The 266375-nt window shown below is 49.8% G+C and overlaps 10 protein-coding genes and 2 long non-coding RNA genes across 28 annotated transcripts; 5 read left to right on the top strand and 7 right to left on the bottom strand.

Annotated features, from left to right (window-relative positions):
• Positions 1-426: 426 nt before the first annotated feature.
• IP6K2 (inositol hexakisphosphate kinase 2) lies at positions 427-97168 on the bottom strand. The gene is given in 17 exon segments (XM_036877981.2): positions 427-1193; positions 1566-1741; positions 3957-4132; positions 4943-5165; positions 6924-7206; positions 7208-7250; positions 30099-30228; positions 30611-30752; positions 32634-32699; positions 40345-40419; positions 40590-40691; positions 46140-46293; positions 49512-49618; positions 53673-53756; positions 56456-56508; positions 61712-61747; positions 96697-97168. Coding segments are annotated over 17 exon segments (2601 nt in total). The 5' UTR covers positions 96947-97168; the 3' UTR covers positions 427-692.
• Positions 24708-27070, top strand: LOC118908419 (uncharacterized). The gene is made up of 3 exons (XR_008992355.1): positions 24708-24895; positions 26037-26150; positions 27004-27070. It is a non-coding gene; the product is annotated as an uncharacterized LOC118908419 (long non-coding RNA).
• A 4762-nt stretch (positions 97169-101930) lies between the features above and the next one.
• On the bottom strand, positions 101931-133568 carry SLC25A20 (solute carrier family 25 member 20). Its single transcript, XM_036877978.2, has 9 exons — positions 133395-133568; positions 127946-128038; positions 124998-125125; positions 124207-124297; positions 104623-104740; positions 103992-104064; positions 103594-103703; positions 103142-103266; positions 101931-102747 (listed from the first exon to the last, which is right to left on the bottom strand). The coding sequence occupies exons 1-9, from the start codon at positions 133497-133499 to the stop codon at positions 102685-102687; spliced, it is 906 nt and encodes a 301-aa protein (XP_036733873.2). The 5' UTR covers positions 133500-133568; the 3' UTR covers positions 101931-102684.
• Positions 133569-142825: 9257 nt separating this feature from the next.
• Positions 142826-187563, top strand: ARIH2 (ariadne RBR E3 ubiquitin protein ligase 2). 6 transcript variants are annotated; one of them, XM_057487887.1, is made up of 17 exons: positions 142826-142975; positions 145279-145340; positions 146425-146563; positions 146736-147074; positions 172582-172649; positions 175212-175275; positions 176722-176872; positions 177515-177636; positions 178980-179089; positions 180393-180510; positions 181451-181501; positions 181582-181603; positions 183039-183190; positions 183713-183856; positions 184480-184548; positions 185593-185676; positions 185892-186348. In XM_057487887.1, the coding sequence occupies exons 4-17, from the start codon at positions 146826-146828 to the stop codon at positions 185961-185963; spliced, it is 1476 nt and encodes a 491-aa protein (XP_057343870.1). In that variant the 5' UTR covers positions 142826-142975; positions 145279-145340; positions 146425-146563; positions 146736-146825; the 3' UTR covers positions 185964-186348. The 6 variants fall into 6 exon arrangements, with proteins under 6 accessions (XP_057343870.1, XP_057343868.1, XP_057343874.1 ...); XM_057487885.1 differs by having other exon boundaries at positions 146223-146563; XM_057487891.1 differs by lacking the exons at positions 146425-146563; positions 185892-186348 and adding an exon at positions 187416-187563.
• Positions 187564-190706: 3143 nt separating this feature from the next.
• Positions 190707-202951, top strand: P4HTM (prolyl 4-hydroxylase, transmembrane). The gene is made up of 9 exons (XM_036877637.2): positions 190707-191349; positions 191439-191520; positions 198280-198470; positions 199219-199315; positions 200409-200571; positions 201068-201253; positions 201799-201889; positions 202089-202212; positions 202668-202951. Exons 1-9 carry the CDS (start codon positions 191020-191022, stop codon positions 202886-202888), a joined length of 1485 nt encoding a protein of 494 aa, XP_036733532.2. The 5' UTR covers positions 190707-191019; the 3' UTR covers positions 202889-202951.
• On the bottom strand, positions 193074-197203 carry LOC130679247 (uncharacterized). The gene is made up of 3 exons (XR_008992354.1): positions 196448-197203; positions 194138-195752; positions 193074-193208 (listed from the first exon to the last, which is right to left on the bottom strand). It is a non-coding gene; the product is annotated as an uncharacterized LOC130679247 (long non-coding RNA).
• Positions 202952-202982: 31 nt separating the features above from the next.
• On the top strand, positions 202983-209423 carry WDR6 (WD repeat domain 6). The gene is made up of 6 exons (XM_036877607.2): positions 202983-203245; positions 205184-207659; positions 207743-207826; positions 207899-208015; positions 208104-208222; positions 208309-209423. Exons 1-6 carry the CDS (start codon positions 203146-203148, stop codon positions 208767-208769), a joined length of 3357 nt encoding a protein of 1118 aa, XP_036733502.2. The 5' UTR covers positions 202983-203145; the 3' UTR covers positions 208770-209423.
• DALRD3 (DALR anticodon binding domain containing 3) lies at positions 208985-212425 on the bottom strand. Of its 3 annotated transcripts, XM_036877622.2 has the most exons (11): positions 211298-212425; positions 210936-211192; positions 210770-210849; positions 210557-210685; positions 210218-210288; positions 210073-210134; positions 209897-209979; positions 209628-209807; positions 209443-209556; positions 209281-209349; positions 208985-209208 (listed from the first exon to the last, which is right to left on the bottom strand). In XM_036877622.2, the coding sequence occupies exons 1-11, from the start codon at positions 211756-211758 to the stop codon at positions 209089-209091; spliced, it is 1626 nt and encodes a 541-aa protein (XP_036733517.2). In that variant the 5' UTR covers positions 211759-212425; the 3' UTR covers positions 208985-209088. The 3 variants fall into 3 exon arrangements, with proteins under 3 accessions (XP_036733517.2, XP_036733516.2, XP_036733518.2); XM_036877621.2 differs by having other exon boundaries at positions 209281-209556; XM_036877623.2 differs by lacking the exon at positions 209628-209807 and having other exon boundaries at positions 209281-209556.
• Positions 212426-213711: 1286 nt separating this feature from the next.
• NDUFAF3 (NADH:ubiquinone oxidoreductase complex assembly factor 3) lies at positions 213712-215075 on the top strand. Of its 3 annotated transcripts, none has more exons than XM_036877643.2 (6): positions 213712-213927; positions 214081-214147; positions 214236-214428; positions 214513-214579; positions 214682-214782; positions 214860-215075. In XM_036877643.2, exons 2-6 carry the CDS (start codon positions 214083-214085, stop codon positions 214989-214991), a joined length of 558 nt encoding a protein of 185 aa, XP_036733538.2. In that variant the 5' UTR covers positions 213712-213927; positions 214081-214082; the 3' UTR covers positions 214992-215075. The 3 variants fall into 3 exon arrangements, with proteins under 3 accessions (XP_036733538.2, XP_036733536.2, XP_057343848.1); XM_036877641.2 differs by having other exon boundaries at positions 213766-213898; XM_057487865.1 differs by having other exon boundaries at positions 213905-214147; positions 214513-214576; positions 214683-214782.
• Positions 215076-215619: 544 nt separating this feature from the next.
• IMPDH2 (inosine monophosphate dehydrogenase 2) lies at positions 215620-220220 on the bottom strand. 4 transcript variants are annotated; one of them, XM_057487828.1, is made up of 15 exons: positions 220038-220220; positions 219694-219742; positions 219411-219533; positions 219250-219324; positions 218731-218937; positions 218155-218242; positions 217882-218081; positions 217716-217806; positions 217528-217623; positions 217202-217273; positions 216427-216570; positions 216196-216340; positions 215959-216102; positions 215797-215880; positions 215620-215694 (listed from the first exon to the last, which is right to left on the bottom strand). In XM_057487828.1, exons 1-15 carry the CDS (start codon positions 220133-220135, stop codon positions 215673-215675), a joined length of 1638 nt encoding a protein of 545 aa, XP_057343811.1. In that variant the 5' UTR covers positions 220136-220220; the 3' UTR covers positions 215620-215672. The 4 variants fall into 4 exon arrangements, with proteins under 4 accessions (XP_057343811.1, XP_036733512.2, XP_057343817.1 ...); XM_036877617.2 differs by having other exon boundaries at positions 219411-219512; XM_057487834.1 differs by lacking the exon at positions 217202-217273.
• A 125-nt stretch (positions 220221-220345) lies between these two features.
• QRICH1 (glutamine rich 1) lies at positions 220346-258091 on the bottom strand. Of its 4 annotated transcripts, XM_036877616.2 has the most exons (12): positions 257945-258091; positions 256441-256500; positions 254332-254395; positions 248432-248761; positions 237233-238252; positions 230462-230639; positions 229686-229840; positions 228511-228625; positions 223466-223574; positions 223002-223153; positions 222585-222675; positions 220346-221254 (listed from the first exon to the last, which is right to left on the bottom strand). In XM_036877616.2, the coding sequence occupies exons 4-12, from the start codon at positions 248738-248740 to the stop codon at positions 221062-221064; spliced, it is 2322 nt and encodes a 773-aa protein (XP_036733511.1). In that variant the 5' UTR covers positions 248741-248761; positions 254332-254395; positions 256441-256500; positions 257945-258091; the 3' UTR covers positions 220346-221061. The 4 variants fall into 4 exon arrangements, with proteins under 4 accessions (XP_036733511.1, XP_036733509.1, XP_036733508.1 ...); XM_036877614.2 differs by lacking the exon at positions 254332-254395; XM_036877613.2 differs by lacking the exons at positions 254332-254395; positions 256441-256500.
• A 937-nt stretch (positions 258092-259028) lies between these two features.
• On the bottom strand, positions 259029-265564 carry QARS1 (glutaminyl-tRNA synthetase 1). Of its 2 annotated transcripts, XM_036877609.2 has the most exons (24): positions 265393-265564; positions 265165-265312; positions 264725-264834; positions 264493-264568; positions 264215-264279; positions 263657-263710; positions 263454-263514; positions 263050-263121; positions 262842-262927; positions 262595-262681; positions 262079-262178; positions 261884-261962; positions 261690-261798; positions 261462-261592; positions 261265-261357; positions 261023-261160; positions 260844-260931; positions 260617-260760; positions 260400-260504; positions 260124-260216; positions 259889-260016; positions 259729-259795; positions 259527-259652; positions 259029-259167 (listed from the first exon to the last, which is right to left on the bottom strand). In XM_036877609.2, exons 1-24 carry the CDS (start codon positions 265507-265509, stop codon positions 259117-259119), a joined length of 2328 nt encoding a protein of 775 aa, XP_036733504.2. In that variant the 5' UTR covers positions 265510-265564; the 3' UTR covers positions 259029-259116. The 2 variants fall into 2 exon arrangements, with proteins under 2 accessions (XP_036733504.2, XP_036733507.2); XM_036877612.2 differs by lacking the exon at positions 263657-263710.
• Positions 265565-266375: the final 811 nt, after the last annotated feature.

Here is a 266375-nt window from a genome sequence, read left to right as displayed (position 1 = left end):
GCCCTTTACCATAGGATTGATCCACAGCCACTGACAGCTCGACTCCCCAGTATTGGCTCCAGCACAGGACGTCAGTGCTCAGGTGGCTGCCTGAGAGGCATGAGGGCAGCCACTCTGTGAATCCTGTGTGGAGTCCACTGCAGTCTTGTGCATAGTGGGTGCTGGGGCACTAGGCCAGCCAGGACCGCAGAGGGACCCGGCTGAGGTGTGTGTGGGAGTCCTTTTTGGGTAACCTCAGGGTGCTAGGTTAGGGGACTGGGGACCAGGACGAGACTGTGGTGACTTTAGGATCCATGGGGTGGGCCACGGATAATATTGGGGTGGCTGCGGGGACTTCAGGATCCACGGGGGTGGCAAGGATATTATTGCTGGGCCAGCATGCATGAGGCTTCTGAGGGTTTGGGCAAGAATGACAGCAGTGCTGTGTACAATTAACAAAAAGATCTGTATTAGAACATTTACACTCAGGGAGAAAGAGGTACCTGCTTCAAATGTGGAATGTTGGAGAAATAGTTAAAATAAATAAAGACTCCGAGCACGGTTGGGGCTGGCTCAGGCTAGGACTCCCAGAGGCCTCTGCACATCAGCTCCAGGCTGCAGGGGCCAAGCCCTGGCCATACTGGCCTCCCCGACGCAGCACAGCTGTGCCTGGTACACAGAGAGTCCCTCAGGTGCTGGTGCAGCCAGCAGGCTCACTCCCCACCTTCCTCACTTATCTCTGTGACAATGTCTATCAGGCTCTGGAGCCCGAAAATATAGCCAGCATCCTGGCCTTCATGTACCACACTGTCCTCACCATACAGCCTGCAGGTGGTGTGCGCAAAGTCAATCATGCGCACGTCCACCGAGCAGGCGCCCACAGGCTTGTAGGCGTAGGCACCAGCTGATTCGTCAGCCGATTCCTCTGACAGGTCCTCCAAGTCCTCAGCATCGGAGTCCAGGGCCACCTCAGGCCACTCCTTGCCATCGTAGATGACCAGCAAGGAGCTTGAGTAGAAGCGGTAGGACTCCTGTCTCTCCAAAATGGTCTTGAGCTCAGCCAGCTTCTTCAGCACGGGGCCCAGGAGTTCACGGCGCAGGTGCCGCCCGTTGTGGAAGAACTGGAAGAGCGCCTCTTTGAAGCCCTGCACCGACAGCTTCCGTCCGTGGTACTTGTTCATGAACATGAGCTGCCCGCTGCCTGCCTGGTACACCTGTGGGAGGGAGAGCGGCAGGTGAGCCGACAGCCATCTCAGAGCCTGGCCTGGGGAAAGGCAGCAATGATGGCCCTGGGTGAGATCTTCCCTGTCAAGCACACCGGTCACACAGGATGTGGTGTCCTCTCGATCGACACCCCGACTGGTGTCTGGGTCAGTGGAGAGGGCCTAGCCCTCCTGCCTTCCTCCCACTGTCCACAGACTCTGGACTCAGCCCCAGAGGGGATCACCCAGCCAGACATGCTTTCTTTTCCAACTAGAAAGCAAAAGACTCAATCAGAGCTAGAAATCTTCTGAGAAAACAGCTATGCCAGGGTGGGGAGCAACAGCCAATGGATGCCCAGCCAGCCCACACCATGAGCCCCTCACCTGCATGCCACACACACGGACCCCGAGGACTGCAGATGTGCTCTGCTGGCATTTGCGGATCTGGTTGGCCGCCTTCTCCTCTGAAGCATCGTCGCCATGCTGGCGCGTGCCCATCTTGAGGTCCAGGACACAAGGCACCTCGTAGCGGGAAGTTAAGTTCTCCAGGAGGATAAATTCTGAGTGGTTAAGGACAATCCTTCCTCTGAAGAGAAGGTGTGCTGCAGGCCAGTGGGCCAAAAGGCACTGTCAGTTCTCACTGGGAACCAGCCTGGGACACGGACGGACACACACACAACACACACACACACACACACAACACACGGACACACACACACAACACACAACACACACACACACACACACACACACACACACACACACACACACACACACACACGAGCAGAGCGAGGAATGGGAATGGTCCAACACCAAACTACAACCGATCATCAAGTTCAGTACCGGTAGCCTTAAATATTAACTGGAAATAACAGCATGAACTCATGAAGTTTTCCCTTTAAAACAAATGTGTATTTACCAGTTGTGGGCTGGAAAAGGCTTAGATGGCGATCAGATGTGGGTTCCCAAGAGCCCAGACCGGTGCTCTTAGAGCAGGAAGCGAACTATGGCCCCTGCTTGTGGTCGTACGACCTCTTAGCTTGGAATGGTGCTGGTATTTTTTAAGATGTCAGGAAGTATATGTAAGACTTCACAACACGTGAACATTAAATGAAATCCAAGTCTCGGTGGCCAGTTCAATCTGCACGCTGCCTTGCTCAGTCGTTCACGTTACTTTCATGCTCCAACAGCAGTGTCGTGACAGGAAACTCATGGCTGCAAAGCCTGTGTCTACTCCCTGGCCCTCTACTGCAAAGGTTCGCAACTCCTGCCTGAGAGAAATGGCTGATTTCACGTCGGGGGGGGAACATCCATGACCCCAGGCCTTCCCTTCACACCAGAGGGTAAGAGAACTGTCATAGGCAGAAGCCTATTCGAAAAGGCCCCCCTGGCCAAACACGGGACAATTTGGGCATCAGCGAAGATGACAAAAAAGGACTGAATCAACAATGATGCTGAAAGCTCAGTGGTCACTGTTGGCTGATAAGAAACCCACCCATTATTCCAAATATCTAATAAGGAAAGGAAAATAAACATTTGATTTACCTTTCCTACATAAACGATACCTCAGGATTAAGCACACAGTTGAAGAATCAAAGTTCAGCTAACAAATGAAGGAGGAATGACAGAAAACCACCCAGTGAAAAGCAGACCCGCAGCAATGGCAACACAGGAGAGATGCCTGCATGTGGGCCCCTGAGGGACACGCTCGATGCCATCTCCGAGGGGAGCCTGCCCCTGCCCCCTGGATACAGACCCCGAAGGTGACCACGCCTGTAGATTAGCCGATCGCCTTGATGGAAACACAGGGGAGTGGCGTGTAAAGGACTGCACAGAGATGTGATCAGAGGGGGGAGACTTCAAGGACAGTTTCTATGACAGGAAATTTCCAAGAAGAGAAAATAGAAAATTATTTAATAAGACTTAAACATTCATTTCAACTAAATGCAGCTGGAGAAACACTTGGATCCCCAAACAGGCAATAAAAACATTTATGAGACAATTAGTTAACTTGCACAACTATGTATTTGATCATAAGGAATTATCCACTTTCTAAGGTGTAATAATGGTATTAATGTTTTAAAGTCTCCTTATCTTTTAGAGCTACCTGCTGAGGTGTGTAAAGATGCAGTGACACAGGGGACTTGCTTCAGGAAGAGCTCGGCTGGCTGTGGGCTGTCCACAGACAGTCCTGACACGGGAATGACACGATGGGCTAACTGCTGAGTCTGGGTGACTGCTACTTACAGTATCAAAGTATTATTCCACTTTTAGCATGTTTAAATTTTCTCTAATAAAAAGTTGAAAACAAATACAATATGCTCAATTCTGACAAACTGTCCCCCGTAAGAGGTAGCGAAAAAATTTAAAAAGAGATCAATGAAGTATAGCTCTACTGGGAAAGAAGAGGGAAAGGGCCCTGTGCTCTCCTCTGTGCCAAGACGGTGACCCAGGACTGAAGGCAGCCCTGTGCTTGGCAGGCAAACACTATCTGGGGACCTCTGCAGGAATCTGCGGACATGAACCAACCCCTTGCACTCTAGGCTAAACTCCCCTGACGCAGGTTGGTCCCTCCACGAGGTGCCCCTTGCCCCCAGGGACCCATCAACGCCCTTCCCACCTGTCCTCACAGACCAGCCCTCGGCCCTGCAGGAAGTGGTACTTGCCCCCAGTCGTCACACGGGTATCGTGGCGCAGCCACCCTCCCCGAGCCCCACGGGTCTCCTCACTTACCCCCCGTGCTGCCCAGGCGGGTGTCCCGGGGATAAAGGATACTGTGCTGGCTGCGGTGCTTGGCGCTGTCCTTCATCCTCTGTAGCTGCTGCTGCTGACACTTCAGGCTCCAAGGGTTAGAGTGTTTGAGCTGGGAACTCACACTCCCCTTTTTCTCCACACTGTAGTACAAGACTTCAGATTTCTTTAACCATTCAAATTCCTCTTCTAACTTATGGCTACAGAGAGACAAGGAGCCGATAAATCACAATGGCTGACCAAAATTCAGGGCAAAGAGGCCCAAACCAGCTTTCTGGAGCAATGGGAAGTTTGGTATCTTGACGTGGCGGTGGTTTCCGTGTACACATGAAACACTTCAAATGGGTACATATCATTTTATGTTTATTACACCTCAAGAAAGTTTATCTGAAACACAATTAAGGGGCCAACTCGCTGTTTCTACAGTCGGGCAAACCAAGACACGAGAACAGGCTGTCGCCACGCCTGCGTCCAGAGCAGCCTGCACTGCCCTCTTCCCTGTGGTGGTGCCCCTCTACCCCCGCCTCGGGCACACCAGGGCTCCTGACCCCAAACACTAGACACTCGGAAAGCCTGAAATGAAATTTCTTGGGAGTAAGTCAACCTACTTAAGCTGCATTACACGGACTTCAACTCACGGATGTGATGACTAGTTTTACAAGCTCTGCCGAGGCAGAGCACTGAGCTCCGGGGACGCCCACTGACCACCCGTCTCCCACTACAGGGAGCGTCTTGGGGTGACGGCTGGCTCCCGCCTTGGGCACGGCCAGAGCCCTGGAGTCGGCATGGGGCCTGCCACAGGCAGGCTGCAGGAGGAGTGAGCCAGTGAAACTCTTTACAGCTGCCACTGCAGCCCTTTGCCCCAAATGACATGACCTAACCAGAGGTAAATGAGAAGCCGGGCATGCCACGGGGAGCCCACTGGGTGAGTCCCTGGCTCCAGGGCTGGGCTGTGACCCACTGCCCGACACCACCCCTCCCATGGGGTCCAGGTTCCCGTTTGCACCCACCTCTTCACCTTCTCCTCTTTCCGGTGCTGCCGGACCCAGTCCTTGGGGGGCTTTTCTGGTTCCAGGCTGTGGTGCTTTTTGTTTGTCCGCCTCACCAGCTTACTTTTTGGCTCACAGTCTGAATTGTCTACACTGTCCACAGTTCCATGGTCCCCTTTTAACGGATATGCTATCAAACATAAGTTCCTGTCTTCATCTTCTTCGAAGCACACAGACACCACACCTGGAAGGGGGCGAGGAGCACAGCACGTTTAACCCCCAGGAGATGTGTCCTAAATGGCAGGGCTGTAACGTGTTTTGCTCTTACCCTGTTCTTTAGTCTCTATGTTGCCAGAGGCCCAAACTCATCTGCAAACCTACCAAATATCAAAACAGCTAGAAAAGATGACACCATACAAGACAAGCAGTCAGGGAGCAAACGTGGCCAAGGCTTCCCCTCTGATGCACTTAACCAGGCAAGGGCCAAAGAACTACAAGACACATTTTTCCATCATTGAAAATGTTTATTAATTTTTCTGTGGCTCTTCTAATCCTAGGGGAGATGTGGAAACATTTGCTCTTTGTATCTTACTCTCTGTTGCCCTGAACAAACCCCCATGGCCTAGAGTGCTTGAGAGCAAAGCCTGAGCACAGGTCCCTGTGGGGCAAGCAGCACGGGGGGTGGGGGTGGGGGGGCCGACAAGTGAGGCAGCAAACACACGGCTCAGCAGACACCCTAGCCAGGGCTCCTGCAGCACCCCGCTGGGGTGCCCAAGCCTCTGACTTTCTCCAATGTTACTTTATTGGTCTTTGCAGTCTCATGTCACAGAACAAAATGAACACGGCACACGGGGTCGGGCTGGGAGCACAGGGCGCGGTGGCCACGTGTGGGCGGACAGTCCTTGAGGAGGGGGCTGTCATGTGGGTGTGTCTCAGCAGGTGCCGATGAGCGCCTGACAGCTGACCGGCTCAACACCTTTCCTCCCAGGCCCCTCTGGCCCAGGGCCCCTCAATCTGCACAGTCCTTGCTGCCCGCCTGCGCGCTCGCTCACGGCAGGGGAGGGCGTGCTCAGAGATGACACTTCTGAGGCGGTCCCAAGCTCTGGGCGCAGAGGAGCTGGGCTGGGGAATCAGGGGACACACTTCCCTGTGGCCACGGGGAAACAACCAGGGGGGAAAAGGGGGCAAGGGGCGGCCAGCTAGCAAGGGGCCTTTGGCTTTGTCCTGGAAAAAACAACAGAGAAGGACCAAGTGAGGGCCCCAACTCCCCCAGCCGCCACCACAACACGCACATCAGAGCAGAGAGGAGCCGGGTACATTCTGTCTTCAGAGAGCACGTTTCAACAGCCCCAGGAGAACCTAAGTTGTTCAACAGTCCTTTGTATAACCAGGCAATGCAAATTTAAAATTCACTTCTTTAATGGATTCTTCTTTCGTTTACAAAGTACCCCCTCCCCAGGAAAGACCATACCATGCTGGTGGTGACAGCTGATGCCCCCAAAATGCACTAAAAAAAAAGAAGAGTCGCCACATGGGACTCAAAGGGCTGCTCTCGCAGCAGCTTTGGGACGCTCGGGAACAGCACAGGCTTCCCGCCCCGGCACTCCGTCTGCCCCCAAGCCTCCTGCAGCCTACCTAGTCACCAGGCTCTGGTTTCCTGGAGGACACGAGCCGGCGGCAGGTAGCCGGGCAAAATCCTCCCAAAGTCTTCCCCTCTATCTCCCCATGGGGGATTATGGGTTACTGTGATCAAAACACCTGGACATAAAACACAACTACATTTCCACCAAAAATAAACTTGAAACAAAACCACAATACAAAACAGAATGGAGCCATCTTACCAGGCCTTGAAAACTGTGGGTGTGAGGCCAAGAGGAGGAGGGGACCACAGTGACGGGGAGGGGGAGAGCTCCTGGGAGAGCTGCCCTGCATCCCGCAGCTGGGCAGCAGCATGGCTGCACCCTGCCAGGTGCAGGCGACCCCTAAGGCAGCAGGGGCTCACCTTTGTACTGGGGAGTGAACTTGCGCATCTCAGCTGGGAGGGTCTCGTAGAACTGGTGCTCCCTTGGGACCAGGGGCTTGCATAGGGTTGTCTCATTGAAGCGGAGCACGCAAGAGTGCCCCCCGACCTGGTGGACAAAGGGCTCCAGCAGGATGCCCTTGGTGTGGGGCTCCATGTCCATGGCCCTGAAAGCCGGGCTCATCCTCCAGGCGCAGCGGGCAGGGAGGAGGGGAAGGTGGAGGGGTCTGGCGGCCAGCGTGTCGTCGTCGTCGGTCTGTGGGTCCCTCCGTGTGGCCTTGTCTTCTCGGCTGTGTGGGCCAGGACGCTCTGCAGAAAGCAAACAGTGACGTGGGGGTTGGAAGCAGCCTGGGAGCCACCATGAGGCGCAGGCCCTCCTCCTTCCGCAGAAAGATAAGCAGCCCAACCTCATGGGGCAGGGCCAGCCCCCACAGGCAGGGACCCCAGGCGCCCCTAAGCAGCCCGTGCTCCCCACAACAGTGTTAGCCACGACGCCATAAAATCACCATTTCAAACCTAACATTCAGAGTAAATCTTACCACTTTCTAATAAAATTGCCAAACCTAAGGTGACTGATGTCCAAGTCTCTGCATATTTTTTTATACTTTATTTTTTTAGAGTTAAGGTTCACAGCATAACTGAGAGGCAGGTACAGAGACTGCACATATAACCACCTGCCCCCACCACACACACAGCCTCCCCCACTGTCAACATCTCCCACCGGAGTGGGACCTTTACAAATGATGAGGAACCAACACAGACACATCGTCACAGCTGATACTGGGGTTCACTTGTTGTTGTTAATTATGTTTTCATCAAACGCGTGTGAAGGGGAAGCCTGTAAGCGTCATCTAGCAAGATTTGCTCCCCCAAGCTGTCCACATTCACCACTCCTGCCCACGGTCAAAGACAAGCCCCATTAACCTGACTAGCAGTGGGGTGTGGACCTTGCTTTAATGATTAACTGATCAAGGCTGGCTAACTGGTTAAAAGGATACACAGAGTTCTAGGTCACAGACTTTTTATCGGTTCCATCCTGGTCCCCACATGCTGGGGCACATCCCTAAACCAGAGGCACCCCTGGGCAATCGGCTCCCGTCCGCTCTGCAGCCCAGGGCCTGGGTGATGGCACTTCAGCACCAGGACGGGGCTCTGGCTGGGTCTCCTCTGGCCCCCAAGACCCCAGCTGAGATGCTGAGTGCAGGCCTGCTGGGATGTGCCCACAGTTCTCTGGGGGAACGAGCACCTGCTTTCTGCATTAGGCTCCTTTCAGGAACTTGCCTCATCTGGTCTGCAGGCAACTCTGGGGGGCAGACACTACACTCCTTGCTGCACACGATGCGCCACACAGAGAGGTGTGGAGAACCTCCAGGCCCAGGAAGCCACAGCTCCCAAGGTACCCTCACCCGGTGGGCATGAGGGTCTGGGTTCTCTGGCCGTGTGGCCTTGGTATGGCGCCCCCAGCACATGGGCTCTCGGCTCCCTGGAATGCTTTCCCCATGTACTCATGTCCTGTTCACCAAGCAGCCTCTTCTAAAGAATTCAAGCTAGTGTCAGTCTTGTCTCTTCAGAAAAAAACAATTGCCGGCCCCTTGGACTTGAGGATTAGGAACCAACAAGCTTTCCTTTGTGCAAAGAACAGAAAACTAAAGGCCCTGGTTTCTGCCCCGGGACTACCTTCTCACCGTCCCAGAAACCCTCAGGAGGGTGTGCGCAGAGAAGCATTGGGGGACCAGAGGTAGGCCCAGGCTGGGAAGGCAGGCGGCCATCCCTCACCCTCTCCAGGAGGTGGGCCCTGGGACACTCACTCTGGCCCTGTATCTAGGTCTATGTCCACCAGTTCACACTAGGCCCCTGGAAAGACCTCCTGTCACTCAGGAGCACCACCAAAGGGAGGCTGCCAGCTCTGGGCTTGCCTGCTGGCACCCAAGCAAGAGCCAGTACCTCAACAGGGAAACAGGCGCCCTGGGTGGTCCAGGCTTTAGAAACAATCGGTCTTTCATAGGAGTGTCAGCTGCTCTTGTTATCAGAGCAATGCTAACACTGATGCCAACGCTTTCCCACTCTGTACAGACTCCTAAATGCACTCAATAAAAACCTCTCCCTCCTGGCATCTATCTTATCTAGCCTCACCCCCTGCAAAAAATAGAAAACAAAACCAGGTCCTCTTTAGTTGCTCTCTAGAGTGTGGTCACAGGTATTGCTGGAGGCCAAAGGCCTCCCCCTCCCAGTTCCTCCAGGTATTCACCAGCTGCTGGCTGTGATGGGCACCCTGCCACCCTCCCCGCAGCACCCAACTCTGGCAGTCCCCAGGATACTGCTCCCCAGAGAACAATCGTCATGTCATCTTGGGCAGAGAGGCCAGAAAAATAAAGCTCTTTCTCTCCTGAGCCAAGCCTGACAGGGGAAGCTCCCAGATGGGAGGTGGGATCAGGGAGACACCCGGGTGTCCTGCAGGGTGGTGGGGCCGATCCTAGTCCCAGCACGGCCACCCAACTGTGTGGACAAGGCTCCCGCTCAGGTCTGATTTTCTCGTCTGTAAGATGGAGAGGTGAGGCCTGGCATAGATGTCTGCTTTGGGGGTGAGGGATCAAGTTAGTGAGGGGCAACCAGCAGTTTGTTTGAAATCAGACAGGAAACCAGTAAATATCACTGCACTGCACACAGGAACATGAATCCAGTCCTGTAATTCTTTCATTCCTGTGTAGCACATCTCTCATACTGGGTCTGTGGCCCAACAACTGGAGCTGCTATTCCAGGGCCCCTCATGGGCCCCAGCCCAGGGGGGGGAAACAAAGGGTCAGCTCCGACCCATGTGGCCTCAATCTGCCCCTACTGGCTTCACCTGTGGCCACTCCCCCTGTCACGTATGCAGTCTGAGCAGTGGGGTCTCTCTGTGGTCTTACACATCCCAGGTCTAAGGCCCAATCTCCCAGGAACCCTAGAGTATTAATGGGTCCTGAGAAGGTCCGTGTGACATGTGGACCTTACTGAGGGAGGTGTGGAATAGCCGTAAGACACTGCATTCTTAGGCTAAATTCCTAGGAGTGGGATTCCTGGGTCAAATGGTATTTCTATTTTGAGCTTTTTGAGGAACCTCCATACTGCTTTCCACAATGGTTGAACTAGTTTATTTTCCAACCAGCAGTGTAGGAGGGTTCCCCTTTCTCCACATCCTCACCAACATTTGTTGTTGTTTGTCTTTTGGGTGGTGGCGATCCTTACTGGTGTGAGGTGATATCTCATTGTGGTTTTAATTTGCATTTCTCTGATGACAAGCAATGTAGAGCATCTTTTCATTTGTTTGTTGGCCAACTGAATTTCTTCTTTGGAGAAGTGTCTGTTCAGCTCCTCTGCCCATTTTTTAATTGGATTATTTGCTTTTTGTTTGTTGAGGTGCATGAGCTCTTTATATATTTTGGATGTCAACCCTTTATCGGATCTGTCATCATGAATATATTCTCCCATACTGTAGGATGCCTTTTTGTTCTACTGATGGTGTCCTTTGCTGTACAGCAGCTTTTCAGCTTGATATAGTCCCACTTGTTCATTTTTGCTTTTGTTTCACTTGCCTGGGGAGATATGTTCATGAAGAAGTTGTTCATGTTTATGTCCAAGAGATTTTTGCCTATGTTTTTTTCTAAGAGTTTATGGTTTCATGACTTACATTCAGATTTTTTATTCATTTCAAATTTACTTTTGTGTATGGGGTTAGACAATGATCCAGTTTCATTCTCTTACATGTAGCTGTCCAGTTTGCCAACACCAGCTGTTGAAGAGGCTGTCATTTCCCCATTGTATGTCCATGGCTCCTTTATCATATATTAATTGACCATATATGTTTGGGTTTATATCTGGACTCTCTATCCTGTTCCACTGGTCTGTGGGTCTGTTCTTGTGTCAGTACCAGATTGTCTTGATTACTGTGGCTTTGTAGTAGAGCTTGAAGTTGGGGAGTGAGATCGCCCCTGCTTTATTCTTCCTTCTCAGGATTGCTTTGGCTATTCGGGGTCATTGGTGGTTCCATATGAATTTTAAAACTATTTGTTCCAGTTCATTGAAGAATGCTGTTGGTATTTTGATAGGGATTGCATTGAATCTGTAGATTGCTTTAGGCAGGATGGCCATTTTGACAACATTAATTTTTCCTAGCCAAGAGCATGGGATGAATTTCCATTTGTTAGTGTCCATGATGACTTTTTAATATTGCAACTAAATCAACTGTGGCTCATGAAAGCCCCTGGGTCCTGTACACACATCTAGACTGTGGTTAATGAAGCTACAAATGGTACCTGCAGGGACTACTTACTCTGCCTTGTGAAGCCCTGAGCTGGGTAATCACGAGGGGTGGTGGAGGCGAAAAACAGCCCTCTCTTGCCCTCTGTGAGCCCCGGGCCACCGCCCAGCAGCCGCACACACCCACAGCGACCAGAGCCAGTTCCTGGGGCGCACAAGCACTGCTGTAGGAATGCAGAAAGGTGCAGCCACTTGGGGAAGCAGTCTGGAGGTCCCTGTGAAGCTGAACATACCTCATGACATGGCCCCACAATCCCACCCGTAGGCATGTACCTGAGAGAAATGAAAATAAAAGGCCACATAGACTCGATGCAAGTCAGGGCTCACAGCACCACCACTCACAACAGCCGAAGGGCGGGAGCCACCCAGAGCTCCCAGAGGGTGAAAGGTGCACCAGGGCATGGAAAATCAAAGCCACATCTATTCCAAGTACGTGACGGCCTTGCTAGCGTACACACCTGGGGTACGCCTACTCAGAGCCTTCCCACTCGCCAGCCCCTCAGCCTGCTACAGTCTCCCCTGTGGCCCTTGGCTCCGCACCTCTCAACCCTCAGCTCTGGGCAAATGCCACTTGCACACTGCGACCTCCCTCGGCCAAGCCTCCCTAGCCACACTCACTCTCACAGCTCTGCTGTGCTCTCTCCTTAGCACTCACCACCACTGGGCATTCCACATGCTTTCCGGCTAGTCCCACCCTGCCCCCACCAGAAAACAAAGTCCACGGAGTCAGACTGTTAGCTGGATGTTCTCACCTGAGTCTCCTGAGCCCAGAAGGGTCCCAGTACAGAGCAGGCACCACAGCGGATGTGCCCTAACCACCTGCGGCATACAGATCAGCAGAGAGCTCAGAAGGCGCCCACTGCACTTATCTAGACCCGCGCCATCCCAGACACAGGTACGCCACACTGGCACCAAGGGCGTCTTGAGCACTGACTGGTGTTAATTCCACATTTATAACCTCCTACCTTGTCAATCTGCATTAACTGGGTCATATAAATGAAGTGCCCTGCACCTGAACACTCTTCTGGGACTTGCTGTGTGGAAACATTTCATGGAAACCCAGCCTGAGTTCTTACTGTAATGACAACCAACCTGCTGGAAAATTCTCTTTTGTAGAAAATTAGGGCAGGGAAAGAATGGTCACTGAAGAGTAACTAAATGTGGTTAAAGGAAGATTAAGATCCTATCAGTTTAAACCAATGATACTAACATTCAGAAATTCTGTGCTGGTTTTGAGACCCAAGGTTTCTAGGCTGCTAAGTAACCATGGAAAGGAAACTACCCCCTTTTCTGCAGGCAAACCAAGAAAAGCCGACGGTCAGTACCGGGTGGGCACTGAAGACCTCACTGCAACGCTGGTGGGCCTGCCATCCAGCTGCAGAGGCATCTTGGCAAGACAGTGCAGAGGGAGAACCGTTCCTCTAGGACCTGGATTCCAGGAAAGCTGGGTGACAAGTGAGGCACAATCCCTGGTCAGGAAATGAGAACACAAAAAGGAGTTGTAGCAAAGTAATGCCAGAAGGAAGAGGACAGCGTCCGTGCTTGCTGTGTGGGAGACACTAAGGGCAGTAGCTGCCCAGATGACCCATCTGGGTACATGGCGCCCAACGGGCACAGCTGCAGGGTGGCTCCCGCTGCTGCCCCACAGGAGCCAAGCCCCAGCAGGCGCCCTCAGGCCCCTCTCCGACACACCTGCCTCCACGTCTGGCAATCTGAGGCTGCAGTAAACATTATTAGGAGACTATACAAAGTTTTCTTATCTACTTTTTTTTCAAACAATTAAAGAAAATGCCCATGATATGCTCTTGAAATGAGAGAACCAAGATTCAAAACTGTATCATCCATATTGTCTAAACTGCGTCCAAAGACTTACAGAGGAAGAGACTGGCAAAAAGTACCAGCTATGCCACTAAACTGTACAGATAAAATGATAAACTTTATGTATATTTTACCATAAACAAAACCTAAAAGCAAAGTACCAGCTACTTATAAGGGTCGCAGCTGCTCAACCCTTGCAAGGCCTTGTCACTGCATACAAAATGCCAAATGCCCTGAAGTCCCACAACTTGTGTGCAGAAAGCTGACACAGGTCTCCCAAATTTGACAACGCTAACAATGCACACGACTTGTGATGAGTTGTGCAGCTGGAAGAAACTGTTCCAAATTGTCAATAATATGAAGCAGATGGGGTTAACCACCCTAGAGGAGTGACCAGATGCTTCTACAGAAAAACACGACAGGACTGGCCATCACGTGATGCCCCCAAAGGCAGGGGCAGTCCGGCACTGCAGTGAATTGGTCTGCTTTTGGATGTGTATAGCTTTTTGTGATCTCTTTCTTCAATCTAAACATTCCCTTCCTTGCCTAACTGGGCAAAGATGGCACTGATGTATGTAAGTATACTGTATGCACTTATACTGCATGGTGCACACTCCAGACACCACCCTGTGCTAAGAGGGTAGGTCATTGTGAAACTGAACCTTTCCCTTGGTTTGCTGAACTTTCCAAATTTTGTGAAATGCTCTCCGAGTCCATGTTATCTTTACATCTGGGAGGGCAATATTAGGGGGGTAAAAGTGAAAGAATCCAGTAAGACTGAAATAGGAAACCCAGACTGCTGCCAAACTCTCGAAGGTGCACCCATCCAAAGCTGTGCTGCAGCCCCAACGCAAGCTCAGAGCACCCCCGGGACACAGCCCCCAGGAGATGGGCCCCAAGTAAGCAGGGAGCACCACAGCCCGCACAAGCCCTGTCCCTAAGGTGTGTGGGTGGAGAAGGCGCTGGACGGTCAGAGGGGACGCGACAACTTGCCAACCTGCAACGACAACAGGGAGCAGTGCCAGAGAAGGGCTCCCCTTTATTCCACTCAGCGGGCCCTTTGCAACAGCTCTCTGCAGGGGGCACTGCGACTTCTCCCTCACAGGTGAGCAGCCAACAAGTCCCTGCGAATATGCTGAGACCGCAGCCCCAGCCTCAGAGCAGCTGCAGCCAGGCTGGCCGGACAGGAGGCGGTGGGTCTGCCAGATCAGCAGGGCCACAGAGCCAAGGCTCAGGAGCCCAACACTAGGTTCGTTTCCTCCCTCACTAGCGTTTTTCTCGTTTTAGTAAAGAAGAAACTACTAGTTGTACGTGGAAGTAGATTGTGAAAGTCACAATGATACAGATCCTTCCCTGAAAGCTGAGGGGGCATAAAGAGCAGCTTCAGTTCCAAAAATCCAGACAAACTTTCCTGTGAGGGAACAGTGGCCCCTCGGATGCTTCTCCTGTCCAGTGCCGCCAGCATGAGCACCCTGTCTCATGAGACCAGATTTCTGGAATCAGAGACTAGAGGGACCCAGGATGCAGGGGGACAGGAGGAGTTTTCAGCCTACCTAGAAATATGTTCGTGTTCATCTGAGTTATACTGCTGTGACCCCAGAGTTTTAGCAATGTAAAGCTTTCCTAGCTAAAACTGTAGTAGCACTCTTAGAATTATTGTTCTAAGGTGTCACATTTCCTCTTTAAAGTATCAACATCTTCTTGTAAGTAGGTAAATGAATTTCTCACACACACTCCGTACACTTTTGACAAGAGTCTGTCACCCCTCTTTCAAGGGTAACTCACCTCCAGTCTCCCCTCCTCAGTGCAGCCGACACTCCCATGGCCTTGGAGGAAACACCCAACAGGAACCCCCAGAGCGACCCTCTCAGACTCGGCCAGATGCGCTCTGAGGCCTCTATCGCAGGGACTTTTCCTACTGTGAGTCGTGGCTCTCTGGGCGCCAACAAGCAACGTCCATCAGCCTCAGGCAGGACCACATGCTCCTTCCTTTGGCCATATTTACCCTTACTCACCTCAGCCTGTTCCCAAACCAGGGGAGCCCCTCTGGTCCTCACAACCTCGCCCACGTAAAAACTCCCCTCAGGGGTCTGTGAAGCCTCCCAGGCTCTCGCACCAATCTGGCAGCTTTTATGACCAACCACTCTGAGTAGTCAGTGCTCCTCCATGACCAGCCAGGAAAAGAAGGAGCTACGGGAGTAAGAAATTCCTGGCCCTGCACAGGTCAAAGCACCGTCTTAACACAGAGACATCTGTCAATCACCTTCCTTAAGTCCTGAGATTCCTCTCCAAAATAAAGCATGGCAAAATATTAAGATTTCTTTGGGGAAATCAATTTCAACTGCACCCAAATTCTGAACAAATCACACAGTGACCCCTTTGGAATCGCCTGGCTTGTGAGAGGGTAGTGACTTCAGTCAATCCAGACCAAGGCTGAGGCCTGGGAGGGAAGGCCATTGGGGCCCTCCCACTTTTGACATCTTACCACTCTGCTTCTTTGCTTTGGCTCTATACAGAGCACCCATGGCATCTTCAAAGTAAAAACAGTCTTCCAGCTGTAGATTTCAATGCAACCCTTATTAAAGTACCAATAGCATTTTTCAGAGAACTAGAACAAAGAATCCTAATTTCTACGGAACCAACCCAAACAGCCAGTCTGAAGAAAGAACAAAGTTGGAAGCATCATGCTCCCAGATTTCAAGCTATACTGCAAAGCTACCATCATTATAACAGTATGGCACTGCCACAAAAATACACACACAGATCAATGGAACACAACACAGAGCCCAGAAACAAACCCAAGCTTATGTGGCCAATTAATCTGCAACAAGGGAGGCAAGAATACACAATGTGAAAAAGTTTGTTCGATAAAACGTTGGGAAAACTGGACAATTACATGCAAGGAATGAAGCTGGACCACTGCCTTACACCACACACAAAAATAAACTTGAGATGGATTAAAGACCTTTTTGTAGGACCTGAAACCATAAAACTCCTGTAAGAAAATATCTGCAGTAAACTGCTGGACATCAGTCTTAGCAGTATTCTTTTTGGATCCGTCTCCTCAGGCAAGGGAAAAGCAAAATAAACAACGAGACAATATCAACTAAAAAGCTTCTGTACAACAAAGGGAACCATCAACAAAACGAAAAGGCAACCTGCCGAATGGGAGGAGGAGATACTTGGAAATGATGTAGCCCAGAAGGGGTTAAAATCCAAAATATACAAAGAATATACTCGTACACCACAACGAAAAAAGAAAATAATCAGATTAAAACATGGACAGAGTACCTGAATAGATATTTTTCCAAAGAAAATAGGAAAAGATGCTCCACATCGCTAAACGTCAGAGAAATGCAAATCAAAACCACAATAAGATGCCACCTCACCTCATCAATCAGAATGGCCACTTATTCAAAAGACAAGAAATTACAAGTGTTGGTGAGGTTGTGGAGAAAAGGGAGCCCTCCTACACTGCTGGTGGGAATGTAAACTGGTGCAGCCACTGTGGAAAGCAGTGTGGAGGTTCCTCAAAAAACGAAAAACGGAAATACCACTTTACCCACTCCTAGGAATTTACCGGAAGAAAACAAGGTCCCTGATTCAAAAAATACATATGCACCCCATGTTTATCACTGCACTATTTGCAATAACCAAGATAAGGAAGCAACCTAAGTGTCCATCAGCAGATGAAATCCTGCCATTTGCAACAACATGGACGGACCTAGAGGGTATTATGCTCAGTGAAATAAGCCAGGTGGAGAAAGACAAATACCATATGATTTCACTTATATGTGGAATCTAAAAAACAAATGAACAAACAAAACAGAAACAGACTCATAATACAGAGAATGAACTAGTGGTTGCCAAAGGAGAGAGAGCAAGGGAATGGGAGAAACTGGTGAAGGGGATAAAGAGGTACCAATTCCTGGCTGTAAAATAAATAAATCACAGGGATGAGAAGTACAGCATAGGGAATATGGTCAGTAATATTGCAATAACTTTGTGTGCTGACAGACTGTGACCACACTCACTGTGGTGAGCATTCTGGAGTGCCTCTAACTGTCCAATCACTACAGTACACACCTGAAATTACTATTCTTACGTATGTCAACTACACTTCAGTTTTTTAAAAATTGCACCCATTCCCCATTCCTCTTCCCCAATTCTAGATATTACATAATTTACTTATTTATTCTAATGATCATGTCTCCCTCCACTAGAATGTCAGCTTCATTAGGATAAAAAAAAAAAAAAAACCCACATAAGAAACACCACACTCTTGAGAGTAACAAACCCCTCCTGGGAGAGGGGCAGCCTTTCCCAGCTCTTAGCCGCTTTCCTAGCTCTTAGCCACTCCAGACATGCTGTCCACATCCACCCACGTTTCAGGGTTCAGAGCCAGTTAGCCACCAGATGGGCCCCCTGCAAGGTCCAGCCTTCCAACACCCCAGGATCCTGTCTGGGCTCCCAAGGCAGGTACAATCCCAGTCAGCCCATAAGGCCCCCAGCAGGCTGCTTCTCCCCACCCCGGGAAGGTGTGGCTGTGTGTCCCGAAGACCCAGCACAGGTCCTACAAAGGGCGGGTGCAGCTCAAATGACCCAGGGAAGAGACACTGGGATTCTCATACTCCAAGGACAGAGCAGGACACAGCCACACCCCGAGTGGAGGCTCAGCTATCTTTCCTCCAGGGGCACTCACCTTGGAGATGACACTGAGGGAAGGAACACTGCCTTTCCTATGAAACCTCCACTCATAACAGCAAAAAAGCAAACAATGCTCATTGCTAACCACCTAGGAAGATGGTAATCTCAGCAGCGTGCATGCCAGGGTGTGAAAAGTGCTTGAGCTCATGGAAGTATGCATGCCTTGGCCAGGTACCCTGCATCCCCACCTTGTCCTTTGTGGAGTATCTCGTAATCTCTCAAGGAAACAGTACCATTCTGTTTAGCACCAGAGCCAACAGGTACTGGGTCCATACACCTCCACAAGGCACCCTGTAAGAGCTGCACTGCCAACTCTGTGGAGTTTCAACTCCACTCCTTGCTCATGAGAATTCAGGAGCTACAGCTCTGTGCACAGAGATCAAGGCTGGTGGGCTTGGGGCTGGGTTAACCTCGAGACAAATGCTGCAGCCTCTGCAGCATCTGCAGCCTCAGCAGACACTGCATCTGAACAGACCTGGGATCTCAGTTCCCTAGGCAGATGAAAAGGTGGGTCACAGCAGGACTTGATAACCTATGTTCCTTCTCTGTGTGTGAAACAAAAATGATCTATTCTTACAAAGCAAGTGCTGGCAGGGGACGCAAGACGTCTGCGTTCCCCAAGAGAACAGATGCACACATGGCCCACGGGGCACTGTGTTTCTGAGCATGCAGTGTGGATGGGGAGAGTCCGGAGCAGCAACAGCTGTTTCAGAAACCGAGGGCTGTTTCCTGGTCTCAGAGGTACCTTACATCACTAAAAGAAACTTAACCCTCCTGAGGCTTTGGACCGGACACCCCTTTTCTAACACATTGAGTGTCTCAAGAAAGACAAATGGATGGGTACATAAGAGACAACGAGTACTGCTAAGCAAGCACTCTCCCTTTCGGATCAGTGGTGAGCTTCAGGGAAATCCATTCACAGTAGAGCTCAGAATGCACCTGGCCAGCAGCACAGACCTTTGCAAGCCACCGACGGCAGCAGGCAGGCACGAGAGGTGGGGGCGCAGGCTGACTCTGGCCGCCCAGAGGAGCTCACTGTGGGCATGGAGCTCCAAGTCACCAGAGCTTCCAAACACACCAAGGCGGAGATCCCCTACAGCAGAGGGGTGTGGCTTTGGGTCCCTCACAGAGTGGCCAGGAAGGACGGGTTAGGCGAGGGGCAGCGCGGCATGGCCCCCATGAACAGCAGCTGTAGCCGTTGCCTTTTGTTTTTTTTTGGGTAGGCGTGGAGGGCACTGACCACATCACTCGGGCAGCAGCTACATTTCACCAGCATGTAAAATGCAGTCAGGGCGCCACTTCCCACTGTGACCGCGAGCTTGCTGTGCGGCCTGCTCTGCCCCAGCGGCCACGTTTGGGAACGACTACTCTCCCAGCCTTTTCAGTCTTAACCAAGTGGCATCTTAGTGGTGTAAAGAACAAAAATTTTTCTTGTTACTAGAATATTAACTGTGGCCACCGTATACTGATAATGTTGGTGCTTCAACAGTACAGGTGTTACCTACTTGTCTTCCAGAGCTTTGTCCTTATTTGTAAAACTGAATCAGCACAAGGTCAACTAGAAGAGACCAGTATGAAAATTTACATTAAAAACAAATGTAAAACCTTGAAAATGATCAGAGGAAATATCTGTTAACAGAAAAATGAACGCAAGGTACACCTGAGCAGGATATGACCATGGTCTGGGCCAACTAACTTGCGGGGTAAGTAAAAGTCCTCATCTCCTCTCCAGCCTGCCGTGGGGAAAGTGACTAAATGATGTGCCACAGCTGTCCCTGGTCACAAGGGCTTGCCAGAGTGACAGCAGGATGAGCACGGGCACTGTAGTGTCCTTTACAATGTGCTGGGGAAGAGGGCTTTTGGGAAGCCTGATGGGCCTGTGGGGAAGGGGCTGAGAGATACCTAAGTTCTTTAGGGCCACATTATATGGCATGTGAACTGTATTTCTATAAAGCTATTAGTTTTTTAAAAAACAACACAGTAAAAGGATCCCACTGCAGAGGTGACCACCAGCTCTGGGAAAGAGTTCTGGTGACAGTATCACATCCCTCCACTGACAGGTGAGGACAAAATTAAGGAGAGTACCTCCAAATGTAGCTAGGGGTATGGCGAAGATGCACAAAGAACCAGTTCATGAAGAACATGGGTGAAAAGCATAGCATGTAAAGGAATACATTATTTCAGATACTAAATATGTATGTGCAACTAAAACCAATAAATATTGTTAAGAAATCCAGCTTTCCAGAAAGTGTACCTCCATAAATTCATACACCTGGGTCATGCCCAAAGCCTCTGTACCTTCTCCCCAGCCGGCAGGAACCTGCCCCTATCTGGAGCCCTCCCTGCTCTTCGTGCTGTCTCCATCTGTAGGCCAGCACAGAGGTTTTCTGGAGGTGCTGGGGGGCGGCCACAGATCACACCCTAGCTCACTGCCTGGCTGCCTGCAACGTGCTCAAGCATGAGCTGTCCCGTCGCTGGCCCACGGTTCCTTCACGGAGCCCCGCGGGGGATGGAGGTTAGAGAGGGGCCGAGACAGGCTCAGGGGAACAAGGGCCTACTGTGCTTGGGCCCGAGGAAGTTCCTGTGCCAGCACCAGGCAGAGGAACAGACTGCGAGAAGACATCCTGCTTAGCTCTCTGAACACGGATTTTTCCACTGGTTACAGTGTTATCAAATTACCACCATTATTAATTTGGGGTCATTTCACTGATTTGCTTCCACACATCTTTCTATTCTTTACATAAACAGGATCCCCAGTAAATCAGCTTTTCCTTACCTTTTAGAAGAATTGTGATAAAATACACACAATATAAAATTTACAATTTTAACTATTTGGGGGTGTACAGTTTGGTGGCATTAAGCATATTCACAAAGTCGTGCAACCATCACCCCTATCCATGTCCAGAACTTTTTCATGTTCTGAAACTGAAACTGCACCCATTCAACACTAACTCCCCTCCCTCCCGCCTCCGGCTCTGGAGCCCACTCTTCCACTTGCTGTCCCCACGGATCCCACAGCTCTAGTTTCTCTCATCAGTATAATCACTCAGCATCTGTCCTCTGCTGCACCATTCCTTCCGCACTGAACTATACGCCTCGGACACCCTTCCACAACTGTCCACATGGCCCCTTTGAAGGCTGTGTACTGCACACACATAATCATGTGTTCATCAACTTCCCTGCTGACAGCATGCCCAGTCTATTACAGTGACAGTGCAATGAGCACCCTCATGTCTGGTCTTTGTGCACAAGTGTGCAAGTATTTCTGCAGAAAGATCCCTAGGAGAATTGCTGGGACAGAGCATAAGGGAGAAGGTCGCACCCACCGTTTCACTTAACCTAGGATACACGTGAGCCACGGCAGATGCTGGAGCAAGGTGGTGACAGTTCATGTTAGGAAAACAAGCCAGGCAGAGACAAGGGCAACAGGAACCAGCATTTATTGAGGGACCTTCTCTGTCTGTATTCTTACTTAATGAGCAAATGAGGACTACAATTCCTATACATACAGAAGCACAGGTGAAAAAGGGGGTTTGAGAGAAGACTTTAAGCTCTGTAAGAAAAAACATGTGTGCCTTAGAAATCCAGCTTCTGTTCGTTTCACTCAGAAATGCTTCTGCAACTTTGTAGGCTCATGAATTTAATATCTGGTTACCTGAAGATGTCAAAACCCCAAGTGAAAGAGGAGCGGCAACACTGTCCCCACAGCCCTGAGCAGAGGCGTTTTCTCTCCAGAGCTGCACCCCCTAGGAAGGAGGAGGCCGTGGGCACCGAGACCAAGCTGACCTCTCCGTCAGCTCCCAGCCTGGGTTCTTTCGCTCAATGCTCTCTCCTCCTACCGTGGGCTGGGGCTGGTTAGGGGAAGGGGGAGGCTTGACAGCCCTCAGGTTCTGGGGCCCACAGGACACCAGGGCTGTCACCTCCAGACACCTGACCTACCTGCAAAAAGCTCATTCACATCACGTCCCCCCACCTAGAGGCACACTCCACAGGGCACAGGGTCTCCTGCCTTCCCGGCTGCACCCAGAGCCTGGTGCCCTGCCAGCCCACACAGGGGATTACGAAGGCGAGGGGAGGGAGGGTAGAGAAACAGGACTTGGTAGATGGCTGGGCATAGCACACTGTTACTCACCCTTGGGGGTGACATCTGTGGGTGTCTCTCCTGAAGAAGGTGCAGCCACACTGAAAGCTGCACACAGCCTAGGGAGTGGGGACCCACGGACCCTACTGCAGAAGCCCAGACACGGGGTCAAATGAGGGGGATGACTCACACACTGAGACTTCCTAAGTCAGAACAATGACACTTGTCCATGAAGTCAGGAACAGCTGGGAAGACAATGAGCTGAGATGCAGACACTTATATAAGGCGATGGCCAGGCACTCAAGAGAAATGCTCAGCAGGTAAGTGGGAGCAGTGGAATTGAAGCTGGAGTGAACCGAACTTGAACCCATTTGGAAATATTTATAAAGGAAAGACAGAAGGCACTCCAAGAGTAATGTGCAAAGGAAGAAGAGTGCTGGGTCCAGGCCCCCATAACTGTGCACACCTAGTGAGCTGAGGGTATGAGGTCAGCGTGAGAGAAGGGTATGCAGAGAGACAAGGAGGCAGAACATCTCACCCTCCTAGAGGCCACAAGCAAGAGCCTCCTCCCAGCTCCATGTGGAAAACCCAGGACCCATACCCTGTGGACCACATGGCACGGAGGGAGGTGACCCTTTATATCCCTGACGGCCCTCAAAGCCCAGTCTGGAGCTCTCTTTTCAATGAGCCCTGGCAGTTCCTTCACAACCTCGTCACGAGACAAAAGGCCTCAAGCACAGGGAGTGACCAGGACAAGCCCTACAGGATAAATGACAGGTGCTTTAAAAGATAAACAATAAGCAAAGCAGAATGAGCATACGTAAGTGTAAGCAACAAAAGACACACTTTAATCGGGTAGTTCCTTTTCTCTTAGAAACACATAATCAAAAACAGATGAAATACAATTTGGGGATATGCTTCCTAAAAAATTCAGATTTTTTTCCTTTAAGGTTGGGGGAGGAAGGCAGAGAGTAGATGAAGCAAGACTGTTAGGGAGCTGGTAAGTGCAGAAGCTGGTGAGGCACGACAGACCCAACCCATCATCTCAGGAGACGGTCTCTTCCTCAAAGTCTGAGGTGGACTCTACATTCAGTTTCTGGGGTAAAGGACCCTTCCTTGATACTAGAATATATCGCAAAGCAATAGTACCACTTGTTACTTTCATTACTCAGTACGCAAATAGGGTAAAATAGAATTTATTTAAAAAACAAAAACATGCTTTACAATATAATCACACAAGAGTAATCACCTGCTTACTTTCCACTACACAGAAGTGCGTTCCGTTTGTTTAAGGGTGATTATCCTACTACGTGGGAAAATAACATACTGCATCCTCTCTCTGAGCCAAACAACGGAAAATTTTCACCTCAGCAAGCTGGCCTCCGGGTGGCCCAGGCTCAATGCCTGTTGCCTAGATACCGGTGACATCGCCAGTGCTTCCTCGGCAAGGGACGCCGCTAAGGTTTATTCTTCCTGGCACATCCCCTGCTTAGACAGGCGCGGGGCTGGTAGACAGTGTACTTACCTGTCATCCGCAAAGCCCCGAAGCACAAAGGGAGTCCGTCCATCTGCTACACTGGTTTTTCCAATCCTATCAACTCTAATCCCAGTTCTCAGCTGCCTGATTTCTAAGTGAATTCTGCTCTAAAGTCACAAAGTTACCAACTGGAATGACAGTGAACAGTTCAACTGACTTTCTCCAAAGAAAAGTCACTAAGGAATCAACTGCCTCATTACGTCAAATTTGACAGCTCTGCTCGGTCTAATTTGGTGGCTGAAGTTGCAACGATACCACCACCTCCCTGAAAACTTCCCTTGCGACGCCTAACACCAGAATACAGGATGCAACTACCCACACCGCACAGCAGACACCCAGATGTGAACGAGCGTTAGTTCACTGAAAATGTTACCTTGCCGAAAATGCAAATACAGCAAATATTTTAGACGCTAGAGTTCACCCAAATTACTGTAATCGTGGTGCTTTATTAAAAACATGTCATAGAGCTGGCGACCAGCAACATTTTTGTTACTTTCCCAAAGTTCCCGGAGGCGTTCTCAACACTGTTCTCTGAGGTGACTGTTCTGTTCTTGTCCCGCGTACGCTCTGCTACGCCCCACTTCCCCTGGTACTTGAGAGCCCTAGCTTTGCTGTGTTACATTTCGTTCTCACAGCATTTGGTCTCATTTTTCTGCTAGTGCAGCTTTCTTAATACACGAAGCCTAATAAAACCCTAAAAGGGAGCAAGATCATTAGGATGTGAACGACAAAAGCTGCCCGAAACGAGAAGCGAGCGGCGCGGGCACCTGCGCGGCGGGTCCACCCTGCGGCCGCGCTCACGATGGCTGCGCGTCACCCGGGTTCCCGCGCGTGAGGCGCGGGCTCAGCGCCGCCCCGGGCCCCTCGACGGCCAGGCGAGTTCCGCCCCTCACGCCGGGGGGACCTGCCCTCCCGAAAATCCTGAAGGGACGCCGCTGCCCGAGGCCCGGAGACCCGCGCCCCGAGATCGCGGGAGACCCCCGGATAAGCCGGTGCACGCCTCCCGGCCAGGCCTCGCCCCGACGGCCGGGAGAAGCCGTCCCGTCCCGGGACTCCGCCGCCGCGCCCAGGCCGCCGGCGTCTTACCTGCGGCCGCAGCCCGGCCCGCTGCGCTTCCGTCCTATTGTGTCCCCGCCAGCAAGATGGCGGCGGCCGCGCGGCCCCGCCCCGCGCCTCGCTCCTGGCAGCTCTCGCTATTGGCTGGCCGCGGAGGGCACGCGGACGGGGCGGCCCGTCGGCGCTGTTGCTAGGGCGCCGGGATTCGCCGCGGCGGCTTCCGAAAGGGGCGGGGTCATCGCGGGGGCGGGGTAAGCGGCGGGACGGGGCGGGGGCGCAGGAGGCGTGCTGGCCGCCAGCACCCTGGACAGCCGGCCGTCTCGTTTCTTTCCGGCCCGGGGGGTTTGTCAGGGTGCGGGATTTTCCGCGCCAACATCGCAACAGCCTGCAGCAAACTGGGAAGCGGTCATCCTCGCAGATGGATGGACAGACAGATGGCTGGAGGAGCGGCCGTGGACGGTGGGCGAAGGGGTGGTTATAGGCACCGTCGAGGGGTGGACAGAAGAATGGCTGTCGGGTCCTCCGAGGACTGGTGGTGTCCCAGGGCCCAACCAGGTCCCGTCAAGCTCCACACTGCAGGGCTCGTGGGAGGCTCGTTTGTCCCCATCCCTGTGTGGGCCAGAAGGGCTCCACCCGAGTGAATGTTAGTGTCGCTGAGCAATGCAAGGATGACGGGGTGCTACCGAGGGTGGGAAGCCTCCCACCTGCTCTTCTGTGAAGGAGGCCAGCGTTGCAGCCCGTGCACAGGGGGTCTGCAGAGGTGTGCACTCATGCATACACACTCATTCAACAGGTGTTCACTGGGCATCCACTCCCGGTGCTGGAAATACAGCATGATCAAGAACAGTAAAATAAAACCCCCAAGCCCTGCCCTTATGAGGATGGGCAGGAAGGACCCCTGTGACTAGCTGAGCTCTCCTCTCTGAGAAGCACCTTCCCTGTGTGGCTTCCAGGGCTTGATACCCTCCTGGAGCCCCGCAACCTCACTACTTCCTCCTCTTCACCTTTTGTCCACTCTGTCTCCCTTTAGCTACTTTCCCACCTACATTCAATGCACCAGGAAGTCCTCGTGCTTCCACCACATCACTGATCCGGAATGAGGCCCCTTCTTGCCAGATCCATGGCTTCCATCCAGTCCAGGCCACCACCCTCTCTCCCCTGAGCAGCATCAGAGCCACTGCCCAGCCTGTTACTGCCCTTGCCACCTTCAGGCTGTTCTCCACACAGCCTGTGAATGCTCAAGTCAGAACCTCTCATGCCCTGCTCAGAACTCTGCAGAGCATCTCCCCAAAGAAAAGCAGGAGCTGGCAGGGGCCCCATGATCCCCGTCACCTTCTGACTGCCTCCAGCCCCAGTGCTCAGCCTCTCACACGTCACGGCCCCGGCACACTCCTGGCTTAGGGCTGGCTGCAGTTGGTCCCCCTACCTGGAATGCACTTTCTGCAGATGTACACAGGACTGCACCCTAGGCCTTCAAAACCCCTCATTTCAGACTGATCTGCACCTCTCTGCCCCCAGCACCTGGGATCACCTTTATCCCCTAACCTGCTCCACCTTTTTCCAAAGCAGCCATCACCTTCTCACACGCTTTTTTATACAGGCATTTAGTATCCTCCTATGGCACTGCCTGCTTCCTTCACCAGAACAAGCACTCTGTCAGATGGGACTCTCACAGATGTATCCTCAGGACCTCAACACCAAGCAAGCTCCAGAAGTATGTTGACAGACTGAACAGAAACAATGCCATGTGTTGCTAGTGGTCAGTGCTATGGAAAAAAAATTCAACTGTGGTAGTGCGAGGCAATGGGGCGGGTGAGCACCTCAGGTCAAGGCTAGCCCGGGGTCGATCCAAAGGCCCCGTACCCAGCAGAATGTGAAGCAAGCCCAGCTCAGCTCCTGCTGTGGCTTCAGGACCTGCAGTGGGTGGTGTGGCCACAGAACACCAGTCATCCAGGCCATCCCAGACAGGTGCTGCCCCGCCGGCCAGTCAGTGCAGACCTCCTCTCTAAGTTTCAAGGACTCACAGCCCAGTCCCTGCAGTGTATGTGCCAGATGAGTGCTAGGATGGCCTGCAGCCCTGAAAGGAGGACACGCACAACACAGGGCTGCACCACAAAGTCAGACATGGCTTGTCAGCCTTTATTAATTAGCCAGAGCGAAGCCGAGCCCTAGCGTTTCCTCCTAAAAACCCATCCTTACTATGGCAAACAATAAATTTAATTATAGCTTCAGTACGACAACAAGAATTGATCACTTTTTAATCATTTCTTCTTTTGAGATTAAAATACAAGTGTAAAATGGGTTAAAATAAGATTCTCCCCAAAGTTTTAAAAATAATTCCAATTGAAAGACACTTCAAACACTATATGTAGAACTCAGGACCAAAAAAACATCTTAAAACATTTTTACCTTTGAGGTAGCACAATAATGCTGCATTAGATTTCTTTAATTACAATGAACTTAAGAAAACAATGAGGAATCTACCTTTTGCTCAAGGAGGGCTAAATAGTTTTCTACAAATCCCCCACAAGGTTAGTGATGGTTTTCTCCCTTTTGTTTTTTTAAAGGTATGAAGATAGCCCTGCAGTGGGTGGAAGGAAACCCAGGGGAAAGCTGCTTCTCATAAAACAGAAATTAGAACCACTGAGGAACTCCAGCAGTGAAGACAGAGGGACAAGAGGTGACCGTGGTGAAAAACCAGAATGACTTGTATCTTGGCAAGATTTTTTGACGTGCATGTCAACAACAGAAATTCCAACATCAGCCAACTGAAAACAAAAGATAACAGGTGACATTCATGAGTCTTTTCCCTTTTCCTCTGTGCAAATATGCTTTCAATTTTTCTAAATGCAGGAGGGCTGTTTGTACTGGGACACGCGGCAGGCCCAGTGGCTCCACTGCTGCAAGCAGAGAATCTGGGCAATAAGAAGATGACCATGACCTCTCCTGGCTGGAGAACCATTTCTTGCTACTTTGCTTCTGAATTTGCTCATTAAACTGCTCAGAGAAAATCTCCACCCTGATTTCTGAGAATCTGGGGCAATTATATATACACAAAATTACACATAAGGGTGTCGACATGGAGGACAGAGCACACAGACCCTCCCTTCCTTTAGAGAGCACAACCAAAGCAGAGCAGGGGGGTGAAAACAGAGCCAGAAGGATGGGGAATACTAGAGGTTGGACCCCCAGGGTCTCAGGAACATTCTCCACCACCCAAATCAATAGCAAGGCCAGAAAAGAGGGCGCGGAGCTCTAGCCCATAAAAGGTAACAACGTGGTACAATTAACCAAGGGACCTCCTTCCAACATGCTTGCCCCTTGAGGCTCAGCCAACAGTGCTCCCCAGCACAAGTGGACACTGGAACCCCAAGTCAGGCTCGGTGTGCACCTCTGATTGTTGCAAAGAGAACAGAACACGGCCAGACTCCTGGCACCTTGGTCATAAGTGTGCCCTGTTTCACTCACACCTGTCCCTGTAAAGTCTCCCTTCCTCCACCCAGACCCCTAAGGGTTTGTGTGAGGGTCTGCAAAGATGACCCATGTGGCAACCTGCAGCCAGAGCAGGAGTCCTCAGCGTCATGGATTCTCCTCTGTAAAGCAGCAGCCATCATGGGCTGTGCAGCCAGAGGCTCTGTGAATGGAACACTGAACTGGCATGTGCGAGAGGCCGGTGGGAGGGCCCATCAGGAGCCACCTGCAGGAGACCAGCACGGGGTTCACAGACGCCCTGACTGCTGCTGGCATGGGGGTACAGGGAGGCATCTGTCTGCTCAGGGTTTAAACAGTCTGGGGCTAGACCTCAGTGCCACTTGCAACACACTTGCAACAAACAGGTACGGTTCTTGTCTGCTAAGGTGTAAATCTGCTTCCTTAACTTATTTGATAAGGAAGCAACACCCTAGAAAAGAAGAAGCTTGGAAAATCGTAGGAAAAACTGTTGGGCTTTCCCAGGCTAGCTGCCGTGCTGCAGCCCTCTCATAGCTCTGAGTGCCACTCAGCAGGTGACGTGCTTCCGCTTGTGAAGCACAGGGCAGAGCTGACCCAGGGCATAGTGGCAGGTCACCGCTCCAGGAATCTCCTGACCGCACTGTCCACGGCACAGGCAAGCGTGTGGCTGCAGGGGCAGTGGAAGGCTGTGCAGCTCTGCTGTGTCCACGACAAGAAGGGCCAGAGTCCCCACGTGTCATCTCTTAGGGATTTACTGGCTTATACAAGTTTAAAAAAAAACATATTTGAAAAGGCCTCCTGATTCCCTGTCAACGTGGCTAGGACATTCCAATTTACCTTGACGCGGACCCCACCTTGCCCACAGAAGCTCTTATAGCATCTGATTTTAACTCATTCTGAAGAAACAAAATTCATTCTGAAATACATCTAGTTAGGGTAACTAATCAGAATTCTGCCTGACTTAATCAAAAGGTTAAAAAATGTTTTAAAAGATGAGCTAAATCGCTTTCCTCTGGGATTAACCATTGGGATCCCAAAGACTCCAACATCTTAGGAAGGTCTGTGCAGTAATTCGATGACATTGTAAATGATGCTGAGTTTTGAAAACAGAAAGAACTGATCTTTAGGATGAATGCCTGAGCCAGCTGACAAACTGATATTTATGAATGTGTCTGAGGGGGATTCTCTAAATAGAGAATTTTTTTTTAATTAAAAAAAAATTTGCTTCTTTAAAAAGTTTAATAATTGATGATTCAACAGCAAAGCTCTGTAACTCTGGAGTAGAAGAAAAGGGCTCTCTCTGTGGTACAGGCTCTTGAGGCACGCTGCCATAGCTGGTGGGGCGGCTGGAAACAGGAGCCGAGGCAGCGGCCCAGGGAGGTGCAGGGGTCAGGCGGGGAGGTGGCGCCCCCAGACCCCAGCTGCTCGTGAGCAGTTAGTCACTGTCTCACACGCACAGCAGAGACCGGGCAGGACATGACCAAACCCACTCGAACAGAAAAGCAGATCCCCCAGCCCAGAAAACCTCTCTGGCTGTCTGCCACCTGCGCTGTGTTGAGCCCAGATTTTCTTCTCTATGACACGGGGCCCAGTGCCAGGTTGGTGCGCTTTGGGGCTGACCTGCTGGGCCCCGGGCAGGGCCCTTCCCTGCGCATTGCTGTGAGCCTGGGGCAGCTGTCAGCAGACAGCGCAATGCCACAGGGCTGCAGACCTCCGTCTTGTCTGCCGCCGTGTCTTCCCAAAGGCTACAGTGGTGAATGGCGTGGGCTTTCTCAACGGACAAACCAGGAGATTTCATCCCTCCAGAAAGGTTGGGAGGGCATCTGTGGTCACACAGCAGGTTTGTGAAGACATGTTAACTTCCAAAAGCAACAGCAGCATCAAGAGAGGAAAGGAAGATGTTTACACTTTGGACTTTGTATCAGGCACTTAAATTGCTGGAGAGACATGCCGTTTTGAACCAAAGATGGAAAACCGGGTTGGACTGATCGTTACCGGTGGTCTAACAGTGGGCTTCCAGGAGCAGAGTGGAGGAGCGGGTCACACCCCTGCTCTCCTCAGTGGGACTTGCAGGGTTTCTAGGTGCCCAGGCCATCGCAGTGGCAGCACCGTGGCAACAGAGGGACAGTCTGTCGTGTCTGCTTTCTGAGTGTGTTCTGTGGCTGACTGAGGTCTCGGGTCCCACGGAGAAGGCCCTGGGGTGCGCACTTACTGCCCCGGGTCGACCAGATCCAAGCTGGAGCCGAACATCTTCACCAGCTGCTCCTCGTAGTGTGAGATGTTCCTCTTCATGATGTCCATGCAGGGCCCCAGGAGCCTCTCGAACGCCTGCACGTCCATGACTGCGTGGTTGGAGACAGGAGGGGCAGAGTGAGCTCACCAGCCCAGGGTTACGCCCACGTGCCCACCTTTCCTTCAACATACGTGCTCAGAATAGAGGTGGTCAGACCGTGGGACACTGGGCACTGGCGGGGAGGAGGAGGCTTCCGCGTGAGCACAGAAGGCTGCGCCATCTAAGGCAGAGGTGTCGCGAGGCCCTGCAGCACCTGTTCTCTGTCCCCACCCAGCGCCGGACACCTGCCTCCATCGCTGCCCAGAAGCGTTCACTAAAAGAAGACATTTACCTGTTTCTGGTGGCCCACACTGCCTGGGCCCTGATGGGGAGTGGACTGCTGAAGGTTGGGCTGCGGGCAGACAGTCCTGCACTGCAGAGCGAACGCTTACCTAGGCATTGGACGTCTCCCACTGCATAGGCGGAAGCAGCTCGGGGCTTGTTGGTGACCAGCGCAAGCTCGCCAAAGTACTGCCCCTTGTGGCAGCGGGCAATCTCGACCTCCTGGTTCCCACCATCCTTGTTTGCTTTAGTCTGCAGAAGACAGAGAATGGCTGGGTAGACCCCAGCGTCACAGCTGGGCATGCCCCCCCACGGCCGGCACTCTTGCAGGCCACTTCATTCAGCCCCATCATGGAGAAATTCTCTCTGTAGCCTCTAATGGTACTGTGTGAATGGCATGGCCAACTCAGTGTCTGCTTCAACCAGAGGGGCTGGCTGTTACCTGGGGCCTCACCTCCTAACGCCTTTCAGGTAATGGCTAAATATCCAGAGGTAAGGTGAAGACTATTTCCTGTGGGAGATTTATCTATATAGAAAACATGTATCACGTGTTTATACTGTACTGTCTGTGGTGGCCGCATGTTCTGCAGATGTGAATGCTCTCAGGGAGACACCTCTCCTGAGGTGCGGAGGGCAGGTCAGGGTCTTTGGCTATTCGCCTCCACGGATGTCAGCACTTCCCTTAGGCAGAGTCACAGGCCTGGCTGTTCCTTTTGACTGGAGGCCCTGCCTTTCTGGGATAAAGCTTTACAGGGACACGTTCTCATTGTAGGCACTCTCTGTATCCTAAGTTAGTGCACCCCCCAACATTTTTTTAGAAGAGTCAGCTAAAAATTTTTTTATAATGTTCAATCTTGAAATTTGCTGGTTTCACTTAGTATTAAGAAATCAAGCAGGTAGTAATTTGAGCTTATCAAATGTCTGAAAATAAGGTACTACACTGTATCTAATATTTAAAAAATTTTTACAAATCCATGTGCTGTGCTAAGCAGTGATTTAAGTAAAACATCACTTAGAAGAATTATTAGGAAGAATTAGCCTCAATCTCTAGGAACCACTTTATGTCACGGACAGATAGGTAAGTTTTTGAAGGTTGATTTAGCAGAACAAACACAGGTGCCACGTGGCTTCCAGGGTTGGCCTATCCTCCCTCTGCCCGGCCCTGGCCTGCTGGCCGTGCAGCGGCTGCCCCAGCGGAGCCGGCAACCATCCCCATCTCGGTGGTCCTTACTGGGCCTGCAGACATGCCTGTGCCTGCCTGACCCCCTTCCCTGAACGCCACCTACCACCCTGTGCCATGGACACCAGCTCCTGGGGCTTCTTTACAGTGCTGATCAGGATTCGGAGGCCTGGGCAGGGCCCAGCTCTGCATTCCTGACAGACTCTCCCCAGCCCCCCCAGTGCCAGCACGCTGCCCATCCTGCACACCCAACATGTACTGCCATCAGCAGGTGCTGATCAATGTCTGAGACATGCACACAGATCAGGAGTCCAAAACCTCTAAGTAAAGGAACATACTTGGATTCATGTGAAACACCGTATCTATTTTTAATGAGGAATCAGGCCATCTTAAAGGCAGTAATCATACTTTTCTTTCCTTCTCCATACATAAGTTTTACTAAGTATATTCTGTAAAACGTTTCATACTAGGGTGGTTTAGTATATTTATTAACTCACTGTTTTAATGAATTCTGTGTTCTTAAAAACACTGAAGTGGGGTAACCTGGCAATGCTGGGTTTATGGTCTGCCCACCCTTTCAAATGGCTACAACGGCAGTGTTCCCAGAGGCACCCCCTCCTGGTGCTCCAGAAAGGAAGCTCTTTTCATACTCAACACCCACATGTATTTTGTTTTAATGACATAATTGCCCCCATTTCCTATTAGGATGTTTATCTTTTTCTTCTGTAGGCCACAGTTTCTCACAGCACTACTTATATAACAGAGGCAAAGGCAATTGGAAAGAGGAAATACACTAAATCCCTGTCAGGGGAAGGGCTCAAACGTGGGTCTTTACCCACCACGTACTCACAGCACAGTGGTGGCCTGGCACGCTGCACACGCACCCCAGTACAGGGGGCACCTCCCTCCTGGGCACCCAGCCGGCCCCGCCCCCTGCACCCCCACATCCTCACCTTGCTTTTGATCAGGATGCTCACTTCACCAGACTCTATGATGTAAAAGCTGTCAGCCTTTTCACCCTGGAAACAAAGGAGGTCAGGTCAGAGTCACGCACACACGTGTGTTGCAGAGGGACACAGGAGCAGAGCATTTTCTCACTGCTGAGCTCCAATTTGTACTTATTTTCCAAACTTAAAATCGATCAATGGCTAACAAATTCAGAAAATGAGAGGCTCCTGACCAGGGGATGTCAGGCTGACCACGACTGACATGCATCTCACTTCCCAACTGGGGTGTTCACGTTGTCTGCACGTGTGTACCCCGGCTGCCAGCTGCACAGAGCACCACCCTGCTCACAGCCCCTGTGGGCCTTCAGTTGGGCCTGTGCAGGCACCGGCGCAGTGGTGAGACCGCCACGTGAGAGTCGAGGTGACCCTGCCCCCATCAAGTGAAGCCTAGAAGTGAGCCCTGCCTTGGTGACAGTGTGCTTGCAACCAGGCCGTCACCCTGATGACCTCATGCTTTTCTTTCGCTTGTTTGGATTTTCAACCCCTTGGCTGGCACAGTCATTCAGGTAATGCACCAATAATTAGGTCCTTAGTCTGTGCAGGCACTCTTCTAGGCATGTGAGATGCATCAGTGGACAAAACAAACAGCCCTGGCCCTGAGGGGTGGACACTGAGCAAGCAGCATAAGGACTCAGGGAGTCACTCCCATTCTTTGGAAGGCAGTTAAGTGCTATGGGAGAAAAGAGGAGTAGGATGTGGGGCCCGTGGCCGCGGCCGGGGATGGCCGCTGAACGTGCACAGAGCTGCAGCATGGGGAGAGACTGGAGCAAAAGCCCGGAGGAGGTGAGAGCCAGGCGAGGAGGTGAGAGCCAGGCGAGAAGGTGCGGGAGGGAGAGGGAGGCGGAGTCACTCCAGGACCGGAGGGTGGTGAGCGCCTGCAGACCGCCACAGAGTGCCGGGGGCGGGGGGGGGGGGGGGGGGGGGGGGGCGGTGCCCTAGCCCTCCAGGTTTAGGTGAATGTGCAACAGCCATAATTTACACTGCTCGTGTTTCAAGGCTACAGCGTGATCAGTTTTTTCACACACACACACACATCTGTGTAACCACCAACCAAAGATCAAAACCGAAAACATTTCCAGCCTCCAAAAGGGTCCCTTTGGGGTGTCTCTCCGCCCCCGCCCCATTAGGTGAGTACACCTGCTTCTGTCCTGGACAGCAGCTTCCCCAGGCTTCCGGAACACGGAATCGTGCATTCCACTGTAAGACCTACTTTGAGAATGCCTGGCTGTGGCTAGGAGCTGGGGCACAAGTGAAGGGAGGGGAGGAGTGTGGGTGTTTTGAGGAAAGAGACTCAGGCATGTCTGTATGATGGAGGGAAGCAGTCTGATGGGGAGCAGCTCAAACAGAACGGTCTGCGACCCAGACGTGCCTGCCCTCTGTGTGCATAGCTCCACTCAGGTGCCAAGAAGTCTGACAGCATAGGACTGGGATCGCCCCGTTTCACAGGGGCGCTTCCTCAGAAGCCCAAAGGTCCGTGCCGCCTCAGGTGGTGGGGGAAGAGCTGGTGGGCAAGGCTGAGCGGAGCTGAGAAGGAACACTACCGGTCCGCAGTGGGTCTGGGTGGAGGCTCCTCTCTGGACCGAGGAAGGCCTGTTTTTGATCCTTTTGATTTTGATGAGCTAAGACCTCACCATAAAGGGCTGGAATAGTGCACAAACAATGCGAAGGAGCCTTCAAGATGACACCAGGAGTGCCAGCACCACCTACGTCTGTGGCCTTTGAAGGGGTGCATTGTGTTGCCCCTCCAGCCCACGAGACGGCCTGGTTAGGCTGGGATGAAGATGGGCCAGGACACAGCAGAAGCTGGCTGTCCAGGCTTCCCAGGGCTCCTGTCAGTGTGCAGGGCAGTGAGCAGACGAGATGACCATGCAGCAGGAAAAAAACGAGCTCAACAGAAGAGCATCCTGCTCTTCAAGGTTTAAGCCTCTATAGGGCCTGAGTGCACACCTCACAGACAGGACATTCCCTGCCACGGTCAGGAGTAACGAAACCAGACTGCACTGCAGTTTACATTTTTGTGAACATATGACCAGGGTTTGAATAAAGTTTTTGAATGTCTACTACATGGAAGGCATTGACTAGGTTATCATCTATGTGCTGGACTTCACTGGACATTATTAAATATATGTCTGTCTTTCACAAACAAGGAATCTACCACAAAAACGACTGAAGCCCTACTTCAGGAAATGGCACCTTTTTTGGTTCAATGAAATGGTCCCACTCCCCACTTTTATTCAACATCGTTCCGGAGGTCCTAGCTACGGCAATCAGACAACACAAAGAAATAAAAGGCATCCAGATTGGCAAGGAAGAAGTTAAACTGTCACTGTTTGCAGATATCGTACATAAAAACCCTTAAGAATCCACTCTAAAACTATTAAATCTAATATTTGAATTCAGCAAAGTTGCAGGATACAAAATTAATACACAGAAATCTGTTGCATTCCTATATACTAATGATGAACTACCAGAGGGAGAAATAAAAAACAATTCCATTCACAATTGCATCAAAAAGAATAAAATACCTAGGAATAAACCTACCCAAGGAAGTGAAAGACCTATACCCTGAAAACTACAAGACATTCATGAGAGAAATTAAAGAAAATACCATTAAATGGAAACACGTCCCATGCTCATGGATAGGAAGAATTAATATTGTCAAAATGGCCATCCTGCCTAAAGCAATCTACAGATTCAATGCAATCCCTATCAAAATACCAACAGCATTCTTCAACCAACTAGAGCAAATAGTTCTAAAATTCGTATGGAACCACAAAAGACCCCAAATAGCCAAAGCTGGGGGGGATTACACTCCCCCACTTCAAGCTCCACTACAAAGCCACAGTAATCAAGACAATTTGGTACTGGCACAAGAACAGACCCATAGACCAATGGAACAGACTAGAGAGCCCAGATATAAACCCAAGCATATATGGTCAATTAATATACAATAAAGGAGCCATGGACATACAATGGGGAAATGACTGCTTCTTCAACAACTGGTGCTGGCAAAACTGGACAGCTACATGCAAGAGAATGAAACTGGATCATTGTCTAACCCCATACACAAAAGTAAACTCAAAATGGATCAAAGACCTGAATGTAAGTCATGAAACCATAAAACTCTAGAAGACAACAGAGGCGAAAATCTGAATATAAACATGAGCAACTTTTTCCTGAACGCATCTCCTCGGGCAAGAGAAACAAAAGCAAAAATGAACAAATGGGATTACATCATGCTAAAAAGCTTCTGTATAGCAAAGGACACCATCAGCAGAACAAAAAGGCATCCTACAGTATGGGAGAATATATTTGTAAATGACATATCCAACAAGGGGTTAACATCCAAAATATATAAAGAACTCACATGCCTCATCAACCAAAAAGCAAATAATCCAATTAAAAAATGGGCAGAGGATATGAACAGACACTTCTCCAAAGAAGAAATTCAGATGGCCAACAGGCACATGAAAACATGTTCTACATTACTAATTATCAGGGAAATGCAAATTAAAGCCACAATGTGATATCACCTCACACCAGTAAGGATGGCCACCATCCAAAAGACAAACAACAACAAATGTTGGCGAGGTTGTGGAGAAAGGGGAACCCTCCTACACTGCTGGTGGGAATGTAAGGTAGTTCAACCATTGTGGAAAGCAATATGGAGGTTCCTCAAAAAGCTAAAAATAGGAATACCATTTGACCCAGGAATTCCACTTCTAGGAATTTACGCAAAGAATACAAGTTCTCAAATTCAAAAAGACATATGCACCCCTAGTTTATTGCAGCACTATTTACAATAGCCAAGATATGGAAGCAATGTAAGTGTCCCTCAGTAGATGAAAGGATAAAGAAGATGTGGTACATATATCCAATGGAATACTATTTAGCCATAAGAAAGAAATAAATCCTACTATTTGCAACAACATGGATGGAGCTAGAGGATATTATGCTCAGTGAAATAAGCCAGGCAGAGAAAGACAAGTACCAAATGATTTCTCTCATTTGTGGAGTAAAACAATGAAGCAAAACTGAAGGAACAAAAACAGCAGCAGACTCACAGACTCCAAGAAGGGACTACCGGTTACCAAAGGGAAGGGGTGTGGGAGGGAGAAGGGGATTGAGGGGCATTATGATTGGCACTCATGGTGTGGAGGGGATCATGGGGAAGACAGAGAAGGCAAATAGTGACTCTGTGGCATCTTACTACACTGATGGACAGTGACTGCGATGGGGTGGGGGCGGGGCTTTATAATAAGGGTGAATGTAGTAATCATGTTGTTTTTCATGTGAAACATTCATAAGAGTGTATATCAATAATAGCTTAATAATAAAATAAAAAGACAAAAAAAATACTGAAAACAAGATACATGTTTTTTATTCCACTACAAACCAACTCCTGTCCAAATAATTCTGAGAATAGGCAAAACATTCCATCAGTGAGGATCCCTGTGCACTCATAAGAACCAGAGCACACACACAATAACATAAAGTCAACACATACACAAAAGTTTGTGCTGAAGACCTCGAAAGGATGTAAACAAAATAACTGTAAAGGCACAGCTGGCCAGGGGACCCCAAGACAGTGCCAGTGTGGTCCAGACACCCCAGGGGCAACCTGTGACGCACGCTGGGGCCCAGGCCCCTGCAACAGACAGGGCCTCTGGTCTTCCTGCTGGGTCTGGGCCCGCAGAGGGCAGCCGGGCTGCCGGACGAAGCTGTGGTTGCAGCCACAGGCCCAGGGCGCACTGTCTGGGGCCTCAGGGCAGGGGCCTCGGGAACCTCCAAGTGCTGCCCTTCAGGGATGTGGGGCAATTTCTGGCTGTGAAATGCTTAGAGTGCGAAAGAAGAAATGCTAACAAAGCAAAGAGCTAGGCACCCAACTCAAGAGAATAGGAAGAAGTAACAAAAAGAGGCAGTGGAAGGAAATGAGAGAAAGACAGTGGGTCATGAAATGGAAAACAGACGTTCAGTAGGGTTTGTAAAAGGCAAAAGCTCTCAGGACTTCAGCAGGACTGGGAGACTGATAAACCCCCGGTGAGACGAGGGAGAAGAAAAGAGAAGGCACAAAACAGTATTGGCAGCGAAGACAGGAACACCATTCTGGATGCTACAGGAACAGGGTGACCACCTTTAAGCCAATAACACTGAATTTTAGATGAAATGGATAAATCCCTAGAAAAATAGACCTTACCAAAACACACCAAAGAAGACGCAGAAAATTTAAGTAACAAAATGATTTAATCTATTGTTAAATCTTCCCACAAAGAAAATACTGATAACTTCCATAACTGTCCAAGGAATTCTAGTCTTACACAAACTCCTCAGATGAGGGAAAGAGAACAGAATCCCAACGTACACTATGGGTCTAACATTATCTTGATTATGAAAATCTGGCAAGAATACTGTAAAGAAAGGAAAATCATACACCAGCCTCACCCAGGAACATAGCCATAAAATCTTACACAGAATAGTATCATATCGGATTCATCCATATATAAAAATGTGTCAGTACATGGTGGCTTATCTCACCTCAGCAACACAAGGTGGCTTTAACATTTGAAAATCAAACTGATGGAATCATGGAAGTCTTGTTCGTCACAGCCAAAAGCGGGAACACCCAAAATGTCCATCAGCAGTGGAAAGAAAAATAGTCCATATTCGCACACCAGAATGGTGCACAGCAGGGAAGGCCAAGGGACCACAGCCACCCACGACGGGGGGAGGCTGAGCTGAAGCAGCAAGGGGCGGATACAAGGGGTTCGCCCTCCGAGCCCCATGGCAGGACGCAGACCAGCAAGATCTGGCCGTTCCTTTTAGGGTCGGTGACAGCTGTCTGCTCTCACTCCTGTTCATTATTGTACCAGAGGTCCCAGTCAGGGCAAACTTAAGGCAAAAAAAGAAAAAAGGCATACAGGCTAGGAAAAGTCCATGTCTGTGATTAAAAGGTACAAAAATCGTCAATGTAGAAAATCCCGAGGAAGCTACAAAAAAGCTACTAGAAATAACGTGAGTTTTGCAAGGCTGCACTTTCCAAAAGGCCAATATCCAAATCCAACTATACTTCTGTACTTTGGTGATAACTGGAAACTGAAAAAGGAAAAACCACTTAAAATAGCGTCAAATATGTGAAATATCCAAGGATAAATTTAACGAGGATGTGCTACACCTGAACACTGCCCCTGCAAACTGCAAATGCCAGAGAGAAAGTAAGAGCGGACGTCAGTAGAAGGAGCTCTGCTGTGCTTGCGGGCCGACCCCCTGTGGGGAGAGCGCCTGGCAGCACACTGCTCGGCAGGCCGGCGGAGGCAATTCCCGTGTAGGCAAAGCTGGGCAAACACACAGCATGAAGCAGAGCTCTGCTGCAGGGGGCCGGGGCCAGCAGCTTGCATTTTTGGCCATTCCAAACAGCCTCTAACATTCCCAGGTGGTGGTGACGCTGCGGACCTGGACCCTTCATTGGGGCACCTTCGGTCCAGAGACACTGCCAAAGGGGTCCTCAAGCCGGGAATCTTCTTGGTTTATGTCCGCTCTGCACCACCTACTCCCATCTTCAAGCGCACACACCCCGGCAATCGCTGCGGCGTCTCCTGCCTCGGGACCGAGCTGCTGCAGGCCCGCGGCGTTCAGGGGACAGCAGAGGCCCTTGGCGGGTACACGAAGGCGCCTCAGCTTCGGAGTGCGGCGAGTCAGCAGGTCCTATTCCTGAGACTCAGCCCTACATTCTTGCCACAGCAGGGCACCTGCCCTGGGACACCACTCATGCCAAGACCCTTGCCCACCCTGTTCTCTGCCCCGGCCTCAGCTGCTCTTACCCTTGAAGCCCAGCTCCAAGGGCACTCCCCCCACAGTTCCATTCTGCTTCTGTATTCTCACAGCCCACGTGCTCCTTCACTATAGTGCTGGTACCTGGTCTTACTCGGGTATCTTCATGAACGCGTACAGAATCAAACCGACTCCTAACGAAAAGGATTAGCAGCAGGGTACCCAGAAAACAAGCACTTAGAGACGCTACTTAGACGCGGTTCTGGCTGGCACTTCTCTGGGAGCCTGTCTCCCCAGTGACAAGCCTCACTGTCCCTGCGGGCCTGGCCGGGCCCCAGGGTGGGCTCAGGACTGAGGCCTGACCAACCTGAGCCTCTCCTCCTCTGAGCCCCAGTCCTGGCCTCCAGGACGGGCGCACCCCAATCCAGACAACACCTCCCCAGTGCTCTCACCGCAACAACAGGCAGAGCTTTGACCCGGGAAAGTCCGCGATCCACTGTGTGTGCAACTGAAAGGCAAACCCGGCAGGCAGGGAAAGTACCACCCTCCAGTCATCACAGTGACCAGTGTGACAGGGGAACGGGCACACAGGAGCACTCGAGGCAGTGGCCAGGCCGCATCCACGCTGAGCCCTGAAGATGCTAGGTGTCTGCGGCACGTGGCCATAGCCAGGAGGAGCCTTGGTGCCAAGTGCATAGGAAGCAAGGGCACGACCCATCAACCTCCAGGCCTCAACAGTGAGGTGACTCAGGGTCAGAACACGACACCCAAAAAAAAACACATGGGGCCAAGGAAGGGTGGGCAGAGCGTGCAGCACCTGGAGGGTTCCCACAGCTTCAGAGGACCCCGCAGGAGGCCTGGCCCTCTGGGACCCCGGGCGGGGCCTCACCTGGGTGATTATGCGGTCGCCATCCTTATAGATCTTTTCTCCAATCACGTCCACGATCTTCATTCGCTCTGATGCCTGGAAAAGCGGACAGACGCACAGATTACAAGGACAGGACCTCAAAGTCACAAATAATATCTGTACGACACAGAAATGGCTTAGAATAGTATGACTTGAAAGCTAATAATGGAATAGTTCGAACAGCTCCTCTTAAATCCCCATAAACACTCTTCTTCAGAAGACTTTACCTCCAGGGATCTGAGGAGGGGCAAGGACTCAATAAACGACTCAAACTTCTTCCTCTTTTTTGCATTGTTCTTCAGTATGATCCTTCTGAAGGTCAGACGGTCCTGAAGGAAGAATATGAAAATTCTGGTAAATGCCGGTGTAAGAGAACATGGGCTTAATTACCTGGGCCACAGCTAATACCAGGGCACCTCAGAAGGAACCGGGCACCCCACGAGCACAGCGAGCGTTGCCGGCACTTCTCTCCGCGGCGCTGCCTGGAGCTGGTGGCCGACGAGCCACCGAGCGGGTGCAGAACAGACCTCGCGGCCAGCCGCCCGTGAGCTTGGCGCCTCCCCAAGAGGGAGGCAGACCGGATGGTTCTACCCTCAGCCCGCAGGGACTTTACAGTCTCAGCGGAGAATACAAAAGATATTAGTAAACAATCGCAGTCTAAGACCGCAAGCGAGGTGAGCTACAAAGACAAGTGCACAAGGACTCGGGGGAGGGAGAGATCACAGCGGGCCGAGGGATGGGGTAGCTCTGTTGTTAAAGTATGACCCTGCGTGGGGCCCGGAGGAGGAGCGGGCCCTGAATTAATGGAGAGACTGCTCGGTGTGAGGCTCCTAACTGAGCAGGGGGTGCGTGCACCCAAACGGCTGGTGTCGTTCTTCCACCCCAGGCTGTTGGGAATGGGAAGGTTTTTAAGTTTTGTTTTGTTTTGGGGAAGTAATGATGACATCCTTAAAAAGGCTGTCAGAATGAACGGGGAAGGCATGTCAGGCTGGAGGTCTGCATAGAGTTCCCAACGGCTGGGTGTTGGGGGAGTGGGGAGGCGCGTAGGGGCTCCCTGGCTCCCGGCCCATCCCCGCCCTCTGCACCTGCTTTACAAGGGCTCACCGCGGCAGCTCCTCCCTCCCGCTGAACTGCTGTGCGAATGACGTCTGCTCTGCGGCGTTTAGTCAGACTGTCCCCCATTTTGTCCCCCATCTGCCTGCCTGGAAAGAGCCATTCCAGCTCTGATCACTCTAATGGGCTGCATCATTCGCCACTACTTTTGTTTAAGTGGATGTGTTGGATGTTCCTTTAAATGCTGCTGGAGTAATAGGAGTATTACTCTGTTGTATTCAGAATTCATTTCTACATGTTTTCTGGGCCAACCTAGGCCTAGAGTCCCGTGGAAAGAGGACAATCGAGACGAGAAGATGGTAATTAAAAAGCTGCCTTCCTGTGTGTGGGCCAGTCCGTCTGCTATTCCTCCAGGAAGACTACAGCAGACTGTTTCTGTCTGCAGGGCAACAACTACCGTCTCTCCAGGTGGCCTGTCTGTGCTAGTGTCCTACGCATGCTTTTGCACTTCCCGGGGCTGCGCTGCGCAGGGCAGGACACCAGCCGCCAGCCCGGCTTCCAGCGGGGAGGAGACCCCAGGGACGTGGAGTGTCCTCAGCATCAAGTTCCAGAGCCAAGCCAAAGCCTGATGTCCAGAAGAGAAAAGGAGGGCTGCCCTTTCCAGGCAGGAGTTCCGAGGCCCACGCAGGAGGGCGGCACCGGACCGAGCACAGCAGTTGTGGTGACAGCCACCCCAGCAAGAACAGGGGGTGTGTGTAGTGCAGCCCAAGAAACCCAGGGGAATCGTCGGGTCCCCACTGCTTTGACCTCAGAAGTCACTGCCAGGCCTTGGGAGGCAATGTGGGGGGTCAGGCTGTCAAGACCCCTCTGGGCGCCACTTTTCTGGAGGTGGTACTGAAGCTGTGGGAGGGTCTGGGCTGTAAATCAAGTGACCAAAGCAGAACGAAAGTGGGGCCAAAGGACATCGCGGGGCTACTTACAATGGGAGGGAGAGGACGAAAAGCCTGCAGGGAAGGCAGGGCGAAGAGGAGGGCGGCGCGCAGCCCGGCTGGCCCGCACGCCGTCCTGGTCCTGTGGCACTTCCCGCATGCCAGGCACCCGGGGCGCCGCATCTCACACCCCAGCCACGAGGCGGGCGGCTTCACAGGCCGGTGCTTTTTAAGGATTTCCTGTTGAGACATTCTCTCTAAGAGCGCATTTAAGAGCGTGTGATTCAATTTCCAAGTGTTCGGAGGTTTTCCTGTTATCTCTGGTTTCCTTCCTTTGCGGTTAGAGGAAACAGTCTCATTTCAGTTGTTTCATTTTACATCCCAGGGTAAGGTCTGTGTTGGTGAACGTTCCGCGGGCTCGACAAGGACATGTACTCATGTGTGGTCACGCAGACCGGGGCGTGTCTGCTGGGTCTTTTTGGATGGTGGTGCTGAGTTCTGTATCTTTCCTGATTTCCTGTCTAGTTGCTCTACCAATTGTTGAGAAAGGGGTGTTGAAATCTGCAACCAGAACTGTGGATCTGTCTATTCTTCCACTTCTGTCAATTTTTCCTTACATATTTGGAAGCCCTGTTGTTGGCTGTATATATCTTTAGGGTTGCTATGTCTCCTTGGTAGGTTACCCCTTTCATTATTATGTAACGCTCCTTTGACCCTGGTAATTTTTCTTTGCCGAGAAGTCTACTTTAAAAGATTTTAATATGATTACACCTGCTTTCTTCTGAATAGTGTCTACATGATCGATTTCTATCTTTTGACTTTCAACCCACCCACATCATGTGAGTTTCTTAGAGACAGCATGTAGTTGGGTCATTGAAAATACTCCCATCCTACTGGTCTAACTGGTATATTTAGATCACCACGTATCATTGAGCTGGTGTATTCAGGCCCTCTGTATGCAGTCATCACCCGTGCGTCGGGGCTGACGCCCTCCACTGTTGCCTGTTTTCTGGTGTTCCTTCTGTCTTTGCTCCTCTGCCCCACTCCTCCTGCCTTCCTGTGGGTTACACTTGAACACTTTTTAGAATTCCATTTTGATTTATAGAGCTTCTGAGCACATCTCTTTGTGCAAGTTATTTGAGTGGTTGCTCTGGGTAGTGTGTTTACATGTGTTCATCATCACAGTCCAGTGATGCCAACATTTTAGTAGTCTGGGCAAAGTGTCAAAAGTTTTTCGTCCATTTACACACCCTTTCCTCTCCTCCCTTCAGAGTCTGTCTTAACTGTCTTCTCTGTGCACACTGAGAACCACATCCGACAGTGTTACAACTCGGCTTCAGCCATCTAGCAATTCAGAAAACTGTTTTATATGTACATCTACCCATATATTTACGTTCATTCCTGATGTTCAGAATGTCCTTCCTGAATCTCTTCCTGCTGTGCGAAGAGCTTCTTTCGGCCATTTTAAGGTGGGTTCCCTGGTGACCAAGCCTCGGTCCTCCCACCCAAGCACCTTCCTTCCCAGGACATCCTCACGGGGTAGAATTCTGCCTCCACGGCTCTTTTCTTTCGGCCTCCGGAGCAGGAAACCCAGCCATTCAAGGTCTTGTTCCCCTACAGGGGATGCCTTGTCTCTCTAGCTGCTTCCAGACTTTACCGTCTTTAGTTTCCTTAAGTTTGATTATGTGTGCACTTGAGTCTATTCAGTTTGGAGTGCCCTCAGCTTCTGGAATGTCTAAGCTTACTTTCATTAACTTTGGGAATTTTTCAGCTGTTACTTCTCTGAGTAACGTCTTAGCCCCACCCTTTCTGGGGACTCTGCTGACACAAACACCGCCATTAGCCACCACGCAGGCTCTCCTCACCTCACCTCACCGCGGCCTGTTCCCTTTCTGTCCTTCAGCTGGGGGTTCCTGTGGCTCCAGCTTCAGGCTCACGGATTCTTTCTGCTTTCTCTGCTGCTTACCCCATCCAGTGACTTCCTGATTTGGTTGTTGTATTTCCAGTTCTGAAATTTCCATCTGGATATATTCTGTCTTCTGTTTCTCCACGTGGACCTTCTCTTTTTACTCATCTGTTTCAACTGCGCTTGCAACTGCTTATGGTCGCGTTTCTATGACGGCTGCTGTAACATCCCCATCAGCCAGTCCGTGTCTGCTCCACCTTGGTGCTGCTATCTGCTACCATGTTTTCTCATTCAGGTTGAGGATTTCCTGGTTCTTGATATAACAAGTGATTTTCTATTGAATCCTAGACACTGTGGGCATTATGTTGTGAAAATCTGTGCCTGATTAGATCTTTTTGTGGGCAGTCACCCTGTTCAGGTACAGCATGTGTGTACACGTGGGAGTGTGAGTTCACCTGCCCTCTGGACCCCACTGACTGGACCCTGGCGGGGAAAGTGGAGGGCCAGCTGGTAACACCACACTCCACCTCATTTTGCCTCTTTGCTGCTGGTGAGGCTGGGAGTCCAGATTCCTGGTAGCCCCCATGACATCGTTGGGGGTGGAAGCAACTTTCCAGAATCTGATGGGAGTAGGGTGTTATCATCAAAGAGGTTTTCTGTCCTGCGAGGCTGCCCTGTTCCTGGTCCTCTGGCTAACAGGGGCAGGCCTTTCTTGGGGTTGTTTTGCATGTACCTGTTGGTGGATCTGGGTTGTGGCCTTCCCAGCACCCCATCTGGGATACGTGGGAAGCAACAGGAAGCACAGGCACTGGCACGTCCCTCAGGTCCTGAGACAGCGGGCCAGTCCGCCCCTCCTTCCCATCTCTCAGGGTCTTCTGGTGCATGTTTGTATGACATCCAGAGCTCTTAGCTTTAAGAGGGACGACTAGTGAGGAATGGGGTCATTGCTCCATGGCCTGGACAAGTATTTTAAAACCACTTTAAGTGTATTTCCAAACTGCATATATTTTCCCCCATCATTTATTGATCTATCAAGTTTTTCAATCATGGTCCCCAAATGTCTGATTTATTCCTAAGCTATTGTATGTCCCATCTCTCAAGAGCTCCCTTAATCCTACATCAGTGAGTGACATGTTCTATTGGGTCTTTAAAATGTTTTATTGTATATAAACTGTATTTCAATGAATAAATAAAACATAGTTTCATTTGAGGAACTATGTTGGTAATTCTGTGGTATACGTTTAATTCTGCTCGCAAGACAAATGGAAACAAATTACCATAGATGTCAACATTTTAAAGGTGAAGTTTTGAATCTGTAAAAGAGGATGGTCATTTAGTTCGAGAAGGAAGAGAGCTAGACTCTGAAGGCTTACTGCTAAAGGCAGCAAGGTGGTCACACAGAGAGGACCGGGGCCGCGGCTCTGCCCGACGTCCTGGGAGCATGGCCGCCAGCCTCCCTCGGCCTCTGAGCCCAGTGGGTGTATCGGAAAGTCCCAATAAATAGTGGATGTTGGACATGGAGAAAAGCTGGTCCTGGGACAGCCAGAGATGGAAAACGGCAGAGCTTTTGAAGACAGTTATTTCTCTAGGCTGTTCTTGTACAGTGAGTCACCTCCTCCTCTACTTGTTTGGTAAAAGCATAAACAGAAAATGCAGTAAGGGCTGACAACTGCAAGGTCATGCGTCCTAGTCTTTCCCCTGTGATTTGGAGTAAATGGTTTGCTGACATTGTTTTAGAGAAATGGAGAAACACATCGGTACAGGACCTTCTATGACGTCTTTCAATAACTGGCCATAAGCCATAGTGTGAACTAATGGCCCAAGGACAGAGACCCAGAAGGAAGGGGAGCTAACGCTGTGCCATGGGACGGGGCTCACTCCCTACTCACCAGTCCCCACAGGGAGCCTTCCGAGGTGGCGACAATGGTTGCAGCCCTCGGGGTGTTGTACATCAGGGCCAGCTCTCCGAAGCTGCCGTGGCTGTTGTACTGGCCAACACAGCGCGTCTGACTGTCCTTAGTTACTAAGATGTCATAGGTCCCCCTGAAGCAGAACAAGAAACAATTCCATTTATCACTTACAGTAATACATTTAAGAACTGGCAGGTTCTTAATGTGACAGAAGGTGCATATGATATAAAACGTTCCAGGGGATTGCCAGCAGATTTTTGCTAGCATATGGAAATACAATGGATTCCTGCATTGCAACCCTGTATTCTGTGGCATTGCTAAACTCACTTATCAGTTCCACTAGCTTCTTTGTAGCCCTCTAGGGACTTGCTAGTGGATCATGTCATGTGCAAGCGAAGACAGTTTTATGTCTTCCTTCCCAAACTGTATGCTGTCCGCTTTTTCTTTTCCCTCTTTCTCCTTGGCCTCATTGCATTGGCTGGGACCTACATACGACACTGAGCAGAAGTCCTGAAGGCAGACATCCCTGTCTTGTTCTTGATCTTAAGGGAAAAGCCATCAATCTTTCACCATTAAATATGATGTTAGCTGGAGGTTTTTTATAAATGCTTTTAATCAGATTGGAGAAAAGTCCCTTCTAGTCTTAGTTTGCAGGGAACTTCTATTGTGAAAAGGTGTTGAATTTTGTCAAATGCTTTTCCTGCAGGTATTGAAATGATTGAGTTTTCTTTTGTACCCTGTTGAAAACTAGGATGTAGACCTGATTAAAATAAAGAAACCAAAAGATGCAATTTCCTATTTATTGACTGGCATGATGATGGCTAAAGCACTTGGAGAAATAGCTACTTTCAACACACCACTGAGGCAAACATAAATGCTTCAAAGTTTCTGCAAGATAATTAACAACACAAATCCCCTAAAGAGACCCTGTGACCAGCAGTACAGCTCCTGAAGGACGTCACCAAAGACACCAAAAAGCATTTAACTGCAGGGACATTCACTGGGTGATTTCACAGCAAAAGTTACAATTAAATCTGCTAACTGGGGGTAAGCCAAATATACGTGTGCATTTACATCATGCAGTCAATATAAATGATGGCAGAATAATACTGCATCCCATGGCAACCTAAAAACAGACTTTAAAAATCAGGTCATACAACGATGTGTGGCCCAACACAAAAAGCATAGATTTGTAAGTGTAATGCAGAGTCGACTCCATTTTTTGATGTCTGACTGTCAGCAGCTTTCCCCGCAGTCCTCGCCTTCTGTCTCACGCCCGGGAAGGCCGGTAGGAGAGCCTGGGTGCTCCTCCTGCCGCACTCACAGGGAATTCAAACGACACAAGCGCCGGCCCAGACGTGAGCGCCCTCACCCCAGCCCCGCTTCCAGCCACCACCAATTCCAAGCCAGTGACCCTTCCCTGCTGTCTCAAGTCACTTCTGGACCTTGTGGGACCTACACAGCTCTTCCTAAAAAGCCTTGTCATGTGAGTAATACACGTTTTCACACCCTCTGTGTGTGTATGTGGTAGCATCAGTCTTGACATCTGAACCACACCTGGGGTAATGAAGCTGACCTCAACAGTAAAGCACAGGGGAAAATGGAAGCACACACTCTGGTACCGAAATGATGGCTAAATTATTCTGAAAATTTCCTACAGCCTCCACCGGTCTGATAAAATCACTAAGTGAATAAAACCAATCACCAAAGTGTCCGTGACGGGCATCAACCCCGCTGCCCCTCCTCGGGAGCCGACCACACTAAGCCTGGCAGACAAGGCAGAAGGGCAGAGGTCACAAGCACGGGACAGAATTCAGAGTGAATTCTCTTGCATGTTTTTGGTCTCTCCTCCAGGAGACGCGAGCTGCTTCGTTTTGGGAATGACACAGACTATTTCAGGCAGCCAGAAAACATGGTCTTTCTTAACCTCTCCCACTTAGGTCTTCCTCCAAATAATGGGACATATTTTTATCATTGTTGTTACCACCATATTTGTAATAATTATCTATTTAACGGTCTTTCTCTCCATTAGACCATGAGTTTTTTGAGGCCAGGAACCGTATCTTTCTACCTGAATGACAGTATTCCCATTGGTTCATAACTACCTTCACTGCATACAAAAGAGAATCCCTCTCGTTTACATAGATAACAGATCTTCCCCTCGGTAGACGGGCATTTCAACACCTGAGCTAATGTGTGTGCGGGCAGATGCATGTTTCCCTAGTGTTGGCACCTGCTGTCTCGTGTCTTGTGCGAGAGCGCACTGCCGAGGTGGTGGCAGGACTGAAAGACAGGACTGTGTAGGAAGCATGAGCAGAACAGACAAGAGTGAGACAGTCTTTAAGAAGGAGTTACTTGTATCCTCTTTATTCTTTACGTAAAGTGCATCTTCCAGCTGTGGTACTGTGTCCCGGGCACCAAGGGCCCGAGGCCGCAAGGAGCGAGAGGTTCTCTGACTGAGAGCCTGAAGGGGCCAAGGCTGGCGGGGCACGAGGACCGACAGGTGCAGCGGCTCCTGGCTGGGACCAGGGGGTGCTCGGTGTCGGGGGGCAGCAGGGAGGGTGAGCACAGCCTGCACAGCAGTCAGGAGTGCCGCACAAACGTTTGCTTCGGCTTCTCACAGCTGTTCTGTGCTTGCACGCATGTCCCTGAGGGACGCACACTGCGGTGTCACGGAAGAAGGGACATGGGGCCTGCGGCCCCCTGACCATGAAGCACCCGGGCTACACCACCAGCCGGGGGAATCTGGGGTTACGGGAGCTTCCTGCACTATTCATGTGACATTTCTGTAACACTGCAGTTACGTCAAAGAAAAAATTGGAAAAAAATGGAAGGTATGGCAGGAAGCTCCATCTTACTGGTCTTAAGCTCTGCAGGTGCCCCTTTCAGGATGGGGGTGGGGGAGCAGTCAGAAGGATCCCACCAGATGGCACTAAGAGCTCAGGAGGTCAGGACACTCAGGTGAGCAGGTCAAGCCCACTCATTTCATGTCTCCAGAGCCAGCAGAGGGCAGGGGCAAGGGGTGGGGGCGCTGTGTTCACGTGTACAATTAGGCTGGGACCGAAGGGTCCTGATGGCAGTACAGTGTCACGAGTATTCAGAAAATCAGTTCACTGGAAGACTGGCAAATACATGTTTGTAAAGCACATCTTGCCTAATTGCGAAGGAGACTTTCTACCGTGACGCTGGCGACCCAGGACGGCAGCAGACAGAAGGGGCCGGCTGTGGGACGCTTGTTCGCCAGGCCCCATGTCCCCTCAGGGCTGGACAAAGCCCAGGGTGAAAAGCACTGTCCCTGCATCAAGAGCACCATTTCATGCCATCGCCCAGCTGCAAGGCTCCGCGTCCTACCGTTCTATGACATAGAAGTTGTCTCCGTCGTCTCCTTGGTCAATGACATGCTCATCAACTTTGACTGTCCTTTCAAACATGGCATCGAGGACTTGAGAAAGCTGTTCCTGCAGGGCACACAAAGAGGAAGGATGGCGTTTACATTTGCTGAGAAAATGACTGCTCATCTAAGCTCACGACGGCCACATCAGACTGCCCCCCGACGTCTGGAAGCCTACGGGCTGGCAGAAACAAATGCCTTCCTGTGACCACTCAGCTTCGTGCCTCAGTGGACACAGCAGAGTTGCTAGGTTTTTCTGAGGCAGTATTATTTTGAAAAAATACCCCATAATTTATGCATTTAGGTATTTAAGCCATGGTTCCCATTATCCCAGCCATACCCACATGACTGCCGCGGGTCTTGATGGCTCTTTCAACATTTTATGTTTTTAGAAGAGCTAAAAACATAAAGGGCTGGACAGCCTCAGCGGGTGTCCCGTGCAGCAGTGCAGCTGCTCCAACCGGCCACACATGCCACTGAACCTCTCTGAGTCTGTTTCTTCATATGTGAAAAAGGGCTTAAAAGTAGCCCCTGCCTTATCCATTTTTATGACTGACAGAGAAAAGTCTAAGGACATGACAGGTACCCACAAGTGACTGTTATGGGACAGCTAATATTGCTTCGGTCATTTACATACACGACTGACTTTCCGGCGTTACCTGCCCCAACCAGAAGGTGACTTACAAGTAAAGAAAACAAATCAACGCTATTAATTCTAGCAACACGGCAGTCTCAGCCCAGGACTGGCATCCCTCTTCAGGCAGGGAGATCAGGGACCATTTAGGGATACTAAAGAACACCAGCTTCAGCTGGAAGAAAGGCTGCCTTTTTGTAGGAATGTGGCCTGAAATCTGGCAAGAAGTATTTCATGGCTGCCTGATTCCCCAGGATTTAGCGCTCTGTCAGTGTACCTGCCACCTACGATACTTGTTATCAAAGAGCGTCTCCTTCGTTCCACATCCCATGTAGGCTGACTAGAGAAAATACTTAACAGGAATTTTGTGCCATCCACATTCACGTGAAACGCGAGCCTGGTGCTATCAGAAATGTCCTGTTTAAATACGGGTAACAAATTCAAATTCTCACGTACAATCCGGGCAAATGCGCACCTATACCGGGGGTGGGGGCTGTCCTCTGGCGGCCTTGCATCCTGAGTGACTCTTCACAAGTACCACTGTCGGGACATACAGAGTAAGGTGTGGGGGGCATTCTAGGTTAACGGGGACTAAAATGACACAGTGACAACCAAAAGCAACATGTGACCGAGGACTGAGAAACGAAGCAAAAAGCTACAGGGCCTCTACTAAGAAAGTCTGAATACGGACTGTGCACCAGGTGATACTATTCCGCCAACGTTACATCCTTGAACTTAACAAGGACACTGTGTTAATACAGATTATCCTTGTTCGTGCAAGTACATCTAAAGGTATTCAGTGGCTAAGAGTCGCAATGTCTTAAATATATTCATAAATGGCTCGCAGTCTATAAGTACTCACATGTGTGTACGTACACATGAAGGACAGTGGATGTGGCAGAATGTGAGCTTGGTCAGTCTGGGTAAAGGGTGTGTGAATGCTCAAGGTACTATTTTGACTTTTCCGTAAACTTGAAAATTTTAAAACAGAGATTTGGGAAATAAATTTTTAAAAATTGAAATAAATGCACTCATCAGAATGCTAAAATTTGAAAAGGTAGAAAATATCAAATGTTGGTAAGGATATGGAGTCACAGGGAATCTCATGTATTGTTGGAAAGAATGCAGCATGGTACAACTGCTTTGGAAAGGACCCAGCAGATTCTCATAAAATCAAACATACACCTACCCTGTGACTCACCAATTTTGCCCTCAGGCATTTTACTGAAGAGAAATGGGGGGGAAAGTTCACAGAAAGAGCCGAACAAAACATCTATAGCATTATTCTTAAGAGCTAAAAACGAGAGAAAGGCCAGGTAGCTGTTACCAGGAAAGCAGGCCGGAAACTGGCATCTGCTGCTTGGCGGCCCTAAGACAGCGGGTATCACGGACCCCGGAGGGTGCTCCAGGGGGCACAGCCTGGTTTCTGAGGCAGCCTGGCCAAAAATGTGCAGCCACACCCCCACCCCAAGGAGCAGCAGGCGGCCCAGACTGGGTGCTTTCTGTAAGGTGAGCCGGTGCTCGTGCCCACGCGAGGCCCCCAGAGACAAGGGGTGCGTTAGCTGCTAGGGGCCCAGCGATGGGACTCCGGACTGGTTCCCAGCGGGCTGTGTCGGGCAAGGCAGGTGCTTTAATGACCTCGCAGAACAGCGCTCGCCTCTGGGCCTAGCTGTGTGCCACAGTCACGCAACAGGCCGGTACCGGGTGGCTGAAAGAGGGCCCTGGGGACACAAGGCTATTTCTGCAACTTTCCATGAGTCTGAAACTAGTTCACAAGAGTGAGGAAAGAACACAGATGATGAAATGCATGCGACCTGGCCAAGTTCGAACAATGCTGTGTGGGGACCCGCACAGAGCACAGCTGCGGGACTCGCGCTGCAGGCAAGTCGCTTGAGGAATGGATCCAAGTGGTGCCGCCGCTGAGGCAGTGGGGAACTGATCGCCAAGTGGCAGGAGGGGACTACCTGGGGTGGAGGCAACCTTCTCTCCGGACCGGTGGGTTATGTAGGTGCACACACCTGTTGGACCACAGGGAAGGCGCTTCACTGTATGCAAACTGAACTCTGGTTCATGATACTCATGCCCAAGTATTTCAGGGAAAGTATACAGTATCTGCGATTTATTCTGAAACTCACCCCAAAACACGATGGACTAATGCAGAGGCCAGCAAACAGCCACCCCTTTCTGTGTTACCGGAGCACTGCGACGCCGTTCACTGCATATGCAGGTGGCTGCTTCCCCGCTGCAGTGAGAGAGCTGACGGGCTGAGACTCACTCTGCCTGGCTCCACAGGGAGGCACGCCGACCCTTTCGCTGAAAGGCGGGTGCGCGGCCCAATTTTAATGCTTGCGAGGAGCAAAGCAGTGGGTAAATGCATTTCAACCTTGTTGTATTTGAATACTTTTATGATAAAATGTTAGAAAAATATAATTAAACCTGAAAATTCAGGTGTCATTTTGCAATGCTAAAATGGTGAGGTGGTATTCTCTGACACTAAGACGACTCTGAGTATTAGACTGACACAGAACAGCCCTTAGAATGTCTAACGGTATAAAATTTACATGGGGCTTAGTCACAGGAACGAAGGAGGCCCTGTTCCACTGAGACAGACAGACAGGCCTCCCAGGGAAAACAGGTGACACAGACCCGTATTTCTCACAACCAGCCTCTCCTTGAGCACGTGGCCCTTTGTTTTAGTCAGCCTCAGACTAATGAAACTGAGTAAATTGCTGGCTATTTCTACAGCCACAGTGACAAACAGACTCATTCACAGACACCAGGGAAGGTTGATTCCCTTGACTGACAGATCACAAACTCTTATGTCTGACCGGCCAGACTCCCCGGGAAGGCCACGGGGGTGTCTTCAGAATGCATCGGCAGCAGCTGCTAGGGGGCTCTACTCGTGCCTCTGCATGTTCTGGGCTTCTCCAGGGGGCCAAGCAACTCCATGCAGGTGGCTTCAGCGTGTGACCCTCCAAGTAGAGAAGAACCAGGAAATCTGAAGATTCTCTGCCCTCAGGAGGTAGCCCTGGCTCTCTGTTTCCATCCGGGGCCACCCTGTGCGCCCCGGTGCCTGAGGCCCTCATGAGAAATAACCACACGTGCTGCATGGCACCTGGGATCCAAGAAGTGTCACACTTCAGTGGGTTAACAGTTGCTGGTGAAGACAGATCACACATCTTTGCAGAAAGCTTGTGCAGCATAAGTTCAGACCGTACAAATGAAGTCATGCAAGCCTGAGCACCTCCTTTTAACATGGTCCTCAAATGCTGTTGTCCTGAGAAGATGCTAAAGCAGTTTACAGAAATACTAAAAGTCACCTGAAAAGCTCACCACTGTTTGGGGTCAACATGATACAGACACTTGTAAGTAAAGTGAACCTGAAGTGTATTCTCCATATGGCTGTGGCTAAGATGCTAAAAGCTGTTTAAATGACAAGTAGGAAAAAAACAGAAACACAAGAGTATTTTTAAAGAATCAATGTTACCTGATCAAGATTTTTGAAAAGGAGAATGTCTTTGCATGCCTCCTGAAGCCTGCATCTCTGCTGGTCAGTTTTAGGGTGAACCACCTGCCAATCCAAATAAAGCAGGGACATGTTTTTATTCCATTTAAAAATCTTACTTACTTACCAATCAGTATATTCCTTTCTCTTAAAAGTGGGAAAAATTTTGAACATGTTAATGGTAACTTCAATCCTATACCAGTGTCGAGCAGTGCCCTTGCCATGGGGGGCAGGCTCAGGGGAAGAGGACACACCTGGGGCCCAGTGGGGGCTGTGTGGCAGGCAGCCTCATCATTCAAGCAGAGGGTTTTAGATCTGCTTATTCAACAAATATTAGGCATCTACTGGTGCTAGGAACTGTCCTACCCCTGGGGACCCAGCAGTGAACACACAGAGAAAGGCCTGCTCCCACATTTGATAAATATGTTAGACTGTGACAGAGCTTGAAGGGAAATCAAAGCAGGGAAGGGTGATAAAAAGTGCGAGTGGCCAGATGAGGCCCTGAGACAAGGTGACATCGGTGCAAAGATGCCCAGGAGGCAGGCAGAGCTGAGGGAGGGAGGGCAGCTGTTGGGCAGGAAGAGCGCCCCAGCTGGGGGTGGGGGGGTGGGGACAGCACAGTGGGAGATGATAGGGGTGTGGCGGGGGCCAAGGCAGGTTGAGGGGAAAAGGGCAGGAAGATGGCACCGTAGGTCACAGGTGGGCTGAGGGTCTGCCTAACGTCCATGCAGGCCAGCTGCTGAGCCAAGGGCATGGCCCAGGAGAGCCACTCAATAGCCCAGTGAGGGAGCTGTGGTGGTGAAGAACTGCATGTGGGTATAAAAAATGAGAGGAGCTGGGGTGACCCTAAACATCTGGGCCTGACAGCTGGGTGGCGGGAGCAGCTAGAACCGGGCGGCCACCAGCCGGCTGCCCGCTGCAGCCTCCGTGAGACAGCGGGGACCTCGGCGGCCACAGGACTAAAGGAGCGGGAGGACAACGGTGTGCCTGTTGGGCACCCAAAGGCTGCTGCCGCCACCGCTGGGGTCACAGACAGCCCTCAAAAGCCCCCCTGAGAACCCACGGTGCTGCCGCGGCCCATCACTGCCACTGCAGCACCCGCTGGGCTCCTCCTAGGGCCTCCTTCACCCCGAAGGTGGGACAGCACAATCTGGCAGAAGTAACAGACCGGAATGTGTTAAGCATTTTAAGTTTGTGATACTAAAAAGTTAGTAAAAATATTGTTTTAGCTTTGAAAAGTCATCAAGAATTTTACAATATCCAGAACAAAAAATGTTAAAAACCTACCCGTTAAGATTCCTCAAGGGGGGAACAACCTAAGACAGGCACAGTCGCAGGGGGGCCATCAGGTGAGAAATTGGGGATCAACAGAGGTGAGGCTGAGAACCTCACCCCCCGTTTTGAAAGAAATCTTCTGCATCCGTGGATGTTCTGTTGCCCTGGTCTAGCTTGGATTAACACATAGTCTACAGGCACACACCTGATCATCTACATCTGCCCTCTTACAGCACTAAATTATGTTTTCTACCTTTATCTTGCATCTACCTACCACTTCAGCATTTCATTTAAAAAAATAATAATAATAAGGGAGAAATGTGGGATTCACATATAAATCAAGCATAAAAATCAAACGAATAATCATATTATGACTTGATTGTTTATAGTTCATGATGCATGATCAAAACCGAAAGTTTCTGTGATATGACTGCCCTTGCACTGTTCACCATGTAAGAACTTATTCACTATGTAAGAACTTGTTCACCATGTAAGAACTTGTTTGTTATGCTTCAGAAGATTGGAGACTGTTGAGAATTAGGCTTGGGGTTGATTAATGATTGTGCATTGAGTCCCCTATACAGAATTTTATTGTTGTTAACAACCATTTGATCAATAAATATGAGAGATGCCCTCTCAAAAAAAAAAAAACAAAAAAAAACCCTACCTGTGTGTTATAGTCACACAATGGTAGCATTTTACTGTTAGGCTCCTGAGATCTTTCACGCATACTCATTTTAAGGCATATTTAGAAGATCATTAAAGTTTCTTTTATAATAACATCAATCTTTTTAAAGATGAGGTTTCATATCTGCTTTTATGAAAGTAATTTATTAACTGTACTGAAGTCCAAAAACCTGTCTTTTTTTTTTTTTAAAGCACCTGGAAGTCAACCACATTCCCACCACAACCACTGTCAACATCTGGGATACATCCTTCCAGACATAAGTCTTTGTACAAATGGATAAGTAAACAGATGGGCAGGTAGACATATCTTAATTTCATTTCATAAAATGCTCTGTAAAAGTGCCTCATATAATCACTGGACCATGTCATTAAGCATAGTCCTGAACCATCACATCCAACGGCTGCAGGGCCTCTTGATGTGAATGAACTGTGTCTCAGCCCCTGGACATCCCCTTTTGGGTCCTTCAGGTTGCTTCCGTTTTTCACTTACAACACTGCAGTGATCTCCGAGGGTGTCCTTAGCGACGGTCTGCTGTCTGCTGGGGCTAGACAGACGCAGGTGGCACCACAGCCACTGGCCAGGCGGTGGGTGAGGCTCCGGCAGCTGCAGCCAGGCCCTCTGCTCACCACAACCTCAGCTGATCTTACTTTCATTCTTAATGCCTGTCAGTCTGCTACATAGACAATGGAATCTTGGGGCTTTACTCTGTCCTTACATTTTAATCACCAGCATGATTAGTTGGGGGGGTAAGAGATGGGGAGAAGGGAAGATGACACCCCAGCGCCTTTGCAGCAGCTCTTACCCTTGGGTCAGTATCTTCCTCTTCTTCATCAGGGTTATAGGTCTCAGCACAGACTAAATTTGGAGAGAAAAAAATACAGAGAAAAACGAGTAAAGCAGATGCAAAGTTTTACTGGAAAAATAGGAAGTGAAAACACCATTTCTTTTTATTCACTGTTTTCTAAATCAGTAATGTTTTTTTTAATCCCTTCCTTCAGGTAACAAATATGTTAAGCACCTGCTAATGCCAGGCATTCTGTTAGGTGCTCAAAAGCCAGCCACCTAGCAACTGGTAGTACCACATGGGCAACGGTGATACAAGATACCACCTAGTCCTGTGGTAGGTGGCAAGGACAGCAAGGGGGTCTTGTCTCTGCTGAGCTACGGAGCAGGGGTGGAAGCCCACATGGTACAATGTGTGCAACATTAACACAGAAATGGCATGACTGTGAGAAGAATCAATTAAGATAGGTAATCGTTATGTGCATGAGTGACTTAACTGTAAGAATCAACTTTAAACGAGACAGATACTACTTATCAGGTCCTGTTCCAGGTACGATGTTATATAAATACACAAACCTAAACCAAACTTGATTTTCTTTGTAGGTGACCTGTGTCTGTGCCAGCACCTGCAAGGCTTGTCTTTCATGTAATTCAAAGATTTAGAAAATATTCACCGAACAATTGTTCATATTAGCAAAACAGCAGAAATGAAGAAAGCACCTTTGGAATAACACAGCCGTAAGAAGACTGAGGGGTGTCTGGGCTGACAGACGGCACGTTCTGGGGAAAAACAAAGAACTGGGGGAAGAGGATACACAGTTGTCATCCCTCTCAGGAGAAAGGACTTCCACAAGGAAGAAGAGCAAAGACTGGGGGAAATAAGTGGAAAAATGTGAGTATATGTACTATTGGCTTTGCCTATTTATTCTTCCAAAAGGAAACAGGAGGATACACCAGAAAGTAACAAAACTGTTTCCTAGAAGGTAGGCTGGAACAAAAGAGAAGGGATTGGAAGGGAATGAAAGTTCTCTGACGAAACTCTGTACAGAGCCTTGACATGTAAGCTGTATTAAATGTTTTATATACTGAACAAATTAAGTTAAATTGATAAGGACGGAGGGACCCCAACACTGAACACAAACAGGAACAAAGAAAAAATGAACGTGCCCACATGTGGGATGGACAGAGTGGCCACAGGGACGGAGAGGGGATTCTATGAGGCTTCTGAACGTCCTGTGAGCGTCCCCGCGGGGGCGCCCCCACGCCAGGAGGGACCGGCTCCCGGCGGACTGCAGGCGTCCCAGAATGTGGAGAGCGCCCTGCGAGAGCAGGTGCACAGGCTGCGTTAGGACCGCAGATGGCAGCACAAGCCGTGGCTTGGAAATCAGCCCGAGTGTGAGAGGCAGAGGAGGGAATTACCTGCTGAATAACAAAGTCTGTGTGCGTGGGAAAGTCAGTGCATGACGGGAAAGTTAATGTATCCCATGGGAAACAGTGTATAACAGAGCAGTCGGTGCCCGGGGAGAGTGACTGTACTGTGGGAAAGTTGGTGTGTACCATGCGGAAGTTAGTGTGTCACAGGAACGTTAGTGTGCCGTGGGAAAGTTAGCACACCCTGGGAAAATTAGTGTTCTACGGAGGAGTTAGTGCACCACAGGAATGTTAGTGTGCTATGGGAAAACTAGTGTACCATGGGACAGTTAGTGCACCACGGGGAAGTTAGTATGCCACGGGGAATTTAGCGTACCATGAGAATGTTGGTGGGCAGTGGGAAAAGTTAGTTGCAGGGTAAAATTTTCTTCTATGAAATCCTCAATTATCTGAGCAGCCTGAGGTGCTGCCTGCCAGTCTCTGCCATCCCTGCTGATAAGAGAGCTAGCAGTAATGGGTCCCTCTGCATACCGCCCTAGTGCCTGGCACATGTAAGGATGCAGGTACTGTCAGCTGCCCCCCTCTGCCCGTGTGCTGCTGTTCAACCACCAGGCCCCCATGTGCTGCCCCAGCTCTTTCAGCAGCTGCCCTTTCTGCAAGCCTGCCCTCCCTCACAGATCGGACCTTGAACCTGCACCTTGCTCTGGCCTTCTCTATGCATTTAGTTCCTGCCCACTGTGCCTAGTTTCCTTAAACGCTTTCTTGCTGAACCCCACTTCCCTTCTCATGGCTGCCTATGCTTTCCTTGGCTCTCCACTAGGAATTCACAGGGGCAATGATTTCTGCCCTCTGTAAGCACTGCTCCATGGACCCTGCTAATCTCTGTTCCTCCTTAACCCGCCAACTCCCCTCAGCCCCCTAAGATGGCCAGGGTTTATTTCTCTCCTGTTTGTGGGCAAGGGCTTAAATGGTTCTTGACTCTACACTCAGTTCATTGGCGTGGTGGCTAAAAATCCTACATAACTGCAACTAGGGGACAAGTTGACACATACACCTACCTACCTACCTGCCTACCCACCTATCTACCTATTTATTTTGGGGTGGTGCTATTCCTTCTTAATTTTTTTAAACAAACAGAATGGTGTTTTTATTTAAGAATTCCAAGTTACGATAGAATTATGTTCAGATATTTTCTTTTACATTATTTATTTTCATTAATTATGTCCTACTAAGGCACATAAAATAAAACGCATAAATCTTAAGTGTGCAGCTCCATTAATTTTGTCACTTGGGTACACTCATGTGATCACTGCCCAGATCAAGAGATCCAACACTCACTGATTTTCTCTCCACCCACCCCACCCGCCCCCATCCTGACGGCGACCGCCTGCCTGTTCCCTGTGTCTGTGTCTCTCTGTGCTATCTGTCTGTCTGCTTTGCTTTCTCATACTACTCTCAGTGACTCCAGGTTTCTCAGGGGCATCTGTTCAGTGCAGGCCTGGTCACTGCGTCCCAGCACCCCTTCCTCAGGCACTCTGGGCTGAGGCACCTGGGAAGCAGGAGTCCCTGCCCTTGGCCCTGTGTGCTCTGTCTGTGTGCACCCCACCTCCTGGCCTCCAAGGCTCCGCCTGTCCAGCAGGGACCCAGCGCCCTTGAACAGAGGAGGAAGCCTAGAGAGAAGGGATACAGGGACACACGCCATCCTGCCTCTAAAACAGCAGCAGGGACGTGCAAAGGGCCACCCAGGCCCAGGTGGCCGAGCCTGTGAGTGGCGATAGCTGGGTCCTACCCCACGCCATGCTCCACACCGTCCCGTGTCCATGCAGAGCCCCAGTGTGTATCTCACATCCGTCCTCAAGATCAAGGCAGACACCCTTCTGGGCTCCCACGTGTCACTGCTGCCGCATTTTGCATCTCCACAGGTATCCTGGAGGAGGACTGCAGGCAGCTCAACAGATGCCTGGTTATAACCGCAAGCATCCCTGCTCTGTGCTCCTGATTAATGTCGTCATTATCAGCTGGTTTCCTAAACTAGAAATTTACAAATCATGGCCTCCTCCTTGCACCTCTTCTCCCACAAACACATCAAACCCCACACTGCGAATACCCTCATGTTTGACCTTTGCCAGTCTACTCTGACTGCTACTCCTCGGTCAGGACCTCACGTCTTCTTAGAAAAATTCATGGAAAACCCACACTTTGGGGACAGATGGGTACACGGGTTTCACTACACTAACTTCTGATCTGGGAGGGAGGCATTTTCACACTTGGCTCGCTTTTGTATTTTTAGACATCACCAAGACAGTGAATGCTACAGTTGTCATGTCTACTGTAGAGCACTAAGATTTAAACAAAAGTAGTTATTTTCATTAAAATTATTAGCATGTCTCTATTTGTGGAAAAACATGACGTCTTTATTTTTCAAAGCTGATTTGAATATTTTCCCTTTTGAACTCCAGAGTCACTTCCCTTCGCCCTCTTCCTCTGTCTGCACCCAGCCTAATTCTTTCCTCGTTTCTATGAAGCCCACTTGTAAGGGTGTCTGTGAAGGCGGCCCCGTGTGGTCCTGCACACAAGGACACAGGGAGCGGCAAGGCCCCGAGCCCACGTAAGCCCCATGCCAGCTCAGGAACTACACTTCGTATCGCGAGATGCTCACGACCAGTGAGAAGGCAGCACAGCCTGTGCCAGGGGCTCAGGGGACGCAGCCCTTGTGAGTCACCAGTCGGGAACATGAAACTGCACAAGGTCACAGAAGATTATCCAGCGTGACTTCTTCTTCCAAATTTTAACTGGTGTTCCTTTCATCCAGAATTATGAATCATTAAAATGTGCTTGTGTCCACCCTAACTGGACCCCACACTGGGGTCCTAAGCAACAGATGCTTATGTCACATAGCTGGGGCGGCTGCCGGTCCCAGACAGGGTGCCCTCAGGGTTGTTCTGTGAGGCCTCTCTCTGGCCTGCAGACACTGGCCTTTCCTCTGTGACTGTGTGTGGGGAGGTCTCTGGGGTCTTTTTGTCTCTTGTAAGGACACCAGTCCTACCAGACTAGGGCCCCACTACTCTTACAACCTCATTTAACCATAATGCCTCTCTATTTCCAAATACAGTCACACTGGGGGTCGGGGGCTCAACATACGAATTTGAGTCTGTGACACAAGGTTTCTGTGTTAGTTTAAGCAGCACTTAGTAATATTTCAGCTGAAGGCAGCTATGGGTGGAAAACTGCCGAATTCCGTGAAGGAGATGTGAAGGGAAGAGTGCAGAGTCAGTGTGCGGGGACACTGCAGCATGTCAGCCCTAAGAGGCCGGGCAGGGGCACAGCTGCCTCGAGCAGGGGGTCAGAGACTCCCTGCCAAGGTGGCATGACATCGACGGACAGACTTCCGATGAACGTACTGTGACGCTTTAACATGTATTCGATGAGTGAAAGGGGTTCTTTTTGGTTGAAGTGCTTTAGCTAACAGAATCAGATTAACACTTCCAATCCAAAGACAATCAAGACTGATTTACGACTACTTCAAGAAGGCCGCCTTTGAGGACTTTATGAACTCTTTTCAGTTGATGTGTCGTCGCCAGACGTGGAGGACCTGCTCTGCCCCAACTCAGAACTCGGGAGGCACAGTTTCTCAGACCCAGCACACTGCAAGCGAAGGGCTGTGCGAGGAGGGGCAGCTCACCTCTGAAGCTACACACACTGATCAGACTGACTATGGCCATAAGAAAATATGTACCTGTATACTCAGAACTTAAAATGAAACAGAATGGAGGAATCATGGGTAGTTTTCAGTACGCCCTGTAAAGCTATAATAACTTGTCTTTTTATTGCAAAGATAGGTTTATTTTTGTCTAAGCTAACCCTATAGTAAAGCAGCATTTTGGTAGTAAAAGTGGACACATACCTGATACTCGCCGATCAAACCTTTTTGGAATTGGAACTGCAAGACAAAGAAGCAACATTTAGGCATCATTATATCACGTGACACCGTTTTTTTGCTCCCCTTTCGCCAAGATCTTTGACAATAGTACTAAGCACCTCAATGCCAAACCTGGGTCAGTTCATACTCGGTCATAATCTGCACGAACAGCCATTCTGTGCAATTGTATGAAGACTATGTAGAGAATAACGTATCTCTTTGTAAACGAGCTCTTTATAACCTCAGTGTCCTCCAGGTGGCAATTTTATTTCTGCTCACATCCACATGGCATCTGATTTGTGTCCGCCACATGAGTACGAAGACAGCTGAATTTACTGGTCATGTTATGACATCAAATACTAGTTAAATTTTCTTCTTTAATATTCTTTAAAGATAATTCCAAGACCTGCTAGATAGTAGTATTTACATTTCATTTTAAAATAACTGAATGAGTATTACACCTAATGAGAAATAAGTTACCATTAAATCACACTGCTCCCAACGTGGGTGGGTTTTCTCATGCCCAAGGGCAATGTGCGCATGAAAAACGGCACCACATGACTTCAGGTTGAAAAAAAGAAAATACGAAAGTTTTCCCTTTGCCAGTTTTTCCCTACTTTTCAGCTATCATTCCTTCTGTGTGAGGATCATCTAAATTCTCACTACTGGACTCTGTCATTTCAGTAAGTCCTTCGTTTTGTTTTTTTACAGTCAAACCTTAATCTGATTATTTTTAATAGTGGAAAAAATATATATAATATACCGTCTCATCCTCCAAAATAGGGAAAGTTGAGGATTAGTTTTAAGAAAAATGAAGGTGGCGCAGAGAGCCAAGCCCAACTGAAGGAGGCTTCTGGAAGGAGCACAGCCCCAGGCGGGGGCGCGACGGGACGAGGTCCACCTGCCCGCGCACCTGTTCAGGGTCGGGCCAGGGCGATGAGCAGGTGGGGGCTCGAGGGGGCGGGCATTGCCAACACGGCGTGCCCGCGACTGTCCCCTGCCACCTCCTCCGTGGAAGAGCGGATTAGTCAAAATGAGACCGTCTGGCATCACAGAAAGACGGTGAATTCAGTCCGACAACTAGAGGCAGGGGCCTAGGCCGCGCCATGTGCTGCAGCAGAGCTCTGGGGGTGTCCGTGGCACACAGCTCCCCGACTCCTGGAGCTGCTGTCCCGCCTGAGGCGTGTGCACGGCTCCACTGATCACTCCAAACACATGCCTGCAGCTCAGGCGGACGGGGAGTGTGCAGCCCTCCATCCGGGCCTTCAGGCCCTACCACACACACATCAGCGTACAACCTAGGGTCACAGAACACATGAAGCAGCTCAGCACGGGTGCTATCGGGACACCTCCAACAAAGGGTTAGATATCAAGATTGCACAACTATTATAAAATAAAATCAAAGACAAAAAAGAAGGAATCAAAAGCATAAAAAAAGAGAATAAGATACAACTAAAACAACCAGGGAGATTTGGAAAAAAACAAAATTTAGAGGAAAGAAAAATGCAGTTACTGAGATTAAAGATTATAATGCATGGCACCCTTTCTTGGAACATAACACAATAAAATGCCGGAAAAAAATCATTGTAAAACAGCACTATCAACATCCTACCACAACAATATTGACTGAAATGTATAGATGTAAATCGCAAGGGAAGCTAGCGCCTCGAGAGGAGTGAAGGCAAGGGCCTGGCGCACCGACTCACGGGAGCCCCGACAGCAGCCGGGAGGGAGGTGCACGGCCGCAGATGCCTGCATTTAAAAAGGAGAAAGACCTCAAATAACCTGATTGCTTAAGGAAGTAGGAAAAATAAAGAGCAAACCGAGTGGACAGAAACTATAAAACAGAGCACAGAAAAATACCAAAAGTTGATGAAGCTTAAAGTTGGTCTTTTGAAAAGATCAACAAAAGCAAAGAACTGCTGGCTAGACCTAAGAAAAAAAGATTCCAATTACTAAAATCAAAACCACAAGTAGAGACATGACAACCCAACGTACAGAAACAAGGACTATAAAAGCATCATACGAAGTGTGTGCCAACTGGGACACCTGGACAAGGCAGGCAAACCCCTACAAAAACACAGCTTCCAGAACTGACTCAACAAACAGAAAACCTCAGCAGACCTACAAGCAAGTAAGGAGACGGAACTGGTAACCCAGAACTTCCTAACAAAGAAAAGCCTAGGGGTCTTCACAGTAAATTCTACTGAACATTTAAAGAATTAACCTTTCCCAAACGCTTCCAAAAGAGCTGGAGAGGGGGACCCTTCCTAACTCATTTTATGAGGTCAGCACTGCCCTGATACTAAGCCAGAGGCACAACAGGAAAAGATCATATCTTATTTTGAATACAGACACAAAAGTCCTCAGAAAGGTGACAGTGCACCAAGCCCAGCAATGTATTCGAGGGATCATGCCCCATGACCGAGTGGGGTTTACCCCAGGAACGCAAGGGCGGCTCAAGCAGTGGGCACCTTCCTAACAGCAGGAAGGGGGCCTACACCACCACCTTGATAACGTGGTGATGCCAAGAAAGCACCTCCAACAGCCGCCACGCTCCATGCTGGAGACGAGCTGGGGGTAGAGGGGGCGCCCCGCACGGCGGGGGCCTCTGTGACCACCCGCGGAGCCAAGGAACGGGGTAGGATGCCTGCTTTTGCTACTGCTACTTGACCTACTTCTGAAAGCTTCAGACAGAGCCGTCAGGCAGGAAGAAATGAAACCCGAATCGGAGCGGGAGAAGTCAAGTCTTCTGTTTGCAGAATGACATGATCTCACATGTAGCGAACCTAAAGGAGTCCACAAACAATTGTCAGACCTCGTAAGTGAAGACGGCAAAGTTGCAGGACACGAAACGAACACAGAACACCCGAGCTGAACTCCCACATGACCACAGTGAGCAGCCCCAAGGGAATGCTTTAGAAAGCCCGTTCACAGCAGCAAAAGAATCGAGTGTTTAGGGAAAAAAACAACTAAAGAGGCGAAAGAGTTGTGCGCTGAAAACTACAAAACATTGCTGAAGTAAAGTAAAGCCGTGGGTGGCCCCGGAGAAACCGGGAGTGTGCACAGAGCCTGGGGACGCACTCGGTGCCCTGGGGCACACTGCCACACTGGTTCGTTGTGTGCTGTGTGAATCTCATCTGTTTTTAAAAAATCATGCTATGTGAAAGAAGTCGGGCTCAAAAGACCACATATTATACGATACTAATTACATAAAATGCCCCAGAAAAGCAAAGCTAGAGAGCCAGGCGTAGGTGAGTGGTTGTCTGGGGCTGGGGCGGGACCAAGAGTGGCTGCAAATGGGCACAGGGGCCTCTGTGGGGTGACAGCTGCACAACCCCGTACATTTACTGAACACAGCTGACCTGACTGAGGTAACAGCCGATGGGCCAACACATCCTAGAGTATAACAAGGCCAAGACTCAGTAGGGCTGAGGTACAATAGGAAGAAAATAATCACCACACCCTTTATTCATTTGGGGTTACAGGCAACTATGAAAAGTATTTGAAAACCATGTTTTATTTGAAGACTCATGTTCTGTTTAAACTTTAAAAACTTTAGCTCTGTAATATACTAAGATTTTCTAACTCTGAGAACTTGTCTTTTACAGACAGCAAAAACTTGTCTAATCTGTTAGTCACAGTGATCAAACTGGACATAACACCACACATAGTCCAGCACACATACAGACAGGAGACGAGGCTGAGGTATGATTCCACCTGGGAAGGAATGGGTACCTTTTTTGGATCCTGGATTTAGAGGACAAAAGTCCATCTGAGTAGAGAGTTGGGAAAGAGGGCCTCAGTGCTTTGGGGATTGACAAACCACAGTCTCCACCAGGTTTTATGCGGTGTAGGCAGCTGCTATGAGCCTCACTGCAGATCCTGAGCAAAGGCAGGTAAGACAGAGGGACGTTACCAGAAGTGTGAACAGTGAAGCAGCGGTGAGCAGGGACCCAACTGACTTCAGGGTCCTGACCCACTTATAAGGCAAATAGGAACTCGTTTTCCAATTTCTTTAAAGAAAGATATACATTGAATCTTTAAGTGTCTGGCCTTCTTGCTGCTTTTAAACATTGTGCAATGTCTTGTTCTGTCTGCCCCTGCACAGTCCCAGGAGGTAGGTGTGCGGGGCACCCAAGGGAGCAAACGGGACACATGGGGACTATCACAGAGCCAGGGAGCCCCAGGCAGCCGTGGCCTTCATGTGGGTAGTTCTCCAGCACTCTAGGGCACAGCCCAGTCTACAGTGCAAAGCTCCTAGTCCATTTTTATTTTCTAATTTCAAGCTATGTGTTTTGTAAATACTTAATCCTGAATGTTGACAGGTCTTCCAGGAGATGAAGAAAATTGTTGACGTTTCACCTCTCCATCTCTAAAATCCTCAGACATTCAGAAGTGCTAGCATGTTTCTGTGAGAGACTGAGATCAGCTTATATATATATATATTCCATTTCACATTTTTGTTTCTTCTGAAAACAGTAGCGTTGAGGTGCTGTGCTACTCAAGAGCTGGAAGACTCTTAGTGCTCCCAGTACATGAGTGCAGTTCAGGAGGGGCGTTGTTTCCCATTCCCCAAGCATAGCTGCCCGGGACATCGGGACAGGGCCGCGCAGGGGGGGCACCCAGTCCCTGCTCCTGCAGCTGCCCCGCCCCACGCAGGCACCTCCTGCTCTCCCCACATCCCTGCCCCCCCCCTCCCCAGCCGCCAGGCAGCCTTTCCAGCAGGAGGCAGCCTGCTGACTGAGAGCCTGAAGGCTGGGGAGGAGCGTCTGCTTGTGCTTGAGTGACAGAAGCTGCTCTATCATTAGAAGGCAGGTGTGTGTTCCAGCTTCAGAACCGACCTTGACCTCAGGAACTCGAGGAAGCCCTCTGCCAGTGCCCCAGGCTGCCAGCAAGGCGCTGTGACATCAAGTGTCAGACAGCAGTCCGGTCTCCTTTTTATCACAATTGTGCATCTTTAAAAGACTGCTTCACATTTTGTCACAGCTGCTATTTCCTCGTGTCCCATTCAAACATTTGTGCGAGTTGTCATTTTTTGGCTCCGTCTATACAAACACCATGCCATGCGCCTCACGCACACGGTGTGTGATGGTGACACTGCCCCATTTTGTAGCTGAGCCTGAGACTCAGAGAACTGCCCTCAAACCGGTCATGCAGCCGGGAGGCAGCCGCGCACACCTGACTCATCCAAACTGGACAACTCTGGGGAGGCAGAGCTGTGCTTAAATACAGTGCTGTTCCATATTTGGGGGACACTCCACTGGTGCCTGATTATGGGCCACTGCTTAGCTGCAGAGCCACAGCAATATCCTGTACATCATACCCCCCACTCTCTCGGGAGGAATCCCGTGGCCCACAGCTGTGCCCCCATCCAGTGCTGGGCGCTGAGAGGCTGAAGGCAGCACCCGCTCCCCTCCTTCATGCCCTAGTGCCCTGAAGAACTGGAGTCAGGCTTAGAAGCGGCCTCTGCCAGCCTGAAGTCCTGTGGGGCTCCCCTCCCAACCCTGCCCCGCAGCCCGCCTTGGCCATAGCATAGGGCACGTGGTCCTCCTGGCACAGCCCGGTAACTTGTCCCACCACAGTACCTGGCCAACCACGCTGAGCAAGGTCCTCCCTGGAATGTTCCGTCTGAGGACAGACAGCTCGCCCTCCGATGGGATGAGGAAGTACTACAGGCACTGGGGAGCCCCGGAGGCCCCTTCATGGGGCATACATGCCACAGAGAGATGACGGCAGCAAGGCCCCCAGAGACAGACACGCAGCGGAGGACTGGGCTCAGTGGTCCACATCCTGATGGGAGCCGAGCAGAGGGCAGAGGCAGGGAGGAGGCGGCGGAGACCACCTTTGGTGGCACTGAAGTCCCGCCCTGAAGGGAGGCCTGGGCTTGAGGCCCATGGGTTGTGCGCTGTGGTTGCTGCACCGTGTAAGCCCTGGCTGAGTGCCTGCAGAGCAGCAGGGGCATCCGGGGGCCAGCCTGGGCCCCCCAGCACCACACACCAGATAGGTGGTGAGACCTCTGTACCCCAGTCCCCATCTACAACACTTTGCCAGAGCTTTGCCGCTATGTCATGAACTGGCTGGGGGCAGACAGGAGGGGCGCTGCCCTGTGGGCAGAAGGGAGCCTGCGCAGAGGATCAGCCCAGGGCAGAAGGGCCTGACACAAGGCCCCTGCCCTCTCCTGACCCACACTGCCACTGCTGGCTAAGCGCAGGCTGGGACGGAGCGCTGCAGGCTGGACAGGGGACTTAGCCAGTCCGGAAGAGAACCGACTATCAGCACAGCTGGGCTCCTCCAGGTGCCCACCTTGAGGGCAGTGCCACCTTCCTCTCCCACCAGATGGCTTAAGCTACTTCCCACGACCTCCTAAATCCAGGGGCAGTAATGGTGGGTCATGCCCAGTGCAGTCCACACCTCATGGGCAGAGGAGAACACGTGCCAGGGCCCAGAGTATAGGAACAGACTGGCAAGTCAGAAGCAGGGAGCAGTGGGGCCTGGGGGCCACATCAGAGGGGCACGGAGCGCGGCCAGGCAGGGCCGGAGGCTCCCACTCAGGGAATACAAACCACCCAGGCCCTGAGGATCGTTCCTGGTGCAGGGCACAGGGCAGCGTCACCCGGCTGCCCCAGGGCCCGCTCAGCTTCCACCTTCCCCCAAACAGCAGATTGGAAAAAGCGAGCCATTCCCGCTTCCTTACACAAAATGTCACGTGTTATAGTTGGAACATAAGACAGTGATTAAATGGAAATGACACCCACGCTGGTTAGTAAACCTGAATCCTGCAATAAGATGCACACCTCCTGTCGTGTGTTCACAATAACCCAGGATTCTTGACTTTCAGAATTACATAAGTATGTTTAGAGTTCCTTTTATGTTTTTCAAATATATTTTAGAAGAAAAAGCGTCACTTTTTTGCTTAAGCCCCATGCTGTCTACCGTGTTGACAATGTCCGACCGCAGCAGGTGGCAGGGCGGCCCTGGGTCAAGGTGTTGGTGAGGGGTGCGGTCATGCGCTTCCCAGGCTCTAAGAAAGGGAGGAAGGAATCAAAATCGGTGTATCCCGTGTGTGTGTGTTTTAGTGGTACAATATGGTATTAGAATAAACCATGTCAGCAGTTTTTAACCTTGGGTATCCATAAGAACCAGCGGGAAACCTGTGAAAAATACTGAGGCCTGGGTCTTACTGTCTTCTAATTTCCCTCCCAAATTGTGAACTGATTGCCTCAATGTGGAGTCTGAGCATCAGTATTTCTTAAAAGCTCCCAAGGCTGAAGAAAACCACGGCACTGGGGGAAGGAGGGAGCCAAGTGGAGTCTGCAAGGGTGGAAGCCAGGCTCTCTGAATATGCCTTATTATGTAGATCTGAGTTTGAGCCATGTAAAAGAATATTTGCATAAATATAAAATCAAATCTGAAAAAGCGACCCCCGGAACACACAGCAAACTCACTGCAGACTGAGCGGGAGAAGAGCCGCAGCCATTTCGAGTGGCCCCACTGGGCGTCCCGGTGCGCGCTGCCCGAAGGTCACAAGAATGCAAGAAAGTTTTTTAACAGTTTTCAGTAATCGTACTATTAGTCTTAGGATTCTAAGGCTGGCATGTGGGCATTATGAGATAAGGAAAATGCGTGCCTATGTTACTGCTACTGAATGTCGGCATTTTCTGGCACCCAAGAAGGGATTTACATTAGGTTGGGTAAAAGCAGCACAGCCCCAAGTTGGAATTGGCATTGGGACCATCCTGGTGGAAATGAGCCCTCCTGCCACCCAGATGGGGTCTCTACCATTTTGCCTAAAGGGAAACAGGGCTTCTTGAAGGAACTGCTGCTTCCGGGTCTGGAGCTAAACATGGAATAAGATGAGAAAATCTATCAGAGATCAAGGACATTATGAGACCAGGAGGATCATGTCAAAGGAATTAGGACAAAACTTGAGGAGACTCCCAGTACACACAGATGAGTTAATATGAGCATAATAAGTACAAAACGTAATGGACCTCTTAAAAGATCAGCCTGGAGAGGGGCGGAAGATGGCGGCGTGAGTAGAGCAGCGGAAATCTCCTCCCAAAACAACATATATCTATGAAAATTTAACAAAGACAACCCTTCCTAGAATAAAGACCAGAGGACACAGGACAATATCCAGACCACATCCGCACCTGAGAGAACCCAGCGCCTCGCGAAGGGGGTAAGATACAAGCCCCGGCCCCGCGGGAGCCGAGCGCCCCTCCCCCCCAGCTCCCGGCGGGAGAAGAGCAGGCAGAGCGGGAGGGAGACGGAGCCCAGGGCTGCCGAGCACCCAGCCCCCGCCATCCGGGCCAGAGCGCAGGGCGCTCGATATTAGGAAAACAGGGCAGCAAGAACAGTGAGCGGGCACTGGAGGCCGGGTGTCGGAGGACATAAGAAAAGCGCGCGACCATTTTCTTTTTTTTTTTTTGCTTTTTTCCTGTTTTGGCGAGCGCTTTTTGGAAGTCTTAAAGGGATAGGGACCCCAATACTAGGGAAACAGGGCAGCAAGACCGGTGAGCAGAGGCCCGAGGCTGGCACCGGAGAATAAAGACAAACGAGCGACCACCTTATTTTTTTTTAATTAAAAAAAAATTTTTTTTTTTTTTTAATTTTTTTTTCTTTTTTCTTTTTTCTTTTTTTTTTGTGGTCGTTGTTTTGTTCTGGCGGGTGCTTTTTGGAAGTCTTAAGGGGGCAGGGCGGGTCACTTAATCCAGAGGTAGGGAATCTGGGGATCTCTGGGCACCCTAACCCCTGGGCTGCAGGGAGCAGGGAGGCCCCTTACTGAGATAAATAGCCTCCCAGCAGCTCCTGCTCCAACGCGACTCCACCACTTTGGAGCAGCTGCCCGAGCCAGGCCACGCCCACAGCAACAGCGGAGATTAACTCCATAGCAGCCGGGCAGGAAGCAGAAACCCTGTCTGCGCGCAGCTGCGCAGCACAAGCCACTAGAGGCCGCTGTTCTCCCAGGAGAGGAGGGCCACAAACCAACAAGAAAGGAAGTCCTTCCAGCCGTCACTCGTCCCAGCTCTGCAAACTATTCCTATCACCATGAAAAGGCAAAGTTACAGGCCGACAAAGATCACAGAGACAACACCAGAGAAGGAGACAGACCTAACCAGTCTTCCTGACAAAGAATTCAAAATAAGAATCATAAACATGCTGACAGAGATGCAGAGAAATACGCAAGAGAAATGGGATGAAGTCCGGAGGGAGATCACAGATGCCAAAAAGGAGATCGCAGAAATGAAACAAACTCTGGAAGGGTTTATAAGCAGAATGGATAGAATGCAAGAGGCCATTGATGGAATTGAAATCAGAGAACAGGAACGCATAGAAGCTGACATAGAGAGAGACAAAAGGATCTCCAGGAATGAAACAATATTAAGAGAACTGTGTGACCAATCCAAAAGGAACAATATCCGTATTATAGGGGTCCCAGAAGAAGAAGAGAGAGGAAAAGAGATGGAAAGTATCTTAGAAGAAATAATTGCTGAAAACTTCCCCAAACTGGGGGAGGAAATAATCGAGCAGACCACGGAAATACACAGAACCCCCAAGAGAAAGGATCCAAGAAGGACAACACCAAGACACATAATAATTAAAATGGCAAAGATCAAGGACAAGGAAAGAGTGTTAAAGGCAGCTAGAGAGAAAAAGGTCACCTATAAAGGGAAACCCATCAGGCTAACATCAGATTTCTCAACAGAAACCCTACAGGCCAGAAGAGAATGGCATGATATATTTAATACAATGAAACAGAAGGGCCTTGAACCAAGGATACTGTATCCAGCACGACTATCATTCAAATATGACGGTGGGATTAAACAATTCCCAGACAAACAAAAGCGGAGGGAATTTGCTTTCCACAAACCACCTCTACAGAACATCTTACAGGGACTGCTCTAGATGGGAGCACTCCTAGAAAGAGCACAGCACAAAACACCCAACATATGAAGAATCAAGGAGGAGGAACAAGAAGGGAGAGAAGAAAAGAATCTCCAGACAGTGTATATAACAGCTCAATAAGCGAGCTAAGTTAGGCAGTAAGATACTAAAGAGGCTAACCTTGAACCTTTGGTAACCACGAATTTAAAGCCGGCAATGGCAATAAGTACATATCTTTCAATAGTCACCCTAAATGTTAATGGATTGAATGCACCAATCAAAAGACACAGAGTAACAGAATGGATAAAAAAGCAAGACCCATCTATATGCTGCTTACAAGAAACTCACCTCAAACCCAAAGACATGTACAGACTAAAAGTCAAGGGATGGAAAAACATATTTCAAGCAAACAACAGTGAGAAGAAAGCAGGGGTTGCAGTACTAATATCAGACAAAATAGACTTCAAAACAAAGAAAGTAACAAGAGATAAAGAAGGACACTACATAATGATAAAGGGCTCAGTCAAACAAGAGGATATAACCATTCTAAATATATATGCACCCAACACAGGAGCACCAGCATATGTGAAACAAATACTAACAGAACTAAAGGGGGATATAGACTGCAATGCATTCATTCTAGGAGACTTCAACACACCACTCACCCCAAAGGATAGATCCACTGGGCAGAAAATAAGTAAGGACACGGAAGCGCTGAACAACACAGTAGAGCAGATGGACCTAATAGACATCTATAGAACTCTACATCCAAAAGCAGCGGGATATACATTCTTCTCAAGTGCACATGGAACATTCTCCAGAATAGACCACATACTAGGCCACAAAAAGAGCCTCAGAAAATTCCAAAAGATTGAAATCCTACCAACCAACTTTTCAGACCACAAAGGCATAAAACTAGAAATAAACTGTACAAAGAAAGCAAAGAGGCTCACAAACACATGGAGGCTTAACAACACGCTCCTAAATAATCAATGGATTAATGACCAAATCAAAATGGAGATCCAGCAATATATGGAAACAAATGACAACAACAACACTAAGCCCCAACTTCTGTGGGACACAGCAAAAGCAGTCTTAAGAGGAAAGTATATAGCAATCCAAGCATATTTAAAAAAGGAAGAGCAATCCCAAATGAATGGTCTAATGTCACAATTATCGAAATTGGAAAAAGAAGAACAGATGAGGCCTAAGGTCAGCAGAAGGAGGGACATAATAAAGATCAGAGAAGAAATAAATAAAATTGAGAAGAATAAAACAATAGCAAAAATCAATGAAACCAAGAGCTGGTTCTTCGAGAAAATAAACAAAATCGATAAGCCTCTAGCCAGACTTATTAAGAAGAAAAGAGAGTCAACACAAATCAACAGTATCAGAAACGAGAAAGGAAAAATCATGACGGACCCCACGGAAATGCAAAGAATTATTGGAGAATACTATGAAAACCTATATGCTAACAAGCTGGGAAACCTAGGAGAAATGGACAACTTCCTAGAAAAATATAACCTTCCAAGATTGACCCAGGAAGAAACAGAAAATCTAAACAGACCAATTACCAGCACTGAAATTGAAGCGGTAATCAAAAATCTACCAAAGAACAAAACCCCCGGGCCAGATGGATTTACCTCGGAATTTTATCAGACATACAGGGAAGACATAATACCCACTCTCCTTAAAGTTTTCCAAAAAATAGAGGAGGAGGGGATACTCCCAAACTCATTCTACGAAGCTAACATCACCCTAATACCAAAACCAGGCAAAGACCCCACCAAAAAAGAAAACTACAGACCAATATCCCTGATGAACGTAGATGCAAAAATACTCAACAAAATATTAGCAAACCGAATTCAAAAATACATCAAAAAGATCATACACCATGACCAAGTGGGATTCATCCCAGGGATGCAAGGATGGTACAACATTTGAAAGTCCATCAACATCATCCACCACATCAACAAAAAGAAAGACAAAAACCACATGATTATCTCCATAGATGCTGAAAAAGCATTTGACAAAGTTCAACATCCATTCATGATAAAAACTCTCAGCAAAATGGGAATAGAGGGCAAGTACCTCAACATAATAAAGGCCATCTATGATAAACCCACAGCCAACATTATATTGAACAGTGAGAAGCTGAAAGCATTTCCTCTGAGATCGGGAACTAGACAGGGATGCCCACTCTCTCCACTGTTACTCAACTTAGTACTGGAGGTCCTAGCCACGGCAATCAGACAAAACAAAGAAATACAAGGAATCCAGATTGTTAAAGAAGAAGTTAAACTGTCACTATTTGCAGATGACATGATACTGTACATAAAAAACCCTAAAGACTCCACCCCAAAACTACTAGAACTGATATCGGAATACAGCAAAGTTGCAGGATACAAAATCAACACACAGAAATCTGTGGCTTTCCTATATACTTACAATGAACCAACAGAAAGAGAAATCAGGAAAACAACTCCATTCACAATTGCATCAAAAAAAATAAAATACCTAAAAATAAACCTAACCAAAGAAGTGAAAGACTTATACTCTGAAAACTACAAGTCACTCTTAAGAGAAATTAAAGGGGACACTAACAGGTGGAAACTCATCCCTTGCTCGTGGCTAGGAAGAATTAATATCATCAAAATGGCCATCCTGCCCAAAGCAATATACAGATTTGATGCAATCCCTATGAAACTACCAGCAACATTCTTCAATGAACTGGAACAAATAATTCAAAAATTCATATGGAAACACCAAAGACCCCGAATAGCCAAAGCAATCCTGAGAAAGAAGAATAAAGTAGGGGGCATCTCACTCCCCAACTTCAAGCTCTACTATAAAGCCATAGTAATCAAGACAATTTGGTACTGGCACAAGAGCAGAGCCACAGACCAATGGAACAGACTAGAGAATCCAGACATTAACCCAGACATATATGGTCAATTAATATTTGATAAAGGAGCCATGGACATACAATGGTGAAATGACAGTCTCTTCAACAGGTGGTGCTGGCAAAACTGGACAGCTACATGTAGGAGAATGAAACTGGACCATTGTCTAACCCCATATACAAAAGTAAACTCAAAATGGATCAAAGACCTGAATGTAAGCCATGAAACCATTAAACTCTTGGAAGAAAACATAGGCACAAACCTCTTAGACATAAACATGAGTGACCTCTTCTTGAACATATCTCCCCGGGCAAGGAAAACAACAGCAAAAATGAGTAAGTGGGACTATATTAAGCTGAAAAGCTTCTGTACAGCAAAAGACACCATCAATAGAACAAAAAGGATCCCTACAGTATGGGAGAATATATTTGAAAATGACACATCTGATAAAGGCTTGACGTCCAGAATATATAAAGAGCTCACATGCCTCAACAAACAAAAAACAAATAACCCAATTAAAAAATGGGCAGAGGAACTGAACAGACAGTTCTCCAAAAAAGAAATACAGATGGCCAACAGACACATGAAAAGATGCTCCACATCGCTAATTATCAGAGAAATGCAAATTAAAACTACAATGAGGTATCACCTCACACCAGTAAGGATGGCTGCCATCCAAAAGACAAACAACAACAAATGTTGGCGAGGCTGTGGAGAAAGGGGAACCCTCCTACACTGCTGGTGGGAATGTAAGTTAGTTCAACCATTGTGGAAAGCAGTACGGAGGTACATCAAAATGCTCAAAACAGACTTACCATTTGACCCAGGAATTGCACTCCTAGGAATTTACCCTAAGAATGCAGCAATCAAGTATGAGAAAGATCAGTGCACCCCTATGTTTATCGCAGCACTATTTACAATAGCCAAGAATTGGAAGCAACCTAAATGTCCATCGATAGATGAATGGATAAAGAAGATGTGGTACATATACACAATGGAATACTACTCAGCCATAAGAAAAGGGCAAATCCAACCATTTGCAGCAACATGGATGGAGCTGGAGGGTATTATGCTCAGTGAAACAAGCCAAGCGGAGAAAGAGAAATACCAAATGATTTCACTCATCTATGGAGTATAAGAACAAAGGAAAAACTTAAGGAACAAAACAGCAGCAGAATCACAGAACTCAAGAATGGACTAACAGGTACCAAAGGGAAAGGGACTGGGGAGGATGGGTGGGTAGGGAGGGAGAAGGGGGGGAGAAGTAGGGGGGTATTAAGATTAGCATCCATAGCGGGGTGGGAAAAAGGGGAGGGCTGTACAACACAGAGAAGACAAGTAGTGATTCTACAACAGGTTGCTACGCTGATGGACAGTGACTGTAAAGGAGTATATAGGGGGGACCTGGTATAGGGGAGAGCCTAGTAAACAAAGTATTCGTCATGTAAGTGTAGATTAATGATTAAAAAAAAATGCAGTTCCTATGTGGTGACCTCTAATGAGTTCTACACAATGATATAAAGGACATATAAAAGTGTAGGCAAAGGGTCTGTTTGTGTTTATACAGAGGATCAAAGCCTAATTTGGCTACCCCGAAAATGAACTAAGATACGATATGAAAGAGAACTTCCAACATCAGCACTCTCGGGAAGACTCATGCCAGAAGATGATCATCAAAAAACCCCAACAAAGATCCACGCACTGCTACAGCTGTAGATGCACTCATCCCACCAGCTCCTGGACTTGCCATGGGAATGAAGGAGGAGATATCTAAGCTGGCCTGTGCATACAGTGAAAAAACAAATTTGACTGGATCTATACTGTTGGAACTCAACCAAGAATTAGGAGAAGTGCAAATTGTAGTGCTCCAAAATCTTACAACTACAGACTATTTACTGTTAAAAGAACATAAGGGATGTGAACATTCCCCAGGAATGCGTTGTTTTAATTTGTCTGATTTCTCTCAGACTGTTCAAGTTCAGTTGGACAATATCCACCATATCATAGATAACTTTTCACAAATGCCTAAGGTGCCTAACTGGTTTTCTTGGTTTCACTGGAGATGGCTGGTAATTACAGGTAAGCTTTGGTTATGTAACTATACTCCTATTATGTTAATGTGTGTGCGCAATTTAAGTAGTAGCTTAAAACCTATACATGCTGAAGTTACTCTACAAGAAGATATGTCAAAGAAATAATCAATCTTCCCAGGTTTTCTCCCGCCTGCTACTTCTATAGCTTTTCTTCTTCCTTCCTAATTACAACCCTTAAATAGAATTCGTGCCTCATATCAAATTTACCGAGTATCATAATTCTTCCAAGTGGTAAAGATACCTCAAGACAAATGCTGGGCATAGAAGCTACAGGGCATAAATATGCAAAGAAATAAAAAGCTAACCATTTCAAACAGTAAGGCTTCTCTCTCACTTACCAACTTAACATTTCCCTGTATGGCCCCGGAAGATGACTGGTTAGCCAGAGACGGGTAAGATTCCTCAAGGGAGGAACAACCTAAGACAGGCACAGTTGTAGGGGGGTCATCAGGTGAGAAATTGGGGATCAACAGAGGTGAGGCTTAGAACCTCACCCCCCCTGTTCTGAGAGAAATCTTCTGCATACGTGGATGTTTTATTGCCCTCATCTAGCTTGGATTAACACATAGTCTACAGGCACACACCTGATCATCTACATTTGCTCTCTTACAACACTAAACTATGTTTTCTACCTTTATCTTGTATCTACCTACCACTTCAGCATTTTATTAAAAATAATAATAATAAAGAGAGAAATGTGGTATCCACATATAAATCAAGTATAAAAACCAAATGAGTATTCATATTTGAACTGACTGTTTATAGTTCATAATGCATGAGCAAAACCGAAAGTTTCTGTGATGACTGCCCTTGTACTGTTCACTATGTAACTTACTCATTATGTAAGAATTTGTTCTCCATGTAAGAACTTGTTTGTTATGCCTCAGAAGATTGGAGACTGACGAAAATTAGGCTTGGGGTGGATTAATGATTGTGCATTGAGCATTGACTCCCCTATACAGAATTTTATTGTTGTTAACAACCATTTGCTCAATAAATATGAGAGATGCCCTCACAAAAAAAAAAAAAAAAGGACAGACTTCCAATGGTAAAATAAATAAGTAACCGGGATGTAATGTATAGCATAAGGAATATAGTCAAGATATTGTAACAGCTTGGTAGGGTGATAGCTGAAACCTAGAATTATGTATATAAATGTTTTATCACTGTGTTGTACACTTGAAACTAATGTAATGTAATACTGTGCGTCAACTACCCTTCAATAAAAAATAATTATCTAAAAAAACAAAACAAAACGTAATGGACCAAAGCATCAGATACAGTTAAATCCTTGTTAAACTAATTAAAACACAGGCTACAGGCCATCCTCAGTAGTTCCGACCCAACGGGCCGGAGCGAGGCCCACAGTCTCACTGTAGCGCTCACGATTCCAGGTGACGCTTGGGTTGCTGACCCCGGAGCCCTGCGAGCTGCTGACCAGTCCTTCAGAGGACGAGCAGGGGCGGGGACTTCGATGCACACATCACGGGGTGCAGTCAGCAAACTCCAGACTGTGAAAATAAACTTTCCTCTACAAATAAGCTTCAAAGGAAAAGACGGGAGTGGGTGGGGGATATCCTAAAGATTAGAAGGGGCTTAAGAGAGAAAGCACCCAAATACAGCCTGTGAGGCTTATTCGGAGATGTGTGTGGAAGTTTGAACACAGACTGAATGTTTGATACTAAGAAATTTTTATTAATTATTTTAGATGTAATAAAAGTTTTGTGGGTATATTTTTAAAACTAGTCCTTAGAGATATAAACTTAAATACTTATGGATAAAATTATTTCTGGAATTTTTTTTGATAATCTGGGAGGAGGGTGGTTTGAGTGGGAATGACTCGTGAACCAGCGCTAAACTTGCGCCAGGTCAGGAGGGCAGATTCTGAGAATCTTTTCCCAGCTCCTTGTTCAGTGAAACTGTGTGGGTGGCAACTTAAAGTCAGCAGGGCAAATGCACGGGTAAGTATTCCCCAAGGGAAACTGGCAACACTGTAGGTAAGAGCAGGGCCCTCATCTCATCTGCCACGAGTCAATGAAGTTGGGTGATGGGTAGATGGGGGTTATTTCAGTATTCTTCCCACTGTCAATAACAGACATTTCCCATTAAAAAAAAAACATTTCTGGGAGGAAGGAGGGGACAACGGGGGGCAGAGTGAAGCTGGTACAGGCAGTTTGTTTACCCCAGTTTGCAAAGCACTGTCCTAACACACATGCAGCCAGGAGATACAGCCACTTACCCTGAACAACCATTACCACCCCCAACCCTCCACCCCCCATACACTAGTAGGCTCAACACCTTTCTGCTCCCAAAATACCCACTGCCTGAAAGATCTGTTCCCAATGCTGCCCCAAAGTTAAGACTCAGAGGAGACGGCTGCATTCCAAGGGCTGAGCACTCCTCGGCCACAGCACAGGCGTCCTCGGTGGAAGCACGTGCCTCCAAGCGGGGATGTGGCCTTTCCCGCCACCTCTGTCTGGCACAGACCATCAGTGCACCGGACAGGTTCCTCCCTACTACTCCAGAAGTAAAGGACGGAAAGCCTGTCACTTCCTGGGAAACAGCTTCTCTCATCTCACATCTGGCTACCAACTTCAGTGGAATTACATTAAGAATATAAGACCATTCTAACACCAACTGGTGTATTTCAGTACAGTTGTGATGCTGGCCACCCAGACTATCATCAGACTCCACAGTTAAAAGACTTGGTTCCCAATTAGATTGCCCTCACAATTGCACTTTGGGGGTCCCCAGGCCACCCCATTTCTGACCAACTGGCTACAAATTCAGAGGGTCCTACAACTCCTGGGTTTGGTTTGCTAGAATAATTCAAAGAACTCTGGGAAGGGCTATACTTAGGTTTTATAGTAAAGGATGCAAACCAGGACCAGCCAAAGGAAGAAACTCAGAGGGAAGGTCTGTAGGATCCTGAACACAGAGTTTCCACCCCGTCTCCTCACAGAATCAGGGGCATCACCCTCCCACCACTTAAATGTGTTCACCCACCAGGCAGCTCCACCAAGCTTTGGTGCTCAAAGTTCTTCCTGAAGCTCCACTCCATGAACATGGCTGACTGAATCATGGGCCACATGCTTTAACTCAGTTTCTAGGCGCCTTCTTATTGTTTTGTTTTTGTTTTTTGTTTTAGGAGAGTTTAATTAACAAGGTATATAACAATTGTGATAGTTTGCCAATTTGAAGAGAATGCATTTATGATGCTTCTCCTTTTTTTTTGGTATCATTAATATATAATTACATGGGCAAAATTGTGGTTACTAGACTCCCCCCATTATCAAGTCCCCCCCACATACCCCATTACAGTCACTGTCCATCAGCGTAGTAAGATGCTATAGAATCACTACTTGTCTTCTCTGTGTTGTACTGCCTTCCCTGTATCCCCCCCACTACATTATGTGTGCCAATCGTAATGTCCCTTTTCCCCCTTATCCCTCCTTCGCACCCACTCTCCCCAGTCCCTTTCCCTTTGGTAACTGTTAGTCCATTTTTGGGTTCTGTGAGTCTGCTGCTGTTTTTGTTCCTTGAGTTTTTGCTTTGTTCTTATGCTCCACATATGAGTGAAATCATTTGGTACTTGTCTTTCTCCGCCTGGCTTATTTCACTGAGCATAATACTCTAGCTCCATCCATGTTGTTGCAAATGGTAGGATTTGTTTTCTTCTTATCATCTATCTATCTATTATCCATCTATCTATATCTATGTATCTATCTATCATCTACCTACCTACCTACCTATTATTATTTATTAATTTATCATTAATATACAATTATATGAGCAACATTGTGGTTACTAGACTCCCCATTATCAAGTCCCCATCCCATGTCCCATTACAGTCACTGTCCATCAGTGTAGTAAGATGCTACAGAGTCACTACTTGTCTTTGTGTTGTACAGCCTTCCCCGTGCCCTCCACCACATTATGTGCGCTAATCATAATGCCCCTTTTTCCCCTTATCCCTCCCTTCTCACCCATCCTCCCCAGTCCCTTTCCCTTTGGTAACTGTTAGTCCATTCTTGGGTTCTGTGAGTCTGCTGCTGTTTTGTTCCTTCAGTTTTTCTTTGTCCTTATACTCCACAGATGAGTGAAATCATTTGATACTTGTCTTTCTCCGCCTGTCCAGCCCCCTTCTTTTTACAGAGGTCAGACTGGCTCAAAGCCCCAATACTCAAATGACTTCAGATGACCAGGCCCCATCCTGAATCAGCTCATTAACATAAACGCAGGTGTTCTCCAAAGGGTTCATAAATGACAACACACTCCTAAACTTGGGAAATTCTAAATTTTAGAAGCTCTGTGCCAGGAATCTGGGACAAAGGCCAGATACATTCTTCATTATGCCATAAAAGCAAACTGCTAAAACTCCTCAGCCAACTTACAAAAATAAAGACAAATGTAAAAACAGATCTCCAAGGCCACTGATGCCCAGTCGTTTTAGGGACACCAAATCCCACCCTCCTTCATTAGCATTTCAGTTGCCATTCATCTACCAGACTGTGCACCACTTACAGACTTTGGGATGCATTAAAACCATCCTCCGAGATCACAAGAAGAAACCCTGAAACACCACCAAGCACATGGGGCTTTTCTTCTGCGAGCTGAGAAGTCAGCCCATTAGTTGGGCAATGACCCCTGGTCTGGCGAAGGAAGATAAACCACCTGCCCTGTTAACGATCACAGGGTCACCAAACAAAAGAGCCTCAATAATCTTGTCCAAAAGAGCCATCAAGAACATGACTAAAGGTGATAAATACGTGTATTTACAGTAGGAAGAAAATCCTCCTCTAATAATAATTTTACTTATCTTTAAAAGTACTGGATGCCTCAAAAAACAGAAGTGCTTAATTATAGCACTGCAAACTGGACAATAATTGTCCAGCCACTGGTTTATCCAAATTTCCACACCATCAGTCATGGTCTTCACAAACGATTATCTTGTGGCTATCCCATCTTAAAACTTGCTAACAAATTTGAGGCAGATTTCAGAGCTTGGACTGAGAAAAACTCAAGCCATCTATTTTTAGACCTTAAATTCATTTAAATGGAACCTCAAATACAAAAGAACTAATACGAGCTAAAAGTTTTCAGTTTCATTACCAGTCTCTGAACACTCTTACTTTTGTTTTTTTTAATTCCAAAGAATCATATACTAAAGTTTAGACTGAACAGGAAAAATTACCCGAGAAACAGGTACTGTGAAGGTGCCATGTGCAGGGAGCCTCCTGGCAGGCCACGTGCTCCTAGGGACAGAAACCTGGCTGTACCAACCCCTCTTGTCATTCCTGCAGCCACATCATCTAAAATCACCACAAAACAATTCTGAATGGGCAAGAGTTCCCCCATTATTCCTAAAGTTGCTTTTATTTCAACAGTAAGCCTTAATCTGTTTTCAGTGGGTAAACATCTAATCTTGAAATACTCCCTCATCCTTCAACAGAGCTGTAAACTAAGGCTGACCTGCGCAAAGACAGCGAAGCCGGGCCCTGGCAGTGCGCAGCCCAGGCCCCGGCCCACACCTACGCCCTGGTGCCCAGCTGCACGTGGCCCTTTGGGCGGCCCTGAGGCACCGCATGTGGGCTACTGCCAGTGCTCACGCGCCCCTCTTGGGCCCATTAGGAAGCGGCCTACAGCTCTTTCAACAGTGTTTCCCTGGGAAGTGCCCCCCACAAAGAGAGCGCACCTTTTCTCTTGTGTTTGGAAAATTATTTCTTCCACACAACACAGTCTCACAGCCATTTTCAGAGAGGGCAGAGGGTGTGTCGCTTCCTCCCCTGGAGGGAGCGGAGGGCCACAGACACCCTGGGTGCGGAGCAGCAGCCCCGCACTCCCTGCGCAGGAAGCTGCTGAGCCTCGGCAGCCTGGGCAACTGCCCTGCCGCTCTTGAGGGTGGGAGACAGGGCGTGTGTGGGCACAGCAAGGGGCAGGGGCGCAGTGTGTGACTTGGCACCGGGCGGCCCCAGCGACATGGCGCTCCCATCGGTGGGCACACCGTGGAGGCTGCATTCTTTATTCCAAGTCTACAGACCAGAGGCAGAGCTAAAGAAAATGTAGAAAGTCTGAATTCTCAATGAAGTATCTCCGTCAAAAAACAATGACTGGGTAATAAAATCACCAACATAACACCAGAAACCACAACATAAAACTCAGTGACTCACTCACTATTTCAAGTGCTCCAGTAGTCCCACCATAATGGTGACCTTTAATTTTTTTCAAGAAGCTAACAGGGAAGTTTATAAGGGCAACAGATGAAAAATTCCAGCAAATAACATCACCCAGAAATAGTCCGTCTCATTAGATAATGAAGAGTTTTGAGTCCTGAAAGCAGACCTAACAAGCTGTTTTCCTTTACTATGTAACATATTTCTTAATGAAGAAATTGATTTTTTAAAGAAACCAAAACCCCAGAAAGGTCTAAATTACAGAAACCTTTAAAAAAATGCATCTGCTTCTCTTTCATATGTCCATGGCATTCAGAATGGCCAATAGACAGATAAGCCAGAAAAATCAATAACCTGTTTCAGAGATAATTTTCCAAGCTTACGCATTCCCCTTGACCTAAAAGACTAGGCCTTACATCAAGGGCATAGAGGAGTAAAATCTTAAATTGTCCTTTAAATTAAATAACAGCCAAGACTAGCGACGCTTTCCAGGTTCTAAATGTGCTGTCCCCACTCCCTGCTCCAACTACCCCAGCGGCATCACAGGCTCTGGCGGCACCAGCCATAGCTCTCCGCGGCCCCCTCCTCCGCCGTTAACATGGTAAGGGGGACACTACCTTCACAAGGCAAAACCCAAGCCTTCCCTCACACCACCCGTCCCCCCAGCTGCCACCAGTGCTGTCCTCACCCCGTCCAAAGGCACTCCCCACTGCTCGTCTCACCCTCCTGCAGCCAGTCACCCCTCACAGAGCCCCTGACCGCTGGCACCTGGCATCCTCCACAGCCCACTGCAGCCTCTGGCCTCCCTGACCGTCGGCACCTGGCGTCCACAGCCCGCTGCAGCCTCTGGCTTGTGCAGGGTGGCCCTGATCCCAGCTTGCTTTTCCCTTCCCTGCCTGACTTGAGCTTTGACTGCAGAGGCACCAGCTTCTGCGAAGGCCACTCTAGATAAAGGGCCAGGCCGCCTCCCCTGAGGCCCCTGTTTGAGAGATCTTGGTTCATTTCCATATGCAACCATTTGGGCCATGGTTTTCTCTATTCCCCCACCCCACCCCGCTTTAAATTCCCACTGTTTTAAATTCAGCAACAAGGAGTGAGCCCTCGAAAGCCTGGGCCCCCAACCTCAACCCCAATACAGCAGAACCCCAGACCCACTTTCTGTCCACCCGCGACCTTGCTGTGTGGCCCCACGCGTGCTAATACCCAGGTCCTGTAAATAACAGGCCTCTGTTTTTCCAAAGTTCCCTGATGGCTGTTGCTGAGGGCGTCTCGCCCTCACGATGAGATCCACAAGGGCCCATCCCACCACAGCTCTGGGCACTGGTGGGTCGCGCGACCCCACAAGACTCTGGGAGTCACAGCTGGGTCTCACCACGGCAGCGCTGGCCCCCGAGCCGACCCTCCACTGCCTTCACCGCCGTAGCCAGGCCAGTCCCCTCTCAGCTGCACCGCCGCCTGGGCTCCTGCGATGCGCTCTGCGGCACCAGTCTCCAGAGTCGGGTCCTGGGGACACTCCCTCATTCACTCATTTGCAAGAGCTCTGTAAGTACCCATTACGGGCCAGGCTGCACACTAGGCCCTGGGGACAGAGAACAAGACAGGAAGCTCCCTGTCTTCGGGGAGCTTCTGTTCTACTGAGAGAGAATTCCAGACCACTGTTAGGGCTCTCCTGTGACCTGGGGCGCTGCTGGGCCCCAGGAGGCGGCCGCTCCAGCAGGGCAGTGCGGAAAAGCCTCTCTGAAGCTGAGGCCTAAAGGCTAGGAGCCAGTGGCTCTCGAGACTCAGGGAGAGCCGACAGCAGCCACAGCCCACGCGGGGGGACCGAGCCTGGCACGTGTGGACACAAGCTCAGCTGGCGAGGAGGGGCGGGGCTGGAGAGAGGAGGCAGAGAGGAAGCAGGGCCAGAGTCTGCAGGCCGTGGGGGCCTCACTCCACCCGCGGGGATTTACCCGGGAGACAAAAGGGATCCGATCTGCACAGCTGCAGGACGGAGAACGGCCTGAAGAGGGCAAGGTGTCTGAGAGAAGCCCGTGGGCGCGCAAGCAGAGGGCAGAGCTGGGGTGGGGACCCCGGAGAGCAGACCGCGCCCCACACCCAAACGGGCCGGACTTCATCAACATGTAAACCTCCCGTGCTTCGAGAACGTAATACACAACTCACAAAGACAGATAAAGTGCTTACAAATCACCTATCGGGTACGGAGCCAGTCTCCAAAACACAGAAAGAACTCTTACAGCTCAGCAGCAAAAAGACAAAGCCAACTACAAAGGACAAAAGACCTGAACAGTTATTTCTCCAAGGGTTGCAAATGGACGAGCTGTGCAGGAAAAGATGCACGTCTCTGGGGGTCACGGGGGAGCGGGGCGGAGCACAGCGAGGCGCCAGCCCATGCCCACCGGGGTGGCCACGCGCGGGGCGTGGACAAGGGCAGGGGCAGACCGGGGGCAAGGCACACTGGCCGGAAGGCAAAACGGTGCAGCCGCTGCAGAGAACGCTCGGCACCGCCTCGAAAAGCTCAGCATAGAATTGCCATGTGGCCCCACAACTGCGCTGAGTGGACACACGGAGGAACCGAAGACCACACAGGACGCACAGCCAAAACACAGCAGCCGCCTGAACACCCGTCACCCACAGTCCCACGGACTGTGGGAGACACACACGGAGGAACGGCATTCGGCTGTAGGGGAGAGTGGGGCACTCCCATGCAGCCCTGTAATGGGCCTTGAAGACATTAGGCTGAAAGAAGCCAGAGACATTCTGGACCACATGTTGTACGCGTCCATGCATACGAAACGCCCAGAACAAGCAAACGCGTAGAAGACAAGCTAGGCTGCTGGCAGGGGTGGGAGGGAGGGATGGGGTGACCGTTACAGGGCTTCTTCCTGGTGCTGAGAATGCTCTGGAGCTCAGCAGAGGCGGTGGCTGCACAACCCTGTGAACATACTAAAGCCACTGGACTGTATGCTTTAAAAAGGTGAATTCACGTGAATTATCTCAATTACAAAGCACAGAAAGGAAAAACAGAAAACACAGGCCGATCAAAGCTAGCACAGCAGCTAAACAAGTGGAGGCAGTTGTCTCCCACACAGGACTTGCAGGAGGGTGAACATGAAGAGCAAGGGCACAGAGGGGCCCAAACTGCTGGTCCCTGGCCCCCCGCATCTTCCACTGGGCTCTGCCCCGTCCTGCTTAAACCCAGAGTCCAGGGGCCTCCAGGGCCATGCACAGCCTTACGCTCCCCGCCTGCACCTCGCCCACTGCCACCCCTGTCCCCCAGCTCCAGGCCTGCTCCCCGCCCTGCATGCCCATCAGATTCATGCAGTGGGTCCAACTCTGTCTTCACTTGATTAAAAAGAAAGAAGGAAGAAGGTAAGGAACAGGCTAGGGGTGGGGAGGGGGAAGGAAGAAAGAAAAAGAGAGACAGAAAAAGGATTCATTTTTTTAAGTTTCCAAGCATGACAGTGTGCCACCCCGAGAAGCCCCTGTGCACCTCCCTGGCTCCGGGCTAGCTCCTGACCCTGTCTCCCACCCCGACAGGAGCCTGCTGACCCACAACCGGCCCCTGGGCCTCCGGGCACAGCCAGCAGGACTCCCGGCTGGGGGCCTGTCACTAGGGGAACTGGCCCGACCTCCAGGGAGGGGAGAAGAGCCCTGGACAGCTGGTCACCAATGCCCACATAACAGCCCCTCCACAAACTAAAGGGCTGAGGGCTGAAGGCGGGCAGTGGCAGGGCCACAAGCCCTGTGCTCACCGGTCTGTCCCCCAGTTGTGGCTTTGGTAACGGCCCAACAGCACAGCACCCCCCTGAGTCTGGGAGCCTCTCCAGCAGATTGTGACGCTCGAGGAGGGGGCTGCAGGGACCCCGGTCAACAGCCAGACGGTCAGAAGTGCAGGAGGCCTGGACTTGCCCCGGTGCCAAAAGTGGGGTCTGTCCTGAGGCCCCGGCGCTCATGCGGAGCATGCCGTTAGTGCCCTGAGTAGACAAACAGGTTTTCCTTACTATAGCCCACCCCCTGGAATCCCCAGGACACCATGAGGTTTGCCCAGGTGTGGGTGAGGAGGGGCCAACCTGGCCCTTCCTCCCCCCACCTCCCAAAGGCAAGGGGCCAGTAATTTTCATCAGTGTTATGCAGATGGCCACCTCCTATACACAGCACCGCACTGAACATGAGCAGATATGACCTTAAGATAAGGTTCAACCTCCCCAAAATGGATAAAAGTGAAACTAAAACACTAAAGAAAACTTTCCAAAAAGTAATACTTTTTAAAGATTTTTAATACCTTGTGCTCTAAAGTGCACAATGAATTTGGACTCACATGTTGCTGGTGACCGTGTATACTGATGGACAGAAGCCTTCTGAGAGCAATGTGACCAGACAGTACTTTCAAGGCCAAAAGACAACGCAGCTTTTGACACAATAATCCTATCTGTAGCAATCCCTTCTACGGGAATGAGCCGAAAACGAGCCACAAGCCTTACACCCTCCAAGGAAGAGGAGGTCACAGCAGACTGACGCTGCCGGCTGTGCGCCGTGGTTGGGCTGCTCGCCCAACAGCAAATCACCCGTGGGCCAGGTCCCCCCAACACCATGGCAGCAGTGTGAGCTATCCCTTGAGCTGTGCACAGACTGCCGAGAGGAGAAAAGACAAGACACTAGAGATTCGGCATCACCACGAGCATGTGTGCTTGTGCTGGAGGTGCTAAAGCTTGGGATCGTCTCCAGGTGAGGGTCCACAGCACCCCAGGCTCACATCACAGGCCTTTGGGTCCATCAGTACTGAGGCGAACGTCACCCTGCAGAAGCTTGAATCAGCTACTAATAAATTACCAGTTGTTTAAAAAAAAAACTGTATGCATAAAAAATCTCTTACTAGCAAATATTTGGAAGCAATTTAAATGGGGAATAAATAACTAAGAAGAGTATAATATATTCACTTGAGTTACAGAATGCAGTAAAGAAACATTATGACAACAAAATCCTAGCAAACTAAACCCAGCAGCATTTTATAAGATCTTTCCACCATGACCGAGTGTGACTGATCCCAGGAATGCAGGGCTCATTCAGTACACAAAAGTCAGTCAGTCAGTGTAACAAAACACAGCACATTAAAAGAATGAAGGGAAAAGAAACACGTGATCATCTCAACTGACTCAGAAAAAGTGTCTGACAAAATCCAACACCCTTATAGGATAAAAACTCCCACAAACTAGGAATTTAAGAGAATTGCCATAGACATGGTAAAGACTATTTATGAAAACCCACCCAACTAACATCTGAATGGTAAAAGACTGAAGACCTTCCCCCTAGATCAGGAACAAGACAAGGATCCCCACTTTAGTCCCCTCTTTTCAGCACAGTCCTGGATGGAAGTGGAAGTCCTAGCCAGAGCAATTAGGCAAGAAAAATAAATAAAAGGCATTCAAACTGGAAAGGAACAAATAAAACTATTCACAGATGGCATGGTCTTATATATAGAAAACCCTACAGAAGCCACAGGCTGCAGGGCACAAGCTCACGGGGAAAGGTCGGTGGCAGCTGTGAACATCTGCAACAGTTGGAGGATGGAATTTAAGAACACAGGCTTTTTTTGCAGAAATGGAAAAGCTGATCCTAAAATTCATAAGGCATTGTAAGGAGTTCTGAAAACCCAAAATGATCTTGAAAAAGAACAAAATAGTGGTGATTGTTGCACAAAATAAATGAATGTACTTAATGTGCATCAACTGTATGCTTTAAGATGGTAAAATGGTGTATTTTATGTGTATTCTACTATAATAAAAAATTATGATTATATACAGAAATATAATGCTTACAGCCTTTTCAATAAAAAAGAATAAGGCAAGAAAAAAGTGAAAGGCAGTTCAGGTAGGAAATAATATGAACAGTGAGATGGCACTAATTACAGCCTAGAGTCCAATTCTGCTTATTTTATGATTTTGTGTAATCTCTAGGCCTCAATTTCCTCAACTGCAAAATGGAGAAAACCACAATTCCTACCTTAAAGGACTGGGAGTATTCAACGAGATGATGCCAATAAACCACTGAACACCAAGACTGCGAGGGAAGGAGACTGGCTTACTAAATGCTGGCTGTCCTCACTGCAGAGCTGCATGAGTGTTACAATCACGTGAAATGTATGCTCGTGACGTGAGGGCACTGGTCTTGATGGGGCACAGAGGCTGTCTGCTGTACACACGTCCAAACCGCACGTTTATGATCTGTGCACTTTTTTGCATGCAAGTGTTACTTCACAAAGTTTACTTAACTGAAAAAGGGGATTACATAACATTGTGCAGGTAATTATGTCACTGAATTGTACACCTAAAAATTGTTGAAATGGCAAATTTTGCCTTATGTACATTTTGTCACAATTTTAAAATCAGGGAAAAAAGAAAGGTAGTTTTGGTGATGGCACTGAGAATGGATGGGGTGGAGAAGAGAGGGTGGGGACCTGCCGATGCCCAGCTGTGTCCAGCTGTGGGGAGAAGATGAGAGCCCAGAGACTGAAATACGGGGGAGGAAGAGGGGGGCAATGGGGATGGAGAGATAGGGGGAGGGGGAGATGGGGATGGAGAGGGAGAGAGGGCAAAGAATACTCAGCAAGAGAGTCACTCACTGAGGCAGCAATGGGAATAAACTAAATTTTGAAGCTCATCGTCCAGCGCTGGAAGGGCAGAGAGGAGGCCAAGGGGAAGAATCCCAAGAAGTGGCTCAGCAGCATCAAAACCCTGGCCAGAACCAGATACGTAAGATGCAGGCGTTTACTGGGAAGCGATTCCCAAAATCCCTGCTGCTGCAGCTCTGCCCAGCTCCTATGTTACGGGGTATATACCGGGCAGTTAAATATGCTGGGGAAAAACCCAGAGAAGTCCACTAAAAAGCTATTAGAACTAATAAACAAGTCTAGCAATATCAGTATGAATTAACTGTATTTCTACATACCAGCAATGAGCAATTAGAAAATGAAATAAAGAAAAAAACTCCATTTACAATAGCACCAAAAGGAATAAATTACTTAGGAATAAACTTAATAGAAGTGCAAACCTATTAACCTATGTTCTGAGCATACAAAACATGGTTGCTCCTTAATTTGGAAATTAAAGAAAATCTAAATAAGTGGAAAGACATCCCATATTCATAGATCAAGAGTCAATATTGTTAAGATAGCAACACTCTCCAAATTAATCTACAAATTCGATGTAGTCCTTATCAAAATCCCAGTTGGTTTCTTTGTAGAAATTGACAAACTAATTCTAAAATTCACATGGAAATTCAAGGGATTCAAAATAGCCAAAACAATCTTGAAAAGAGGAAAGTTGGAAAACTCACACTTTCTGATTCTAAAGTTACTACAAATATACAGTAATCAAGACAGTGTGGTACCAGCATACACACAGGGCAACAGAACAGGAAGGAGAGCTGGAAACAGACTCTCACCCTTGCCCTCAACTGGCTTCTACAAGAACACCAACACAGTTAAACGGCGAAGAACTGCCTTCTTAATAAACAGTGCCGGAACAACTGATATCCACGTACGGAAGGATGGACCACCTCACATCTTATATAAAAACAACTTAAAATGTACCAAAGACCTACACGTAAGAGCTAAAACCATAAAACACTTAGAAGAAAACACAGAGGCTGATCTTCATGACCTTGGACCTGGCAATGGTTTCTTAAATAGGAGTGGAAGCCAAAGAAAGCGAGACATTGGTCTTCACTAGAACTAAAACCTTTTCTGCTTTAAAAGACAGTGAAAAAAACAACCCACTAATGAGAGAAAATATTTGTAAGTTATATATCTCATAAAGGACTTGTTTAGAATATATATATAAAAAAACTCTAAGAACTCAGAAATTTAAAAAAGACAAAAAGCCCAATCAAAAAATGAACAAAGTGAATTGGTAATAAAAAAAACTACCCAAGAACAAAACGCCCAGGCAAGATGGATTCACCACTGAATTTTATCAGACATATAGAGAAGACATAATACCCATTATTCTTAAAGCTTTCCAAAAAATAGAAGAGGAGAAAATAATCCCAAACTCATTCTACGAAGCCAGCATCACTCTAATACCAAAACCAGGCAAAGACCCCACCAAAAAAGAAAATTACAGACCAATATCCCTGATGAACATAGATGCAAAAACACTCAACAAAATATTATCAGAACAAATTCAAAAATACATCAAGAGGATCATACACCATGACCAAGAGGGATTCATCCCAGGGATGCAAGGATGGTACAACATTCGAAAATCCATCAACATCATCCACCACATAAACAAAAAGAACAAAAACCACATGATCATCTCCATCGATGCTGAAAAAGCATTTGACAAAATTCAACATCCATTCATGATAAAAACTCTCAGCGAGAAGCTGAAAGCTTTTCCTCTAGGATCAGGAACAAGACAGGGATACCCACTCTCCCACTGTTATTCAACATAGTTCTGGAGGTCCTAGCCACGGCAATCAGACAACACAAAGAAATACAAGGCATTCAGATTGGTAAAGAAGAAGTCAAACTGTTACTATTTGCAGATGACATGATATTGTACATAAAAAACCCTAAAGACTCCATTCCAAAACTACTAGAACTAATATCTGACTTCAGCAAAGTTGCAGGATACAAAATTAATACACAGAAATCTGTTGCTTTCCTATACATACTAACGATGAACTAGCAGAAAGAGAAATCAGGAAAACAATTCCATTCACAATTGCATCAAAAAGAATACAATACCTAGGAATAAACCTAACCAAGGAAGTGAAACACCTATACCCTGAAAACTACAAGACACTCTTAAGAGAAATTAAAGAGGACACTAACAAATGGAAACTCATCCCATGCTCCTGGCTAGGAAGAATTAATATCGTCAAAATGGCCATCCTGCCTAAAGCAATCTACAGATTCAATGCAATCCCTATCAAAATACCAACAGCATTCTTCAACGAAATGGAACAAATAGTTCTAAAATTCATATGGAACCACCAAAGACCCCGAATAGCCAAAGCAATCCTGAAAAGGAAGAATAAAGTGGGAGGGATCTCGCTCCCCAACTTCAAGCTCTACTACAAAGTCACAGTAATCAAGACAATCTGGTACTGACACAAGAACAGACCCACAGACCAGTGGAACAGGATAGAGAGTTCAGATACTAACCCAAACATATATGGTCAATTAATATATGATAAAGGAGCCATGGACATACAATGGGGGAATGACAGCCTCTTCAACAATTGGTGTTGGCAAAACTGGACAGCTACATGTAAGAGAATGAAACTGGATTATTGTCTAACCCCATACACAAAAATAAACTCAAAATGGATCAAAGACCTGAATGTAAGTCATGAAACCATAAAACTATTAGAAGAACATAGGCAAAAAGCTCTTGAATATAAACATGAGCAACTTTTCCTGAATACAACTCATCAGGCAAGGGAAACAAAAGCAAAAATGAACAAGTGGGACTCTATCAAGCTGAAAAGCTTCTGTACAGCAAAGGACACCACCAATAGAACAAAAAGGCATCCTACAATATGGGAGGATATATTCATAATGACAGATTCGATAAAGGGTTGACATCCAAAATATATAAAGAGCTCACGCACCTCAACAAACAAAAAGCAAGTAAGTCAATTAAAAAATGGGCAGAGGATATGAACAGACACTTCTCCAAAGAAGAAATTCAGATGACCAACAGCCACACGAAAAGATGCTCCACATTGCTAGTCATCAGAGAAATGCAAATTAAAACCACAATGAGGTATCACCTCACACCAGTAAGGATCGCCACCATCCAAAACACAAACAACAACAAATGTTGGCGAGGTTGGGGAGAAAGGGGAACCCTCCTACACTGCTGGTGGGAATGTAAATTAGTTCAACCATTGTGGAAAGCAGTATGGAGGTTCCTCAAAAAACTCAAAATAGAAATGCCATTTGACCCAGGAATCTCACTCCTAGGAATTTACCCTAAGAATGCAGGAGCCCAGTTTCAAAGACATATGCACCCCTATGTTTATCGCAGCACTATTTACAACAGCCAAGAAATGGAAGCAACCTAAGTGTCCATCAGTAGATGAATGGATAAAGATGTGGTACATATACACAATGGAATATTATTCAGCCATAAGAAGAAAACAAATCCTACCATTTCCAACAACATGGATGGAGCTAGAGTGTATTATGCTCAGTGAAATAAGCCAGGCAGAGAAAGACAAGTATCAAATGATTCCATTTATCTGTGGGGTATAAGAACAAAGAAAAAAACTGAAGGAACAAAACAGCAGAGTCACAGAACCCAAGAAAGGACTAACAGTTACCAAAGGGAAAGGGACTGGGGAGGATGGGTGGGAAGGGAGGGATAAGGGAAAAAAAGGGGGGGGGGCATTATGATTAGCACACATAATGTAGGGGGTGGGGGGCACGGGGAGGGCTGTACAACACAGAAAAGACAAGTAGTGATTCTATAGCATCTTACTACACTGATGGACAGTGACTGCAATGGGGTATGTGGGGGGGACTTGGTGATGGAGGGAGCCTAGTAAACATAATGTTCCTCATGTAATTGTAGATTAATGATACCAAAATAAAAATATATAATATAAATAAAAAAATTAATGAACAAAGGACTTGAACAGACATTTCTCCAAAGAAGATACACAAATGACTGACAAACACATGGAAAGATGCTCACCACCATTAGGGGCTGCAAAGCAGGAGGGCAGTAAGTACTACTTCCCACCCAGCAGGGTGGCTGTGAGAAAAAAGACAGTAAGTGTGGACAAGGATGTGAAGGAACTGGAGCCCTCACACACTGCTGGTCAGAATGTCAAATAGTGTGGCCACTTTGGGAAAACAGGCTGGCAGTTCCTCGAAAGGTTAAACATAGAGTTACCGTATGGCCCAGCAATTCTACTCCTAAGTGTACATGCCAAAGACAGATGAAAACATATGTCCACACAAGAACTTGTTCACATGAATGCTCACAGCAGCATTATTTGTAGTAGTCAAAAAGTAGATACAACCTACATGTGCATCAACTGATGAGTGGATAAGTAAAATGTGGCACATCCCTACAGTAACCAGGAATGACACAGTAATATAGGCTATGACACTGATGAACTCTGAGAACATGCTCCATGAAAGAAGCCAGGAGAGAATGACCATATACCGTACAATTCCCTTTGTAAGGAATACCCAGGATAAGCAGATCTGTGGAGACAGAAGGCAGACTGGGGGTGCCTAGAGTGGAGGGGACATGCAACATCTAAAGGATATGGGGTTTCTCTTGGGGTGATGAAAATGTTCTAGGATCGATGCTGATGGTCACGCTTATCTATAAGTATACCAAAACCACTGAACTATACATTTTAAATGGGTGAATTATGTGGTATGTGAATTATATTTCATAAAGCTGCTACAAAAAAAATGCTGGGAGACCCACAAGTATAAATGTTTCAATGGTGACCACGGAAGTGTCTCAAGTCTGGTACCAACTGATTATTGCTCTGCTGCGGATGCAGTCAGACTAACTTAAGTCGGAGCTCTTTAGATCTTCCCAAGACTAATTACTCATTATACCTCACATTGCTATGCTGTTTGATACCAGAACTGTTATGAAAACAAATTAGTAATAGCTAGTAACTTTTCTGACTGCTTCAAATGTCAATTTTATAAACTGAATTGGTGGTTGACTAAGCAGTCCCCTTGGTATATGCAGTTCTAAAATTTCTAATTTTAGGTATTTGTGGGCTTATTAATCTAACGTTCCTAATCACTGGAGATGCAATGTGTTTTTGTCTTTTTAAAAATTGTGGTAAAATACACGTTATCATAAAACTGTTTTAAACATTTAGATGTACAACTCATGGCATTAAAAACATGTATTGTGCAACCACCCCTCCTACCCAATTTCAGAACTATTTCATCATCCCAAGCAGAAATTCTGTACCTATTAAACAATACTCCCTACTACTTGCTCCCCCAGCCCACTAACCTCTATTCTACTTTCTGTCTCTAGGAATTTGCCTATCTAGGTACCTTATATAAATGGGATCATACAATATTTGTCCTTCTGTGTCTGGCATACTGTACTAGCATACTGTTCTCAAGGGTCTTCCACGTTGTGGCACATATCAGAATTCCACCCCTTTCTAAGGATGAACAGCACTTCAGTGTATGTATGGACCACATTGTGTTTATCCATTCATATGATGATGGACGCATGGGCTGTTACTACCTTTTGGCTATAGTGAATCATGCTGCTATGAACATGGGTGTGCAAGCGTAAGTTCGTTTCCCTGCTTTCAATTCCTTTGAGTAAATACATAGCAGTTGAGTTGCTTGATCCTACAGTACTTCTGTTTTGACTTTTTGAGGAACCGCCAAACTGTTTTCCACAGCTGTCATTCCTACAGTGATTAGCTAAGGGTCCCAACTTCTCTACATCCTCACCAACACTTGCTACTTCCTGTTTTTTTCTTTCATAATAGCATTCCTCATGGGTGTGAAGTGGTATCTCATTGTGTGCAATGTATTTTTAGTTCACTGTCTGTAAATAGTTCACCTCGTGTTGCTTTCTATAATTATACATACCACAGCCACTTAAGAGATCTAAACAAAAAAACATTTAAATGTATAAAATAAAGCAGGGTTACAAAGATTTAAATAACTAAAATTTGAAAAAGATATCAAAGATGATAAGAAGGAAGATAAAACACAAAACTTGTAAACTCTGTGTACTCATCTAGGACTAATTTCTATAATGTTTTATTTAAGTAAAAATGGTCGCAAAGCAGATTAGTTTTGCGATTTATACATATGACACTGAATCAAATGTAGGAGTCACACCTGAAATAAAGCTTTTAAAAAGCATTTATCCTGGGGAGATTGTCCTCACTGTTCCCATATTAGAGGTAAGTAAATCTGAAATCAAATAGGTTTAACAACTTGACATAGACCACAAAGTAAATCCGTGGCAGAGGTTTGGAAAATAACAACTTCTGATTTCCAGGTTTAAGATGCAAAACCTGTAACTCAATAAGCAATTAAGCCAAGGAAACAGAAGAAGAGATTCTACTCTCAGCGTGAATAAACTTAAGGAAGTTGTCCAGACACTGAAGCTTACAATCTGCAAGAGCAACGAATGGTAATTACCTCCCAGCCGGGGAGCCTTGAATGTGGATTCACTCAGAGCTAGCAGTTGCTGTCAGTACGATCTAATAACACTAAGTCTCTAACTTTGTCTCAAACGTTTTTATTGTAGATTTTGGCTGTTCAAAAGGAGGATAATTCTGTTGTTAAATTGGCAAAGCCCATGTTGAAGCAACGGGGAAAAATGGAATTGCTGACAGCCTTGCTGAAATCAGATGTGGAAAGTGTCGCTCGTCGTCTTTCCTGCGGCGCCACGTGCTAACCAAGGCAGTTACTGTTGCCCTCCCCAACCTGGGGCCACTCCTGTTAGCCAAATACACACACATTCCCGGGGCCCACGTTTCAGAGAGCGGACTCGGGGACGCTGGAAAGGGCCCCAAAGCCCTTCGGCAAAGACAAAGCACTACAGCCGCGACGTGACAGCTGACGCCGCCCTGCGGGGGGTGCGCTTCACCTTCCGAGGTCTCCGTGGGCTTCCAAGTCCCCCAGTCACTGCTCCCAACCAACCCTTTCCGAAGCCGCCGTCCGGGCACCGAACCCCTGGCGGCGCCAGCAGACAAGAGACTCCGGCCCGGGCGCGCCCCGAGCCGCGCCACACGCCCGCCCCCCAGACTCCCGGATCCAGCCGCGCCGCCCCTCCCTCCGGGCCGCGCCCCCAGGCCCCGCCGCGCCCCGGGTCCCCCGCCCGACCCCTAGGCCCCGGATCCTACCCCGCCGCCCGAGGGACGGCCCCGGCCCCGCCTACCATCCAGGTCCTCGTCGTCGGACTCGCTGCCCGCGCTCGCGTCCGCCGCAGGGCCGGGCTCGGGCTGCAGCCCCGCGGCGCCGGCGTCGGGAGGGGCGGCCGGGGGCTCGGCCGGGCAGCGGGCCTCGCGCAGGCGGGTGAAGTAGCCCACGGCGAAGTCGACCAGGTCCGGCGGCTGCTGCCGCAGCACCTCCACCGTGTAGCCCTGCAGCAGCTCCGTGAGCCCCGGCGGGATGCGAATGTGGCTCATGCCGCCGCGACGCCAGCTCCTCGCGCGCGACCCCGCCGGGCCCTGCTCGCGCCGCGCCGCACCGCCCTCTGGCCCTGAGCGCTTCCGGCCGCAGACCGCGCCGCGTCCGCCGAGCCCGGTGCCGCCCGCCGTCACTGGGCCGACGCGGGCGCGCGGGAGGCGGCCGCGGGGCCGCGTTGTGACGCACGCGGCCGCGGCGCGCCCCCAACTCCGCACGGGTCATAGAGCGCGTGCGCCGCCGCCGCCGCCGCCGGCCCCAGTGCGCGTGCGCCGCGGCCGCGAGCTCGGGGAGGGGCTGCACTGACAGCCGCCGCGCTCTTTCGTTCATTCTTTCAACACCCGCTTTCGCCGCCGGTTTGCGGCACTTAGGGGCTCAGCTGTGCGCGGGCGCCGGGACCACGCGGCCTGCGCGCGACGGCGCGGCCAGCTCCGCTGTGCTGTTGGCCCGTGAGGCGCCGGCGCTGGGAAGGCCTGTGGGTCGCAGCGGTGTCGGGGGTACGTTAATTCGGGAGCCGCAGGCAGACAGGCCGGGAGAGCCCACCAGGCCAAACGCGTACCTTGAGGCAGAGGAGTCAGGCCCAGGCAGGCCCCGCCGCGCCGCCTGGAGCGCCCGGCCCGCACTGCTGGACGGCATGGCGTGGACCACAGGCCCCGGGGAGGCGGATAGGCGAGTTGGAGACGCTAGGCTGGTTCCCAAGTTGTCACCTTCACCCACGCCAGGTGGGGGTGGGGGTGGGGGTGCCACAGCCTAGGTGCTGATCAAAGGCCCAGGACGCATACAGCAGTCTCCCTCTCCCTTCCCGGCCCAGCCAGCAAGTGACCAGCTATGGGCTGGGGAACCTCAAAGGCATTTGGGATGGCTAAGTTCCACCTAGTGATTACCCAGTATTAATTAAAATGCTCACTAGGTCCTCTCATTGGCTTGGCACACACCCAGCTCAAGAGCGCCTGGGAACTGGGCATGGAACAGAAGCCATGGGTGTAGAGCCCAGCCCAGCTCTAGGCCAGGTAGGCCTTTGATTCCAAACAGGAGTGTCTCCCTAGGCAAGTTCTGTGACCCCCACAGCAGTCGCGGACCATCAGCTTTGTGAAGGGAAGTAGTGTCCAACTTGTTCCCTGCTGGGTCCTTATTCACACTTTTGGAAAAGGTTTACTGATGAACGAATAATGAATTTCCACATAGCAAGCACAGTCAGTGAAACTGCCCTCCTGCCCTCTCAGAATTAGGATCCTTGTCTTCAAACCTGTGCTTCTGACTTTGGAATATGAAGACTTTACTAAACAGGGGCCAGCAAGGGTTGACGGGCAGGTTCCTCAACTCCTCTGCTCTTGAGTGGACTGACCCGGGTTCTTCAGGAGTCGGGCCCACACCCGTGAAACCTGGGTGTGACTCCCACTTCACGGCCACACCTGGGGATCTGCCCACTTCAGACAATCCTACCACCAACCCTTTAGAAAGGTAAATTCACAGCCCCACCTCCCCAGTTTGCCCATCCGTCAGGCTGTATGTTTTAAAGAGGGACAGGCACCTGTACAGTCAGGACTCTGACCTCAATTACAAAGTAGGGTAGAGAGGGGCTACTCCAGGGCTGACAACAGAGCCGGGTGTGGGCGGCTTCTCCCAGGCACTGCAAGGAACCCCCATCAGACTGCCAGAAGCAAGCCGGTCCGCCTGGTTTGTTCCCAGATGCCCTACAGCTTGGCCATTCATTCATCTAGTAAACATGGCATTCAGAGGTGTCCTTAGGCCTGGAGGGAATGAGGGCCTCAGAAACTGGGAAACCCACAGCTGTTCCTCACCTGTCTCTACAGACCAGCCCATCTCAGAGTAAGGGGGACAGTCTCCAGGCTCCCCTCACCTCACACCTGGTCTCCAGAGCAGGGACCCACCTCTTCCCCTGCTGGGAAACCCATCAGTAGCAAGTGGAGCCCCAAGGGCCTTCATGAATACCCAGCTGGATTGGCCAAAGAGGACCCTGGAGCAAGAGAATCCTAGGGACCTGAGTCCCACATCTTTGACCCTTACCCTCCTGGGACTGCTGTCATTTGAGTCTGTCCAGCCACACCCCTGGGGGTTACTGTGGCAACCAAAACCACAGGCCACACTTCCACGGCCAGGAACTGGGAGACAACTATCCACAGCAAGTGACGGTGGATGAAGAAGGCCGAGAGCAGAGACCCTCCAAAGCTAGAGAAATAGACTGTGGTGGAGCAGCAGCCCCAGAGCTCTGACGGGCTCAGCTGCCACTCAGCCCTACTCACTACCCAGCCAGCAGCCACCATCTTGCACAGATTGCCACACTGCCCACCAAAGGCAGGCCTGGACATAGTGGGGCCAATTCCCAGAGCCATTTCAACCATGGATGCAGAGAAACAGGTGGGGCACATATTTAGCCCAGCAGCAGTAGGTCTAGAGAAAATGAACATGGATAGATACCAACTGCTATTTCCAATGAAACTGGACTTTATGTATCCTTGACAGGTTAATTATTTGGAAGGTTTTTCTCTTTTATTCTAGGAAGGGAGCTACCCAAACTCCCCCAGACTCCACTGGAGGCCTGTTCTGGGCCCAGACCCCTACCCCTCTACCCTCTGATATCCTCTGCCTCCTAGGAGGAACTCAGCCCCAACAGAAACACCTCCCTCTGCCTAAAGCAGCCCCTTCTCTAAGCCACTCCAGTCCCCCACGGGTCTCCTGGGACACCTCATCTGACCACTGCTAACAACCACCACCCGCTCCCCAGGTCCAGTCCTCGCAGCCCATTTAGTATCCACCACCATCATCTTCTGTTCTCCGTTACAAGTGTGCATGAGCCTCCAGTGGACAGGAGGGACTGGGGAAGTGGTCCGTGTGTCTGCTGCCCTCAGCCAAGCTGTCCCTCAGCCTCCTAATGCCTTCCCCATGAGACCACTGCCTTTGGTCCAGGAAGTAATCTATTTTAAGTGTCCATGTTCCAGAGAGCAGTTAATTCTAAAGCCACCTATTTCTTCTGCACCCGTGAGTTATCCCTCCCCAGGACGCTGGGTCGTGAGAAAGTGTCAGGTTCTGCAGCAGACCTATGGTCTGCCTGAGATACTCCAGGGCAAGGACATAAAGTCAAAAGTGAGAAGCAGGAGCACCTGGCTGGAGAGCCATATCAGAGAAAGCAGAAAAGGGAGCCTTCAGGGAACACCTGGCCGAGGCCATCCCAGTGCCTACTGGGTCTCTATGTACCTCCCGGGGCCTGACTCAGGCCAGCTGCCTGGGCTTTGATCCTGTGACACACACAGGCCTCTTGGAGTTTGGGTCAAGCAGCCCTGGGACAGCCTCTGAAAGTATCACAAGGCTTCCTTCAGGCCCGTGGGCCTCCAGATACCACTGTGTCATCAACTTGACAGCGGTGTTGGCAGGTCAGTTTACCCCGCCTGAGCCTTGGTCCCACATCTGAAAGCAGGCAAACACTGAGCTACCCAGGCACAGGGCTGAGGACGGGCCGTGAAGAGCCTAGACAGGGCCCAGGCTTGGTTCCAGCCCCGAAGAACCGGACAGAGATTACACACTTCCACGGCTCCTGCTAGGCTTGCTGCCACTCCCGCCCTCTGTCCCTCACCTCTGACCCACTTACACTCTCCTTTGTGCCTGGGTGAGGCTGTTGTCACAATCGCTGTCTGGCTTCCACTTAAGGCCATCTGTGACAGAGAAGTTGCTGGGGAGGGCCCCGATCTCTCCCACACCTTATCCCTACAAGGGAGAGGAGAGATATATTGGGAACAGGTGGCGTTTCAAAGCGCATCATGTAAAGGAACTACCAGCCAGGAGGGAGTCGCTGCCATCTGCCCTGCACCTTCACAGACACGCCTCCAGGGCTTCCCTATTTCACTGAACATCTATGCGATGCCCGCAGGAGTCAAAGAACCTGCCGCCACTAACATCAAGGGGCTAAAACATTCCATTTTAAAACGAAAGCTGTTTCAAAGGGCAAACGATCCAGAAGCTCAGACTGTAAAAGTGACTGACTGAGCCATGGGAACGGCTGGCATTTGGCTGGAATGCAAATGCACACACGGGGGCTTCCGGACAAGGCCGAGGTTCCGGCACTGCCTGAAGGACTGATGGATGCCCATAAGAGCTTCAGGACACAGTATGTGGCCGTCTCCAAAGTGGGAGATCAAGCTGAGACACCCTGCAGCATGGAGGGGCCAGGCATGACACTGAATTACTCTTCCCAAGCAGAAGGCACACATTTCCAACTCTAAAGAAGTCACTTCTGACATGACCATACTCCTATCTGGCCATTCAGAAATAAAGCCTCCTCCCTTAAACCCCCAAATGTTCAGCTTCCTGCCAGGCTGGCACACCCACTGCCAGGTAGGGATGGGCCCCCGCCTCCTCCCCCCTTTGCACAGAGGGATGGCTATAAGGCCAAAGTCCAAGGGTTTCTGTGCAGCCACCGCAAGGTGGGAAGTGCCAACAGAGCCATGCCTGGGGCTGTAAGATGGGACAATGCCAGAGCCAGAGAGGCCCAGTGCAACAGCCTTGCCCTCTTCCACTGCACAGGACAGACACCCTATGACTCACTCCAACTCCCTTCACTTCCCCTGGCCACCCCTGGGCATCAGCAGCAAGAGCCTGACTAGAAAAGCCAGGCTGGTGACATCAGATCACACAGTGACCCCAACATCCATATAAAAACTTGGCAATGCTTCTGGCCTCTGGGAGCGTCACCACAGTCTGGTGACCTGTTCAGACACCCATGTGGCTAAGGGCAGAGGAATGGGCTGCAGGTTGGGGAACAGTCACCAGTCCGTCTTCCCTCCCCACCCCAGCTCCTCCTGCCTCAAGCTGCTGGGGCGGGGGCACTGGGAAGGCCGTGCCCACCAAAACAGCCTCCTTGTTCTCCTGCCAAGCAAGCAGGAAGGGCCCTGAATCCTTGACAGCTCTGCCAAAGCCACGGGCTGCGTACTGAAGTGGCGCAGAATCCAAAAAGAAAATTCTCACACAATGCAAAAATGAGAAACAACATTTATTGTTTCCTGTTAGAACAGGGTGCTCTTGTGGGAGAGAGTACAGAAGGAAAGGAGTCTTCCTACCCCAGGCTTCCTCACTGACCCCCGGGCTGGCACTGTTCATCCCAAGCTCTCCACCCGGTCACCGTCACGGGAAATGGGCCAGTGTCATTTTTAATTTTGATTACTTGCATGTGTGGAAAAACATCCACCCTCCCATCAACAGGCTACCTGCCCCAGGCACATTTACTCAGTCCTCCGGGACAGAGGAACTTGGGCCTCAAGTCCACACCCCCATGTGCAGCCAGGACAAGACATACCTTGGAGATCTGGCGGGTGTTCCTGGCTAGGGACGGAAGGAGACCTCTGCTCCAGATCCGCTGGTCGGAAACATGCGTAGTGCCTCCAGTGAGGGGCTGTGATTCCCTTTCTCAAGGAGTATTTTGGGTGTAGCGGGGGCACTGCTCAGCCAACAGACAGCTCCCTGGCCCCAGGGGCAAACTGGTCTAGAAGCTATTTACTGCATTTCCCCGAGATCCCTTAAATTGACGAGAGTGAATTCTAGTTTCAACAGGCACACCCAGTGAGAGCAGGCAGAGGATGTCATTAAGGCAGCGGTCTTGACAAGTCCACCTGCAGAGCTCTGATCCCACCCCCTTCCCCTCCCCCTTCGGGACAGCCTGTCCTGCCCGCTGCTGCTCCTTGGCGATGGCTTCCAACCTCCATCCAAAAGCCCTGAGCAGCCTTCCGCTTCACAAGTTGGGGACGGCCCAATTAAGGAACTTCATGGCTACTTCAAAGCCCAGGAAACAGGCCTGAGAAGGGGTTGGAAGGAAGAGAAAGCCAGCAGGAGTCCTGACTACTCACAGAGACCAAGCACTGGCCTGGCTGGCCCTGTCAGGACCAGAACCCCTCCTTGACCTCACGCCAGCCCCAAGTCGGGAGCCAAGCTGTGCTTTCTCAGCCCGAAGAGGGGAAGGCACCGCGCGTCCCAGGGGCCCGATCAAAGCCCCTTGCCTCGGGGTCCCAGGAACAAATCCTCCCGACAGCTTCCACAAAGGGGGCAGAGAAGGTGCTTCTGGCTCAGGGTGGGGTCATGGGAAAACTGAGCCCCCAGTTCAATCCCAGGCGCAAGCAAAACAATCCATGTGCCCACGCGCACCCTGCTCTGAGCCCCAAGACAGAGCACGGCCCGCAGCAGCTGCTCACCGCATTGGCCGGGAAGGCTCGGATCATCACTGCATTGAACCCCTTATACAAGGACATGACCCCCTCGTTCCGGATCAGCTCCTTCAGCACATCTCTGAAGCCGTTGGGGTATTTCCCAGGAGGCGCTGTGGGCAGAAGCCGACCGTGGAGGCTTTAGGAGGCCTCCTGACCCAACCACAGCGACCACAGCAAGCCTTCCTGTCGGGTCACATGCCAGGTGGTGAGCACCTCGGGGGTCACCTGGGACCTGACCGCAGACAACATCGCTCACCTTGGGACAGACAGACAAACGTCTGGATTTCTGGTGCCCAGGGAATAGAAGCGGGATGAACAATGGCATAGTCCTGCTTGTGGGTGGCCAGGAGGGTTGACTGGCTTCTCATCTCTCACTTTGTGGCATAGAAACAAGTCCGGGGGGACTGCCCCACCCCCAGCTGCTACCCGGCACTAACCAGTCTGGAAGCGGGACTTGAGCACATCGGGGGGGATCGCCACGGCCCAGTTGAAGATCCCTGCCATGCCCCCTGCCGTCAGGATCCGAGGCACGCTGAGCTCATTGGCGCTGCAGGACACCGACCACAGGCTCTCAGGCACCGGCGGCAGAGGGCCTCCAGGCCAGCCTGGTGCAGTGGGGGCAGCCGCCCGAGGGAGGGCCTCCCACCCTGGGCTCAGCTGTGTGCTCCACAGGTGGAGCAGTGACTGGCGCTGGCTGGGCCTCAGCGGGGACGGGAGCAAAGTGCCCATGGGGCCAGAGTGAGGCCTACTCCTGCCTTCAGACCCACGCACGGGAAGAGCAGCCACCTGCCACCGGGCGGGCAAAGCAGCTCCTGAGCTCTTCTCTCCTCCTCACCTCTTTCCCTCCGGAGTGAAGATGTTTTTCAGCCACTCATAGGTCATGAAGTACATCCCACTGGCTGGGACATCTGTTTGTGGCAAGAAAGAGGCGAATTACTGTAAAATCCTCGCAGATTTCCTCAGCCTAGCAGAGCCAAGCTTCCCACACAGCCCCTCACAGCCGCTTCTGCGACAGTCCGGGCGGTGCTCTGGGGCCAGCACAGGTGTGAGTGTGAACGTGCAGGACAGACTTCAACACACCCTCTCCACGTCCCCACTCCAAGCACCTACACCCACAGCTGGTGTCTGGCCTGCCTCCAAACTGCCTCCTCAGGACAAGCGTGGGCCATCTCTGCCTCCCCTGCCACCCCACAGGACCCGCCTCACAAAGCCAGGGAGAGCCTCTTGGGCACTCTGTCTCCCCGCTCATCCCTCCAAGCCATGACTCCATCAGCTTGCTGCTCCCCTCCAACACCCGCAGCAGCCTGTCAAAGGGATGGAAGGTCCCCTCATCCTCACGTGTGTCCGTGCTGGCCAGAGGGCCGGCCTCGTCGGCTGTCACAGGTACAGGGGCAAAGCCCTCTGGGACAGACACGCCTCCGGGGAGCCCCGCCAGGTGACCTCAGGTGGAAGGCGTGCAGAGTTACCTCGCATGAGGGTGAGCACAGTCCCCTTGTAGATGCCTCGGATCCCGGACTCCTGGTACAGCTTCCTCGCACAGTCCAGGGCACCAGTGTACTTGGTCTGCCCTGAAGAAGCCTGAATCTGAGAGGCAGGGAGGAGGCACCCAGTCAGGGCCCCCGACTCAGCAGGTCACAGAGGGTTACTGGGCGGGTGGGAGTGGTTGGCAAGTGTTAGATCGATGGGAGACGCCACGGGCTCTGGCACACACAGCGCTAGGGGCAGTCACTGAGACAGGCTGGGTGACCACACGGAACATACACACGCTGACCAGAAAGAAAGCAGCAGAGGAGCTGGGAAGTAAGGGAGGAGCTCTTGCAAACACAGGGCCATCCCAGGAAAGCCCACTGGAAGGCCTAGAAAGGAGGAGACAAGGGCTGAGATCCACTTATTCAACGAACATCTATTGAATGCCAAATCCACAGAGCCTGGTTAAGAAAACATGATCCAGAAATGGCTTTCAGAGCTCTAAGTGGTGGGACAGAGGCCTGTGCAGAGGCAGGGGACAGTCAAGGACAGGCCCCGCCCCAGTCCTGGGGCTGCAAGCCTCAGGCCCAGAGCCTGAAGAAAGGCAGGCAGAGGGAACCCCGGAAAGACCTGAGAGAAAGGCAGCCCACACAGGATCCACAGCAGGCACAGAGCCAGGAGGAGGCGGAACACATGGGCAGAAACCGGAGTGATTGCAGCTGGAGAGAGCATTCAGCTTTCACAGTTCCAAGGAGAAACACAAAGTAATATAGAATCCAATAGTTCATATCAGCAATAACCAGTTGAAAGATAATAGAAAAGAATCCCATTCAAAATACCAACAAGACGTATGTTCATCAAGCAATACTTGCATAAATGAAACTAAAACACCTGTGACTGCTGCCCCGTCCCATTTCCATGCTCTTACAAGGAACATAAAAGACATGACAAAGAGTCATACTTCTGGTTAGAAAAGTTTTCATTCAGAAAGACATGAATTTTAATAAAAACAAAAATCTACAACAATGTCAGTTGAGGATCAATGGCTTTTTAAAAATATAATTCCTCCAAGTGAGGCAGGTGTGTGTGAACGGAGTACCCGCAGGGAGGCCCATGTGACCACAGGAGGCTGGAGACGCTCAGTGACCCAGGGCCGGAGGGGATGGGGTTTGGGGTTGTCAGGCCAGAAAAGAGATATGAGCTGGGCGGAGAAAGAATGAGGCCATAAAGCCCAATAGAAGGGACTCAGAGAGTTAACCAGTTAAAACTAGAGACCCAGAAAAGACCCAGAGTTAATGAATTTATCAATAAAAGCTCAAAGGGCCAAGAGCAACTTGGCCTGGGAATGTCTGAATATTCCCCAGATAAGGAAAAGTATCTGAGCACAGCCCATGTCTTCACTGTGTCAATTAGATCATGCTATTTACATAAAGATTTACTTGAGCCTGCCTGTTGAAAGGCCCAGCTGTATACTGCAAAATAAAGACAGGAAGATTCCACCTTAAAGTTAAAAGTGCATTTTAAAATCCAGGAAGTTAAGAAGTAACTTAACTTACTCTTTAGCAAACAGACAATAACTCAGCCCACTTGGAGGCAGGGCAGGCAGGCAGGCAGGCAGTCTTAATTGATACGCTCCCAGACCAGGAAGCTGCTATCCTGGGAGGAGACCAGAGCAGTAAATTTCTTTAAGTTAATTTCTGTTAAGCTAATTTTGCAGAATTGCCTGGAGGATTTGATAAGAAACTTAATGTCTCATCAAAGATAAACACCTTGAGACCACTTAAAAAGTCCACACCCCTAGCCCTTTGTCACATTCCTGAAAAAAAAATCCTTAAAAGGGGGAACCCCCAATCTTTCAGTGCGCACCTCTCTCTGAGGTCACCTGCACTTTTTAACTGCACAGACTTTCTCTCCGACCTTTCAGGGCACCTCTCCTCCCTGAGGTCGCCTGTACTTTTTCTCTCTTTAAGTAACTTTAAATAAAACTTTTACTCTACTTCACTACTGTGTCTCTGCCCTTCGATTCTTTGTTGCGGTGGGGACAACCGAGGAAAATACACAGCGCCCCCTTAACAGGGTTGCCATATTAACAGAGGCTTCTCCCTGTCGTGTGTGGCGCCAGCTGCAGATAGGGAGGCAGTGAGGAGGCCCCACAGCTGTCCAGGCCAGTGATGAAGGTGACCTGGAGCGCTGTGGCTGCAGAGGAGCTCATGGAGGTATGCAGCTGGGATATGCTGACAGTCGGCTTCACTGCTCAGCACGTGGGGTGTGATCTGGAGAGAAGGAAGGGGACACGGGAGGACCCTGGGGGTTAAGGCTGGGCCACTGGAAGGGGTGCTCCCTCAGACACTCTGCAAGGAGAGACCAGGAGTTGAGCCTTGCACATGGTGACTTGCAGGTGCCTATCAGCATCCAAATGGAGATGCTGGATCGACTGGCCTGGAGTTCAGGAAAAGTCTGAGCTGGAGATTTAAACTGGAGTCTTATCAGCATAGAGATGGATTCTGAAAGTCTGAGACAAGAAGAAATCATCACAGAAATCAGTGAAATAGGACTGAGCTTCACACATGAACATCATTAGATAGCACGTGGTAAGGAGGGACAAGGACTTTGACCCCTGACAGCCATAACCGAACCCTGCTTGGGGGTGGCAGGGCAGACAGCGGGACTTGGAACTCCCACACCCACCTGGCAGTGAAATGAATGCCCTGCCCCCCACCTGGCAGGGACAAGGCAGCCCCTCCCTTCCCTGCTGGGGTGGTGTCAGAGATGGGCGCTAAAAATGGAAGTTTAAATAAGATCCAGAGTCTCAACATAATGTGCCAATCAATATCCAGGTTTTGATCGAAAATCACTCGTCATACCCTAAACCAGGAAGATCTCAAACTGAAAGAAAAGAAAAACAACCAATAGATGCCAGCACCAAGATGACAGACATGTTAGACTCATTTGACAAAAATTTTAAAGACTCCATGGTAAAAATCCTTTAACAGGTAATTATAAATATGCTTGAAATAGATGAAAAAATAGAAAGCCATGCAAAAAAAAAGTCTCAGTACAGAAATAGAAGATATTAAGGAAGAACCACATGGAAAATCTGGAATTGAAGAATACAACCAAAATGAAGAGCTCAGTCGATGGCTTTCTCAACAGCAGACTAGAGGGAATCTAGGAAGATTCAGTGGCCGGAAGACGGGACAAGGGCGAGGGCCCGGTCTGAGCGACAGAGGGGGCAGCCTGACACGAACCCACAGCACCCTGGGGGCCTGTAACGAAGTATCTAATACTTGTGTCCTCAGAGTCCCAGGGGAGAAGAAAAAAGAGGCAGTACTGGAAAATTACTTGGAGAAATAACTGGTTAAAAGTTCCCAAATTTGGCAAAACTTAAACATACATATTCAAGAAGCTGAGCAAATACTAAACAGAATAAACCCAAACAAATCCATGTCATGACCCCTCACAAATGAACTTCTGAAAACTAAGACAAAGAAAAGAACTCTTAAGAGTAGCCAGAGAAAAGTGACATCTTACCTACAGAAAAAAACAGCAGAGACCAGTGAGGGTAAAAGAAAAGCCTCAAGTCCCTAATCTAAGCTCTCACCTACAAAGCTTAAAAAAAAAAAAAAGAAAAGAAAACAGAAAACTAAACCCAAAACAAGCAAAAGGAAGGACATAATAAAGACATAAGCAAAACCCAGTGAAACTAAAAACAGAAAAAACAGAGAAAAATCAATGAAGCAAAGAGCTGTTTTTTGAAAAGATCAATAAAACTGATAAACCTCTAGTGAGGCTGATGAAAAAAGTAAGTCACAAATTACTATACCAGGGGAGAAACAGAAGGCATGGCCACAGATCCTGCAGACAGCAGAGGGGTAACACAGGCATACTACAGACACCTCCACAGGCAAGTTTTGACAATGTACATGAAAACACAAACACACGATCTACCACAATCTACCCAATATGAAATAAGTAATTTGATTAGCCCTGTAACTATTAAGAAAATTGAATTCAGACACAAACCTCAAATTATAAAGTAAATTAGTTACAGAAGTGGAAGTACAACATAGAGAATTTAACCAGGAATATTGTAGGATCTTGGTATGGCACCAGGGAGTAACTACACTCACCATGGTAAGCATTTAGTAATGTATATAATTATGGAGTCACTATGTTGTACCTCTGAAGCCAATATAATATTGTATACCAACTATAGTCCAATTTTTCAAAAAGGAAAGTAAAAAAAACTTGAATTCATAATTTTAAAACTTAAAAAAAAACTCCAAGCCCAGATGGTTTCACAGTAAAATTCTACCAAATGCTTAAAGAAAAATTAATGCCAATTCTACACTCTCTCTCTCAGAAAAGAGAAGATGGAATACTTCCCAATTCATTTTATGAAGGTAGTATTATCTGATACCAAACCAAAGACAAAATAGAAGAAAAATGGCAGACTAATATTGCTCATGACTATAGATGCAAAAATCCTTAACAAAGAATAGACAAATAGAATTCAGCAACATACAAAAAGAATTATACACCATGACCAAGATGGCAGGTTTATTTCAACAATGCAAAAGTGATCAATATTCAAAAATCAATTGATGTATTACTATACTGATGGACAGTGACTGCAGTGGGGGGTGAGGACTTGATAATATGGGTGGATGTTGAAACCACAATGTTGCTCATGTGAAACTCTCATAAGATTGTATATCAGCAAAGCTGGACAGCTACAGGTAAGAGAATGAAAGTGGATTACTGTCTAACCCCATATACAAAAGTAAACTTGGAATGGATCAAAGACCTGAATGTAACTCATGAAACCATAAAACTCTTAGAAGAACATAGGCAAGAATCTCTTGAATATAAACATGAGTAACTTTTCCTGAATACATCTCATCAGGCAAGGGAAACAAAAGCAAAAATGAACAAGTGGGACTACATCAAACTAAAAAGCTTCTGTACAGCAAAGGACACCATCAGTAGAACAAAAAGGCATCCTACAGTATGGGAGGATATATTTGTAAATGACATGTCCGACAAGGGGTTAACATTCAAAATATATAAAGAACTTGCATACCTCAACACCCAAAAAGCAAATAACCTGATTAAAAAATGGGCAGAGGATATGAACAGAAACGTCTCCAAAGAAGAAATTCAGATGACCAACAGGCACATAAAAAGATGCTCCACATTGCTAATCATCAGGGAAATGCAAATTAAAACCACAATGAGATGTCACCTTACACCAGTTAGAATGGCAAACATCCAAAAGACAAGGAACAACAAATGCTGGTGAGGATGCGGAGAAAGGGGAACCCTCCTACACTGTTGGTGGGAATGTAAACTAGTTCAACCATTGTGGAAAGCAGTATGGAGGTTCCTCAAAAAACTCAAAATAGAAATACCATTTGACCCAGGAATTTCACTCCTAGGAATTTACCCTAAGAATGCAGCAGCCCAGTTTGAAAAAGACATATGTACCCCTATGTTTATCACAGCACTATTTACAATAGCCAAGAAATGGAAGCAACCTAAGTGTCCATCAGTAGATGAATGGATAAAGAAGATGTGGTACATATACATAATGGAATATTATTCAGCCATAAGAAAACAAATCCTACCATTTGCAACAATATGGATGGAGCTAGAGTGTATTATGCTCAGTGAAATAAGCCCAGTGGAGAAAGACAAGTACCAAATGATTTCCTTCATTTGTGGAGTATAAGAACAAAGAAAAAACTGAAGGAACAAAACAGCAGTAGACTCACAAGACTCCAAGAAGGGACTAGCTGTTACCAAAGGAGAGGGGTGGAGGAGGGAGAAGGGGATTGAGGGGCATTATGATTGGCACACATGGTGTGTGTGGGGGTCATGGGGTAGACAGTTGTAGCACAGAGAAGACAAGTAGTGACTTCGTGGCATCCTACTACACTGAAGGACAGTGACTGAAATGGGGTGTGGTGGGGACTTGATAATATGGGTGAATGTAGTAATCACAATGTTTTTCATGTGAAACCTTCATAAGATTGTATATCAATGATACCTTAATAAAAAAACTTGTATATCAATGATACGGTAATAAAAAAAATAACTATGGTAACTACAGCTATTAAAAAATCAACAAATGTAATCTACCATATTAACAGGTTAAAAGAAAAATCACATGATCCATCAAAACAGAAAAAGTGATAAAAGTCAATATCCATTCGTGATAAAACTCTTAGAAAAATAGAAGGTAACTTCCTCTATTTGATAAAGAGCATCTACAAAAACACACTACACCTGACATTGTATTTAATAATGAGCTGTGACTGCTTCCCTGTAAGATTACAAACAAGGCAAAAATGTCTATTCTCATCACTCTTATTCAACATAGTATCAGAAGTTCTGGCCAGTGAAATAAGAAAATAAAAGGCAAACAGATCAGAGATGAAGAAATAAACTATCCCTATTTGCAAATTACATGATTGTCTATGGAAATTCCAAGGAATCTACCAAGAAAAAAAACAATCCTGAAATAGGGGAGTCAGAAAGGTCACAGGATACAAGATTAGCATACAAAAATCAACTGTTTTTCTATAAACTAGCGATGAACACACAGACAAAATTAAAATTACAATGTCATTCATAGTGCTATTTTACAAAGTCAAAAAGAGAGAAGACTTAGGTGTAAATATAAGAAAACATGTACAGGACTTAAATGCTGAAAAGTCACAATGTTGATGAAACAATGGAGAGATATACCATGCCCATGGACTGGAAGACTCAAAATAAAAATTGCCACTTATGCCCAAATTGACCTATAAGGGTTTAACATAAATCTCAGCAAGATATTTCTCAATTTTCTAAGGTGTCCTAAATTTGTATATAAATACAATTCTTTAAAAAAGAAGAAAGTGGGAGGGATCAGTCTACTCAATTTTAAGACTTAGTATGTGCCTATACTAATCAAGACTGTAGCATTAGTGGTGGGATAGATGTACACATCAATGGGAGAAAACAGAAAACCCAGAAACAGACCCACACAAATGTGCCCAACTGATTTTTAACAAAGGTGCAAACATAATTCAGTGGAAAAAAGATAAGCCTTTTCCACAAGAGGTACTGGTACAATTGAACAGGCACAGACAAAAGAAGAAAAAAAAAGAACTCTGATCTAATTTTCATATATTATACAAAAATTAAGTCAAAATGGGGTCACAGACTTAAGTGTAAAATGTAAAACTATAGATAAATCTTTTTTTTAAAAAGTAGAAGAAAATCTTCAGGAACTCAAGCTAGGTAGAGCATTCTTAGAGCCGGTGCCCCAAACATCCGAAGTCCAATCCATAAAAAAAAATTAACAAAATGGACTTCATCAAAATTAAAAACGTTTGCTCAAAAGACTCTGTTAAAAGGATGAAAAGACAAACTATAGGCTGGGAAGAAATATTTGCAACCACATATCTGATGAAAGTACTAGTATCTAAGTTAAAGGATTCTCAAAACTCAACACTTTAAAATACCAAGTAAGATGTACAGATGGCAAATAACCACTGGAAAGATGTTTAACATCTTTAGCTACCAGTGAAATACAAATTAAAATGAGGTATCACTATGCACCTACCAGAATGGTTAAAATAAAAAATAGTAAAAAAAAAAAAAAAAAATAGTAACAGCCCCAAATGATGGTAGGGATGCAGAAAAACTGGCTCACTTGCACTGCTTGTGGGAATGTAAAATGGCATAGCAACTCTAAAAAACAGTTTGGTAATTTATTTAAAAACTAAACATGCAACCACCCTATGACTCAGCAGTTATAGTCCTGGGCATGTATCCCAGAGAAATGAGGACTGATTTTCTCAGAAAAAACTCAGTACGTGAATGTTTATAACATCTTTATTCATAATAGCCAATGTCCTTCAATGGATGAAAAGTTAAACATGTCATGGTCCATCTATACCATAGACTGCCAGACAGGAATGAACAATTCTTACACGTAACAACTGAATCAATCTCCAGAAAATTATGTTGCATTAAAAAAGCCAATCCTACGATATGAAAAAGAACTTCCAACATCAGCACTCTCGGGAAGACTCATGACAGAAGATGATCAGCAAAAAAAAAAACTCCAACAAAGATACACGCACTGTCACAGCTGTAGGTGCACTCATCCCACCAGTTCCTGGACTTGCCATGGGAATGATGAAGGAGATATCTAAGCTGGTCTGTGCATACAGTAAAACAAAAATTGGACTGGATCTATACTGTTGGAACTCAACCAAGAATTAGGAGAAGTGCAAATTGTAGCACTCCAAAATCTTACAACCACAGACTATTTATCATTAAAAGAACATATGGGATATGAACAGTCCCCAGGAATGGGTTGTTCTAGTTTATCTGAATTCTCTCAGACTGTTTAAGTTCAGTCGGACAATATCCACCATATCATAGATAAGTTTTCACAAATGCCTAAGGTGCCTAACTGGTTTTCTTGGTTTCACTGGAGATGGCTGGTAATTACAGGTATGCTTTGGTTAGGTAACTATATTCCTATTATGTTAATATGTGTGCACAATTTAATTAGTAGTTTAAAACCTATCCATGCTGAAGTTACTCTACAAGAAGATATGTCAAAGAAATAATCAATCTTCCCAGGTTTTCTTCTGCCTGCTACTTCTATAGCTTTTCTTCTTCCTACCTAATCACAACCTTTAAATAGAACTCATGCCACATGTCGAATTTACCAAGTATCATAATTCTTCCAAGTGGTAAAGACACCTCAAGACAAATGCTGGGCATAGAAGCCACAGGGCATAAATATGCAAAGAACTAAAAAGCTAACCTTTTCAAACAATAAGGCTTCTCTCTCACTTACCAACTTAACATTTCCCTGTATGGCCCCGGAAGATGACTGGTTAGCCAGAGACGGGTAAGATTCCTCAAGGGAGGAACAACCTAAGACAGGCACAGTCGCAGGGGGCCATCTGGTGAGAAAATGGGGAGCAGCAGAGGTGAGGCTTAGAACCTCACCCCTCATGTTCTGAGAGAAATCTTCTGCATACGTGGATGTTTATTGCCCTCGTCTAGCTCGGATTAACACATAGTCTACAGGCACACACCTGATCATCTACATTTGCTCTCTTACAACACTAACCTCTGTTTTCTACCTTTATCTCGTATCTACCTACCACTTCACCATTTTATTAAAAATAATAATAAGAGGAGAGGGGCAGAAGATGGCGGCGTGAGTAGAGCAGCGGAAATCTCCTCCCAAAACAACATATATCTATGAAAATATAACAAAGACAACCCTTCCCAGAATAAAGACCAGAGGACACAGGACAATATCCAGACCACATCCGCACCTGAGAGAACCCAGCGCCTCGCGAAGGGGGTGAGATACAAGCCCCGGCCCCGCGGGAGCCGAGCGCCCCTCCCCCCCAGCTCCCGGCGGGAGAAGAGCAGGTAGAGCGGGAGGGAGACGGAGCCCAGGGCTGCCGAACACCCAGCCCCCGCCATCCGGGCCAGAGTGCAGGGCCCTCGATACTGGGAAAACAGGGCAACAAGAACAGTGAGCAGGCACTGGAGGCTGGGCGACAGAGGACATAAGAAAAGCGCGCGACCATTTTTTTTTGCTTTTTTGCTGTTTTGTTTTGGCGAGCGCTTTTTGGGAGTTTTAAAGGGATAGGGACCCCAATACTAGGGAAACAGGGCAGAAAGACCGGTGAGCAGAGGCCTAAGGCTGGCACCGGAGAATAAAGAAAAACGAACGACCACCTTTTTTTTTTTTTTTTTAATTAAAAAAAAATTTTTTTTTTCGGTGGGCGTTGTTTTGTTTTGGCGGGTGCTTTTTGGAAGTCTTAAAGGGGCAGGGCGGGTCACTTAATCCAGAGGTAGGGAATCCGGGATCTCTGGGCACCCTAACCCCTGGGCTGCAGGGAGCAGGGAGGCCCCTTACGGAGATAAATAGCCTCCCAGCAGCTCCTGCTCCAACGCGACTCCACCATTTTGGAGCAGCTGCCCGAGCCAGGCCACGCCCACAGCAACAGCGGAGATTAACTCCATAGCAGCCGGGCAGGAAGCAGAAGCCCTGTCTGCGCGCAGCTGCGCAGCACAAGCCACTAGAGGCCGCTGTTCTCCCAGGAGAGGAGGGCCACAAACCAACAAGAAAGGAAGTCCTTCCAGCCGTCACTCGTCCCAGCTCTGCAAACTATTCCTATCACCATGAAAAGGCAAAGCTACAGGCAGACAAAGATCACAGAGACAACACCAGAGAAGGAGACAGACCTAACCAGTCTTCCTGACAAAGAATTCAAAATAAGAATCATAAACATGCTGACAGAGATGCAGAGAAATACGCAAGAGAAATGGGATGAAGTCCGGAGGGAGATCACAGATGCCAGAAAGGAGATCGCAGAAATGAAACAAACTCTGGAAGGGTTTATAAGCAGAATGGATAGAATGCAAGAGGCCATTGATGGAATTGAAATCAGAGAACAGGAACGCATAGAAGCTGACATAGAGAGAGACAAAAGGATCTCCAGGAATGAAACAATATTAAGAGAACTGTGTGACCAATCCAAAAGGAACAATATCCGTATTATAGGGGTCCCAGAAGAAGAAGAGAGAGGAAAAGAGATGGAAAGTATCTTAGAAGAAATAATTGCTGAAAACTTCCCCACACTGGGGGAGGAAGTAATCGAACAGACCACGGAAATACACAGAACCCCCAACAGAAAGGATCCAAGAAGGGCAACACCAAGACATATAATAATTAAAATGGCAAAGATCAAGGACAAGGAAAGAGTGTTAAAGGCAGCTAGAGAGAAAAAGGTCACCTATAAAGGGAAACCCATCAGGCTAACGTCAGATTTCTCAACAGAAACCCTACAGGCCAGAAGAGAATGGCATGATATATTTAATACAATGAAACAGAAGGGCCTTGAACCAAGGATACTGTATCCAGCACGACTATCATTCAAATATGACGGTGGGATTAAACAATTCCCAGACAAACAAAAGCTGAGGGAATTTGCTTCCCACAAACCACCTCTACAGAACATCTTACAGGGACTGCTCTAGATGGGAGCACTCCTAGAAAGAGCACAGCACAAAACACCCAACATATGAAGAATCGAGGAGGAGGAACAAGAAGGGAGAGAAGAAAAGAATCTCCAGATAGTGTATATAACAGCTCAATAAGCGAGCTAAGTTAGGCAGTAAGATACTAAAGAGGCTAACCTTGAACCTTTGGTAACCACGAATTTAAAGCCGGCAATGGCAATAAGTACATATCTTTCAATAGTCACCCTAAATGTTAATGGGTTGAATGCACCAATCAAAAGACACAGAGTAACAGAATGGATAAAAAAGCAAGACCCATCTATATGCTGCTTACAAGAAACTCACCTCAAACCCAAAGACATGTACAGACTAAAAGTCAAGGGATGGAAAAACATATTTCAAGCAAACAACAGTGAGAAGAAAGCAGGGGTTGCAGTACTAATATCAGACAAAATAGACTTCAAAACAAAGAAAGTAACAAGAGATAAAGAAGGACACTACATAATGATAAAGGGCTCAGTCAAACAAGAGGATATAACCATTCTAAATATATATGCACCCAACACAGGAGCACCAGCATATGTGAAACAAATACTAACAGAACTAAAGGGGGATATAGACTGCAATGCATTCATTCTAGGAGACTTCAACACACCACTCACCCCAAAGGATAGATCCACTGGGCAGAAAATAAGTAAGGACACGGAAGCGCTGAACAACACAGTAGAGCAGATGGACCTAATAGACATCTATAGAACTCTACATCCAAAAGCAGCGGGATATACATTCTTCTCAAGTGCACATGGAACATTCTCCAGAATAGACCACATACTAGGCCACAAAAAGAGCCTCAGAAAATTCCAAAAGATTGAAATCCTACCAACCAACTTTTCAGACCACAAAGGCATAAAACTAGAAATAAACTGTACAAAGAAAGCAAAGAGGCTCACAAACACATGGAGGCTTAACAACACGCTCCTAAATAATCAATGGATTAATGACCAAATCAAAATGGAGATCCAGCAATATATGGAAACAAATGACAACAACAACACTAAGCCCCAACTTCTGTGGGACACAGCAAAAGCAGTCTTAAGAGGAAAGTATATAGCAATCCAAGCATATTTAAAAAAGGAAGAGCAATCCCAAATGAATGGTCTAATGTCACAATTATCGAAATTGGAAAAAGAAGAACAGATGAGGCCTAAGGTCAGCAGAAGGAGGGACATAATAAAGATCAGAGAAGAAATAAATAAAATTGAGAAGAATAAAACAATAGCAAAAATCAATGAAACCAAGAGCTGGTTCTTCGAGAAAATAAACAAAATCGATAAGCCTCTAGCCAGACTTATTAAGAAGAAAAGAGAGTCAACACAAATCAACAGTATCAGAAACGAGAAAGGAAAAATCATGACGGACCCCACGGAAATGCAAAGAATTATTGGAGAATACTATGAAAACCTATATGCTAACAAGCTGGGAAACCTAGGAGAAATGGACAACTTCCTAGAAAAATATAACCTTCCAAGATTGACCCAGGAAGAAACAGAAAATCTAAACAGACCAATTACCAGCAACGAAATTGAAGCGGTAATCAAAAATCTACCAAAGAACAAAACCCCCGGGCCAGATGGATTTACCTCGGAATTTTATCAGACATACAGGGAAGACATAATACCCATTCTCCTTAAAGTTTTCCAAAAAATAGAGGAGGAGGGGATACTCCCAAACTCATTCTATGAAGCTAACATCACCCTAATACCAAAACCAGGCAAAGACCCCACCAAAAAAGAAAACTACAGACCAATATCCCTGATGAACGTAGATGCAAAAATACTCAACAAAATATTAGCAAACCGAATTCAAAAATACATCAAAAGGATCATACACCATGACCAAGTGGGATTCATCCCAGGGATGCAAGGATGGTACAACATTCGAAAGTCCATCAACATCATCCACCACATCAACAAAAAGAAAGACAAAAACCACATGATTATCTCCATAGATGCTGAAAAAGCATTTGACAAAGTTCAACATCCATTCATGATAAAAACTCTCAGCAAAATGGGAATAGAGGGCAAGTACCTCAACATAATAAAGGCCATCTATGATAAACCCACAGCCAACATTATATTGAACAGTGAGAAGCTGAAAGCATTTCCTCTGAGATCGGGAACTAGACAGGGATGCCCACTCTCTCCACTGTTACTCAACTTAGTACTGGAGGTCCTAGCCACGGCAATCAGACAAAACAAAGAAATACAAGGAATCCAGATTGTTAAAGAAGAAGTTAAACTGTCACTATTTGCAGATGACATGATACTGTACATAAAAAACCCTAAAGACTCCACCCCAAAACTACTAGAACTGATATCGGAATACAGCAAAGTTGCAGGATACAAAATCAACACACAGAAATCTGTGGCTTTCCTATATACTTACAATGAACCAACAGAAAGAGAAATCAGGAAAACAACTCCATTCACAATTGCATCAAAAAAAATAAAATACCTAAAAATAAACCTAACCAAAGAAGTGAAAGACTTATACTCTGAAAACTACAAGTCACTCTTAAGAGAAATTAAAGGGGACACTAACAGGTGGAAACTCATCCCTTGCTCGTGGCTAGGAAGAATTAATATCATCAAAATGGCCATCCTGCCCAAAGCAATATACAGATTTGATGCAATCCCTATGAAACTACCAGCAACATTCTTCAATGAACTGGAACAAATAATTCAAAAATTCATATGGAAACACCAAAGACCCCGAATAGCCAAAGCAATCCTGAGAAAGAAGAATAAAGTAGGGGGCATCTCACTCCCCAACTTCAAGCTCTACTATAAAGCCATAGTAATCAAGACAATTTGGTACTGGCACAAGAGCAGAGCCACAGACCAATGGAACAGACTAGAGAATCCAGACATTAACCCAGACATATATGGTCAATTAATATTTGATAAAGGAGCCATGGACATACAATGGTGAAATGACAGTCTCTTCAACAGGTGGTGCTGGCAAAACTGGACAGCTACATGTAGGAGAATGAAACTGGACCATTGTCTAACCCCATATACAAAAGTAAACTCAAAATGGATCAAAGACCTGAATGTAAGCCATGAAACCATTAAACTCTTGGAAGAAAACATAGGCACAAACCTCTTAGACATAAACATGAGTGACCTCTTCTTGAACATATCTCCCCGGGCAAGGAAAACAACAGCAAAAATGAGTAAGTGGGACTATATTAAGCTGAAAAGCTTCTGTACAGCAAAAGACACCATCAATAGAACAAAAAGGATCCCTACAGTATGGGAGAATATATTTGAAAATGACACATCTGATAAAGGCTTGACGTCCAGAATATATAAAGAGCTCACATGCCTCAACAAACAAAAAACAAATAACCCAATTAAAAAATGGGCAGAGGAACTGAACAGACAGTTCTCCAAAAAAGAAATACAGATGGCCAACAGACACATGAAAAGATGCTCCACATCGCTAATTATCAGAGAAATGCAAATTAAAACTACAATGAGGTATCACCTCACACCAGTAAGGATGGCTGCCATCCAAAAGACAAACAACAACAAATGTTGGCGAGGCTGTGGAGAAAGGGGAACCCTCCTACACTGCTGGTGGGAATGTAAGTTAGTTCAACCATTGTGGAAAGCAGTACGGAGGTACATCAAAATGCTCAAAACAGACTTACCATTTGACCCAGGAATTGCACTCCTAGGAATTTACCCTAAGAATGCAGCAATCAAGTATGAGAAAGATCAGTGCACCCCTATGTTTATCGCAGCACTATTTACAATAGCCAAGAATTGGAAGCAACCTAAATGTCCATCGATAGATGAATGGATAAAGAAGATGTGGTACATATACACAATGGAATACTACTCAGCCATAAGAAAAGGGCAAATCCAACCATTTGCAGCAACATGGATGGAGCTGGAGGGTATTATGCTCAGTGAAACAAGCCAAGCGGAGAAAGAGAAATACCAAATGATTTCACTTATCTGTGGAATATAAGAACAAAGGAAAAACTGAAGGAACAAAACAGCAGCAGAATCACAGAACTCAAGAATGGACTAACAGGTACCAAAGGGAAAGGGACTGGGGAGGATGGGTGGGTAGGGAGGGATAAGGGGGGGAGAAGTAGGGGGGTATTAAGATTAACATACATGGGGGGGGTAGGAGAAAAGGGAGGGCTGTACAACACAGAGAAGGCAAGTAGTGATTCTACAACATTTTGCTATGCTGATGGACAGTGACTGTAAAGGGGTTTATAGGGGAGACCTGGTATAGGGGAGAGCCTAGTAAACATAATATTCGTCATGTAAGTGTAGATTAGTGATACCAAAAACAAAGCAAAAAAAAAAAAAAAGGGCAGTTCCTGTGTGGTAACCTCCAACGAGTTCTACACAAGGGTATAAAGGGCATATAAAAGTGTAGGCAAAGGGTCTGTTTGTGTTTATACAGAGGATCAAAGCCTAATTTGGCTACCCCGAAAATGAACTAAGATACGATATGAAAAAGAACTTCCAACATCTGCACTCTCTGGAAGACTCATGCCAGAAGATGATCATCAAAAAACCCCAACAAAGATCCACACACTGCTACAGCAGTAGATGCACTCATCCCACCAGTTCCTGGACTTGCCATGGGAATGAGGAAGGAGATATCTAAGCTGGCCTGTGCATACAGTAAAACAACAAATTTGACTGGATCTATACTGTTGGAACTCAACCAAGAATTTGGAGAAGTGCAAATTGTAGCGCTCCAAACTCTTACAACTACAGACTATTTACTGTTAAAAGAACATATGGCATGTGAACAGTCCCCAGGAATGGGTTGTTTTAATTTGTCTGATTTCTCTCAGACTGTTCAAGTTCAGTTGGACAATATCCACCATATCATAGATAAGTTTTCACAAATGCCTAAGGTGCCTTAATGGTTTTCTTGGTTTCACTGGAGATGGCTGGTAATTACAGATATGCTTTGGTTATGTAACTATACTCCTATTATGTTAATGTGTGTGCGCAATTTAAGTAGTAGCTTAAAACCTATACATGCTGAAGTTACTCTACAAGAAGATATGTCAAAGAAATAATCAATCTTCCCAGGTTTTCTCCCGCCTGCTACTTCTATAGCTTTTCTTCTTCCTTCCTAATTACAACCCTTAAATAGAATTCGTGCCTCATATCAAATTTACCGAGTATCATAACTCCTCCAAGTGGTAAAGATACCTCAAGACAAATGCTGGGCATAGAAGCCACAGGGCATAAATATGCAAAGAAGTAAAAAGCTAACCTTTTCAAACAATAAGGCTTCTCTCTCACTTACCAACTTAACATTTCCCTGTATGGCCCCGGAAGATGACTGGTTAGCCAGAGATGGGTAAGATTCCTCAAGGGAGGAACAACCTAAGACAGGCACAGTCGCAGGGGGGCCATCAGGTGAGAAAATGGGGAGCAGCAGAGGTGAGGCTTAGAACCTCCCCCCTCATGTTCTGAGAGAAATCTTCTGCATACATGGATGTTTATTGCCCTCGTCTAGCTCGGATTAACACATAGTCTACAGGCACACACCTGATCATCTACATTTGCTCTCTTACAACACTAAACTCTGTTTTCTACCTTTATCTCGTATCTACCTACCACTTCAGCATTTTATTAAAAATAATAATAATAAAGAGAGAAATGTGGTATCCACATATAAATCAAGTATAAAAACCAAATGAGTATTCATATTTGAACTGACTGTTTATAGTTCATAATGCATGAGCAAAACCGAAAGCTTCTGTGATGAGTGCCCTTGTACTGTTCACCATGTAACTTATTCACTATGTAAGAATTTGTACTCCATGTAAGAACTTGTTTGTTATGCCTCAGAAGATTGGAGACTGACGAAAATTAGGCTTGGGGTGGATTAATGATTGTGCATTGAGCATTGACTCCCCTATACAGAATTTTATTGTTGTTAACAACCATTTGCTCAATAAATATGAGAGATGCCCTCACAAAAAAAAAAAAAAAAGGACAGACTTCCAATGGTAAAATAAATAAGTAACCGGGATGTAATGTATAGCATAAGGAATATAGTCAAGATATTGTAACAGCTTGGTAGGGTGATAGCTGGAACCTCGAATTATGTATATAAATGTTCTACCACTGTGTTGTACACTTGAAACTAATGTAATGTAATACTGTGCGTCAACTACCCTTCAATAAAAAATAATTATTAAAAAAATAATAATAATAATAATAATAATAAGAGAAATGTGGTATCCACATATAAATCAAGTTTAAAAATCAAATGAATATTCGTATTTGAACTGACTGTGTATAGTTCATAATGCATGAGCAAAACCGAAAGCTTCTGTGATGACTGCCCTTGCACTGTTCACCATGTAACTTATTCACTATGTAAGAATTTGCACTCCATGTAAGAATTTGTTCGTTATGCCTCAGAAGATTGGAGACTGACGAAAATTAGGCTTGGGGTGGATTAATGATTGTGCATTGAGCATTGACCCCCCTATACAGAAATTTATTGTGGTTAACAACTATTTGATCAATAAATATGAGAGATGCCCTCACAAAATATATATATATATATATATATATATATATATATATATATATAAACACACTTCCAATTGTAAAATAAATAAGTAACCGGGATGTAATGTATAGCATAAGGAATATAGTCAAAATATTGTAACAACTTGGTATGGTGATACCTGGTACCTAGAATTATCATGTATATAAATGTTGAATCACTGTGTTGTACACCTGAAACTAATGTAATGCAATACTGTTGTCAACTACCCTTCAATAAAAAATAAAAAAAATTACTGTTCAGCAAAAAAAAAAAAAAAAAAAAAAAGCCAATACAAGAAGGTTACATATTGTATGATTCCATTTATATAACACCCTTAAAATTACAAAATTATAGAAAAGGGGCACAGATTTAGTGGTTGCTAGGTGGTTAAGGACTGGTGTGGGGGACAGGTGTCCATAAAAGGGCTACATGAGGGATCCTTAGTGTGATGGAATGCTCAGCATCTTGACTGTGTCAAGGTCAACATCCTGGTTGAGATACTATACCATAGTTTATACTTTAACAAGATGTTACCAACATGGGAAAACTGGGTAAAAGGTACATAGGATCTCTCTGTATTATTTATTTCTCTTTTCTCCTTTGTATTATGTCTAACAACTGTAACTGAATCTATAATTATAATAGACAAAAACTCAAAATAAAAAATTTAATTTTAAGACACAAGATTAAGAAATCGAAACTGTCAAAGACTTGCTGCAATGCTAAGTAATTAATAACTTCAATATGTCTCAAGCTTTTATAAATTACTTAAAAAAAAAAAGAATGAGCAAAGAACACAGGTAGGTACTTCAAAAGGGAAAATACAGACAACTGGTATTTATCAAAATAAACCTCTCCAGCAACAGAAAGCATGAAAAATTAAAACAATGCTAATTTTTCACCCATCAAACTGGCAGAGAGTGTAAACTAGATGCTGCAGGGTCTGCTGGAAAGTGGGCACTGTTGTACTAGTGACGGGCACAGAGTGCGACAGGCCTGTAGAGAGGGGCCATCTGGGAATATGTATTGAAAACTTTCTTTAGAAGTGCATACTGTTAAACATACTGATTCCAAGGTCAGACATTTTCCCTAAGAAAATAATCAGGTACACTCACAAAAACTTGTCCACAGAGATCTCCCCTGTAGCGTATAATCTGTCATTCCCCCCACATTAGGGATTATTAGATAAATGACAGCCACATAATGAAGTAAGATGCAGAAGGTGATGATTGAGAAAATAATCACATAGCAAACTGTGACCTATCCAGTGAAAAAGGCTGGCCACACAGTATGTGACTCCCATTTTATTTCAAAAGATAACATTTCCCAATACACGTTTACCATGAAGATGAGCAGAATTCACACAGAACGCGTAACAGCAGTTACCCAGAGAGAGATGTTCTGAGGGATAAATACTTTTTTTTCTCTGGGCTTCTCTGCATCACCAAACTTCCCTAGCAAGAACTGCGCCTTCAAGTACCTCAGCCATCCGAAGAGAACAGCTGGACATTTTGAGGAGCCCTGTGTGGTAAGGCAGGACAAGCCCAGCACTCGAAGGGCCCTGAGCCTTTAAGGAATGGGTACAGGCAATGGCTACGTCAGGGAGGAGCAGCCTCCCGGCCGCCTCTGATGAGGCGCGACCCCCCTTTCGGCGTTCCAGAGGCAGCTGCTGACAAGGGTGGGCAAGTCTGGGCTGCCACGCCACAGGTGTGACATTTGGCTGCCCTGTTATCCTGTCCTGCTTCGCGATTCTATTACAATTGATTCCATGTTCCTGAAAACCCGGAAACTGTTCTGCACACCTGACTGTAAGCCTTATAAAGGGTGAAAGGACATGAGCATCCACATGAAATTGTACACTGAACAGAAAAGCCGGCCGCCTCCCCGGTCCCAGCCCCCGCCCCAGATCACACCCTTACCTGCAACAAGCACTTGATCCGTTCTCCAGGGGTCATGATTCCCGTGGTGAACACACCGGATAACATGCCAGCTGCAAACAGCTGGGGGTAGCTGTATTGGAAACAAGACCCGAGGCGAACACCTGACCACCCGGGACAGCGGCCCCCGCAGAGGACTTCATGAGAAAAAACAAGTGCTTGGACTGGACAGAAGCCCAGCACAGATAAATCCTATTTTGCCTAAAAGCTATGAACGAGGTGTAGTCTGACATCAAGACTTCCAGGGCAGGGGTCTCGGAGCCAAAAGCAGTGTGAGCTTGGTCACGAGGCTGTACACTCAGACGGACCCCCTGAGGGAGAAGCTTCACAGGGAGACGGGTTTCCCCCACTGAGCCTGCCATACACAACCACCTGTAAAATTCAGGGTTGCCGTGGAAACAAGCCTCTGACCTGGGATCTGGATCTCGGTCGACCCCAGTTCCCCTCCGACTGCACCTCCTCTGGGCCTCCAAGGGCCTGAGGACACCTTAAGCCAAGCCTCAAGCAGGAGGGTACTGAGGCCAGGGCCGCGGCTGTGGCCACCTGCACACGCCGAGGGGCGGCCAGGCCAGTCGCCAGGAACGTGCTGCATGATGCCGAGAGGCCCAGTCGGTGTGGCAGCCACACTCAGGTACCTCCCCCACGCGGAGCCACAAGGAGCCAGCCCCAGGGGCCCAGGAGGGCACCATGCTTGTCTGCCAAGGTTCTGCCCTTCACCCTGTCACACCACCAGGCAGAACAGCGTCAAATGCTCCAGGCCCGTGGCTACTCACCTGAGCACATCTTCTGGGCATTTCTGTTGCAGTTTCTTCCCCAAACCAAACCCAAAGAAGCACACAGCGAACATGGGGGTGACCCCAATGATGGGGGCGGCCATGCCCCGATACAGCCCCGTGATGCCCTGCGAGAGACCATAGGAGCGGAAGCTGTTGACAGACGCCACCGCCCTTCAGGCAGCGGGCGCAGGGAGGCAGCGTGTCCTCCAGCCCGCGGATGCCTTCCTTCGCCTCTCCTCCAGCAAGGAGAGCTTTTCAAGGGAAGAAAACCACCGTATTTATCAGAAATAGCTGTCCTCATGTGCATTGCTGGGGAAATGGGAAGCAGCTCCCGTGCTGCCGGCAGGCCGCCAATCTGCAGCCTTCCCTCCATCAGGAAATTGTCTGGACATTTATTCTAAGGAAATAGAGATGCGAGAGAGAACAACATCCGGCATTTATAAGGCCCGGAAATTTTGGAATGGACCTAAAAACTACCGGAGATTAACGAGACAGATTATGGGAATTCCATAAATGAGCTCTCACAGAACCACAAAATCACATTGTATCATGAGAAGAGATGCTCAGTGAAAAAAAGCAGTCTACAAAATAGGATGCACCGTGTGATCTGACTTCCTAAGGGTACGATTACAGGCGATTAAGAGATTTTTACATTTTCTGAGTATTAAGACATGGGGTGTTTACTGTTAAAAACAGTAGTAAGGCTGCACATCAACTTCCACTTACACAGTTTGGTAATAAAATGAAAGCAACTAGGTAAGCAGCCAACATACAGACAAACAGCTATCCCAAACAAGCAAGGGGAGTAAGCCAAGGAAGAGGGGCCATCTGGGACCAGGGAGACCAAGGGCTCAGCCCCTTGCGGGCTGCTGCTGTGCACCGTGGGCCTGGGAAGAAGCCAGACCCCCTGGGAGTGTGAGGACGGAGGGCTCCAGGAAGGACGAAGCAAAACAACACCCACTGGAACAACGCATTCTAACTGTAGGCAAACAGGAAGGCATTCTACAGACCTTTTAGGATACGGGCAGGCATAGACAGCAATGCAAAGAAACACAAGAGAAACCAGCCCAGTGATTAACCCAACCTCGAAAACACAAAAAATTGCAGGAGAAATGAAGCACACATCACAGTACATCACTCAGTTAACAAAAAAATGAAGTTGTTAATCAAAGAACAGTGAACTGGACTAAGCCACAAAGTAGGGTGAAATTATATGCATAGGGCAGAGGGCATAAGGAACGCAGGAGTCAAATCGCCTCCACAAGCAGCTAACGCACGGAAAAGGTGTCCTGAGGAGAGCGGTAAATGCAGCTGGGTAGACATGGCAGGCAACCCAAAGAGCGGCAAGGGGCTGCCTCTGGAGAGCTAGGGGCTCCCCTGTCACTTTGCTACAACAACTTTCAGTAAGAAGCTAAGTGACAATATCACTTTAATACAAAAAAAAGGAGTACTTTTAAAAACAAATACAAACCAGGTTAAAGGGGCTCCTTACAGAGGCAGGAGAAGCAGGTGGGGCTGCACACTGGAGGGGCTGCACAGGCCCTGGGCATTCACAACCCATCTTTTTCCAGAACTAATGGGGCACATAACATGTTAGCACTACTGCGGGGTCTTGCTGAAGGCTGTGAGCAGATGCTCCAAGGACATAATGCAAGGCAGTAAATGGGGAGGGGTGATGGGGACAGGAGGCTCTGCGGAAATCTAAAAGGGCACCAGGTGACAAGAGTCCTTCCAGAGCCCCTCCCACAGCTCCCCCCACCCCCGAGCCGAGGACACCCACGTCCTGAGGGGCCAAGCCCGCGCCTCCTGACAGTTCCTTGGAGCCTGCCTCCACCCCGAGGTGTGACCCACACAGCGCCATGCAGCACAACCAAGACCTCTGTCTGCCAGCTCCAGGGCAGAGAGCTCAGTAAGGCACAGCACAAACCAGGGACTTGCACAAATGTGGACTAAGGAAGCCTTTTCAACTCCACAGGCAGGTGGGTTCATACAAGCTGTTCTGACCAGAGCCCAGCAGCCAGCACGCTGCCCGGCTGCCACACAGGCTCGGTAACGCTCGCCAACACAGAGGTCTGTTACCTTGCCTCTCTTCCATGAGGGCAGAGGGCTCTGGGCAGACTTGAAGTCTAGGGCCTCACGGCATCGGACACTGATGGACTCTGTGCTGGGCAGCACCGTCTCACAAACGGGTGGCTGGGCAGGCTCCACCTCAAGAATCCCCCTCCCACACTGTGGTCCTGCAGGGACCCCGGACACCTCCCCAGGGGCCGACCCGGTCACTTACCTGCATCCCCTCCCTATCTGGGTGACACCTCCTTCCTAATTTCTCTATATTGAATAGATATATTTAATAGACTATTCATTCACGTGAAAGTTATCCTTTATGAAGCAAAGGAAAAGTTCTCAGCAACTTCCTCTTACACATGTATGAATGAAGTAATAAATACCACTGGTAGTTAAAAATTCTAGAAAATCCCTTGTTTTCACTCTAAGAGCTGAAAAACTCTATATATATGTATCCTATAATCCCGAACCAACTTAATGTCCTCGTCTTGGGGTTTGAAGACTGCTGGCCTCTCACCACTCCCCAGGCTGGCTAACTTTCCCTGCAGACTTTATGTAAACTTCTGACACTGATTTGTGTTGAACTAACTGACCCAGATTTGCATTTTCTTCCATTTCACATCTCCAATTATCCCTCACTAATTCCCTGTGGTCTAAATTCTGCCTTCCAAAAGTGAACCATTTTACTAGCTTCAGTCACCCGTGGAAAGCAGCAGCTGGAGCTGTCACAGACCCCAGACGACGCCAACAGGAGGGCCCAGGGTGGCTCGGTGAGCGCGCCGAGCTGTGCACCAGACCGCCACAGAGCACACTGTTGTGCCAGGCTCCCGGGAGGAATGTGCTCCTCTGAGCAAGGGGCATGCCCGGCTCCGATACCATACCTCTCTCATAAGAGTCTTCCGGAAACAGTCAAAGGTCCCAGAGTACATTGGGGGCTGTCCAGGCAAACTCGGGGGCTGTGTCTGCAGTCGGACCTGAAAGCGGAAGTTAAGACACAGTCATCTCCCAGACCAGAACTGCCTTCCGCAGCCATGGCCCGGCTGCCAAACTCCGGAGAGAAAGCTGCTGCTGTGCGCCCACTCAATCCGCTGGCCTCATGACTCGCGTCCCTCTGATGTACTCAGACAGTGCACTCACACGCCAGGTAGCATGAGTTCAGGGAGCGCCAGCTCCTCTCATTTCCTCACCCAACTGCCCTCACCTTTTAGCTCCTGCCTGATGGAGACAACAATGGCCCGATAGGATCGGCACTCCCAGCTTACAGATGGGGAGACAGCCTGGTGATTCTAGGCGGTGGGCCGGTAACTGGAGTGGGCTGTGGCGAGGATCCAGCCCTGCCCATAGCACCTCCCCAGAGAGGCATGTTGGTAGTCAGGTAGGGCGCTCAACAAAGGCAGTTTGCAGTGAGGTGGAGTTCATTCTGCCTCTTAGTCCTCGTGGTTCTTGAGCCCTTGTGGATCCAGGGCTACAAAGCACCTCTTTAAACCCCCCTTTGTAGCACCCCCTCCTCTGCTGCCATATTCTGAGGCTTAGTACCCTCCTCTTTAGGTGTGCCCCTTTCAGGAAGCTCGGATTCCAGGACCTCAGCGATGCCTACGCCTGCGCCATCTCCTGACCTGCTCTCCCCACCTTCAGGGATACATTTCCAAATACCTGGAGAAGCTCTCCTGCTCAAATCAGCAGTCTCACCCTCCTGATGAACGAGCCACTTGTGCCAGAGCCACCCAGCTGCCTCTTCCTCAGGATTTGAAAACCTAGTGCCACCTCTATTTCCTGTTGCTCTTCCTGCTCTTACCACATGGGCACTAAGTCTGCTCAAGGGATCCTTCAAGATGCTTCCAGAGCCCTAATTTCTTCCTCTCTCTCTTTTCTGAGGCCAAGTCCTCACCCATCCTGCCTGACCAGTGTGTTGGTTCTCATTTATGTCCCTGAACTCCACACTCTTCCCCTTCAAAAGGTAAATCCTAAATGCCGAGCCCCTGAATGTGGGCCACACTCAGTGGCTCGCTTCTCCTGAGTGGAACATGGCGGTGCTAACGCAGGTGGCTTCCAGAGCTAGGCGGTAAAGTCAGCCACTGCCTGGCTCCACCCAGAGCATCTGCTGTGGGGACGCTGGCCACCTTGCCATGAGGACACTCGAGCAGCCTGGAGACGCCATGTGCAGAGGAAAAGCCTCCTGACAGCAGCCTGCACACACCCAGCATGTGGGTGAAGCACAGCGATCCCCACTGACATGGTGTGTGGTGCATGTGGCGAGAGCGTGTTTCTGGCCTAGTATTGTTTTTTTTTAAACAGCTTTACAAAGCTATGTGTAAGCCATAAAATTCATCCATAAAGTGTACTATTCAATGGTTTTTAGTATATTCAGGGTTGTGCCACCTTCATTACAATCAATTTTAGAACATTTCCATCACGCCCAAAAGAAAAACCACACCCAAAAGCAGTCACTCCCCGCCTCCCGCCTCCCCTGGCAACCACTCATCTACTTTCTGTCCCATGGATTTGCCTGTTCTGTGTACGTCACATAAATAAAACCACGCAATGCGTGGTTTTTCACACTGGGCTTCTTTTACTTAGCTTAGTGTTGTCAAAGTTCCTCTGTGTTGTAGAATACATCGGTCCTTCATTCCTTTTTCTGGCAAATATTACATTGTATAGATATACCAATTTTATTTACTTGTTCATCAGATAATGGACATTCACATTTTTTCTACTTTTTGACTATTATGAATAATGTTGCTATAAACATTTGTACAGGTTTTTGTGTGGTCATGTTTTCAGTTCCCTCAGGTACTGTGTTGGTCAGGAAACTGCAGAGGAACAGGAGATGGATGGATTATAAGTAATTGGCTCACACAATGAAGGAGACAGGCATATCCCAAGGTCTGCAGTTGGCAACCTGGACACCCAGGAGAGCCCATGTGTAAGTTCCAGCTCAAAAGTTGGTAGGTTCAAAGCCCAAGGAGAGCTAATGGTTCAGCTAGTGTCCAAAGGCAGGAAAAGACCAACCCCAGCTCAGGCAGGCAGGCAGGCGTTCGCCCTTACTCACAGGAGAGTCAGCAGCCCCTTGTTCCAGTCCGGGCTTCGGCTGACTGGACGGGGCCCCCCCACATGAGGGAGGGCAATGCGCTTTACCTAGCCTATTCACTCAAATGCTAATCTCACCCAGAAACACCCTCACAGGTACACCCAGCACAACGCTTGACAAATATCTGGGTGCTCCATGGCCTAGTCAAGTTGACACATAAAATCAACCATCACAGGTATACACCTGGATCTGCTCAGTCACATGGTCAACCTTTGCAGGAATTGCCAGACTTTTCCAGAGGCTGTACTATTTCACATTCCCACCGGCAGCATATGAGAGCTCCGATTTCTCCACATCCTTCCCAACACCTGTTATTGACTGTCTTTTTGATCATAGCCATCACTAGTGGGTGTGAGATGGGGGTGGTATCTCATGGTGATTTTGATTTGCATTTCCATGATAGATAATGACATTAAACACTTTTCATTGCGCTTATCGGCTATTTGTGTATCTACTTTGGAGAAATGTCTATTCAGATCCTTTGCTCATTTTTTTCCTCACCAACTTTTTAAATTGTGGTAAAATATATATAAAATTCACCATCTTAACCACTTTTAAGTGTATGGCTCCATGGTATTAAATACATTCATAATGTGCAACTTTCACGACCCTACAACTCCAAAACTGTCTTATAAAAATGAAACTCTATACCCCTTAAACAATGACTCCCTGTTCCCCTCTACATCCAGCCCATTCCACATTCTGCCTTTATGATTTTGACTAATCTAAGTACCTCATGTAAGTGGGATTGTCCTAAAATATTTGTCTTGTGACTGATTTAGTTCACTTAGCCTAATGTTCTCAAGATTCGACCATGCTGCAGCCTGTTTTCTTCCTTTTAAGGTTGAATAATATTTCACTGTATGCATGCACCACATTTTGCTTAGTCAGTCATCCATCAGTGGACACCAGGGGTACTTCCATGTTTCAGCTGTTGTGAATAATGCCCCTGTGCCCATGAGTCCACAAAAATCTCTTCAAGACCCTGCTTTCAATTCTTTGGGGTGTACACCCAGAAGTGGAACTGCAGATCATGTAGCGATTCTATTTTTAATTTTTTGAAGAACCTCCATACTATTTTCCACAGTAGCTGTACAATTTCACATTTCCCAAAAACAGTGCACAAGAGTCCCAATGACTCTACATCTTCACCAACAGTTGTTATTTTATGTTTTACTGACAGCAGCCATCCTAAATGGTTGTCGAGGTGGTATCATTGTACTTTTTATTTGCACTTTCCTAATGATTAGTGAAGTTGAACATTTTTTCATGTGCTTATTGGTCATTTGTGTATCTTTTTTGGAGAAATGTCTATTTAAGTCCTTTGCCCATTTTTTAGTCTGGTCACTTGTCATATTATTGAGTTGTAAGAGTTCTTTATATATTCTGGATCCCACACTACATCTGCAACCTCACAAGAAACTCTAAGCCAGACCCCACCTAAGCTGCTCCAAAAATCCTGCCTTACAAAGACTGCCAGAGTTCATAAATGTTGTTTCAAGCCACTAGGTTTTGGGTAAGTTGTTACACTGCAGTAGATAACTGAGGTCTTTTTCCTGGCTGTTTTTCCTACTCAGGAATGTGCTTCCATGCCCTTCTCAGGCTGCTATCATACTAACCCTTCCAAAACACCATTTTACCACGGTGTTCCTGTTTCTTCAGAATCTCTCCTTATATTTGTTAGAGCCTTACATGCTACGCTAGGAAACCACTCTAGCCAATGAAGGTGATGTGCAAGTCTGAGAAGTTTATAGGACACAACAGTAGAAAAGTTCAGAGGCTCCCGCTGTTTTATACACCAAATCCCTTATATTGGCCTTCAGATCCTCCATGGGGACGGATAACCTCCCCTAGTTAGCAGGGAGAGAAAATGAATCAAAATCGACTGATTTTGTGTAAATACCATATTTGTCTCATCATGACATCAGTCATGCAAGCCACAGAATATTAAGGTCCTCCATGGCTGGTCTTATGGTGCAGCCTGCCTGCTGATGGCAAGCCTACGACAGCCTTCCCCCTGCCCAGAATGTCTAGGTCTGCCTAATTCTCCAGTGGGAACCTGGCCAACCCTCCCCACCATGTGAGGCCTCAACCCCAACTATGCAGTGCTGCGGCTCTTGCCTTCTGAGGCCACAGATGGCCAGTGGCCTTGGACCTCTGAAAATGCCTCTGGGCCCGCTCTAATTAGAGCCCATTTGGGTCTCTGAGATCAAAAGGACTGCAGTCAGCAGTTTGTGGGTTTGCTTTAAGCTAAAAGGAGTCGTTCTGGCTGTTGAAAATCCCAGTGAGCATTTTCAGTCACTTACACTTTAGCACAGAGGTCACAGGTCTGTGGAGCCACATCTGATGGGGAAGAAAAAGGCAAGGGACACAGGAGAGGCAACCTTTGCAGCAGGCAGCAAATAAAGGTTGTGTTCTTCTTTAAAGACAGGCCCCGGATGCCTGGAACTAACAAGATCTTTGCCTTCGTGGATCAAGAGTAGGAAGAGAAGGTAGCCAGTTCTCCCTCGCTAGACACTGTCTGGGACGCACTGACAGCCTTTCCCGTGGGCTGAACAAACACCTGACTTCGGGTTTCAGAGTGCCCTGACCAGCCGGGTTGCTTTAACCCTGGTCTTGCTGTAGAGTAACTCCAGGTGTTCTCCTGGATGCAAGGCAGCAAAGAGCTTGCTGCCCAAACCCGCCAGAGGCAGGTGCCCCGGGGGCTATTTCCCGGGGGAGGAAACCCCGCCTGACGCCCCAGGGAGCCCCCTTCACAGAACGGCCCCAGTTTGCTCCACGTGCGTGTCCAGCAAGCAGGCTGGTAGGCCGGGATGAAGGGTCGAACGCTAAGTCACGGGGCGCGGACTTTGGTCTCCAGCGCGGCCTGGAGGCAGCGCTGCACCGGGAGGGGCGGAGGCACGAGGAGCACGGGAGGCCGCGGGGCCTGGCAGCGTGAGGCTCAGCCTGGCCCGGGCCAGGTCGGGCCCTCGCCTCCTCGGAAGGGGCTCGGTCTCTGGGGCACCCCCGCTTCCCACGGGAGGTCACCCGGGGACGACAGGCTGCAGCGGGAGGGTGCGGGGGAGGCGGCGGGGGGCTCTCAGGCCGGGCTCCGGGACCACCACGCCGCCCTCGCGGGCCCTGCTGCACCCCGCGCGCCGCGGTCCCGTCCCGGCCCGGGGCTCCCGGCGGCCCTGCGGCCGCGCGTCCCTGCTGCCCCCCCCCCCGTCCGCAGGGTCCCGCCGCGCCCCGGCGCCCCGCACCTTGACGGTGTCCAGCGGGTGCCCCACGAACACCAGGCACATGCCACCGAAGCCGCCGGCCAGCAGGTTCTTGAGCGGGCTGACGGGCGCCGCCTCCTCCGCCATGGTCCGCCACCCGCGGGCCGCGCGCCCGCCCGCCGACCTCTCACCCACTGCGGGCGGGCGCGCGGGGCGGCTTCCGCCGGGCTCCGGTGGGCGGGACCTGCCCGCGCCGGGCGTCCTGTGGGCGGGGCCGACGTCTCCCGCGGAGCCCCGGGCTCGGAGGGCGCCTGCGCTCGCGCCGCCCGCCCCGGCGCCGCTCCCTGCCCTCGAGGAGCCTGCCGACCGCACCCAAGACTGGGAAAGGTCGATAGCTGCTGCGGAGACACGGGCACCCAGAGAGAGGGTTCGGGGGTGCGGGGAATGGGGGAGCGGGCCGAGGAATGTGCAGTTGTGATTCTGTGAGAAAAGGAGGGCTTCAAGGAGAAGGTGACTGGATCCAAAACCTGGCAGGGCGAGAGAGGGTGGAGGGCGAGGGATCCAACAAGCAGGGGACGGAGGGGGCCGAAGCCCGCCCGGAGGCGCTGGCAGGCGCGGGGCGAGGGGGAGGAGGAGCGCCGCCGGCGAGGACTCGGAGGCGGCGGTGGGGTTCAGCCGGCCTGGGTGCTGCTGTGAGGCCGTCCCCTTTCCGAAGGACATGGGAGCCGGTCTGGGGTCTGCGGCAGGGGAGTGCCACGACCTTACTTAGGAGTTTAACAGGATCCTTCTGACTGGGAGGGGTGGGGAGGAAGCCGGGAGCCTTGGGGCGGCCGAAGGTCCCGGGCAGGGCCGGAGGCGGCGAGGAGCGCCGGGACTCGGGGAGTGCTCTGGGAAGAACCTAAGGGAACTGCCGGCGAGTGGAACGTCAGGGGTGTGCGAGGGTTGAGGATGGTGCCGAAGCGTTTGCCTTCCCGACTCTGGGTGGGCCGTGTCTTGGCGTTAACTCTGTTACTTGCATTTCTGAATGTTTGAAAAATTTTCAATTTAAAAAGCTGTCCACAATAGCCACACCCCTCCTCCACAGCAGGCATCTCACTGCCGAGCAGATCCTCCTTTGTAAGCACTGCCAGGCCGGAGGGAAGCCTGGAGAAGGGAAGACGGGCCCTGTGTGCAGGGGGTGGTGGCAGGGTAACAGGATAGGGACTGGGCTCAGGAAGTGACTAGGCTGGGCTGGTCCAGAAGGCTTGCAGGCGGGTGGCGGGCAAGGCAGGTGGGGCAAGGTTCAGAAGCCTGTCTATTCTGTGCTGCAGGCTTTTTCTAGAAGGCAATGGGGGAACCGTGGAAGAGGTTTCAGCACAGTGGTGACACAATCATATTTGTTTCAGAAAATCTATTTGGATGGATGAATTTGTGTTGGGAGAAACTGGAAGCAGGGAGACCATTATAGAGGGAATTACCAAAGTCCAGGCAAGAGGCAGTGAAGGCATGAACTGAGGCAGGGGTCTAAAAGGACAGAAAAGGAGACAGAACCAGAAGCATTACCAGAAAAACTGCAGCAGCTCTGGGCTTCAAACACACTGCAGCTGCAGTGTCAACATGGCACATCTGGGGACATACCTTGTCAGTGCCAGGCGTCAAGCCTGGGAACCAGGAGAGATGTGAGAACCAAAGACAGAGCCAGGAAGGCCTCCACATGGATGTGTATATGCAGCCACAGGGAAGATTGTGCCATGGCACCGGCATGGAAGGAGGAGTGCCCAGAGCAGAAGTTGCTATAACAGAAAAAATGGTGCCTTGGAGTCCAAGGGATGAAAGGGTCAAATGCTGGGTTAGACTAAGAAATTTTAAATGCATATTAGGTTTGCTAGTCATTGGTGACATTTATAAGAAGGCTGCAGAGGCACTGAGAGTCAACTACTGGTCCAAGAAGCTTGGCAGGAAAGGGAACAGAAGAGCAGTTAAAGGAGGGTTAGATTTCAGTGTTTGCGAGTGGACTAAGGCCGAGGGAGATGTTGGGACAGGAAACCTCAATCCTGTGACTGAGGTGAAATGCACCCATTGTTAAGGACCTTTGAGACAGAAGAGGAGTTCAAGCCAAGCAAGGAGACTGCCCACAGATTGTAAGGTAAGGTGGCGTAAAGACTGACACACAGTAGGTGCCTAAAAAGATGATTGCTGCTGAGTGAGTCATCAGGTGGGGTCCTGCCCTCAAAAGCCTTCATCATAGCCCAGAAGGGTCTCAGACATGGGAACAGGAAAGGCTGTAGGAGAGAGGTCAGGGGCAAAGCAGGTGTCAGCTCCTGTGGAGGGCTGAGGTGTCCTCCTGGCTCCCTGTGCTGGTGAACATTGTTGCCTTTGGTTCCCACAGATTACGGGGAAATTCCACCATGAGAGGGCAGGACTGTGTTAGCCGCAATGTTTGCAAACCGTAGGTTTGCAAAACTCTGTGCTTATTGCTGGAATGACCTCAGGAGTTTTACTGGACACAAGGTCCAAGATTCAGAGTTTGGTAATGGGACCTTGTTTCTCTCACTATGACTTATAACTAAAGCTCTGGCTGCAGAAGGTGGGCTAATTTAGAGTCAGTCTGTACACAGAGCACTTCGGGAAGAGATGGTGTTTGATAAAGAATAGCTCTTTTGGTAAACCTGGCACTTCCATGACAGACTTCTATGTGTCTTCCGTGACAATCCCTCCAGGTTCTATTAAATTCTCATAGGGTAACCAATAATCCACTAAACAAATGTTCCTCCTGCTTCCTCATCTGATCAGCCTTAGATATGCTAGAAAATTTATCTGAAATTTAATTTGACTACATCGTTCCCTGGCCAAAAAACCTCTTTGGCTCCTCATTGCATCAGAATAAAAACAACACTGAGTTGCTTCCATGTGATAGACATTGTCCAACTGATGGTTCTTAGCCATTTTGGGGTTAGAGAATCCCTGGTACCTTCTCCTGAGAAAAATGGTCATATGCATAGTTGATCTCCAGGTTTGCTTTCAATTCAAGAGAAAAAAATCTCAGAAAGAAACTCAAATCTTTCAACTGAAAAGGGCCAGTGAGTACCAAGCAGTGTGAATAGAAAAGACACCTATATCCACTGTGACAAATTTTCAGGAAAAAAGGAATAAGAATCAAGAGTGGATTCTTCATTTGCTGTGCTGACTGCAAGAAAACAGAAAATCACTTCCAACTTCTGAGGTAAAATAATTCTGAATCTAGATTCTTATACCCAGCCAAACTAGCATTCAAGGGGAAGGAAGTAATGAGCACATGTTCAACCAATAAGAGAAAGACTTGGGAAGTTTGCTACCACAGGCCTTCTCTGAAAGAATCATTCAAGGAAATACTATACCTGGACAAATAAATCCAAGAAAGAAAACATGGAAAGCAAAGAAACCTGTGAAACTTTTAGTCCTGTTAATGATCTTTGATGTTAAAGTAAAAATAAGAATCTGGTACAAAAATTCCAGAAGATTCTATTATAGGTAGCAACTGGGCCACGTCCAACAGCTTTGTGATGTGGTTGCTCTCAGTGTTAGGCATTTCTAAATGCGAGGGGCTAGCATAACCCTGATGCTGACATCAGTCAAGGATAACATTCACACGTACAAAAAGAAAAACAGAGACTATTATCACTCTGCATGAATACAACAATATTAAAAGTAAATATTAGCAAAATTCCAGCGAAGTTTGAAATGGATAAGGTATTATAACCAGGCATGGTTTAAAATCAGGAAATACCATAATATGATCATGACAACATGGTAAAAGATGAAGACCCTATGATCACCTCAGTAGATGCTAAAAAGCCTGTGATATTTGTGGCAGACGTGGAGTCATACCACCTAGAACCTCTTCCAAGGAGAGCCCGGCTGCTCCAGTACTGGGCATGCTGGGGCTGGCTCCAGCTCGCAGTTCCTCGGGGGAGGCCTCAGCCTCAGAGAGCTGCTTCCCCTCAAGTCGCACCCTGCCCGAGACAGCCCACACCCGGTGACTGACCAAGGTTGGGCTCTACACGCCTGGCCAGTCTGGCCTGGGAGGAGATGCCCGACAGGCAGTATTCACTCCAGTGCCCTCTGCTGGGCTGGGGGCGGCCTCACTGGGCCTGTGTCACAGTTCAGCTTCTGCCTCCGCCCAGTTATCTTCCCGCCCCTCCCCTTTACATATGTTGGTCCCGAATAAATATCTTCTTCTCCAAGCTCTATTTCAACATTTGCTTCCAAGAGTCCAACCCAGAATAGTAATATTCAACACCATTCCTTATCAAAAACAAAAAAGGGAAATGACCTAAAGCTGTATAAACTTTAAGGTTTTAAGTAAACTCCCTATAATAAAGAGCAACTACCTTTTTTTTTTAAGCAACCTAGTAACTACCATATTTTTCTTAGAAAAAAATGTTTAATGGTAAAATATTAGAAACTTTCCTATTAATGACAGGAGCAAAAGTAAAGATGATTTGATCGTGATTGCTGCATAATGTTTTACTGGAGATGGTAGCTGAAAGGAAAGGAGCGACACAGCAGCAATTCACCGGAGAATTACGCTTTATTAGGGAAAGGTGCTGGGTTATAAAGGAAGGGGCATGGGGTGATTGTGGTGTCACTTCTGCGGGGCTGGTGGCTATTGGCTAGGTGCTGGGATTGGGGGGGGTGAGGGGTGACTGGGCTTCAGGTGGCGCCAGCGGGAACCGAGGACCCGGGAGAGAAGCAGGAGGTTCGCCATCTTATGGATGGGGGCCCTTCAGTAGCCAATGCAAAAAGACCAATAAAAGAGGAGGGAGGAAGAAGGAAGTTGCAGGAAGGAAAAAAGGAAGAAAAGAGGGAGGGATTAGAAAATAAAGAAATGAAACATTCAAATATCAAAAATTAAGAATTCAAAATATCACTATTTCAGTTGATCCAAATGCTTACTTTGAAAATTCAGGAGAATCAGTTGAAGACCATTAAAACCAATAGCAAGTTAAGCAAGGAAACAAGATCCAGAAAGCAACAGCTTTTGAGAATATTAGCAGTAACTAATTAGAAAACATGCAAAAAAGAATTCTATCCAGAATAATAACAAAACCCACAATCTATCCAAGAGTAATGAAACTATGAAAACTCAAATGCATACATGAAACAAAGGAAGTGTTAAAATATATTCCTTGGATGCAATGACTCAATATTGAGGATATCAGTACTGCCCTTAAGTTAATCTTAGAAATTCAATGTTCATGAGTAGATTTTTTTAAATTAAGGTATCATTGATACATGCTCCTATGAAGGTTTCACAAGAAAAACAATGTGGTCACCAGTGGATTTTTAAAAATGAAAAAAATCTGTCAACCTGAATCTAAGGTTCATGCAAACTAGAAATTGTAAGAGATTGGCTAAGAAATTTTTGAAAAAGATCATAGGTATATCTTCTTTTTTTTTTTTTTACCATATTTTGAAAACAAACCAAGAAGCTGCAATTAGAACTCTGGTATTAGAGCTATGGTACTGAATAGGCAGGCAAACAGACCCTCAAAACCTAACAGAGTTCAGAAAACAGATCTATATGTTCATGGGAATTTAGATCAGGACAAAGGTGCTTTTCTAAGCAGTGGATAAAGGATGATCTATTTAATAAATGGTGTTGGGACAACTATTAAATTAGAAAAAATAAAACTAGACTCTACACACCCTACCAAACACAAATTCTTGATGGACTAAAGAGCTTAGCCTAAAAAAATATAAAATATTAGCAATTCATACAAGTCCTTCCAGGACCCTTTCTATTCAACTATGTACACATTCTTATCTATCGTTACACACACACAAACACACACACACACACATGCATGCACTCACATCTTTTTTCATTAATACAAGGCTATTGTAAATATTCTGCTTTTTCGCTCAGTGGAAGGTGCTGTTGTTATCCCCATTTCACAAATGAGCAAATGAAGGCACCAAGGGGTGAGGTTCCATGCCCAAGGGAACACAACTAGGAAGTTGCCGCACTGGGATTCTAACCCTGGGTATCTGGATGTAGACCCTACCCACCCTAGGCCTATAAGGCTAAAGCTTGTGATAAAAAGTTCTGGAGAATTTCTAACAGAGAAATGACATTTTATACTTTAAAAAGATCTTTTGAGACAATGTAGAGAATGAATGTGGTTGAGTAACAGTAGAACCACAGAGACTAGTGTGGGGACCTCCCCACATGCAGGGACACATGACGGTGGCTTGCACGAGAGCAGCAGGTGGTGAGAAGTGCCAAATCAGGGCATATCATGGAGATACAGCACATAGGAATTGCCTACGGATTGAATGTAGGATTTTAAATGGGACACTTGTTAATTTCTGGCCTGACTAAACAGTGAGAGATGGCGGCATTACTAAGCAGGCAAACACAGGAGGAACAGCAAATCTGGGGATAAAATTTAGTTGTTTGGGACAAATTCAACACAAGTGGAGGTGTTGAATGGGCAAATAAATATACTGAGTGTGGAGTTCAGGGAATTGGGCAGGGCTCAATATAAAAACCTGGAAGTCATCAGGGTAGAATGTACTTAGACAAAGAAGTTGGATGAGATCATTAGGGAATGAGTGTAATGGAGCAGAGGCTGAAGATGGAGCCCACCAGCTCTCCTGGGCAGCAGTCCTCACAGCAACTTCATACTTATTTAACTAGTTCTCTCATCTCTGCATCTCTTACTAGACCAAATCCCCTTGATTGCAAGACTGTGGTCTTCCTTCATCACCATTATATCTAACATGTGCCTGGCCTTTTGCTAGGCTCAAAGAACCAGAGGCATTTTAAAAAGTGACTTGGTACTGAATGATTTCCCTCATTTGTGGAGTATAACAATGAAGCAAAACTGAAGAAACAAAACAGCAGCAGACTCACAGACTCCAAGCGGTTACCAAAGGGGAGGGGTGTGGAAGAGCGGGTGGGGAGGGAGGGAAAAGGGAATTGAGGGGCATTATGATTGGCACACATGGTGTGGGGGGGTCATGGGGAAGGCAGTGTAGCAGAGAAGACAAGTAGTGACTGGCATCTTACTATGCTGATGGACAGTGACTTCAATGGGGTATGGGGGGGAACTTTATAATACAGGTGAATGTAGTAACCACAGTGTTTTTCATGTGAAACCTTCATAAGATTGTACATCAATGATACCTTAATGAAAAAAAAAGGAAAAGTAAAATAAAATCACAGCTAATTTTGATTTGGCAGTATCTGTTACAATGTAATACGAGCATAGCAGTTGACTCACCACTTCCATTTATAGAAAAATAAACCAAAACATTTTCACATCCATGATAAAAGAACATCCAAGGGTGTTCACTGCAGCATGATTTGTGAAAAATTGGAAACAAGATGACCAGCAAAAAGCACAAATACATGACAATACATTCAATAGTAGGAAATACTGAGAAATGCTCCAGCACTGTGGAAGGAGGGTAGGCTCTGGAGCCAGATGACTAGGATGACCACCTTAGCTTGACCACTTCCTAACTTTATGATCTTGAGCAATCACCACACCCTTCTGTGCCTTAGTTTGCTCATTTGTGAAATGGGGATGATAAAAGTACCTTCTGGGTGAAAAAAAAATATTTGTGATAGCCTGTTATTAATGAGAAAAAAAGTTTGTGTAAATGTATATATAGCCATAAATATAGTTACATATGTAGATGCATAGAAAGGATCTGGACAGTGACCACAACCCTGGTTGGGGTACAGAGTTGGAATGAGTTAATGGCAACATTCACAGGTTGCTCTTAATACTTTTGTATTAGTTCCTTACTTCAGTGTATCAACGTATTATGTAATTAAAATCAGTAAAAGCAAAGTTAAATGATATATGTATGATACAGGTATGTTTATGTAATATATGCTATGTGATAGATTATATTTTCCAAAGATGGCCATACCAACATATATCCATTCCGCATTCTTTTCTTACATGTGCTAGGATGTTGGTATTCCTTTATCAAGGGTGGGGCTTCATTTTTTTCCCCCTTGAAATTGAACGGACCTTTGTAACTGCTTGGACCAATGAAATGTCATGGAAGTAATGCTGTGTGACTTCCAAGGCTAGGTCATAAAAGGAGATACAGCTTCCACCTGGCTCTCTCTTAAGACACTTGACCTTGGAACCCAGGCACCATGCTACCAGGAAAACCAGGCCACATGGAGGTCATATGAGTGTTCTGGCTAACAGCCCCAGCTAGGCCACCATCTGAGTCACTATTATTCACCAATGTATGAATAAATATCTCTTCCTATGATTCTAGCTCCCAGACGTTTAGTCTTCTAGATGAGGCCCTAGACATTGAGCTGGGACAAACTATTCCCATCGTGGCCTGTCCAGATTCCTTTCCCACAGAGAACACAAGAAATTTTATATATTTTATATACAAATATATTTTGAAAACTGAGTTATCATACACATCATTTCCTATCCTATTATCACGTAAGAGTATATCACAAATAACCTCTTCTTGTCAGTAGATGCGTTAGTACAGCATCATTCTTGATGGCTTTCCTTATTGCACATTTCACTGTAGCTTAAATCCTTACTTTTGGACATTTGGGATGCTGCAAACTTTCTCCTATTATAATCACCTTTCCAAAGCACATACATGTGCACATATAGTTATGTATATTCTTAAATGTTTTGGCTTTTGGGGTCCTTTGCTAGTCACACCATTTAAGGGGACATGTCTAGTCAAAACAAATGAACTGAGTACACTGGATTATATAGTCGGTAAACCTTTGTGTTGCAAATATATATATAATTAATAACCCCACAATATGTTAATCACCCATCACTGTTTATTTTCACTCCAAATTAATTTGGGGCTTTCTAGAGTTGATTTCACCTCATTTAGGTACTGGAAAGGTGAGAAATAGTGAATCAGAAAGACGCGAATATACGCAAGAAGTAGACCTAAGAGAGCCCACGGGACTTAAAAGAGATCTTGAACATCAGCACGCGCACGACTCGTGGACCGGTGGAAACGGCTTGGGTGGTCTACGGGCTCGTTCGGCCGCGCGGCTCCCAGACAGCGCCCGTTCCACGCTGGTGCGCCAGCCAGACGCTCTCCGTAACACTTGCCCGGAGGTCCTGGAAGGTCCTGGAAGTCACGATGGCACTTCCGACACTGTTTCAGGAAACTGTGCAGCAAGGCAAGTAAGATCCAATCTCGTCCGGTGCACGGGAAGCTGGAAACCCGGGCGGCGAACCCGCGCCGACAGGGGGCAAGTCCGCCGTCCACGCCCCGGCGCCGGGATCCGCCGAAGGGAGGGCGGTAGGGCCCGTCCGAGGCTCCCCCAGAGCGCGGGTTCGGGTGAGAGGCTCTTTCCAGGAGCGGGGCTGAGCCCAGCCCGCAGAGCAGCACAATCACCAGCGCCTGCCACGACCCCCGCGCCCGCTGGGCGACCCTGGGCCGGAAGTGACGCGCGGCGCCAAGCACTTCCGGGGCTGCTGAGACGGCCCCGCCGGAGGAAGCAGCGAGGACCCTCACCGGTGTTGGCCCGCCGCCGCCGCCGCCGCCGCTGCTGCCGCCGTCTCCGGGTCCGCGCCTCGGGCCCGGCCCGACCCGGTCTGGCTCGCGCGGGCTCAGCGGCCGCGGGGCCGCGGCTCTCGGTAAGTGCGAGGCGCGACCTTGTTTACGCCGGCTGGCCGGGAGGGTGGGCTCCCGCGCGCCTCCCCCGGAGCCGGCTCCGCCTTCGCCACCGCCCGCGAGGCCCCCGGCCGCGGCCGCTCGGCACGGTCTTCGCGCTGCGCCGCCCACCGAGAGGCTTCCGGCGCGGCCACCTCATCTTCCCAGCCGGGCCACTGGGCCTGCCCCGGGCGCCGGGGAGGCGCGTCGGCTGCGGGGCTTCGGCCGAGTCGTCCTTGGGAGCCCTGGCCGCGCCCCGCGGGTGGTTAAAGCCCGCCCGGCGGAGCCCCGCGCGCGGTCTGCGTCCTCGCGGACGGACGCCCGGGCTTGTGCGGGCCCGAGCGCTGCTCTGTCCCGCGGAACTTTCTGCCACAGTGGACGTGTTCCGTACCTTCGCCGGCCAGCAGGGTGGCCACCACCTAATGTGGCCACGGAACATTGCGCTTGTGGCTGGAGCGACCAGCCACAAAATGAAAAACCAAATTTTAGGTTTTACTTGATATTTAAGTTAAATTTAAATAACCACATGTGGCTGGTGGCTACCGTAGGAAACAAGACAGATACTGCGTAGAGTTTTGAAACTTAAGTTGCTGGTTCAAAACTACTACCAAGTAGTTTTATTTGAGTTGTATGTAAGCTTTTGTAAATGACCCTTCAGAACTTAATGTTATATCTGGGGTAAACATCGTCAGACTCGCCAAAAAGTCATTGTTTTGTTCTTGTCAAGTTTAAGTTGAGAGGCCTTCAGTTCGAGTCCTTTAGCCCAGGTTGAGTGTCAGGTTTTCGGAACACGTGATTTCGGCTCTGGGGAAAAGTCATTTCTATTCCTCCTTTTCTGTCTGGGATGGAGGGATAATATCTAATATCTGAAGGAAGTCAAAGCGTTTTCATGGGTTCTAATACGGCGATGACACGGTGGCCCCTGTCAAGCAGAGCAGAGACATCTGACTTTGAAAAAATTAAGTTTTTACTTTAATCTGGACCTGCACCCAATGACTAGAAAATGGCTTTCTCTCTTTTGGGGGGAACCTGAAATTATCCCCTGTTTTAGTTGGTGAGTTTAGTATATGGGCAAGGTCTAAGTCCCAGGGAAAGTGAAAAGCATGCCCTTTTGTTGTGATTCTGGAGAAAGCTTTGTGGATAGTATTGGATTTTCTAGGAGGGTTGGGGGTTTAGGAATCTCCATAGCCGTTGATCTGGTGTAAAGTATGGACGCTGTGCTCTCTGACTTGCCGGCTCTGTGATCCTGGGCAAGTTACTTAGCCTTTTTAGACCTCGAGCTTCCTCATTTGTAAGAAGGAGATGATAGCCACTTTGTAGGGTTGGGAAGATTTAATGAAAATGAGTCTGACCTGAAAGTGTCTCTCATTAAATGAGACCTGTTATTAGTGAGATTTTGTAGATGGGAGCAATAGTCATAGATTCTATTTGTCCAGTAAGCCATATTTTAGATAAAAAAGCAGGTTAAAGAAAAAAGGTCTAAACAAAATTAATTTTCCTCTACTATTTTGGAAATTATCTTCCATAATAATTGTTTGGATTTTGGTTTTAATTTAGTTTGTGTTTGCTTGTCTGTATATGAAATATTTCTTTGGGAGTTACAAGCTCTGGTTTTCTAAGAAATCCTAAAGGATGAGGAAATGACCATAACATTTCTAAATGAGTAAGCAAGTAGTGCTTAGTGGGGTCTGTATCTGCGAAAGTCAGATGGCCCTTGAGCATGTCAGAAGATAGGTGGTAAATGGGTGTTAATACTGCTTGGTGGGTATCCTGTTGGGGAACATTTTTAACTTGCAAATTTTTTTCGTGAGTAAAGTTAAGATCTGAAGTATTGGCTGTATTCTGTAAGTGTTAGATTACCACAGTGGAGGTGACTTTATAATTAAAACCCAGCTTTAGGTCAATTACAGTTTACTTTTGTCAATCTCTCTGTAACATTTAGGATTGAAAGTAGTTAATTCAGGAGAACTGAACAATAGGAGTAAGGTGGTGGGCTTTCAAACTGAGGAAGGGAATTGGATATCCATTTCCATCACTAGGACCCCTGGTTAAATTATTGTCAGCTGTTTACATTGTATACTTTCTTTTTTCTAGAAGGCCATGTAACTCTTGTCATTGTAATTATGAGACATGCATTTCTGTGGGACTTACAAGAAAATAATTTCATAATTACTCTGGCCCCTTGCTGCTTGTCCTTTTAAATGTCTTTGCTTTTAAAAAAATTAATTTGCAAACGCAGGGTACCAATTCTAAAACATATAAATAGAATTCTCTCTTTTCATTTTAGATGGAAACTATATGACAGAATATTTGGGTGACATCTTCATGAAAGAGCTTCAAGAATTACAGGTATCTTTAAAAATTCATCTTTTCTCCTAAAGAAAAAATACCCTACTTGAGTTCAGTTGTGATTAGGTGGTTCTACCATACAGAACGATTTGTTAAAAGTCAGACTGCAAAATTATATTATTGCCCTCTCATTAATGTGAAATGGTTTTAAACTTTGAGCATTTACAGTTAACATATCAAACAGATTCACTAATATTTTTATAACATCATTAAAAGGTGGCTGTGTAGTCCTTTAGACTGGTTACATAGGTACAGATTCATTTTTAATCTTGTTTTAATTATGTTTATTTTACTTTTTTAAGAGAGATTATCTACTTCAGACAAACTTTCTATTTACTTTTCTGTTTAATCCAGACTTCAGTATGTAGATCATTTACATACCATTCAATACAAATGCTCTTGTATTTTAAGGTCCTGTAAGTTTTTTTATTTAAGTCACTATTTGATCCCGTTTCTTGCAAAATGATCACTTTAAGTAGTACTTGTGCAGAGAAGTTAACAGGTATTTGTTAGAATCTTCTGGGAGTTGAAGTTTAGGCCCCATGATGGGCTTTGTCAGCTGGTGGTATTTCCCTTTCTGTGTAGGAGACCATTTTGATCTGTGAGGAATGTTCAGTAGCTGGTTCCATTTGAGCTCTTGTTTCTTCACCCTGTTAGGTTTCCATTTTCCCTAGTCTCAGTCCTGCTAAAGCAGAATATCTATAGTTTTCCTTCACTTTGAGATCAGTTTTTTTACTTTAGGTACCCTTATAAAGGCTGTGTAGAACCCTTTGAAACTGAAAAGTCAGTTAACTTTGCAACTAGAGGAGGATGTTGAAAAGCTTTGTGGCTTTGATTTATTTATTTATTCATTCATTTACTAACCATGCTCCTGTTTTCCAGATATCTGAGAAAGACGTCTGTGAGACAGTGGCATTCTTTTCCTAGCTATTACAGAAGGAAGGAACCGTGTTCTTGTGTATGCACTGTGTGGATCACCACTCAGTGAGGCGTGATTAGCCAAGAGATTTTAAACTTGGTAGTTCAACCTTTAGGTTGCTTCCCCTTGTGGTCACCCCACTTGGAGATGTACTTCTGTCTTAAGGACTCTGGCAGGAAGGACAAGTCCACAGGAATTTGACTCCTTGACATGAAGCAGACAGCCTTATACTTTCATGCCAGATGCTTCATGTGGAGTTACTATTGTCACAGCTTTTTCCCCTCCAGGAAAGGGTTTCCAGTTGGTGAGCCTGGGCAGGGAGCTGATGGTGAGGTTTCCTGAATGAGACCAGAGGTGGGAAAGGCTGCAGTAGGGGTAGGGCCAGGGCCATGCCATTTTGATTCTCTGATGATTTCTATTACAACTTCTTATAGTGAAAGTAACACTTATTTTTTTTTCTTTTCTTCCCTTTGAAGACAAAGACACTAATGCATTTGAGACAGTGGTAACTTTTGGGGGGAGGGAAAAAGCTGCTTTCCTGATCTGCAACTTGACCAGATGCTAAGATGTCTGTGGACATGAATAGCCAGGGGTCTGACAGCAATGAAGACGACTATGACCCAAATTGTGAGGAGGAGGAAGAGGATGAGGACCCTGGGGATATAGAGGACTATTACGTGGGAGTAGCCAGCGACGTGGAGCAGCAGGGGGCCGATGCCTTTGATCCTGAGGAGTACCAGTTCACCTGCTTGACCTACAAGGAGTCTGAGGGTGCCCTCAATGAGCACATGACCAGCTTAGCCTCTGTCCTGAAGGTGAGCAGTGTTGTCTACTTCAGGTGTCATTCCCCACCCAATTAAATCAAATATGAGTTGCTGCTATCTAATGTCTCCTCCAGACTGATGGGCCTGCAGCTTGAAACCAAATTTAAATATATGTTGCATCATTTGGACACATCTCATGCATGTACTTTGTTTTCTGTTATGTGCATATCTAAGGCCCTCAGATTCCCAGACTACTAAGAATTAGAAAGGAGGGGTGAGGTGGATTTAGGAAATGTAGACCACAAGTACATATAAACAGAATTGCTTAGATTATCTTGTTTCAGTGAGGCTTATGGAGCTTGACAGGTAAATACGATAAGCGTCAGATTCACCGTCTTCTGCACCTGTGTGAGTGGAGGGTAAATGTCTTGAGAGGCACCCAGATCCCCCAATTTGCCCTGAATATTTAGTGCTTCTGGGCTGAATTGCTCATTTGTTTCATAATACTGATGACTAATGTCTGACGTTTAAAGAGATTTTAGCAGTAACTGTAATAAAGTAGGTTCTCATGCTTGTATTTCATTGATTTTGCTGGATGTTAATGTGGAAATGTTAAGGAATTAACAAAGTTGGTTATTCCAGCATGATTCTTAATTTTTAATACTTAAACGAGCATACTTTTCAATGTCCTGCGCCTCAGGCCCATTACTGTCCTCACTGTGTACATTCCCTACTACGTAATATGACATCAGCTCACAGTGTACTCACGCAGAACACTGTGTACTGGGAATGTTCTTACCCTCATTCAGTTTTCCAGCATGTTTCTTCCTCCTGGAAAGTTGGCCTTTATGTGAAAGTGAGGGACATTCCTCTTCCTTCACTGACCTTCCTATAGGAACTTTTACAGATTTTATTATCTGCTAACTTGAAGGTCAAGGGCACATCAGCATGATTTTAACCAAATAATGTTCTTGTTGGTATTTAATAAGTTACGGAAACAACTAAGGTGTGCCATGTATGATTTCTATAAAAGTTGTTTTATCTGCTAGCTCAGGGATTTTCTTTCCAGCGGTCAGCAGAGACTAGTACCTTGGACTTGGATACTCCGGGCTTTATCAGCAGCTAGGTGGCGGCTGAGAGCTGAGGCTGCTGTGACTCACCCTGGGAGCGACTGCAGACTTCCCTCTTGTGCTCAGCAGAAAGCTGTAGAGAGCAGAGGCCCCTTTGGAACCCTGTGGAGGTCTGGGATTCATGCACTGTAGCTACAGCAAAGCTGCTGGGACCTCAATCTCCAGAGGGCCTTTCCCTGGTGGAACAGAGGCATTGGGTCACTTCCTTCCTCACCACACACACCTCTCCCTGTCTGGTCAACTAGTTCTTTGGCTTTAACCATACCGTCGGATTGTACACGGTGTTGGTATTTTAAAATAGAAAAGGAGCTGTCAGGTGTGTGCCCGCATGCTTGGCAGTGTCTGTTCATTAAAGTCCCCATCTCAGACCCTAGGAATGGCACAGGGATTCTCAGTTTGTTAAGCCTTCTGTGCTGACTTTCCTGGCCTGTCAGAGACAGCTGAGGAGCCCTGTCACCTGTCCTCTCTCCCTCCCCTTTTCTTAAAACTGTAGTAAAATATATATAACAAAAAATTTATTATTCTCATTAGGTTCTTATTAAGTGGACATAATTCCTCCTCCTAGTGTCCTAGGGCTCCTTCAGAGTCTGGTGTGAGTGTTCCCTGAGTGACCCCCAGAACACAGTGGTTGTGCCTCCTTTGGTCTCAGTGCCCAGGCACTGCCACCCATGTGTTAGGTCATACCATGCAGTCTTCTGGCTGCTTCTGCTGTTTTGTCTTTCTGTGTGATTTTGCATGACCCCTCCAACCAGATTGCCACTTCCTGGAGTACAGAAACTACTGTATACCTGTTCTCCCCCATCATTTCTGTCAGTGTTTCATCCCCAGTAGGCGTTGAGCAGGGCCTTGGCTATGTGTGGGCTTTGTGGGCTGTTGCCGACAGTTGCTCGTGTTGGTGTGAGCTAGACTCCCATCTCTGCTGCGTGTCCACCTGTACTGCACGGAAGGGCACTACTCTGGCGCCCTCAGGTTCATGGGAAGAGCAAAAGGAACTCAGAACATAGATGAAATCATGAAAAGAGATGGAAGAAGTTGAAACGTGGGAATAGGGTTAAAGAGAAAATGGGGAAGAGGAAAGTAGTTCATGAAAATGCAGATGGTGGTGGAAAAGAGACCTCTCAGCCCAGCTCACTGGAGGAGCATGTTCACACCATTTTCTTTCTGGGCCTGGGCAGCAAGGCTGCTGGTTCTTGGCTTGTCTGCACATAACGGGACTCAGTGGTGGTGTAAGCAGCTCAGGAATTCGACCAGCTTGGCTAGGCAGAAACAGCTTGGTTAGGAGGAAAGGCGAAGGAATTGCCCACAATCTTGCTTTTTCAGGCTGACTAAAAACTAAGTGGTTTTCGTCCTTGTGATGAAAATGTTCTGCGTCGAGGTGCTGCGCTCACTGGCGGGTGCTGGGCACTTCAGCTGCTCCGGCTCCCTGCTTGTGTCTCTGCGTGATGGCTGGTTATCACCCAGCTCACCCCAGATGCCTGCATCGCTGGTGGTGCGTGCTGTCTGTATACCTCTGATATTTGAGATATCTGATTCTGCCATGTGATTTAGGTGCTGTTTGACTACTAGGAAATGTGACGTGTTTGGTTTAAAAGTATAGCTCGTCAACGCTGTCTGTGAACAGAAGCAGTCACAGTTTGGGGGGGTGGCGTGCAGTTTTTGGGGACACTCAGCTCTGTTGTTTCTCTGTGTGTTATCAGTTGCCTATGGATGAGCCACAGTTGAATGTAAATTAAGCCTTTTAGGATTTGATGTAGAAAAACCCCAATTGGGACACCGGCCGTTTGGTTTGGTGGGAGCCTCTGGTGGCAGAGGGTAACTGTGCACAAGTGAGGTCTCTGCTTGAGGAGGGAAAGTGCCCAGGAAGTCAGGGCAGGGACCGAGGACAGACAGCAGCGCAGACACTCGTCTGTTACTGGGGGAAACTCCGGGGATTCAGGGGATGGTAGAGCAGACGCATTATTGTGAGAATGAACCATCATCCTACACTAGTGGAATGTCGTGAGAGACGGAGTTTTGCCAGGCGAGGTTTTGTGTTTGTTGGAAGGGGGAAATCTCTGATGAATGCTTTTAGTGATCATATACGAGTCTTAAAAGAAAACAAAGGTACCTTTTTTACACAGTGTACTTATTTTTATATGAAACTTATACCAAGATTGTTTTGTTGCTACTGTAGGTTAGCGAGGCCCTTTCTAGTGGTAACAAGCATTTTTGAACAAAATGTGTGAGTAGTTAGCCAAGAAGAATTTTGTTGTTCAGTGACTCCTGTTTATATGGCTCCATGAAGCATGAGGCATTTGCTGTCAAGCTGCTCAGGAGCAGGCTCGGCCAGCAGATCCCCAGACAGAGCACAGGCCAGCTTTCGTTGGCGGTGGGCCACCTGAGTCCCCTCATTGTGCACTTTTCTGCCCTGCAGCTTGAGAGGGGCGTCTGGGGGGCCCCAGCCAGCAGTCAGAAGGGATAAGTGGTAGTGCTCTGAGCTGGGCAGGCCGGAGAGCCTTGGGTGGGGCAGAAGGCAGGAGTGGGGGGCAGGAAGTTGACTTCTGGGCTGGAGTGGAGACACTGGGACATCTGAGTGAAAAGGAATTAGATGTGCAGGGTCATGAACGCAGCCTGAGGTGTATTTACTGTTGTAGGAAGGGCACAGAGTTCTTAAACTTCTTTAGCACCAAACTATGCTGCTCATTTCTCAAGCCTGGTGTATCCCAGATAGGATTGCAAAAATAAGCTGGTTATGATGAGTGTTTTTATGAGTCTTGCTTTATCAGCTGCATTATTAACTTGTTCCCTAAAACATTCTAGTCTGCCACCCTCCTACCTGAATTTGTTTTAAAATCTAGTCTTGGCTGTTTAGCAAAACATAGCAAAACATAGCTCTTAAGATTCTTCTTCTGTGGATCATTTTTCCCCATTGAATGATTCCTAATGAGTTTTCAGGGCTTTTGACTCTTAAGTGCAGAAGCCTCTGAAGCCCTGCTTTCAAAGCGACCTGGTTTCTGTCCATTTGCACTTTAGTAACATAAGCGGTTGATGTTCTTAACACAGGATGCTTTACATTTAGCCTTTTAAGTGGCACCAACTATTTGATATCTAAGAGACTTTATTTCTTAAATCGACTTTTATATCCTGATTTGGCTGAATCTTAAGACCATTTTATTTTTATTTGCATATTCATTAATTAACCAAGTAATGGTTGTATTTTTGTTATCACTAATGGGGAAGTAACCTCAAGCCAGGTCTAGTACGATGTTTGTGTCCTGAGCAGCCATCTGATTTCTATTTTTATGACCTGATGTCAGGTTTCTTTGCATGGCTGTATCTCAGTAGAACCTAGATTAAATTCCTGTGTTTCAGATAGTTGGTTAGTGGGTATGTTGACATCGTGATGCTTCAGTCTGGAAGTCCGATATATGTTTTACTGATGTATAAATTTATTTTTAAAAGGGAGACGAGAAATGTTCAGAGTGACATTGAGGATTTGCTTGAGGATTTGCCTCAGTACAGCTCATGCCAGAGTTGTCCCTGTCTTGCCAGCTTTGAAAGGTTATTGTCATCACTGACTTTGCGTCCTCGTTGTGTACCTGGCACTACACACACACACAACATGCTCACTGCCTTCCAGAAAGGCAGCTTTTCGTCAAATTCAAGGCCAGCCAGTGTTTTTGCTGTGCTCTCACACTACCATAGAGACCATTTAAAGCATTTAAAGTGTAATCTGGAGGATACTAATCCCACACCTGCGTCCCAATCCTGAATTAATTTATATGTAAATTTTATTGTTAAGATGTTACTATGGTATTTATTTAACAGTATCCTTCATAATGCCATTAATCGAAAATCAAAGTTTTCTTCCTTGTTCATTATCCTTCAGGTCTTGTCCATATTGATATATAATATTACTGTGCTGCTATCTGATGCCTTCATTCAGCCATTATTTACTGGGCACCTACAGTGAACTAGGCCCCAGAGAAATAGCTGTGAGCAAAATAGACCCAAATCCCTGCCCTGGTCAGCATTACCTATATTTTTATATTCTGTTGTTTTCATGTATATTTCTCACATTTCCCCTCCTCTTACTTCATCACGATGACTTTTCTCTATGGCTTCATAGCACACTGTCTTGTTCTTGGGCCATGCTTGGCTCATATCTTCCCTGTTGGGCATTTAGGTGACCTGTGTGTCCCTGCTGTTGGGACTGGTCACACTGCTAGGTGAGCTCTCGTGGATGTGGCCTCTGTGTCTGTCGGGCCTTGGCTTGAGCCTGGGCTCATGGTCAGGTGACTGGGTTCCAGCCCCTTCTCTGCTGTCCAGTGCGGTGTGATCTTGGTATGTTCCTCGGCATCCGTAAGCTGAGGTTTTCCCATCTGTGCATATGGTAGTGATGACGCCTCTACAGCTCTGGGGGAGGCACTGCAGTGACGTGGAGCAGAACGGGGGATGTTGCTGTCATGTCGTCGTGGTTCCCTTAGGACACATTCATAGGATTGTGCGCTGTGGGCCGGGGACAGGAGGCAGACGGAGGAAGGTCTGGGACACTGCTGACCGACACCTATGTGCGTGTGCTGGGTAGGTTGCGTTCTTTGGTTTGCCCTCTCCCAGAGCATCTGGTGCCCTTCTCCTGGGCCTGCTGGTAAGAAAAGTACACATAATTCATGGTGTATTTTGAATCGGAACAGAAAAGAGGATACAGTGGAATACGGCCTGTGTTGTGCCTGCTGTCTTTGCTCTTGAGGCTGCGTCAGTGCCACTTAATGAATTGGGGCTCTCTGCTCCTGAGGTACCCCCTTGCATCTTTCTAACTTTTGCCCTGTCCCAGCCAGTCTCTCTCTTTTACCTTGTCTTTGCCCCTACTGCTCTCGAAATAACTTGGAGGATCAGGTCTCTCTGCCTGAAAGAGGGAAGTGTCGCGGGCGAGACCTGAGAAGGGCGCCGAGTGAGCAGCGGGAGCTTCTTGTCCTCCCCTCCGGAAGTCTGGCTCCCTGGGGCTCAGTTGCTTCAGCTGATGTGGTTGTCAGAGTTTGAAGCTTATGTTGTGTTCCCTTTCTTCAAACTATCACAATGAAACAGTTTCACTGTGATGACCACAAGCCATTGACCGTAAGTAGAGATACAGGCAGGACGAGCAAGAGGTTTGTGTGGTCATTTTAAGAGAACAGAGCTGTTCTTACCATCCTGAGCACAGAGTGGGCTCCATCTGGAAGAGCTGCTCTCTGACTAGCAGTTTTCTACAGACTCTGGGAAGTCTTTCTACCCACTCTCATTTCCTTTATGCCTTATTTTAGGCTTTCAGTGGTCCATCTCTCATTCTCATTTCCCAGTCTGTATGTCAAGTTGCCTCCTTTAATGAGGAATAACTCCAGTGCCATTTGACACAGCTTCTGGGTTCTCTAAACCTGGTGTCTCCACCACCCACTACGCTGGGCACTGACGCTTTACCCTGACTCCCTTCTACCAGGAAGCCTTCCTGGTGCCCAGGCAGAGTCGGGCACTCTGTACCCCTCAGTATATACTTGTATGCTTACTGGAAGTCCGTCGTTTGTAAACCAGGGCTTGATGTCTTTGAGATAGAGATCCACATTTTCTCTTTGTATAACAGCACCTCACAAAAATGTCTGCATACGGTTTGTTTTCATGTTGCTGATTGTTGATCTGACTGTCTGAGCCCAGGTCAGGAAATGCATAAGTTGGGAATTCAACCCCAGAGTGATGCATTTGTATGCTCCTGTTTGTAAATAGAGGGTGTACTTGTCAAAGGGTTTCCATGAAGCCAGAGCTGACTTCTAAGTAGAGCTGGTATATGCCTAATGGGTGAGTGGTTCACAGTTTGGGGTGCATGTCAGAATTCATTTTGGCAATTCCTATATAGAAGCCTAAGTTTCATGCAGATGTAATGAAACAGAATCGTCAGAAGTGAGGCCGGGTATTTTATATTATATTCATGTGGAAGTGCAAAAGAAAGTTAGGAAATAATTCAAGTTATCCCAGTGAGGCAGGAGTGTGTCCACCATTGGGAGCTGGCTTGTGACTGGAGTGCGGGTACACATCCGCTGCCCAGCCCTGCTCGCCAGCTGGGGAGGTTTCTGTCGTGCGTTAGATGTCTAAATGGACCTTCATATTTCTTTGACTGTGAAGTAAAAGTGGTTTTTATGTCCATGTTGATAATGAGTATGTAGAAATGACTGCAGGTATCTGCAATCATATAAATACAACGTAGGTGTTACAAGCTGTGAATTACATGGCACTGTAGAGCACCTCTGATCGATTCTGCTAGCTTGCTAACACTGGCTTCCACTTCACAGTGCTTGGCGGCCCTCATATCTACTCCCCCATTTGTTTTGGTTTGTTAGTATTCACAAGTCTGTAGCAGGTTTTTATCTATTTATTTATAAAATTTTGCTATCATTAAAGTACAATTACATGAACAACATTATGGTTACTAGACCCCCCCTGTTATCAAGTCCCTCCCACATACCCCATAACAGTCACTATCCATCAGTGTAGTAAGATGCTGTAGAATCACTACTTGTCTTCTCTGTTATACTGCCTTCCCCATGTCCTCCCACACACATTATGTGTGCTAATCGTAATGCCCCATTTTCCCCCTTATCCCTCCCTTCCCACCATCCTCCCCGGTCCCTTTCCCTTTGGTAACTGTTAGTCCATTCTTGGGTTCTGTGATTCTGCTGCTGTTTTGTTCTTCAGTTTTTTCTTTGTTCTCATACTCCACATATGAGTGAAATCATTTGGTACTTGTCTTTCTCCGCCTGGCTTATTTCACTGACCATAATACCCTCTAGCTCCATCCATGTTGTTGCAAATGGAAGAATTTGTTATTTCTTATGGCTGAATAATATTCCATTGTGTATATATATACCACATCTTCTTTATCCATTCATCTACTGATAGACACTTAGGTTGCTTCCATTTCTTGGCTATTATAAATAGTGCTGCGATAAACATAGGGGTGCATATGTCTTTTTCAAACTGGGCTGCTGCATTCTTAGGGTAAATTCCTAGGGGTAGAATTCCTGGGTCAAATGGTGTTTCTATTTTGAGTTTTTTGAGGAACCTCCATACTGCTTTCCACAGTGGTTGAACAATTTTACATTCCCACCAGCAGTGGAGGGTTTGCCTTTCTCCACATCCTCGCCAACATTTGTTGTTCATCTTTTGGATGTTAGCTGTCCTAACTGGTGTGAGGTGGTATCTCATTGTGGTTTTAATTTGCATTTCTCTGATGATTAGGGATGTGGAACATCTTTTCATGTGCTTGTTAGCCATCTGAATTTCTTCTTTGGAGAAGTGTCTGTTCATATCCTCTGCCCATTTTTTATTTGGCTTATTTGCTTTTTGTTTGTTGAGGTGCATGAGCTCTTTATATAATTTGGATGTCAACCCTTTATCGGATCTGTCATTTATGAATATATTCTCCCATACTGTAGGATGTCTTTTTGTTCTACTGATGGTATCCTTTGCTGTACAGAAGCTTTTTAGTTTGATATAGTCTCACTTGTTCATTTTTCTTTTTCTTTTTCTTTTTTTTCTTTTGGTATCATTTATCTACAATTACATGAGCAACATTATGGTTACTAGACTCCCCCCATCAAGTCCCCCCCACATACCCCATTGCAGTCACTGTCTATCAGCGTAGTAAGATGCTATAGAATCACTACTTGTCTTCTCTTTGTTGTACAGCCCTCCCCGTGCCCTCCCCTACATTATGTGTGCTGATCGTAATGTCTGTTTTTCCCCCTTATCTCTCCCTTCCCATCCATCCTCCTCAGTCCCACTTGTTCATCTTTGCTTTGGTTTCCCTTGCCCAGGGAGATATGTTCATGAAGAAATTTGCTCATGTTTATGTCCAAGAGATTTTTGCCTATGTTTTTTTTCAAAGAGTTTATGGTTTCATGATGTACATTCAGGTCTTTGATCCATTTTGGGTTTACTTTTGTGTATGGGGTTAGACAATAATCCAGTTTCATTCTCTTACATGTAGCTGTCCAGTTTTGCCAATACCAGCTGTTGAAGAGGTTGTCATTTCCCCATTGTATGTCCATGGCTTCTTTATCCTATATTAATTGACCATATATGCTTGGGTTTATATCTGGGCTCTCTAGTCTGTTCCATTGGTCTATGAGTCTGTTCTTGTGCCAGTACCAAATTGTCTTGATTACTGTGGCTTTGTAGTAGAGCTTGAAGTCAGGGAGCGTAATTCTCCCCACTTTATTCTTCCTTCTCAGGATTGCTTTGGCTATTTGGGGTCTTTTGTGGTCCCATATGAATTTTAGAACTATTTGCTCGAGTTCATTGAAGAATGCTGTTGGTATTTTGATAGGGATTGCATTGAATCTGTAGATTGCTTTAGGCAGGATGGCCGTTTTGACAATATGATTCTTCCTATCAATGAGCACGGGATGTGTTTCCATCTATTGGTATCTTCTTTAATTTCTCTCACGAGTGTCTTGTAGTTTTCAGAGTATAGGTCTTTCACTTCCTTGGTTAGGTTTATTCCTAGGTATTTATTCTTTTTGATGCAATTGTGAACAGAATTGTTTTCCTGATTTCTCTTTCTGCTAGTTCATTGTTAGTGTTTAGGAACACAACAGATTTCTGTGTATTAATTTTGTATCCCGCAACTTTGCTGAATTCAGATATTAGATCTAGTAGTTTTGGAGTGGAGTCTAGGGGTTTTATGTACAATATCATGTCATCTGCAAACAGGGACAGTTTGACTTCTTCCTTACCTATCTGGATGCCTTTTATTTCTTTGTGTTGTCTGATTGCCGTGGCTAGGACCTCCAGGACTATGTTGAATAAAAGTGGAGAGAATGGGCATACTTGACTTGTTCCCGATCTTAAAGGAAAAGCTTTCAGCTTCTCGCTGTTCAGTATGATGTTCGCTGTGGGTTTGTCATATATGGCCTTTATTATGCTGAGGTACTTTCCCTCTATACCCATTTTGTTGAGAGTTTTTATCGTGAATGGATGTTGAATTTTGTCAAATGCTTTTTCAGCACCTATGGAGATGATCATGTGGTTTTTGTTGTTCTTTTTGTTGATGTGGTGGATGATGTTGATGAATTTTCGACTGTTGTACCATCCTTGCATCCCTGGGATGAATCCCACTTGATCATGATGGATGATCTTTTTGATGTATTTTTGAATTTGGTTTGGTAATATTTTGTTGAGTATTTTTGCATCTATGTTCAGCAGGGATATTGGTCTGTAATTTTCCTTTTTTGTTGTGTCTTTGCCTGGTTTTGGTATTAGAGTGATGTTGGCCTTGTAGAATGAGTTTGGGAGTATCCCCTCTTCTACTTTTCGGAAAACTTTAAAAGGGAGGATGGGTATTAGGTCTTCATTAAATGTTTGATAAAATTGAACAGTGCAACTGTCTGGTCCAGGAGTTTTGTTCTTAGGTAGTTTTTTGATTACCAATTCAATTTCCTTGCTAGTAATTGGTCTATTCAGATTTTCTGTTTCTTCCTGGGTTAGCCTTGGTAGGTTGTATTTTTCTATAAAGTTCTCCATTTCTTCTAGGTTATCCAGTTTGTTACCATATGATTTTTCAGTCTGTAGCAGTTTTATTTACAATAGCTAAAAGCTGGGAACAACTCAAATATCCATAAACAGATGAGTGAACAAATAGTGCACACACATAGAACAGCACGCTTCTCGGTAGTGTAAGATAGAATGATCATTGATAAATGTCAGAATGACTGCACTGCATGGGGGAACCTGGTGGGTGAAAAGAGTAAACGTTTTGTGATGGCAGTCATATCAAATTGTAGAAAATGCAAACTAATCTATCGTAAAGGAAAATAACTCGGTGATTTCCTGGAGAGTTGGGAGGGCAGGAATAGAGAGATAATTAAAGAGCGCAGGGTAAATGCACCTCCCATTTTTGAATACTGTGAAGGGGAAAGTATGCTATAAACTCATAATAACAAAGAGAACAGGTCAGGGGGCATCGTCATTGCACATGGGAGCCAGTTTGTCCAGCAGATCTTTGAAGAGGCCCTCCTGACCACAAAGCCTGCAGAAGTATGCTGCACCCGGGCTTACTCAAAGGTCTGCATGTAGAATGGTCAGCCCTACCCGCACGTGGTCTCCAGACAAAACCGTCTGCTATTTTTAAGAAATAGTATGACCTGGGGAGGCGGAGGGCCCTTAAAAGGTGTGAGATTTGGTTGGCCTCATTATTTGGGGGCCCTTGAGTCTTGAGTAAGAGCTCTTTCTGATAGATTATCCTGAAGAGAAGCCCGTCAGGTGATAGGTTTTGTCCACAAACGAGCATAGTGTGGAGTCATTTTCTGCCCCCACCATTGTAATAGTCACATAAAACTAACCCTTTTAAAAGGCATATGATTCACTGGCATTAGTATATTCACAGTGTTCAGCAACTGTCATATCCTTCTAGTTCCAAAACAGTGTCATCCCCCCAAAAGGGAGGCTGGTGCTCATTCTGCAGTTACTGTCCTCTCCCCCAGCCCCTAGCAACCCCTACTCTGCGTTCTCTCTCTGTGGGGTCACCTAGTCTGTTTGTCATATAAATGGAATCATGTGACCTTTTCTGTCTGGTTGTTTTCATTTAGCGTTATGTTTTCGAGGTTCATCCAAGTTTTAGCATGTGTCAGTACTTCATTCCTTCTTTTGGTGACCCTTCACTTTTTAATGTGAATGGCTAAACAAGAATCACCAGACATTTGAGGAAAACATGCAAAATTTTAAAAGAAAAGAAAAAAGAGAAGAAAAATTGACCTACTGAAACAGACCAGTGGATGATTTTGTTTGTTTTTGAAAGCACACTCTAGTATCCTTGAAGATACTCCAGAAGATGTGGCATCCATAAAACAATCAGATGCCACAGGAGCATCTGAAAGGAGGAAAACATTAAAGTAGAAGAAGAAGAAAATTTCCAGGAGCTAGAGAGATGCAGACTTCGTGTTGCAAGGGCCCACCCATTGCCCAGGGGGCGGGGACAGACCCACTGCTATAGGACTGTCACTGAAACTTAGGATAACGAGGATAAACAGAAAGGCCTCACCGTGTCCACAACAACACACCAGGTTTTCTAAATGAAATGGTGGTCAGATGCCTCCTCAGCAACAGTGGCGACCAGAGGACCACGGAGCAACAGTCTTCATAGATTGAACCTGGAATTCTGTCCTTGCAAAATAAATTCATTTTCAGATGTGCAAGGACTCCTAAAGTTTACCTCCCTTGCACCTTTTCTGAAGTAGTTACTTATAGATGAAGATCAGAATGAGGAAAATAAAGAATTCAAAAAATGATTAAAGTAATACTATATAGTCCACAGAAAAGTCTTACGATATCACCTGTATAACAGGTGCCCCAATTCGAACAGAATTTTGGTGGATCCAGGAAAAATTTCTTTAGGGACAGGAAGTGGAAAACTCCAAGCAACAGATAGAGTGACATGGAAGACAGGACGTGGTGAAGAAACCAGGGAGCCCTGCACAGGGGGTGAGGGCAGTCCGTGGAGAGCAGGAGGCCTGCCGCACACAAGGTGCAAGCCAGACGCGAGGCAGACGAAGCACGAGTGATTGGCAGCAGCCAAGCGAAGACAGCACATCTGGGCCTAATGTGTGAATAGTCTCCTTCAAGTGGCCCAAGGTTAGTGGTATGGAAACCCAAAGCAGTTCTGGGCTTGTAAAAAGCGTCTTCAGTTACAAAGGTAACCGGTAGTACTGATCTGAATATTAAAAAGTCAGGTTTGGAGGGGAAGGGAGTGGGTGAGCACACTAAATCTGGGAGAGAATTAGGGGCGTGCTCTGCCCTGTGGGTAACGACCAGGAGACACTAGACAGACTAGACAGATGGCTGCTGGGGGGACGGACCTCAGTCCTTTTCATCAAAATGCTTTTCATGAACCATTTGATTTTCTTTGTTCATTGGTAGTTGGGACGGGTCAAGAATTTGTTGGTACCTAATAAACAAGTGTTTCCTGAGTGTCTTCTGTTGTTTTAACTTTTAGGTGGGTGCTAAGAGTGATGGAGAAAATAGTTTGACTTGTACCATGTAAGGTGACTTAAAGATCTTTAGTTTCTGCTAACTTCTTAGAGTGGATGGTGTGAGAGGAGGTATATATAAAACTTTCTTTCCTTCTGGTTCATATTTTTCTAATATATCCACTAAAAGCACCATTTGCTTATCTTACTCTGTTGAAAAATTTCAAGTCAGGACTCCGGCCTGAATTCCTTCCTGTCCCTCTGTAAGCCATGCGTTTGGTTTCTGCGTCCTCAGACCTTGGCCCACCGCCTTTTTCCTCACCTCCCTCAGAGCTGTGTCTGCCTCTTTTGCATCCCCTGGGGGCGCGGTGCTGGGAAGGCCTTGGTGCCTGCCTGCCCTCTGGAGGAGCCCATGGCTGTGCAGGGACTGGAGACAGGCAGAGGGCGTGTCAGCCGGCAGGACCTGGTTCTTGGGGCGGATGGAGAAGGAAATTGTTTTAGAAGTGTATCCTCAAGGAGTTTCCATTCCGATGGGGATTTACATAAGCAGGAAGGTTATAAAAACAGTGTCCCATGCTTTGTGCACAGATAAGGACAGCAGCCAGTAGCTCTGTCTTTGAAACCTGCTGTTGGAGTCTGTGTGGCTTTGTCAGTAAGATGTGCTGGCCTCCCAGGTGTCTGGGTGAATAGAGGACCCTGACGGTGCCACCGGGATGGCACTTAGTATTCCTGCTTATCTGCCTCCTCACAGTAGCTGGGAGAGAGCAGTGGTGCTGATTCTTGGACAGGATGGGATTGTGGCTGCAGGAACATAGTAGGAGATTTGGCTTTTAGTCCTACTATTTGCAGTTCATCAAATATGAGCTCCCATTTACATTTCTTTTGATTGTGGGTATAGGGCATGACCTTGGTTCACAGAAATGGCGGCAGTCCTGCCTGTAACGGCACCCAGCAGAATCGTAGAAGGGACCGTTAGCAGCCTTTTGTACTAGGTACTTCCCAGAGGTCTTCCACTGGTAATGCCATGTACAGACAGGCCGGCTGGGATTTCCTTCCTAATGATCGAGAGGGTGGGGGACAGGTGAGGCACAGGTTCAGTGGGCTTAGCCATAAGGTGACATAGGAGCTGGGTGATGGACACATGGGTTTCATTGTGTACTCTTCATAATAAAAAAAGTACCCTTATGGTCAAGGAATGATGACTTTTATATTTTTGTCTTACCCTATTTTGCATAAATAACTTTTTGCTTAGTGAAGTCTTTGGGAGGTTTTTTGTATAGATTTTACTGAACAGAGGCCGTAACAGGACTGAATTGAGGTTAAACTAGAAAACAAGCTTCAAATTTGTATTTACTAATCAGATTTTTGAAAGCACATAGAATGTGTGGGTGCCTTGAGTACAAGTCAGCCCTCTGAATGAAGACCTGTGGAGAGAAAATGGAAGGGGACACGTCGGGGTCGGGAGCCAGCGGGCCAGCCTTGGAGAGGCCGCCAGCACGCAGGCGTGAGGCAGGGGCAGGTGAAGGCCCGCCGCTGGCAGTAGACTTGAGGGGTGGGCCCTGCCTGAGGCCAGAGGCCAGAGGCCCTGGGTGCTCATCCCCACTGCTGCTGCTGATCCTGCCCATTCGCGGTCGGGCTCGCCCACTCCTTTGTCTCTCTGCTTTAATCTTGCTTCTTCCTCTTATCCCTTTAGTATCTTCTTACCTCGCCCTGCACCCCAAGACCTGAGTCTGTCCATCTCGGTCTCTTTAGGCTAGCTTTCCTGTCCCTTCTACCTCAGGCCCAGGTGCTGCTCCCCACAGTCCACTGCTTCCCCGCGCCCCCCCCCCGACCCCCTGCTGTTTAGTGATGACCACTAGTGTTTGTTAACAAATGAGATTGGATCAACGAAGTGGCTTGACTCAGGCTGAGGCATGGAGACCCATTCGTGTAGACTTTAAAGATTTCAGGCAGTTAGCAAGTAAGAATTCTAAATAAAAATTGAAACTACCACCTGTATTTTTTCAGGCCGTTGATGCTCACTGCCATCAGCTGCATCCTCCCCATGGCACTGGTAAGTGTGGGAAGGGCTGGTGACAGTTCTGGTGGGCTGCTGGATTTCTTTTTTCTGGGGGAGAAATTCTAGTTGCAAGCTTGTTATTAACTTACCCCTGAGGGCTGGACAGCTTGAGCCAGCTGTAGGAAACGAGGAAGACGCAGCTGGCCACGCTTGTGGGCTGCCTTGGGGAACCGTTGTCAGGGGCAGAGGCCCTTCAGTACGTACCTTGATCCTTCTGCGAAATAGCATGTTTTACGCATTGTTTTGAATAATAAACATACACTGTTCAAGTGCCCTGGGATGTCAAGTTATAACTGTTAAATTTCCTGAAACTCTTAAAACATTTTTCCCAAAGATAGATGTTGGCTGTGTGTTGGAAAAGGTCCAGAATGTCGTGGGGATCGATTGCTTCCTCAGTAGCAGGATTTGTCTCCCTCTGGTATTTTGAGTTCTTTGTGGTCAGGGGATCAAGAATTGTTTGTTCCAGTGATTAATATAAAATCCCGATAGAGTACTTGACTTTTGGGGGTGGGTAGGGTTTAGTGAAAACCAGAAAAGAATTTGTGGCTCTCATTTACTAACAAACTTCAGGTGGACTTGGGACCTGTGATTTGAAAAATTATTTTACTTCCATCTGCTTTCTGCTTAGGAACCTAATGGAGAAAATAGACACAGTGAAATGGAAATCTAGAGTGGGGCAGCAAGTCACAGAATAAATATGAGTGTTAACCCAACTGCTGCTGGCGTTGCCTCATCTAAGATCCTGAGATCTGGCAGCTGTCTCAGTGAGTGGGCAGAGGCCACCAGATTCAGTTTTATCTCACCAAGATGGCCTGCATTCCCAGCCCACAGTTTGATGTGGACGCTGTTTCGTCTCCCTGGTCTCTGAAGCCCTTAGGTCATGCAGGAGAACGCCTCCAGAATTCCTAAGAAATGCCGAGGTTGTGGACTTGGATCTCCTAGCTGTGCCAGAAACTGCTTGCTAGTGTTACAACCTCATCGCATCTCTGCGAGAGCAGCTTTAGCCCATTGGCCTAAATCCCCACCCACAGGCCGACTTGAAGCAGGGATAGAATTGTGGCACATTTACCACCACCTTCATAAAACATGGAAGGAGAACTTGGCTGCCTGCAGCTTTCCACCATAGGACCTGTGCACAAGTGGTGACTACTATGCGTCTTGGGCCTGTATCAGGGAAATATCTCTTAAGTGCCTGTCCCAGACACAGAGAGGGCGGCAGAAGATGTTTGCCTGCAAACTTGGGGCAACACTGCTGACTAGCAGCAAAGTCCTTGACATGCATGTAGCTAAGTGCTTCCTGGAACAAAACCTGGAACCCATCTGAGGGTGTTTGGACTATAAATGCGATGGCAAACAAGCCAGGTTGAACTGGGGAAGCAAGCAGTGTCCAGTGTGAGTTGCAGCAGGAATGGCCTCAGGGTCCTTTCATGCTGGAGGGAGAGCTCCCCAGCAGCTTCTGACACTTTGAGGGGACAGGGCATGAGGGAAAAGGGCAGTGAAACTGGACTGCATTGGGCCCCTACTCTGACCCTGCCTGGGCAGGCTTTCTCTGGACCACCCAGAGACTTGACCCTTTGGTGGGCTGCGAACCCCTGCCTGTCCTCCCTTCCCCCTTGATCAGTTACGCTCCCTTCCCCAGCTCCCAGGAAAGATGAGAGGGGTGTTACCATCTTGGGTCTGTGTTCACACTGACATGGCTTGGGCACGCATGTGGTGGCTCAAAGGCGGGCCCAGGGAGTGAGGAGCAGGCCTGAGAGCTGTGGTCTGTGGCACTGACAGACTGGGAGCAGAGCTTCCCAGGGAGCCAAGTGGGCCTGGTCTGGGGGTTCAGAGTGATGTCAGCTTCATAGACCCGTGTGGAAGTCATATCTACTTAAGCTGAAATGCATATTGTGTGTAATCAGCTAACCTTTGGCAAAACCATGTCAGAACTCTGAGGGAGAATCTCAATTGGAGAAGTGAGAAAAAGGCCAAAATGAGCTGTTTGATGCGGTAGTGTAAGAGCTGTTGATTGTGATGCTTGTTTAAGCATGTGATTGCGTTGAATTAAATTTGGCACCACCCACCCCTGATCTGTGTTACAAAAAATGTTGAAAGTACAAAGAAGTTTAAAGACCTGTGCAGTGGGCGTCCATGTACCTGCCATCTAGAGTATACAGCTGTTAACCTTCTGCATGTGCTTTATCATATATCCATCAGTCTTATTTTTATTTAGCCTTATAGAAGTACTATGTACATTCCAGTAAATTCACCCATCTCAAAGTGTACCATTAGATGAGTTCAGTAAGTTCACACATCTGTGCAGCCATCATCACAGTCCGACACGGAACATTGTTATTCCTTCAGAAGGTCCTTGGTGTACCTTGTGCTCAATCCCCACTTCCTGCCCCAGGCAACTTGTGATCATCTTTCTGTCTTACAGTTTTGCCTTTTCTGGAGCTTCCATGTAAGTGGAACTGTGCAGAATGTAGTCTCTTGGGTCTGTCCTTCCACTCGGCATAATGTCTTTGAGGCCCATCCACGTTGTACGGCAATGGCAGTGCTGCTGTCCTTGTTCCGCCTGAGTGTTGTGTGGAGAGATGCATTTTGTTTATCCATTCATTCATCGGTTGACGGACTTGGGGTTGTTTCCAGTTTTTGGCTGTTACAAACTATGCTGCACTGATCATTCTTGCCCAGGGCTCTCTAGATGGATGTCTGTCTTTGTTTCTCTTGGGTGGATGTCTAGGAGTGGGACTGTGTGGTATGTTTAACACTTAAGAACCTGTGAAACTGGTTCCTGAGGTACTCTACTATTTTATGTTCCCACAGCATTATGTAGGGGTTCCAGTTCTTCCACATCCTTGCTTAACCCTTGATATTGTCAGGTTTTTTATTATAATCATTCTAGTGAGTCTGAAGTGGTATCTTGTGGTTTTAATTTGCATTTCCCCAATGACTAATGATGTTGAGGATCTTATTTGCTGTTCATATTTCTTTGTGAAGTGTCCAAATCTTTTGCCCATTAAAAAAATTGGGTTTTTCATTAGTGAATTGCGTGAGTTCTCTGTATATCCTCAAGTCCTTTATCAGATACATGATTTGCAAGTATTTTCTCCCACTCTGTGGCTTGTCTCTTCATTTTCTTAATGTCTTTGAAAAGTAAAAGTTTTTGATGAAAGTCCAGTTGATCAATTATTTTTCCTTTAAGGATTGTGATTTTTTTTTTGTTATGTCTGAAGAAATTTTTGCCTAAACCAAAATCTTCTTGCAAAGATTTCCTTCCGTGGTTTCTTCTAGAAGTTTTAGTTTTCAGTTTTACATTTAAAATCTTTGGACTGTTTTTGATTAATTGTACGGTATAAAGTAAGGGTCAGTTCTGTTTTCTTTTGTATAACAATGTTCAGTAATTGCAGAACCATCTGTTGAAAAGACTGTCCTTTCCTTCATTGAATTACCTTGGTCCCCCATGTTTGTTTAAATTCAACCATAAGCATATGAATTTACTTCTGGACTTTATTCTGTTCCATTGATGTATATGTCTGTCCTTAAGCCAGTACCCTACTGTCTTGATTACTGTAGCTTCATAGTAAGTCTTGAAGTCAGATGATGTCTTCTAACTTTGCTCTTTAAAGATTGCTTTGGATATTCTGGGTCCTTTACATTTCCACAAATTTTAGGATCAACTATTAATTTGTACCAACTCCCTCCCTTCCCCAAACCCCTGCTTTGATTTTGACTACCTTGATTGCTGTGTTCAGTCTACAGCTGTGTTGCCCAGGGGTAACAGTGAGCACGTGCAGCCACTGGGCGTTTGAAATGTGGCCATTGGGATTGGTATGCTCTCTAATTCTAAAACACATGGTGGGCTTTGAAGATGTAGATGAGAAAAGGCTGTAAAGTAATTCATTGATAATGTTCTGTGGGTTCCGTGTTGAAATAATGTTTCAGATATATTGGGTTAAAGAGGCTGTGGTGGTGAAACACAAGTTCTCCTGTTGACGATTTGGTTTCCATTTGTTTGCTGCCATGTGGAAATATATTTGATGTCTGTGTATCACCCTTGCATTTTGCTTCCTTACTAAATCTGTTCATTAGTTCTAGAAGTAGTTGTGTGGGTTCTTCCTTTAGGGTTTTCTGTGTTAGTCGTCATCTTATCTGAGAACACAGGCGGGTTTCTCCTTACCACCCCGCAGGGCCCCTGGCGTGATGACGATGAGACGGTGAGCGTGGCACCCATGCTGTGCTCCCCAGCTTGGCATCCCCTCTCTCGCCGCTGGCTGTAATGTTTTTTGTAGGTGCTCTACATTACATTCAGGTAGTTCACTTTTTTCCTAATTTGCTGAGAATTTTTATCTTGGGTGATCAGATGGGTTTTTCGCATTTATTGAAGTGCTCATTTGTTCTTTCCCCTTTTCATTTTGTTGATTCAGTGAATTACATTTGGGAGTTTTCAAATGTTAAATTGGCCTGAGATTCTTGAGATAAACCTCACTTATGATATCTTGTTCTTTTTCTATATTGCTGGATTTAATTTGCCAAAATATTTGGATTGATTTTTATGTCTTATTTGTAAGGCATACTGGTCTGTAATTTTCTTTTTTTTCCTTTTTGTCAGATTTTTGTGTCAGGGTTATGTGAACCTCATAAAACGAGTTTGGAAGAAGTATTCTTCCTATGGGTTTGAAAGTGTATGTAAATTAGTGTTGGTAGAATTCACCAGTAAGCACTTGGTGGGCCTGGAGTTTTGTGAGAAAATTTTTGCCCATGAACTCAATGTCCTTAATAGATATAGAGCTGTTTCATTTTTCATTTTGTGTCAGTTTGGGTATTTCATCTAAAATACCAAATTGCTTAGACTTAGATTTTTCATGTTATTCTGTCAGTCTCTTTTCATGTCTGTCAGGTCTCTGGGCTGACAGCCAGCCCCTCTCAGCCCTGTCGCTGGTGGCTTGTGCCCTTTCTCTGAATCGCTCTAGGCAGGGAGGTGCGTGGGGCGCTGGGGTCCCTTGGGCTCTTGCTGGACTCTAGGGTGTGGTTCAGTGGTTGGTCAGTCCCGGTGACTTCCAGTGAGGCTTAAGTTTCCGCCGATGGGCTTTAAACAGGGTGAGAACTGACGCTGGCAAACCGTAAGAGCTCTTGAAGAGCTGTTACTGTCCTGTTGGGCTGGGCTGTAGGAAGCTCACCTGAGGATTGTGGAGGGGAGAGGCCAGACACTACACAGGCCTATCCGTATAAGATGCCTTTCTGGCATCCAGGTGATAAGAGGGTCTTCTGATGGGAGTGCTGAGGAGAGGAGAGGCAGGCCTAGACAGTGGAGTCGGGGCGTGGGAGAGCCATCTTCAATGTGCCAAGGAGGGCGTGCAGAAGGGGGACCCTGGATGGGTGCTGCACACGGCTTGTCACAGAGACCTAAAGGGGTGTTCAGGCAGAGGGAGTCTAAGTGCCTGATTCTCCCAACAAGGCAGAGCATGAGGAATGTTTGTTGAGGTTGGCTGCAAGGGAGTTCATATAAAGAATACCTTGGTGTGTCCACTCTCAGCATTTCTGAGCCGACTGAAACTCAACAGCTGAAGTCAGTGTCTTGCCGAATGGTGAACTGAGATAAAATCACTGGGCTTTCTAAAGTACTATATATACATTATCAAACGTGATTCTTGAGAAAAGCTTTAAGATACAGTTTAACATGATTTGGGAGAAGTGGGTAGGAAAACAGCTTATCTCAGCTATTGAGGGTCTTGGTTTAAATTCATTGTAACTAGTCTTGACTCAAGGTCTTGTGAAAGTCCCAAGTGGTGGTCAGAGACAGATCCCACCAGCTTAGGGCCTGCAGTTCAGACGGGTGAGAGTCTGGGTGCACAGTGGCCCGTCCCTCTGAGAGCAGCACTCTTTGGTCCCTGCGTTGGAGAGAATGGTGGGCTCCTGTGTCTGTGAGTAGAGGCTCAAACACCCTGCACTACTAGTTCCTAGTTCCTCAGCTAATGTTTCCACAAGTAGGAAAGGACTCAAATAAATAAGACTTTTAATCTCATCATGGCACATTGCTATAAGAGAACTGCTAGTTTATCTTGACCATGACATGTCACATGTCCCTTTCTGAGTTATTAGTCTTTGGTGTCAGTGGTTGATTGCCACCCTGGACCCATTTTCGTTTGGGAAAGGGTTGACCTTTTCATGGTAAGCCCTTGTTGGTAATACATAATCCTGACTGCCCCCAGGCGGTATAGTTTGTTGATTGGAGCAGTCCAGCAGGGGTTCATCAGGATTCTGCCGAGACTCTTTTCTCAGAAAATGCGACTTTCCAGTTGTGACGTGTTGACTGATGGAATCGGGTGGATAGAATCCAAATGGACTGCTGAGCTCTGAGCGTTAAACAGCAGTGGAGTGAATAGTAGGGCAGTCCTTGCCAAGAGAGCTCAGCTGTGTGCGCTCAGGAGTGACAGCTTTCAGTCTCTGATGGCTAATGTCATCCACAGGGTTCATCCTGGACTTCCTGCTGAAGGTGGCTAAGTATTGGCTATCCCACCCCCCTTTCTGCCCTCTGGGAGGTTGCTGGGGGTGTGCAAGTAGTGGTCTCCTATGTCCTGGATCGGGAGGAGATCGCCCCCTGCTGGACCACGGTTAGTGTCACCTCCGGGCACTCCTAGCCATGCTGCTTTTGCTCCCAAAACCCTTGGGACATGACTTCCCTGTAGCTCTCCCCTGGCACCCAGTACTGGGCAGCATGCAGTCATGCTGCGCTTTGCTGAAATTGGTGGTCTCAGAGTCCTTCAGGTTTATAGTGGATTACTGAGGGCAAGAGTCCCTGGCGTTCTCTGATACAGAGTGAAATAAGATGAATAATTTTCGCACGCTCACCTGTGATGTTGGTGTCCAGAAGTGCCTGTGCTGAAGGTGGGTGGGAGATGCACACAGCTGACATGTGTGCCTACAGCCTCATGTGCATCCATGTGTCCTTGGCTGTTGGTGTGGAAAGAACAGTCATCCCACTCCACTGCCAATTTTTTTTTTATTAAGGTATCATTGATATACAATCTTATGCTCAGGTTTCACTTGAACAACATTGTGGTTACTGCATTCCCCTGTTATCAAGTCCCCACCACATATCCCATTACAGTCACTGTCCATCAGCATAGGAAGATGCTATAGAGTCACTACTTGTCTTCTCTGTGCTATACTGCCTTCCCCCTGCCCCCCACCACATTATGTGCGCTAATCATAATACCCCTTAATCCCCTTATCCCTCCCTTCCCACCCTCCCCACCTCCCCAACCCCTTTCCCTTTGGTAACTGCTAGTCCATTCTTGGATTCTGTGAGTCTGCTGCTGTTTTATTCCTTCAGTTTTTGTTTTGTCATTATACTCCACAGATAAGTGAAAATATTTGGTATTTATCTGTCTCTGCCTGACTTAATTCACTGAGCATTATACCCTCTAGCTCCATCCATGTTGCTCCAAATGGTAGGATTTGTTTTCTTCTTATAGTTGAATAGTATTCCATTGTATATGTACCACATCTTCTTTATCCATTCATCTACTGATGGGCACTTAAGTTGCTTCCATATCTTGGCCATTGTAAATAGTGCTGCAGTAAACATAGGGGTGCATATGTCTTTTTGAATCTGGGATCTTGTTTTCTTTGGGTAAATTCCTAGAAGTGGAATTCCTGGGTCAAATGGTATTTCTGTTTTTAGTTTTTTGAGGAACCTCCGTATTGCTTTCCACAATGGTTGTACTAATTTACATTCCTACCAGCAGTGTAGGAGGGTTCCCCTTTCTCCGCATCCTTGCCAGCATTTGTTGTTCCTTGTCTTTTGGATGTTGGCCATGCTGACTGGTATGGGGTGATATCTCATTGTGGTTTTAATTTGCATTTCTCTGATGACTACCTATGTGGAGCATCTTTTCGTGTGCCTGTTGGCCATCTGAATTTCTTTGGAGAAGTGTCTGTTCAGATCCTCTGCCCATTTTTTAATTGGGTTATTTGCTTTTTGGGTGTTGAGGCATGTGAGCTCTTTATGTATTTTGGATTTAACCCTTTATTGGATATGTCATTTATGAATATATTCTCCCATATTGTAGGATGCCTTTTTGTTCTACTGATGGTGTCCTTTGCGTTAAACAGCAGTGGAGTGAATACTAGGGCAGTGCTTGCCAAGAGAGCTCAGCTGTGTGTACTCAGGAGTGACAGCTTTAGTCTCTGATGGCTAATGTCATCCACAAGGTTCATCCTGGACTTCCTGCTGAAGATGGCTAAGTATTGGCCATCCCACCCCCTTTTCTGCCCTCTGGGAGGTTGCTGGGGGTGTGCAAGTAGTGGTCTCCTACGTCCTGGATCGGGAGGATCCACCGCCAATTTTATAAAGTGCTAGATGTGCCTCCTTCACATTATTTCACCAGAGCTGCTCCTCTGGGATATTCTGAGTGGTCATTAGTGGACTTGGCTCTCTGCAGTTTTTGGCCCCAGCAGAGGGCCATGGCGTGTCCCATAGGCGGGCTGCACCAGGCTGGTCCTGAGGCTTTCTGCTCAGGTCCTCCTCTCTCTGCTGAGATTGAGGGAGCAGACCAAGGATAGTGTTAAATTCTGTTTCTTCAGGATGGTGGAGAAATTCCAATCAGAAAATCCACAGATTAAAGGCATGATGTTATTTAATTATCAGCATGTGAGTGGCCACCCTTTGCCCAGTCCAGTTCTGGACTCTGTGGTTCTGAGTTCTCCTGATCCCTCCTTTTAGCTTGAAGTCTCCACCAAAGCTGCCCTGCTGATACGGGCAGGTAGCTGCTGGACGTGGCTGGGACTCTGGGTGTCCTCAGTAGCTCAGTGCCTTGGTGGCACCTGGCAGCCTCTGCGTGGTGAGACATGTAGAAGTCAGGACAGCGCGGTGGTGTAGGGCTGAGTGGGCCCTTCTGGGTAGGAGATGGAGAAATGTTCCAGCAAGGGGCACATCCAAACGGCATCAGTAGCCAAGAGCTGCGTGGAAGCAGTCCTCAAAGTTTAAATGAAATGTCTCCGTTTTTTGCTTTGGCGTGTGGTCTTGTTGGATGAGTGGCCTTGTTATTTCCACAACAAGAAGTTCAGAGGTTGTAGTTCAGGACTCCTCGGCATGAAGTCTCCATAGGCCTCAGACAAGAAAACACTATAGCACCGTGTGTGGTCGGTGCCTCTTACCTGTGTGGAAGGGGATTAAGGATCCCCGCCCTTGGTGAGGTGAGCCATCCGCAGTCCTGGGTTTTCTCCAGGCGTACCTGGGCTGCAGGACAGGAGGCGCTCACAGCCCAGCCTTCGGCGCGGATTGTGCCCTGGGACAGGCGGGTGCCCTGTCTCCTTTAGGGAGTGACCTGAGTTCAGGAGTGGGGGTGCAGTTCTTAACCTGTGGACCAGGTGCTCACCCCCTCACAGGTCCTTGGCAGCCTGTTTGAACGCTCATCCCAGGAGCAGGGCGCCATGGTCCTGTGTGTGCCTGGCTCTCCCTGAGGGGGCAGTGCCCCCGTGTTGTGCTCTACTGTTCCTGGGAAGCCTGATCTAGGTCTCCAAACACTCCCTCTGCTGTGGCCCCCACCCTAGTCTGGACACTCTGGGGACTACGTCCCTGGTTAACAAGATAGTGTGGCCATCACATGTTCCTGCTACTCTACCACTGGCTTCCTTAGCCTGACATCAGAACTTGAGCTGCTTTCTGCATAGGGAGACTTACAAGGGCAACCTCTTGTCAGCAACCATGTAGTCCATGGAGTGGGGCTGTCGCATACTGTTCAGTGCCTTTCTGTTGAACATTTAGGTTACTTCTGGTTTTCTACTCTTGTAAGGCACTGAGATGCACATATCATCTTTCATTTCCTCAGAAAAATCTACAGAGGTGGACTTACCAGCCCAGAGCACCATCTGAGACTTTCTGACAGCCATAAGCAATGTGCTTTAAAAGAGAACGGGGGCCGGAGAGCTGCCCAGAGACTTTGCAGTTGTCCTTGCCTTTGGGGCTCATAGGTTGTAATCAGGTGTTCTTTGTTTTGTTTGCTGGATTTATATAGGAAGTCCACGCCTGGAGAGTCATTGCAAGCAGCAGGCCCAGGTAGAGGTGCCCTTCCCAAGTAGGGGGCAAATGTCACATGAGGGAGCCCACAGCTGTTCTGCTTAAGTCGGCTGCTGGGTTATTTACTGTACATGGGGTGGTATTTGCTTAAGTTCAGATAAAACTGATTTCTTGGAAGCATCACTAGAAGCATCACTAGTGAAAACAAAGATGGAAAAGTCAGATCCAGTCAGTCAGCAGTTTGGAGAATGCGAACTCGGAAGGTGAGGCAGAGAACCTGGAGGAAGAGTCGGAGAATCCAGCCGGGGCCGGCTGCAGGCGCAGATGTGTGTTTCTCAGCACAGGTAGAACGTGGAGGGTTATAACTGATCCTTCTCTCTCTTCTTTCCAGGTATCGCATTCAGTTGCTAAACTTATATTAGTTAATTTCCATTGGCAAGTTGCAGAGATACTGGACAGGTAAGGTGTTTGGCAGGGGGTGTGGGTGACACCCGTAACTCATCTTTGCCCACTCAGTGGGAACTATTGTTCACGTTTCGGAGTGTCCAACAACGTGCATATTATATTTTTAAAACACTGGATCATATCGTATATCCTTTTTCTCTCAATACATGGAGAACATTTTCCCATGTTGTAAGCATATATTTTTCTGCCCCAGTTTGATTGCCAGCACAGTATTTCATCATATAGATAGATCCATACTTTTCCCAAATCCCTGTTGCTGTACTGTGACTTTAGTTCACGTCCTTCATCCCATTGTTAATCTGTAAGCAGTGCCCTTCTCGGTGACACTTGCCAGCATCTCCAGTCCCTTCTTTTCGATACGTCAGGTGGGGAGAGCACCACCACATTTGGAAGATGACCTTAGGAAAGGTTGGCCAGCCTTCCACCCCCTCCAGGAGGCACAGATCTTGGGAGTCTCAACATGTTTTCGAAGCTGTTGGAGAAAGGGTTCTTCTCCTGTGCCTCCAGGGAGATGTCCTAGGCCCCACCCTCGGAGGCGTCTGCCTCTGCCTGCACAGCGTGCCTCATCCTCCCCACTACTGACATCCCGGGCTGGATCTCACTTCGCTGTGGGGAGACTGTTGTGTAAATTGCAGGAGGTCTGGCAGAATCCTTGCCCTCTGCCGGGAAGTCAGTACTGTAGTGCCCCCAGCGGTGTGAAATAGAAAATGTCTCCATACACTGCCAGCAACCCCTGGAGGTCAGAATTGCCCGTGTGAGAAGCACCGGTCACCAGCCCTGTGCCGTGTCGCACCCCAGAGGCTTCTCTTCTCGTGCGGCACGACTCCATTCGTCCGCAGAGGGGGTCATGCCTTTCCTCCTCCATGGCTTGGGTGGCTGAGTCGGCGAGCACAGCCCGGCCCTCCCAGGAGAAGCAGAGCTCGGGAATCGCTGCATGCTCACCCGCTCTGCTGTGGGGCTGAGCGTGTCGATGCCGCCCTCCCGCCTGCTCTTAGGGCTCCGGCGCCTCTGTCCGCTCTGGCCTGATGTGGGGTCGGGGATCTGGGCGGCCACACCGAGGCGATTACTAGTGTGAGAAGTAGGACATTGAAGGGGTCACTCTGATGAGGTGGGGTGAAGAAATCACATATACGAGATGTGACTCTTCCCTCCTCAGATTCCTCGTGGTTTTCCTGGGTCTGGGGTGGCACTTTTATTGCCCCATAATGATTGTTTTGATTTTTAAGTGTATTTATGCCACCCCTCATTCCAGAAAGGAATTAAATTTTTATTATGAAATATTTCTTTTTCAAAATGTTTGCATGCACCTGTGTGTGTAACGTGTGTAGGTTTTAAAGGATAGTAAAGCAAACACTCTTTAAGTGTCCACCCAAATTTAAGAAACTTTCCGGCCCTCCCTCTGCGGCCTCTGGCCGCAGTTCCTACCGGGCTGCATCTCTTCCTTCCTCTCCAAAGTGGCCAGTATCTTGAATTTGGTGTTGATAATTTTCTTATTTATTCTTAAATTTTATGTGTCTTTTAGTTCTTTATGTGTTTATGACTTCACAGATGTGGACTCATGCAGTATGTGTTCTTTGTTTTAAATTAACACAGTTGCATTTTAGGACATCCTCTCCACCCTCCTGTCAGAAACCATTTGTGAGGTTTTAGTTTTTTGCTATTACAAATAATGCAGCTCAGAATACTCTTGTACGTGACTCCTAGTGGCCTATAATTTTTCTAGGCTTCACTATAAAAGTGACTTGCCCGGCTGTCGGGGGTGTGTTTCTTCAGCTTTACTAGATATGCTGAAGTGTTTTCCACAGTACTTTACCATGTCTCATGCTGACCGTGGTGTATGAGTGTTTCTGACAGTGTGAGACTTAAAAGTCTTACACTCTGGTGGGTATAAATGGCATCGAATTGTTCTTAGTCTCAAAGTCCCAGATTCCTTAGGAGGTCGAGCATCTTGGCATATGCTTAATGGCCTTTTGTGCCTCCTCTTCTCTGAAATGCCTTTTCAGTCTTTTGTCCATTTTGTAATTGTTATTTTGTCTTTTCCAATGAACTTATAGGAGGTTTTGTTTTGCTTATTCTGAATATCAGTCCTTTGTCAATCATGTATATATGTTGAATTATCTTCCAGCTTATAGCCTGGTTCTTCACTTTATGGTGTCTTCCAGTGAACCCAAGTTCTTCAGTGTAGCATAATTTGCCAGAGTTTTCCTTCACACTTTGCATTTTCTGTGCCTTAAGATCTCCTCTCCTGTTCTGCAGAGACAGAGATACTTCCCATTTTTCCAGAAAAGATCCAGAGATTCATTCGTATTTCTCTCACGGTTCATTCCCTTTAAGGCAGGGTTATTACTCTTATACCAAATGAGCTAAAAACTGAAAGAGAGAAAATATTTGTGCTAAGGTGAAAGACAGCTTGGCTCTGTGGTGAGGTTATGGAGACAGAGGCGGAGACACTCAAGTGTGACCGCAACACATGTTGGTCTCTTCTGTTTTTGTTGAGAGGGAAAAATGTTTGTCTTCAGTGTGTGATTCCCTTTATTTCTGCTTTTTGTTTTGTAGATACAAATCTAATTCTGCTCAGCTGCTCGTTGAGGCTCGAGTTCAGCCCAGTCCTTCGAAACATGTGAGTGTGTCCTGCGTGAGGGGCGATCCCCGGTACACACGGCTTTGCTGTGGCTCCCAGTGTTCTCTCTGGGAAGTGTCCTCCCTTACTGATAGTGACATGCCTCAGACAGTTGCTCCAGTATGGGCCTGAATCTTCCTCACTGTAGTTTGAGCAGGGCGTCAGTCACTGCTGTTGGGCCTCCCCGGCTCCAGGCCCGTGCTGACACACAGCTGCACTCTGGTCCTGCGGGGCTCCGTGCTGGTCCCCTGCGTCCTGTGGGTCTGGTGCACTCTGCTTGTGCACTCCCTGGAATGTCCGGTCCTGTACCAGACTTGCTGTGGGACTGGAACTTGCCTTTAAAGACCCAGGCACAAGCCGTCCCTCACAAGCCTGACTCCTCTGACCTCTCCCCTTCGCACCCGTCTAGTTAGATCTTCACCCCTTTCCATGGGTGCGTGAGTGACTCACTCACCTCTTCAGCCGTGCCTGCTGTGTGGGGAAGCCATCTCTTCACAGCAGCTTCCTGTGTGTCTAGGAGCTCAGCAAGTGCCTGTGAAATGAGCTCTCAGGAGGGTGGACTGGGGCTCTGGTCACCACATAACTTCCCCAGCCTGGTAGGAGAAAGTCTCCAGGAGTGCACTGGGTACACATGAGAACACAGGCCTTCTCCCCGGGGGTTTCTTGTGCCTGCAGGGAGCTGACCGGAGCCTTGTGTGAGCCCAGCTGGTGGGGTGTGCATCAGTTTGTGGCTCTGGCTGCTTTGGGCCTGCAGGCCGTCTTTTCCTGCCATGGACAGCACAGTGTGGGCTCCGGGGTTCACGCTTTACAGCGACGTGCCCCCATCCTAGAGGAGTTTCCTCCTCTGTAGGCACCTTCCTCAGCCCAGTTAATTGCATGTGGCATCTCTGGTGTGTCACGGATGAGCTGTAGCTTTGCCAACACTGTATGTTTTGTGTCTTGGGCATACTGATCTGGGAAGGCCGCTGTCTCCAGCGAGTGAAGCCACGGAGTGGGCTGTGGGAGGGTCCCGAGCTCAGGAGCCTTTGTGCTTTGTGGTTGGGCTGCCAGTACTTGTTGAGGCAGCTCTGCCTGCTGCATGGAGCAGGACAAAAGGGAACCCAGTGGCCTCTAAAAAAAGTTGGCCTGAATGACCTCTAAGGACCTTGGCAGTTACAAAATCCTGAGCTGTTACTCAGCCTGACATTTTAGACTACTCTAAATTCTTACTTCAGCCTTCTCTCTGCCTCTCGTATCCTCAGGATCTGCAAGCCCAGCTCAGGGCTGCCACCTCCAGGAGCCTTCCTGGCCTGTGCTTTCTGCTCAGAGCCCTGGGGGTGCGCGGAGCCTGCGCACTGCACTCGATCCTGACACTGGTGCGGGGCTGGCATTTCCGGCTGCTTACCTGGCTGCAGAGGTGCCACGGGGCCCTGCTGCTCTCTGGCTCACACACTGTGTCTTCCCCAGGTCCCCGCCACCCATCCCCCTCACCACTGTGCAGTGTGCATGCAGTTTGTGCGGAAGGAAAATCTGCTATCTCTGGCCTGCCAGCACCAGTTCTGCCGCAGCTGCTGGGAACAGCACTGCTCGGTGCTCGTCAAGGACGGCGTGGGCGTGGGTGAGTGTCAGAGCCCGGGGGCACCTGTGGGTGAGTGTGTCAGAGCCCCCCAAGTCCTGAACAGAACGAGAAGAGGACGGCTGTTGCTGGGCACGTAGGTGAATGCTGGTGCCAGCACAGGGCTCGCGTTTGGGGGAGCCATCCTCAGGCTGCCTGCCCTGTTCTGCTTCCCCAAGTGGCTGCCGTGACCCAGACACCCAGGGAGTCTGCTCCGGCCAGGTGACACATGGGTCTGATGTGAGGGCTGTGTGCAGGAGTGCCACTCGTACTGTGGCTTCATGATGCTGAAGCTAAACTGGCATCCCAGCGATTCTGTCTGCAGAGCCTCCTTGTGTGGTGGTCGCAACTGGCACCTGATGTTCCCCATCACAAACCTGCACTGTCAGTCAGGACCCTATAAGAGTTTTTAAATGATAAGATTTTTAAATGTTTGTTAGATACATCTGTAATTTGGGGTAACATTTTGGTTGCACCACTTGCACCACTGTGCAAATATATTAATTTCTCTCTTCTTTGAATAAATTCTGCTGCTTCAAGGGCTCCCTGTGTGGAACCTGGATTCGTCTGTTGACTTGGTGGGTGACTGGGTCACTGTTTTGTCCTCTGCAGAACCCTTGTCCACCAGTTGTCTTTGCCCAACAGGAGTCTCCTGCATGGCTCAGGACTGCCTGCTCCGAACGCCAGAGGACTTTGTGTTCCCACTGCTGCCCAGCGAAGAGTTGAGGGACAAATACAGGCGCTACCTCTTCAGAGACTACGTGGAGGTATGGCGCGCTGGGCCTGCTGTGCCCTCCGGCTTCCCGGGTCTCCTTCCCGTGGCGTGCTCACCACGGCCATCAGGTGCCGCCATGTGATGAAAGGGCTCCGGGGCTTTTAAAAAAAACTTGAAAAACACTGGTAGTACAGAACAGAGGCCCTGGAGCCAGGCTGACGAAGTGAGTTCCATGGCTGGTGCTTGCCCACAGTATTACCTTCGACCTGATGTTTTGTTTCTGAGCCTTGATTTCCCCTTACAATGGTTGGACATCCCCACTTTATAGAGTGGCTCACGCAGGCCGTGGTGTCAGGGGGGTTGAGCACAAGGCAGGTCCGCCGGGGCACTGGCACTCTGCTCGGTCACTGTGTGATCCAGCACAGGGAAGGGGTACTACCTCTTGCGTGATTTGGAAACCTGCCCAGGACTCCAGCCTGTCCGCTCTGGAGGCCTTCCCTGGCGGGCTGCCTGTCCGTCTCTTGCCCGGCCTCTCAGCGGTCGTCTTGTCCTTTAGGCCTAAGCCTGTTGGGTTGATGGGTGGGCTGAGTCTCCGCACACATGGGCCACAGGATGGACGGAATGCCTTGCTCCTTGTGCTCTTTGCTGCTTTGGCAGATGCCTGAGGGTCGTGGAGCCCCTTGTTTTATTTTTAATTGAGGTAAACTTGGTATATAACATTATTAGTTTCAAGTGTGCAACATAATACTTTGATAATTTACACTACAAAGTGATCGGCACAGTAAGTCTCGTTACTGTCTTCAGTGTACAATTGGTCCCCTTCACCAATTTCATCCACCCCTAGCCCTCTTCCCTCTGATAACCAGCAGTCTGCTCTCTGTGTCTATCAGTTGAGTTTTGTTTTATGTTGCTCTTTTGTTTTTATTTTTTATTTCCCATGCTGTACTGTTATCCCCATGACTAATTAATTTTTTCCCTGGAATTTAGTTTTTTAGTTCCCATGTGCAAGTGAGATCATATGGTGGTGGTTTTTTTTTTTTGTCTTTGTGTCTGATTTACCTCACTTGGCGTAACACCCTGAGATGCAGAGCTAATAGGGCTGTTCCTCTCCAGGCCTGGGCCTGATGCACTTCCATCTCACAGATGCAGTTCTGTATTCCATTTTGTGAGCTGACCTTACATCATTCTGGTGAGGTGCCACCTACTTAAAGCTAAATATCAAAGGTCATGTCCAGTCTGCCTCATATCTGGTCCTCACCACACACATCCTGGATCCCTATTGCGCCTGATAGAAAGCATCAGCTGCAAGAACAGGCGCGCTTGAGTACTTAGAGGGCGAAGCTGGAGGCACCAAGGAGGGGCTGTCATCATCGTCTCCCCTTGGTGTGTTCACAGAGTCATTACCAGCTCCAGCTGTGCCCCGGCGCAGACTGCCCCATGGTGATCCATGTACAGGAGCCCAGAGCCCGCCGTGTACAGTGCAGCCGGTGCAACGAGGTCTTCTGGTAAGAGAGTGCAGCTGCGCGGCACCCTCACGCAGCTCTGCCACTGTGCCCTGTGAGGCTTCACCCGGGAGAGATGGCTCCCAGGGGGCCGCTGTGCAGGGCAGGGTGCGCCCTGGCACCTCATGGACCTTGAGCTGTCCATAGTGCTCAGTCGGACATGAGAAAGTGGCAGGATTCTTCGAAGATGTGCTGTGGTTTGTGCTTTTAAGATTCCAGGCCCGGAGACTGTGTGTTGGGGCAGAGGGGAGGGGCGTATCCCCCTGCACAGATAATTCACATATTACTGTATCTGGAAGCTATGCCTTGTCAGTGTTTTAATCTTTCCCTCAGCCTTTCTCGGCTGATTTTATAACACTGTTTCATAAATGTAGTTCACGTCTGCTTGGGGTTTAGTTTGTCGCATTGATGACTAGGAGGGCAATGGCTGCCATGGACTGAAGGGGAAAGGCACTCCCCTGATCCTGTTACTAACTTCATTCTCCCAACGGCTGTGTATTGATACTGTCATGAGGAAGAGGTGCAAGGTAATGGCAGTCATAATTAGGTCTACATCTGTCCGCCGCAGTCACACCTGGCTGGAGGGTTCGTGGTGGGGCTTCACAGACACTGCATGGAAGATGTGCTGTGTCTGCCTTTGAAGAAACAGCTAAAGGGTCTGTGGCTCTGCAGAGGCCAAGAGCCACTCATGCAGCCGCTTTCCATCTTCTGTCCCGGAGCAGGAGCTTCTGTCCCTGGGGCGTGTGCTACTATCTGCCTGAGCCCCACCACCTGCACAGCATGTTGGCTGTACAAAGGGGAATTCAGTGTGAGCGCCTCACCCCATGAGTGTCAGGACAGTTTTCTTCCCTTAGTGCCCAACAGCGTGGCCATGCCTCCTGTGGTCACCGTGCTCTGCCATTTGTGCGTCTTGCGGGCTCATCTGCCTTCCGGAAGGAGGTCTAGTGCCCTGCTTTGGGTCTGAGCCAGTGTGTCCTTCTCAGAGCATTTAACTGGGCCTTTGGGAGGCTGAGTTCTGAATTAGACATTCTTGCAGGAAGGGTTGATGCTACACAAGACAGTGAAAACGGAAATATTTCATTTGGTTATGTTGACAGTTTGTCTTAGAGGGGCTTAGACTGAAGAAAAGTTCACACAGAATTTTACTACGATCCTGGGTAAGTAAAAGTCCCAAAGGCCTTGAGAGGTGGCTTTACCTCTTTGACCAGCTCTGATTTAGGATCTGTTGGCTTGGAGAGAAGGAAAATTAAAAATCTGGAATCCTAACGTAATGATCATTTGAATGTTTCTCTTTTCTGGTTTTAAGTTTCAAGTGTCGCCAGATGTACCACGCCCCCACAGACTGCACCACGATCCGGAAGTGGCTCACCAAGTGTGCGGACGACTCTGAGACAGCCAACTACATTAGTGCTCACACTAAAGACGTAAGGACTGTGTCTTACCTGCCATGGATCTGCTCCCCTTGGTGCTTCCCAGGCTCGGTCAGGTGGGCCGTCTGAGAGCGCAGACCCAGGGTCCTTGCTGGAGGCCACAGACCCTCACCCAGACTTTTCGGTTGGCAGCAGTTTATTGTAAAGTGAAGTGCGTTGGGTGCATTCATTTTAATGAAATGCTGAAATGCCTGGAACAGTTGGACACACAGGGGAACCAATTAGAAGAAAACCAGGTTTTATTGAATGCCTTCTAGGCTTTAACAGCACAGGGAAGGACGAGGCTGATAGCCACACCTAGTAAACAGAAGGCTCTGATGCACACCCAGGCCAGAGCCCTGGACGACTCGGTACCTGGGGCTATACCCTGTACTGGTCATGTGCCGAGTTGATACACGTATAGACACAGCTGTGACTGTGACAGCCTGAAGCACAGTTGGCCTCATGGCAGTGGAGGGCACAGCGTCAGGCTCACCTCTGCACTGCCACCTGGGCTGCTGGCATCTCTCAGATGAGAGTGAGCAGGTTTAGCGGTGGTTTCCTCTCCCACTGCTGGATACAGAAGTCGAGGCAGGCCAAGCAGCACTCTGTCTGCTGTGGCAGCTCTGTGCTGTCTGGCATTCCTCCCGGGCTGGCAGGCTTTCTGCCAACTCGGTTGGTGCTAACTCTGAGCAGCCCTGTGGCAGAGACACGTGTGGGGCATGTGGCGGGGCTCAGCTGGTGCTCAGAATGTCACACAGCCAAACACGCTGATCTGTTCCCTTGAAATGCTGTTCTAGCTGCAGCAATCTGCCACATTTAAATGAGGTGCTCTCCCCAGAAGTGCCCGTGCCATGCGCTCGCTGCTGGGCTCGTGCACTGGGATTTCTGTGTAGTGCGTGTTTGCCGTGGCTCAGCAGCGCGCGAGCCTAATGGTGCCCTTTTGTCTCCCCAGTGTCCTGCATGCAACATCTGCATCGAGAAGAACGGAGGCTGCAATCACATGGTGAGCAGATGCTGGCCCTCTGCGCGCGGCCCGTGGCTTCGGCCAGGTCCTGACATGTCCCTTCTGCTTCCCTCTCACAGCAATGCTCCAAGTGCAAACACGGTGAGTCCTAGGCTGGGTGCTGCTGGCCCGTGGCAGCCTCCACCGCTTGTTTAGTGAGTACCTTTGCACTGACGTGACAGCCAGCAAAGGGCCTCGGCACTTCAGTCACAAGCAGCATCAGGCAGCTGTCGGGGTTTATAGTTTCTGGTCCCTCTGTAGTCACGCTGCCATCTTGCTGACACGTATAGACAGAGTCCAGGTAAGGCCGCCTCCTGCACCCTCACTCGTTTGGGAAGACTCTAGCATGTGCTTTTTATTTCTGCCAAGGCAGTAGCATGGGACTTATCCGTGTGGCCCTGTGGACACCTTTTAGAGCAGGCTGTACATGGTTTTACTGAAGGCAGTAAATAATACTTTCTTTTGAGGTTTTATAAAGCTTCTTGAGGGGCTTTGATGTGGCTTTTCAGGCTGCCTCTGTCTATCAGAAGGTTGTCTAGAGCCTGTTGGTTTTGCTTCCCTTCCTGCCAGATCAAGTAAAGAAATAAAATTCCTTCAGTTAGGAAATACATCCCCCAAAGTCTCTTACGCACTGCCGAGATGCTGACTGGGAGGCCAAGAACTTCTTTTTGTAAGGGTCCATCTCATCTTGTTACTGTGTCTCCCAGGAGCCACTCTAAGCAGGGTGAACATGGCAGGTCTCGGGAGGGAGCGGTGGCTCTGACGTGCAGCAGGAGGGTAGGCCGAGGATGTGGCTGCCTCCCCCAGGCATCCTGCTGTCCCTCTGCATGTCTGAGTGAAAGGAACACAAACTGTCCACTTGGACAGCGGGTAAGGCAGTTGAAAGAGCAGCAGCACGGTGGACACGCTAGTGCCCAGGCCACCCTGTGCTCCCCAAACATGTGCCCGCAGAATTCGCTGCCACCCCTTGTGTTGCTGTATGTGTGGGGCTTACCACCTAGACCGGCAGCCCTAGCAGTGCAGCCAGCACACTGGAACTCGAGAAGGAGAGGCTTCCGAGAGGAAAGGCCAGCGACCTCGGGCCTCCGGATGTGGCTTTAGTTAGCTTCCCGAAATTTTACAAGAGCCACTTTTGGGAAGCCAGTGAGCCAGCCTGGGGAGTGAATCCTGGGAGACGGTTCAGCCCATACTGGGGACTTCAGAGACTCTGCTGGCCCCTCTCCACATGACGGCAGGAGCTGTTTGGACGTGTGGCATCTGCCGCGGGTCTTTGTTTTTCTCTCCTTGCCTCTTCACCATGGAAGCAGAGCCACAGTTCTGGGTATGGGCTGCTGTGTAGTTGTAGGTCTTCCAGAAATGTGTTTTTTTGTTTTTTGTATTTTTTTAAGAATAAGAGAAAGGGAGAAAGACTTGATTCCCAACTTTGTGTGCGGAGCCTTCTAGCACAGGAGCTGGGCAGGTGGTCCTCAGGAGGCAGGGTGTGCTCCGAGGCCCCGGGGCCCGGGCAGGGGGTGAGACACTTCACCTGTCTGTGCAGACTTCTGCTGGATGTGCCTGGGGGACTGGAAGACCCACGGCAGCGAGTACTACGAGTGCAGTCGCTACAAGGAGAACCCGGACATTGTCAACCAGAGCCAGCAGGCCCAGGCCAGGGAGGCCCTCAAGAAGTACTTGTTCTACTTTGAGAGGGTAGGTGTCCCCACCTTCGGCTGCCCCTCGACGTGGCCTTCCTCCAGCTGACCCGCTGGGGTAGAACTCCAGTGCCTGGAAGCTGGAGCCAGCATGCACACCCGCTCAGGGCAAGGGGCTCCCACAGTGGTGCTGGTGGCACCTGCACAGGGTGGCTGTGGGCTCACAGGGCAGCCATAGCCAAAACAAAGGATGTGGTGCTGGCCCTGCTTGATGGATGGGCTGAGGGACAGTGAGGGCCCGACTGATTGCCAGATTGAGTGGGAGTGTCCTCCGGGGAGGCCCTCCAGAAACCCACAGAGCATGGCACATCTGTCCCCAGCACAGGAGTTGGGGGTGCTAGCTTTGTGTGGGCCTCAGGGTAGCTGAAGAAGTCCCCTCCCACACTCACCAGGACACACAGTCCCCGGAGGTCAGATGGGACCGTGGCCAGGCCCTCCCAGCCAGGGTGCCTTCTGAGCTCCTGTGTGGCCTCTGCACTTCCTGGGGCTCGTGCAGCTCTCCCCCCTCTGCCCCCTGCAGTGGGAAAACCACAACAAGAGCTTGCAGCTGGAGGCACAGACATACCAGAGGATTCACGAGAAGATTCAGGAGAGGGTCATGAATAACCTGGGCACTTGGATCGACTGGCAGTACCTGCAGAATGCTGCCAAGCTCTTGGCCAAGGTCTGTGCCTCCTCTTCAGAGCCCCGGTCGGACGCCTGGTCTGTCAGGCCCAGACCTCTGTGGGTGGGAGGCACTGTCAGGGGCAGGGGTTCGGTGCCCTGTGCAGCCCTGCATGCTTCTGCTTACGGGTCCACGGTTCCCTGGGCTGGGCCTGGCCCGCTGAGGACCCAGCCCTCTGCTGGGTGTCCAGAGCATTTCCAAGAAGAGTACTCCGCCGCCTCTGCCTGCAGGGAAGGAACTGCGGGGAAGCCAGAGCCCTTTTCTTCTTTTGTCCCATCCATGCATCACTCAAAGGAAAATAAGAGATTGTCTTTGGACAAGTATTGAGATAGATGTGTGGACTCTGATGTCCGACTCAAGAGGGAAGAGCCATTGAGGCAGCTGCTGGTAATGAATCACAGTTTGAAAAAGGAACTGTGGGTGTTCTGTGACCATTTTTGTTTCAGTTTTTCCCACGTTGTCCCCCAATTCATCCTTTATTTGGCTTGGCCTCATTTCTTCAGGCCCATACCTGTAGAGCCAGGCAAATCTGCATGATGGGGTGAGGTCTGTGAAAGCAGCTGAGATGAGACGCCTGTGGGTGGCGAGCAGGGACACAGGCACCTTCTCCTCTCGTGTTGCAGTGCCGCTACACCCTGCAGTACACGTACCCGTATGCATACTACATGGAGTCCGGACCCCGGAAGAAGCTGGTAAGGCGGCAAGTCCCTCCACCCTGCCTCGGCGGGTCCTCGTCTGCCAGCACTTCACAGGGCCCTGGGGATCAGACCCGGGTGATTGAAAGGCCACCGTCAGGACAGTGGTCCATTTTAGAGCTCCCCCCTCCTCCAGGCATTGCCAAAGTAGGCGTCAGGGGCTGGCATTCTGTCATAGTAAGGCAGATACACTGCAGCCCCCAAATGGCCATATTTAGAGGGTGGCGGGCAGAAAAGGTCCAGGGCCAGCCGGGGGCCCGTGCTTTGGGGGGACAGCCTGCACACATGTCCCTAAACGACAGTGGGCTTCTTACATCTTTGTTTCCTTCTCCATCTTGATATGGGGCTGTTTGCCCCGCCAGATGACAAAGGAAATCACTTTTCATTGTTTAAATATTGGAAACACAGAAAAACATTGACAGTGTCTATGATTCTGCCAGAAAGAAATGAGCACTGTTAGCATTTCCAGCTTTCTAAAATTAGTATTTGCTCACTTGCTTGTCACACAGCAGCTTGTCACAGCTGTTGCTGTTTGCCGGGCCAGGAAATACCATTTTGTAATAGCTGCATGAACAAACGCTCCACTGTGTGCTCACTGTCATTTGGGCATTTATTGTTTCTGATTTCCACTAACACATAAGACATGGAGGAACATCTTGGTGCATAAAGCTTGGGTGTACAGTTACTATGTCAAATGCTTTTACTATTTTTAAGGTTCCTCATTTGTAGAAGGGCTGAGAACATAAAGTACTTGGTGAAAACCCATGTGGACTTGTTTTTCAGCCTGCCTCCCTGTCTGCTGGGAGCTCTCCCTTCAGGGGCTGGGGTCCTGCCCTTTCTTTGGGGCTCTGCCGTTTGGGCTGTGCATGCCCACTTTCAGTGGGACTCTGGCCTGGGCACAGGAACACGCTTGCTCTCTGAAGAGTTCCTGGGCGGTCTGCAGCCCACGCGAGCCTGAGGTGTGCCGCGTCTGCCCGTCCATCTGCAGGCCCTGCCCAGCTACCGCCCTCTCCTTTTGACCCCCCTGCTCTGCCCATACAGTTTGAATACCAGCAGGCTCAGCTTGAGGCTGAGATCGAAAACCTGTCATGGAAAGTGGAGCGAGCAGACAGCTATGACCGAGGGGTGAGTGCGGCTGCCGTCCTGGGGCCTCTGCAGGCGAGGGGAGCTGGCCCGTCGACAGGCACGGGGTCGTTGGCACGCGGGCTGGAAGCAGCTGCTCTGAAGGGTGGGGAGGGCAGCACTCTGCCCTCAGAGTCCCGGGCTTGGTGCTTCTGGCTCTGGCTGCCCCCCGCCCTCGGGACTAGGCTGTGCAGCCCCAACCCGCTTCCCTGGTGCAGGACCTGGAGAACCAGATGCACATAGCAGAGCAGCGGAGGAGGACCCTGCTGAAGGACTTCCACGACACCTAGGGGGCCCAGGCGGCCACACGGGGCTGGGGCTGGGGCCCGCTGCCGTCTGCATGCCACAGGCTCTGCCTCTCGCGGCCCTGGCAGCCTGGCCCTGCTCGGGAGAGACGCCGGCCTCACACTTCTTAGTGGATTTGTTTTCTTCTCATCTTTTCGCTTTGTGTTTCTACTGGGGTAGAGACCGTATTGACATGGTCTCTTTTCAGGACTTGTATCCACCCTGGGTGGTTGTTGGGAGGGAGGGAGAGTCTTTTCTGAGTGACTATTAATAGTACTAGATCATTACAACTCATGTAATTTTCAAAGGTTGTACAATTATACAAAAAAAAGCAAACCACAGAATTACACAGAACCCTTTTTAAAAATAAATTGGCATTGGAGTGTTTTACCCTCTAGCTATTTTACTAGGAGGTAACGTAAGCCACCCGCCCACCGTGCCGCAGTGTCCATGGCAGGAGGCCCAGCGTGGTCTGGCGCCCCAGAGGCCTGAGTCATGCACGTCTGGCCGCAGCCGGAGTCCCGAGGGAAGAGCAGGGGCAGCACGCGGCGAGGAGCTGCACCGGCCTGTGTCAAAGTCCCGGGGCCCGGGGACAACGGCTCAGGCCTGCCTGCTGCCTGTGGCCCTTTGTGGTCAGGTGCCCTTGCATCCTTGGCTGGGGGCAACGATGCAGAACAGGGTCTTGCCACTGGGTGTCGTCGTCCCTGATGATGCCCCCATCTGTGGACCCAGCTTTATTGTGGGTAGTGGAGTTCGCCTGCATCTGGCTCCTGAGGCCGGAGCCCATAGCAGATCCAGGGGCAGCAGTTCAGCTCAGGGCATCCCTGTGTCTCAAGGTGGAGATCTACGTTTAAAGGAGATTTTCCTAAAATAAGTGCCTTGGCACCTCCTGTGCCAGCCTTCCAGTGGTGCGGCTCTGACCAGGTCTACATGCAGCCACACCTGATGCTCGCTCTCAGGTGAACTTCAGCTCTCAGCTGAGCCTGGCCCTCCCCTGGGCACTGGGTTTCCTAGCTCAGGGGCCTTCTTTGCATAAGTTGTTTTCACATTACTGGGAGCATGTCCAGCGGCCTCTGGGGGTTGGGGTACCCCCCCTCACCTGCTTCCAGCCATCAGAGAACACCAGCCTTTGGGGCTGGGAGGCCGTGGCCAAGGGAGCCCTTGGTCTGTGGTCCTGGTCCCTGCGTTAGGAGGGCTGGCTAGGAAACAGGGCCAGCTTCCACGCACTTGAGCACAGAGGCAGGTGGCCTGTGTGGTCCAGCCTGTACTGAACCTGCTCCCGTGGGCCTTTGAAGAGTTACCTCGTGGTTCCTGGGCTCTCTGTGGCTTCTTCAAGGCCTCCATTCTAAGGCTGGCAGAGTGTCTACACACAGCAGGGCTTGACCTGGAGGACATGCTCAGGGGGCCCTCTGACCACGGTATTGGACAGTCTTTGATGGACATTTTCCCATCAACAGTGTTCCAGGCGGTGTGGAGGCTGTGAGCTGTGTGACTTTTGAAGGCAGAGGACAGCTGTGACATGGGGGGACACAGCTGGCTGCAGGCGCCCTTCTCCTCCCTTGGGTTTTGTCTCTTCCTGTCCCCTGCATATCTGCAGGGGAGGGACTGTAGGCTGGGGCGGGAGGGCAGTGAGGGGTGTAGCCAGCGAACCCAGAGGTGGACCCTGGGGAGCGGAGTGAGGTGAACACCTGCCACAGGACCAGGATGGGTGCGAGCGCTGTGGGCATGTTGGGGAGCCTGGTGCCCTCTGTCCCTGCCGTGCCATGGGACCTGAGTGGCAGCTCTGTGCCATGGGACCTGAGTGGCAGCTCTGTACCATGAGCCACACCTGGGGCAACCTGGCACCTTCCTGATCGCCCAGCTGCTACGGAGTGCACTAGGGTCCAGCTGTGGCCCAGCCTGCAGCCTTCTGTGCCCCCAGTGACTGTCCATCATCATCAGGAAGAAGGGAAAGGCCAGATGGGGGTTTTCTGCCCTACGAGGGATAGAAGATAAGCATAGTCTTTTCATGGATTTACTACAGATCTTTGTTTTCTTCAAAGAAAAAGTTGAGGCAGTGTCATCTCAAAGTTGACTGGTTTATTCAAAATAAACCGAAAGTTTGATTGTAACAGTGTCTGTAGTCTTTAGAGAATCCACGTAGCCCCTGAGCCAACGCCTCTCGATCCTGGCTGTGAGCACCAGAGGCCTTCTACTGGCCAGCCCCTCCTCCTGAGGGCTGTCAGGGCCCCACTGGCCAGACTGCCTGTCTCCCCTTTGGGCTCTCCTGAGAGAGGGCACCTGTGGAGGGAGGTGGCCTATCCCGGCAGCTTGAGATCTCCCGGGATGCCGGCTGAACTGTCCCCACCAGACAGCCCAGTGTGGCAGTAAGGTACTGATTCAAATACCCCAGTTCTGCTGAGGCTCTGCCCTTCATGCAGAGACCTCTCAGGTCCCTCCAAAGCAGCTATGGGCCGCCCAGAAGGGCAGGGAAGTGGTGGTTTCATGGGGGCCTGGGGATAAGAGGGCTCCAGCTAAAAGCGGGAAGTGTTCAGAGGTCATCCCAAGGGTTGAGGGCAGGAAATGGAGTCTGGCTTCTGAGGGGCCACATTTGTGGTGCTAGAGTGGCAGTACCTTCTGTGATAGCTCAGGGGTGAAGGCTTCAAGGCTGTGGGCAGCATGCACAGGGCAGTCTGGGCCCCAGAGACCCCTCCCCCAACCCTGCCAGTCTGCACTCCAGAGCTGCTGCTCTTTGGACCTCAGGTGCATTCCCCCCACCTGGGCATACAGTGTGGTGCAAAAGATACTTAGGCTCTACCCTCTAGGAATCCCCAGGACATGGGGATGCAGATGGGTTTGGTCACTGGTGAATATTTTCACTGAGACAAGTCCAGAGGCTAAAGGGCCATCTGTGCAGATCAGTGGACAAGGTGCTGTGTGCTGTGGCCTTGGCACCACGACCTTGGTGCTCTTAAAAAAGAAAAGGAAGGATAGCATTCCAGCGAAGTCTAGAGGAGGAATTTTCCATGTAGCCTCTAGGGATTCATGCACAATTTGAGCATTGCCTGTGTGCTTGGCTCTAGTTTGGGCACTGAAAAAAGTTTCATTAATGGTGACTGAGCACATGTCCACTCAGTCGACTTTCATGCAGCCCTGTGGGTCGGTGCCTTCACAGTCCACATTACACAGCTGTTCAAAGTAAGTCATTTGCCTATGGTCACTGCTTGTAAATAGCAAAACAAAAAGCATTTGCTGTTAGAAACCGGAAAGGAAGTCCACCTTTTATAATAGGCTAGGACACAGCTCAGCAGCAGGCCCAGATTTGACTGTGTATCAGGGATTGAGGCGATCTGGCCTATATGGTGGGAGGGTTAGCCATCCAAGGACCATGGGTTTTTAAAGGCCAAGAAATTGTAGCTTATGATGTGAAATTCCCACAACCCAGTAAGTGGAGCAGTAATAGGGGGAGAGGCCCCGTCCTTCCCCCAACCAGCTTGCCTCCTGTTGTCCCGTGGTTATTAGGCAGGGGAGAGCTGTGCATAGCAGCCAGAAAAACTCAGTTGGACACAGATAACAGAAATATAGGTGAATGGAGTTCAGAAAAATAGCTTTGGGAACATGAGCGTTTTGTGGTGATTTAATCACAGGTTTTAAAAGACTAAACTGAAAATGGTCTCAACGTTCATTCGTGGGTACCAGAAACCCGTAACATCCTTGGTACAATTGTGACTCTTGGTTGGTATTTGCCATATTTAAAAACTTAGAACATTCATATGGAAAAAAAAATTTTTGTTTCTAGTACACTATTGTACTTAGGGGTTGGGACTTAACTAGAGTGGAGTAAAGCTGCGGGAAGTTTGAACACTCCTAAATTGATATTAGAACCCTCATCTATTTGAAGATGAGGAACATTTCTTTTGCAGCCATCCCTTTTCTTTTGGAATTCCATTTAGGGAGAAAGGGCCAGGTCCTGGCTGCCTCCGTCTTTGCCTCTGCACAGGGTAGTCCAGGCCCCTGGCTGCCTGCAGTGCTGTCATCTTGCTCCACCTCAAGTGGGAAGCTGGGCCACAGCCGCTCCCATTGCCCCCTGCCCCCTTGGGAGCGTCTGGGACCTCTCCTTTGTTAGGCAGTTTCTCTGTAGTCTCCTAAGGAGATTGACCGGATGGTCCCTAAGAGGGGCTGGACAGGTGGATGCTCTCGCTGCTGAGGAGCTTGAGATTGCGTGCAGAATCTCCAAGAGGAGGTGGGCCGGCCTGCCCCTGGAGCCCCTGGCGCACCCTACCGAGCCCAGAAAATGGAGAACTTTTTCCGGGGAGGAAGTGGGAGGGGCTGGGGGTATTAACAACGTAAGGAAAAAGTAGCAGCGGGACCTGCCTCGGTGTTGCTCGTCCGCATGGCTACGTGGGCGGCGAGCTCGTGCTTGTCTGCGCGGGGGTAGCCCTGCCCAAAGCGCAGGGAGCACGCGAACGCCCGGGCTGTGGCACTCGGCCACCCGATGCGGCAGGAGTCCCAGGTACGGAGAAGTCTCTCTCCCCCTTGACATGCCAGCTAAGGCGCGGAGCGCTGCTACGCCCCGGAGCGCCTGCTGCACCCCTGCGGGTTACTGCTAAGTCGGCAGGGCTCCTCCGGAAAGGACCCCCGACCGTGCGCCGGGGCGACCCCGACGCCGCGTAGCGGCTTTCTGAGCCGGCGGGAGGCGCCAGCTGTTCGCAGCAGGGTCGCCGCCGGAAGTCCGAGCCGCCACAGGGTGCGTAACTTCCGGGCGCCGCCGTGCCCCGGAGTGAAAGCGCGCAGACGTCGCTCTCCGGGTTTCCTCTCACGGTCCTCCCTCGTCTGCATCTGCATTTTGGGGGGGTCGGCCCCCACCCTCTGGGGCTGGTGCTTGTCGGCCGCCGCCGATCCAGCTCGAGGAGAGACGCCAGAGCGAGCCGTCCTGGCGCAGAGCCGAGCGGCGCGTCCTGGCCGTCTCCTAGCGATAGCGCGCTCCCAGCAGCACCTGCGCGCGCGCCCTGGGCGCCATGGCAGCGGTTGTCCGGGCGACGGCGCGCTCCCGGCGGCTCCTAAGCGCGCGGCCTGGGCGCCATGGCGGCGGCGGCGGTGGGCCTCGGCCCTGACCCCGAGGGTCCGCGGTGGGCGCCAGTTGAGCACCCGCATCCCGAGGCCGGGGCCGCGGCAGGGCTGGGCGGCGGCGTGCACGCGCCGGCGCGGCCGCTGTGCAAGCCCCGCGGCATCTGTTCGCGGGCCTACTTCCTGGTTCTGATGGTGTTCGTGCACCTGTACCTGGGCAACGTGCTGGCGCTGCTGCTCTTCGTGCACTACAGCAACGGCGACAAGGCCGCCGACCCCGACCCCGCTCCCGCGCCAGCCCCCGCGCCCGCCCCCGGCCCGCTGGCCCGGCTGGAGGGCATCAAGGTGAGGCCCTGGCCCGCTGGCCCGGCTGGGGGGCATCGAAGTGAGGCCCCGGCCCTGTCCCCGCGCTGCCCGCTGCGCCCTTCCCGCAGGTGGGGCACGAGCGCAAGGTCCAGCTGGTCGCCGGCAGGGAGCATTTCATCAGGACCCTCAGCCTCAAGCCGCTGCTTTTCGGTAAGTGTGCGGGCGCCCCGGGGAGGGGCTGCGAGGCCCCCTGACTGCCTGACCTGCTTTGCACTTTGCTCACAGTAGCCCCTTCGTTTTCAGCCGGGAGGTTTCCCGACCTGAGGTACCCGCCCCCACCAACATAATAGGGTCACAGGGAGACCTTTCCACAGTCCCCTCCAACCCCTGCTCCCTGCTGATCCTTCCATCACAGGGCTGGGCAATGTGACCCTGAAGCTGGCGTCTGAACATGGCACTGAAACTGCCTTTGGACACTTCCCGCCACCGTCAATTCTGTCTCATCGTGGAATGGCAGGGATGGGTTTGGAGATTCTAAACCAGGCCCTAGCTGATTTCAGGGCTCTGAGGAGGAATCTCAGCCCCAAAGCAGGCCATGTGGTCTGATGAGAAACAGGCTGTCCAAATGGGGATAAAGTGGTGCCCCCAAACGTGCCCCACTGGGGCACTAGTCTTTACTACTAGCAGCCTGGAATTCTCAGGCCAGAGTCTCATTTTCAGATGTAGCAGGCAAAGCCTCCAGGGTGACCTTATTTGGAGCCAGCATCATAGCTCACGTTTTCTGAGCTCTCATTATGTGCTCAGTTTCATGTGATCATGTCATTTAATTTCTTACAACCCTTACATTATGTGGGTGTAGATCACATGCTCGAGCTTGTGGGTGAGAAGGTGAGGAGCAGAGCAGCTAGTTCATCGGAAGCCAGGATCAGAGTCCGGCCTACCCCTGGAGCCAGCACGCTGGCCGTGAAGTCCCCGAGGTCCTTCAGAGACCACCAGTGCCTGCCAGGTCGGGGCTCCAGGCTCCCGCTCGTCCTTGCTCAAGACAGGTGTGCCCCGCTTTCCTGGCCCTGGATACCCACACTCAGTGACACGCCTACCTGCAGACCCTGGCTGGCTGGCTGGCTGCTGGGGGTGGAGTGGGTAAAGGGTGTGAAGGAGGCGTGCTGGGGACCAGAGCAGGGCGTCTGGGCACACACACACGCCCTCGGGGCAGGTGGCTCTGGCTGAGTGGGTGCCTGCTAGGCCTGGGGGAGTGGATTCCCATGCATGCTATTTGAGGGGAAGTGGGTCATGATGTCGGTCCTGGTGTGGGAGAGGGGCTCACAGGGTCTTATTACTTTGTCACTGTTGTTGTTAAACAGTCAGTGCAGTCTGCGTCAGGCACTATTAAGGAGCTCAGAATATGCCATTGAAGAAAACACTGTGGAAAACACACACACACACACACACACACACACACACACACACACACACACAGAATGTTCAAATGAGGACACAGACAATATGTGCACATAGTGTGTCAGACAGTGATGGTGACTCAGTCAAATGAAACAGGATTTCAGCAGAGATAGAAACCTAACAGGGTGGCCAGAGTGGGCCTCTGAGAAAGAGCTCTGGGCAAAGACTTGTAGCAGCTGTGGGGTCAAGGCCTGGGGCCATTGGGTTGATGCAGGCAAAGGAGTGATGCTCAGCTCCACTTCTACATCTGAGGGGTTGTGCCCTCGTGTCTCCTGGTGACCCACGTGTACTTCAGACGTGTGTTAGGTTAAGTGAGCCACAAGGCCACAACCCCAGCCCGAGGCCCCAGCGCGCATCCGTGTCAGAGTCCCAGACCCACAGGTACCAGGGTAAATCACAGGAGGCCGAAGAGATTTGACAGCAGGCGAACTGCTCTCTGCCTGCATAGACCAAGCGCCAGGGTATGGTCAGGAGAACTGGGCAGTGGCACCCGTGCTGCGCTCCACGCTGCCTCAAGCTCTCCCACTACCCTCGAATCTGTTGGTGGGAGATGTCCCGGGTTTTACCCAGAAAACCCTGTGCTTGGTGCTGGATGACAGAAGAGATGAGTGGTGAGAACTCTGCTGGGGATGCGGCGGTCATGGGAGATGGGGTCCCAGGAAGGGCAGCGTCTGTGTTCTGTGCCCTCCGTCCCCTGCTTCACCCTAGAGAGGCCGGCACAGCCCAAGGAGAGCCGGTCTGCCTGGCGCCATTACCTCTGCCCCAAACCCTCTGGGCTCCAAGCCTGTGGCCTGCCCACCTCAGGGACCCAGTGGCACAGGGCTCAAGGGGCCCTAGGTGAAAGCTGGGGCGGGCACGGGGCTCTACCCCAGGGGTCTCCATCTCTGTGGAAGGGAACCCACCACTTCCCAGAGAGCACGCCACGCAACCCCAGTCTCTCCTTTCAGGGAACATCCCCTGTGTCAGCTTTGTTCCTGGAGGCATTTGACAAATGGGACCTGGGCCACAAAAGGTCCTGCCCTGAGTTCCTGGCAGATACTTGCTTGGCTGGGGTAGCCATTTCCCAAGAATTTGGACCATCAGAAATCAGCCGAGGCGTTCACCCTGTGCAGCTCTGAGGGGAGGTGCCCCAGTTCTGAGTCGCTGCCACCCCTCTGGGGACATTGCTCTCCTTGACGTGGCTCGCTGCCCCTGTGCCTCACCCACCCCCGTTCTGTGTCTGAGCCCAGGTCAGCCCCGTTCCTTCGTTTCCCCTCTCACCCCTCAGAACTCTCCCCCTGCCACCCTCCCTCCCTCCCGCTGGGGGCCTCTGCTGGGCTCTTCCCCTGGAGGCTGAGGCCGTCCCCCTGCAGCATCTCCCCGCACCTACCTGTCTGGAGAGGCACTCTGCCACCCAGCCTGCGCGTGTTCTCCTCACTGTCAGCATCGTTGGCAGCCGCCTTCCGTCGGTACGTGCCATCGTGCCCCTGCCCCTGAAGGGGAGCGAGCGCGGCCCGACTCACCTGCACCGCTCTTCCCTGCTGCCCGGCTGGGGGCGTGTACTGGGCACTTGAGGCTCCAGTCTGTCTGCTTGCTCAGAGCCGCTGCCACCACCTCCCTGGGCAGCTTTGGGGGCACTTCCCGTGGGCCACCAATAGTTTTGTCCATTTTTCTCACTAAGGTTGATGAGGAATTGACACCAGTACACAAAATAATTTAGTTTAAAACCATGACTGTTTTATTGTCGGATTTCCTAATATCATTTCCAGCTTAGACCACATAGGCAGCCCCTTCAGAGCGCTGTGCTTCTGGCATGCCCAGGAGGCCTGGGATGTCAGTGCCTGCCTTGTGCCGTTTTCCACCTGGACCTCTCCCCCAGTGCTGCGCCACAGACCTGCTGCTTGGCAGAACTGTGGGCTCGGGAGGGGCAGGCAGATGGAGTGGAGCCTGGGCGGTGCTCACAAGCAGGGCCCTGCCAGGCTGGTGCTGCCTGAGGCTCTGAGCCTGCCCAACCTGGGTGCCAGGCTTGTGGGCGGTAGCTAGGTGGTCACCCAGGCCGGGAAGGAGAGAGGGCAGTGCTGCCCACCTGGCCCACATAGCTGCCAGCGAGCTGCATGCCTGTGTTTGGGCAGACCATGGCCAGGTGAGGAGGAGGCCCCTAGCTGCCCCTCAGAAGGGCTCAAGTGGCTCCTGGGTGCACCTTGGGCCCTCTCTGGACTCCGTCTGCAGGTGCACAAAGAGCAGCAGAAAGGTTTTGTGTGCACCCAGGGACTGCACGGTCTGGCCACTGCAGAGGCAGCTGTCCCTCCGCGGCTCCTAAGTCCCAGGCTTTGCTTGCCTGCGTCAGCCCTGATCTGGGCACTGATGGTGCCGGCTGCAGAGCCCAGCGGCCCAGCTCCAGGCACAGCCTGTGATCGTGGGACCCATGGTCATGAGCAGCCAGTGGCCTTAAGCTCAGAGGCCCCAGCATGCCATCTGCCTAGGAGGTGGCATCCGCTGCAGCCAGCATCACAGAGGTGTGCCAGCCTGGTCCTCACTGCCGAGTGGTCCAGGGGGACCGGATGGTGCGCAGGCCTCCAGGAGCACCCCCAGTTCCCCCCACCTGATGGGCCGAGACCTCCTGTCCGGGCCCTGCACTTGGAACCAGGGCCCTGAAACGGACCGCCCTTCTGAGCAGGAGTTTTTGTTGGGTGTTGTAGCAGGGTTCCACACTTATAAATGGGATGCGTGTGTCTTTAGCTCTAGCCAAGCGTTTGTATCAGCACCAAGCCAGGAGCTGGAATGAAGGCCCTTGCATGGCGCTTGAGAGGTGCTGGGCGCTAGGGGCTCACCAGAGTGCCAGTGGGGTGTGGTCAGGGCCTCCTGGCCCAGTGGGTGTCCTGCAACTGCAGGGAAGCGCCCTCAGGTCTGCCGCCCGCACTTTCCTCTCTTTTCTAGGTTCTTTTTGAGAAAGACCGCTGCTGTGGGAAGCCCTTCTTTCCTGCCAGGGACGGTTACCTGATCTGCTGGGGAGTGATTGGACAGGGCGGGACCAGCTTAGACACGGAGCGCAGAGTCCCGTGGGCTGCCCCCAGTGAGGCAGTGTGGGCAGGGCGGGTGGCTGGCCGGGGTGGTGCTAGTGGCCTAGTGGGTGGGGCTGGCCTGCATGGCCTGGCACAGGCTGTGGCACGCGTACATGACTCGGGGGAAAGGGCCAGGGCAGCAGGGTGCTCAGACCCGAGGTTCCCGGACTCTAGGCTGGAACCTCTGGCTGCTCTCAGCCTGAGAGGTGGCCAGTCCCTCCATGGCTGCTGGGCAGCGACACCCTGGCCACCTGGCAGCAGTCCTGCTATCTGTGCTTGCCAGAATCTCGGCCCTCTCCCCTGCAGCCTGCTCCCCATTCTTACGGCCCTCATCCTGTGCCCCTCGCTGCGGCCTGTGGCCCAGGCTGCTTTCCTGTGTACCTCCCCGCCGGCTCTGGTGGACAGCGAGTGCCCTAGAAGAGGGTGTTGGGGAGCCCTGCACTCCAGAGCTTCAGGGAGAAAGCAGGTTAGGTTCCCCCTCTCGTACAACTTCTCACTAGGGTTCGGCCGGCAGAGTGCGGCGGCCCCACCCTCCAGCTTTGAAGGAGCCCATTCTTACTGCTGCGGGCATGGCTGCCCTGGGGCTCCGGGAGGGCCCTTGCCCTGCAGAAGGGGGAATAGTGGGAGCTGCTGCTCACAGGATAGGTTGGGAGATGAATCGGCCTGCGGCCTCTGGGCTCTCCGAGAAGCCCACCCCACTAGCTGCGGCCCCACCTGTTGCCAGGATCCCATGGGCGGACAGTTCCCACCCCTCACCGTGAAGGGCTCCCAGCCCCCAGCCTGCAGCAGCCTGCCCAGGCAATCAGGAGCCCTTGATGATCTGTGGGTCCGGGTCCTCACCCTGAGGGGCCCCTCGCTAGGTCTCTGTCCCATGGCCGCCACCTCCCCTCTGTCAGGAACATCCTGACAGAATCCTTCGTCTTCGTCCCTGGCGCTGAGAGGCACACGGTAGGGCTCAGGGAACAGCCGCCAGGACAGGTCCTGCTGAGAAGCCCTGCCCTCTCCGTGAGTGCCTGTCCTACCTGCCCTGGGCAGAGCAGGGAGAGAGGGAGAGGAAGGGGCAGGCACTGGAGGGCTCCCTGGCCAGCAGGGGCAGCCGGGGACAGACTCCTTGGCGGCCTCTGCCCAGCAGCTTGGGCAACCTCACCTCCGTGTACCCAGTGTCCTGGTGCAGCACCCAGCTTGGGGATCGGGTATGCAGCAGGTGGGGCCCCGGGAGCCACCAGAAGCCAAGCCATAAGGTTGACCCTAATGGGCTGAGGGCTTTGCAGGGCTGGACCTGCACGCAGGGCGCCTGTATTTGGCCAGCTTGAACCCAGCCAGGCAGTCCCCAGGATGCTGGCCTGGGCCGTTTGCATTTGCCGATTTTAGTAACATCTTTGGGCCTGCAGATAACCTAACCTGGAGCCTAAGGAACTGAAGAAACCTGGGCCTATGTTTACTTTTCTTTTTCTGGGTTACTTTGTTGATTTATTTGCTTTTTAAAAAGCTATGTGCTTAGCAGTTTGGTCCAGCCATGCCCACCAGTGCTGCCCCCAGGGGGTGGCTCACCCTTGCTGGGCTTGCTGGGGTGGGAGACAAGCAGGCAGAGCCTCTGTCTTGTCTCCCAGTGTCATCATATTTGGGTCACCGCCCGTGGAAGCCGACTGGGTTGTGAGCATGGATTCGAGTACAGCAGCCTGGGTGCACAATTCAAGTACAAGTCGCTGGTGTGTCTGTGCGTGAGTTCCTCGTGGACAGGAAAGGCAGGCTAGTGGGGCCTGGCTTCCCAGGATGGGTGCGTGGAGCTGATCCCATGCTTAGAGCAGCACACAGAGCCTGCTACCTAAGTGCAATCTGCTCTGGTCACTGTAAAAGCCGCCCTGGCTCCGAGTGCCCATCTTCCTCCCTCCTGGCAGTGACACGGACTTTGGGCTTGGGAATCAATCCAGGGAAGCGGTGGACCGCTCTGCAGGGGCCCTGAGGGGTCATGGAGGCAGCGTGGGCCTCAGGACGTCCCCTCTCCCAGCTCCTGCCCTGCCGGTGCCTGGGGGCCATTAGGATGTGGGGCCCCCGGGTGTGAGGCTCACGCTTCAGCCGGTGGGACGGGGGGAAGGGGCGTCCAGCCACTGGAAACAGGCCCCAGGCCAGATCAGCCTTGCCTTGGGTATCGAGGCTTGGAGTAGGTATTCAGTGCACATTTGCTCAAAAAAGTAAATGACACCTGGAGTGTCCTCTCAGAGCATCTGCCGAAACCCTGGGTGAGCCCCCCATGCCTTCCAAGCACCAGGCCCCCATCTCAGACGCCGGCCGACCTTTGCAGGACTGCTCCGCCTTGGGGTCGGGGTCCAGAGAGGATGAAAGGGGCTGTTAGGTCCTCCTGACCTGGTGGCCGCCCAGGGACTGGAGCACCCCAGGAGCCTTGCAAAGAGGAGGGCTGGGTGCATTGTGCCTGGGCTCAGGCCGTGACCCCGTGCCCCGCCTCTGGCAGAGGTCCCCGGCTTCCTGAGTGACGCGGAGTGCCGACTCATCATCCACCTGGCCCAGATGAAGGGGCTACAGCGCAGCCAGATCCTGCCCACCGAGGAGTACGAGGAGGCACTGGGGACAATGCAGGTCAGCCAGCTGGACCTCTTCCAGCTGCTGGACCGGAACCGTGATGGTCACCTGCAGCTCCGTGAGGTTGGGACCCTGGGGCCTGGAGTGGGCACAGGGCAGGAGCAGCCACACTTGGCTTTCTGATGGCCAGGTCACTTGTCCTGCGTAGCTTTGGTCCCAAGAGTCAGATGCCACTTCAGGTCAGCATGGGCATGCCTGGGCTCATTTCTTCCCTGGAGAGCCACCTACCTCCCAGGAACCCCGGAGGATGGTGGAGAGTCCACGTGAGGATGAGTTCATTGCTGCCATGGCTGGGAGCCCCCGAGAACTCGGAGGGGAGGGTGGCAGCTCTGAGGTGGCTGGAAGTTTGTGTCTCTGCATGCCTCTCACTCGCTGGCTTCTAAGAGAGGTCCTGAGCGGGCAGGGGCCCGTGGCCCATACAGAGGGCCCCACTGAGCCTGGGCTTCCTGGGGGCCCGTGGTCACACCCTGGCCCGGCCTCCGCCTGGTGTCTCCTGGACCTGCCCTCGGGCATCTGGGTAGGACACAGGCCTGTCCTTTGCCTCCAAACAGCTGACTCTGCTCCCCGTGAACGCTGCGGTCCTCGTAGACCTTCGGGTCTCTGGACTGGCTTCCTAGCCTCCTCTCCAGATGCCCCCACACCTCTCTGCCTGCCCCCAGTCCAGCTGTGGGGGCTCGGGCGCTCTCCTGCATCCTCGCACACGCCCTGTCCCTTGAACCCTTTGTCCTACAGCAGGAACTGGGTGGCCATCTGTGGTGGGTGGCTGTCCTTTCCTGGGACCTCTCCATTGAGGGACTGTCCTGTGCTTTAGGTCCTGGCCCAGACCCGCCTAGGAAGTGGGCGGTGGATGACACCAGAGAACATTCAGGAGATGTACTCTGCGGTAAAGGCTGACCCCGATGGTGACGGTGAGCTCGCGCCTGACCACAGCTCTGGGTCGGTGGGCCTCCTGCCCCATAGCCAGCCAGCCTCCAGGGCAGCCAGGGATGCGGAGTCGAGGATCCAGCTGGCCCTCAGCCCTGAGAAGCAGGCAGGAGCCAGGCCCTCCATTGCCCTTGGTGACAGTCAGAGGGCAGTTATAGGAGACCCTCTGACCTCATCAGTCCGGGAGGTGGGGCTGCCAGCTGGGAGAGGGTGGAGTGAGTGGGGAGCGGCACGGGAATAGGGAGGCCAGCACGAGGTGGGCAGGGCAGCTGTCATGCAGAGGCCCCCCTTTGGCAGTGGTCATCACCCTCATGCCCAGGTTCTGAACCAACTGAGGAAGACGGGACAGGCAGGCCTTGGGGAGTGGCTTTGGGGCTGGTGAGCCCAGACTGAAGAATGTGGCCAGGACCTGTGGCCAGAGGGGCATCATGCTGCCGGTGCCCCTGCCTATGCAGCTGGGGCAGGCTCAGTCCTTGCGGCCCCCACCCCAGAGAAATCTGGACTGAAGGGTGGGAGGTGTCTCCCTTGGGTCAGGCCAGGCAACGCCAGCTGCTCTGCCAGAACCCCAAGGGGGTAGAGCCCTGTTCTGTGGGCAGGGCAGCAACAGGTCTGGAGTGTTCTCATTTGAGAGAGTGGCCCGGCTTTCTCTGCTGAGGCCACGCGGGGAGCCCTGGGGAGCAGCCCCAGCTCTGACTGCTCTCGCCCGCCATCTGCAGGACCTGAGGGTGGTCCCTGTGCCCTAGAGCCAGGCTGATAGCCAGTGGCAATCCTTGGCCTGGGTTCCTGGCCACATGGCTCAAGCTTCCTTTGGAGACCCTGCTCAGCTGATCTAGCGGGTTAGATGTCCTCCTTTTGGGAGCCTAGTGAAGGCTTCAACTGAGGAAACAAACTTCTCTGGGTCCTCCTGTAGGGCCTGACGTGACACAAGCCAGGTTCATCCGACCCGAGTCCAGGTTGGGGGACAGGTACACATGGCCCCCCAGTGCCGGAGGCCAGGGCTAGGTAGGAAGGAGCGGCCTGCCTCTGCGGCCTCCCCAAATGGGCGTGGTGGGCATTCCTGGCGGGTGCCCCGTGCAGGAGTGCTGAGCCTGCAGGAATTCTCTGCCATGGACCTGCGGAACTTCCACAAGCACATGAGGAGCCACAGGGTGGAGTCCAGTGACCTGGTGCGGAACAGCCAGCACGCGTGGCTCTACCAGGGGGACGGCGCCCACCACGCCATGCGCGCCATCCGCCAGAGGTGAGCGCCTGTGGCTGCCCTGGCGCAGAGTCCTGCATTAGGCCCCGCTGGGGCCCAGCAACCACAGGTATAGGTCCACTTGGTAGACCAGGGTCGGGACCCATGAAAAAGCAGGCGATTAATTTAACGAAGGCAAATTATTCCTGATCTTGGGCAAACAATATACATTTGGGATTAGAAACAGATTGCATGTTTTTTCTGTTAATTAGAGAAATGACCTCTTGTCTCTGTCCACTGGACCCCCTGCCCCCTTAGCAGCCAGGGGTTTTAAATAAACCACCTCTTTCTCTGGGGCAGGCAGTGCCCCCACCACTTAGCTAAAGCTTCACTTCCCACCCAGGGACATCCCTGGCGTCTGGGGAGAAGGGCTCATCGTGAGGAAGCCCTTCGTGACCCTCCAGGGCTTCCTGGGGAGGTGGGCAGGGGCAGATCTGTGGCCAGCCCCTTGGGGCCCACCTGGCATGGGGTTGCCTGCCGAGTGCCTGCTGCCCAGCAGGGTGCTGCGCCTCACTGGCCTGTCACCAGAGATCGTGGAGCTCAGCGAGCCTCTGCAGGTCGTGCGTTATGGCGAGGGGGGCCACTACCATGCGCACGTGGACAGTGGCCCCGTGTACCCGGAGACCATCTGCTCCCACACCAAGCTGGTGGCCAACGAGTCTGTGCCCTTCGAGACCTCCTGCCGGCAAGTACTCCCCAAGAGACTGCCTCTGACTCCTGGCCAGGCGCCCCACGGCACCAGCGCGGCCTGCCAGGGGCCATGCTGAAGGACACCCTTCTCTCCCCCAGGTTGTTTCCAAGGGGCAGGAAAGGGATGGCCGCTTCTCAGTGGCCAGACTGAGGTCCCCACAGATACTGAAACTCACCCCCAGAGCTCTTAGGTATGGGGCAAGGCCAGACCTCTAGTCTCTTCTGCCCCCCTCTGCTGGAGGCCTCAGCCTCCTAGGAAAGCTGTGCCCCCGCCCTGCCAAGGCATGGAGGCAGATCTCTTCAAGCCCCTTCTGGTCCCAGCCAGTCCCTCGGCATGATCTTGATGCTGCCGGCCGCCTGCCTTCCTCAGCCGGCCCTTGGCTGTGGCCACAGAAAACACCATGACACACAGCAAGAGATTGTTGTCCCCAGTCCCAGGCTGCCCCTCTGGCCCTCGGGAGCCTGGGCAGCATATCCCACCCACAAGCCCTGGAGCGCCCACAGCTAGGGGCCTGCTGAACAGCCCCCCTTGCCTTACAGCTACATGACAGTGCTGTTCTACTTGAACAACGTCACCGGTGGGGGTGAGACTGTCTTCCCCGTAGCAGACAACAGAACCTATGATGAAATGGTAGGTAGGGGTCAAGGGCTGTAACTGGTGGGGTGCAGGGCCCGGGCAGATGTGCACACCCCCTAGACCTGCTGTGAGGGCCTGAGCACCCCTGGGCACAGCTGGCCGGTTTCCTTCTGGCCACTTTTGGCTGCCTGGCCTTAGCTCCTGGCCACACAGTGGGGGCAGCTTGAAAATCCCACCACCCTGCTGCCCACAGAGTCTGATTCAGGATGACGTTGACCTCCGCGACACTCGGAGGCACTGTGACAAGGGGAACCTACGTGTCAAGCCCCGGCAGGGCACGGCAGTCTTCTGGTACAACTACCTGCCTGATGGACAAGGTGAGTCCTGTGGCCAAGCCACGGCGCTTTGAGGGAAGCTTCCCTTCACCCAGCTCCAGCTCCCACTTAGTGGGCCTTTTTTCTTGTCTGCCCTACAAATGGTCTTCTGCCCCTACTGTCTGCCAACAACCCTCCTCAGTGACTAGCAGCCTGCCCCTGTGCCCCTCCTGGGTGATCTGGACCCCTGTAATCCCCTGATTTCCGAGCCTTCAAGCTCACTTGGGGTGGGGACACATGTCCGTCACTGACCCAGGCCAGGAAGGCCTGTGAACAGGCCTGGCAGCCAGAAAGCTGCTCTCAGAGGGCCAGGGGTGTTGACAAGGCATTCGTTCGCAAAAAGATGCTGAGCCCCCAGGGCGGCCTTGGGGCCACATGCCACCTCAGGTGTCCGGCCAGCACAGCGTGGGGTCCCTCGGGCCCCGTACTTCCCTGCTCACACCAGCCTCCCCCGCTAGGTTGGGTGGGCGACGTAGACGATTACTCGCTGCACGGGGGCTGCCTGGTCACGAGAGGCACTAAGTGGATCGCCAACAACTGGATCAATGTGGACCCCAGCCGGCCGCGGCAAGCGCTGTTCCAGCAGGAGATGGCGCGCATGGCCCGCGAAGGGGGCGGCGACTCGCAGCCGGAGTGGGCCCTGGACCGCGCCTACCGCGACGTGCGCGTGGAACTCTGAGCAGGGCCCCCCGTCGATTGTGCAGACCCGCGCGGCCGCGTGCAATAAAGCCACCCGCCCAGAGCGCTGGGTCTGCCGCCGCGCACGGCGAGTGTCACGTGACGGGGGCGGGGCGGCTCCGCTCGCCAATCAGGGGCCGGCTCACGCTCCGGCGTGGAGGCTTCTTACCTCGGGCGCTGCAGAGCTGTGGCTCGGCAGGCTGTTCTCGCGAGAGCGCGGCTCGTGGTCAGCCGGGGCGGCGCGGCGGAGAGTGCGACATGGACGCTCGTGAGGACTCCGTTTGGCCGCGGGCGACCTCGGAGCTCATTCTGCTCCCAGTCACGGGGCTGGAGTGCGTGGGGGACCGGCTGTTGGCGGGTGAGGCTTGTCTGGAGGCGCGCGCTGGCGGGCGGGGAGCCGAGCGCCGCCGGGGCGGGACCGTGAGGACAAAGCGGGTCGCGGGCGCCGGCCGGCGCTGGGTCTTCCTCAGGGAGCTGCAGCGGGCGCAGACCCGGGCGGGCGGCGTGGCCTGACCCGGCGGGTGGGGGGAGCCGCTCTGGCGGGGATGGGGTCCGGAAGTAAGCCGTGGACAGCCCTGCCCGGGGGCGTGCGGAGAACCCGCCCCGGCCGGGAGCCGGTGACCGCAGGTGGTGCGGTTCCACGCGGGTTCCCAGGCAGGGCCCTGGCTGCAGGCCCCGAGGGAGCCGCCGCCTTCCTAAGGGGCTGGAAGCCCACGGGTCCTCTCGTGTTCTACGCGCCCATGGGGTGAACATGCAGGGGTGACTGAGGCTCGGAGAGTTGGTCACTTTGGGGAAAGGGGGCATTCCTGGGAGCCTGGAGAAGTGAGCAGAGCCGGACAGTGCTAGGCCTGGGCCTGAGTCTATTCCTAAAGGTGGTGGGGAGGCCCCAGTGAAGTGCTTCAAGCAGGGGAATGACTGGAGACGCAGGTTAGAAAGCTCTTCAAGTGAATTCACCTGCTCCTGTGACTCCCAAGGCGGTGCATTGATGCAGTTGCGGAAGGCCACCCATGTGCACCTCTGATCTGAGTTCCAGGCCCAAGGGCCCAGGTGCTCCAACTCTGCGCGGGGGGGAGCACCAGCCGGTCTAGTTGACCTTAGTTTCTCACTTGGGGCATTTGTTGGCCTCTGTTGCCATCACGGGAGGCCATGAGGCCATGAACTGTCTCTTGGGCCTTCCACAGCACCCTCTTTATCCCAGACTGGAGCCTGTTTACTATGCCAGCCAAGCTACCCAAAGCTTTTGCTCACCTCAGGGCCATCCGACCTGCTCTTTCCTCTGCCAGGAAAGGTGTCCTCCCCCAACACCCAGCCTGGTCAGATTAGACCAAGATTCGCAGTCACTGCACTACTGACCTGCTGGGTCAGATGGTGCCCCGTGTAAGGGGCCGTCTGTGCTGCAGCAGCCCTGGCCGCCACCCCTAGGTGCCGCTGCACAGCTGCCAGTCATGACGACCAAGTGTGTCCGCAGACATTGCCAAGTGTTTTCTGGGGCGGGGACTGCCCCCCCCACCCCCCCGTTGAGAACCACTAGGTGAGATGGTCCCATTTTACGTTCTTGAAGCAACACAACATATATATTCTTCCGAGGGTCTTAACAGTTTAAGAGCGTGGTTCAGTTGAGTGGCGGTGTGAAGTCCATACTCAGTAGAATGAAGGTCAGGTTGTGAGCACAGCTGAGGGACTGCTAGTGTCACTCACGTCAGGTCAAATGATGCCTTAGGCGAGACTCTTTAGAAAATGTAAGGCACAGGACTTGGGGACAGAGTGCAATGTGGGAAGTTAAAAGCACACGGTGGACTCCCTGGGGGCAGGCAGGGTGGCAATGGTCCTTGCGATGTGTTGCCTGGAGAGAGCCCAGGGGTGAGCTGAGTGGGAGGTGCCTGCAGGGCCGCCCAACGGGCCGCTGAGGGTCCGGGAGCCCCCGCTCCCTCTTCTAGTCTCCCCCTGCTCACAGCTCCTGGAGGTCACTAGGGCTTCTGTCGGGCCCCGAGGTGGAAGGCCGGCCTACCACAAGGGATGCCAGCCGAGGTAGATGAAGCTAAGACTTTGGGACTGAAGCTGAGAGGGATCCCGTCCGAAACGTGGGCAGTTAGGTGGGCAAGGAGGAGATGGTCGGGCTGAATGTCGGGAGTGGCTGGTGAGGGCTCAGAGTCCGCACCGAGAGTCCACTGAAGCTGAGGCCAAGCTGAGTCCTGAAAGGCTGGTGGGCTGCATGCTGGGGGTCTTCCCTGCCGCCTGTGCCTCCACAGCTCCCCCAAGTCGTAGGGGGCACTGAGGCGGCCTCACCTGTGTCTAGGTGAGGGGCCGGATGTCCTGGTGTACACCTTGGACTTCGGGGGGCACCTGCGGATGACGAAGCGAGTGCAGAGCCTGCTCGGCCACTACCTTATCCATGGGTTTCGGGTGCAACTGGAGCCCAGCGCAGACCTCAACGCTGAGGCCACGGTGGCTGTGTTCGGGAGCAAGGGACTCCGAGTCGTGAAAGTGAGCTGGGGACAGGGCCACTTCCGGGAGCTCTGGCGCTCCAGCCTGTGCAACATGTCTGATTGGATCTGGGATGCACGTTGGCTTGAAGGGAACGTGGCCTTGGCCCTGGGCCACAACTCAGTAGTGTTGTATGACCCCGTGGGAGGCTGTGTCCTGCAGGAGGTGCCCTGCACGGACAGGTGCACCCTCTCGGCCGCTTGCCTGATTGGTGACACCTGGAAGGAGCTAACCATGGTGGCAGGTGCTGTTTCCAACCAGCTCCTGGTCTGGTACCCAGCAGCCACCCTACCAGACAAGAAGGCCGTGGCCCCTGACCGGCGGGTCAGTGGGCACGTGGGGGTCATCTTCAGTATGTCGTACCTGGAAAGCAAGGGCTTGTTGGCCACAGCTTCAGAAGACCGAAGTGTTCGCATCTGGAAGGTGGGTGACCTGCGCATACCTGGGGGTCGGGTGCAAAACACAGGGCACTGCTTCGGGCACAGCGCCCGCGTGTGGCAGGTCAAGCTCCTAGAGAGTTACCTCATCAGTGCTGGAGAGGACTGTGTCTGCTTGGTCTGGAGCCACGAAGGCGAGATCCTTCAGGCCTTTCGGGGCCACCAGGGCCGTGGGATCCGGGCCATCGCTGCCCATGAGAGGCAGGCCTGGGTTATCACTGGGGGTGATGACTCTGGCATTCGGCTGTGGCATCTGGTAGGGCGTGGGCACCTGGGGTCGGGGGTCTCAGCTCTCTGCTTCAAGTCCCGTAGCAGGCCAGGTGTCCTCAAGGCTGTGACACTGGCCGGCTCATGGCGACTACTGGCAGTGACAGATGCGGGGGCCTTGTATCTCTGTGATCTTGAGGCCAAGTGCTGGCAGCAGCTGCTCGAGGACAAGCGCTTCCAGCCCTACTGCCTCCTGGAGGCAGCTCCTGGTCCCGAGGGGTTTGGACTGTGCGCCATGGCAAATGGGGAGGGCCACGTCAAGGTCGTCCCCATCAACACGCCAGCGGCCGCTGTGGAGCTGACCCTGTTCCGTGGGAAGGTGCACAGCCTGAGCTGGGCCCTGCGAGGCTACGAGGAGCTCCTGTTGCTGGCATCGGGCCCTGGTGGTGTTGTGGCCTGCCTGGAGATCTCGGCTGCGCCCTCTGGCAAGGCGATCTTTGTCACGGAGCGCTGCCGGTACCTGCTGCCTCCGAGCAAGCAGAGATGGCACACGTGCAGTGCCTTCCTACCCCCGGGGGACTTCCTGGTGTGTGGGGACCGCCGCGGCTCTGTGTTACTGTTCCCATCCAGACCAGGTCTGCTCAAGGATCTTGGGCTTGGAGGCAATGCAGGTGCTGGGGCACCCAGAGCAGGGGGCGGCCATGACAGCGACGAGAACACCGCGACTGAGTGGGGCCCCGTGTCCGCCCTCCCCTCTCTGCATGGAAAGCAGGGTGTGACCTCAGTCACCTGCCACGGAGGCTACGTGTACACCACAGGGCGCGACGGTGCCTACTACCAGCTCTTTGTGCGAGGCGGCCAGCTCCAGCCTGTCCTCAGGCAGAAGTGCTGCCGAGGCATGAACTGGGTGGCCGGGCTCCGTGTGGTGGCCGACGGCAGTGTGGCCGTCCTGGGATTCCATGCCAACGAGTTTGTGGTTTGGAGCGCCCGGTCCCACGAGAGGCTGCATGTCGTCAGCTGCGGTGGAGGGCATCGCTCCTGGGCCTTCTCTGATACTGAGGCGGCCATGGCCTTTGCCTACCTAAAGGATGGGGACGTCATGCTGTACCGGGCACTGGGGGGCTGCACCCGGCCACACGTGATTCTCCGAGAGAGCCTGCATGGTCGGGAGATCACGTGTGTGAGACTGGTGGGCACCATCCCTGTGGGGCCTGAATTTGGGGTCCCCAGCTTCATGCAGCCTGACCACGGAGAGCCTGGCAGCGAGGGGCCGGGCCTAACTGACATCATCATCACGTGCAGCGAGGACACCACCCTCTGTGTCCTGGCGCTCCCCACAGCCACGGGCTCAGCCCACGCGCTTACAGCCGTCTGTAACCACATCTCCTCCGTGCGTGCAGTGGCTGTGTGGGGTGCTGGCAGCCCAGGAGGCCCTCAGAGTCCTCGGCCAGGCCTGACTGCCCACGTAGTATCTGCGGGGGGACGGGCCGAAATGCACTGCTTCAGCATCACGGTCACCCCGGAGCCCAGTGCCCCAAGCCGCCTGGCCTGCCACGTCATGCACCTTTCATCCCACCGGCTGGACGAATACTGGGACCGGCAGCGTAATCGGCACCGGATGGTCAAGGTGGATCCGGAGACCAGGTGATGGGCCCTGGTGGGCAAGAGTGTGGGTCGGGTCCGACCCCCTGCTCCTGGCCCTGCCTGACCTCTGTGTGGCCTCACAGGTACATGTCCCTAGCTGTGTGTGAGCTCGACCGGCCTGGCCTCGGCCCCCTGGTGGCTGCAGCCTGTAGCGATGGGGCAGTGAGGTGAGAGCCTGGGCCGGGCCAGGGGCGTGGGGGGTTCTGCAGTGGGCTGCGGGCTGCACCCTTGGCCCGCAGGCTCTTTCTTTTGCAGGAGTCTGGACGGCGGCTGCAGCTCCTGGCAGAAACCTTTCACCACAAACGCTGTGTCCTCAAGGTTCATTCCTTCACACACGAGGTGCCCAGCCAGCAGCGGTGAGGGGCCATGTGGGGCCCTGCGTCGGGTGGGAACTGCTGTCTCCTGCATCCCATTCTGACCCAGATGCCCTGTCCTCGACTGCAGGAGGCTGTTCCTGTGCAGTGCAGCCACTGATGGCAGCCTGGCCTTCTGGGACCTCACCACTGTGCTTGACCATGGCTCCACAGCCCTGGAGCCTCCAACAGCCCCTGGGCTCCCCCACCGTGAGCAGTTGGCATGCCTGACCCTCCCCGGCCCCTGCTTGGCCTCCAGCATGGCAGGCTGGGCCCTAACCACCTTTTTCCTGCAGAGCTGGGCCCACCCGGCCTGACCGTCCAGGCTCACAGCTGTGGTGTCAACAGTCTACATACCTTGCCCACACAGGAGGGCCACCTTGTGGCCAGTGGCAGTGAGGATGGCTCCCTGCACATCTTCGAGCTTGCCGTGGACACACCAGAGCTGGAGAGGGCGGGTGGGGGTGCCGTGCTGATGCCCCAGCTGCACGTGCTGGAAGAATACTCAGTCCCCTGTGCCCATGCTGCACACGTGACTGGCCTCAAGATCTTGAGCCCCAGCCTGATGGTCTCAGCTTCCATTGACCAACGGCTGACCTTCTGGCGCCTGGGGCACGGTGAGCCCACCTTCATGAACAGCACGGTGTACCACGTACCAGATGTGGCCGACATGGACTGCTGGCCTGTGAGCCCTGAGTTTGGCCACCGCTGTGCTCTTGGGGGCCAAGGGCTGGAGGTTTACAACTGGTATGACTGAAGCAACCCACAGAGGCTGCCCACTGGGCATGGCATCTGCCCACAGCAGGCATGACTGCCGTGCCCAGTGGGCCTCAAGGGATGGCAGAGATGACGACAGCCTCGAGTCCCCAGCCTCAGAGCCAGAGCTGGAGAGGAGTGGAGGCTGCCTGAGCAGGCCCAGGCCCAGGCCCAGGCCCCGTCCCCCCAACACCTCCCCACAGGAGGACGACGCCGTGTGACGGAAGCAGTGTATTTCAGCACCAGACCTCTTGACACCACATGTGGCAGTTTTCCCATTTGATGACTGAACACATTCCCAGCTGTCAGGGCCCCTGGCCTTAGACGTGGCTCAGTGGTGGGAGGCCCAGCATGGCCAGGCCCGCGTGGAGCACCTCACGCAGAGCCCGCAGCAGCTGTAGGCGGGCACACATCTGAGTGAACAGGTGGGGCCGGGGCTCCTGGAGGAGAGAAGGGATCTGCTGGTCTCGCCTTTGCTGCCGTCCCCAGGACCCCTCCTGCTGGGCACTCACCCCGAGCACGTGCACGCGGTTATAGTATGAACTGAAGTCCATGCTGAGCTGTGCCAGGAACCTGCACACCTGCGGGCAAACGGAGTCACTGGCCAGTGGCCTGACTTGTACCCAGAGCAAAATAAAGGAGAGCAGATAGCGCCCGCTCTGGCCTCGTCTCACCGTTTCTGTGCGCACAGCAGTGTGGAGCCCTGGGGTGTCACGGGCCAGAGCCCCTGTCCAGCTCAGCAGGTCCGGGAAGGGCAGGATGCTGTTGAAGAGCAGCAGCCACTCGCCCTGTGGGGAGAAGGGTGCTGGGGGGAGGCCCGAGCCACCTGTGGGTGGCAGCTCCCAGGAGGGGCACTCACCTCATCACGCAGCAACGAGAAATCCAGCCTGCTGGCAGGCGGAGCAGCAGGGTACAGTCCTTGCTCGACACCGAGGCTGTAACCCTCAAAGAGGGTGGCCAGGCGGGCGCAGTTATACATGACAAAGACGCCACTCCTGGTGCCCTTTGTGGAGGTGCCGTCAGCCAGGGCCAGGAGGAGCTAAGGAGGGCACAGTTGCAGCAGGGGACAGCCACCACATTCATTCCCTGCCCCTCCACCAGGGTCCTGGGGGGGGTGCCCAGGCTCACCTGACTTTGGGGGGCCGTGCTGAGCATCTCAAACTTGATAGATGCCACAGAGAGAACCCTGAAGACCTCTGTCCAGGCCAGATCTGAGGGACCAGAGCCTGTCAGCTGGTCTCTGGGGGCACAGAGCAAATGACCTGTCCCCACCCCAAAGCCCAGCGAGGGGATCCGGGACACACCTGACGTCAGGTCCCTGCCGTGCTTCCGTGCTGAGGCCTTGCACACCTGGGCCTGCCGGAGCCTGCATTTGGAAAAGTAAGAGGAGGGCCCGTGGGTAGGGTCCCCACTGCCACAGCCACACGGCCTGCCTTCAGCCTCACTCACTCGTAGTACTCCGAGGCCGTCAGGGAGCCAGGCACACCAGCTACCTTCACTGGGCCGCAGACCAGGTGCTTCTGTCAGGGCAAGACATGTGCTCAGCCAGCTGGTCCCCCCAGGAACCCAGAGCTGGTGCCCAGGCCACTCAGCACATGGTCCCCAGCCTCGACCAAGTCCTCCCACCTCCAGGCCTCACCTTCTCCCAGAACTCCAAGTACTGCGCGTACCCACTCGCCAAGCCTAACCTCTCCCCAGAGATCAAGGGTCACTGGGCTCTGGCCTCCAACAGGCCCTACAAAGGTTTTCTGGGCCTGAGGCTGGAAGGGGAGCTCCTGCGCCACTAACTTGTCGGAGGGGAGCCTGGTCATCCAACTTCCACCAAAGCAGATCCAGCTTCTGTTGCTGGAACTCCTCCTCACAGCTCACCACGTGCACAACTGTCCAGCCGTCCATACCAGCACCCGGGGCCGCGGCCTGCAGAGAGGTAAGAGGGCGGTCACCGCAGGGACTCGGAATGCCTGCTTTGCCAGAGGCCCGCGGCGGGGAGCCAGCACCGACCGGGCCGGGGTAGGCGTCCTCAGGCGTCTGCTGCCCGGCCTCCTGCAGCTCGGCCAGCACAGAGAGAGCGTCCTCGGTCACTGCGGAGGGAACGCAGGCGCTGCGACTGGCTGGAGGGGCAGGGCTCCCCGCCTTCTTCCTGGCCCCATCGGCCCTCAGGTCCTACCCACACAGCTGTCTAGGTTGGGGTCATAGCCGGCCATGCGGCCCCGTTCTTCCACCAGCTCCTTCAGGCACACGGTGCCCAGGGCGCCAGGAGGCAGGGCTCCTCCGTCCCGGGCCGGGGAAAGTTCCGCCAGCGCGCGGGTCCTGAGGGCGTCGGGCGCAGGTCTGGCGGGGGCAGCGGGCCAGTCCACACACAGCTGCTGCAGGAAGGTCGCCATGTGCGGGTCCCGCACTGCAGGTACGAGGCGCACACTCACCCTACGAGGCGGGGGCGGCCGCCTTAGCCTGCACTCCGGGCCCGACTCGCCCACTTCCCAGCCGCAGAAGCCCGCGAGCCGCCCGCCCGCACCCCGCCACGCTCACCCTTGGGCGCGCAGTGCTCGCGCCAGGTGGTCGGCCACGAGCACAGCCCGCAGCTGGCTGAGGCGGAGGGCGCAGGGGGTGCCGCGCAGCGTCGGGCAGTGCAGCACAACGCGCGGGACCGGGATGGCGGGCACAGAGGGCGCGGTGTAGGAGGCCACGGCGCCCAGGACGCACGCAAAGACTGCGGGCCGCCGCAGCTGAAGCGCCAAGCCCGCGGGGGTGAGCGCACAGCGCAGCACGGGGGCCACGCCGGGGCCCTGCAGGCCGGCTACGGCCTGGACCAGCCTCTCGGGGACTTGCCCGTCCCCGAAGCGCGCCTGCAGCGCGCGACGCGGTGCCAGGAAGTCTCGGGCGCGTAGGCGGCGTGCGTGCTTCTCCTTCAGCCACACGGGGTCCCCGGGCCCCAGGGCCGCGTTGAGGGCCCCGAGAGTCTCCCCGACCCCTAGACGCGCCACCGCCATGGCGCCCGGAGCAGGAAGCAGCTTGTTGGGAGGCCGGACTTCCGGGGGGCAGGACTTCCTGGGCCGGCGAGCCCGGCGGACCAGCGGCGGCCCGGAACGGACAGGTGCGCGGCGGGGTCTAGGGCGGCCACCTCCCTCCTGCGGAGCTCGAGGGCCGCTGCGGGCTCAGGATGCTGTCGTCACCCGCACGAGCGGCCGGGGACCGGATTCTAGGGTCCGCTGCGCTCGGACAGGCTCTGTCGTCCCCAAGGCGGCCATCCCGCGTGTGTGAGGGCCCATTTCTCCAGTTTCACACTGACCACAAGGCCAGCGTTCCCAGGGAATCGTCCCCGGCGTTGGGCAGCCACAGTACAGCCCCTTCTCACAAAACGTTCAATTCTACAGAAATTGAGCTCTTCGGCTTCAGGGTATTTGCCTTTCCCTCTTGGTGTTGCTCGTCTTTATCCCAGTGCTCGCTCCCATAGTCCCAGTTTTGAGTCCCGAGGAGCTGCAGCCACCGCGACAGCGTCCTGCTGATGCCTCTGCTTCCCCGGCGGCCCCGCCGAATGCCGCTGCTCCCACCGTGGGCCCTCCACGCCGCGACGTCCCTCCTCCGGCAGGACAGCGCGGGGTCTCGCAAGGGTTTCACTCCGACGCACCTTTAGTCCCTTTCCCTCTTCCTTAGGGGCGACTACACCTGCCGCAGAGCGCCCAGGTCTGAAGGAGGGGTCCCCACGACAGGCCCCCATGCCCTGCAGGGAAGCGCCGAAGGGCACTGGGCGGACACGACATTCCCGATGGCTTCTCGGGTGCCCACTCAACGGGAGTGATCGTGTCATTCCAAAGCGCCTTCCGTGCTGCAGGCGCGCGGCCTGGCCCTCAGCTACCCCCGGTACACGAGACGGTTGGGGTGGTTTTTCCCCAGGAAGTGAAGGGCTATCTTTAGCGAGCGGCGGGCTGGGGCGGCCCTGGGGGACTCCGCGCCACGGCAGCCGTATCCGGAAGCCCTGGCCCGCCCTCCCTCGCCAAGGCCACTCCGGGTTGGAGATGGCCACCGCTCGGCTCTCCGCCGGCTACGCCACGTCCAGACCGAGGGCGCAACTGAGAAAGGGACCCCACAAAGTGTCTGGGGTCAGGGCCAGGTCGCTGCTCAGGCAGGAGAGCAGGGAACGAAATCCAAGCGCAGCTGGAATGCTCTGGAGACAACAGCTGCTTTTGGGATTCCGTTGCCCGCTGTCCAGCCATGGGGGGTGGGGGGTTCCTTGCCCTGGGGCCAGATTCGAACCCCCCATTCCCAGTCCCAGGAGGCGACCCAGGAACAGGCGGTGAAACCCAGTCCGGTGTGAACGAGGCGCTCAACTGAGTCCCAAAACAATAGGTGGGGCAGTGAGGCCTCCCCTGGGATCTGGTCCCGATCCGGATTAGACCTGTGGGATAGGATTAGTCCTGTGGGTCCCCTGCAGGTAGGGCCACTGCTGCGGTCACGGCGGCGAGGCGGTGGGACGGGGCTTCGGGGTCAGCCAGGATGGAGCGCGCCCGGGGTCCCGGAGGGGAAGTGAACCCACGCGCCCGCCTCGGGACAGCCCCGCACCTGGGCCCTTTGTCCGGACGTCAGCGCCCGGAGCACGAGGGGCCCCACGGTGGCAACGGAGTCCGCGAGAAGCCACTGCGCCCGTCCTCGGCGGTGACCCCCTGCCGCCCGCCCGACCCGCGCGACTGGCACACGGCGACATCCCCCTGAGGCCGCGACCCGGGTGCGCGGAGGTGACCCAGGCAGGGGCACTAGTCGCGGGACGCAAGCCAGGCGAGCGAGCTCAGGGTGAAGTTGCGGGCGCCGTCTCCCTCCGGGTTTGGTGCGGTTCGGCCCGGCCACTACCTCCGGAAGGCCACAGCCGCTCTACTCCGGCGTCCCTTCCGCTTTGCTCTGCCCGCACACTTGGGGCCATTTTAAGGAGCAACCGGCCGACCACGCCCCCGCGCGCTCCCGAGAAGCCAATCCACGCGCGGCACCGCCCGGCGCCGCCGCCAACGGTCGCGCGAGTGACGGTTGGGGAGGGGCGCGACCGCGGCGAGCGGAGAACCTGAGCCGCCGCCCGGCCCCCGGAATCCGACGCCGGGAGCCCGGGATTAGGGGTGGGCGGTTGGCGGCGCGCCCAGCCAGGTGTGCGGGACGGAGCGACGGCGCGGCAGGTGCGCCGCGGGAGTCCCGGGGGAGGGCGGGCGCCTCGGGATGGGCGGCGGGGCTGCGCCGCGCCCTCCGGACGCAGGGGGGCGCTGTGGGCGTGCGGCCAGCGCTCCCCGCGGCCCCTTGACCCGGTTCCCGCTTCTCCGCGCGCCGGTCAGCCATGGTCGCCGCGTCGCTGCTCCGCTGTCTGCCCAGAGCGCGGGCCGCCCCCGCCCAGCTGCTGCGGTGAGTTCGGGCCGCGCCCCCTTCCCCGCGCCCCTCGGCCCCTCACCGGCTGACCCCGGCCGGCGCGCTCCTCACCGCCCCTCCGCAGGGCCCCACGGCGTGGGCACCGGCTCACCCCGGCTGACGACGAGCTCTACCAGCGCACGCGAATCTCTCTGCTGCAGCGCGAGTCCCCGCACGCCGTGTACATCGACAGCTACAGCAGCCGCGGCTTCACGGTCAACGGAAACCGCGTGCTGGGGCCCTGCGCGCTGCTCCCGCCCTCGGTGGTGCAGTGGAACGTGAGCCCGCCCGCCTGCCCGCCGCGGAGCCCACCCGGGGCCAGGGAGCGCGGGTTCTGCGCTAACCTGCCTCCCCCCACGCAGGTCGGGTCCCACCAGGAAATCACGGAAGAAAGCCTCTCTCTCTTCTGGATGCTGGAGCCCCCAATAGGTACTGGAGGGGAGCGGGCAGACGTGCTGAGCCCCAGAGCCACCCCAACCCCAGCGTCTGGACAGAGCTGGTTGTGGGCCAGCTGTGCACATCCTTCCCTAGAGATTGTTGTGGTGGGCACTGGTGACCGGACCGAACGGCTGCAGGCCCGGGTGCTGCGAGCCATGCGGCAGCGCGGCATCGCTGTGGAGGTGCAGGACACGGTGAGCCGCAGCACTCGGGGCGCGGGGGCGGCGCGGGCCGGGCCCCAGCTGCGCTGATGCCGGCCTTCTCCTTGCAGCCCAATGCCTGTGCCACTTTCAACTTCCTGTGTCATGAAGGGCGAGTGACTGGAGCTGCTCTCATCCCCCCACCTGGATGGGCCACTCCCCCACCTCCAGCCCAGGCTGCAGGCGGAACCAGCGGGCACTGACGCCTCGGCAGAGCTCAGGGCTGCCGGCGCCTTGGAGCAATGTCACTTTGTTCCACTTGCCGCTGAATTAATGACTTAATCCACTCCTGTTTTGTACTGTGTTCCTGCTCAGTGGGCTCTGGGGGGGGCAGGGGGTAGGTGGTGTCTGTGAAGAGACCAAGGGGTCAGCTCTTTATCTGAACTACTTGGTCCCCCGGCAGCCAGGAGGCCGCCTAAGCAGTTCCAGCTGCAGATCTAGCTCCTTGCTTGCCTTCCCATGGGGGGAACCTTTGCTTTCTCCACAAAGTCCTGGGAACATGTATGTAGGATCGCACCGGGTCCTGTGTGCACATGGCTTTGGAAGAGTGCGAGTCTTAGTTTAAATCTGTGGCACTGGTCCAGAGCCCCACATGCTGCTCTGTGACCCCAGACTGTGTGTGACACTAAGCTCCCCAGAGCCAGAGCGGGCAGAGCTGTCTGTGAGCCGCCTCGGGAGGGGCTTTCTGAGTCTAGAACTACTACTACTGTCCAAGTCTGTGGAACACATCCCCTCAGGGCCTGAGGCTTCCCAGAACGAGGGTGTCCTGTCTGTAGCTGGGATGGGGGCAGTGCACAGTCCCACCTGCCTGCTGACCTCACAAAGGTGGCATCACTTTTTTCAAATTTTTATTGAAAAATCAAGAGGGTGTGCTGTATCCCTTTTCAGAAAAGCCGCTTCTCATACCTGCAGGCAGAAGAACCAGCTTTGAGGTGAGGGCAGGAGCAAGGGCGCAGGGCAGAGAAGCCGCCACCCCCACAACGGGGCTGCAAAGGGCTGGCTGCTTACGAGTGGAGGCTGTGGACACCACCTTCCACCTGGGCCGAGGGTGTTCTCTTCTCAAACTTGAGCTCCCCAGAGTACATCATGGCTCTGCAGAGGGGCAGGCATCAGGTACAGGCAGCTGGCCCTCCACCAACCCTTCCACCCATCCCAACTCCCCACACTCACCGGACTTGGGTCAAACTCTTGGCACCAATGTCCTGGCATGAGTGCTGGATGCCAGCAATCAGGTAAGGGACAAATTTGTGGATGGATCCTTTGTCCTGCACAGCCCCAGACACCCCCTGGGCCACCTTGATTTTGTCAGCTTCGCTGCAGGGAGAGACCAGAGACAGGAGCAAGTTCAAAGCATAGATAGGCCTGTCACCGCAGGGTTGACGTGGGGTGAAGACCTTCCTGTCCCACCTGAAATATCGATTCTGGCTGCTGAGATGCTTGTCCATGGCGTCAAGAGAACCCATACCACGGTACTTCTTTAGACGGATCCCATCAGAGAAGAAGTACTCACCAGGGGCCTCAGTGGTAGCAGCCAGGAGAGAGCCCATCATGACTGTGGACAGACCGGAGTGTGGGGGTCAGACCTGATGGGCACTAGGGGAGGGGGTCCCACCAGGCTCCCTGGATACCGGGCCTCACCTGTGGAGGCTCCAAGGGCCAAGGCCTTGGCGATGTGGCCCACATTTTGGATCCCTCCATCAGCGATGACAGGAACACCAAAGCGTCGTGCATACTCTGATACCTTGTATACTGCTGTTGCTTGGGGGCGCCCACAGGCCAGCACTGTTGAGAAACAGGAGCAGATGGGCAGACAGACTTAATGGAGTCGGGCAAGGGCCTTGTGGGCCGCTGCTCAGCACACCTGCACAGGACTGCAGCCTGGCTGAGGGAGAGTCACATATGGGACGGCGGCTGCCCATTTGCCCTGACAGCGCCAAACACTGTGACAGCCTCCACTCACCCGTGTGCCTGCGTGCATGTGCAAGGCCTGGGCAGCCTCAGGTACATGCAGTCAACAGCCTGGAAAGCCCTGCCCAGCTGGCACGGGGCTCAGGGTCCCCGTGCAGTTAGTACCCAGAGGACCCCCTCCTCCCCGCATGGTGGGCAGTTCAGGCAACATGGAGACAGTGGCTGTGTGGAGAGTGGGCTCCAGAGTTGGCCTGAGCTGTGCCTGCTGCAGCAGCTGTGGGCAGAGCAGGGCCTACCTGGGGCGGGGTCTTATGCCAGAAGCAGCCCAGGAAGAGGGAGAGCTGTTCCCGAGCAGCCCCCAACACCACAGTCTGTCACGGAGTCCGCTCTGCCCACACCCCCGCCCTCCTTCCCAGCACCACGAACCCCAGGAGCTACAGCTACAGTCAACCAAGCAGCCGGGCAGTGGGCAGCTGGGCCGGCCGGCGGGCCAGGCCGGACTTACTATAGCAGCCCGTGACAGTAGAAGGGCATTTGGGGCTGTGGGACTTTATGTCTGGAGGGATCTTGGGAGCCGCTGAATAAAACAAACAGACCAGAGTTTAGAGAGGGGGCAGAGCAGGAGCGAGGAGGCCAGGCCAGGGGGGTGGCAGGTGAGGAACGAGGAGAGCTGTCCTGCTTCCAGAATGTCGCCCGTCCTCGGGGCCTGTTTGGCCCTGGGGCTGCCCCTACTGGAGGATCAATAGGTTCCCCAAGAGCCACTGGCTCCAGGGCGCGTGGGGCTGAAGACCCTACTGAAACCAGTGTCTGAGGGCCCAGGCATCTTCTTACCCTCCTGTGTGATACAGATGGAACCACTGCCCATGCCCACCCGCAGGGCGTCCACGCCGGCGTCGATGAGGTTCTTGGCCTGGGCAGCCGTGACCACTGCAGGGAGAACGGGGAGAGGTTCACGTGAAGGTCTCAGTGGGGGCCTCACCGCCCTTCACCCGCATCTTCATCACCCAGTTGGGCCTCACCGTTGCCTCCAATGACTTGGAGACTGGGATACTTCTCTTTGATGTATTTGATCATGTTGATCTGGAAGATGGAGTTTCCCTGGGAAGAATCCTGAGACAGGGAGGAAGTCCAGTGAGGCTGGTGCAGCGGTCCCGAGCACCCCGCCCATCCTGAGCAGCAGCCTACCAAAACCACCGCATCGACGCCGGCCTGGGCCAGCAAGTCCAGCCGGTACTTGTCATCCTCATGGGTGCCGATGGCTGCTCCACACAGCAGCTGCTTCTTAGCATCCTTGGAGGCCAGTGGGTAATCCCGGTTCTTCTTCAGGTCTGTCCGTGCAATGATGGCCACCAGCTCATCGTCTCCGTTTACAATGGGCAACTTTCCTGGCGGCAGGACAGAACGATAATCGGGACCCCAACCTTTGGTTCCCTAACCTTTCCCACCGCTAGTACTCACCCTTCTTGCTACGCTGCAGAATCTCATTTGCTTCCTTCAGTGTGATGCCTGCAGGGGCTACCACCAAGTCCTCCCTCTTTGTCATGATCTAGGAGAGAGAGCAGCTGTCAGGAAGGGCTGATCAGAGACCCGACCTCCCAAGGACCCTTCCCTAAGTTGGGGCTGATGCTCCAAAGACTACATTCACACCCACACCCAAACCGCCCTCCCTCCTCCAGTGAACTAACAGTCTCTGCAGCCATGTCATGACTGCACACAGAGCAGCCTGTTCCGGTGTGCAGAGGGCAAGACCACATGGAGCAGCGGCCGGAGGACAGACGAGGAGGCTGAGGCTCACCCTTGAGAACTTCCCCACCAAGGGTGGCAGACCACAAGGGGCCTGCTGGCAAACACCTGGGCCGACTGAGAGCTTCTGATGGGACAGGGATGCGTGTGGTAAGAAGCCTGGCTGGGAGTCCATCTTTCCGGAACAGCAGAGCCCCCCCCCCCCCCCAAGGTGGATTTCAGGCAACAGCAGCCTCCTCGTCTTCAGCCTGGGCTGGCAGAGATTGGCACTGTTCTGACCACAGGACCTACCTCTTCCAAAAACAGGTCGTGCTCCTCCTCCTTGAGAAAATCAATGTCCCTCGAGGAGATGATACCCACCAGGCGGCTCCCCATCCGGCCCGTGTTGGTGATGGGGATACCACAGAAGCCATGCCGGGCCTTGGCTTCAAACACATCCCGCACGCGGTCTTTGGGGCTGAGGACCACCGGGTCAGTGATGAATCCCTGCTCGTATTTCTGGAAGGGATGGTGAGAAAGGATGTTTCTGAGCTGCTTTCATCAGGCACTCGCTCTGAAGCCTGGGGTCTGTGTCAACTGGCCTGGCAGTGCCACAGGACCAGATCCCACCAACACCTCCAGCCCAGAGACAGGAGACACAGGCGGGCACAGGCGCCTTCTGGCTGGCCCTCCTGTGTTGCCTTCTCAGGCTCTTCTCCTCACCCTCAGTGGGAAACGCAGACCCTCAATTGGCAGAGCAGATCTCCACACCCACCCCACTCCACATCAGGGGCACTCCCAGCACTTGACCAGCATCCTTGCCCTGCTGACCTTCACTTTGCGAACTTCGTTGGCCTGGAATTCAGGTGTGCAGTTGTGGTGGATGAAGCCAATGCCGCCTGTGAGCTGCAGAAGCATAAGGGGAACGGGTGTCCCCGCTGCCTGCTTTCGGAGATGGGGCCCTGCTTCTAGCCGCCCCGCGTGGTGCTCACCGCCATTGCTATGGCCATCCCAGCCTCTGTGACTGTGTCCATGGGTGAGGAAATCAGGGGCGTCTTCAGAGTGATCTTCTTGGTCAGAGCGGAGGTCAAGTCCTGAGGATAAGTACGTCTAATCTGGGACACCCCGGCTAGTGCCAGGCCCCCCACAGAACAAGGGCCCTGAGTGGGCGGTAGGAGCAACCCACAGGCCCCGAGCCCGAGCCCCGGAGGCGAGAAGCGCGCGGCAGCCCCTCCCGCAGCCCGGGCGCTCAGGCCCGACTCCGGCCGTACTCACCACCTGCTCCGCAGTGAAGTCGATGTACCCCGGGAGGATGAGGAAGTCACTGCGGGGAGAGGCCCCGGTCAGCGCCCCGGAGGCGGCGGCCAACGGCACCCGCGGGGACCTCCGCGCAGCCTGGCCCACGTGTCCCCGGCGGCAGCCACGTGCAGGCGGGAACCGGCCCAATCCCGCCACCCGGCTGTCACCCGCGCCCCGGCGCGAGAGGCCGCCAAGGGCCCGCGGGCAGGGCTCCCCGCCCGGACCCCGAGCGCCGCCCGGCCGCCTGCGCCAACCCGCGCGGCCTGAGGCCGGAGCCCCGACGGGGTGGGCCGCCACGCGCCCCCGCCCCCGCCGCGCACTTGTAGGTGAGGCCGTCGCCGCTGTTGAACAGCTGCTGCGCCGAGAGCCCGTCGTCCGGCACGTAGGACGTGCCCCCGCTGATGAGGTAGTCCGCCATGGCGGGGCGCCGCGGCCGCGGGTCCCAGCGAGCGCCGCAGAGGCCGCGGCCGCCCGGGCGCCTCCCTATAAGCAGCCGCCTCGTCACCACGCCCCGTGCGCCGCCGGCGTCAGCACGCGGGGCGGGACCCAGGCTCGGGGCGGAGCGCATGCGTCCCTCACGACCCCGCCGCCCCAGGCTCCTCCCCAATAAAGAGGCGTTGTTCACCAGCCGGTTGCAAAGACGTGCTTGTCATTCTTAGTAAACAACTAGATTAAGAATACATAAGAGAAACAGAGTGGTATCTTTATATGATACACAAGTGTATGTTACAAGAATTCCATCAGGCACAGGTGCCGCAGGTTTAAGGCCTCAACGTCGGGCCAAAAGAAAAAAAAAAGGCATGGTAAAGTTTTTACTTTAACATCTAAAATGTCACTTGTCGTAAAGGAGAGTGTAATAGAAATCGCCTTTAATAAATCATAATTGAAGTTCCCCTCATTTTTCATCCATTAATATGCTAAGTTTATGTCTGAGCATGAAGAAAGGCCCGAGGGTCCCTGTGGTCGGGATGCGGGCCAGTCGGAGCAGAAGCCCGCAGATCCCGCGGCGTCCACCCATCCTTAGTCCCAGCTTCTGGAGGAAGGGAAGGGACCACGTTTCTCCTAACAGGCCCCACTCAAAAAAAACAAAAACAAAGCCAGCCAGCAACTTTCGAGGACATCTGGCTCTCGGGAAGCCCAAGCCCCCACAGGCTGAGGAATCTGCCGCGGCACATTTACCAAGATGCACAGGGGGCTGTTTCCTTTTACATTTCAAACAGAAACAGTCTGACAGGCTGCAAAACTACACCAATATAAAAAGAAAAGAAAAAAACGGAGGCCTCTTCCTCAGTGTGAAAGGCTGTTTCTGTCCTCAATGGTCCCCCTGCCCCACGGCTGATGCCCTCAGTGCATGGTGCTCGCGCTGGCCACCGCGATGGCCTCCTGAATTTCTCGTATCACCAGGATCCGAGTCAGCATCTGTCCCATCTGCTCTCTGCTGATAGGCTGGACTGAGTACCAGATCGGGCTGTTGGGGGCCACCACCGGCTCGGGTGTCAGGTAAAAGGTGTCATTCCGGCCTTTCACACTCTGGGGGCTGAAGAACACATCAGTAAGAGCTGGATAAAACCACATCCATCTCAACCCTTCCACCTCCACCCTCCCAGATACTTGTAGGCAGCAGCAGGAAGGCAGCAGGCCTGAATCCCCTGCAACCAAGCACTTGGGCCTCCTCTGGGCCACTGCGAATGCCAGAGGTAGGGCGCCTCCTCACACACCGCCAGCCGCGGTGCCTCTGACCGACCCCCTCACCCACCCACCGCCACCCAAGGACTCCCAGAGCTCAGGTGCTAGAGCCCAAGCACATCCCCCTTGGAACCGACTTCACCACCCAGAAGGGCCACCCCCAGATCTTTTCTCCTATTGTTTCCTCTACCCACTCCACTGAAAATCCCTCAATCCCTACCTCGGGGACTCTGACTCTGAGGCTGCGGTCCTTCCCTGCTTCATTCCAGGCCCCTCATGTGCTGTAACTCCTACGACTACTTATACACAGCACATGCCACCCTCTAACAGCCATCCAAGCAGCCACTCAAGATCCACCAAAAGGATACTGCATGCCAGGCCCGCACTGGCTGCTGATATTGAAGAAATGAGCAAGACCCGAGAGCCCCTGCTTTATGGAGCTCAGAGATGAGAGAGCAATTTAAGTTACACAAGCACACAGACCGAGGAGCAGGCACTGCCCCATGCAGGAGGAACAGCCTGAGGCAACAGGCAGGGCATCTGGAAAGGCTTCCCCAATAAAGCTGTTTCTGAGTAGAGAGATGGGAGCTGACTAGCAAAATGGGTGGGCGAATGGGGGTTTCCTCAACAGGGAAAAATCCCACGCTGAGGCCCTGAGGGAGGGAGCCCATGACCGATGTGAGCGAGGAGGAGCCACTACGTCTCGAGTCCGGGGCCCCGCAGCACAAGGCTGGCGAGGAGCAATGCGTGAGACGCCTTGCTGGCCACATCAGGGCCACCCTTTCTCTTTGGAGTAAAAAGAAACTACTGAAGATTTTACTCTAAGTAATGTTAATTCCTCCAATGCAGAGGTAACACGACAAAGCGCAGGGGCAAGAGACAGCACAAGCCAAGGGAGAGTCCCTCAGACCAAAGGCAGTGACAAAAGATCAAGGCCACTAAGACGCAGGGCTGTGCTCGACGTGGTGGGGCAGCCTCTCGGTACCCTTCCGCCTCTCCTGTAATGCCCCTCTTGTGACAGGGCGCCCACAGGGAACAGGGACCCGTTCCCAGCACAGTGCTGGGCCCATCACGTGCATGGTACTGTTTCTCCTTCTCCGTTTGTACTAGAGAATGCCTCTGCACACAGGTACGTGTGCGCACACACGCGGGGTCACCCGGTCACAACAAAGCCTCCTCACCATTTAAAGAGGTAGAAGTCGTAGAGCTTGATGGGGCATCTCAGCGGATTCTCTGGATTTTCTGTCTGTTCTGCATACATGTCATCTGTAACTGTAAAACACCCCCACCCCAACACACACGGCATCAACTGCTTCAGCCGAGCCCAGGATAGGAGACGGGCTTCTGGCCGCCCCAGCCAGGAAGTCCAGGGCCGGGGACGGGGGAGGGGGGGGGGGTGAGACATGATGGGCCTGACGAGACCAGGCAACTATCTTTTCTGGGGCATCTCTGCCTCTAGAAGGGTCTGAAGTTTCTGGCTAGGGAGAAAGGAATGGAGAATTCCTGTCCAGCAAACCCAACCTTCACACTCATCACCAGCCCCCCAGGGCCCAGGGCAGGACGGGTGGCACCTGTTTCTGCAGCGCCTCCTCCCCTACCTTTCTGGCCTGTTTGGTGTATCCCAAGTGCCTTCAGGTACCGAATACTCGTGCTTTTATCCTTAGGGTTGGAGGGGTTCTTCTTGGTCTGTCGCAAGACCTTGGAGAAGGCCAGCTTCATGTGCTGGTCCACTGTCTTCAACAGGAAGTATCTGCACCGCAAGCAAGGGCGAGGCAGAGGGAGGGGGCCGGGGGCAGGCGTGACTTACCCCCTCCGGCGGGCAGGGAGGAGCCACGGCTCGCGCTCCCGCGTCCAGCAGGCCCACACCCGCACACACTGTCTAGTGGGGCAGCCTGATGGCAGGGGGCGGCAAGGCTGTCTGCCTCACTGGGCGCCACACCAAAGGTAGCCAAGTGGGGCGACAGTTCTCAGCAGCCCACACGCGCTCAAACGTGTGTCCGAGGAATTCAGAAGTCCACCTGGACAGTCTCCACCTAGTCACTAGCACCTCCAGCACACTTACTTGGTGTTAAAGAACATGAGGGTGGTCAGCAGGGTGGACGGGGAGTGGGCCCCGAGCTGCTTGCACTCCCACAGCATCTCCTCGGTCACGTGGCTGGGCAGGACGTAGCCTAGGGGGGACAGTGCTGCTGCAGCAGGGGGGCCGGTGGGCGGCTTGCGGCCCCATGCAACAGAGCCGCGAGGCACGGCAGGACCATGCAGGACGCGTTTGCCCCAGGTCTCCCCAGGGTAAGGCAGAATCATCTGGGAAGCTGGTTAAGACAAGAACGGCTGGGTCCCAGCCCAAATTTCTGGGACCCGGTAACATACATTTCTAACCATTTCCTAAGACCACACTTAGGAACCACTGCCCTTACCTGATGTTAACTTTTCCTCTAATCCCAGGTTAATGTGGGCCCTAAGGACAGCCCTCAGGGAGAGCAAAACACACGTTAACTGCAGGCCAAATTCTGCATACATACCTATTTCTCGGAAAGAGGGTACAGAGCTTTCATCAGATTTTCAAAGGTGCCCAAGGGCCCAGAGAGCGGGCACACATGCCTCAGTGTGCCTTGCTGAAATAAACTCTTCGGTGGCCCCCATCTCTAGAAACAAAGACCATTCTCATCCCCTCTCCGGATAAGGGGCAGCTGATACTCAGAACTACGCTGGGTTTTCCCCGACAGGGCAGGCATTACTGGGAAACACTGGTTCATAAGGAAACTGAGAGCTGGGCAGGGACAAAGGCTGATGTTTGACCAAAGGCCTGAGCCACCAGGCCCACACAGAAGGAAGGTAGCACTGGGTTCATCACCAAGCCCCCTCCACAACTTCATCCAACAGCCAACGTGCAAGTGTTTGTGTGCCAGGCACAGAGAGCACGAGGAAACAGCAGACACCAGCGTTCTCTTGCAAGAGGTTCAGGATCCCCAGACAGGCAGCAAGGGGCCACTTCCAAGAGGCAGGGGAAGAAACACAGTCCCATTCTCAATCCTTGCCAAAGCTGGCCCTCTGGCTCCACAAACATGCCCCATCCCCTTCAGGCACCTCTGCCTCTCATCTTCTGTTCTGGGGCCCAGTGGCAATGAAACAAGGTCCCTAGTCTCAGATAGGTCTGAAGCAGGTCAAGCGGCAGAAGAGAGCCCTCACTGGGGAAGGCCAGCCCTAGGATGGTCCCAGGCATTCCCAGACAAACCCTATTTTCTCTGGGTCACTCTGTCATTTGTTGTCACTTCCCTAGCTTTAATCACTTCTTTACAACACAACATGAAGTTCAATGCCTGAAAACCAGTGCTCCTGACATGGGAGAAGGGAGATGCAAAGACATCATATAAAAGCCTTGTAAGTTGTACATATGAACTGCAAGCATCAAAATGATCTTTTACTTTCTATTTTTTAGTTCTGTCCCCTGCAAGGCCTAGAAACAACAATCAACCCAGGAGCAATGAGCACTCCCAGCAACGAGACTATGGTACTGAAACACCATTTACCACTAAAAGAAACGAGGCTCCATGGAGGATTGACTGATTCCACACTGGGACAGGAAACTTCCAAAATGAGCTTAGAACATTTTGGCAAATCAGAAATCAAGAAAGCAGTCTTGTGTCAAAAGAACTTAAGGGTCAATTTAAAGAGGCTCCAAATGTCCAAAGATGGGCCAATTTGTGCATTAGAAAAGGTAACAACTACAATGGAATGAATCATATTAAGCATGTTTAAATTCATTAGTTCACAATTTGTCTTAAAAAAAAAAAAAGCTTAATGGTTATCACTGGGGGGGAAGCTGGTGAGCCAACTCCTGTGAAAACTGCTAAGCAAAGGAAAAGAAACTCCCCCTTAGCCTGCCTCCTCTATAAAATCTAACTTACAGATTCCAAGGTTTGACAAGGAGGTTTCGCCCTGTACGTCAGCAGCATAATAATGAAACAGTAGTAACATCAGAACACTCCTCTTCAACTCCTAATCAATTAATGGATCCAGACAGAACAGGCATCTGAATAAATAACCTATCTACATAACCTTGCCAAAAATACAATACAAAAATCAAAACCTGATCAAGTCTTTATATGTAACTACCAATTAACTGTAAATACAGAGGACAAGAATATGTTAAAACTACACTGTGGGGATGTCATCAGCAAAAGTTAGCCTACACAACAATTTAAAAGGCTAGTTTTTTTCATACATAAATTGCAAGAAAAAAATTGAAGGGAGAAATTAAAGATTAAAACCACACATCAGCAGTTTTGATATGTGGGCCTTCGCACCTTGACTCACAAAAAATTTGTGACATGAGACAATGAGAAATTCAAAGGGTTCATTTTGATGACATTACAGAATTATCTTTTCTTTAAAAAAGCATGAGAATGGCATTGTGGTATGTTAAGAATACATTAAAGTATTCATGGATAGTGTCTGGGATTTACTTCAAAATAATATGGGAGGGGCAAAACAGGCAGGCGGCGTACACATGAAATAAGATTTCCCAGGGACAGTAAGTACATGGAAGTGTCATTAATCTATTATGTTAATGTGTACATGTGCTTGAAATTTCTGTAAGAAAATTATTTAAAAACCAACTTTGCACAGCCACACTTGGCTTGAAAATCTGCAAATCCTGTAGAGTGAGTTACTTACTCAGTCTCTAACAACAGCCCCTCCAAGAGGCATCCCTCATGATACCCTGAACACTTTCTATTCCCTTGTACTTTGCTCTTCAAAGCACTAAATCATAAATTATTTTATTTACGTACCCTACTAGGCTATATATAAATTTTGTTCACTATTATATTATCTACACCAAGAATACTGCCTGACACATAGACACTCAAAAATTGTTTAACCAATGCATTTTTTTTAAACAAAATGCTAAGCATGTAACTATGTGCAGTGAAGAATGTTAATCAGTCAGAATTATTTCACAGTATACACATAGATACGGAAGCATTATGCTGTACACCTAAAAAACTAGTATGTCAATTATCTCTCTCACTTTTTTTAAAAAGATGAAGGAAAAAGAAAAAAAAGGTGGGGGGGATGGTACAGCAGCATAGTTTAATAAATAGCAAAACCAGCAATAAAATTCAGATATTCATGTGGATATAAGTTTTCAACTCATTTGGGTAAATACCAAGGGGAGTGACTGCTACACTTATGAAAATGCCAAACGGCCTCTGAAGTGGCTGCACCGCTCTGCATGCCCACCAGCGCCAAGAGTGAGAGCTGCCCTGCTCCCTACTCTGCACTGGGTGCCTCCAGCGGTTTGAGACGTCAGTCCTTCTGACAGGTGCACGGTGGTATCTCGTGGTTTTATCCTACAATTCCCTTCCCTGATGATATATGATAAGCATCTTTTTATACAGTTATCTGCCATCTCTGTATCTTCTTTGGTGGAACATTTGTTCACATCTTTCGCCCATTTTTTAAATCAGGTTTTTTTCTTACTATTGAGTGTTAAGAGCTCAGTGTACATTCTGGATACCAGTCCTTCATCAGCTACATGTTTTGCAAAGACTTTCTCCCAGTCTGTGGCTTGTCTCTTCATTCGCCTAACAGTGTCTTTCACAGAGAAGTTTTTAATTTTAATGATGTCCAGCTGACTGAATTTTTCATTTCACAGATTGTGTGCAGGGTGTTTTATGTTAGAAGTCTGCACCAAACCCAAGATCAGCAAATTTTCTATTTCTAGGAGTTTTATAGTTTTAGTTTTACATTTAGCTCTAGGACCCTTTTTGAGCTGATTTTGTGGAGGGTGTGAGGCCTGCATCTAGACTCATCTTGGCATGTGGACGTCCGGCTGCTCCAGCACCTTCTGTGGAAACCCGCCCCCTTCACTGAACTGCCGGTGCCCCTCTGTGAAAGGTCAGTTGGTTATGTTTGTGGGGCTCTACTTCTGGGCTCTATTCTGTCCCCCCTGACCTGTTCTTTCACCAGTAACCTGTACACAATGTTTTCAGCAGCTTTATTCATAATTGCCAAAACTTGGAAGCAACCAAGATGTCCTTCAGTACATGATGGATACACAAACTGGTCCAGCCATACAATACAACATTAATTTGGCAATAAAGGAAGCCATGAAAAGACACACACGAACATTAAATGCATGTTGCTAAGTGAAAAAAGTCTGAAAAGGCTACAGACTGAATTACTCCAATTCCATGACATTCTGGAGAAGGCAAAACTAGAGAGGCAGTAAAAAGATCAGTGGTTTCCAGGGATTCAGGGGAGGAAGTGAGGAATGAATAGGTGGAATGCGGGACTATAGAACAGCAAGACTTCTGTACGGTACCGTAGACACACGTCATGACACATCTGCCAAAGCTCGCTGAATGGGCGCACCGAGTGAGCCCTAATAAAAAGTCTGGACTTAGTATAACTACTATATCAATACTGGTGCATCAAGAAAACTACAGAAACATACCACACTAATACAAGAGAATACAGGGGAAATGCTGTGTGAAAGAGCATACGGGAATTCTCTGTACCTCTGGCTCAATTTTTCTGTAAATGTGAAACTGCTCCAAAAAATGTATTAAGACAACACACACACACAGACACACAGACACACACACACACACACAGACACACACACACACACACACACACACACACACACGACACACACACAAAACCTTAGACATTCTACTGCAAAGCTCGTGTTCTTTCCAATGTGACATGCTGCCCAGGGGGTTACCTATGGGTAAAGCAAAAATTATGTTCTAAAATAGAACATTTGTTCAAACATAGGGATAAAACCCCCAATACGTAACAGGAGTAACCTACAAACAAAACAATTTGTAATCGTTAATTTTGCCAATGATTCTAATAATAGGAAAAAAGAGTAACTATCCCATGCTCTGCATGCCCGTGTTCTTGCTAGGACCAGCCGGGTTGTCTGTCTGGTGAGCAGTGCCCTTTCCACATCAGGCCAAGCAGCACAGAAACCACTGCTGGGGCCTGGGGCTAGGGCCTCCTCACCCCCACGCTGCACCAGCGCCAGCCTCACAAGCGTCTGCTCTTTTTCAAACCCAGATGGGAAAGACATCCAAGGGCTAGGAAGACTCTTACCAAGGGGAGTGACTCGGGGCTGAACATCCTTCAGAACTTCATGCAGCCACTCCGTGAATCGAACATAATAAAGATCAGAGAAAATGTCATCCACCCGTCCATTTTCAAAAAGATACTAGAAGAAAAACAACCAATTAAAAGTGTTTGGTAGTTGCCTGAGTAAGACTTTCAGAGGGAATAAGACATTCTTTTAACATGCCATTGCCTCCCCCACCTATTCCCTCCCCTTAAGAAGCCTACACAGCAGGTCACAGCCAGGCAGCCTGTGACACTCCCACACATGCTTCCTATCATGTGACCTGACTTTCCAGGCACTCTCCGGGGGTTAGTGGGCCCAATTTTGTGAAGATATTTCACTCAGGCAGGCACTACCTTGTGTTAGCAAAAACATGATGCAGGCTCTGGGGCCAGCCTCTTAGTAATGGTGTATATTAAATAACTCGTATGAGTCTTTTAACTTTCAGGGCTGTTTTCTTGTGTGTATGTAAATGGAGATATCCGTGCCTGCCTTCCAGGGCTGGGGAGAGCATGGAATGAGAGGGAGTGTGGAAAGCAATTCTCCCAGCGCCCTGCGTGAGGTACAAACAGGCAGGCAGGTTTTCTCAAGCCCAGACAAATGGCGAGTCCCAGTCAGCAAGGGCTCTGGAGTCCACGACACTGTGGGCTCCTCCACAAGAGCATTCAAACACCAAGAGACCCACCTCCGCTCTCCTAAGCTGCCTGCCCTCAAGTGAGCTTCCCTGTTATGCTTCACCTACAATGCCCTGAAGATCAGTTGTATATTCTAGCTGGACTCCTTCAAGCAATCACTCGTCACTCATGCTGGGACAAGCCAGCAGCACCAGGATCTACTCTGGGTAAGTCACTTTTATGCACAACATAGGTTACTTTAACAAAAAGAGTGTTACATAAATGCTTTGCGATTTAAAAAGAAAAAAGGCTCTAATGTAATATACCAAATAATAGAACAGAAGGTTCTCTAGATGGTGGGATTATGGATGCTTATTCTTTTAAGTGAACATGTACTCTTTTGCAACTTTAAAAAATATACATTTAAAACCTCATAAAGTTGAAAGAGATGTCCTTATTGTAAACCACTTGCTTGTCATTTTACTAATTTGAGTAACCAATGGGTACACAGCTCAAAAATGTTCCTGTGAAGTTCTGTTTCCTACCTTTTGAATACACAGGAAAATATAGTAGAGCACATCTGGGTCATAAGGTTCACCTTCTCCGTTTCGAGCTTCCCTTGTCATTAGACAGAGCCCGTAATTCAACTCGGCCACAGCAGAAGAGATGAGATCTTCCTGGAATCGTAACAGTTGGCGCCCTGCAACACAAGGCCTAAGGTGAATGGGGGTCCTGGGAGCAAGCATCTCTCTAGTGGCCGCTCGTGTCCCTGGAAGCAGGGCTCAGAGCAGACAGTGGCCACCAGGTGTCAGGATGGAAATGGTCACTTGTGTCTATGGTCAGAACTGGCTACCAAGACTGTATATCCTACTATACCGAGGACTTCCTTTCCCCAATCCTTCCCACCTCAAATTAGTAGGTAGCCCCAAATTAGTAGGGCCAAGGCATGAAAGCTAAAACCCCCAATGCACCTCTGCAATGTGAGGAAGCATACAAGCATACTGCTAAGGACGAAGGGCCTGAGCACACTCCCTGCTTCCTATTGCTTTCAGAAGTGGCTCTGCCCATCTGCTAGGTCGACTCCAGAAATCCATGTGTACAAAAATGCCTGATCTGGGGCAAACCTCACAAATCCTGGTCATTTGCAGCAGGTCAGGCCTATGTGCTGCTTGTCGTGAAGTCAGCACACTACTTCAGATGGTGCTCCCTAGACCCCAGAGCCAAGGGACAACACTTTTCCGCCATTCTGTCCCCCCGCTGCTTCAGTTCCACTGCATTTTAGACAAGAGCCCACCCTTCTCCCTCCCTGACAAACACTCACTCCCAATGGGTGCCAGTCTGTTCTGAGCATCCTTCTCTAGCTCAGCGTTCTTGGTCTGGGCCCAGTTTTTCCATACTTCCAGCCCTTCTTCTGGCTTCAGAGAATTTGGAAGCAGAAGTTCTGGGGAAGACTGTGGCTGTGACTGTGGTTCAACTTCAGCAACCTGGACGGTCTGAGCCTATGAGAGAGAAACCATGGAAGTGTTCTGCATCATGCCCTTTGGCAAAACTGCCAGAAATACGTTGCTTATAGATCATTTAATAAAAACACCTCCCTCCGCCTTGCTGTCCTGCTTTCAAAAACCTTTGAATGCTCTACTCCTCACTCCAGGTAGCATACTCTGGTGCAGTACTTCTCAGCCCTGCTCTACTTTTGAATCTCTGATTTGAAAACACTGATAACTGGGCTCTACCCTGAGGATTTTTTTTTTATACTTCAATAAAATTTATTTTAAAATAAAATTCAATTTGTGGGAAGGTTTTAAGTTCATAATTCACTCTCTTTAATTAGAGTTCTGTTCAGTGTTTCTTTCTTTTTGAGTCAGTTTTGCTAGTTTTTTCTAAGAATTTGTTTGATTTAAGTTGTCCAATTCATTGGTGTATAGTTATTCAGAGCATTCTCTTATAATCCTTTTTATTTCCGTAAAGTCAGTGGTAATATCCCCACTTTCATTTCTGATTTTAGTAATTTGAGTTTTCCCTCACTTGGTCAGTCTAGCTAAATGTTTGTTAATTTTGTTGATCCTGCCAAAGAAACAACTTCTGGTTTTGCTCATTTTCTCTATTTTTTCTATTTTATGTATTCCATTCTAATCTTTATTATTTCCTTCCTTCTGTTTGTTTTGGGTTTAGTTTACTCCTCTTCTTCTTCCAGTTTCTCAAGGTGGAGAGTTTGGTTATTATTTGAAATTTTACTTAAAAAAATTGTAGGTGTTTATAGCTGCAAATTTCCCTCTAAGCATTGCTTTTACTACATCCCATAAAGTTTGGTATGTTGTGTTTGCTTTCTTATTCATCTCAAAGTATTTTCTAATTTTTCTTGTGATTTATTATTTAACTTGTTGGTTATTTAGCATATTAATTTCCACAAAATTTTGAATTTCTCAAATTTCCTTGTGTTACTGATTTCTAATTTCATTCCATTGTGGTCAGAAAACATGCTTTGCATGATTTCAGTCCTTTTAAATTTACTGAGACTTGTTTTATGGCTTGGTGTGTGGTTTTACCCGGCTGCCGCACTTGAGAAGAATGTATATCCCCTGCTGCTGTTGGGCGGAGTGTTCAGTGGGTATTTCTAAGGTCTAGATGGCCTGAGGATCTTTTTATAAGGGGGTTATCAGTCTTTTAAAAACTCTCTCACATAAAAAAACTCAATTATAATTTTAGTCACTGCTCAGAACTACTGGCCCAAAGCACTGCTCATCAAACTATAATGTGCTAACAGATCACTTGGATATTTTATTAAAGGGCAGATTCTGATGGAAAAGGTCTCAGGTGGGACCTGAGATTCTGCACTTGTAACAGACTCTCCAGTGAGGGAGCTGGTCTGCAGACCACACTCTGAGCATCAGGGTCTTGGAGCAGTGACTGTTAAACGTGGTTGCACTTTAAAATCATCTGGGCTGCTTTTAAAAAGTACTCATTCAAGAATGGACTAACAGTTACCAAAGGGAAAGGGACTGGGGAGGATGGGTGGGAAGGGAGGGATATGGAGGGGGGTGTAAGAAAGGGGGCATTACGATTAGCATGTATAATGTGTGAGGGGGCACGGGGAAGGCTGTGCAACACAGAGAAGACAAGCAGTGACTCTACAGCATCTTACTACGCTGATGGACAGTGACTGTAATGGGTTTGTGGGGGGATTTGGTGATGGGGGGAGTCTAGTAAACATAATGTTCCTCATGTAATTGTAGATTAATGACAAACAAACAAACAAATAAATAAATACTCATTCAACATGGATGGAGCTAGAGGATATTATGCTCAGTGAAATAAGCCAGGCAGAGAAAGACAAGTACCAAATGATTTCTCTCATTTGTGGAGTAAAACAATGAAGCACAACTGAAGGAACAAAACAGAGGTAGACAAACAGACTCCAAGAAGGGACTAGCGGTTACCAAGGGGGAGGTGTAGGGGAGGGGTGGGGGAGGGCAGGTGAGGACTGGGGGAGAAGGGGATTGAGGGGCATTATGATTGGCACTCGTGGTGTGGGTGGGGGGTGGGCCATGGGGAAGACAGTACAGCACAGAGAAGACAAGTAGTGACTGTGGCATCTTACTGCGCTGATGGACAGTGACTTCAATGGGGTATGGAGGGGACTTGATACTATGGGTCAATGTAGCAACTACAATGTTTTTCATGTGAAACCTTCATAAGAGTGTTTATCGGTGATACCTTAAAAAAAAGACAATAAAAAATGAAAAAAAAGGAAAGCATATAAAGTATCTTGCAGTGTCAGAAAGCTAGATGGGAAGAGGTTTATTTAAGGGACACAGTAGCCAGCTTAAAAGGGCTCCTACTGGCTCCATTTGTGATAGTTTGAGCTTCAAAAGGAATATGACAGCAGTGAAGTAAAACACATTGGACTCAAACAAAAAACAGCAGAACACCAGAACCACAATAAATCCATAATGATACTCACAAATGAAATAAATCAAAGAAAAAAAAAAAGTACCCTTGCCCAAGCCACATGCCCAGCTTCCGATTTACTTGGTCTAACACAGGGACCTGCCATCGATGTTTCTAAAAGCTCCCAGTTCACTCTAATGTTCAGCGCAGTTGAGAACCATCACTCAGAAAAAGAAAGTGCGAGCTGAGCCTCTCCCACCATTGTAAACGAGAGGGTGGCGCGAGGCTCTGTCTGCTTCTCTCACGTTTCTTCTCACTGACACGGCTCTGGCTCATCAGGGCAGCTTCTGAAGACAGGAGGCACCTCTCTGGCTTCCTGCCTCTGCAGGAAGAACGGTCCCTCTCTCGATAGCCTGACAGGTGAGCCATGCATACAACAGGGTGGAAATGTCCACGGACCTAATCTCAATCCCCACTGGGAGACAGCCACCAACAGCACGCTGGGCATGGGTTCTCGGGTCTCACACACATTTGTTCCTAACAAATTCCCCAGAGCGATTCTCCATGCCCATGCCTTCCTGAGGGCTGAGGAATGTCAAATCACTCAAACTAGAGGGCAAAGTAATTCATACATGACATGTCAATTTGCTTATCAAAAATAACAATAAAAACTATCCCACTAGTTTTAGTAAGACATAATTAGACAAGGAGACACAGCAACCCCAGTGCCAGGCCCTTAACTGCCTGTCACTCAGGAGCTTCACGACAGACCCACTTCTCAGTTCAACTCCCATCTCCCTGGTGAGTCTCTTCATTGCCCAGTTTGGATTCCCACATCTGCAGGAATGACGGCCAGCCCTGCACCTCCTGGCAGGACCTCCCCTGAACCCACCTGGGGGGGCTGCAGCTCTCCAGCCGGACATCTCACGGCCAGCTCCGACTAACACCTGCGGACAGAACGCATCCCTCCCGTCAAGAGCGCCCTCCCACCTGTTCACGGGCACCGCCACCTACCCAAGTGGGAAGTTCAGGAGCCTGACTGAATGAGGAGGTGGGGGCCAGGGCACGCAGGACGAAGCTGCTCTACTGGCCTTTCAGCCAGGCCCCCTTCCAAGTGCCAGCCTCCACCCACTGAATGTAACATTTCCAAGCATCTTGACAACAGAAACTCTTCCACACATGTCGAGACGTCTGATTGGGCAAGGGTGGCAGTGAGCCCATGCAGGCTGACATCTACTGTTAAGTAGCATAAGTAGCACCTTATACACACTGGCATAGAATTTTTCCCATTGATAATAAAGCCCTTGGGAAGTGAATGATCTTAATTTATTAAGAATTATTCCTGCTGATCTATGGAGAATGAACTGAAGAGCAAGTGGAAGCAGGTGCTGGTGGCCTGGACTAGGATGGCAGCAGCAGAGGGGACTTAAGAAATTCTGACAAGGTCAGTGGTAGAACCTATGTGGCTGGTTCACAGGCTGGCTGGGAGGAGTGGGGGAAGCAGACTCAGGGATGGGTTTCGGCTTTGGAAAAAGGGGGGACATGGTACCACTTTCTGAGATGGGAACTTTCTGATAGTGGTAGAGGTGAAGCTAATCAACAGCTGAGATACTGTCAATAAATATAAGTAAATGGTAAGCAGAGGCTGCTGAAGGTACAGAAAGGGTCCTGGGGGAAGGTGTGGCTTACAGGTAAAGGTCTGTGCCAACGCAGCAGAGAGGTTAAGACACGGGCCCCAGAGCCAGCTTGTCCAGGGCTGAATCCCAGTTCTGCCACTCACTATCTGTGGCACTGGCCTGGTCGTTCAAATCTCTCTGTGCTTCAGTTTCTTCATCTATAAAACAGAGACAGCAGTACATGCCTCATTAAGATAGGTGTGAGAATAGTTAATACGTGTAACACTGCGAACAGCGCCTGACAGACAGGGTCATGATTAGCATCTTCAGCAGCAGGAGCTGTCCCCAAGTGGATACTGGACGCCATGGCCGTAGACAGAAGGCCCTCAGGGAAAAGAGGCCAGCACTGAGCTCTGTGTGGCTTAGCCAGGGGGAAGAGGAGGACGCAACAACTAAGCGTCCTGGGGAGGAGAAAGACCCAAAGGGCTAGGAGGGAGACCGGAGTGGACGCCCAGAGAAGAGATTTGAGAAGGCAGGTATGGCCTGGTGTCCTGCGCTGCCATACATGAGATAAAAGCAGACGCACCTGTTGACGTGGCCACAGGAGGGCACTGTTGTGGGCAAGTGAGGTTGGCTAGTGCAGGTAACGCTTTTGAGAACTCTGGGAATAAAGTAGAGCAAAGAAAAGGGGCAACAGACAAAGGTGGATGGGACGCCAGTGGGGAGGGCTCACCCTATCTCTGGACTCACAGGCAGGCAGGAAGAGCTTTCATAAAGGGCAGGCCAGGGGAAGGAGCACAACGCTATCACCAGCTCTTCTCAGGGCACCACAGCCCTCCCGCCATAGGCTGGGAGTGCGCCAACAGCAGAGACCGCGCCCCAGCGCCCAGCACAGTCTGACAAGGAGGGCAGAGGGGTGCCTGTGGTGTAATGGCTCTTCCTAATTTCCCTTTTTCTGGTAATAATACTTGACACATGTTCTAACAAGACTTTCCCCAAGGAGACATAGGCTCTGAAGAACATGGCCTACTAAAATGAGCTTCAGAAAAGACCTCCACTGAAGGGCCCAGATACACAAATTACAGAGCCCAGTGCGACTACAAGGCCAACCTGCAAACTGGCCCAGGCCCAGAGAAGCCGAGAAGAGGCCCAGTGCCCACTGTACCTGTGAACAGAAAGGGAGCAGAGAGAACGGCACAAGCCTCCCTCCTACATGTCATCATCGTACATGCCTATGCTGGGCTCCGTTCTGTCACTGAGACTCTTAGGGGTTTGGAAACACTTCCTACAACAGATCAGATCAAGCCCAACCCATGGCTTTGGGAAGCTGACCCCTATGCCCTGTACTAACTCCTCTTCCATGCTGCCCAGGCCATGTCCCTTTTGTCCACCTCTGGCTCTGTGTTCATGCTGCTCTATTCTTCTGTTAGTCTAACCTACAAACTAGAGATCAAATGCCACATTTACTAAAAAGGTGCCTTTTTAACCTAGAATGAGTTCTGGGTTCCCAGTGTGTCTCTGTGTGTGACACACAATGTCACACCGGACTGTGCTGCCTTCTAAGTAACTCAGCAACAGGAATCATATGCTCACTTCCACACTAGACTATACGCTACACAAAGGAATGACTCTGTGTCACTCTACTTCTAGGCCTGGGCACTGGATGTTTAGTAGGTCCCTAACAGTCACCTAAGGTGATACACTGCCGCCTATGAACCAACCTGGTGAGGCTCTGCCAAACCAATCGTGTGACCTGTGTTTCTCAGTGTGGTACCCGGCCTAACAGTGCCTTATTTTTGCCAGCTCCTGCACAGGCTTTCCCAAGAGCCCCTGCCCTCCAAGGCACACCGTCTTCAGGTGCCTGTGAGACCAGAGGCCCTATACCCGCTCGAAAGGTCCACCGGACAAGGGACTGGGAAGTTTACTTATAGTCTTGAAAGACGGGTCTATCCACACCTCTGTGACAGCCTTAAAAGGATTAACCACTAGAAAAGATAAAAGAGAGTTCTATTTTGGCAACTTTTCTGTAAACCTAAAAGTATTTCAAAATAAAAAGTTTTAAAACTATTTCAATGTAACCACCAGAAAGCTGGGTTAGTGAAAGCTAATCTTCACTTTTCAGGAACATGACGGCACCTTTGGGAGGCCCCACAGCACAGGTAGTGAGCAGTTCACGCCACCCAAAGGTGCTCCCTTTCCCAGCCCCGGCATCTGCTAGGGGTTTGAGACGTTCTGATCCAGCTGCACTGTGAGGACGGATGACACTGAGGACCCATCTCCCCATGGTGAGTGCACAGCCCGTGATCTGTTCAAGTCCCAGGACACAGGGCCACACGTGGGTGGCCTGTGAGTCTCTACCAAGAACTCTGCTCTTCCTGAAGACAGACTGCATGGAAGTGCCCCAGGCCCCCACCCCCAACGCAGTTCCTGGCCGTTTCACCTACGTCTCATCTCCCCCACCCCAACCCCACACTAGGGCGAGACCAGCATCCTGGCAGGAAGCAGGCCAGAGGCGCCAGTGGCCGCCAGCACACCCTGTGTTGCGCCAGGCCAAGGGAGGAGGCGGCCCTCAGACAAGTGCCACTTACTGAACACGGGACCTGGAGCTGCTGCGGCGGCGGTGGCGTCTGCTCCTGCGGGGGCTGCTGTGGCTGCTGCTGGGGGTCCCATATGTGGACAGTCTGAGCTGTATTCTGGTACGTGCCTGCCACAGCCTGCACAGCCACTGGAATGTGGATGTTGCCATTCATGAACTGTGCTGGAAAGAGAGAGTTTGCCAGGGTCTGCACCACCTCTTCGTGGGAGTTTTTCACTACAGATGTGGTGCCCACCATCTTCTCCTTGTCATCCTCAAGCTTCACAGCTGCCAGCGCTGTGGGTGAGCCACTGACATGAACTGTGTTGTAGGCTTCCTGGGGAATGGCGATGTGCGTAATGCTCTGCTGCTGAGGGTCCCCCCGGGGCTGGGCAGAGTACACAGGGATGGTCCAGGTCTCTCCAGTAGGGCTAGTAATGGTCCCAGTGGCACTGTACAGGTGGGCACTGTCTACCGTCAGTAGGTCCGGCCTCAGAGACACGTAACTCTGCTGCTGGCCCTGTGGGATGGCCAGCACGGTGGCCACCGGCTGCCCTGAGATGGCATAGGACACAGTGATGGGCATGTCCACTTTGCGCTTCTTCACCGGCTGAAGGACGCTGGCAGTGCCGACCCGCCGCTCCCCTTCCCGGGGTGAGCCCTGCTGGGATGGTGGTGGGGAGAGAGCACCCACGGTCTGGATTTGGATCTGCTGACCCCCAGCAAAAGACTGGCCAGCCACCAGCTGAGCCTGGATCTGCTGATGGGGGATGTGCTCCTCCGGGATCTCAGCAGCCTGGATCTGCTGGGCCGCCTGCACATGCTGCACCTGGATCTGGGCTGCCTGCAGCTGAGAGGGGCTGGGGCTCTGCAGAGATGGGGTCTGGATGGAGGGGGCTGCCGACTGCGGGGCTTGGCCTTGGATCTGCACCTGGACCTGGATGGGCTGTTCTGCAGGTTGGTGGACAGTGAGCTGCGGGGAGAGCTGCTGCGCCGAGACCTGCTGCGGAGACTGCTGCACCTGCACCTGCACCTGCAGTGACAAGGCCTCAGTGAGCATGTGCATCCCAGACCCACGCACGGCCCCACCGCACACTCAAAGCCACCCACTCCCCACCCCCACCCCACCCCCACCCTGCTCTTTTAAAGCTTCACCCCTTTGTTTCTGCACATTAGCATAGCAGGACGAGTGTATGACTTATAAATATTTAAGAACTAATTTATCCATGGGTAAGTGACAACAGTTGCAGGGACCGATGGTCTAAAAGCTCAGAAAAACAAGTACATTCCACAGGCATTCAATTCCCAATTCAGGATCAAAACTACTCCTACCACAAGCAAGTGGAAAATGGAGCAGAGACAAAACTCTTCAATCTCTTTTGGCTATATCTCAAACTTTGCTACTAAAATGCAGGCACTGATGAATGATTCTCTAAGAGTGCTTATTTCAAATACCTTTGTTTTACTTACAAGCCATTAAAATGCTACACCATTCTTGGTAAGTTAACTTAAGGTTACCGTATTATTTCTGGATCACTGACTTCTGAGAATAACACAGCTCGTGTCTCACTGCTGTCACGTCAGCACAAAGAGCAGCATGAAAGGACGCTATTCATGGTTATGTCATTAAAAAAAGAATTTTCCACCACACACAACGTATCTAAATTGCTCTAAACACAGGCAGGAATTAGGAAGATAGAAAACAAAAAGGCAAATGAAGGACTCTGGTAACAGAACACGACACACCACAAAAGACAGCCAAGGATGGGGTTGGGGAAACTGGCTATGCCTATGAAAAGATGAGCTGGACCCCTTCCTCATATCATACACACAAAAAAACGGGACGGGATCTGAACAGACATTTCTACAAAGAAGATACGCAAATAGCGAATAAGCACACATGTTCTTGGGACCGACCTCAGAGCAACAGAATCAGAAATTCCAGGAAATGGGACAGCAATCTATATCTTAACAAGTCTCCCAAGTAAAGGATGCACCCTCAAGTTTGAGAACAAGTGCTTTACACCAAGGACATAAAGGAAACTATGAAGGCAATTACTACAGAACAGCAGTTTTCAAGCTTTCCAGTCTCAGGGCCCTCTCAAAAAATTACTGAGGACCTCAAAGAGCTTTTTAAAAAAAAAAACACAAAAAACACATAGGCATAGGTAGCAGTTACTGCATTAGAAATTAAAACTAGGAAATTTTTAAAAATATAAATTCAGATAAACCAGGCAGAGAAAGACAAGTGCCAAATGATTTTCCTCATATGTGGAGTATAACAATGAAGCAAAACTGAAGGAACAAGATAACAGCAGACTCAGAGACTCCAAGAATGGACTAGTGGTTACCAGAAGGGAGGGGTGGGGGAGGACGGGTGGGGAGGGAGGGAGAAGGGGATTGAGGGGTACTATGTTTAGTACACACTGTGTGGGGGATCACGGGGAGAACAGTGTAGCACAGAGAAGGCACATAGTGAATCTATGGCATCTTGCTGCACTGATGGACAGTGACTGCATTGGGGTGTGGGTGGGGACTTGATAAAATGGGTGAATGTAGTAACCACATTGTTTTTTCATGTGAAACCTTCATTATAGTGTATACCTAAATAAAAAATTTAAGAACATATATTTTATATATACATATATATATATATTCAGTAAAAACTACCACATAAACCAATCACATATTAACATAAATACTTTTGAAAAATAAGGTTTTTGGCAAAATTTGCCAAAACAAAAAATTTTTTTGTCAGAGCTGCATTATTCTGCATTCTTACAAATCTAATGGATGACTTCATTGAAGACAGCTGGATTCTCATCTCTTGCTTCTGCATTCAATCTGTTGAATACACATCAAACAAGGCCGCTTCAAAACTTTTTTCTTAATTTCCTCAACATTTCTAGGCTATATGGTTCATCTGCAAGTTTTTTCAAATTGTTGCAAATCTCAAAAAGTATTTCCTATATACTTAATGAAAAAAATCCACGTATAAGTGGACCCTTGACATTTCAAACCTGTACTGTTCAAGGGTCACCTATATTAGATCAACTGTCTCAAAAAAACCAACTGACAGACTGATATCTAAACAAGAATAATTTTTTTTTAAAGTAAATTTAAACTTAAACCTACAGTTAAGGTGATTCTCAAGAAGCAAAAAGGAAAAAGCTCATCCCTAAGCCTAGTACATGCTGGACAACCTCTGCATCTATGAGAGGGAACATCTGTGGGGAAAATGAACTTGGTTTTACTGCTTCAAAAAGCACTGTCTCTCCTGACGAAAATTAGGCTTGGGGTGGATTAATGATTGTGCATTGAGCATTGACTCCCCTATACAGGATTTTATTGTTGTTAACAACCATTTGATCAATAAATATGAGAGATGCCCTCTCAAAAAAAAAAAAAAAAAAAAAAGTACACACCTCCCATTGTAAAATAAGTAAGTAACCAGGATGTAATGTATAGCATAAGGAATATAGTCAAAATATTGTAACAACTTGGTATGGTGATAGCTGGTACCTAGAATTATCATGTATATAAATGTTGAATCACTGTGTTGTACGCCTGAAACTAATGTAATGTAATACTGTGTGTCAACTACCCTTCAATAAAAAATAATTATCTACAAAAAAATAAAAAAAAGCACTCTCTCACCTGTCAGCCCCTCACAAGCCATGTGGCACTTCAGTTCCCTTCACATGTCAATCATACTTTCTCGTTCAGCTTCCTCCACCTTTTCTAGAATGTTTAATTGCTTCTTTTTTTCTGTTGATCGGAAGAGATACACTTAAAATAAGTATACCTCTGGGCTCTCCATCACACATCATGGACAGCACTGACTGCTTCCTCCTGGAGCAGGCTGACTTTCAACCTGGACACACTGCATTCTGGGTCTACTGGGCAGCTACCAAACTGCAATTAGATCTCAAATCTGAGCTGCTTCTATTGTTATTATTTTCATGACTTCTCTCCTAGGTTCTTTGTTTCATTTGTGGTCAACTTAAGCTTTTCAGGAGTATATTCTCAATGTAGCCCACAGATCAGCAGCATTAACATAGACCTTGGAGTTTGTTAGAAATCCAAGTTCTCTGGAAACAAAAATACTATGTCAAAGAGATATCTGGAACCCCATGTTCACAGCAGAATTATTTACAATAGCCAAGACATGAAAACAATCTAAGTGTCCATCAACGGATGAAGAATTTGTAGTATATACAATGGATGATTATTCAGCCATAAAAAAGGAGAAAATCCTGCAATTTGCAGTAACATGGATGAACCCTGAAGGCATTATGTCAAGTTAAATAAGCCAGAGAAAGACAGATACTATATGATCTCACTTATATGTGGAACCTGAAAAACAAACTCAGAAAGATAGATCAAATTTGTGGTTGCCCGAGATGCGGAGGAACTGCATGAAGATGGTCAGAACGCACAAACTCCAGGCTGTAAGACAACAAGCACTAGAGATGGGTGTCCGGATGAGGACTACAGCTCACACCCCACAGGATATACAGGCAAGTTTTAAGTCAGTGAATCCTGAGTTCTCATCACAAGGAGAAAAATTTTTTTAATCTGTGTAAGATGATGGTCATTAACCAAACTTACTGTGGTAAGCATTTTGCAACATATATGTCAAATTATTAAGCCATATATCCTGAACTCATACAGTGCTGTATGTCAATTATAGCTCAATAAAACTGGTCTGTGTGTGTGTGTATGTGTGTGCACACACAAGCACATGCAGGTTTGCAGAACAGACCCGTGACCTGCTGAATCAGAATGATAAGGGGAGCCACTTCTGTTTTAAGAAACCTTCCAGATGAGTGTAACAGGCCCTAAAGTGTGATATCCACTAGTCTCCAAGTTTTATTGGACCTTGCTTGTCTAGGTTCTTAACTAGTTTGCTGATGAATAATCTACTTCTTTTTCCTCAGTGTCATTCAGAAACTGAGTAAACCCAGAGCTCAGCACAACATAAGAACTTAAGTGTTCCAAGTAAGGAACGACGAGGAACCCTGGAGTAACACATTCATTACCCCACTGGGGATTTCCCCTTCCAAACAATTACTGAAGCTTAAAAAAAATGCACATCTAGTATCATTTCTTGATTTTGTTTTACTTTATTTCTGACTAAAGTATAAGACATGTATTTTATTTAAAAGAAAATAAACTGGGTGTGTTGGGTGAATATCCATATTCCACCTAATATATCTTGAAAATTACTTATTAGGGAAATAAATTATTTAGGGAAATAAGAACAATTCCTCTTTCAACATTTCTCTAAGGCTGCACTGGACCAACGCCCATTAGCTAGTTACATGTTGTTAGCAATCACATGAGATGTCATTAGTCTGAATTACCATGTGCTACAAGCATGAAACACAACCAGATTTCAAAAAATTTGTACCAAAGAAAAACAAAATAGTTCAGCAATAACATATATACTCATTGTATGCTGAAATAACATATTGGGTTAAATATGATTTTGAAAAATTCAATTTCACCTCTTTATTTTCCCCCTTTTAAAAAAGAGGCTACTGGAAAATTGAGAGTAAGATCTATGGCTCCCATTCCATTTCCTGTTCTAAGTCTCACAAGGAGAGAGCTGAGGCAGTGCTATGGGTGATAGAAGATGACCCCATTAAGGTAGAAATCACAGCACTTGGGATCCAAACTGACCTGTGCCTGTTAACAACTATCAGCAAGCTGTAGGGATCTTGGCAGAATTCCACCGCCCAAGTAACACTGTTCTGAAAGTGGTTAAGTCTCTATCCAAGTATTAGACATTTACCAAACTCTTATACAAATAAACTCAGAAACACAGTCAAGGAAGAGATTTAAATGTGCGTAAAAAACTGACCATAAAGGGCCAAAAAGGCAGCAAAATAAATGGTCCACCAAATCCCAATCAGCCCACAATGCACCAGTGAGAAAGCAGCTGATTTAGTCCTATGTTTGGCTGCAAACCCGTATTTGCAGAATTCACCATCTTAACGAGATCTGCCTCCCCAAGGCAGAAGCTGGAACAACTTCCCCAACCTCTCCTGCAACTGGAGTGCAGGCATGTGACCAAAGCTTCCCAAATTAGACACAGTGCATGAAATTCGGACACAGAAGGGACCAACATGAGGCGGCAAGAACCACAACTCCACTTTCTGGTGAGAGTGGAGGCCTGTGGCAGAAATGGAACAAGATGGCACGGCTCCAAGTGAGACTGGGAAGGTTCAGAGCTGCACCCAGGGGTGTGGCTGAAAGTCTCTGCCACAGGCTAGCAATGTGACCTGAGTCCTGTTCCTGGCCATGATGCATCCAAGACCCATTCTCTGGCATTCCCATAAATTCCCTGAACTAACTACTATCCTTTAATCAATTCTTTTTCTGAGTATACTAGAGGATGTGGGGGAATGCTACCTCCTAGTTATAACCAAGAATCAAAAACCAGATGGATACAGAAAACAATATACTAAGATGAAAACTTTAAAATAGTATTTAGCCTGGGAGAGGGGATGTTCACAGAGGGTATCAGAGATTTCAACTGCATCTGTAACATTTGTCTTTAAAAAAAAAAAAAAAAAAAAAGGCAAAGGGCCAACTCAGAAGGAGTGCTCTTCTACTTGTGTGTAAATGTCTGTCTGGATGTTTTTCAAATGTTTGAAAAGCAACTGGGGCCTGGCACTAACAAGAAGAGGAAGAGGAGACACCAGCTCTTACTGAGTACGCCAGGCGGTCTGTTAGGGCTCAGAGTAACTACAACATAAATTCTCTTGTTTCCATGATGTAGATAAGGAAATGGACTCAAAATGGCTAAGTCACTTGCCTAAGATAACATATTTAAAGTAGCAGAGGGAAACTGAACTCTTGTTTGTCTAAGGGCCACGTCTGGCTCTTGATTACCACCTTCCTGACTTTCAGCAATTCTACACTGCAGTGAGGGGTTTGGACGGTCCCAGCACGGAGGGAATGTACAGTAGCAAGAAGAAAAAGAGGAAGAGGAACCCAAGCCAGGATGACAAATGATAAGACTTGTACTTTGTGCCAATGAAGCCTTGAGAGCTTTAACTTCTAGCAACAAGCAGAAGTGCTGTGGAGTCCCCTTCCCCAGGGCATCCTCAATGGGGCCAGACTGAGTTCCTGCCCTGCAGAAGGGCAGAGGAGAAATGTATTTTAGGGTGCAGGCCCCTGGCATATGCCACCAGAGGGCCCTCTCTCTGGCGCACACGTTTACCTCCACGCGGATGCATTGGCAAGCACACAACTCAAGAGAGCTCTTGAAAGGAACGTTCCCAATGAACCTTCTCACCGAGCTTCGGCAGACCTGACGGTGACAGGAAACTGAAGCTGTTTCCAGTATTGCACAAAATGCCAAGGTATTTCCATGGGAACTCTTCCTTTTGCCTTCAGGAGGTTCCTCCCTAGCTTCATTAGACGTATGCTACTGTGATATTGTCATACAAGAAGAAACATTATTTTGGTCTCTGTCTCTGGTTCCTGACCAGAGCTCCTAAAATCTCTGTAATTTCCTAAGCAATAATAAAGGTGCAAGGAGCACCGTGTGTTCTAATGAGGCAACTCTAGGTGGGCTCCTGAATGGGGGGCGGTCTCCAGAGAAGACGGAGCCATGCTTAAAAGTTTGAAACTTTCAGCCCCGCCCTTGATTCTCTGGAGAAGGAAGAGGGGCTAGAAAGTGAGTTACTAATCAATCACGATAGAGTCACATCCAAGTCCCAAAAGCATGGGACTCGGGAGCTTCTGGTTGGTGACCACATCCATGTGCCGGGCAGGTGGTCCACCCTGAATCCACAGGACAGACACTCCTGCACTCAGGACCCTTCAGAACATCTAATTAAAAAGCTTCTGGCCAGCAAAGGACACCACCAACAAAACGAAAGGCAGCCTACTGACCGGGAGAAGATACCTCGAAATGATACATCCCATAAGGGACTAATATCCAAAATACATAAAACTCATACAACTCAACACCAAAAACACAAATAATCTAATTTAAAAAATAGGCAGTGGACCTGAATAGACATTTTTCCAAGGAAGACATACAGAAAGTCAACAGACACTTGAAAAGATGCTCCACATCACTAATCCTCAGGGAAATGCAAATCAAAACACAATGATATTACTTCACATTAGTTAGAATGGCCGCTATCCAAAAGACAAGAAATAACAAGTGTTGGCTTGCTCACTCCCAAGAAACTTACATCAATTTAGCATCTCATAGCCTTACTACCCTGGGTGAAATCTTTATAAATGCTTTCTTCTCTAATAAATGAAATATGGTATTCAATTTAAAAAATTTACACCTCCATGATCACCAGTAGCAGGAAGCATCTTTTTATATGCTTATTAGCACCATCTGTATTTCATCTTCAATGACCATCTACTTCTATTTGTTCTTTTTTCTAGTAAATTTTTTTTTTTTCTATCTTCTAAGAATTCTTTGTGTATAGGGAACACCAGGTTAGGAGCACAGGATTGAATTGAAGCTGTGTGGACGCTAATAACTAGCTATCAAAATATGATTTAACCTCCTTAGGTTTTACATGCTATTTTTAGTTTCAAAAATCATACTTTTAAAGAAAATTATATATAGAGACCTATAAAAGAAACCAAGAAACCTACATGAGTATACCATAATTCTGCAAGTGCTAGGTATATATATGAGTCTGATGTCACTCAGAAAAAAAATGTTTTTTTCAAAGTCATATAAAGTTCTATCTTTAACCTTATTTTTTTTTATTGTCAGGCTTATGATTTTGGTAGCTTTAGATTTATTCATTCACAGTGTCAATTTTAATGTATGTAACATTAATATCAATTAAAAACTGTTATTGAAATTTAATTTACAAAGCAATCTTCTAAAAAAATTAAATCCCATTTGGCTTAGGTCAGTTATTAATGAAAATAAATTTGCCTTAAGAGCTTTTTAGTTTTATGAAAAGGAAAGAAAGATTAGTCTCAAGAAAGATGGGCCATATAACACAAACCATATCTCAGCAACTTATATGGTAGAAATTTGTGATAGGATTTTTAGGACTACTTAAATACGGCAAAAGGCCTCAAGTAGGTAATTTTTTTTTTTAAGGGAAAGACGAGGTTTCCTCTCTCTGCACTAATAGCTTGAATTACAATTGGCAGCTTAACGTGGGGAAGGGAACCACACTCATGTAGGAAAGGAGCCTGTCAAGTTGGCCCAGGTGCAGATGCACAGCAAAAAGTGGGTTCTTCCTTTCAAACAGCGCTAACGACCATTACTGAGTTACTGTGCCTCTGACATGCAGGCCAAGCCAATTCTCCATAAGCTAAAATACAGTGATTGCTATGCAAGGGCTCCCTCAAACCTGAACATGTTTCAAGGATTTCTTCAGGGCATAAACACTGGAGAAAGTGATCTCAAAGTTTACTTGGCTTTTCACAACCTAAAATTACAAAAACGTCCTATACTGCCTGTTGAGTTATTGTTTTGTTTTTATCTGACTCTTTAACCCATCTGGACTTCACCTGTATTATGAGAGGTATCTGACTATTTTCAAGAGAAGAACACCACCTTACTCCACTAACGGAATACATCCTTTCCCCACCTACTAGGAAAGCCCTCTTCATCCTGAACCTGGTATCTACTCATCATGTATGCAGACAAAGTATGTGCATGTGGGTTTTCAAGTCCCTGGCCACCTCCCAACCCATGGGGGGTCTGAGGTTACCCCAAGAGAGCCAGGACCTGCTTTGAATTCGATTCTTGGCTTAGAACCCCCCAAGAACTGCTCTGCCTTCCTTCAAAGTTGTCTCCTACATGAATTCTTCTGTCAACCTGATTCTGTCTGCTTCCTCTCTTTTAGCAATTTCTTAGATTTAGTGAATTTTTGATGGCATTTGTTTTTTCCAGCACTGCTAGAAGTTCTTCATTTTAAGTATCTTCTCAGTCACCTAAAATGGAGAAAATGTGTTCTTATGAGTCCACAATATTGAACCCATCTCATAGATTTATTATTACATTTCTTCTTTCATTTACAAGGGTGTTGGGGAAGATGATGTTAATATGCGCTCAATCAGCCACCTTGAAGATAAATTCTCAAACAACACTTTAACACAAATTCCAAACCTAAAATTTTAATCTTATGAAAAAAGAGGTCCAATCCAAGCTGTAAAAACAGCAAAATAATTTCTTGAGCCAAAAGCCAGCCTCCTCCTAATCTACCTTCCTGTACCCCTCCTTCTTTACAAAGACTGGAATAAATGGTGACTGCCTCCATCCATGTGTTAGATGCTTCCTGGTCTATCACCTCACTCAAGTCTCCCTAAATGGTATTATTCCTATTTGACAAATGAAAAAATGTGGGCTAAGAAGATCAAGATCATGTCAACAAATAAGAAGTCAAATTTAAACCTAGGAATGCAACTCCCAAGCCCAGTCCTTCCAATACACCTGCCTGCATTCCTAAGGGGCAAAGGGGCCACAGCTGAACCTTCTCCCTCAGCAGAAACACCTCTCCACACTCCTGCCTCTCCACCATGTCCCACTCCCTTTCCTTCTGGGTGGTAAAAGCATAGAGGACAAAATGCGAGGCAACCACAATAAACGTTAACAAGAAAGCAGCATCCACAACTAAAGAAGACTGTCGGTTTCACCTAAGGAACCTCTCAACCCCTTTCTAACCTCTTAGCATATTTGTTAGTTTCCCCTCTTTGAGTAAGATTATCAATTGGCATCATTTCCTGAGGTTTATAAATAGCCAGTGCAGACCTAGAAATCTACAAGTGACAGAGTCATAAATGAAGATCACTAAAATATATCAGCCTTTCCATTTTAAAACAAGTTCCAAATGGGATGCTTAGCAATGAGCTAAGACTAGACTCCATGTTCTTGACATGCTCAGGGTGACACAGACAAAAGGGAAGCTTCAGTCACACAGAGCTGTGTCACATCCAAATACAGTCCCAGAAGACCTCTAATTTCTATACTGTTCAAGTCTCTAAAGCAAATGACAAACACCTGTGGTCTTTGTTTACAAGGGTTGCAAATATTTTTAGTCTGCATTAACTATGAAAGCTTTTCTGTTAAAATGTTTCAAAAAACAGCATTATTTATCGCAGTGAAAATGACCTCTCGTATCTGTATATAGATGCCATGCTTCTACTAACCAAAACCTTGGTGGCAAACAGTCAATTAAGAGGATGCACCTTGTTTCCCTTTTACCTGAACCTGCTGTGGCTGTTGAACCTGGATCTGCTGTTCTTGCTGGGTCTGTGGCTGAACACTGGTGGTAACTGGACAGGCAAGTTCAAGCAAAGACCCAGCCACTTCGGTGCTGTCTGTGTAAATGCAGTTCCCGCCCTGCTGGTACACCATGGCAGTGGTGGCCGTCTGCTGGAACTCCTGAAGGGCTTCTGGCCCCTTGGAGGCTAACGAGTCCAGAAATTCCTTCATCCTGTGCTGTGGGACAGACCGTGCCTTTACTCGGATGTACTCTTCAAAGGAGATGGTGTTCTCCAAAGAATTATTCATATTGCAAAGTTCTTAGGGTTCCTAGAGATAAAACAGAAGTCAAAATTACGCTTTGTCTTTCACCTTGAAATACACAGAGCAATCACTTCCAGCAGAGCGGAATATTCAGGACAGCTATATGCACCTGGAATCCAAATAAGTTTTATTATGCCAACTCACTTTTTTGGTGAATGGTTTATGAAAATAGTTTCCATAAACGTTTCTTAAATCAAACCACCACACTGAAAACAACAAAGCAGACATCACAGCAGTGGATGAACACGCTGAAGACACGCTCTGCCTGCCGCACGGGGGCCATCTGTCTCCTCTGCACAGCCGAGCCCCAGGCAGCAACTCCCATGCAAAACTGCTCTGCAGCCATCACAGAAGGGCCGCCAACCGCTCCGGGCAGGGGTTCCTGCCACCGCCAGAGATGCTCTCCTAGGAAGGAAACAGTGCACCACCAAGCTATGGCTAGGCCCTACAGACAGGATATGCTGCTTTCATTCCCAAACTCTCACTCTGCCATCTACCGCTCACATTCTTTGGCAGCATAGATGACTGGATAAGAGCATGGATTTTGGAGCCAGCCAGCCTGGGTTCCAATCCCAGCTCCATCTCTTGTGGCTGTGAACTGTGGATAGCAAGTTAGCCTGCGTTTCCATGTCTACAGAAAAGGGATAAAATAGCATTTACCTCATGGAGCTGACATGAGGATTACATATCTGTAAAACACTTAGAAAAGTCCGTGACACACAGACAGTGCTACATCTGTGTTAACCAATATTAATAAAATAAGTAGCAGAGTAATGACTCTATAACATCTTACTACACTGATAGACTGTGACTGCAATGGGGGGGAGGACCTGATAATATGGATGAATGCCGAAACTACAATGTTGTTCATGTGAAACCTTCATGAGATTGTGTATCAATGATACTTTAATAAAAAAATATATAAATAAATAAAATGAAAATCTGGGGGGGGAGGGCTGCTGAACAGTGATTTAAATAAGTAGGTCACTACCAAAATCCAGAAAACAATTTTTCCAGTTTTTCACAGGGGTCTTGACCTTAGAACTTCATGTGCGAGGTGCACAATGACTCTCCGTCCACCGGGGACGCCCTGCTGCTGCTGCTTCCGTGCCATTCTCTTCCAAGCAGCACCAGCTCCCGAACACAAGTGGCAGAAGGACACGAGTAGCACAAAGCAAGCGAACCTTTGCCATAAAGGACTCTTAGTCAGTATCCAATGTCAGAGACAGTGATTTCGTTTCTTTGCCATCACGCTGGGAATACCAGTTTCTCTTTCACCACCCAAATGTTCTGCTTATGTTACAAATAGAAGATGTGTAGGTAATCAGCTCATCTCGTCCCCCTGCCGCCGGTTCTGAACTTCTGGCAGAAAGACTGTGTCCTGGTCCTCTCTGAACAGCTGACACATGGTAGGTGGCGGCTTCATCTACATCTGGTGCATTTAGAATTTAATGTGGAACAAGAAAAACTATGGTTCTTTGTTCCTGTAACATCTGTAACTTAAAGCAATCAATGTTATGCTTTTCCCTAGTAAACAGTTAGTACACACCTTGGGGAAAAAAACCTATATAACCAGGGAGAGAATGAGGCCACAGAAAAAATATGACCCTTGCTGCTATTAATTTACTGACACTGGCAATATTTCTGTGGGGCACCATGTAAATATAGTATGTAAATTATATACAGGTGCTTTCAAACAGAATGGAGCCAGCAATAAATCTTTTATAATGATGCACATACATTTCTCCATAAACAAAACCACCACTACATACACCTTATCCTATCTAAAATCAAACCCTAGCCCACTACTCCCAGAACAGCCTCCACTTCTCAGGAAACCCCAGGCTCAACAGACCTCAGTGAACGAACAGTAGGTGCAGGTCAGGATGCAAGGCACAGTTGTGGCTGGTAAGGCCGGTACTGATGGCCTCATCTCCTGAAATTTAACTTGCCTATCCCTCCCTCACCTCTGTTCTTACTATCTCCCTGCCCTGCTGTCCCTTCTTTCCACTGCAGCGACCTTTCAGTAATCTTCTCTCAGAGCAGGAAATTAGGAGGTCTGCTATGTGACTTCAAGATTAAGTTATCAACAATGTCCACAACACTTAGGAATGAGAAGAGCATCAGGGCCCAGCATCCCATCCTTCTATCACATGTTCAGAGCAGGCAACCCCAGTGTAGGCAACCCACACTCACTCACCACACTGGCACAGAACTGTCACAGCCTCTCTTTGGTAAGAGCATCACAACTAAAATTTCCTTCTTAAGCATTTGTCATAACATAGACCTCACAACATTACGAAGTTCACAATACATGACTCGAGTGTCTAATTCCATACGGGACAAAGGAGAGATTATACCAACAGCCATTAACCAGTTCTTCACCAGGCTAGCCCACATTTCAGTTTTCCCCTCCATTATAAAAGAACAGCAGAGGCCAACTGAAATTTACATTTCCCAAAATGTATTATCTTCAACAGTACCATAAAATACTGAAACACCGCTTTAATTTTGAAGACTGCCTGTGCTGCAATCATAGATACTGTGCCAAAGCAAGTTTTTTTGAAAAGTATAGGGAATCATGCAGAAAATTATTTTGTCTAAAATGTGAAAGATAAATAGGAGAAAACAAAAATATAAAACAACACTGAAAATTAAGTTTATAGAAACAGAAAGCCTTCATAAAAATACTGCCTGGTAAAGGGGTCCCTCAATCTTCTCGGTGGCTTATTTCTCTTCAGTCTTTCAAGCTTTAGTAACTCAAGATTTAAGCCTCATGTGAAGTCTGCTGTTAAGTATAAAAGAGAGCTGCACCAACTTTTCTTCTAAAAAACTAGCTTTCTACAGTTTTCAGTGAGAAGTCCACCTAATTTTTGGTTGGCTGTTTTCGTCTTTTTTTGGGGGGTGCGGGGTAACAGTAATACATGCGTCTTCCAAGAAAAATGTTCAAATAGTGTAGGAAGATATACAATGAAAAGTAAAGCATCTAAGAATGCTATTTTGATCTAACAGGTTTAAACACTGATCTGTCCTTTCAGAAAGGTGAGTTTAGGGAATTTAAATCACCTTGCTCTCACCAATTCTGTCAATCACATTTTTATTTTTGCCATGACCACTTTCACAGCTTTAAACCTCTATTTGGAGACTCATTAATTTTAGAGTATCTCTGAACTTTCCACCACGTAAGATCAGGAAATTAAAGTTTCATGCCCTCTATTTTTGACCAGCATTTAGCTAAGTGACTATAGCTTATGTTTAATTAACCTTTTAATTTTAAAACACAGCATTTGATACCAAATCAAACTCAGATTATTAAAAAAAAAAAGTTCCAAAGATAAAAACTTTTCTCCTCTAAGAAAATCCTGTCAGTATTTCTAGAATACTACCTCAAAAAATCACTAAAGAAACTCTAGTCCAAATACACATTTACTCCCTGAGCAGATGAGCAAATAAGATGGATATGTAACTCTCAAAAAGAATGGATAAAAGCTTGGAAAAGTATCTACTCTAAGGTCTCAAAGTTCATTCTTTAAGCTTTCATCAAAAAAAGGAGAGGATCAAGAGCTTGAAGTAGGGAAAATTCCATAAAATTTAGAAAACGCTGATAAAGGTTCATTCATATACATGTGTTCATTGTATATTTCTCTATGCCTATGAAAATCCCTGCAATGTTCTGTAATACACACACGTTTTGGCTAGCAGCTAGCCACGTGTTTTCCATATGATGCCCCTCTGCGGTGCCCCAGTGGGTGCTCCAAGCAGAGGGCACAGCTTCCCAGCTCTCACTGCTTTTGTCCTCCACTAGGGCCCCAGGAGGCTCTTCACGGACTGTGCCCAAGTCCACAGAACCATCAGAGAACGACGGAGTCAGAGGAAGGTAAAAAATACTAACAAATAATGGATTAAATGGAGAGAGCTTAAACATTTAATGGAAAAGGCGAATTTGAAAGAGCATTCCCATCTGTCCATTTATACATACTAAAACATACATGGCTTCATTTCTTGTCCATTTAACCTGCACACCTGGCAGTACCCACCAGACCAGCAGGTCCCAATAATGTAAGTGCACTAAGTCAGCATCTGACATGGCAAGAAAAGTGCTTAGAGAAAAAAAAAAAACAGCTTCAGATTAAAAGTATTTTAGACCAGTCAGTGAACAAAGAAAAACAATGAGAAAAATTAAACAGATTCTCAATAGTGGTGACAGTTTCCTTTGCTTTTATGCTCAGAAAAAGTTTACTCACTACAATTTTTAGATTTACAGTGTAATTTTTTTATACAATGCTTCGATCCATTTTGCCTGGAGTGTGAGGTAAAAGTCTAATTTTATTTTTTCCAAAGCCAGAACACCTCTTCCTTTTATCAGTTAATGAATTACTGAAATTCCTTTGTCCACTAACTTGAAATTCTAGTTATGATATACCAAATTTCATAAGAAGTCTGCTTCTAAGCTTTATTGTATGATTCTACAGATCTTTCTATAACTTAAAAAAAAAGTTAATACCTGTAAGAGTCTTTGTCTCCCCTCACCAACACCAAGTTTGTTTTTATAAAACAAACAAATGTAATGACACAGAAATACCTTACATGTGTAAATGGAGTCAACCCAACTGTATTTAAATATACCACTCTTGTTCAATTATGTAAGTAAGAAAAAGTGGCCAAAAAAATGCAACTAAGTGCTAACAGTATTTATGCATGTGTAGTAGAATCACAGAGGACTGAAAATTCTTCCTGTTTACTCTCCCCTGTATTCCCCACAATTTGCATTAAATCAATAATTAAAAAGAAATCTTTTCTGTACAGTGGTTACATAGCAGTGAAAGTCACAGACATGCAAACGATTTTGGCTGATCATAGTATGATTTTCCCCTCAAAATCTGAAATTCTTAAAAAAACAAAATCATCAAACACAAGAAGCTTGTATAATAATGAAGGTTGCTAACTTCTTCAAGATGTTCACAAGACACACAAGGCTGAGAGCTGTCCTTGGTAATAGAGAAAAATGGGTAACCTTAATGAAACCACTCTCTATAACCCCAAAGTAACCAGATTCTTCATCAGCTCCAAGTCAAAGGCTTAGTGAGCGATAGTAAGTAAATTCATTGGTTAAAATACTTCCGAAAAACATGAAGCTGGAGGATAGCTGAGTACTCCCAATTTCTGGGAATCAGAAATGGAACGAGAGGGAAAAAAATAACTCCAGGGCTCAGCTGGGTTGGGGAGTGTGTAAACAAGCATTTGCTTCTGAATACTTGATGTATAGCTGCTTTGCAAAACAAAAACAGACAAACCAGTCCCCTACCAACAGAGCTAGGAAATTGTCCCTGTGTGCACAAAATGAGCACTGGCATTTCCCCTGTACTGCCTTCTCCTGCAGCTTAGCACAGTGCCTGACACAGGCCAGGCACCCAACAAATGGAAACTATCAGTATTTGTATTATCTTATCACCAGACAAGACATATCACAGACAAAGGTCATTCCAAAGTAACCATCTATTACATTTCCATAGGTCTGTTTGTGAATTTGTTTTTTTTTTTCTATTCAGATACTAAGGGAAAACCTATGTACTCACCAGAATCCTCCTTTCCTGGGTCCCCTCAAGTCTGTGACACCTCTTCCCAGCTCCCCAGGTGGCTCTGCAGAGAGGGACTTGAATAGATGATGCACTAAGAGAAGACACTCAGCACCACCTTGGAGCCCTGCCCCTTCGTCTTTTCCCAGCAGTCATGCCCTAGGGCTCCTCTCAAGGCTCACATGTACTCTAGCAATGGCTCCTCAGAGTTTACTAAGTCTGGTTCAAAGAACACATTCACATGAAGAGACAATCAATTTCCATATTAAGGAGTTGTACTTACATTTGTCTTAACATAAGTCACTTCAAAGAAGCAGATTGGGAAATGTAATTCGTTTCTTAAATATACTAACCCACAATAAGTTTGTGATAGACTTTATCCCATTGGGCCATTCATCTGCTCTATGCTTTTACCAAAGGAGTCACTCATTTCAGAGCATTTTCACCATAGTTCTATTTCTGGACAACACACTTTCAACAAGGAAACAAATTCACATTCCTACCGAAGATTGATGGGCTGTAAATTGGCAGAACCATTTAAACTGAAAACATCCATTCTGTATGACCCAGCAATTCTATCCCTAGGCGTAAATGACACACATACACAAATGTACTTATACAAGAATGTTGACAGTAGCATTGTTGCTAATAGCCCCAAACTGGAAGGAAAGTAGTTTCTATCAATAGTAGAATGGATAAATTATGATGTATTGGTGCAGGATGCCACACAGAAACAGGAATGAATTAACTACAGCTACACACAGTGTGGATGAACTTCACAAACAATGCTAAAAGGAAAACACAATATTCCATTTATATATAAAACCTAAAAGAAAACAGAACTGTTGCTGAGGGATACAAAGTGGTAAACGTAAAAAGAATAACAAAGAACACAATTATCACATAAGTCAGAATAGTGATCATCTCTAGCAGTTAAGAAGCTGTGACCAGAAGGAGACCTATGAAGGTTCAGGGGTGCTGGCGTTGCCCTATTTCTTGAAAAAAATGGTAGGTACACAGTGGTTCACTTTATAATTTTTCATTAAATTGTATACAGATCATATGAATTTATAGGTATCTTTAAGAAGGGCTTTCTGACACTCCCACCAGCTCCATCCAGTTTTGCCCTAGCATGAAGTATGGACCATTCTTCTCCCCCTTTCAGCAAAGCAAGTGGTTAATCTATCATTTGTTCATGCAGCCACAGTTAGAATCACAATCCAATGTAACAATTAAGAAAAAAACAAGTGAAGAATTTAAAAGCCTGGCTAGGGATTACAACATTTGGAACAAAATGCAGGGCAACTAAATACAAAACAACAGAAAAGAACAAGGTGCTCATGTAACCCCTCACTCTGGGGCTGAGAAATAAAGGACAATGACAGATCAAGGGTGGTCATTTAAAAAGTAGGTAAGCAAGAAGCATGGCACATCAAGGACAAGCAACAGCTGATTAAATTAAGAGCTCGTGCAGGCTTGAAGGAAGCCCTGATTCTGAGGCTGACATGCTGGAGGACAGCCACACCCAGAGCCCCCGACTTTGGTTACCTTCATGGAGCAATTCAAATCTACAAAAAAAACTTCAACTTCTATTTGATCTTTTTTTTTGAAATGGCAACATTAAGCTGGGAAAGGGATGTGGAGAAGGGATGTTCATGGAGACAAATTATTCAGAGGCCTGGAAGTAGGTCATCTTCTGACAGGTGATCTTAATGAGCTAACAAACAAGTATCATCTACAAACACCAATTTAAAAGACAGATCTCAAACTTAATAGTTAAAAACAAAAATACTCCAGAACAAGGAAGCCTATGTTAAAATTTTAAGTATATCCTGGATAAACTTCATTGTTTTTCTTAGTCCTTAGAAAAGCTGATTCCTCCTATGCTAAAACCTGAAAGTCACACTGACTTACATTTTATGAGAGGAAAAACTCTTCAAGCCATTAACTAGCTGGATTCAAAGATGCAGTCCTCCCACATCTTAAATTTCCCAGCACCCAGTGGTTTCTGGCAGACAGCACCCAGAATGATTGGCAGATTTGTAATGTTTCAATATTACCAGAAAGACTGCACACACATTTCCAGCAATATGAATGATTTTAACTCACCAGTCACCATGTTGCAAGTATTTCTGCTGCTTGTCCTGAGTTCTTAAGACTTGTAACATTCTGAAGAAACAGAACAAAGAAGTTCCTTCCATCCTCAGCCTCCTTTGAAATTTTAACTTTGTTCTTAAATACGTATTAGAAAGAACTGTCCCCATCATTATCAAATGTGATTGCTAATTTTACTTCATTTTAGCTTCTTTCACCTTATTAATGATGCAAGGCTATAAAACATAAACTATGAGATGTTTTGTCTTAGGTAAAAAACAAAAGTGAGTATTTCTCTAGAGCAAAGCCAGAACTCCCCTGGCACCAGAACCCAGTGCTGGGATAATAATTGAAAGAAAAAAAAAAAAAAAGCTAGGGTATTAAAAGCCTTTTATCAAAAGACTTTTCCAGTGGTACATGGACAGATCTGAGAAACTTCTGCTGGGGGATTCTGGAATTAGAAAAGGCAAAGCACTGATTCTCAGGTTGGTCAATTTTGTTCTGGACAACTTTTTGCCTGAGCAAACCGCGGGCCCTTAAGCTAACGGAGTACCAGTAAGCCCCTCCCACCCCGCCTAAGAAAAGGCTGCATTTAAGGATTTAAAGAGGAACTTGCGAGCGTGGGTAGCTTCACATCGTCCACAGAACAGGATCCCCTTCCGGAGCGCACAGAGGTGACGTGTAGGAATGGCGCTTATGGAAGAGTAACTTTCCAAACGACAAGAACGAGGTACCGCTGAAGGGCCTTCTAGGATGCACCCTCCCTCTCCAGAACAAAGCCCCGCACTAGGTGAGGAAACTCGAGGGGGCTCGCTGCCCTCAGGCCAACAGAGCTCGGTCTCAGCGGCGGGCAGCACCCTCCCCACGCGCAGCCCGGACATGGGCCTCGGGCCACCGCGTTCTTCCAGAACGAGCAACGGCCGCAAGCCAGGCCGCAGAGCCGGTCGGTTTCTTCCCGGGCCCAGGCCACGACGGTCCGGAGACGTCACCAGAACAGGAAGAGCCCAACCCACCACCTTCCTCACGCTGCGAGCCGCGCGCCCGCCACCCCTCCACGCAGCACGGATGAGCCGCGCGCCCTCGTGGCGGCGCCACCACCCAACAGCAGAGCGCGCGCCCGAAACCGGGGGTCGCGGGCGGGCGCGCGCCCCAGAACGCCGCTGTCGCCCAAGGGCCGCAGCCTGGAAGGCCAAGAAATCCGGGCCGTGAGCGCGCACGTCGGCGGCCGCGCGCGCCGGGAAGGCCGCACGGCGCGCGCACCCGCGCGGATAAACAGGCCCAGCCCCGCGCGAGCACCAGCGCGCGTTCACGCGCCGCGCCCACCCGAATCCCTGGACCCCTCCCCCACCGAGGGGGCGGGAGCGCGCTAGCCCAGGGACGTTCTCCGCTCCGAGCCGCCCCAAGGTCTCCTGGGCCAAGCGGCAGCAGCCCGCCCGCCCCCGCCCGCCGTTGTGTGAGGTGGGCCCGCTGTCTCAGGGCCGCAGACCAGCCGCATCCCTGTCTACAGTGGAGCCCTCACCCGGCGACGTGGTCGCCGCTGCCGCCGCCGCCGCCGCTCTATCCGCCGGCCCCGCCGCACTGCTCGGGGCCCCGGTTCTGCCTTCTCCCTTCCAACACCGACAGGATTTTCCCCTCACAGCTCCCTGGGCGCCATCTTACATTCAACCCTCGCAGCCAATGGGCGCCGAATGTCCCTCTCGCGATAATTGGAGCGTCGGGTCCCGCGAGAATTGAGGCTGCCTCCTGGCCAAACTTAAAGGGAACGCTTCTGCCGAAGAAGGCCGGGCTTCGGGCCGCGGGAGCTGGGAGAAACCTGGGTGCGGGGCGCGGCGCCCCGCCCTCGGACTCCCCTTCGTGTGGGGCGGAGCCAGGGCGGGATAGCGGCATAGCGGCGGGGCCCGGACTTGCTGGGGCCCGAAGCTGCTGGCGCTGGCGGGGCCCAGACTCTCGCTTAAGGTCGCCTGCGCCGCCGCTGGCCTAGGCCGGTACCCCAGTCGCACCCCAGCCGCGGCCCGCTCGCGGAGCGTCTGCCGTCGAGGACCCACCGCGGCCCAGTCCACCTTAACGCACCGCGAGCCGCTGTTTGTACACAGCGCGAGTGTGCCGGCTGTTAAAGCTGCAGGCGCTGCCGCGCGCACTAGTCCCTGGCTTGCACTTGGCTTCCAGCCCTGCCGAGCTCCCGCTGGTCCTCTAGGGCCCCCCTCTGGAGTCACTTCCTAAGTAGTCTTCTGAGGCCCAGGCTGGTCAGGAGCCGCCGAGGCCTTCCTGCGCAGTGCTTGGACACAGATGGCAGTTGGAAGGCCACCGCACAAGCCTTCCTCATCCCGCGGCGCCCAGCACATGGCAGGCACCGATTCTTTGCTCAAAGAGTGGAGTCAGGGCCAGGCGTGTCTCCACCTGCCTCTAGCACAGGGGTCCTAACAGTGGAGGGGCACCCCAGGGCCTGCAGTTCCCTCAGACCAGGTGCTGAGCATATCCAGTTGGGAAAGCACCAGTGCCTTCAAAGCTGTCGATACTGGTCCGTGTACAGTGCACCTGACCCCCATCCCAGGATGTCTCTAGGGTGGGCAGGTGCTGGGGAAGCAGACAGCAAACACACAGACTCCGGGGGGCTTAGCTCATCTTTATTGATGTGATGTCTGGGTACCCCCAGCCTCCAGAAGGAGGAGGTAGGCCCACGGGCCCTCCAGCTCACACCTTTCCTGGATCCTCCTTCAGTGTGACAGTCCGGTTGAAGACCAGCTGGCAGGCCGAGGGAAAGAATGATCATCAAGCCAGAAAAAGACCAGGGGGCCCATGGAAGAGAGATGGGAGACTTAGGCCTCAAACTTTATGAGTTTGGGTAACTTTATGACCGGATAGTTCTGGGCCTCCATTCTGTAAGGATTTTAACAACCCCTATGCCTGACCCCTATCTTGAGGGACAGGGTCCTCAAAAAGTACTCTTCAGAGGCATAACCTCTGAGCCTATTTCGTCACCAGTAGAACATGAACGCCATCTCAGGTGGTGAAGATCAAATAGGGGAATGCTGGCAGAGCACTTGGTGCCATGAATGTCACTATCACTATCACGGGAGGGACAGGAAAGGAAATGTAAGCACCTGTCCCTGGAGGCTGTCTGGATCCACAGAGAAGTAGCCCAGCCGCTCAAACTGGAACTTGTCGAAGGGCTTTGCCAGGGCCACAGAGCAGTCCACTAATGCTGCCTCCACCACGTGTAGTGATGCCTGTGGGCAGGGACATCAGGCAGGGCGGCCACCCAGCCAGGGAGGCCCAACACCCACACACCTTCCCTGAGCATACCGGGTTCAGGTCACTTAAGAATCCACCAGGCACCTCAGCAGGATCCTCTGGGTTCTTATGCTGAAACCTGCGGCCACAGGCAAGGTCAGCCTCCAGCTGGGCGGCCACAGCAGGCAATGCCCATCTGGGATCTGCCCCCACCCCAGCTCTGTTCACTCACAGTCGCTCGTAGAGACGAATCTCACATGTCAGAGGCTGCGACACCCAGTGAATAAAAGCCTTGGGCTTCTCTCCACTATCTGCCCGTCTGCAGGTCACCTCCAGGCTCTCCACACAGCCACTGGGGCCCTGGAAGTCAGGGCAATCAGACCGTGAACCACTTGCAGGACTGGAGGCTGTACCTAGATCCTTGCCCCAGCATGCACTGCAGTTGGAAGGCTGCAGCTGGCTCTCACCTTGACCACACACTGCAGCTCGATGATGTAGCCTGTATGCCTCAAGCCCACGGGCTGGCCCCAGGCCAGGCGCTTATAGCCTGGCTCTGGCTCCTAGAGGCAGGAAGTGGGGCAGTCACCAGAGGTTGCAAGCGTTGACCATGTATAAGAGGCTTCCCTCCCACCCGCATATCTAAGGGGTTGGTTCCGAGGCAAGGAGTAGATGGGCTGACAGAAGAGAGGAAAGAGCCTCGGGACTAGGCTTGACCTCAGACAAGACTCCCCCGACCCATTCACCTCCTTGAAGTCAGTCCTCTCAATGAAGACAGTGGGTCCAAAGGGGACCTGATGGAAGCCCTTGGTCTCATCAGCTGGGAAGTTGGGCACCTGGATGTACAAGGACTAAAGCAAGAGAAAGGTGTCTGAGTCACGCACGCTAGGCCCTGAGACCCCTGTGCCCAGACACAGGTGCGTGTGCACACCCACACCCACCCACACATTATGGCAGACCTACCTTGGCTGCAGGGAAGTTGGTGATTATGACGGGTAATGACTCCAGCACAGCCATGGCCCGCGGGGCTGTGTCGTTCAGCACATCACGCACGCAGGCTTCTAGCAGATGTGGCTCCATCGTGGCCTGTGCCACTGTTACCCCCACCTAGGAGGAAAGGCCATCATTCACCATAGCTACAGCCCACTCTGCTCAGCCCCCACCTGCCCACCCGGCCTGCCAGGCTCTACCCGAGCACAGAAGGTGTTGATGGCCTCTGGAGGGAAGCCCCGCCTTCGCAGAGCTGTGAGTGTGAAGAGCCGAGGGTCATCCCAGTCCCTGTAGGACAAGGAGGAGGTGGGAAGAGGGCCTTTGGCAGCACATACCATCAGTACTGCCAGCCTTCAAAGAGGCAAGCAGCCACACCTACCGCACAGCGCCAGCAGCCACCAGCTGGAGAATCTTCCTCTTGGAGACAACAGCATAGTGCAGGTTGAGGCGGCCATACTCCCACTGCACGGGGCAATAGACATCCAGAGCGTTGCATAGCCAGAAGTAGGAGGAGCGTCTGGGGTGGGAGGGCAGAGTCAGGACTGGTGGCCCCGGGCCAGGGAACAACCACAGGAGGGCCGCTGGAATCCCCTACACACCCCACTGGCCCAGCCCCCTCACCGGGCCTGGAACTCCTTGGTGCAGAGTGAGTGGGTGATGTGCTCGATGGAGTCACAGAGGCAATGTGTGTAGTCATAGGTGGGGTAGATGCACCTGTAGGACACAGGCAGTGTGCCCAGTGTCCAGCCCCACAGCCCTGCCCGCGGTCCAGCACCCCACCCTACAGACGCACAGCCCCAGCCCATGCTCACACCCACCAGGTGTCCCCCGTGCGGTGGTGTGCTGTATACTTGACTCGATAGGCCACAGGATCCATCTTGCCATCCTCCATCACCAGTTTCATCCGCAGCGTGGCCTCACCCTCCGCAAACTTGCCCCTGCGCATTGCCTGAGAAGAGCAAGTGCCCAGCTGCCTCTCAGCCCAGGGGCACCTCATCCTCAGCAGCTCAGCTTACCCAGACCCAGCTGGCTCTCCAGAAAGCCACCTCGAAGAGCAGCAGTGATTCCTCTGCAGGACGCTCTCTCCAGGGTGAGGGCGGCGGGTTGTGGCCTTTGAGCTCCTCTCCCGGCTGGTGGCACACGTAAGCCCGGCCCCTGTGGGCAAGGGCTGTAAGTACCCGGCAGCCTGGCTGGGTGTCCTGGGCAGCCCGGCCGACCCCACTTTTGGCCCTGGCCTCACCTGCGGATGAGCTCCACAGCCCAGGCATACAGCTGGTCGAAGTAGTCAGAGGCATACGTCACCTTGTAAGGCGTGTAGCCTGGGGCAGAGGGAGATGCAGTGTGAGCAGCCAGCCAGGAATGCCCACCGGCAGGCTGTGGCCTGAGGAGAGGGTCGCCTGACACCACCTCTGCCTGGGCCTCGCCCAGCCCATACCCAGCCAGGCCACCATGTCACAGATGGCACTGAAGAACTTCGCTTCCTCCTTCTCAGGGTTGGTATCATCGAAGCGCAGAAAACAGATCCCGTTGTTGGCCTAGGAGAGAGACGGCATCCGTGAGCAACCACAGCCCAGCTCGTCAGACTGGAACATTCTGAGTGCCCTCCCAGGTCAGAGTTGAAAAATCCCTTCAAGCATTTTCACTCATCTTCCTGTAACTACTTGCCCTAAAGAAGGCACCTCTTATGCCAACTTGGGACAGAGAGCAGATCCTCTTCTAAACCCAAGAGGTTGCACTGAGAATTCCCCCAAACTTGACCTCCCTGCCTCCTGCAGAGCTTTTCCTCAGAGAGTCCAGCGGACTCCCAGCTATCTGTCACACTGTGGTTCCCCTCCATGGCCTCTGTCCACGTTATGGGAGAGGTAGGGAAGGAACGGACACCTCTCTCGTATCCAGCCATGGAAGCAGCAACTGGTCACCCTGCTTGCCAGGTCCCCAGACACACACTCACCTTGGCATAGCCAAAGTTGAAATTGATGGCTTTGGCATGCCCAATGTGCAGGATTCCGTTAGGTTCTGGTGGGAACCGGGTGCGTACCTGAGGTAAGGGCAATGGGAACAAAGCAGCAAAGTCAGAGCTCAGGCCACCCTAAAGGGACAGCCACCCCTTCCCAGAGAGGCCGTGGTGCCGGGTGACAAGGGGAAGCATGGAGGCAGATGCTGACGGCACAAGTTGGCATGGCGATGTTCCCACACACCTGACCCCCCGTGATCTCCAGGTGCTGTTTCAGCAGGTCCATGGTATGTGGAGTGGTCACATAGCCCGGAGTCTTATAGTTCTCACCTGCCATGGCCAGAACAAGCCTGAGGACCAGGCAGAGGTGAGGGCTCCCTCTCCCAAGGGCCTGGCTGCAGGAGTTGCCATCAAGACACAGCCGTCCCTGGGGTTTCAACCTGCCTGCTCACCAGGCTTGTGGAACTTAAGCGCCTCCCCTCGGAGCTGCTCCATCAGAGACAGGGCCTGGCTGGCAGCCTCACCTGCGATGAGCAGACCAAGGAAAACTCAGCCTCTGCATCCAACTACCATGTCCAGCTCAGAAGCCACCGCTCACAGTCCATGAACAGAACGGAACCAAGCAGGCCCTGCTTGCCCCAACCCCAGAGGTAAGAAACACAGAGCGAGGCTTGTCAGACCATCTCAGGCTAGTCTCTGGGTAAACAGAACAAAGGAAACACCAAGAATCCTGGTCTTGCCGCAGAAGGCAGGGTGTTGCGAAAGCTAATGGCCTGAGGGGACTGGGCTGTAAGGACCCACTGAGTGGCAAGCCCACTCAGGGAGCTGAGTATGACAGGAGCCTCAAGATTCTCACCATTCTCCACCACATCCTTTGCTGTCCTCCAGTCTGCTGCTTCTGGCCGAGCCTTTGCCACCTGAGAGAAGCCCGGAAGTTGGGTCAGGGTCTCATTGGGGCAGACCCTTGCAATAAATGGGGCCAGACACTCGCTTCCCCAGCCTGAAATCTCTCCCTACCCCTTGTCACCCCCAAGGACCCAGGACCATGCTCAGCCCCACCTTGGGCTTCTTCTCCAGATCAGCCTCTGTCTTGGGACCCAGAAGATGGAGGACCTGTAGGAGGCCACAGTCAGAAGGACAGAGGCGTCTTCTTTCGAGGAGACCCAGACTGACCGCCACCCGCCTGACGGCCTCCTGGCTGCCTACCAGTACAGCCTCGAAAAGCCTATCTAGCCTGTCCTGCCTCTGCTCTTCCGTGACTCAAGTGCTCCTTCCCTCTTCAGGCTCAGGTAACAAAAACTGCCACTTACAGAGGAACCCTGACCCCACGATCAAGATCACCAATCTCCCTCAGCCACCACCTGCTTGTGATTTCATGTCAGCATCCTGAGATGAAAGCCAATTACTGAGGTGAAGAAACCAAGGTTCAGAGTAAAGCAGCAACTCACCCCAAATAAGACAACTCAGAGGCCGTGTCTCTGCCACACCACACCAGGCTCTACTGTGCACCATCAGAATTAAGAACAGGGTCTCTTTCCCTCCCACCACGTGTCCCTCAGACTTTAGGCCCTGTCGATGGCAGGGTCTCAGCCTGCTGCAGCTCAAGGAGGCACCCACCTGCATGTCCACTTCATGCTTAATCGTTCTGCCATCTGCCCACTTGAGCACAGCCCGAGCCTCTCCTAGAAATACGGGAACAAGGAACTGTAGAAAGGCAAGGGAGGGCACTTCCCACCGTCTGTCCCAAGGAAGGTCCTGGCTGACCTCAGGAACCTGAGTCCAGACCAGGCAGATCACTTTAAAGTGCTCCTACTCCTCCGCCCACGCCCCTCACACTCATGCCCAAAAGAGACTGCATGGCCAGAGACAACAGTCGCCTGGCAGGCCCGGCTCACCCATCAGCAGCCCCATGTTGAAATGATAGCGCTCTCCCAGGAGCTGGGACCGGTGGCGATTTACGGCGGTCTCCACCTGCAGAAAGCCAGACCACCTGGTTCAGGAAAGTATCTTTCAGAAATGCTCTAGGGACCCATACCCTCACCCTGGGTCTTCCCGGCTAGAGAAGCAGAGCCACTCCTCTCCAGGGTCAGCACTACGGAGGCAGCTGATGCCTGGGGAAACACTCACAGCCTCCTCGATCTGCTCCGGGGTCACCATGACGCCCACACCACATTCCCGCTCAAAGTCCACGGTGTTGATGGGGTCCAGGGGATGAGTTCGTACATATTCAAGAGCAGCTGAGAAAGGAGAGCCAGTGAGTTTGCGGCATCTCAGCTCCAAATGGTAGGTAGCCAGGGCCTAACCCCACAAAACCCCAAGTACAGGTTGGCCTCCTGGGAGGTTAAGCCTGGCACCTCCCTAGAGAGGTCCTGAGACCACAGGGAAGAGACGCGTGTTCTCAGGGGCCCCGCCTCGGCCCCACCCAGCTCCCCGGCGGGTTCTCCGCGGTGACGGCCCTCCCCGTCCCTCGGCGCCGGGCCCTGCGCCGAGACACCAAGAGGGACCCCGGGGGGCTTGCGGTGAGGTACGGGAGGCGGCGGAAGTGGCAGGGCTGACAGGGTCCTCACCGCTCAGCTGGGGCTCGGTGCAGATCTTCTTACTGGCGATGTAGCTCACGAGGAAGGAGAGGCGCCGGGGGTCCCTGAGCCGGGAGGCCAAGCCATAGAGCAGAGTCCCGGTGGCCTTGTCGACAGTGGGGCCCAGGGTCTCCTGAGCCTGGCACCAGGGGGTCGGAGTGAGAGGGGCACGAGCTAGGCTCGGTGGGCACGCGCGGGCCGCGGCGGAGGGGCGCGCACCTGGGTTGCCGCCTCGCGCAGCTGCGCGCTCAGAGCCGCGTTCTTGAGAGTCTCTCGAGCCTTGGGCTCGCTCAGGCCGAGACCGGTGAAGAGCGACAGGGAGTCCAGAGTCGCCATCGCAGGGACACCGGAAGCCGAAAGAAAACTTCGGGGCCAATCTGTGGCGCTGACCACTGACCAATAGGAGGGCGAAGCCGCCAAGGCCAGCCAATGGCGTGCCTCGGAGGCGTAGGGGCGGGCTCTGCAGGGCCTTCCGCTTGCGGTCGCACCCCACTTCCGGCTCGCGCTCCGTCCCCACTGAAGCGGAGGGGCTGCGGGGGTTGCCGCCGGCCGGGAGGGTAGGCCTTCAGCTTCGAGGCCGGAGGCCGGAGGCGGGCACAGGCACGGCCCTTGCTCCTTCATCCCTGGAAAACTTGGGACCCTCCCAATCCAGTTCTAGCGAGGACATGTGGGTCCAGCGCGCGTTTCTGACGTCGCAGCTCTGCAGTTGTCATGGAAATAGTGGAGCGAACCGAAAACCGAGAGATGTGGTCAAGACCCCAGGGTAGGGAATGTGCGGAATGGCAGGTCCAGGTGCCCATAGTGCGGCCCTTTTCGGTCACCCACGTGGACACACCTGTCCCGGAGAGGGAGCGGTTAGTGCCAGAAGGGACCTCGCGGAAGTTCTGTGATGATTTGGCTTACAGTCTCCTGGCACACTCGTGCCCCTTGCCAAAGCATTCAAATGTCAGGAACCCACAAGCAAATTACACCTTGAAATCCACTTGACAGGATGTTTTACCGAAGTGGGGATAGGGTAGGCAGAGGAGATAGAATCTTCACGATGGTGGGTATTGTGCATGGGGGTCTCCCCAGTCTCTCACTGGACCTCCAGAACCTGCTAGGAATCATGGGGCTGAAACAGAACACATGAGCTGTTTTGTTTTCACCTGCTGCTGGTGGGATCTTGAGGAGATACCCAAATCTGGGACTGGAACTCAGGC

The sequence above is a fragment of the Manis pentadactyla genome, chromosome 1, assembly GCF_030020395.1.
Source record: "Manis pentadactyla isolate mManPen7 chromosome 1, mManPen7.hap1, whole genome shotgun sequence".
NCBI classification, from domain to species: Eukaryota; Metazoa; Chordata; class Mammalia; order Pholidota; family Manidae; genus Manis; species Manis pentadactyla.
Note: the sequence above shows the minus strand (reverse complement) of the source record. Positions and strands in the feature narration are given on the sequence as shown.

Excerpts from the sequence above, each read along its gene's own strand:
- IMPDH2 (XM_057487828.1), bottom strand. The coding sequence starts at position 220,135 with ATGGCGGACTACCTCATCAGCGGGGGCACGTCCTACGTGCCGGACGAC. Across the intron at positions 219,325-219,410 it reads GGATGGCCATAGCAATGGCG|CTCACAGGCGGCATTGGCTT; the intron begins GTGAGCACCACG and ends ATGCTTCTGCAG. Across the intron at positions 217,807-217,881 it reads GCGTCGATGCGGTGGTTTTG|GATTCTTCCCAGGGAAACTC; the intron begins GTAGGCTGCTGC and ends TCCCTGTCTCAG.
- QARS1 (XM_036877609.2), bottom strand. The coding sequence starts at position 265,509 with ATGGCGACTCTGGACTCCCTGTCGCTCTTCACCGGTCTCGGCCTGAGC. Across the intron at positions 262,682-262,841 it reads TGGAGATCACGGGGGGTCAG|GTACGCACCCGGTTCCCACC; the intron begins GTGTGTGGGAAC and ends CCCTTACCTCAG. Across the intron at positions 259,796-259,888 it reads ATTCGTCTCTACGAGCGACT|GTTTCAGCATAAGAACCCAG; the intron begins GTGAGTGAACAG and ends CTGTGGCCGCAG.
- DALRD3 (XM_036877621.2), bottom strand. The coding sequence starts at position 211,758 with ATGGCGGTGGCGCGTCTAGGGGTCGGGGAGACTCTCGGGGCCCTCAAC. Across the intron at positions 209,980-210,072 it reads CGGCAGGGACCTGACGTCAG|ATCTGGCCTGGACAGAGGTC; the intron begins GTGTGTCCCGGA and ends CTGGTCCCTCAG. Across the intron at positions 209,557-209,627 it reads TCTCGTTGCTGCGTGATGAG|GGCGAGTGGCTGCTGCTCTT; the intron begins GTGAGTGCCCCT and ends TTCTCCCCACAG.
- NDUFAF3 (XM_036877643.2), top strand. The coding sequence starts at position 214,083 with ATGGTCGCCGCGTCGCTGCTCCGCTGTCTGCCCAGAGCGCGGGCCGCC. Across the intron at positions 214,148-214,235 it reads GCCCCCGCCCAGCTGCTGCG|GGCCCCACGGCGTGGGCACC; the intron begins GTGAGTTCGGGC and ends GCCCCTCCGCAG. Across the intron at positions 214,429-214,512 it reads CCTCGGTGGTGCAGTGGAAC|GTCGGGTCCCACCAGGAAAT; the intron begins GTGAGCCCGCCC and ends CCCCCCACGCAG.
- ARIH2 (XM_036877628.2), top strand. The coding sequence starts at position 146,826 with ATGTCTGTGGACATGAATAGCCAGGGGTCTGACAGCAATGAAGACGAC. Across the intron at positions 172,650-175,211 it reads GTTGCAGAGATACTGGACAG|ATACAAATCTAATTCTGCTC; the intron begins GTAAGGTGTTTG and ends TTTGTTTTGTAG. Across the intron at positions 181,604-183,038 it reads ATGCTCCAAGTGCAAACACG|ACTTCTGCTGGATGTGCCTG; the intron begins GTGAGTCCTAGG and ends CTGTCTGTGCAG.
- P4HTM (XM_036877637.2), top strand. The coding sequence starts at position 191,020 with ATGGCGGCGGCGGCGGTGGGCCTCGGCCCTGACCCCGAGGGTCCGCGG. Across the intron at positions 198,471-199,218 it reads GTCACCTGCAGCTCCGTGAG|GTCCTGGCCCAGACCCGCCT; the intron begins GTTGGGACCCTG and ends CCTGTGCTTTAG. Across the intron at positions 199,316-200,408 it reads GGCTGACCCCGATGGTGACG|GAGTGCTGAGCCTGCAGGAA; the intron begins GTGAGCTCGCGC and ends TGCCCCGTGCAG.
- SLC25A20 (XM_036877978.2), bottom strand. The coding sequence starts at position 133,499 with ATGGCGGAGGAGGCGGCGCCCGTCAGCCCGCTCAAGAACCTGCTGGCC. Across the intron at positions 128,039-133,394 it reads ACCCGCTGGACACCGTCAAG|GTCCGACTGCAGACACAGCC; the intron begins GTGCGGGGCGCC and ends TTCCGCTTTCAG. Across the intron at positions 103,704-103,991 it reads TTCACTCCGGAGGGAAAGAG|CGCCAATGAGCTCAGCGTGC; the intron begins GTGAGGAGGAGA and ends GGTGTCCTGCAG.
- QRICH1 (XM_036877616.2), bottom strand. The coding sequence starts at position 248,740 with ATGAATAATTCTTTGGAGAACACCATCTCCTTTGAAGAGTACATCCGA. Across the intron at positions 238,253-248,431 it reads AACAGCCACAGCAGGTTCAG|GTGCAGGTGCAGGTGCAGCA; the intron begins GTAAAAGGGAAA and ends TTGTCACTGCAG. Across the intron at positions 222,676-223,001 it reads ACACCAAACAGGCCAGAAAG|TTACAGATGACATGTATGCA; the intron begins GTAGGGGAGGAG and ends GGTGTTTTACAG.
- WDR6 (XM_036877607.2), top strand. The coding sequence starts at position 203,146 with ATGGACGCTCGTGAGGACTCCGTTTGGCCGCGGGCGACCTCGGAGCTC. Across the intron at positions 207,660-207,742 it reads AAGGTGGATCCGGAGACCAG|GTACATGTCCCTAGCTGTGT; the intron begins GTGATGGGCCCT and ends GTGGCCTCACAG. Across the intron at positions 207,827-207,898 it reads TGTAGCGATGGGGCAGTGAG|GCTCTTTCTTTTGCAGGAGT; the intron begins GTGAGAGCCTGG and ends CTTGGCCCGCAG.